We start from the raw sequence: 288,358 nt of genomic DNA, 5'->3' as shown, positions 1-288,358 counted from the left end.
CAATTTCAAACTTCAGGAGTGGTTAAGCTATAATATAATAATCGGGTATATAATATAAAGTACGCATACATGCATAACTACATTTTTTATATTAATATTTTTAAATAGTGTAGTAATGTGATAGTATGGAAAAATTTTAACAAAACCAAACATTTTCTTTTGTTGTTAGTTTTAAGTCTGTACAATTGGGAAGAAAAAATGTTTTAAGAACCAACGTCTGTATTTCATCGGGCGCGCAATTGTATTGCAGTGGCAGTTGTGTTGCAGTGGGATATACAAACGTATTTAATAATTCTAAACATATTAATCGTAGACATTTAAAAGATTCTATTATTTATTTTATAATCTTTTGTACACATTTTTAAAATATTTAAACTCTAATAGTTATTTTAAAAAGGTTTAGTGTTTATGTTTGGCATTTAACATTTTTGAATGATGTTTCGTTTTATTTTTAAATATTTCGATAAAAATTTCTAGGCTTGAACAGAAAGTTTTAAAATTACAAAATCCCTCTACAAGTTGTTTTAGTAGCAATTTAAAAACAGTTTTCGATGAAGTTCAACAAAATTACCACAATTTTTAAAATACTTTGTGGTTAAAACAATAACAATTTAATTTTTATAACTTTATAGACTTAACAATTTAACACAAGGTTTCTCGTAGAAGTGTAAAATTTTTTTTAAAAATTTCATATTCAAATGTTGACGATATTTCCTATTTGAATATTAATTTGTTGTTATTTTTAAACATTATTGATACAGATTCGAAACACTTCAACATTATGTTTATTATTATTTATTCACTTAATGTACCTAATAAAATACTTAAATATTGATATTAGACTTTAGCTGTTTATATAACGAATAAATTGACACTGGTCTGCAGCAGGTGCGTTGGTATTGACTTTGAATAATTTTATGATGTAGGTATAATATATCCCCATATTCCCCCCATAATTACGCCACTGAAACACACTGTATTAGTGTATTATTAATAGAAGAATATTAATAGTAATAGAATAATATATGAATGTATAATACAAATATCCTAAGAACCGTTTTATGAGTTATCGAATTTTTATTATTTTTAATTCCACGTTGTTTAATAAACTTTGCAGTCGGTATTATAGTTATAGTATAGGCTTTACAGGTATTCGTACTTTAACCGTAACATAGGTACTTATTTTATAATATGTTGTTTCTGAAATTATACGTAAATTATTTATGATCAACGTCATCGTGGAATAATAACCAAAGTACAGGTAAATAAGTGGTAGGTAGTGTACGAGTATCGAACGAGGTTTTATACGGTTTCCAACGTATTACCCATCATATAATAGGAGTTAAATCCACGACAGGATTTATTATTTACGAACGTTCAAGTCTACGACGAGAATATTGCACGCGTTTCAGGTAGGTAATTGTAATATTGTTGTTTCGTATATATCGTATAGTCGAGCCGCGAAATTCATCAAACTTAGAAACCACTTTTTACTGTCCACTTATTATCATTATTATAGATAAGCTTCGAGTCGGAATTTTCACCTCCTCCAAAAGGAGCGTTACGACGTAGGATCGAAACGTTACGATAATATTACGCGTAGAGCAGGACTATAATATTTCCGAATCGTCGGGAATAAAACATCACGTGCTTATAAAAAATATAATATGTACAGAGAGTGGAACGCATATACGCTTATTTATAATAACAATATATATCGTACAATGTTATCGCTATCATCGCTCTGTATATTATTATTATTGTTGTTGTTACGCATCGTATCGTTTTAGTTCGTGGTCGCGACTCGCGCGATATCCTCGGCAGAATATATCGCGGCCGTATCGTTTACAATATTAATATAATATTATATAGAAAACGAGGACGCGACGACAATCGTAGGTCCGCGACACAATCTCATCCCTTATATTATATACGTATACTCTGTGACGTATATGTATACGTAAAGAGTAAGTATATACAATACGTATATATATATGCGGGTCATAACCGCCGCGGTGAACGGTAATTAATTTAGACAACAATCGTGGATGGCGCGCGTGCCACGGCAACACTTAACCGCGTTTCCCAATAAGCTCACCCCCGGCCACACTATTATATTATTATACGGCCGCTCGCGTGGGTGGCGGGTGGGCCTCCGAGAATCGTCACCGCCGCCGCCGCCGCTGACTGAGAGAAGAACGATAACGAATATTATTAGGTAGGTATATATATAGGTATGTATATAATATCGTAAAGTAATTAATTCAACGCCGTCGTCGGCCAATTAAGCACGGGCCGGCCGCTTATATATAATATAACCTCTCTCTGTGCGGCGGCGGCGGCGGCGACAAAAAGGCTGTCGTTCCGGAGGGCGGTTTTCGCCCCTCCGCTCGTCGCCGTCAACGCGACCTGTCCGCGGTCGGTCCCCCGCGGTCGCATCATCCGCGGCGGAACGTGTCTGTCGTCGTGTCTCGTCTGCTGTTTACAGTTAGCGTTCGTCGTCACCACCGCCGCCGCCGCCGCCGCCTTCGCGGTTCCCTCAGTAATCTCCGCCGCGGCCCGAGTGCGCAGGGCGGCATAATCACGCGGAATAATTTCCCGTAATTATAATTTTCTCCGAAAAACGCTTCGCGCGCCGAAACGGAAACGGCGGAGTGACCCGGTCCTTCCCTGCACTTTTCCACTTATATACTATGTGCGTGTGTGTGTGTTAAGTGCTCGCCCCCCCCCCAAATTTATGCGTTGTTTGCACTGTTCGTGTTTTATGCGTGCGCCGTGCACATATATAGATAACGTTTGGGGGGGGGGGGAGGGAAAACGTAAACTACGTGATTGTACGATAAATTTGTTTCACTTTTCGTTTTAACGGCTCGCCGCCGCCGCCGCCGGCGTCCGTCAACCGCCGTCGTTTCATGCGTGTAAAACTTTTACCGGCATACAAAGACGACGCGACTGTTCTCGGATTTTAGAATATTATTATGATATGATGTTTCAGAAGTGTAGGCGTATTATAGGAAACGCCGCTAAATTACGAAATCGTTTCGCCCACACCCCTACGTTAAATATAATATAATTTCCGAGGGCCTGGTTTCGAGATGGAACTTTGCGGGACGCGCTTTCGTAGTACTGTAGTACCTACTACTATTATAACTGAATTTTACAACGTATAATGCCTACGCAGAGTTTCGACAAATCAAATCTGCGTATACGAAAAAACGACTATATATAGTGTTTTTCCCCGTTTGTAAATCGTTTTATCGTCCCAAACGTTTAAATCGAAAATATGTCGACTTTTATACGATTGAAAACGAATCCGTTGCCATATCCGCAGTAAAACCTAATGTAGCCCGCGAGGAAGTAGTATACGCGTTATTGGCGATACACATTATGAATGATTTCTGAGTATTAAACAAAGCACATATTCACATTCACACATCGGCGTGTCACGCCGCTGTCGTCCAAAACTAATTTTGAAATCAATAACGTATTTCGGGGATTTTTTTTTTTTTTTTTGTAAGCGTTAACCGTAAAGTAAAATAAAGCTTATAAACCGTCTTCGTATACTGCAGACTACGGCGTGTCTCGGCGTATAGTTATAATTTGTTTTCTCCGCGAGTTAATGTCGGGGTACTGTATATACATAATGTCAGTCGGTCGAGTGGTGCGCAAACCTTTAACTTTAGCGGCTTTTATTAAATTTCACGAATTATATATAAGCGTTTAGCTAACAACATAATATAACAATAACGACGATGATAACAATAATAAAAAAATTATTTCGTCTACCCGCGCGAACCACCACCGCGATACCACCACCGCTGCAGTGAAAAGAAACGAAAGTCGTCTCGACGGCGCGTACTATACATATTAGTCAAACCGCTCTCGTCGAGTGCATCCGGAAAACGTTCTCTCGCCTGTGCGGTGTGTCAAAAGTATTGTATTAATGCGTATCGCATCGTAATAATATATAATATTCGTCGTATTATTATCAAGTCTCGCCCTACCGTTTTTCCGTGGTCACCGAGCGTTTATTATGTCGTACTTATATTCGCTCGCCGTTTCCGCCGTTTGTGCATCGCTCGCAACTCTCTCTCTGTATATATATATATATATTATATAGAGTCACAGTCGCTATTCCGGTGTAAAATAGTTTTGACGGTGCTTATACACAACACAAAAGACGACAACTTCTGTACGACGGCGGCGGCTATAACGCTCGCGCGCGCGAGAGAGAGAGACGACGACGACGTACGTAAAGTTTTCGCCATTGACGACGTCGACGACGACTATATACTTCTCTGCGCGACCCACTGCAGCCATTATTCCTCCGACGACACGTCCTCCTGTTCTTCCTAAGCGCGGGCGCTCCCGTCCGCCCGTCAGCCGCCACGCGCCGCATAGTTTCGCGAGCGTTACGCTACGGCGGCGATCCAACTTTTCGCGCTGCCTTTGTCCACCGCGGCGTGTGTATATTATATACACACACCGCTCGCGCGCGCGTGTGTGCGGCCGAGTACAACAATAAGCGTAGGCGGCGGCGTTTGGAAATATTATTCTCAGCCTCAGCCGCCGCCGCCGCGTGTCTTGGGTAAAGCGATCGTTGTCGGCGGCGGCGGCGGTGGTCAACATCCGCAGGTCCGCGTCGTGCGGTGTCGTCTTCGGGGACGATGGCGTTTTGTAGTGAGCACGCGCTCGCGTTCCCAAAAAGGGGTCGAGCGCGGTTTTTGGTTTGGCGAGCGGCGATGACGGAGGGCGCAGGAGGTCGGTCACCCCTCGCCACACGTTTAAGTTACATATTATATTTGATGTCACAAAACGACCAATGGCTATATATATATATATATTATAATTCTTATCAGTTATAATTTGATCGATTTTTTACTATAAAAAGCAGCTATTCTGCCTGTACCATGAGGTCATTGCAGTTTTTTACTACGACTGAGCACATATTATATTATATACCACTTTTAAATGTATATATAGGTGCACCGCAATGCACGTTAAATTAACATATTATATTGATAGTCAAATTGTTGTGCGCTTTGCTGCTCCCGATAAATGAATCTTTGACTGTTGTTTAGTTATTAATTAGTGTACGATAAAGCTTTAAACGAATCGAACGGCCAGAGCCTCCCCCCCATTCGTCATTTGAAAATAATTTTCAATTATAAAATAATTAGGTATTAAGCATATATTATTTTTAATACATATTTTATACTTCCTATACGCATAAATCATTGAAACCATTTTGTGACATGGTCGACCTTATATGTAAGTTTAATTCTCCAACAAATAAATAAAAAAAAATAATATCTTTTATACAAAAACTGTAATAACCAATAATGGTTACATCCAATATACATCCAAAATAGTAAATATATAAAAGACTTTTTTTTTTGCCAAAAATTTGATTTAGAAGCCAAGGGCTGTAGTCTCCTTCCCGTATAATGCTTATGGATGTATATTGTATACTGCCGTATCAGTTTGACTAGGGTTGCTATGTGTTCCGGATTTACTGGGACACTACAGATTTCATTACTTGTGTCCCGGAAGAAATCTCGGGGTGTTAAAATGTCCCGGATTAAAGTTGATAGTTTTTGTTTTAGTACTAGTTGCCGATTTTAATTAAATGTATAAAAACAATTGAATGGATATTATAAACTGTAATAAAAAAATACGTGATGATCGGCGAAAAAAATATTGTTTTGCACTAACACTTACCTATATAAGTTTTATTTATATTATTTATACATGTCTCTTACTTAATTAAATGCCATTTTTAATTTCTAATTTCCTGTGGTGGCATATTATTCATTTACTATTATACTCTATAAACTATATCTTATTTTATTAAGTATTGATTATTACTGTGTAAATTGTGAAAAATTAAATAATGAATTTATATTAAAAACAAAAAGTATTTATAGGTACCTATGTATAATTATGCCTATTTTTTTTTTAAACATGTTTCGGATTTGAGTAATAATAGTCTGGTAACCCTAGGTTAGACCCTATGGTTATATAATATGATGTCTACTACTCTACTCTACTGTTGTTTTATTTATACCATAATATGAACATTGAACAGTCGAAAATGGCTGTTGTAATTATTATACTGTACGTTGTTGTATGTCGGTATCACATTATAATAATTATTTGTGGTTACCGAAACGTTACTGTCGTTGCCGTTCATTTTGTGTATCCATTGCTTTGGTAGAAGGTATGATATGTGTTGACGTGTGGTGACTATAATATACATTTATACTCGTGAGTGGTGGACATAACTGCCACTACCGTTGCTGTATAGGAATCGGCCATATCACGTTTAGTGTTTAAATATATTACAGTATACTGCCAATTTATAGCCGAATACTGTAGAGGTATTCGAGTTGGTAAATATCCATATATAGGGAGGTATTTCAAGGAATAGGAAACGTCAAGTTTGTACCTATTTTATTTTTTGTTCCTAAAGTATTCTAATTATTACAGACAGAGCATATAAGTAGTTTTCCGACGATACATAATAGCAATGACGTGTGACTACCATAGTAGACGTAGTTTTGTAGTTGTGGAAAACGCTCCAAACGCGTCCGTAAAAGTTGTTGTCTAACCGCCATATGGCCATAACTATAATTTATAGTTTTATTGCCACTTGTTTTACTAATTATGCACTGCCTAATTATTTAAAAAAAAAAATTTTATCCTGGGAAAATTTAAGTAAAAATCTAAGAAGTCATAAGAGTTTTTACTTTCTGACGATTGCGTTTTTCTATGAAAATTGAAATAATCAACAATCATCATTCTTTAGTAGTATTATAAATTTCTATAATTAATAGTTATTACTGGCCGAGAATTTGCGTGGTTTTCAAAATAATTCATAAAAACTATTTCTATTAAACATTTTCATTTCAAATATATATTGCAGAAAATGTATTAGTATTTAGTAAATTAAACATAGTGCTTCGAGAAACTTTTTTGTCTTATTATTAATGTTTATAGTTTTAACTGTTACATATTTACTAAATATTAAATACTATACTAATATTATATTATACTTATATTTTATTATTATAATCGTCATATTAGTTTTTATGAGTAATAGTAGTTTTTGTGCACAAAATATTTTTTTGTTAATTTTATTTTATTAAAATGAACCAATTAAATACCGAATCTAATAAGTTAAACATTTTTAGTGATAATTTAATCGAATTAAATAAACTAATCTGGAAGAAATCTTTTATCATAATAATATTAAGCGCAAAAAATACCGGGTCACATCGTGCGTGTTGAATATTTGAGCGTCGATAATTCATAATTTTATCGCAGTTGTTAATCGTTTCCCCACACCCATCAACTTATATTACATTTATGTTAACGCGCAAACGATGCTGTATAATAATCTTCACATCATTATGTATAATATAAACTGTAAATAATAATAATAACCAGTCGACGAAGCCGGTGTTCTGAGTAGGTGAAAACGAATGTCGTCGTTGCAAATTCGTGGGCCCGAACATTCATTATACCTATATGACGTATACATTTTAGGTACAGCCAAATTCCTCCTCCCTTCTAATGTATTGAAATTATCGTTGTGTTTCCGCCGTCTCATCGCTCGGCTTTATTATCTTACTCTCGAATAATTTTTTTTCTCATGTACACATTTTTTATACGTGAAACCGTCGTAACCTGTACCGCCGAGTCAGCTTTATGTATATTGTATGTAGACGCGTGTATATGATCCTTTTACCGGCATATCTACTCGGTCGATTAGTTGGCGGCAGCCGTAATTTGTTTATAAAATATATAACGTTGCCGCCAATGAATGCGAAGTTTGTATTATGATATATACATAAAACTCACACTGGGTGCCATTGAATCGTTATCCTTTCTAGTCATCCCTACCGCACTTATTTTAAATTTATTTCTACAGCCAACTGCATATTTTTGATAAATTTGATAAATAGATTTTTGGTAATGTAGTAGTAAAAAAACGGTAACGGCAAATTATTATATTGAGTATTCTGTAAACATAAACGTTTAATGGGTTAGAGTGATGGAGTATTTTAGTTGCGGAGCGCCAAATTTTTTAGGCTTTAACCTTATTTAAATCAACAAAATGGGCTGATGCCATAACAGTATTTGATGAGAATGTGTGGAGATTGTCCAAAAATCCACGAGGAGAACATTTTCTAAATTTCTAAAAAAATAACAATATTTTTACAACTGAATTAACTGATTATGAAAGCTACTGTAGTTCTGTATTGATGTCGATGTAGTCGATGTAGAACATTAAACCGTAGTAGCATATAAATATACGCTTATCGAAAACAGTTTCAGAACAATATACTTGATAATCAAAGTCGAAAATACTTCTATACTGAAATACTGTTAACGATCGATTTTCAATAAAAACTTTTTTCGTTTGTGCGAATGTCACCCCGCTTCCGGCTTTGATTCGGCGGTGCAGTGTAAACCTACGTGTGTGATGTGTGCAGTATGTAGGATGGTAGTGTGGTGTCGTTGTGTGTTCAATGAAGATTCTAAATAATATATATATGGGGCAATAATACGACTAGAGCCGTTCAGTCGTGCTATTAGAAAAATCGTAAGCTTGCGCGTGCCTTGGTTTGTAACGGGTGGAGAGAAAGTGGTAAGAGGAGGTTATACGACTTCGACGGCGATATAATATATTATATATATTACATATATATATAAAAACAGGGTGTTGTTGTAGGCGACCGTGGTAGTATTGGATATTGTGTCGACCATGGAGATGAGTTTGTGTGAGTTCATTCGGATATTATATATACGTAGCTGTGTGTTATTATTAAACGATCTGGTGCTCAAGTATACACACACACATACATAAATTCAATTAACAATTAATCATTATTATTTTTTATTCTTAAAGTACTTTGTTCGTTTAAAAAACTATAAATAAGTCTATATTGATTTTTAATTTTTTAAACGGCAATTAAGAAAATGCTAACCTGTAAAAGTTGTCTACGTATCATTCAAAATAAAGCGATATACGTTTTATCAAACTAAAAGATAAGAATATTATTTAAGGCCCCTAATAATTATATTGTTTTATATTCAAATTTTAAAGCAAGTTATCAGAATTTTCCCTTTTTTTACTTGGGTTACTGATATTTTAAAAATATTAAAACTATACCTACATAGTATAATTATATAATATGTAGGTACCCTTTATGTTTATTCTCATGATAAGAAAATGCTCCGTTGAAACTATATGACGTCAAAATGAATAATATATTAACTATTAGATATTATAGTTTTAAGAAATTTAATTGCTTAATGATTTTTTTTCTTTCGAATAGAGAAAATACAGTTTTAATTTCTATGATTTCGTTTCATTGATTTAATATTTTATTGTTTTTTTAAAATGTATGACAAATTTCATCATTTCAAAAATAACATATAATCAATTTAAATATATTTTCTTTAATTTAAGGATAAAAAAGTACTAGCAATTTTTAGCAAATCCATTGATTTTATTACTCAGTTTTCTTTAAAACGAAGAAAAAAAATATTATACTTTATGTTAAACTGACTTAGAAATGATGAAAAATATCTTAATCTTTACGCATAATTAAAGTGTTGAATTAATGAAAAATAGTATTTAATTTGTTAACAAAATGGTTTAAAACCAATAGCTTATTACATTAAATACATTGTAATCATTCTTTAAATCAATGCTAATTTTCCTATAATCAATGTTATTGGATATTATAATTCAAGTAAATCTATTATAGTATTAATTTTAAGGAAAACATCTTAATGTTAATGAAATATTAGCAATACTTCGATATTTCTCAATTTAACAGCTGTAAAATGGTATTGAATTAATAACATTTGCCGTTATATCGACGAAAATAATTTTTATGGTTTAAGATAAAAAAATATCAACCAATTATAAAATAGCTAAGTAACATATTTACTGCAGCAGTGTCAGTGTGCTGAGCATTATTTAATATCTTGTTTTTGTGAATTTATTATTTATTGTTAAACATTTATATGATAAATATTAAATGCGATGGATAAAATTATTTCACACGCGGATTTTTTAATATTATCTGAATCTGAAGATTTGTTCCCGGATCCGGAAAGTGATTTATTATTAACTAATCTAATTCAATTAAAAGGACAGTGCTTTTACGAATTGTTTAAAGGTAAGTTTATTTGTTTATTCTATATTCTTTTAGGATTGAAACAAATTGAACGCAGATATTTCGATCTTGCATTCAATTTTTAGAAATAGTACACTTTAAATGAACAGTATCGCAAAACTGTTACTGGGCCGTTTTTAGAAATTTGTCACCTTGGGGCAACAAAAATAAAAAAACGCCTCGTTAAACCAAATAAAAATGTAATGTAATTTAAATATAAAAAAAATAAACACCCTCTCATAATCAGCCACTTAGGGCAACAACACCCTGTAACTATCCCTAAATACGGCACTGCTTCTTGGTAAAAATGATTTAGTGAATAAGAATAACAATTTTTATAATAATAAAATTGAAATTAAAGCAATTTGTTGGTTTATTTTAAAAAACTTATTTTATGTCTGTACCTAAAAAAAGTATAAAGGTTCAGTTTACCAAAAATATCACAATACAATAATCAAGTTGAGTCGTAATGATCTTTGAATTAATACCAAAAGAATTTTATCACTCGTAAACAGTGAGAATAACAGTGCAGAATAAGAATATTTGGAAGAAAGTGATGGTAAATATTTCACTGCAATTAATTTACTTAACTGGTTTATTTTAAATCTATACCTAATCAAAACGATAGTTCAAATTATTAAACCTTAAGATCTGAATTTAAATTTCAAATGATTTCTTAATCAACCAACGTTGGCTTCAATATAATATTGAGCCTATGCATGAAGTAATTAAAAAATAGAATGAAACAGCCAAAAATCGGGCAAACTATTTGAGGATTCCTAATACTGAAATCTTAGATATACTAGAGCGATGGCCATTATATAAACAATCATTTGGACATAGTTTGGTAATTATATTAGACCCAATTTAATTTTAAACATAAAGTTATTACTTAATTTTAATGTGACGTCGAAAAATTAATTTAAATTTTTTAATACATTTTTTTTTCTTTATTATTATATAATATACTTTGAACTTTTATTTATATTATAATTAATTAAGTAAAATTATCATTTATATAATCATGTTTATTTATTTATTATAGGAGACTCGTTTTTATTTTGATCTTTATTAAGCATAAATATTTTTATTGTATGTAACTATTAAATAATATAATATAATTTGTAACGAACTTTACTTTGTAAGTTTAATCAAAAATATTTTGATTTTAAAAATACCTATTAATATTAATGTGTTTACATTATAACTAAATTTATTAAATGAATAAAAAATAATAATTTAAATAGAAAAGTTATTGATTTTAGTACCTAATAGGTACTGGTTTTATTACGATTTATATTTGTTATTATTATATGACTTCTTTTATTTAATGAAACAATATCTTAAATCCTTGAAAAGTCATCAATATTTTTAAGGGAAATTAATTTTTTCCTAGTACATTCGATTTTTAGTTTAAAGACACTAAGTTTTTATTTTAAAGGTGGGGTAGTATTGATTTTATTACAGTTAATATTTGTTTCTATTATGTTACTTCTTTTATTTAATGAAAAAATTTCTTTAATCTTTGAAAATTCATCATTATTTTTAAGGAAAATTTACTTTTGTCTAGTACATTAAATCTTAAGTTATATTTTAAAGGTGGTAGTATTGATATAATTATAATTAATATTTGTTTCTATTATATAATTTCTTATTATGAAAGAAATAATTTCTTAAAACTGTATGAATTCATAATTAATTTAATGGAAAATATACTATTTTTTAAGAATTTTCGTACGTATTGTTTCGACGTATTTAGGGGGGGGGGGTATGAGGGGGCTTGGGCACCGGGTGGTAAATTTTTAGAGAGCATTTTAATATAATACGGTACCTGGGTGGTTGGGTGATAAAAAAAAGTTATGGCACTCAGATAACCTGGGGTGCAAAATTCCTAAATACATCTCTGTGTACATATAGGTATTAACTAATAAGTAATGATTAATACTATAAATGTACTTAAATAGTAGTATATACTGGATTTTGTTATTCTATTCGAAAATTTTTTATTTTTATACACCATACAAGGTTCATTATAGTAATAGTTGTAAAACTGTTATTGATAATTTGTTAGTTAGATATATTCATATGTTAAATGGTTAAAAATTATTTTGACCCCCCTTAGATGTTGGTTAGGGTTATTTTTAGTTGTTTAATTAAATTACACTGAAATTTCTATACTTGAAAATTATCCATCTATATAATATATTTAGACTCTAACTAACAACATGAAAATTCGTGTTATGTTAATCGTAAATGTAAACAACGAAAAGTTGTTATATACGTACAAGAGTGTATAACAGTGCAAATATTGACATATGGTTATATTAAGGTCCTCTGCAGATTTTCAAAATTGACTAATACAGGACACATTTTTACATATAACTTTAACTTAATGACGTCTTCGCTGTAAAATATTTAGGTCAAAATTATGCAGTGACAGTTATATTCAATTTTTTATGTGGTAAAAATTATCACTTTCTCTCAAAAACAATATATAATATATTTACGTTATGGTTATTATAATGTATTATCAATTAAATTGCTAGGGGAGATTAATCAATCCTTGAATTACATCATTTATATTATAACTATGATACGATTCATAAGGAAATTATTTTTTTGGAATTTTGAACACAAATTTAACAAATATACTTTATAAAGACAGAAAATGCAGTTTATTACTTTAATTTATAATAAACATCCATCATAAAATAATAGATAGTGGAATTAAATTATTAATTAATTCTTAGACTTTTGATAATACTTTTTTCGGTAAAATATATTTGTTTAAATAATACAATAAATTTGTGAAAAATATGTATATTAGGAATTAGGTACATAATTGTGTTAATATTTTTTTTTTTGGTATTACATTACAGCCTACAGGTGACACTTATCTTCTAACAGAATTAACAAAATACATTTAATATTTTGAAAAAAAAATTTTATGAATCTTAATTTAATATTTGGCTTAAAGAAATAGTGGGAGAAGGCCATTACACTCTGATAACTTAAGATACTCTGACAATAAAAACCATCCCAATTCAGTAAGGGATGAGCCATCGGACCGGGTTCTGGTGGTTCCTATGACGACCGGGGAGTTCAGATTGGCCCCGTTTGTACATTTCAACCTCTACGTATGATATATTTCGTAACTAGCACTTAGTACTAATAAATTATATATATATATTTGTAGCTCAAAGGCATTTAATGAATTTATTAATACATACATTATGTATACCTAAATTAATTATAGTTATAGTGGGCAAGAATAGTTTGATTAAGGTTAAAAAAATCCATGGATGAACGAATTGACACTAGTTAAGGTTATTCTGTTAACATTTTCTAAACACAATATAACTTTCAAAATATTTTAATTTTGCTTGGGTTACTAATTTATATAGAATATAGATATTTGACATTTTTTATTTTTAAATTCTGATGGAGCGATGAGTGTACTGATTTTACAATGATGATGTGTTGTTTTTGTGTGTATCTGTAATTCTGTATACATAATAAGTAATCGAAAAAATACTTACATTTTCAGCTTGAAGGTGGTTTCAAATAGAAAATTGGATCTAATTTATTGTTTGTACTATAGGAAAATTTTTAATTCTTTTCTTCTGATGATTTTTGAGTTAAAAAATATTGTATCAAAAATTATGGACTAATTTTATTTATAAAATAAAACGAAAATTTAAATTTTAGCTATCAGTTTTAATGTTACTTACCAGTAATCGATTTTTAAAAAGACAATCATTTATCCATGTTACTATAGTTTCGAAGGCTGCAACAGTGGTATTAAATCGTAGCCAATAACAGTACAATAAATATAATTTGGTGGGTTGCAAATATTTCGCAAAGTGTTGTACTCTGCTTCAACCTAGGTATAACTTTCGAAGGTATATCGTATAATATACAAACTCTTTGTGTATAGGCACAAATGTTATGCAATGCGACAACATTCCGACCGCAAATCTTGATTTTTTTTTTTTATTACTCCATGCCTGGTCCGACGATTGCAACAACACTGTAACTTTTGGAGCGAATTTCGCGGTTCGTGGTTAGCCGAGATTACCTCAATACCCTACGTGGACATTCGGCGACTGCCCAACAACTTTACTAACGAAATAGGTGGTATACTACTGCACTTTCTTGAGGCTAAGATGTGAATATTTGCCGTCGGCCATTTTATTCGTGATCTTCAAACGTCCACACGATTTTCAATATGATGTTCTATCCAACTGTTTTAGCACCAAAAACGGCTATTGTGTACCTAGTTCATCGACGTTTTGACAAAATAGGACATTCATATTAAGGTAAGATTTATATGATTGACCTTCTATATTATATTTAATAGTGTTTTGTAGAAAAATACAAATCAATTTGTCTCTATAACTATTTGTCATAGAATTTATTATACTTGCCTAAAATATGTGCATTTATAGCGGTATATATATAATATAATAGTACTTAGATTACTTATAATTCTAATATTCATGTAAAATCTGTGTAAAATAATACTTAAAACGACGATTCTTATATTATATAAATATAGTAAGTAAGTATTTTTGTGATTTTTTTATCGTATTAATCACATACATTTATACATATATATATATATTATATATACCTGCGCATGTTTATGATATACTAGATCTATATGATAGTATTAGATATTGTAGCCAATAACGGAACAATATTGAGTATAATATGAATTCGGCGGGGTGAAAGACAAAAGGACCGCGTTATAGTTAGTTCGAAAAACTTAGCATTTAGGAGCTTAATGCCAAATATGGTGTCTATATGACGCAGTTAGGTAGAGACGGTAAAACATACTTTACATACCAACCTATAGAAGTTTTGTACTTACCACGATAAACGGTTTAATTCAAATTATAAAAGTATATTCATTATTGTGTTAATAATTTATTAAATAATACCTATATTACATTTTCAAAAGTTTCATTTCTATATTGTATTATTGTAACCATACTATAATATATTTGTCGTATTTAATAATAATAAAATATTATTGGAAAAGTTGTATATTTTTAAAATATTGACCTAAAAATAAACGCATACTTAAATTTATTTTAATAACTAATAAAATACCTAATTTAAATAATTGTTAGTTTCATAATAGTTAAAATTATAAGTAAATCAAATGGCACTTAAAATTAGGTAAAAAAAAATGTTTTCAAAATTTTATTAGTTTCAGAACAATGAGCGTGTTATGTTAAAAAAGTCACATTGTATGTACATACACTATACAGGTTGATTTACCCCTATTGTTTCGTTTAATAATAAATTATTTAAAATCTGATTTATAGAATTTTTAAATATACAAAATGAAAATATTTTTCAAATTTTTAAGATTTTTGTTCTATTTAAAGAATGACTTGTGGATAGTAAACTTCTATTTTTCAAGCATGAATCTTTTTTTTATCTTAAATTATTTAGTGAATAATTTTTTAGAAAATGTGTATGCAGAGCATGGAGGATACGGTGAATTAAAAATCGTTATAATTAATATCCATTAAACGAAATCTATAGTTTGTTGAAATTATGTAGGTATAATAAACACTTTTAGAATTTAGTATCAATACTACATCTATTTTATATTTTTTGTAAAACCATTTTTAAGGATTATTAACATTATTCAATATTCTTACTACAAACATTTTGAAAATTTTTGTACATAAAAATTTTATAAAAAAATTATTCACTAAAATTTATGAGAGGGGAGGATTCATTTGAAAATTGAAACTTGTATACTTGCAGGATTCTCCTTAAGTAATATAAAAAATCTCAAAAAATTGATCTTTAAGTATATTTGAAAATTTCAAAAATCAAAACTTAAAATAATAAATTTATTTTTTAATAAAAAAAAAAAAATAAAGAAATTTGCTTGGTAAATCATAATGTTGTATATACTAATATATACTAATATTATACCTACTTAATACTATTATCTATAGAACTTAATATGCTTGATTATATAATTGAAATGGTTAAAAAGTCTCTTAATCACCTAGGTATATAAATTATATTGAAGTGAACTATTAACTCATTATCAATTGATTGAGACAAGTGTAAAATGATTATGAAGTTTATGAAATACATTTTAAGTTTGTCAGAAAAAAATCTAACAACTATGTACTGAAAAAATACTGATGTATCGAGTTAATGGTCTATAGGGTTTTCACGATACTTCTGTTTTATTGTTCATAACCATTTTAATAATAATTATTCGTTTTTGGTTTACAATTAAAAAAAAATTAATTATATGCATGCCGGCTTAGCGTAAAATATTAAAATATGTTACGATTTCCAATTTATGATGACTACACGGTTTAGGGTTACATGTGCTATATAAAGTCACTGTACACGCGTATATTTGAATGGATATACAAATTAATTATTTAATATATTTCATCTTTTAAAGTTAAAAACAGTTTAATTTGTAATATGGAATATTTCTATTCAAAAATATTTTATATTCATATTATTATAATAATTAAATAACAGGGAGATGGTTGTACTATAAAATAAGGTAAAATTGTATCGAATGATGAAACTAATTAATAGCTGTATAGCCTGTATGAAGTTATTATCTATTTTTATTTATTACCTGTACCTATTTGATTGTATTCATATAATTTTTAATTGTAGTTTTATAATATTTAAATTTGATAATGTAGATAAAAGATAAGAAGCAAACTTATAATGACATGTAAAAGTATTGTGTAGGTATTTACGATATTCACCATCGGTGATTACTTGATTCTATGCGTTATGATGTATTTGTTTAAAATTAAATATGTATAACTAAATATTAATTGTATATGTTATTAGTAAATTAAATAATTTAAGTTAATTAAAATTCGAATGTTATTTTTGAGTATAGGGAGAAATTTAAAGTAAATATATTAGCAGCCAGCATTAAAGACATACTTACACAATTTGAAACAATCTATCTAGTTAAACGAAATACATACCTATTCTAAAAGATAATTTACTAGATTCTCTATTTTTAATTTGTAAAACATACACTAATAGGTAGTAATAGTAAAAATAGCATAAAATTACTAAAAGAAATAATAATTATAATAATATTAGTATCTTAAGCTAATATTATTATGTTACTTATTTTAATAAACGCAATATTATGTTTTTTCAAAAAGATGCTACTAAGGTAGCTTCCTTTGATGACTAGTTGCGTTTTAAAGATATATACGAAAAAATGTTTAATCCAAATTGTGGCCCGATTAATATTTAGGTGTTATATAAATTTATAATTATATAAAGGTACTCGTATATATTATATTATTTATAATTTACTATCCTATATAATATTATCGTTTTCGTTGACTGGCTTATTTTTTAATTTTGATTTTGTTCTACTTTTTTTTTTATATACCTAATGGTGAATGAATAGAAACCTATGTGTTGTTTAAAAAATTATGGTTTATTTGTAATCGATGGATTCATGGATTTAAATTTCGTTTTCACAAATGTTTTTAAAAATAATATTGATTAACATCGCTGCACTAAAAAGACTTACAAATCACACATTCAATAAAATAAAATAATGTTAATGTTATTACTAAATAAGTTATATAAACCATAACAACGAAAAATAAGATAATAATGATTGAGAGTAACCAAATAAAAAGAAAATCTGTTAATGATATAATGATAGTACCGTCAAGTAAAATTGTTCATAGCCAATTTTTACAAAACGTACACTTGTGATTTAGACTTGTATTTTGACAAAATCATCATGGACACTAAAAAAAAACTTGAGTCGCAATTTCTGTTGTAAAATTTATTGATAATTTTAAATTATACTATAATATTATTATACATTATTATTCTAAATATTTATTTTATATAATAATAATAAGAAACAAAACATTTTGGTATCCTATACAGTGCTGAGGTGTTTTTAGTTCTTTATCTGTGTATAGTAAAGCAACAGGTAGTACTTATTGTTTTTAAAAGTGTAGCGTGTGTATGATTTTATAAATAATTACGAAATGTTACACAAATCATAGTTCAACGATTTTGTGTGTTATTATTATTAGTTATATAATTTAATTGATAAAAAATTTATTAATATCGTAGTCACCGGTGAATATAACAGATTCACGAGGTAACCAATATGTAAAGTGGCAGAAAATAAGATATATAGGCATTTTCTCGTAAAATCTTGTGATACTTTGTACTATTATAGTAATTTGATAGAAGCCCATGTGTTCACTATTAAGAATTATATTTATTTAACCCTTTATTATATATTATAAACTCATAAAAATTAGTAGATACTATTATGTATTAGATAAGTATTAGATTACATAATAAGCTTTAAAATGACCTGAAAGTTTGAATACTCATGTCTCATTCTTCGTGAAAGCTTGATTTCTGTGGTCGATATTACATAATAATTCCTATTACTTAATATTATCATTATTTAATATTGGCACATAATTATAGTAGGTATTAATATATTTTTAATTAGTAGCTTATATATAAACAAAATTATTTTTACTCAAATCACCGTTGACAGTTGTTAAATTTTGTATAACTTTTGATAAGGTATCCTTTGCTAATACCAACTTTTTTTCCTTATAATAATCTAGTTTTTTACTTTTTTACTCTAAATTGTTGGGCAATTTTTTTTAAAAATGTCAGTGTTCTAAAATTATAATTCAAATTAATAGTGTTAGTGTCACTGAATATTTTCTATTAAATACAATAAGTTTGGAGAAAGTATGAAGGCTATGTTGATTTATAAATTGTAGTGATAAATATTTTTTAATTTGTAAAAATTATCCGAGAATAATAAACGCTAAAATTCAATGTTATTTTTTAAAAAAAAATTCCAACGATTATATTTTTTGTTAACTTAGAAACAAACTTTTTAAAATTTTGATTTAATTGTCTCATTAATAATTTTCAATAAAAAAAATCATAAGTTTTTATTTGAAAAATAAAAGTTAGTATTTTCACAGACACTTCTAAATGGTATACAAAATCTGAATAATTGAAAATATAATCTTTAAGTACCTATATTTGTCTTAAAAATTTCAAAAATCATAATTTTAATCATCTCGTATATCACTCCTGTATCATTCTGCGGCCCAAACGTTAATTGACCGGTCGTGGTCTTGCGATACTGCTTACGGTGTTTGGTCCTATTTTTACGCCACATGTGAAATTTTACCTGCAACAGAATTTTAGACGGTTAATAATGTGTGAAACCGACGTACTTGTGGCGCATGTTTTGACACGAAACTCTTATTTCTTCCACCAGTTCCACCCCTCATCATTACCGCTTACTCCAGGCAGGCTGGTCGCTGCACCGTCACTATCGAAAGCGTCACCACAGACCCGAAATTACCAGCTGCACCGTCATCGCTGTTCAACCCCTTTCTCCACTCATACACACATACACACACACACACACACACACACATATACACCCACACAAACCCACCTGCAACCATCCCTTAACCGTACATAGCGGTTACCGCCGATTAAACGCTGATACACGCGCTCGCTCGCACGCGCGTACACCATTCGTTTCCGCCTGCTTAACACACACCCACACACACACATACACACATCAACACAAACACATTTAAGCGCCATTGACTGTGGTTACGGTGGTGGCAGCGGGACTGCCACAATCAGCATCGGCGGAATCAGCAATTCTCTCTCTATATCCCATCCCCATCTCCGTCCATTCACTTACCCGCACGTTCGTTTGAGCTATACATACATATATATATATAATAATATAATACAATCCAAAAACGCATTCTTGTATTCCTCTATATATACGCGATGCAGTCTGCGTGGCCACCGCTGTAGTTATTTTGCGTACAATATCGCACGGGAATATAATATGTTATTATAATTACACGTATTCAAGAATTGCACCGGTCACTCTACACTAGTTTTTACTCTTTACACCCGTTTGAATTGATCGTGAACTAATAAACGTAGTTTCTGCTGCAGTAACAATACAATTATTACTATCCATCATTATATAAATAAAAAAATATAATAAAATATATAGATTGCGCCACCCAAACTAACTTAATACTTATACAATAATAATATAATATTATTTATTATTCGTATCCTATCGCCGAAAATCTAATCCAAAAAGGCCATATTCGTGTGTTTGTGTATAAACTTTTACCGATTGAGTGAAGACATTTTGTGTTTGTATGGATCCAAGTTTTATCATAATTTAAAAATTCTATATTATTTATAATACTTTGTTGGGGCTCGATTGAACGAATTGCGGGGAATTTACGTGAACTTAGCCCTCGATACTTTTTTTTTGACTTCACGACTGAAGGTTGCATTAATAGAAAGTCGGAGATTCAGTTTAAAATATTATTTACTTTTAATTTGCATTTTGCTTATTGCTTGCGATAATTATGAAAACTTCTTAGATTCGGAGGACCAATTTCATGAACGAAGACAATATATCGCTGTATGTTCGAAATATATTATATTATGTCATTTATCGCCAAAACTATGTAATTAAATTCACATAAGTTTTTTGTCACTAGAAGAAATTAAATCCGGTCTAAATTTGTTTTAATAATAAGTATAGATCATGATGTTCTTCAACAAAATTTTATGGATACCGTATTCATTAAATCCTCTTTGTATAAGAATATACATTTATAGGGATAATAATAATATGATTTTATTTCTAATAATTTAATAATTTATAGTATTTTTGCATAATTTGATGATTGCAATTACGATTAACCTTTTGGGGTTTTTTTTGTATTTTTTGAATGTTGATTTTATTTTTATATTCACGAATATAAATTATTTTTAGATTGTAGTTTTAAATTATTTGATCAATTGTTTGGCTATAGATGAATACATATTCCGATAGAAAATATTAGGTTCTGTTTTTTATTATTATCTTTACTCGTACATCACTACCTATCATAAAAAGTCATAAATAATAAAACTGTTTCAACAACAAACGCAATCTTAAAAGAGATTTATTTAAATTTTAAAATATGTTTTTTATCTTTCTTAATTTCATTCAATAAAAATTAATTTACCATATTTTTGTATTTTATATTTCTAAGTAGAGCAATAAATTTATTGATTTTAAAATAATATGCAGTGTTTTTATAATCATTGTTTTATTTTTTATAGTAAAAAAATGATTTAATTAATACTTCGATGGAGGTTACTATAGTGACACATTGCATTTAGTTGGTATTCTCGAGATGTAAAAATTGAACATTTTCAATACCTTTTAAAATTATTGTGGTGTGTGTGTTAGGGGAGGGGGAATTTTAATTTTATATAAATAATTTATTAGTAATTTTGTTTACAAAAAAGTTAGTTCTTTTTCGTTTTGTTTTAGTGTTAATGAAATAGTTTTAAGTTGGTTGTTAATTCTAGAATTAAAAAAAAAATAAATAAGTTCAAACAATTAATTTTTATGAGAGGTTTTAAGTCTAAATTTTTTTGAAATTGGAAAGGCCATCTTTAACAAGAATGATTTTTCGTATTCAACGATTTATCAGTAAATTTAAATTTATTATATAAATTGCAATGGCTTACTCAATGGCTAGGAATACATAGTTGAAACTTATTATATAGCTACTTTCCTAGTTACCTAATTTCCCGTTTTTTAAAATCTTTAAAAGTACCTACATTTTTCAGGTTTTGGAATATTACAGTTTATTTTTATATTTTAACTAATAGATAAGTTTTACAATTAATGATATGTTCCTGTTTTTTAAATTAGAATGCTGTTTATGAACAATTGAAATTTTTGAGTTTAAACCAGTTTCTACTTTCTAGGAATTAAAATTTTTTATCAGCTGATTTGATGTACCTATTGAATTGTTTGTTTTCATTGCTAACACGAAAGCTTTCACATTGAGCTACTTCATTGTTATCAAATGATTTTTTCATATACATTTTTTAGGCGCTTTATCATATTAAAATAATTATTATAAATAATTTCATATATTTTTAAATAACTAGACTAACGTTGTTCTAACAATCTAACTGTATTAACCTTCGTTTAATGATTATGTTTTTAATTCTTTAAGAAGAGTTTACAGTGATCAAAAAAGTGGCCAATTTCGGTTACTTCCAATGCGGTGTCTTAACAATTCTCAAATGCAATGGATAGTTATAATTTATAAGTCTTATAATAGTATAGAATGGTATTAATCTTATTTCTCTTATTATTATTTTTTATAATAAAAAATCTAGCGCCATTGTAATATTGGCTATATTGGCTAAGCATATCATCAGAATTAATATTTAATAAGATTAAAATAAATGCCATTCACACAAAATAAGCTACATTTAAATTTGTTGAATTTTTGATTGATAATACAGATTCAAATAATTTTCATTTCAGTGATTAATATCTATCCAAAAACTAATCAAAAAATAATAAACAGCAAAATGATTTTTTTGGTTTTTTAATGTGTAATGCATACGAATGCATATAATATGTTTAATAATCTTCTAAATCATCGTTTCTCAACCTTTTTAATGTCGCGACCCCCAAAATAGGTATAAAATATGGTCAATCACTTCGCGACCCCCTCCATAAAAAGTAAAAATTTGAACAATAAAAATATCTTATTATATTAACCAAACGAAATTTAACATTTTAAATGTCAATTTATAAATATCATATCTATATTAACTTAAGCTTATCAAGTTTGAACGTTATGTCTCGGGTCGTTAGGAATTCCCATTAGTGGAAATGGAAAAGTGCCCGTTTTATTGATGAGATATCTACATTTAATCGACTGCTTATTATTGTTATTATTAATTTCATGTTTGTGTTATTTATGTTCAATAAAAAGTTTTAAATATTTAAATAAAAAGGTATATTTTATAAATCATCGTTTTATTATTTTTGACCTACGCGACCCCTAGTTAAGGTGTCCGCGACCCCCTGGCTGAGAAACACTGTTCTAAATTATTAAACCCACATCCATGATTATAAGAAAAAAATATTTAATATTTTAGAGTTTAATTTTAAAAATTTATAGTTTTTTACTACCGAATACTAATTAGTGATTAATATTATTCTAAGTAATATATTCTGCAATATATAATATACTTTAACTATTAGTTGGAAAAAATGATTTGTGATTTTTGACTGCTTGCTAGGTTTATTCTAGTACTGTTAACGTATTAATTTTAAATAGTGCCACATTCATCTAGGTGGTGAATACAATAATATATTGTATACATGATAGTATACGACACACCCCGTCAAAGGGAGTCATGATATACTATACCTTTATGTGTACGATTTGAGGCTTATCATCTTGATTTGACAATTGTAATTTCTGTTGCCTTGGGGTCTGAAAATTCTATATAATCGCGATACTAAACTTATAAATATATATATAAAAAGTGTGTGTATATATATAAACACACTACGCGATACGCATACGTTTCTATTGTGTGTTCCGTGTATATGTTGTACACTGTACACTCATTTTATGTTTTGCACTAAAACGTAAATAACAAATTAATTAAAAACGAATCCCTCGTCACAACCCCCACTTCATCCCATCACACAGCTTTTGTATCGGTTTCACCCAGCACTAAACAGCGTTTGACGCCTGTGGGTACATTTTGGTTCCCTCCTGAATTACCTACAATACACGATGGATTTCCTCGTCCTTCCACTGCTTATAGTTTGAATGCAAAAAAAAAATCCCTATGTAAAATCGAATTTCTCACTTGTCAAATTTTCTACCACTGATTTAGTTGTAGTGCTCACGTTCAACCTGTAAAATAAATTACTAGGTTTTTCATTTTTCAGGGCAACTCAAATCATCATGAAAATTTCAATTATAATGTTTTTATATTTCCATTTTGTATATAAACCGGTAGGTATATATTATAATTTTATATTTTACGTATGCACCTAATATCATATACTGATTGTTTATACAATATTTATAGGTATAAACTATGTATAATATGTATAATAGAACTTATCATGAGTAAATCGATAGTGTCCCTAATCATTGAATTTTGATATACGGACTTAATGAAAATATACCGTAATAATTCTTATAAAATACTGTGCGTCACGTTAGCGATAGTGATATAAATATATTTGTTTGTATTAAGGAGAGTTATAGGAGTTATAGGAATTAGTACATTTAATAAAAATATATGAAAAATGATGTTCGGTATATAATTTATAAAAAGTTAGCTTTTAAGTGTTTTGAAAACTATGATTTTGGAAATCTTTAAAACTTTACTAACATTTTATAGTAATAATTTGAATGGTTTTTCGTTAAAATTAAGTTTGCTGGGTGACTCAAATTATTCACGAAACTGTAACCGATTAATATAATATACGCAGTTCCAAGACAACATAGTTACGAAAAGTTTTACACTACTAAAATGGGCAGGTATTTTAAAAATTCTTGCAAATAAGTAATAATTATTTTTTCTTTTAATAGGCTTTGTAACCGTAATGAAGTAGTAGACAGTCATTTTTAAGAGAATTGTAAATACAGTTATATATAATTACTAACTTAACTAATACATACAACTCATACATATAATCATAATATAACAGTTTTAAAGATTCTGCAAAGGTTACATGAATATAATTTTATGATATTTATTTTGTATTTTTAAATTAAATACGTACATTTCTTGTAATATAATTAAATTCATTGGAAATTCTAAGTAGATCCATGCGTAGTAAATACGCTATATTTATACAACGTAATTAATTTAAATAAGTGAGTCAATGTTAATACAATGGACTGTTAAAATGTCTACTCCCAAACTTTTCTATTCTTTATTATTTTCTACTATATTTCAAGAGTTATCAATTTCTAGAAGCTTTGAAACTTATTGTTGTTTTTGGCTTTTCTAGTAATCTTTTACCTTCTTTGTCAATTTTAATTTCAAATGATTTCTTAACCATATTTTCTAAATCTTCATAAATGTGTCCATCCTTTGTTTTATTAGAATCTCAAATATGTCTGGCTTAACAACAGTTTCTTCAATTCAGTGTTTTATTTTATTTTATATTGTCCTGTCTGTTAATTTTTTTTTTTTTTTGGGTCAATGACGCGTATTCTTCTTAAAATTTTACTTACAAATTCAGTACAAATAAAATACATTATGCGTTTAAAAATGTATAGAATAGGTATAATACGAAACCATCAACAGTTGATTGCACTTGAGAATCTCTTAATTTATTTTTCTTGTTCGCTAAAAATGTAATCATGTAAATGTATCTAAATATAAAATTATGTTATGTTATAATCAGCTCTAATTTTGAATATTAAGTCATTCAATTAATCTAGTACACAATAACATTCTAATAAAATGTGAATTTATCATCATTGCAAACATATGATGTATTAGATTTTATTGTTTTATTTTAATAAACGATTGATTCTATACTAATAAAGTTAAACGAATTAATTGTGTTGGGTTACAGGGATTTATTAGGATTAATAGCATTGAGTGAGAATATGCTTAACCGTGGTAGGAGTAGAGTATTTCTTCTAGAGAATCTGATTTTGTCCTGTTATAAGGCATTCAGTTGATGGTAATTTGAGTACGTCTGAAAAGAAAAAATCATGATCTGAAAGATAGGTGGGGGACTTAATTTTTCTTAATTTATTGTTTTTAACATTTTTTCATTCTTGGTCACAGATTTTTTTATCTAATTATTGTCAGTTAGTTATTATATTATTAACAGTTACAAATTTCTAAGGTTATAATAATTAGTTTTCTTGCGAGACTGTATGTTTTTTTGTTGCTATTGATATTGTTGTGTCCGGAGATTCATGCGAATGAGATTGAGTTCTTAGTACTGTATAGGATATTATGTTGCTAATATTAATATACCAATAGGGTTTCTCTCTTTTTGTAATTATGTAAATTTGATAATTTACTTAATGAGTCTGAATATATATGTATAATTATATAATACATATAGATTCTTCTCTTATATTTGAATCAACTTGGGTGGCTTTAAGAGTATTTAAGAAACTATAGTTTTCTTTAACTGATCATTAAGTAGAAAAATATCTCACCCTCTACATTGTACATTATGAAAAATAATCACACGAAGAATAGGCCTTTTCCATCATTTTTTCAGTGTATATTATTTCAATTGTTTTTATAAATAATTATTCGATAACAATAACATACTCAGAGATGAATTATAACTTTTCTTTTATTGTTGCGCGTGCATATCATTTTCATCATTTTTATCATTTTTTCGTGTCTCTTAAAAATAATATCTTGATAATTGTTATTATTTATGATAAATATTAAATAATATGGATATAAATCAATCATTTCAATATATACTACTACGGTGTAATAATACGAAGTGTATAAATTTATTATCGCCAATTGATATGTTAGGGATATAGACAGATTTTTATGTAAAAAATATAATATATATAATCGACCAATAAAATGCCGACACCGTGCGTAGTTAGAATACGTATATGGCATATGCTACTAACTTGCAATAGGTAGTATAATGGTATTATTGTAATTAATGAGGATGGTGGTTAGTAAATTGACAATGACGAGGTTTGTATCGATTTATTGAATATTGTATGCAACATTATATCATAAAATATCAGTATGTATATGAATAAATGCAGACCATTATGACTTGCATGTAACCAAAATTCGACATTTAAATTAGAATATTAAACCGAATAGTTTAAGTATGTACATCTATTTTTCTCATTCCTTTCAATCATCAAAAATAAATTTCATACTTAATATATTTTAATATATTATAATAAAAAAATATATGATATCAGTATAAGATTATATTGGCATTATTTTGTAAAACAAAATTTATGAATTGTTATTATATTTTAAAACAAGTATTAGATGATCTACATGTTTTAATGTAATTTTTTATTTTTATAACACTTAAATATGTAGAGGAGAAAGTTTAGAATTTTATTTATTGAAATATGTGAATACATTTTTTAAGCTCAATCTTTAAATAATATTAAGAATTAAATAATAAGTTTTGATTCATTACATTAATGATATTATTTAACAAAAATACAATCATAATGGTTATTTAAATACTAATAAGTTAATCATAATATTTTAAACTAAACTAGTAAATAAATTAAGTTTATTTTATCGCATATTTTTTTGTTTAAAAAAAATGTTTGAAAATAAATCCAATGGATCAGATTAATCTTATTTAAATTTGAAAGTATATTTAACTATGTCATTGATAATGCATTATTTAATTATTTTAGATTATTAATAATAGTAAATAGGTAGTTTTAAATTTAATCATAAATAATAAATATATACATTATACATTAATCATTTCAATTTTAAATACTAGTTAAATATTTAAGAATATTATTTAGTTTACATAAAAATAAATACTATTATATGGTTTAAATTTAAGTTGTCTAAAATTTAATTTTGTTTTAAATTTTAATAAATGTTTTAATTCCTCTTTTTTTATTATTCTTCAAGTTTTCTAAAAAAAGTTTGTTGAAAATAAATAATGTTATATTTTTATTTTATATACAAACACTGTTTAGTGTGACTTAAAAGTTTAGATATAGATTAGGAAGTATACTCTTTAAGTGAAAAATGTCATATTATGAATTTTTTAAGATACAAATTTTAATTTATTTATTAAACTCTTTAAGTGTGAAAAAATAACAATTATATATATATAGATAGATAAAAAAAAGAATAATTTTGTTTTAAATCGAAAAATGTTAGTCCTAAGCTGATTTGAAAAATTTATCAAATATGTATCTTTATATATTTATATATATACTTTATATGTATAGATTAATCATATAAGGAAGAGCTTATAAATATGATTTTCGGAATATTTACGATGTACAGATTTTAAAGCTTAATTAGTAAAAATATTACATATAATTTGTAAAAAAACATGTTATACGGCGTGTTATATATGCAATATAGGTACATAACCGCGTTGAAAATAATTTTAGAAAATTTTAATAGTATAATGCTAATTTGTTATTGAATCGTTTTTATCATAACTTCGAGAAATTTTATTTATAGAAAAATAATAGTTATAAGTTCCAGATATCAAATTCGAAAAAACTAATCTCATTAAATTTATTCTTTTAACTTAAATGAAGTATAATACGTGTATGATTAAGAATGGTCCTTAAAAGTTTTAATATTTATCATTTCTTTGCATTTTTTATTCACACTATTTCCTATAAAAGTAAATTGATAAATAAATAAAAGTAATAATTAATTTACGTTACAATTCATTATATAATATTTTATTTACTAATATTTTCAAACATTTTTTAAAATGAATTATATGAAATGCAACTCAATTTGTATTTAAAACAAATATAAATGTTTTAAAATATAAGCCGTAACATAACTATGAAATTTTTTTTTATTGTTATGTTATAAATGTTTAAAGGATAGTTAATTTTTAACCAAATATTTAATTATAAATAAAATAAAACTACATAGGTAGTATTATATTTTAGGTTATGGTTTTACTTTTTTCCACCCGTATTTCGATATTATTACTGATATATTACAATAGTAGCCTTTAAAATATAATATCCTTCTATTTTATTACTCACTAAAATAGATAACTGCAACGCTATAATAAAAAAAATATAGTTTTATGTATATATAATTTGTGGTGTTTGATAAGGGATTCTGGTATTGAAGGGAGGTGTTGGTGACAATTGTGGCATCAACAATATTGAAAGCCCGGTATAACCCCTGAAATCTGTCACTGGCAACACCAATTCAACGACAGACCGGTTGACTAACCGTTTCTTGTTTGTGGGATTATTTTGCTGTCCTCCATATCTCACGATTTCCCGATAAAAACAACCGTATAACCGTATCCGCCTATTCCTTATTCAAAGCTGGTTTAAGGTATTCAAAAGCAGAATGATGTTAAATATTTATGCAAAAACCAGGAACTATAAATAAAAAGTATTTTTCATTAAGTTTTACTACCGTGTTATAAATTCATATATTAACACATAGATAAAATGATATAAATAACCTTTGAAACAATTAAAAAAATATACTATGGCTATCAGTACTTGAAAAATGTAAAATTAAACTTATAAATATTTTGATGTGAATAACTGAATTATAAATATATATTTATAATAAGTATTATTGTATCGTAAGATTAATGTTAATTAATAAATTAATACAATTGTATCTATAATATTGTTAAATTAAATATATTTTCTAATATGGGAAAGTATATTTATACATATATATATTTAGATTCTGAGAGGAATGATGAATGTATTGATATCATTTCATCATGATTTAGTTTTTTGTATACGAGTACGCTATAATTTGTTAATAAAATGATTTATATAGTTGTAACATTTGTAACTCAAAAACTAACCATTAGTTTTCGATAAAATTTATTTTGTAAAATCAACATAGATTTTAATTTGTACCCCCCCTCCCCCCACCAAAAAAAAAACAAAAACCCGTAGATTCTTTAATTTTTACCAAATGTTTGTATAATAACTACAATAAATCTTTCTAGACATTTCGAATATTTTAAAGTTATTTATATTTACTAAAAATTGTAGGAATACATAGGTACAATTTTATAATTGAAGTTAAAATATTGACAATATTCGTTACAATCATGAATATTTGCAAATTATTTTCTAGTTATAAATTTATAAAAAAAATTTGTATTATTTGCTAAGAATTAAAAATTTAATACAAGATTTCCATAAGTTTGGCTTATAATAATTATAAAATAAATTGAAAGTTGACCAATTACAAATATTGTATCTACATTTTTACGAAATCAAAAATGCACGCATAAAATAACTATTTACAATCAAATAATTTTAGATTTATGTTAAAGTTAAAATTTACTAGTCATAGAAAATTGAAATATACACCAGTTAAAGGTGTAATATAAGTACAAGGTTTTTTAATGTCGTTCTTATTGAAGTTAAAAAAAAATCAAAAATCGTTAGTCACATTTTTTTTAGAAGTGTTTAAAGTTCAAATTTTTACGATATATGTCAAAATAACGAAAATTTACAATAATTTTGTAGCAGAAAATTCATGAAATTTTTTTTATTTATATCTTAGGTTGAAAAATTCCACACTAAGTTTTCCTTTAAATAGCTATAGAGAAAACTCGAAGCCTCATTATAGGATAAATTTTAGCGTTTAAATTTTTAATTTTCACGAAATTGCGTAACAATAACGATTTATTCTCAAACGATTTTAAATATTTGTTATTATTCAAAAAGCATAAGTCGTAGATACTTGAAAATTTCACCAGTTTTTTAGATTGAAATTTCCTTTACACAATTTAATTTTCAAAATATTTCGTTTATTTTAAGGCTATTTATAGACATTTGAAATATTCGTTTTTGTTTAATTTTTTTTTATAAATGTCAATAAAATTTTTTTAGCTAAGTCAAAATACTTGAAAATTTAATAAAAAGTTTCTCAGAAATTAGTCATATAGTGATTCAAAAACTATAAGAATACATAAGCATAATTATTTTTGATTAGCGTTTAAAGTTCAAATATTGACAAAAATTCGTTAAAATTATAAACATTTGCAAATTATTTTGAAGGTATAATTCATAAAATTTTTTGTATAAGTAGTTATAGCTAAGAGTTGATATTTTAATACAAGATTTTACATAAATTTGACTTACGATTATAAAAGATTATAATTATTATAAAAAAACATAATCTTTGGTGTATTCAGATTATTAAAACATAAACTTCTTTTTTCACCACCCAATTTAAAATATATATCCTAGGCTGACAAATCATCTCCGTTCAGAATCGTTTTTCGTTTACAATGATACCTATCATTGGATTTAAATTTAACACATAAATAATAGTGATCAATTTTACAGCAGAACGATACCCACTTGACCACGTTTTATGTATAAATAAAAATATATATGTAAATAAGAATAGCTGTTGATGAACGATTTAGCTCACTGATATCTATTTAGCCAAAAATGATTAAAATAATCCAGTGTTATCAAATTTACTTATTGTGCTTCACTGCTTCTTGTATAGATTGTAAAATTTACAAACTTTTTTAATAAGTTTTTTTAATATCTAATTATATGTATATAAAAAAAATAAATACTTTTAAAGTTGTTAGTATTATAAATCGTTATGTCATTTATTTGTCATTGGTATAATAATACAAACACTATAAAATATAAATATAGATACTTAAAGAAAGTATTTTAAGATTATTTTATTTATCACATTAAACGGTATGTTATTTTAATAATTTAACTCAAATAAACTTCATTTTTAGAAGAAATATATAAATTAATGAACACTATGTGTAATTAATTACCAAACAAGATGACTATTATATTATTATCTTTATTTTCAAAACGTGTTTGTTTTCATGTAGTAAAATCACATTGTTCTGTTGAGAGTAAATAATTATTAGGATAATATTATTATTATGCGACTTAAATACAAAACATGTAATCACGTTGATGTTCGGAATGTGTGTGTGTGTGTGTAGTGTGTGTGTAGTATACAATATGTTAATATATTATGTGCGTTGTTATTCGATTATAATTATATAGGGGCATAGAGTAGATGGGGATGGTGATAAAAGTTTAGCGTCGCCGGCAGGTCGTTTCTTGCGGCGTCGGTGTGTCGCCCGCGATGCCGCCGTTGCCTCCAAAGGATGATGAATCGCATAACTTCCCCTTCCATCGATATCATCGTATCGTCGTATTTCTTTATTTTTTTTTTACATCGTAAATATACATCTTTTTCTTATCATTATTTCTATAGTATGGAACTATGAAATTACAAAATAAGAACCAGAGGTCTACATTATATGTCTCGCACAAGACACAACCGTGTATCAAAGAGTGCACTTGTATAGTTGTATATGTGATATATATATGTCATGTGTAGCAGTGATGTATATTTTTTTACCCAGATCATAGAAGTATAATATTATAACGTTGTGACACTATGTGTACTATCTCTGAATTATAATATTATATGGTAATATGCACATTTTTAGAAAAATCAATATTGAAATAATCGCGTTTCTCCGATTGTCAGTCCGTATACTCGGGCGTATAGTAACAATCGAAACGCTATGCTATATTACATTTACTATGAAATACAAAATAATAAACGTCACCTTTCTGTCTTTTGCGCTGACATCGATTACACTATATAACGACAAAAAATCAAATAAAATAAATAAATACCACCAGTACAGAAAATACTGCTGTATACACGCTACGTTTGCGTTCTCGATTTGAGTGTCGCTTCCTAAGTTTTTTCTCCGACATTTCATTACTAAAAGTTTTTTTTATTTTCCGAAAATCTATACGCATACAATGCATAGCGTACACATAGTATTGTTCATTCGTCCCGAGCGTTTTGGTATTTTCCAATTTTCTGATACATTTAACGTTCCGTCCGCGTGTATGTGTGTGTGTGTGTGTGTGTGTGTGTCACACACTAAAGGCATCGAGCAATTTGTTTCACCTCCAACGCTTTATAGTCTCAGGATCGCGTACATGTATATATGTTATTTGAACACACATATTATACGCCTAGATAGTTTAGTGTGCAACGTATAATAACTAATGTGAGTGTAAAAGCATGTCCAGGGCTGGTGAGCGGGGCATGTGCAAGCCGTGCAATTGCAGCACAGGACTTTGTGATGAAAATGCATTAAAAACCTTATAGATTTCAAATTAAAATTGGATAAGCCTCACGATATACGTGTACCCGTCGTTTATACAACGGGTACACATATAATATAGCATAATTTAGCACCTACACGTTCGAACCTTGTGGAAGCGTTTTATTTGCATCTTTAATATAAAACCGTTTTTGTTAATACGGTGCAGTGGCGTAACTATATATGAGAAAGATCAGAGGCCAAGGTTGCACCAGGGTGCAGACGTTTAAGGGGCCTTTTTGTGCATGATTTTTTCTATTCTAATGTTAGATAATTATTTTTTTTTTAATAATTCAATATAGCACACTTATTCAAATTTAATTTTAATTTGATGAAAATGTTGTCAATAATTTGTTACGTTGTAGACCGTATGAGTGTAAATATTAAATTATCAATGAAATGTTTATGTGTACGGTCTTGGCGGGTGATATAATTCTTAGGACTGCTGGTGTTTGTCAAACATCAGTTGTATTTCTAGGATTTATTTATTTTTGAATCGGCCATTTAACAGCTGTAATATTATGTACCTTATACTATATTATAATAAAATGTATTTATTCAACGATACGAGTATATTGTATATGTATACAATTATTACTTTATCGTATTTAATGTCATTATAAAAAATGATAGGTACGTAAATATGCACTCGTGTAATTTCAGCAAGTTGGAAATATACCCTTTATTAACTTCTTGGATGCTACCTTTGATAAGGGATGTTACCAGTGGATCCCCGCTAAAAATGTCTTTCCTGATCCGAAATTCTTAAGTTATATCACTGGTACAGTAATTTGCGTAATTTAGGCATCAATTAATTTTCCCTCATATCTGTTTAAGCTTAAATATATTGAATATTTAACATTTATAAATTCTGAGCGGAGCAATGAATGTATGGATTTCACAATGACGTATGTATTTTATGTGTATATACACAATAAGTTGTCGAAACATATTTCAAATAGAAAATTGGATCTAATTTGTACTTTGGAGAAGTTAAAATTGAAAATTATCGGTATTTTTTAAACTAATTAATAAATAAAAAATTAAAGAAACACAGAGATTTTTACACGAATTCAATTTTTAATTAAATTGATTTTGTTTTTGATGCAACTTTAACATAAAAATCAATTGCAGTTATATATCAATAGATACATGCAATTATTACCAAATGTTATATATGTATATACAATTTTTCATATTTTTAAATAATTTTTTTTATATAAATGGCAATAAAAAATGATTTTCTGAATAAAAATTTTAGAAATTATATATAATAGTTATAAATTAAATTATATCGTATTATATTAATAGTGTAACATTGTTTTATAGGTGTTCAAAGTTTTTAAAATTATTTAGTAGTTAAAATTCATAAAAAAAATTTCTTTCTATTATTTTAAATATAAATATTTTATAAAAGGTTTTTAATAAGTTTTTCAACTCATAAAAAAAAAAAAATTACCGAAAATTAAATTAATTTTTTATGGCTTATATATTATGAGCGTTTGAAGTTGTTCATATTTTTATTTTTTATGACATTGAATATTCATTTGTAAAGTAACTAGATATATCTCCTTCTAATGATATTTGTTTTTTTTTCTGGTGTAACTTGACAATATAAATAACTATATTTGATATTTTCATTAATTTAATGTTTATTTGATAATTTTCATATATATGTATGAATATTTTTTAAAAACTATTTTTTATTTTTATGGACATTTAAATTTTTTTAAATTTAATTTTTATAAAAGATTAAAAGTTTTTATTCGGTTTTGTAATTTAATACAAAACCACATAAGTTGTACTCATAAGTTCAAATGTTGATAAAATTCATTAAAATCACGAAAATTTAACACAAAAGTACTCACCAGCAATTCATATAAAACTAAAAAATCTCTAAACTTATTTAAACATAACGTATTTTTATAAATATTTCAAGTTCAAATTTAGACAAAATTACATCTATTCTTTAAACTACAAATAACGATATTTATATTTTGTTTAAGAACAGTATAGTTTTCATAAACAATGATATTATTATTGAATTATTTTTTAATGCACTAATTACAGTAATCTAATCGAAACCTACCGTATAGCAGAACACTACGCAGTTTTATTGAGCATTATGCATCACTGTTTGAGAATTAATATTATTTTTCTGTTTATGGTTTGAGTAATTATTAATTTGTCATTAAAATATTAATATTTTAATAGATTCACTTTAAGTTTTGCTCATTTTAATAAGGACGGTACTAATTTGATGTATTTTCATTAATTTTAAAAATGTTATGTAGATACTTCAAGGGTACATACTTCATATTTAATGTATACATAAATAGATTTAAATTAAATCTAAGTCGCGTACAGAGGTATTTTGAGAGCACGTGCAACTAACAAAAGTTAAATTCCCACCCACCCATTTTTTTATTTATAAAAAACGTTCTTTTGAACTTTTGTCTGTAACTGTAATTAACTTTTAAAATAACTAGAAATAATAATTAAGATACTAGTATAGGTATAATGTTTGTGTTATATTATTGTAACAATAATATTGTTATTTGCTTAACCTAGTCCATAATGTTTGGTATCAAAGTTATCCAACTATATACCTACCAACCCACCTATACACCCACCATCACGAAAGCACATGCAGTCGCACCACTTCCTAACCTGTCTGGGCGCCAATGAAAAATAAATAAATACCATTTAATATTAATATATTGCTTAATGATAAGATTGGGGTTCGCAAAAATATTTTTAGATACAATAAGCAAATAAAATGTATTTTACTTAGCACTTCTTGAAATATTACTTTAAGGTACACCACTAAATATTATTATCAATAGTAATTTGTGGACTGTATAATTAACAATGCCTATAATATATATATATCTATATATATCTCCTCAGAAAACACTCATTCGAAGCATCAACAGATGTCAATTTATTTCACGACGTTAAAAAATATTAACATTTCGTGTATTGTATGCACCTTAGTATATTTAGACTATACAATAATGTTATTATAAATAATAAACACTGAGAGCTTTGTTTCTTTCTATTATAAGAGCATAATAAAGTCTTGTATTTTTTTTGTGTTTTGATGTTTTATAATTTCAACGGAAATCAAAAAATCTTTATAGTATATACACTATACAGCCATATAAATGATTGTTCCTTTCTTTGTTTCTGTATTTTTAAAAACAATTGGCCCGTTTTCATTAAAAGTTATATCAATAGATTCCTTGAGACTCGGGGATGGTTTGTGGTTTCGTTATTCATCCGCTATAGTTCGTTATAGATTGATTCATGTATTAACGTTGGTTTAACTTATACAAAAATCGAACATCTTTTGTTTGTATATAGGGCTGCTATAGAACATAGGTCATAGTCGTCATAGATAATAATATAGTTATTAAAATTGGATATAATTTTACGTTTTGTATTATATTTTATCATTTAGGCTAAGAAAGCCATACAATATGAATGTGAAATTGAGTAATCGTTATTATTTACAAGAGACAAAGTGTCTGGTTGATGTTTATAACTTTATATACTAAAGAAATTGTAAATTAATTTTGACAAAAAGCATTTGATAATATTTCAACTAAAACGAAACAGAGACAATAAATAAAATAAATAAATTGTTTGAAATTAGATAGACGACTAATTCATGTATTATTAGTTCGGTTATAATTTATTGAAGTATAAGCAAATCTAGAGTTTTTAACCATAAAAAATACTCTATCTTATCGATTTAAACGATTAGAGTAAGGTTAAACCAGTTTTTTTGCAGGGGTGGCTTAACAGATATTAATAATATTAAAATCATAACTGTATATTTATTTATTTCTGCTTACGATCGGTCATACGTAAGAAAATTACTAATAATATTACTACCCACTGAATGTGCAGGATTACCCATACCAAAATGATAAATAATTAAGAAAAGACAGTGAGTTATAAGTATTGAAACATAAAAATAATTTTACATAAATCATCCGAGTGGATGTAAATAATAAAAAAAAATACTAAGGGGTTGGTTAGCTGAGCAAACAGGAACAGAACAAGTCCCCTCTCTAATATACAATATATATTATAATATATCATAGTTTTTTCGGGGAAAATCGTTTTTTCTCTCGTACTGTTTCGTCAAATTTAGGTTGGCCCTTAGCCACGCCACAAACGCCACCCACTCTATACAATAATAATACGAGTGACGATGCCGGATGACTGCAGCATTATAATGAAAATATTGTAGTAAAACAATATAGATAATATTATATAGTGCACGGTATTATATTTTAAACGGCGTGTATAAAGGCGACCGATTGTTGTTCGCCGTCTGCAGCAATAACGGGGGCCTGATTTGATTCCGGTTCACTAGATTATAATATTGTGGACGAGCACCACACCACACTGCTCTTGCACGCACGACGCGTCGCAGTATTATTAACAAACAAAACAAACAATAAACACATAATTCACAAACGACTCGTGATGCGATGACGATAACGCCGCGCGTCGCGTCTCCTCGGTCGACAATAATGAGCACCGCCGCCGACATCGGCGCTAATTGTTTTTTAATTACCTAACGTGTGCTGCGCCGTGTCTCTGTGTAAAATATACGCTAGCGGCGCTGTTCGACCCGCCGCCAATATTATTATAATATAGTACAGCGTGCGTATAGGCGCGAATGGCCTAAGTATTTTGGGTGGACTCGATTACCCCCTTTTCCTCTCAAAAAAAAAAAAAAAAAAAAATAAATAAATAAATAAATATTGATTAAAAATAGTGGTAACAATAGTAGTATTATTGATGATGTACAAATTATTGTTTTTTACGTATCTATTGTATGTTATAATAAGTCGTATCAGCTATTATCCAAACATGTTTTAATATTACACGCCGGTCGAAACATACCTACGTATAACAACGGTTCTCATCATTAGAATTTATATACACACATATATGTATATCATTAATACTGTTCCTACCAAGAGAAAAAACAACAAAATTTTGAATCATTGTTTGATAATATTTATAAATCGGGTTTTTGGATTTCAACATTTTAGAAAAAAAATCATATTTACCAACTCGATTTGGAAAGACTAGGAATAGTTTTGTAGACCCATCTCCCGATTATTTATGCCAACGTGTTTAGATGTAAATACATATTACAGTATCATATTTTATCGTATTATTGTACGTTATACCAGCTACCACGTTATTATACGTATATCGTATTATACTATATACCTATATATATCGTGTACGTACCTATATAGTATATATATATATATATATATATATATATATATACTTATATACATATACTATATACATATACCTATATATATGCATATAAAAGCACACGTTGTATACAACAGCGGAAAAGTAGTTATATTATTTATCGATTTGATTACATTAACAATTAACGGTGGCCGTATATAGTTAATGTATGACATGTCCGCGAAATCGAGTGCGAGAGTTTAAAACGGTTTAACCGAGTTAAATTTATGATACATTCGTTTAATATGTATAACGTTAAACGACGAAACGGCACACACACACACACGCGCGCGCGCGCGCATAGCACTAACGTGCGTATATATGCATAATTATTTACGGTTTATGCAAAGTAATTTATATAAGTAACGGTCATTTATAATACGGTGCAGTTACGGGGAATAATACCGTTTATTATGGTATCGGTGAAGTGTAGTACGGCAACAACAACGGCGGCGGCGGCGGAGGCGGCGGCAGTAACAGTAGTAGCAGTGAGTGTAATATAGTATATTATAATATTATTATTATGTAGTTTATTTCACGACTATAATAATATAATATAATATTGTAGCGGTTAGGGTTTGGGGCCGGAGGAACTATATAATATTATATTATCGCACACACGCGGCAGTAAGTAATAATATTCTGTCCGAAAGCCAAGACTCGGTCCTCCGCCTCCACCGCCGCCGCCGCCGCCGCGACGCCTTAGGCCTCGCCACCTATACATAATAATAATAATAATAACAATAATACGATATTATTATTGTTTATTATCGTCTCTCGTATATTATATCCGAACTCCGCGGATATGGCGTGCGACGTGTAAACGGCGATCGTTTCTCGATTAATCTCGGATCGGTGTCGTCGCGCGGACGGCGCGGTGTGGGGCCGTCTCGTTATTTGTTGTCGTCCTGGCCCTCGATCGTTCTTCGGCGGAGATTAACGGACTATACGTCGCACCTGCAGCGGCGTGTGGCGGGACCGGACCGGACCGCGGGCGAGCGATCGGCACCGGAAGAGCGTCGCGCCGACGACCACCGCGGCCGTTACGCGTTTCCACCGCCGGCGGCCGAAGCGCCCCCGTTCGCGGCGCTGACGACTGGCGGCGGTGCGCGCGTGTTGCCGTCGCCGGGGGGGCGGGTAGGCGGCAACATCGGTTCGGTTGTGTGGGTCCGTCGTGGTGTCGTCGTCAGTTCCCTCCAATCGTCGGTCCGCCGAGTCGTCCTGCACGGGGTGCTCGCTGCCGCTTCGGGCCTGCAGCGCACGCCGTTTCGTCTCCGCACGATATCGTATATTGTTATGACCGTCACTCATTGGTATATATGTATATAATATTATAATATCGTCATCATCATCATCATCATCATCGTAATGTTTCGCACAATTTTTTAACGTAATTTATATATCATAATTTATTTTATTTTGTTGTTTTGTTATTAAATCATCACGCGGGAGATGAATTTTAAGATTTTTTTTTGGCAAAAATTAATGACAAAAAATTAAAAAACATAAATCTCACGTGATGTTTAAATCGTAACGTGTTATTATTATTATTATTATTATACGCGTAAAATATTATTACGCTGCATGCGATTGAAAATTATTCAAACGATTTTGTCGTTTCTCGACGTTTTGATAAAAAAAAAGTCCGATGTCGTTTTAGATTTTCCCGCGGAACGTGGCAATGACGACGACCAGCTCGGTGGATGACGGTGTCGAGAGATCGCGCGAGTTGAACGTCAATGATGGATGGCACGGCAGTCTCTGTTAAAGTGAGTAATATATTTTTAATATATAGTATGGTATACCTAAGTTCTCGTAGTGAAATATCATAATAAAACTATATTGTTGTTATTTTTACCGTATACGTATAAATGTAATAATTAAGATATTATAATAATAATTATTATTATTTACTTATAATTAGTTCATATAATATTAATGTATGCAATTGATTATGTAGATGATTATCTACACGCACGTGTACATAAACAAAATATAGTTTCTCTGTTTTTAATATTTTTAAATTCAGTAATGTGTGTAAACCGTTACATCGTTGATGACGACGTTTACTGCCGGCTCGCAAAGACTTTCTTCGCCGGCTAACTATTGCTACGTGTTGTACCTTATAATATATACTTACACGTAAAAAAATAATAATAATAAAAACTTTTTTTTTTATTATTATTTTTCTTTTAAACTTTTTTTCCTCTTTTATTTCTTTACTATTACTATTATCGTTGCAAAGACGGAAACACGCAGTAGAGATTCGCACTTGTTATTATTACTACTGTATTTCCCGCTGCATCTCCCACCGTTTATATATATATTATATACGTATACGTGTGTGTGTATATAAATAGATATATATATATATAATATAAGCACACGCTCCCACAAAAAGAAAAAAAGAGAGAAAGAAATAAAAATCAAAAGTTAAATAAATAAAAGGAGGCTAGCGACGTATTCGTATTACAGCTACTATATTATTCTCTTTTGTAGTATTCCCGGTCTCGACATCGCAACGTCCGGGACGTGGCTATTACTAGCTACCTTATAATAAAATAACGGTGGAGGAGGTCAATATAATATTTTATTTGTGATAGTATAAATAAATACCTAGTAACAACGTCAGCCCCCATAGACAATATAATAGTTATAAATTTATAATATTTGAATACCATAATTTAACTCTCCTCGTTCCGTCTCTTGAACATTTTTAACGGTGGTCTGTAATAATATAATGATACAGTGTAATATTTTTATTATTATTATCAATGTCAATCGCTATTATACGTGTATAGGACGAACTAGATTTAATACGTTAATATATTTTTTCTTAGAGTTATATATATCTTCACTATATGTAGGTATGTATATATATATGTATATACATATATATATACTGGTATAGCATTATATAAATGCAAAACTTGACGACACAAGTAAAATATTAAAATGCTTGAGATAGTAATTCTTTATGCGTTTTGAGGTAACAAAGTTTTTAATGAAATAAGTATAATTGTATTGTTCAGATCCCAAATTCATTAAGTCGGTTAATAAGAAACAAATTGTTTGGATATTAGGAGTTAAATTACATTTTTTTTATTATAACAACAATGATTTAAATTTTGTTTTATAATAATGTTATTAATTTATTAAACAATGTGATGATACACATAAATTAACATATATTTTGTTAAAGCGATTATTTTATGTCATACAAATGTAAATCTCCATTGAAATGTATTAAAAGTTATAACTCGTGATGATTTTTTTATAGTGATAGTAAATATTTAATTTTGTTAGTTTTTTTTTTTTTTAGTGTACAGAATAGTATAAAATGAGATAAAATATATTTTAAAGAATAAATACGAACGCGGTAAGCTGGTTAAGTAATAAAATAAAAATTTGTTTGGAAACAAGAATAAATAGAATATCTTTTGTTCAGACCAATTTTAGATTTACATTCATATATGTATTTTAATTTTTACAACTACGGAGTCCCCTATTTGATTAAAAATTTACGGTTCGATTATATTTTCCATTATTTCGTTAAATGATCACTTTTCTTGTATAGTTGTAAAATAATTAATTAGGATGTTGTACGTATTTATTTTGCATTATATATTATATATTATATATTATATATATATGTAGTTGGCTATGAATTTATCTATATTAGTAGTTAAAATAATTAGTAAACTTATAGGTGTATTACAAAATGTATCGTTTTGTTTAAAACTCGGATTTATTACGTTCTGGACCTGGAGTTCATTCATTGCTAATATTATAGTAGTAAAATGATAAAATAGCTAAAATAGTTAAGTGGTTATTATTAAATTAATTTTTTTTTAAATCTAGTTTAGAATTTTATCAAATTTTAGATTCTAAGTGGAGAGATGATTGTACTAGTTTTATAACGAGGCGCGTGTTACAATAAATACTTGAAAAACTCTTAATTTTCAACTTTGAGGTTGATTTTAGATAGAAAATTGGATTTAGATTTATTTTAAACACGTTAAAATTTAAAATTCCCAGAAATTTTCAAAATACCCAAGAAAAACAAAAACAAAAAATACTTAAAAACAGGCATTTTCAAGAAAAACCAATAATTCACAAAACCAATTTTGTTTTTTTATGTCTCTTAGCACTTCCTGATTTTTTGAATTTAATATTTAACAAAAGATCTCACATAGTTTTTCTTATATCTATACAAAATATTATACAAAATTCGTCGGAATTGTGAAAATTTGCAAACTATTTTTTTGTTAGAAATTTACTAAAAAATATTTTACTTTATACCTATATAAGATTAGAAAAAGGAATTCAAGGTTATACTAAGTATTTAATATTTAAACCAACAAATAAAAAAAATTTATAGGTACGCTAATAATTATTTAAATTCAATTTTATGACATTTCAACGAAGAATGAAAATTGAAGGTATTTTTTTATAATTAAAAAATATTATTGAGGAACATTTACGTTTGTAATAAATGTTACTATAGGCAATGCATTATTTTACGTTAAGGTAGTATTGATTCAATAGTTAATAATAATAGTATATAATATCATAAAAATCATTATGATTCCTTAATCATTATTAATTAATAATTATTATTATAATAATTAAATAGATATTAATAGTATAATAAATGTAATATTTTTATCAAAACTTAATTCAATCTACTGTAATTATAATTGCAAAATAAATTACTTTTAGGCAATGTTAAAAAAAAACAGGCAGACAGACAGACCATCTTTGCTCAAAATCGTTTCTCGTAAAAACAATGATATATAATTGAATTCAAATTTAACACATCCATTATAGTGATTTACTCTACACCTACTATACAGCAGAGTAATACTCATGTGCTCGCCTTTTTAGAATTTAAATATATTTAAATAAAATTGCACATTTAACCGTGTCATTTTGCTATGTAATTTTATGTCTGTATAAATATATATATATATATTATTCAAAGTATTTATTATAAAAAGATAATATATTTTTATTAATAAATATTTATTGTATTTAAATACATTAACTGAGTAATACATAACTACATTTTTCGGTCTTCGAACCTCAAAATCATCTGCAATATATATTTGTATTAAATACGTGTACAAGTGTTTATTGTACATTGTATGTATTGACAATACATATTTCAAAATCCTAAGACATTAAGCGCTTGTTTTGTACAGACGTTAATTTTTATTTTAAATTTGAATCACAATTATTGAAATGAAAGATTGATTATACAGTTCAGAATTTAGTTTACACTAAAAAGTGGTTAATTTCTTGTTTAAAGGGGAGCTCAATTATATTTGTTCATTTGTTTATGTTTATTGGATATTTTTACCAGTTCTAATTTAAAATTATTCAATAAGTATTAAATACAATCAATAGTCATGACACTGCATTAAACTTTCGGAGATTTCTTAATTTTTTCTGAGCTTTCAAAAAAAAAAAAAAAAAATGAATAATGACATATTATAAAATCAATATTTCAATCATAGTATATAATGATATAATATACATATTATTTAATAACCGACCAATAAGAAAATAACTAATAACTAATAAGTAATAAATAAATCAAATAATAGTAAGTAATAACATAAATTATTTCCATGTCTTCGTTTTGATAAATTTCTAATTGAATAATGTTATCTGCCCTATTTTCTATACTTGTGTAATACTCAATTTAACTTAAATAATACAAATTATCTTGATCATATACTATAATAAATAATAGGGCGGCGTATTTAAAATTAAAATTTAATTGGTTAAAATAATTTATCACAAGACAGAAGTTATAATATAAACGCCTTATTGTCATATTGAATTCCCAATATTCTCAATTCTTATTTCTTAATAATAACACTGTATCTTGATATAAATATCTATGTATATTAACTTTATGTAAGACTATCAATTTTTATAACATGAGTTGCGGGTGCTAGATGCTAGTATTAACTATTTTTCTCAAAAATCGAAAAATATAACAATGCCATGTGTCCGGACTTAGGCATGAGAAGAAAAACTTTTTCACTCGAATAACTGTTATTTGGCGTTAATGTTACCTTCACGGTCCCACTGCTTGTATTCCTCTTTCAGTTTTACTTTTCACCACACCCTCTGACTTTATAAGACCTACTATGCTACTGCTACTATGTTTACGATTATTATTTTACTGCCGTCGCTGTACTGTTGTTAGTACTTTTTTTTACTACTGCCGTCATTGTTATTATTATATTATGGCTTTTTGCTTTGCCACCGTTAACTCTCCCCCCAATCCAGTTTTAGTTAACGTGCAAAGAAATATATACATTTAACATTTATACATATATACACAAAATCAACAGATTACCTTTATTCTAAAACTTCTATTGTTAATTTTATTTTTTTAAATTAAACCAATTAGTATTAATATTAGGTATAACTATTAATATTTAATTACTAATTATAGATGAAAAAAATATCATACTAATTCATACATTTATATTGACGTATACGTAACATGGCGATGTCGGTATAAAGTTATATGGATTTAGTATAGTCGTTATATGCCTGTTACATAGTAGCATAATAATATAACGATAATAATTACGAGTATCAACCGCATAATCCACGACTCGCGCATATACTCTCAAGGGACCATCACTAATATTATTTACCTTATTTTATAGTTGTTGTTATTATATATAATAATATACATTAAATACAATAGCAGAGTCAGCGGATGGAGAGAAAACCAGCTCGCGTAGTAGTGGAATTTTGGTGGTATCATACATAGTACCTGTATATGCGAGGTAGCGACCGCAGCAACGAATATAATAATAAAAGTAATCCTACACAGTGTTGTCCCGAAGATAAAATTTGGGAGGCGAAAACGCACAAAATTACATTATTTTGGAGTGTAATTCATACATTAACTATATATATACTTATAACCAGTCACGCTCAATCGAACGACGTGTTAAATATTACTACTGCTATAGTTTATATTTTATTATTATAATAAACCCTGCTTGTAAGAAAACTTTTACATTGAGTATTTACCAACGAAAGAATCATTTATAAATAAATTGAAATATTTAATAAACTATATTGTTTTAGTATTCGTACATTTTATTAAAATATTTATAAGAAAGTATAATTATAATTATTTGTTGTAGAAGACGCGTAGGTAGGTATTTAAACATTACAACAATTTTAAATCCCAAATAAATATTAATAAACATCACAATTTCAAATAAAAAGAGACTTAGCTGCAATAACACTATTGTTTTTCGGGAACTATAGATACTATAACTGTTCTAGACCAATGTATATTATTGTATATAAATATATAATATATAAAATAATGTAATGGTATATTATAAAAATTAAATAATTTAGTAATAATCGTTTATTTTGACAAAATACGTTACCATCATGTGTATTGCAACATAATATACTCTCATTAAAACAAATAATATTTAGTTTTGTATTTGTGCAGTATAGTAAATTATTAATAATTATATTGTGTGCACGGAATACGTAATATATACAAATAACAAATGTATGATAAAGTTACAAAATACGCTTAACTAAATTAATATATTTTGTAAAAAAATTTTAACTTTTTAACCGGTTATTATAATTTTTATTTAAAAGTTAAAATTTTTTTGAGATTATTGTTGTATTACATTACATATGGTTTTAGGCCCTCGTTAGATTATTTAAGTGAACCACTGTAATGGATGTGAATAATTATCATATTAACTACGATTAATTTATATTTTGTACTCTAATAACAATAATGATAGGAATTTTTAGCAGTCTTTTTCTATTTTCTTAAAAATACATTAAATTTACCAAATAATTTTTATTATTAAATTATTAAATTTTTAAATTTATAGAGGTAGGTAGTATAGTATAAATAAAAATGTTTAAGTTTCTGTAACTTTGTTTAGTTTGCATTTATTTTAATATACTTTAAATATCTATAATAAATTCATAATCATTTTCCATTAAGTTTGGTTAGTCTTTATAAAACAAGGTAAAGTTTACTATTTTATAAATTTCAGAACAATATATCTATTAGCGATTTTTAATGAAAAATTATGGGATAAGAACATTTTAAAACAATTCTATATTTTTCCATAAAATGTGTTTACAAATACGGAACATTTAATGACCTAGTGGAAAATTTATAGGAAAGCGCATACACAGTTTTTTTTTGTAAGTTTCTACGATTGTGTTCCACGATTTTACCAAAAGTCAAAGAAATGTAATAAAGACGACATAATGTTTCTAGAACATTCGTCTACATAGGGTATTTTTAGAAAAAACAAAAAAACCATTATAAAACCAATGTATTGGAATAGAATAGAATATAATAAATTATTGTATATTATTTATTTAAACTTGCAACGAATTTAATTTAATACAATAAGTCTAATTCAGTTCTATCAAAGTAAAAATAAAAATAATTGTACACCATACGTCATATTATATATTTCAACTTCATTTCGAAAAATATTTTATGTTTTTAAGTCATTTAAATATTTACTAAATTCACAAATATTAAAAATGGTTTAGTTCTCTTTTGTTCAATCTATAGTACGTCATGGTATAATAGCAGTCTGGAGAGGAACTTATAATATACTATTTAACTAACCTTGAGGTTATAATACTCACATTAATTAAAATTATACTTAAGAATTCTATGTATTACCCAACAAACAATTTATATGAGCATTTTAATGTTCTTAATTTAAAAACTATTGATTATAAAATGTAATTTAACATATTATTTTAAAAGAAGATTTTAGTCTATTTATACCACAACACGAATATATTATTATAAGTTTAAAAAATAATAGTAATTAAAATATTATAAAAGTTAATAAACAATTTCGAAAGATGAACACAATATATATGGGAATAGATCTTTGTAGGTAACTATTAAATATTGATTGGAAAAAATTTAAAAATAAGAAAATGATGCTCACAAATTACATAAAAAAATTAAACTTTGATGATATTTTAGTATAATTAATGAAGTTAACCTACATATATTATTTTTTTGTATTAGTTTTATATTTTTTTTTTCTAAAAATTAAGTTATTCATATTTAACCCCTTATTTGTCTTTATTTAAAATCACTCATTCCAACACAAGCTGCGCTTATTGGAGGGGAATTATGTTTGTTTATTTTATGTTTTTATTTACTGTTAAATATTATTATTATTATTAATTCAGTTCTGACAAGGTAAAAATAAAAATAATTGTACACCATACGTCATATTATATATTTCAACTTCATTTCGAAAAATATTTTATGTTTTTAAGTCATTTAAATATTTACTAAATTCACAAATATTAAAAATGGTTTAGTTCTCTTTTGTTCAATCTATAGTACGTCATGGTATAATAGCAGTCTGGAGAGGAACTTATAATATACTATTTAACTAACCTTGAGGTTATAATACGCACATTAATTAAAATTATACTTAAGAATTCTATGTATTACCCAACAAACAATTTATATGAGCATTTTAATGTTCTTAATTTAAAAACTATTGATTATAAAATGTAATTTAACATATTATTTTAAAAGAAGATTTTAGTCTATTTATACCACAACACGAATATATTATTATAAGTTTAAAAAATAATAGTAATTAAAATATTATAAAAGTTAATAAACAATTTCGAAAGATAAACACAATATATATGGGAATAGATCTTTGTAGGTAACTATTAAATATTGATTGGAAAAAATTTAAAAATAAGAAAATGATGCTCACAAATTACATAAAAAAATTAAACTTTGATGATATTTTAGTATAATTAATGAAGTTAACCTACATATATTATTTTTTTGTATTAGTTTTATATTTTTTTTTTCTAAAAATTAAGTTATTCATATTTAACCCCTTATTTGTCTTTATTTAAAATCACTCATTCCAAACACAAGCTGCGCTTATTGGAGGGGAATTATGTTTGTTTATTTTATGTTTTTATTTACTGTTAAATATTATTATTATTATTAATTCAGTTCTGACAAGGTAAAAATAGAAATAATTGTACACTATGCGTTGTATATTATATTCATATATGAACATAGGTAATCGAATATATTGTTATTAAAGTCGTCACCTTTACGCCACCGTTTTGTATCTCGAAATGGGGTATCATAACTGACAAGTATAACAATAATGACGTGATGATCATAATATACAACTCATACCTTCATACACACACTTATATACTCACGTGTATATGCATACAGGGTGATTCGCCAAGCATGATCACTTCCATTAAAAACCTTCCTTTAAAAATGATTTTTTTCACCTCTTTTATGGTAAATTATTAAGTAGATAACTTTTTTTGAAGATGTTGATGTCCTTAATTCAGAATTCGAATGAGTAGTTTTTCAGTTATTTAGATATTTACACTCAAGATAATATTCTTTCAAAACAATGTTATAAAAACATAAAACTGGTGTAATATTAGCTTTATTGTTTATTATACTTGAACTATTTTCACAAATTATAAATGTTAATAGATAAATATTATTTACTAAGGTGTTTAAATCGTTATAGCCCCCATGATTTAAAATAAAATAATATAAAACTATCCATATAAATTTTGTTTTTAGACGTTAAATTTTTCAGAAAAATAATCCGTTTATTAGAGAAATAGAAATGTTTATTTCCACGGTGGGACATTCTTTAAATAAAATACGTGAAAAAATCACAAGAATTCTTAAGCACAGTCTTTTAGACGCCGTATACTGTTTAAAAATTCCAAAAATTTCTATACACGTTATATGGAAGCAAAAACAGGGGGTAGACACGCTCGGTGAATCATCCTGTATATTATATCGTAGCACCGCAACACGATAAATATATTTATATCATATCGTATACATATAAATATATATAATATGTGTGTATGTGATGTACACGCCATGTCGCTGCGGCCGTATCTATACATTTTTCGTCCGCAAACATAAACAAACGGAGTAATGCATTACACAGGCTTTAGTGTGCGTATTTATGTGTGTGCGTGTGCTCGCGTACAACGAGAGACCGATAGCGTCAGCGTGAGCGGTTTAATACGGAAGTGTTGCGCATACGTCGCTCCATTCTCATATCCTTTGCGAGCCGCAGCAGCGGCAATGTCCGGTCTAAACGTTCGTACTATGCGTCGACCGTGCACCGTCGCGCCGCTAATGACCTGCCTGCCGGCGCGCGCGACAATCGCGTCTACCTAGTATTATGTACAGTGTAGGACCCACGGGCACGGTCGGGGGATGAAAGGGATTAACTGAGGGTTCGAGGGGACGAGTCCTATACACACTATATATCGTAATGACGGCGGCGACGCGGACGACGGCAGTGTTGGCGAGTGGCCAAAAAACGGTTGTTTAGCCGATAAAAATCAGGTTATTATTGCGTTATAAACAATTTTTTTTCTTCTTATTTTTTCCACCCGTACGCACACTCCGCACCCACAAATATATACACATACATTATATAATACACATAATCTCACCCCGTCCCATGTTTGTTATTGATTATAGATTCACGCATCGACGAGTACACGACGCCGAAATAAAACGATATATCGCCATCATCACATACGCGGATACGTTTAGTTCTATATTATTCATTATTATGACGACGCATGCGGCGATTGGTTTCTGCTGCACCGTAATACTGATCGCGTCCTTCGCACTTGACACCGGCGGCGTCCGGAGTCTGCGTTTGGCGTCCGTCGATAGAGAGGGACTGCCACAGATGCCTTCATCGTTTTCGTTGGCGGTGCGGGATCGCCAAATTCGTTCAGGTGACAATCCGGTGGAACAGAGTTATGATTCCGTGAGTGGCGACGACGGTGATGACAACAGCGACGATGACGACTTAGCTTATACCGAAGACAACAACAGTAAAGAGGAACGCGAAGATCAGCTGGACCAGGACGATCCAGGTAATTTTAGAGATTCGATTTACGATAGTTTTAAGACACGCGATTGCATGCGGTACCGTGTTGTGTGTTAGTGCATTATACGACGTTTTGTATAGACGACGGACCTACGGATACCGTTAGAGCGTGCCAAAGTTTAAATGACTTTTATAATACGATATAAAACGATATACCTATTACACTACGAAGACAATATTATAACAAATAAAAATATTTAGTGAAACTTAATAATTCAATTCATACTATATTTTACTGACTTATAGAGCGCTAACAGTATCCTTAATGTATCCTTTACATCCATAAGGCACAGACGTTCGACTGATATTATATTATGTATTAAGAATATAATACATGAATGTATATTATAATATTACATGTTAAATTTTAAATCCAGATCTAATAATACCTACTCCTTTATAAATTATTAAATTTAAGATATTTCATTTTGAAACGTAAATGACAAAGAGATTCACAACGGTTCATCAGTAATTTAAACTTGAATAGAAAAATACATTTTTCCGATACTACGAGATAAACTATGTCTTGTTGTAGTAATAACTATTATTATTATAATTTATAAGTCATTTTTGGATGCGCAAAGCTTATAGTATGTGGATACTATATAGAAAACTAATTTAAAAATGTGTTTACTGCAATGTCGTTATTCTATATTAGTGTATAATCATATTATTAAATTCCCAACTCTTAAACAAGGTTTATAGTTTCACTAGATTTTTTTCAAATAATGCTGACAGTGACATAAAATGCAGTAAAGTGTTAAATTTTGACATCATCACTGAGATGGCCAGCAATTTTTATTACCACACGCACTTGCCAAAAAAAAAGTCACAGTCTAATTTCATATAGTTTTGTATTCAAGATAAGATAAATGTATAAATAAATATCGCACACTTTTATTTCAGAAATACGAATTTTCTTTTGGGTTTTCTTTGAAGTTTCAAATGGAAATTTTATCTGGTTTATATTAAGTTTGTCCGTATTATGTATATATTTTCTATCACTTTTTCAAAAATGCACAATAAATGTATTTACTAATAATAAAGTTGCACAGTCAATAAAAAGAATGAAATAATATATGTATATACAATATATTACATTCCAATATTTCAATGATTTTTCATTTCAGTCATCTTAACTAGAAATAGATTTGCTCGCGTAATATTTATTGACATCTTTGATAAATTAATAATCAAAATTAATCACACACAATAATAGTAGCTATGTGAACTTAATAGTTTATTAATTGAGGTAATAATATAAATTTAAAAATTAATTATTAGGTAAATTTAAGTTATAATTATAATTGGTCTTAATAAATAAAAATGATTCATTATTCTATTCTCATGGTTGGCAATATTTACTATGAATTAATGTTTAAGGTATAATACGTCATGTTACTACTGATATGTTTTATTATATGTGGGTGCTGTAGTGCTGTACTCAAGTATAAATTACCTTTGAAATTAATTGGTTTTTACATATTTAGTCTTCTGAATTGGTGTGTATATTATACACTCAGATGTTTTTATATAGGTACGTATAATACTCGGTTCCTATACTATATACTTTTGCTACCTAAGCGTATATTTGCACTAAATTAGCGAACTGACGCATGTAACCACGTATATCCCTTTAAACCACTCTGTAGGTACGTATATTATATAATAAAATATAATTACATAGGTCCGTATCATATATTATGATGTTAGTATTAGTGTTATTTTCCTTACTATTCATATTCTATAGCCATGCCTACATATCCGCACAAAACGTATGAGGATTTTTTACCTACTCAAACGGATTGAAGTGGTGTAAATGGAAAGGAGAACATCTATATTAATTGTGTTTTCCAGACCTCTTATTTATAATATATTTTACAATGTTATATTGTATTCTTTTATGCTTGCGCTATAAATAATATTATACTTTTGTATATTACTATAATATCTTATAAAAACTAATGACTATTGTAAAACTGGAAAATGGAGCGATGCATGTGGTTGAAGAGAACTAAAGTGTCATGTGAAACTTTAAAACAGTAAATACTAAATAATGCTTATATATTCTGTTTCACTGTATTATACAGTGCACAGACTCAATGTTTGTCGAGTATGGTGATCCCTTTCTATCTAAGGTTATATATAAGTAGTGCACCGATGCACCGTATACTCAACCTAATCGCGTTAAAATAAAGAACAGGAGTTATTATTGGAAAATGTATATTACATCGGTACCTCGTCTCGTTTAGCCTATTCGTATAACAGTATGGCGGAAATTTTGTGTGGTAGCGCATAATATATAGACTTAATAAAGTATATACGACGAATCCAATACCGCACGCGGCATGGGCGCGATAAAAATAAACGGATTATTGTTTGTTAAACGAACCGCTGTCGTACGCGTCGTAAACTACTAGAATAATGATAAAACTACTATTGGGGTGGCGGTGCGGTGACGGTGACGAACCGAATGGAGTAAATACGTTTAGCGTTTTCATAAATATATATATATAGACACAGACTCACGTATATATATGTACACACCGGAGGCGAGTGGAGGTGTAGGAATCAAACGGAGGCGACAACTTACGCGTAGGTAGGTACTATAGGTGCGTAACGCGCCACCACGACGAGATATGTACGAGTTGTCGGATGGTATGCGGGTGATGGGTGGCGGTGAAGGTTAGTTTATGTCGATCTACATCATCGTCGGCAGCCGCTTGATTGCCGAGTCGCTCTCCCGCCCATCGTCGATTTCATCCGTCCCCCCATGCGACAGAATACCGAAAAGCACCGGTGCGTACGTCAATATATATATATATATAACATTATACGATTGTGGTGTGCGCTTTACATACCACCCGACCAACCCAATGCACATCACATATGTACAAATAAATAAGGCGAGGAACGATCGAGAACACGGTATATAAAATAATATATGAAAAAACGCGCAAAATCCACCACGGCGTGGCAGCATTTGTTGTCTGAAGTAAAAAAAAAAAAAATAGCAAAACAAAAAAAAAAAAAAAATACAAAATAAGAATATTATAATATTATGTATATGTGCGAGAGTACGTTATTATTATTTCGATATAATATAACGACAACGGTAGCAGCAGCAGCAGCAGCATTCGTCGTCGCCTGGGGTAAATTAAAAGCCGACAGTCGACGAGTCGTTTAAATGATCACTACGGTTTTTAGTCAACAACGTCCGGCGGCGAGAAGAGTACATAACGTATATAAAGAGAGGATGAGACCGCCCCACTGATGTCGTATTTACTCGGTTATTGTTTGTGTTGCACGCGCGCGTGTGGGGTAGTAACGCGTTATTCGTATTCATATATTTCATGTACAAATATTATATATATATATATATATATTTATGTGTGCACGCGGCGGTGGAAGTGTTGATGATGGATGCGCTTTAGTATTCATGAGGCGCGAACGGACGAGATGAAGGCCGGGGGAGAGAAAACGGCAAAGAAAACTTTTCGAGTTGCCTGTGCCGAGCGCGCGGGGGACTGGCAGCAAAAACGGCACCGCCGCCGCCGCCACTGTATACTTGTACAATGTGTACATGTTATTATATTATTATGCTCCTTCGGTTATTATTCGGAACACCGGTGCTGGTTTGTCAGACCACGATGATCGTTTCGACAGTCAGACCGCGGACGCAGTCGGCGGATAAGTAATTTAATAGTGTACCTACACGAACATTATAATAATAGTATGAAGCGTAATAATATAATAATATATGGACTGTACGCAGGAATAAGGTCGGTTGTTATACCGTGGCTCGGGACGTGGCGGAACCGACAAAAAATAAATATCTAAACTTCGCGATAATCGCCGCCGAAACGGAGAGTTCCATAATATTATCAGAATATCCGGTCGCAAAAAAAAAAACCCACCCCACCGCATTTTCTGGTATTACTATACACGCGTTTAGTACAGGTAGATTCCCTGCACCGTGTATGGCGTCGATCCGGGGCCGCGGTCTGCTAAAACTTCGTCCGTCCACTGCCGCCACCGACTCCTTCGGAGAGTTGATTGTAATACGTTTTTTCATTCGGCGCGCCGTCACTAACAGACGCGAACCTCGCGAGATATTTACGACGTCGCGGCGGTGTTGCGCCACGTAACTTGAGCTGTATGTCTGTACATAGTGTTATATCTATATAGCCTGTATCGTAGTAATAATAATAATATGCAATTACAATATCGAATATTATAATTTATAGTATAATATAATACAGCAACGGTGTGACGATGAATTTTAGTTTTTCTCCACGTTTTGAATCCCGAAAACTAAACCATCGTCGACCACGATAGGGATTTATACCCCACAGTTTGTGTACTATTCAGCACCCGGTGAATTAGCGCAAAATGTCGTTTGAGGAGGAAAATTATTTCACGAATGCCCGCATATATACCTGTCTATACCTTCATACATAGATATATACATACATACACATATAATATATTATATATATACATATACGTTTCTATAAGTATAGGACGTTCTATCGTCAATGGTGTTGTTTAGTGGTGCGTGGAGGTAACCCGCATATTGCGTGTGTAATAACGTATGGGGGACGAAAAAGGAGAAGCTAGACGAAAATCAACACGGGGATATAGCGGCTGTGGCGGTTGATGATTAGTCACCGGCGCGGGGAAAAGACGTATAGTACGACGACGATTATATTATTTATTTTTTAAACGAATTATAGCGGTGTGCGGTCTAGCGAACGGCATAGCCGATATTATATAGAGGGCGAAGATATTGTTTATACTACCGTCAGCGTCACCCGCCCCGATCTTCGAGGGTCGTTCGAGTAACGAGTTCGTCTTGAGCAACGTGCGCTGTGTTCACGGTATAAAGTAAACGGAATATTTTGATTGTCTACGCCGACGAATAAATAAGTTTATTTTCTCCTATAATATATGAGTATATGTATTTATATTATTAAACTATCACGTTTTTGTAGTCTGGTCATATTGTGTATAAAAATAGCTCATATATTATAAAATACAATATTTTACATTGTACTGAATTTATATAATATATGATACAATAAGTATAACATATAACTCATGAATTTTATAAATGCGTTCACCTCGAATCGTGTGTAAAAACGAAATAATACATTTTACTAAAATTTGTATAGTACGTAGGTATACCTACTGCATATTTTTGTCTGGTGTGTATTCGGTGTACATGTGTTCGGTAATAATTAAAACAAATTCAGACGGGTCATTGCTACAAATGAGTGGTTGTATTGATCATCATGCATTTCACAAATTCGTATATAGGTATTATAGTAGGCCACATATCGATATTATATTATACTGGGGCAGCGCAGCGGGCAGTATAGGCCAGGATTATTATGTTATAATTACATTTTTAGATTATATTGAATGTGTGACGGATTATCAATTTTATAACAAAAATCTGATATTTTAAACTCTGAGCGGAACTATGGATGTACATTGGTATAAAAATTAAGTTGTTTTTTATTTATTTATTTTTTGTCTCCTTTTGGAACAGTAAAAATGTATTAGTGTTCAACTATTAGGGTTGATTCTGGTAGTAAATTATTCTAATGAGTTAAGCACTTTTTAGAGATAATATATATTTTCAAAATATTTTGGTTCTTTTCAATCTATTTATATATATTTATAATGTTCACCTTTTTTTCGATCCAAAATTTAAAAATATAATATAAAAGATCTGTTATAAATTATTTTATTTTGAATTAATTATTTATAATATAGTGATTGGAAAATACCATGACAATATAGACACAATTATCTTTTTAAACAAAAAATTTTTACAAAATTACAAGTATCTACTTATTTACATAAATATAAAAGTGGAAATTTTTGTCACGTATGTATTTTGAACTACTCATCCAACTTTTATTTTTTTTTTTAATAAGTACATCGCAGAGCAAGTTTTAAGCTTATTTTTGTTCTATAAATAAATGAAAAATTGAGTTATTAACTTTTAAATAATCGGAAAATGAGCACAAAAAGATGTCTTTTCATCCATGTTGCTAATTATTATTTATTAGTAATTATTAGAAATTAGTATTTAAGTATTTAAAATCAAAATAATAATTTTAGTAATTAATTTGTTGTATTTCAAAAATATTATTCTCAGAAACATGAAACTTTTTGTTATTGTGTATTCTTATTATTTGCTATACAGTAAACACAGTTATATTTCTAAAATATTAAGATTAATTTTAAGCTATTTATTATAAGCTTATTTACATTGTTCTTCATAACATCAGCATTAACTTAAAACTTATAAGTTAATAAGTAATAATAGTTAGTAATATTGTATGAAAAATCAAAAATTATTATAAAGTGAGGAGTTTGGGTTTGATTTGAAAATTAATTCAACTTACAGCATTACTAAAAGAAAAGTAATGAGTAATGGCTAGGGTCGAGGACTTCTAGTTTTTTCATATTTTTTTAGAAAAATCGTAAAAAAATTCTAGTGATCAAAAAATGTGTTTCATAACACCAGGAAATCAAATTGAAAATTTTATTTTGCATATTTTTGCATATTTTGTCATTATTGCATATAAACGCATATTTGGATATATTAGAAAAATTAAGAATATATTTGGCAATTTTCAAAATAAGTTCTTAAATTAGGTTAAACAAAAAATAACAAACTGGTAAATTTTCCATCTAAAAATAATATTTTTTTTATCGATTAAGTAATTTACTATTTGACCGATAAACCGATAAAACAGAAATGCGTATAGGAAGTGAACTTAAGTTGTCTGTCATATTTTGGCTAGTACTCGTTTTATAATTGCGAGCACTGCATGAAACATTTTCGTCGCGTAATAATTTCGTCTATTTCAAACTTTTTTAGTAATATTTTTTTTTTTCATTTTCAAATATGCCAAAGAAAAAACAATCGTTGGCTTTTCGTTTAAAAAGTTAACTGTCGCAATTTTGTGATTTTCTATAAAAATATTATAATATAAGAGAATTTGTCTTCATTTTTAAGTGCATAATTGTATGTATATTTTTAGATTTTTAAATATTAAAAGTCCTCAACCCTAGTAATGACTAATAGCAATAGGTGTAAAAAATATTTATGGAAATATAGAACTGATCAGATCAATTTTTTGTGTTCAATGATTTATCATCGAATTCAAATTTAATACAATGATAAGAAACACTCGACACCTTTTACACAACAAAGCAACTTCCGCCTGACTTTTTTTTCTTAGGTTCAAAGAAGTAAAGCTCTAAGAACAGTAAAAACCCTAGTACAACAACTACAAAACTTTTATTTATAATTGCAATTTTAATTTAATTATAGTTGTCACTATGGTTAATTTTAAACAATGAGAAATATAAAATTACTAGGTAGGTATATAAAGAAGAATAATTAATATATCTCTAAACTTTTTATATACTTCCACTTGCCAATCAAAGATAATGTGTACAATTTACTTTATCGATCATAATAATATAATATTATGTGTATTAAAACAGAGTATATACACATTGTATTTGTTGGTATAAAAATGAGTTAAAAATGTAATATCCCAATAAAAAATTATTTTACGTATTAACATTAATAATAAGTATTATTGGTATTTATTATTCATCAATGGCTACTACACATAATTTGAAATTTTACAGTTTTGTTATTCAATAATTCTATTTGTTTAACGATTTAAATAATAACAAAAATAGGTATTTAAAAAACTAAAGAAAATTATACTTTTAATTTTTGTTCACACAAACACAATCATGTGAGTGTGCCTCTAAAATTATGTATAGTTCGTCACACTTTCTGTAGTATGAAAAATGGAATATGAGAAGTCCAAAATTTAAACGTGTACTTTAAACAATATTTTGTGTTATTACTTACCTATATATTAAATTTGGCTGATTTGGGACTATGTGTGTAGTACAAAAATATTTTCGGAGGTGGAGTGCGCTATTAAATTTAAAATCCGTTATAAAATGTGATAATTTTACATTATTTTTTAGTCAAAAAATTAATCATATATCATCATTTTATTCTAATTTTCACTCTATCGATAAAATCGAATTATTATCCAATATATACCTACTAAATAATTAATCATATATATCTATAAATCTATTTTATTTTGTTTTTGGTGTTTTTCAAAATCGATAAAATAAATAAATAACCATATCGTTCAGTTTAGTATCACAAATACAGGTACAGTCAAATACTATAGATTAATAGTCTATGGTATTATTTGGTACAATGTACTGAAAATACTGTAGTATGGCATAACTCCTGTTGTTGTTATCGCATTATAATAATGAATATTTATTAGATACCGGCTGGTGGTATCGATTATATCAATGATTGTCAACTGTCAGTTCAAATTCGGACCATAGATGGTAGAAATCTGAACCGTCAAAATATCTCAATCAAATTGTGTAATTAATTTATCATAAAGATTTGACAAAAAAAAAAATATAATTTTGTCTAGGTCTCATTTATTTATTATTTTAATATTCTGGACTCCAATCAAAATTACTTGCCGACCACTACTTTATATCTTAAAATATCAACTCAAATTTTTTTATCAAAAATATTATTTTAATATTTTCATATATTATTGATTATCGATTTTATATTGGAGTACCAGATATTGGTAATTTAAATGGCAACAATAATAACAAAACTTCTATTTTAAAACCATTGGAGTATTTTAAATTTTCCCTTAAAAAAAGTCATCATTACACAATAGATTTCTACTTTCCTTATTCCTATCTCCTATTTTTTCTATAATAATATATTTTGTAACTGTAAAAAATACACATTTTTATAGTGAATTTTTCAAGATTTCCACAAATATTGCGTTTTTTTGGACATTGGGATTCCAGGCCTAATAAGAATTGAAAATATATTTTACAATTATAAATTACAGTCTACAGATGTAAATAATATTATGTAGTCTGTATAAAATTTAATAGTTTAATCATAGTCTTTTCTGCAGTTTGCAAATGATTAAAAACCTCTATTTCTTTAAAAAGTGTTTTGTATTAAAGTAAAAACACAAATAATACAGTTTGAATATCGATGAGATTCTTTTAAAAGAATCATAGCTTCCACGGTCAAATGACTATTAAAAAAATAAATGCGCAGCATTTGCAATAACTATTTTTTCTAATATTTAAATTCGTTGATTACTATGAATTATGATTGCTATAATTATACTTTTGGAAATATAATAATGTTGAATACTGCAGCTGCCTCGATACCTATATCATAAAGTGTGTAATAACGTATATACGATGTGCGTATTAAATTTTATTTTATTTTTGAGGCTTATATTACGAGTACGCTAAGTATATACATATATTCAACATAATACTACGTCACACACTATTAATAACAACACATACAATATAATAATAATAATAATACGTTTGGGATTGTGCGGTGAGGTTCGATCGATTTAAAGCCTCTCTGTGTTTACTCGCATCGCGACAACCGCCCGGAGACTTTAACAAGCTCCGGAGACGATAAGCGCAATAAACAGACGACCAGCGTTATACACAAGTGAGGAGGAGGGTTATTTTGTCGATAAACACTGTGGTGGTGATGACGACCGACATTGTGCGCCGCCGAATGATGAGATCGTCGATTATTGTAGTCGCGTGTCGCTGAAACAACAGCGTTGATAAAAAAATAAAAATAAAAAAAACTGTTCTGTTATCGGCAAAGATGCACCATACGTTTATATATAAAAACACGCACACACACACCCACACTGCAGCATGCCTATATATCTCTTTAGTACGTATTATAACAGAACGTAATAATTATACAGTCAGCGGTGGCGGGGAGGATGGTCGTCGTCAATCATAAAGGCGGTTTTTTGTTAATGCGAACGTCTACCGCGACGGTGTACGCGCATTATATCGACAAGATATCACCGAAAACGTTGTACGTTGGTCTGCGCGCAGAGCTTAAAAAATATATGTATCTACTCTTCGTCGATCGTCCGCGAAACAACGGCGTGCGAGATTTCGTGACAAAATTTTAAAATCAAAGAATATAACAATTTAGAGAACGAATAAAGAAATATAAAAACAAACATTTATTATATTCGTAATGCGTATACCATACCGCGTTTTAGAACATGAAATACGTATAAGTTTTCCTTGACTGGGTAGTGACTAGTGAGAAATGCCTTTTTATACCCAGACTTTATATGATTAGATCGAGTTAATTAGTTTAGGCCGTTTAGGACGACCGTATTTTAAGAAGTAAAAAACGGGGCACTGACTTTTTCTAACATATAATACCCAGCTCTTATCCCATCAACTAAATTACCGTGGTTACGAACAAAACCAAACCTGTAATTTTACGTACTTTGTAAATTTGTTTATACGTACCATAATTTATATAAAAATAAAGTAAAGTATTCCAGTAATTTCAGTTTTAGTGAGCAATAAAAAAAACTAATAATATTATAATTATTTTGTTATGTATTTATATATTATAATAATCTTTAAACTTCATTTATAATAATTTATTATAAAACACTGTCAGCCGAAGACACGTAGTTAAAATTTTATTCTAGACTTTGTATTAATGCAATTGGTTTGATAATTTTGATTTGTTTCATAATTTATTGTATACTACCTATATATATTATTATACTCGTATACACGCAAACACTAGTGAACATCACGTGGGTGACGGGTTAATGAAAATTATATTACGGTTGTAACAAATTTATGATAATAATATTAAAGCGAGTTTAACAGAATTAACATTTGATTATTTTTATTCAATAGTAGTCGATTTTAATTGTATATGTTAATTTTACGATTGGGAATGGCGTATAATGCTGACATGATGGTGTCGTTATGCATCAGTGGACCATACCGTTCCACGCAATCCTATATTTCCAACTCATCAAAACTTTGTAGGATAATTTAAATATCGTTGTCGAGAAAATAGAAATTGAGCTAAAATAAGAAACAATTAAACTCGCGAATTAAAAAAGAAAAATTAACATTATTAAATTCATACTGAAATAACAAAATAGATGTATTCGAATATACGAGTATATATACAGTAAATGGAAACTAAATATCCAGTTCGCCATCGAACCAAAGTTTAAAAAGGATCAACCTAGTATACGATGTGTATTATTTATATACATAATAAATTAATAACACAAATTCAATCAAAATTGATAAAAAAAATAATAACACGCACATAAGATATTTTCAATCACATAATAACATAACATCGGGGGTCAATGGGGAGTGATCTAAAAAATAATGAAACGTTCTCGTCATTGCTATACCACTGCTGGTCGCGTTTATACCAATCGCATAATATACAATAACCACATATATAGTGCGTATAGGTGATATCGTAAATATATTATATATAAACTATTAAGTACAATACAATATATTGTTATAAAGTGCAATAGGAGGCGCAACGTGGGACCTGGCTTATAATGAGTAGTTTACAGCTAGTGTTATACGTGAGAAAGAATCAGCGTTTAAATTATTGTGTTTAATAAGTTGATGGACACGGCCGGCGCACGATAAATCGACGGGCTGAGAGCGATTATTTCGGCAATATTAGCTGCCAGTCTACCGCGAGTTCGATCAGAGTGAAGTGGCGCCAACTAGGCCGGTATGTGTGCACTTATGTGTGTGTGTGTGTGTGTATGATATGCTGTAGCTGCGAATTACTCGTATTGGCTCATACTTATACCAATATAGACATATAATATAAATATTTATATATGCGTATATATAATGAGTATATAATATATATGTATATATAGAGAGAGAGAAAGTAGACGTAGCACATAGTGCTTGTGTATATTAAAGGGTTAGGGTATTAGGTATTATATGTACGAGAGCTGGTTGGAGTTTGATGGTATTATAAATATTATATAATACAGTTTAACATTGAAAAAAAAACAATTAAAGACAGATTTAGATACGACCATTTTTAAATCGTCTACTCATGCATAATATTACAACACACGTACGAGATAGTGTATTGCATATTACTCGTATAATATATTGCTCTATACTACCGTTATATTATTATATATATAAATATTGTACTCATATAATTCGTGAATAGTTACAAATAACAATATAATAATTAGGTAATATTATGTTCTCAGTGTTTGTATTTTTAAACTATAAAAGTTATGTTATCTGCAGTGGTCGTGCCAAAATTTTCAATCTAGGCGGTTCAGTTTATAAATATCAAATTTACAGAATTTATCAGTAGAAGGTGCAGGCTTGCTGAAAAAATGTCGTGTTTTATTATGTTAATTATTGTTATTTTAAATCATTTTGTTTTCAGCTAAGCTAGGTGTTAAAAATTATTATCCTACTTTTTCCTTTAAGACGTTTTAATGGATTTCCGCCTATGGGTATTATATAGCGTAGGTAATGTATTATTATTTTTATATTCTTCATTAAATAGGTAATTAGTTTTATTTTATTTACATTTTATGTTTTTAAACCACGAAAATAATATTTATGTGCGATCCGACTTTAACGATGCCGAGGTTGCGTTGCCCTTTCACACAGGCCACCGACCATAAAATGTGAAATTATACGACTGTATGAGTAGTAATAACAGGTACCCCTGCGACGTAGATATTATTATATAAACCAATGTGAATAATAACATAAGGAAAAAGAATAATGTATTGTATTAAATCTACATATTTTAGGTAATAGGGGTGTACGCACTTGCATCCGCACATCACGCTATCGGCGAATACGCGCGTTATCATCATACATATTATACACACTATTAAAGTATATACTATTGTTCTTTTATTCGGTATACATTGTATATAAATATATACATACATAGTGGTCGTTTTTGTCGAGTACTTTTACTATATTATATACACGTAAGCACAATAAGCTTGTCGTGCGGCGGCGATGGTGGAGGTGGCGGTGGCGCCTAGCGGCGACGGTGGCGCAATTAATCTCTTAAAAAATCATTTTCCCCGCGCAATACTATCAGCGTCGCGGCAGTGGTAAATTATCATCATCTACCCGGGATTACACACGAGAAAAAAGATACCGCTACCATTATTATCAAGTTTTAACATAAAGCCAACAACAAACAACAAGAGTGTTTAACTTGTGTGTACACCTTACACAACGGCCCGTCGTCGTCGTTTAATAACTAGTAGTGGCGGCGATGGATGTGGGTGTGTGTGTGTATGTGTGATGAGGCGGAGGAGTTACACGTCGTTGAGTTTACAACAACAACAACAACAACTACAACTACTACTACTACTTCTACTACTACTTCTACTACCACTACTACTATGACGATGACGACGACAACAACAACAACAGTTTAGCACCACCGCAGCATCCACCGGTATATAGCAACAGCGGCGTGCAAATTATTATAATTAACGACTTGTGGAAACTTTTCATCGCCGCCTTAGCCGCACTCGAAATAACAATGTAGCTCCGTTGTGTTTTTGCCGGTGGTCGGTGTGCGAAGCACCAAACACGACAATAGGTGTGAGAGTGTATGCGTGTGTGTATGTGTAATATTATTTGCGACCATATAAGAAGAAAAGGGCTGTCTTGCGCGCGCGCGTGTGGGAGTTTATACGCTGGAAGAGGTGTATACGCTAGTTGTACAACGATGAGACAGCAGTTTATATAATATAGTGCCTAGGTGACGGTATAGTTACTGTAGGTATGGTGTGTTTGTAATATTTGCGGTCGTATATGGGAGCGAGTGGCGGAAACTACGTGCGGGAGATGATGACCGGGGGACGACAGGAAGAGCGGCACCAACGCCGGAAAAGCAGAAACCGCGAAACGGGTGACGCGTCCACGAGTACAATAAAATAATTGTTAGCGCGTTATTATAGTGTACAATAGTGTGAGTGTAGGTATTCTGTATGATATATATATATATCGTATACCTATATGTAATCTGTCACGTATATAATAATATAACTCGTACCGGATGATGACGGCAGTGGACCGTTTGACACCGAACTGCAGTTCGTCGTGTTTACGATGAAACACGCACATTATATTATAATATTATTACCTATGCGTATAAGATAATAATGTGTGTGTTCGTCACGCCTAAACGCGACCTAAGATGCTTGCCAGCTAGCCAGATGGGTGAAACTTACTGACGAGTATCCGTACTCATAAGTAAAACACACACAAGTTTACAGAATATTATCATAATATCTCGTCGTATAGTCGTCACATTGTTTCAGAGTCAAAGACATAGAGCAGTGTGTCACACTCTTTTGAAAAACCGAGACAGTTTTAATTATTTCGTGTGCTGCATGCCATACGCTATATGATGAATACTATGTCGTTCGTATATAATATCATTATTATTGTCATTGGTGTCGCGCTCATCTTTTTTAAAAGCGAGGGGAGATATTTTCGACTTTTCTCAAACCATATTATAACAAATTTAAAAAAATAAAATACAATAATATATTCTTGTATTTTATTAGTTATTACGTATTAGTTAGTATAATAACTAAATTTTGACGGAAATCATCCAGCGATGAAAGTAAATATGCTTTTTAAAATACTCGGCTTTCATAACTTGATCATAAATTTTATTCACATCAATCAACTTCGCGTGTATGAACAATTAAAAATCATACAGCAAAAAATATTAAAAACATGAATTTTTGAATCTTTGATCGTCGTATGTTGTTTTTTATTTATATTCAGTTAATAATTATAATAATATACCCTTATGACCTCATAGTTTTGGAAAAAAGTTCGGCGTATAACATCACGAGGACCCGTTCCGATATAATCGTGTATATAATATTATGAGAATAGCAATCGCTGTGTCAATCCACTCACGACTTCGACTCCCCGACCCACCACTCACTCACAGACATCCACAGCCCCGAATAAACGATATGTAAACTCCTCCGAGAAGCGCATATATAATAATACGTGTAGACACAAAAGTGTGTATATGTGGGGTGGGGGTGGTAGGTTTTACGAGCGTAACGAGTTTGCCAACAAATGGGGCGATGACGACGATGGCATCGGAGAAAAGTTGCGCGCCGGCGGCAACGACGAAAAACAAATACGCGGATATAATATAATATATGTGGGTGTGTGTGTGTGTGTGTGTGTGTGTGTGTGTGTGTGTGTATACCTACGTTAGGTATATGGGTAAACGCGCGCGTGGTTGCAGCGGCAGAAGAGTTGGAAGTGGTGGCGGCTGCGGTACAATTAACGCGGTCGTTACGACGGTGGTGTTATGATAATAATTATTATTATTATAATAATAATTTATAATATATATTATGCGAATTTGTGCAGGATGCGTAATGATTATAATGGCGTATGACTTACGCGCGTGGCGATGATGACCGTTGTTGATTTTGTGTATACTTACGATGTTACGCGATCGTGTTATGTGTATAATAATATACTCGAATTATTGTTGTTGATGTTGTTGTATGCGATGTTGATCAACAGTTTTTGGTGTGTACTGTGTACACATGTACCTCTATACCTACGTCGTGATATAATGTGGTTACCTACGTCTTACACGCTGCTGATGCATATAGTATACCTATGTATTATAATATGTACTGTATATACTGATTATATCTACAATATTGCTGCGCAGCAGGCACAATTACAAGTTTCTTAATTTATACTCAATATATATATGTATATATTTCGTGAACTTCGTGTTGTTTTATAACTATGGAATAACAACTGTAATAGATTCATTTCGATGAAGTATATACTACACGCGCGTGTGATTCGAGTCCGGGATATTATAATGAATACTTGTTATCGTGTACTCCGATTGTTTTCGACGTATATTAATGAAATAAATCATAAAATATAAACAATTAAAATATGAACATTTTATTAATGTTATAGGTAGTGGATTAACAATGATCATATAGTATGCACAATCATTGCCGGAGAACCCCTGTCCGTCTTTTCTAATTTCTTTATAATAAAATTGAGGGTTTCTATGTTTTCTATATCGGTACATATACTTAATTTTTATTAACTTAATTAAACTTACTGTGACCAATATTATTATAAGGACTTAAACTATACATTTTGTTATATATTACATGAATGTTTTCTGAACCGGGTTTAAGTATTCTAATTATCATTATGTATTATACAAACATACTTTTTCCTTAACTAAATATACATTCATATATGAAGCTAAGAAATGCACTTATGGTAGATGAAACATTCCTCTGCAAAGAGAACTTTCAAAATGATTATTTTCTAATAAAAAAAAGCTTAGTTAATGCTAATGACCTTTTAGATGCATTTAATCCAACTTGCATTGTATTATTTTATCCTATTTCATTATTGATTTATATTCGACTTAGAGAGCGATTCGGAGTAGTGAGGGTTATCACATTAATGAGGAAAATCAAGATGATTACTCCTAATAACCTGTCCTAATTATTTTTTTTTTAACATTCTTGTTATTATCAGACTAACATAGAGCACCTGGTACGTAATAAATAAAATATAATATAAATATTGTTACTAGTGGTAGGATTTATTTAATTTTGTTAAAATACGATAAAAGTGTAATCAAGTATATATTGAATTTACTAACTATTGTTATTGAAGAAAAATATCTTATTTTCTAAAAAAAAATTAATAAATTTAATTGTTAAGTGAGCTTAATTATTTTTGTTAATCATATTTTAAATAAATTCAAAGAATTTTTAAAACATTTTTACATTTTTTTTTTTATCCACAACGAGATCACTTTTATGTTGGAAATTAGGAACTTAATGTGATACAGCATCTATTCTTTTACACTACTTTTGTTTGAATACACCATAAAATATTTTACGTCGCCATTGTTAAGGTATCCAATAACATGTATAAAAATATTATTAAAATATTAAAAATACTCATTACTTAAAATATAAAAAGTATGCTAGATAAAAAATTGATTATATTTTGTAGTAATAAGAAGTAACTCGTGGATGTAATACTAACCAATTTTTCAAAGGAAACTGTAAAAAAACATACCAATACACATACCTAACTTGATTATCAGTATATCACTGTCATACCGTTAAAGAACATAGTTTTCATAATTTCTCATGCCTCATTATAAGTGTTATAATTTCTCTCTTTTTCACTCCTTCCTTTCAATTTTCCATTCGTAAATTATTATAAATTCAGGATTCATCCATCACTGGACTTATATAAATATATGGTTTTATATATAGACGACATTTTGCAATTACGAATGTGTGTAGAAAGTATATTATCGGATTTGTTCGTTTTGTTTGTTCTGTTTATTTAGTCATTCCTCCACGGAAACAAGTGACAACCAATCCAACATGCACGCGTGTGTGTAAAATCTGGAAATTGTATTATTTGCACGTACCTGTCTGTATATACCTTTATGGCATAGAGTCTACGCACTGTGTGCATATTATACACGGATACACGCGCATCCAATTATATATACGAAAAAAAGAAACGTTTTTTTTTTTTTTATCTTAACTTCATATTTATACCCTAACGAGTGAAGTATATTTATTCTCTTTAAATATGTACCATAACGAACGGTGGCGACGCAGTGATGATTACGTACCGACTACTAAATAAAATAATACGGGTACGATTTTTTTCACCCCTCGACTACCTCTTCGTCCCATAACCACCACCACAGTTAGTTTTCGTCGATGCATTTTAAGCATTATATTTTTTCTTCTTTAATAATAAATGCCATCACATTACAAATGTCATGAACGGCGGGTGTTAGGGGGTGGCTGAGGGGATACGCTGCCTGCGAGTGAAAGTCGTAGAGGATAGATGATTACCAACGGGAGAGGAGGTATAAGCCACTACCCTCGACTTTTTCCCCTAAGACCGCTGCTGAGCCCAGGGTTTGTGACTAATACGCGTTGTATTATTATTGTAGAAATGTGCCACGACGGCGTCATTATTATAATAACTACTCAGTGTATTTGAGTTATTATTATAGTAATATTTATTGTATATAGCCGCGGTGGACGGTGATTCGAGGAGTTGGGGGGTAGTAGGTCTACAGGACGGTGTATTATAATAATAATATTATTATTATTAGTAGTAGAAGTAATAGTAGTAGTAGTAGTAGTAGTAGTAGTAGTAGTAGTAGTAGTAGTAGTAGTAGTAGTATTCAGGGTGCATTATAAATGAATTTTCGTAAATAAAATCCGTATGTCCAAAACAGAACAGCCACCGTCGCCGAACGGCTGTCCGCCGATCATAAAAAAGAGCAAAAGGCTAAAAAAATATTAATAATAAAAACACAGAACATAAAACACGAACAAAATAATAATTTCTTTAAACGAGTTTTAGACTGGACTGTATGCGAGTATAAAATTTAAAACGCAATGATTTATACTCGTATATTATTATACAAAATGAGATATTTTATTACTATTGTGGCCACTGGGTAAATGCTCGATAGAAGTATTATATGGAATAAGTATAATTCATTTGAACCTATAATAGGACGCGGGGAATATATCTTGTATATATTATTTTAAATAAGCTACCAGTTCGAGATTTCGTGGGAATTCGCGCGTACATGTATAGAATACTCGTATACTATCCGGCAAAGGAAAATTCGCGATGAAAAAACTATAGTGGTCGTTGTTTTTTATTACAATGACGATGATTATCATAATAATAATAAGAAGAAAAACACCAACAGTGTAATACTTATGCAATGCTATATAGTTCTATATATATATACATATATAATTTATAAGTAACGTGAGAGTGGTAATGATAAAAGAGGACAATATTTCTCGGTGTTATTGAATACGGCTAGGGACCGTAACACTGAAAAGGGTGGGTTACGGTATTCGGATACATCGAAAATTGGCATGTTATGTATATTATATATTGTTATGTGTATTGCGCAAACCGGCTATTTGGACGACCATCGCGGGATAAAAATGATGTTATTACACGATAAGGAGACGGTGCTTACATGCGTGTAATATAATGATATCGATGCGGCCGTTCAATAATATTCCGAGGAGATAACGGGTTTAATTTTGCTCACCAATCGTTTAAAAAATAATAAAATACTATATTATCGTGAGATGACACGCCCCTCAACCTAACTGCAGTGGTCGGGCACAAGGCGATAATCTAATATTATAATAATGATAATAGTAATAATAACAATGCGCGTAAAAAATATATAAATATATAACACTGTTGTGTGTGGGCAGTTTATATACTATCATTATAATATTACGTATAATATTATAACGTAACACCCCTGAATCCTGATAGCCACTGGCCACGCCATACGCATATGCGCCACCGAACGATCCACGTTTCGTACGACGTTAACATAGCATATTCTCGGTCAATTATCGTTATTATATCCGCTTGTTTACGACCCGTATACTCGGGTGGGCCTATTTACAGAGCTTCCGATCGAACGTCCTCTTTGCAGTAATCACCTAATACCTGAAATCGACGCGTACATGTATAAGGTACTTGCCTCCAGTTGACCGCGACAGAGACTGAGGAAATATCAACACCGAAGACGATGGCAATGATGATTATGATTATGACGATAATAATAAAACGTGAGAAGTATATACATTGACAAAAGCGTTATTATCATACATATACGTTATTCGGGAAGACGCGCAGTGTATGTATTATTTGCAGTTTAACAGTACCTGTATATACGTATACGCGTGTTTGACTATAAATAATACGCCTCAAAACTTGTCTGATTCCGTGTAAGCTCTGCAAACGTTAAAGTTTACCACTCAGCCAAGTATACACACTGTGTTGTATACGTATACACACAACACAATGTGGATATGATTATAATTGGAGGTAATGAAGTAATCGACGACCGCCGACGCCAAGGTATTTGCGTTGTGTATATAATAATATAATGTAATATAACGGTATAACACTATAACGGTACGACGACAGTGTTTATCAAAGTCCGCACGTATATCATATAATTATAATATGTGCTGCAGCCGCAGCACTACAATCTAGATACCTAATTTACCAAATTATAATATATTAAACCATAATTTTTGGTCCAGTATAAAGGGTGAAATTGTTTACGTTATAATGACAAAAAAAATTATAAGTATGCTTTACACCACAATATTGTGTAGCTGCGAAAAAAACCATCAGAGAAGTCGAAACAACTGTTTCAGTTGTAGTAATGTCGCTGTGTTTTAATTCAAATTAATTAAAATTAATGCAAGAATATTACAATAAATTATTAATTCGTATAAACTATTTATATTGGCTAATCATTCTATTTCGTCGTAAGGGTGTATTTAAAGATAAAAGAAACTTTTATTCCAAAAATAATATGAAATAAACAGAGTTTATATTTCATCCTGATCCCAAACTAAAGTTGCATATGACTAATGACTATGATTGTGTCTATTATGTTGATGAAAATCAAAAATATACTCCTTAGGTTTTTGTTTTAAATCAAAACGTAAAACAAAAGTATTATGTAAAATAGTATTTAGAATTAAATACTTCATTGACATCTATTATATTTTAATATTATTGCAGACAATAAGTTAATAATATTGAAATATTAAGTCAATAACTTATTTTTAACTCCAATAAATACGATGTGTACCCTTTTCTTCTTTAATATACACAATAAATAACAAAAAATACAAACATATGGATGCTGCTTTTTTGTATGGCAATTTATAAAAAGTCTAAAGTATATTTTTTGTAAGTATTTTAATAGTTTTGTATATTTTAATGTACCAATAAGAAATAACCATCGTAAGAACTATTATTAAATTACAACAAAATTACAGAAAGTTCTGTAATCGTCTAGAGTTCTACGTAAACGTAATTGAACATAAAAAAAGGAGAAGTCATTCTACTGTATAGCGTGGTTTTGAGTGTAGGTACCCCGTTATTGAGGTCACTGTAATGAATGTGTTAAACTTGAATTCAATGATAAACATTATTACAATAAAATAAAATTTTGTTTGGAGATGTTCTTTTCCTAAAAACATTTTGTTATATATTTAATTTTCTAATAATAGTATAGTATGTTTGATTTGACTATTTAAAAAAAAAACATATGTATTATAAAAATAATAATTATAAGTTTATTTCATAGAATATTACTAACATAAGTCAATACCTACTGTAGAATAGAATGAATAGGATCATGATATAAGATTGATCTAAAATATATTTTAAAAATGTATTGTGTATGGAAAATAGTAATTTAAGTAAAAGTGAACATTTTCAATTATCAACAATTTTTCAAGTCTCAAATATTTTGTAGGAATCGTTTGATGGAAATATTACATTTTACTTATGAATATCCAATTTCATCAAAATTTGAATTTCAAACACTTGTAACAAATTAATTTAACGTAATCGTACATTTTTTTTTCTTTAATTCTTTTAAAAACAATTTATAACGAATCTTTTAATAAAATATCAAAACTTATGGGTATTAAAATTATAATTTTATGATTTTTTTTATAATAAAATATTTGAAAATTGTTTTGATTTTATTAAATTTAAGCGTTCATAGAAAAAATAAACACCGTATTTCAGCTACAAAATTATTTCAAATTTCAAATGTATAATGTAAATACCACAAAATTGCTAAAATATTTTGAAAATGTAAAAATGTATAGAAAATTCTTGAATATATTTTTGATGAACACTTTAAGTACCTTCAGTTATTCAATTTTTGAATTATAATAACAAAATTAAATCGATTTTGTCAAAAAACTGATGTTGAGTAAATATTCCCGTTTTTCTGTAATTTTTTTTTTTTTTGTTTTCCCCGTGGTTACTTTGAAAAGTACCATAAACTAAGCACCATTGCAGAGTGGTTACCCTTAGCATTGAAAATCGAATCATTATTTCTGTTATAAAAAATGTCTTCAGGTTTAAAAAAAACACACATCATTGTAAAACCAAATACTAATACTTACATTCATCGCTTGGCACAGAATTTATAAACTAACATTTTTATTTTATTTGAATCAAGTAGTTTTATTTTTCTTTAAACAACAATGCTTTATCATCCATTTCACATCAATATATATCAGTATACCTATTCTTTATATGTTAATACCAAGTATTCAATAAACATATCCAATCCATTGATAGCATTTAAAATTTAGATTAATTGTAAGTAAAAACTATACTTTTATAAATAAAATAGTAGAAAATCGAAAATATTTGTTTTTTAAAAAACACAATACATACTCGGCAATATGAGTTAGATGTTAAAAATAATTACTTCTAGTTTTCTACAATATTATATTATATGTGAGTATGCTAAGGAATATATTATATATAGTTGCTCCGTATTTCCTCGCATACGGTCATTTTCTCCGGTGGTGCCTACCTCATTTACTCAAACAACGAACTAATAATACACGGCCACTGAATTGACAGTGACAAATCGATGCTATATTTCAGTTGAAAATTGTTTTAAACTTATTGTACTTTTAACTTATATTACACTATATCGATTATTAATTGTAAAGCGGATATAGGTAATACTATAAGTATTGTAACATAAATGTTTTCCAAAACGTGATTGGTTGTTGTTGATTTTGTTTGTTTTTTTTTTTTTACTTAACTGTAAATTGTAATACTAATAAATGTTAGAACTATAGTCTCTCAACACTCCAAATAACAAAACATTTGGCTACAAGTTTGGAATTGTTCGAGGTTAGTGGTACTTTCTTGTACAATATACGAGTATGAACAAAACTGTTTTAATTTAAACAATCATAATAAAATATGTGACCGTCAATCTCCGTGTATTAAGTTTTAACATACATTATTATCTGCGAATATTCAAAATATTAATAAATGTTATGTGGCTTTTAAATAGCCTTTTGAGCTTATTTTTTATTTTATCACGAATACACCTTGTAATAATAAATATTAACGCGTTATTAATAAAACTGTAGTAACAGTAACATCATAGTTATACAACCTTTACGCTTCATTTCATTTTATTGATGGCACCCTTTGATAGTTTGATCGGTATAAATACAAGTAAACAAATAGTCGTGTAATTAAAAACCTATTTTAAAATTAAAATCCAGTAAAAGGTCATTAAGTGTTTTTGAAATTTAAACGATCGAGTTCCATTGAAACGTTTTATTTTTTGGGGTTTATGTACAACAGACTTTTTATAGTTTTAATATATTTATGTAGGTACTGCAACAACGTGTATAAATATTTATTTATTCACGAATTTAATATTTTTAACACTACCGCCATAAAATTATGTTAGTACAACAACGAAGCGTATTATTATTGAACGTCTTTACTAAAATATATTTTTATACTCTTACAGATTACCGATTTATCGTATTCTATTTCTTTACCTATATGCATACGGAAACTCAGTCGATCGGAAATCGTACGAGTGAATAATGTACACACCGTTTACAGCAGAAATGAAAAAATTATCATTACATTTTCAAGAAAATCTCCATATTCCATGACGTTAAAACAAAATTTATTTTAAAATATTATTTATATAAATCTTGGGGTTGATTTTTTTCGTGATTTTATTGTAATATTAAATCGAATATGAAATAATGCGTGAATACTAAAAAACAAAAATCGAATTTAGTGGTTATTACTGTCCCTCCGTAATTATAAGTTTGAATTAATTTAAAAAAATTACATCACAAATTTTAGTTGGTACCTCTATAACCGGACTTTTATTTATATTTTTGTATTTCTCTATAAATTATAGAAGAGCTTCGTGGACTATTTGAATATTAACCACAGAACCCCGTCAAACTGTAAACGTTTTTCATTTGGAGTTGTTTTTAAAACCCATTTTATTTCAATAATAATCATACACATATTATAACAATATACCTTAATAATACTTTTTTATTAAATTAACCTAAGCAGCTATTCCATGTCAGAAGTACAGTTAGTTTAGTTCGTACATGTATCGTCACATTGATAAAATACAAACATTCCGTGTACTTGGAGATCTTTACAATGCTTTTATAAGTATGTGTTTAACCAAACAAGTGTTGAGTTGTGTTAGGTACTTGCGAGTATTCACCTCTTTTAGTGACTCTCTAAATAAGTACCAGCATCCCTCTAACGTTTAATACCAACCTTTGAACATATTACCGTACTACTTATACTACGCAATTTGACGATATTACATAAAATAATAACGACTAACAAATTCAAATACCGTTTTAAATTAATTTATCTATACGATAATATTTCTACAAATATATATACCTACTTGATAATATTTTGTTAAGAATTTATACGTTATGGTAATAAAATAGTATAAGTATTACGTTCTACATAGTACGGTCAGGAACTTAAATTTTGTTTACAACTGTAACAGTTAACCAACTCTCTACATCAACAGCGCACACTAATATAAACCCTCATTCGCCGACTTAATATAATAATTAGATTAAATGTCAATTATACAGCATGGAATTGATTATTCGATTTCCATTATGTCGACATAAGAGTCCCGTTCATAATGCTATATCTTCATTACAAAAATAATTAATATAATTAAGTGAAATTTAAAAAAAAGGATGGTCAAATAGGTAAAGCCAGGTTTATCAGGTAGAGTAGGTCACTAAAGTATACAATGGATGTGTAAAATTTGAATGCGATGATAGGTATTATTGTATACGAAAAACGATTCTGGAAGGAGATGATTTGTCCGCCTAAGATGTATATTTTTCACTAGATAGAAAAAGATGGTTTATGTTTTAATGACTTGAATACCCCAAAATTAAATCATGTACAGAAAATGGCAATTTATACAAATTTAATAGTACATCGTTATTTTACCCGTGAAATTTTAATTTCGTAAAAATTAGAAAATTAGATAACATTTTTTTAATTGGACAACCCAATTTCAATTTTCAATTTGTAAGCCGAACTTATGGAAAATATTGTATTCAATTTTCAATTCTTAGCTAATTATACAATTATTTTTTATAAATTTTGAACTAGACAATTTTCTAATATATTCATGATTTTAACGAATTTTGTCAGTATTTGAACTTCAAATGTTATTAAAAAAAATTGTACCTCTATATTTTTATAATTTTTTAATCACTTTAAGAATAACTCACCTGGAACTTTGTATTAAATTTTCAAGTATTTTGACTTGGCCAAAATATTTTATCGACATTTATAAAAAAAAATATATATAAATAGAACGAATATTTCAAATGTCTATAAAAAGCCTTAAAGTAAGCGAAATATTTTGAAAATTAAAGTATGTAAAGAAAATACCTATCTAAATAACTGCTAAAATTCTCAAGTACATCTAAGATTTTCGAATTTTTTTAACTACAATAGAACAATTTATAAAAAATGTCGTATTAAATTTTTAAGTTTTCTAAAAAAATGTATTGATATTTTAAAAAAAAAGGTAGAATATTTTGAAAATTTTACCATATATATAAATTTTGTATTTACAGTGATTTGTTTTTGAGTTATAATAATATTAAGAAAAATCGAGTTTGTCGAAAACTGGTTTTGAATTTCGACAAGTTATGGTGTACACTGTACACAGACACAATTGTAGAATCAATACATTCATCACTTCTTTCAGAATCTAAACAAGTTTTGAATTGATTTTGTATTTTGTTTTATTTAATTTTTATTGCATATAATTTTATTAAATTTCATTATCTATTGGCCGAAGACATATAGGTCAGTTTGAATTATATTAAACTTAAAAAAATTGGTTGGGATTCGATGCAAATAATTGTATGCGTGTACATGTAAATTCAGGTATTCAATGACAAATGTGATATAAAAACGAATCCTCTTTTATGTTATCGTTTTATATATATATTTCAAAAAATAACACATTAAAGTACATTTACATGTAAAAGGCACAATTTTCAACGATGTTTTTAAAATATGATTTATAAAATTGTATTTGCACACAGTTTCTGACAAAAAATTACATTTACACATAAGTAATGTAAAATTTTATATTTTTAAATTCCACGAAAATCTATCTAAATAATATAATATGTACCTATCTGATGATATTAAAATTCAACGTTTCATTTTTGTTGTTGTTAATCATTATTGTTAGTTGTAACACGGTGATTTATATAGGCAATTTTACTACATTAGTGATGCCAAAATCATGATTTTACCTACCTCCTACACTTATTATAATAGTTTTATTATTTACTGTTATACCTACTATACTCGTCTATATTATAATATTTTTATTCTTACCACACAGTTTTATGTCTAGGTAGAATAATATAATCGTTTTTACATATCATATTATATCACATTTATATCAAACATATTTAAGAAATGATTTCTACATTTCTAGTGTGTTACCTATTATGCATAGTTAATATCAAAAAATTCTAAGTAAGTAAATTGAACTCAACCCAATTTCTTTGAAATTACCAAAATAAAATATGATCTAATAATTGTTAATATTATTGCTTATTATATAATATTTCAGTCAAACCTCTGATTTCTAGAATCCGTAAATTTAGATTTTTCAACAGAAAAATATTTTTACGTTTTTCCGTTTTACCGTTTCATCCTATAATAATGAACACATTTCAATAGGCGACTCATTATTAGTTCTTCTATAACATAGTTGGATACTAGCATATATAATTGTATAACTAATATCATTTTTTTTATTATTACTATTATTGACAATAAAACTTCGTTTTTATGATTTTATAAATTACAGAAAATATGATGTCGCGTGTGTACATTGAAATCTTATAGGAAAATTAAAATTTTTTTATTGATCGATCAAATACCTATACTGTATATAATATTTTGTCGTTTAATTTTGAATTACTTCAAGAAATCAATAATGCACTGCCTACAAAATGTATTCAGTCGACAAATTTATTAGATTTCCCTTTTTTTTTTATTTTTTTTTCTCATAACGTTTCTCCTTTTAATTTGTTCCGTCAATAAATATAGAGCTTTAAAACAGCTACATATAACATTTTGAAATATTTTTTTTCGTCAGTTATTTTAGATGTTATTTGTTGATATTTGTGTTTTTTCATGTATTTATGATTGTTATTATGACTATTGATACTTTTGAATTAAAATATCAACAAATTTTAAGTTACAATGCATTTAATACATTTATACATCTATTGTTTGTATATTTCCATCCCTACAATCAAATATTTAAAAACTTACATTATAATATTATACATGTTTAATGTCTATTGTATATAGGTATAAGATACTTGTATGCATTAACGATTAATAAAATTACTCTATGAATATTCATAGAGTACCTAACAAGTATAAATGGAATTAATCGACGGAAATATCCAAAGTACAAGAAAAAAAAAATATTTTTATTTTTCATATTAACATAGCTTACATATCGCGTATTACATTTTATGTATTATAGCTTTTTCCGTATAATTACCACTAAATAAAATACTAATCAATCGTAATTATTTTACAGAACGTTGATAAATACAAATTTTTGAATAATCAATTTTCTATTTGGCATTATATTGAAAATACAAATATCAATTCCATACCCAAATAACTGTATTAAAGTATCTACGGTTATTTTATTTTTGTTTTAACTGTTTATTTTTAACTGTCATCGTATCAAATTTCCATAAGTCACTCAAAACTTTAAGTTCGTGTACAGCAACCACAGTCTGTTCCTGTTCGTCGGTATATCGTCATAACATTCGCCGCAATCACGAAGTATACCTTTTTTCAACCCCATCCAATTCATTCCCACCCCATCCACACTCCCTGTACCGTTTATGCAGCCATATTTATCGTTATTATTTCGGTTATCCTCGAGCAAAGTCTCTTCCCGCCCCTGTCCACTCACCCGTTATTTTTCGATTACAGGTGCGGCTGTATATGATGCATATATATAATTTATATAATGTTTATATTTATGCATAAAAATATAAAATACATATACGCACACACACATATATATATATATATATATATATATATATATATATTATATGTGTATAGGTGCATAATATATATATATATATATATATATTATATGTGTATAGGTGCATAATATATATATATATTATATATTATTGTGTATAAAATATAAACGTCAACGACCAACAACAACGATTGTTATCACGGTTCGCCGCTATTTTTACCCGACCGTCGACGTAGCCTTCACACCACCGCCGCCTTCTCAAGCTCAACACTGCTTTACCCACCCGCGAGACCCACCAACTATAACCGTCACCCCTTTGCCACACCGACACACTCCCTATACGTATATATACTACTATTATTATCGTAATCGCCGTCGTCGTCATCTCCACAAACTCGCACACACACACACTAGCGAGCACTCACATGCATATATATATATACCTACCTATATCGTATAATATATACCTATATATGTTTGAACACCTTTTTCCAATCCTTCTCCTAACCTACGACATCGCACCGAAGAAAAACGAGACAATGTCAAATCACACACGCATTACCCGCAGAGCGGCACAAAGTCGTCGTGACCGAGAGACGTAGTGTTTGGGGGTGGAAGCTCGAGCCTCGAGGTGCTCTAGGAGCACACCACCTTCGTCCCCCGCGTACACTGCACCCGCCCCGCCCGTGACTACCCTATTATCGCCGCACTGCCGCCGCCGCGTATATGTAAAATACGAGTAGTTTTGTACTATTTATTTTACGCCGCCACCGCGCTCGGTAACACTTCTTTTTTTTTTTTCTGCTCTCGCCGGAGGTAATGTCCAATTTAAATACGACAGCACGCCGCCCGCCCACTGTTTTTCACCGACCGACGTTATTTATTGCTTTTTCTATAGGCTATTTTGCCCAGTAAGCGAGCGGCGTACCACACACGCACACACACAGTGTAGGTACGTATTATACTTCGTCGTCGCCGTCGCCGCCGCCCTCCGTCATCACACACCGGGCCTAAAATAACAATTTGATCAAAGCGATCGCAAGTGTGGCGGCGGGTGCTAAATCGTTTACGCTACGGCGACGATATCGACCACACACACCCATACGCGTATTATACGTATATATATGTGTGTGTGTGTACGCGTTTTCGACGACGTGTCCATTTTCTTTCATTTTCGTTGTCACCATCGTCTACGTGACGTTCACCCGGGATTAATAATAATAATAATAATAACTTCGCCTTAATTTTAACAAAATAATGGGATCGTCGTCATCTGCTACCGTATAATAATTATAATAGAATTATTATTAATATTTGTACACACGCACATAATTCGTTGACGAAAATCGAATTATTAAAATGTTCGTGAGGCGAGGTGAGCATCTACCAGATAATAATAATGTTATATTATTATGTATTATTGTTGTTATTACTATTATGCTACCCGCTTCCGCGCGTTCCTGCAGTATAATATTCTATACACACCGATGGCGTACAATGACGAATGATTACGCACACACACAGTGTTTTATAATATATTCGTAATTTTCATTATATTAATGATAATTATATTTTCATTCCAAAGGTGCGGTGTTGTTAATATAATTTGACTGATTTGTCAGTACGGGAATCCTCGCAGCATATTTTAAGTCTTGTCTAGAATAAATATAATACTAATATGTATAACTCGGAGTAGCTATCTATACCGCGTGTCCACTTATATTATGTATAGATTATATATATATTATATATATACATGTATTTATATATATTTTTGTGTTTAACAACATTGTCAAGTGGTATATAAGATAATTATCCATTGTAGGCTATTTTAATCTATATTTTTTACTGTAAATGGCCACAATTGGTGGACAGTAAATACTGATAGTCGCCTGTGAATATTGACATACAATACACACCAAAATCTTTTGGGTGTCTTGGCTACTGTTTAATTTTGCTGTACGTAAGCATTCACTAGTAAATGTAATTTACTACTGTATATTGAAGGTTAGTAGTATTAATCTAGTGACTATTGCTGGAAAGTCGCAATATAATACTATACACACTGTTCAATAATCTAACCTGACCTCATCGTACTGGTTGATCATTAATCATATATAAATTTTACTATCTTACTCAACAGCGTATGTATGTTAAACTATAAGTCTCGATAATAATTATGAATTAACCATCGTAGATAGTGTTATAATTCAATCGTACATCAGAAATTAGTTTTCAGTTAGCAAAGAAAATTTAATAACAATCCATGAAATTTGAACTGACTGCCAAGTTTTATTAAGACAATATTCTAGGTATTTCTAAATAAAATAAAATTAAATAATGGGTGATGAAATTTAAAAACGAATTTTGTAATGGTTGAAGATAAAATTAATTATAATATCAGTCTTATCAATTTTTAAATATCACTTTCTATACAAATAATTATATTATAAGTAACAATAAGACTATTTTATAATAATAGTTCAATTATTGTTCATTTAAATATATTGTACCTAATATAAATACTTAAAATAAATATTAATATATTTTCTTGTGACTTAGGATTTAATAATTATAATATATACCTTGTATATAGATAGAAATAGTCTACAGAGTAACTTTAAGAGAGAAGGTGCAATTCTTACTACTATTCTGAAAAATATTAAATATCATACTATCCAATTACTATCTCCAATAACTCCATCGAATATGTATTTATTAGCTTTCACATAAATAATATTAATGATATCGTTTATTTCACTTAGGTCTATACCTTCCTCGATTTCTTTATACAAATCGCATATGGAAATAGTCAAATCTCTAATTCTCATGTATGTATTCAAATTACATATTCATCTTTTATAAGAATAATAATTAAGCAGGTTTTCTAGTTCCTTCATTTCCTTCTCTCTTAAAAGTTAAAATCAAATATCAACCACGTGAAGAGTGTTAACCAACTTAAATTTTCTTAGCATACTTATTAGTGGTCCTATTAATGCGTCCACACTTCTAGCAGAGGTAAATTTAGGATTCCGTGTATATCTTCTATAGATTTTTGTATTTTGCCTAGTAAATGAGAACTAGTTTAACCCATAATGTTCTTCATATATCATATGTATCTTTTAACAAAAAATATATAACGTAATACTGTATTATTTTATCTAATTGTGCTTTCTTTTTAAGCAACTATATCATATCTTGGGTAGTCACAATATATGTAAAATAAAATAAATTATTTATATATATCATCTATCATTTTTAAAACCATACGTATGTTAACATTCACCAAAATCATTATGTAAATATCAACATTCACCAGTGAATGTCAATATACACCAGACGTCCAGACTGATGTCATTCGCAGTAACATATTATAATACGTATATGTCATACATACAAACTATCATAACTCATCTGTAATGCATAGTCCAATTTAATATACCTACTTCTTATTATAAATTAAGAAAATGGATATGTTTTTCTACAAATTGGATATTCAGCTTATCTTATACGATTCTCTTATTTTAACGGTATCATCGCTTATAAATAGTAATAATATGATATGGTTTACGCTAATTGTTATTTTATTAATTCATCTATAATTTTTTAAGTATCTGTGTTGTTGAAGAATAAAGATGCATTCAGGGTCCTATACTTACGTAGTTACGTGCTATTTCATTGTATTGATATACGTCTATAATAGGTATATATAGTGACTATACTCTATAGTAGTATAAACTCGAGCTTGCAGTGTAAACCTTTTCAATGGAAACTGTATATGCCGTACGGTCGTTTCAAATAATAAAATGCCTGTCAGTAGTTAAGAAAAAAAAATTTCCTTATTGAAACGTGCAACAGCCGGTTCGATTATCAAACACACTGCAAAAATGTCGTTTTTCGCATTTAATACGCAATACAATACCTAGTGACCTATGTATATAATAATATACGTCCATAAGCTCTATAGCGTCTAGTACATTTATATATTTAGTTTTATTATTTCGATATAAACTTAATAAAAAAAATCTTACTAACTGTAAGAAAAATTTTAAAAATTTATAATTTCGCTATAAATATAATACAAATTTTATTTATAATCTAATGTTACATTATGCTATATACACTTTTATTACAGTAAGCACAGTAACAGTGACTGCCGTTCGTGGTTCAGTGGCTTTGCTACCGTGTGACATAGGTGGTGGTAATAACGACGGCTTGCCGAAACAACCGATAAGAGTCACGTCGAGCGGTGGTGGTGAAGGGAAGACCAAGGACTTAACCAACACTATCGAAGACCGAGCGTACATGGTGTTATGGTTCAAACACCATTCGACGACAATCCGTCACCGGAATAGTAAATCGAAAAATAAAAAGATATGGTCAGGAGGAAAACCTTTGTACAGGTAATATAGCAGTTGTTTCATAAATACATTATATTTTATGAAAGTTTGATAGATTTAAATAATATTAGAAAAACAACCAAAAACCAGTGCATTTTAATTTATTAAAGCTGTGGCCTCTGAAAATAAGCGTAGATTTCGTCAGGTCTGAGTCCCTTTTATACGTATGTGGTATGTTTTTAGAGTGTTTAATTCTCCTACGATTCATGATTTGTGACCAATGTTGTTATATTTAATATACAGGTCTGCAGTGATCCTAACCCTATAGGTCGCAAAAATTATTAGGAATTGTAGTTGTAAGTATAATATGGTTGTAATAATTAGTAATAGATTTTGAATAAATATGTAATACTATCAATTTAAATATTTTCTAATGCATTCATGATTCTATTCAGAACCAGCTGTCATATCAAATTGATTAATCAAGTATTTTATATTATTACTATTTAGTCAAATAGTTTTATTTTAAATTAATCAAAGGCGTATTTTATACTATAAATTAAATTTTGAAAATTATACTTATAGGTATTTATTACAATTTTTTCACAATAAATGTTGTGTTGGTGTAATTTTTTTTTCCTAATAGTAAATTTAAGATTAAATTTTAGAATGAAACTATTTAAATACTAAATTATTATTTTACGAATTTTAAAGCCTAAGAAGCACAGCACTTATACTATAATTGTTTCATGTAGACCACAATCATTACAATAATTACAAACTAAAATAATAACCGAGTAATAATCAAGCAATTTCTATTTGTTTTAAAAGACTACCAAATTTAAGGAAACAGATCACGACCCTTTTCCTTCACATGCCACTCTAAAAACATTTCACATATTGTAAAACATTTATATCGTGTTGTAACATATTAATTAAACTCAAAAAACAAAATAATTATTTCAATAATATGAAATAATTCACGTGGACCGTTAATTTTCTATCAATTATCATATTATTAAAAGTCTTACATACAAAATATATACAATATAATTTCCTTAACACGGAAAACAGATATAGAACGCATTCGAATGGAGTCTAGTCGGAATAGAAATAAAACGTCGTCGCCGAATAGTCGGAAAAGTCCCGCGCGTATAATAAATAATCTCCCTGTGTACCGAACCCACTAACGTTTTGCTCTCCGACCACTAATTAAAATATTTAATTAAATTAACCGTGGTTATAGTTTCGATGTGCGTGGAAGACCGTTAGCTCACGCGCTGAAATGGTCTTCGGACGAACAGAGCGGAGGATTTGGGCCCAGGGCGTCGTTTGTGGTGTTTAGTGGCAATAGTGGCATTGGACGGGGAAAATGGTCGAAACAGCATACTTTGCTGTTGGAAGATTACAACAGCGGCCTATACGACAACAGTAGCAGAGCAGCGCTCAAAGTCACCAATGTAACTGAACAGGACGCCGGGGCTTACAGGTGCCGAGTAGATTTTCGCGATTCACCTACGCGGAACTATCGAATAATCCTGCGAGTCATAGGTTAGTAGAATATATTTTATTTATACTGTATAATAAATATGACTATGTTAGGTTAGGATAGCTTTTTAAGTGTTCACATCGACGTATAATATTGTTTTTCTGCATATATGTTTACTTTAAATATAATTTCACTTTGATCCAAATTGCACGGTGATAATATATAATAACTCTTATATATTACCGCATTGATTGATCGATAAGAATATCATTGATGATTATAAATTATAATTAATTCAATTTAATTAACATGGAATTACATCAAACAATTTATAATAATTAAATTAAAAATATACTTATACAAATGAATTAATATTAGTAATATTAAGAACTAAACAAGTAATACGAGACATTTCATTTTCTAAATATGAATTTATTTGTTTTTCATGGTTTTCTACTAATAGGAACTTATATAATATAGCTATACAGTTTGAAAACAAATTTACTATAAAAAAAGATAAATATTAATTTAAGGTTTGTTAAATTTAAGTACAGTACCGGTCCGATTTATTTTGGGGCCCAGTGCACAATTCTATGGGGCTCTATAATATACTAATTATCCAGTAATCGATACAATATAATATAGTAAATATATATCAACGTATTTAAAAAAATATTATTAAGATTTAAGATACTGTTTATCTTAACGCATATTTATGTTTATAATACTAATTCAAATTAACTATATTGAACCTACTTACATTGAATTAATAAATAATAAAAAATCACTGACATAATACTATTATACCTATATCAAACACCTGTATAAACATTTTTAAATTGATTATCAGAATTCTGTGACTAATTAATTATAATTGTATAATTTTGATTCGTGTATAATTATATAGTACCACCCGATAAAATGACAATCGCTTACAACGGAGTAAGAACAGAAATCGACGATGGATTGCATCACACCATCGGTCCAGTACCGGAAGGTGGCCGATTGGTATTGGAATGTCGAGTTCAAGGAGGTGAGTATTAAATGTTATTTTTATAAAAATGATAGGTACTTCTTTTAAACACTTGGGCGAGTACAGCAATGATATATTTATATTGTACACCAATAGTATTGAGTATTTTACGGCTATTTTAAAAATAATTAATAATATTAAGCTAATTTGACCAACAAATGCTAATTGTCTAACAAAGATATGATTTTGAAATTTACAACGCATATAGCCATGGTATTAAAAACAATTATAACAGAATGGTATAATATCTATACCTATTTGTAAATATATTTCCAATTTTCCAAAAAAATAATGCTTAAATTACAGAAAACCCATTTTTATCAAAATTATATTTTTATTTTATTTTAATACAATAAATAATAACCCCAATAATCATATATTTAATAATATTAATATCAACTAACATTTATGTTTTATTGAAACCATAATTCAAAAATTATTATTTAAATAAGAGATGAATGAAATATGGCAATGAGAACTGAGGAAAAATGAAAAATTACACCTGACTTTAATATTATACGCAATATTATATAAAATAATATATATTTGTTAACATAAGCTAGTAACAATATATCTTATAGCTAAATAATAATAATAATAAAAATATTTAATACAGGTTGTAAAAATTATAAATAAATATGACTTAATAACGAATAATCAAACTAAATGAGACTCTTAAATAATAATATTAATATTCGTATAGTTATAATGTGATAGACGCAAATGCATAAGAATTATTGCTGTAAAATTTACTTCTGCTATAATGTTCTATATTATTTTAAAAATACGATTTTTCAATGAACTATGACATAAAAAACGGTTTGTACTCTGATTTATTGACGAATTATTATTTTACTTACGCTTTTTATTTATTTACCGATGTTCATATGGATAATATATACTTATATTTTCCCTCCTTAATCATTCACTCCGCAAATGAGAAATCGTTGTATTTACTATATTTAAATGGGTATGTTGTAATGTTGTACTGTACATGAATATACTGTAAATTACATGACAGTTTAATGATGAGACATATTATAAGCTCGATTTGTACACGCCTTAATGTAGATTCATCAAGTATGTGATGTATAAACGTTATACATAATAATATAAAGCATAGAACACATTTAATCCAAATAACGATTTATTTACGTTATTTGATTTCATTTGTACGAATGAGCGTTCGCGGTATCTACACAAGCTCATATACGTACAAGTTTTTTAGTGTACTTGGAAATCAAAGTCAACGAAAATGTGCATTTCCCCCTCCCCCCCATATCGAAAATCATCTATAGTGACAAACTGACGTGTTCTATACAGGGAAACCAAAGCCACGGGTGCAGTGGTACTCGGCTGATGGCAAAGTTACCTCATCGCTCGGTACGGGAACAATAATGGATCTGACGGAAGAAGTATCTTACGGAAACAAAAACGACAACGAAGAAATAACTACCAAAAGTCTCGTGATTCATCAATTGAATCGAAGTCATGCTAATAGTACATACACGTGCCTGGCTGGAAATGACGACAACACCATGCAATCTAATCTCCGAATGACAGTGCTGATAAACATGTACTGTGAGTATTTTATATAGGTACAGCTTATAGTGTACCAACAGTTAGTGAATATAATAATTATAAATCGCAATTATAATTAAACTACAAAATGTGTTGTATAAAATATACATAAAGCACAGAAGTTATTGTTGAAATTTAAAATATTGCATTGAAAAAAATATTCTTTAATGGTATCATATTATGTACATAGTTAACGAATTTTTTTTTTTTTTTGTATACATAATTTTAAAGTATTCACTAATAATTTTAATACATTTTTGCAAAAATAAATACTTAAAGAATATGTTTTATGTTATTAAATTATAATTCTGATTTTAAATTCGACTTTAGAAGTTTTCTTTATAAATAAGTTATGAACATAAAGTACACTATATATTATGTTATGTACATAATTTTACATTGGTTAAATAGTAAATTAAAAGTTTTAGTATATTTCTTACATTTGTTGTCCTTTTAAAAATAACTAAGAAAAATAAAAGTAAAAAATTATGAAACATTGAACATTTTTCTCAAAATCATATTTTAACAAAATTGATCTTGTTTTTTATGTATTTAATTATTTAATATTATTTTTTTAATACGTATTTTGTATTTTTATGGTTTTTGTAAATACAGTAAATGTGAAAAGTGTACGCATTGTTGGCATACATCCAATAGACGAATCAGAGAACATGGTTAATTATAACGAAGACAGTAATAATGATGGAGTTGTACAAGCAACAAATCTTATATCCGGTAAGTGGTATACGGGCGAATGCTGGGCCGAGGGTGCGAGTCCTAAGGCTATGATAGAATGGTCTATTGACGGAAACGGTACATTAGCTGACGAAATACCCTCTTCTCCGACAACGACTCGGATCACAGTAATAGAAGTAAGTAATTATTACTAAATTTCACGTAAAGTTACATATTATTTAATTAATTCCGTTATAATATTTTGTCGGTACATGTTATTTCATTGTTTCTATCTTATTATTTTGTTTTAAATTAAATTAAATTGAACTACGAAAAGATTAGTCAGGGTTAACTATAAATTATTTTCATATACATCCGTATATTTTAAAAATCGTAACCTAACCTCGTCGTTATTTTTATTTTATTTGTTTCTGTTATTTAGCAAACTGAACATAGCAGTAGGATACGATTTAGGCCTACACCAAGTGACGATGGTCGATATTTACGATGCCGAGCTTGGAACCCCGATGTTAATACCACAAAAGATAATATTAAAAACAAAGCTTTATTACTTAACGTCCAATGTAAGTAAAACCTGATTATACACCTTTTCGTCGTAGTTGTAGTTGTAATCACTGTTACTGTGTTTTCATTTTAGACCGTATGCGAGCTTATAAGAATTCGTAAATCACTATACCTATATCGTGTTTGATTAACTTTATATTATTTATTACGTTTCTACTGAAATGCGTGAACTATATTCAATACTAACATTCAGATACGTTTTATTATGACTTATATAAGTCAAACTACTAACGATTCTTAGAGAAATGTTTTCTGTTTATTTTTTATTTGACGTATTATGGACGTATTATGAGTTGAGTCGATATTTAATGTATAATTTAATATGTATACTCGTATATAATACCTACTGTAACTTAATTTGAAAACCGTGAAATAATATTTTTATCTTCCGATGTAGTAGAACTTTAAACATATAGTGATAATTTCCCTTACTGGTAAAAAATTTTCTCTCGAAATATAAGATAAAAATTATTTACCTATAATTGACACATATCTGTTAATTGTTCAGTCAAATATACGGGTTGAACAAACCCGACAAGGCAATAAAAGAAAGCTTTTAGTTTAAAAAATATATATATATATACATTATATAATAACAATAAAATAACAATAAACATTAACTTCACAGATCCACCTATAGTTAAATTAAGTTTGGGGCACACATTCGATCCAAGTAGAATCAAAACAGGAGACGATGTGTACTTTGAATGTAAGGTGTTGGATGGCAGCGGGAGCAGAGGAAAACAACGTAATCGCATTGAATGGTATCACAACGTGAGTACAACCATCGACGAATCGCGAAACGTGTTTCAATAATATTTATCGCGTCTGTAATAATATACTGCAGGGTCACCCAATCTTGCAAAATGGCAGTAGCAACGGAAGCGTCAGTATCGACTCGGAAATCAAAGTCGTTCTTTTGAGCGCTGGCACTTTGGTCATAAGGAACGTGGGACGCCGCCATTCCGGTCGGTACACGTGTCAATGTAATAACGATCTGGGAATGGGACGGTCACGACCGGTCACCCTCCGCGTCCAATGTAAGTATCCATACAACTCTTAGTAGGTATACTGAGTACGCGTGCTTCGAATAATATTCAAGTTGAAAACATTCGGGACTTTCGATTGAGCAAAATTCTATTTTGTATTTCGAATCATAAGTAGACATCACATGCCATATTACATACCTCACATAATATGCGCGTGTTCGCAGTTTTCTGTCGATGCCTACGTTTACGTTAGATTGTATTCGGAAATCGCGCGACATGACTCAAAATTATCCTTGTACATATTGTATGAGCATAGCATACGTTTTCAAAACCATACGATTTATAGTGAATAGATTTTTATCAAAAACATCGTTACATTTATAATTTATTTCTAACATATACCATTTTCGAATTCTCTATAATTGTACTCTGTATAATATTCAATATAGGTACTGGAATATTTGGCTTAGGCTGTTGTTTACGTGAATAATTCTTAGAACAGTTTTTATATCTAAAAAATCGATTGCGAACATGAATAGAAAAAAATACGCTAGTATTTAAAATGAATACAATATATTACACACTATATTATATACTGTGTATGTTTTTTAAATGATTACATAATTTTGATATGTTGAAAATAATAAAAAATAAATAAATGTTTTGTATAGAAAAATTATTCTTATACTTTCTAAAACCATTTCTTGACGGAGTTGAACATTTTCATAAAGGAAAAATCATCTTGTCATGCCGAAATGCTAAAATGTGTATACATAATTGTATACCAGTCGCTTTATTTGAAACTTACAAATTAAATGATATTTTAATTTTTTTAGTTTATTCAAAACAAAATAAATTTAATCAATTAATATTACATATATTATTTATAATTAAATAGCTTCTTTACAGATTTTCTATCTTATTTAAAAAAAAAAAAAACTTAAAATCCGTTCAAAAAACGACTTCGGAAAATGAACTATACAATATCACTTTTTTTACGTTTCTAGTGTATCTCTCAAAATACTATACATACAAATTAAACATTTTGGATTTTAGTTATTTTAGAGAAATGATTGCGCATTTTAAGGTTTTTCCTTTGTATGAAATTTGAGCACCACAACTTTGACGTTCTCCTTAAATGACATTTTTTTTTATTTCTTGAAATATTTACAATCTAAAAACAAATTATTATACTACGAAGGCATCGAAGACGTTGAATATAAAATAACCACATTTTTTAATCTCAGTTCAAATCACCACGGCACCGCCGTCCCCTCTCTCGCCCTTTTTTTTAAATCTCGCAAGCGTAAGCGGAAGAGTGAATTTAACGTATAATAAGAGATCGAATAATAGCGTACCTACTGATTAATATAATTATTGTTTATGCACCTCCACAGACGCTCCTGTTTGCGCGGACGACGGAAATCAACTGCAATTGGTGGGCGTGGAAGCCAACGAAAATAACGTGCGCATCGTGTGCCAGGTAAGAGCCGACCCGGCCGACGACCGTGTACAATTCGAGTGGCTCGTGTGGCCGGGCGCAGCATCCGCGGCCACTGGTGAGCTGCACCAACAACAGTCGCCGAGCGTGGTGGCCACCGGCAGCTATGTCACTACTGCCCTGCCCAACCAACGAAACGACACGGCCGTCGGTGAACTCGTACTTCCGGCTATGACCGTCGGCGTCCCGGATGTGGTCCAGTACGTGGATAGAGCGCCGCACGTCAAGAAACCCATCGTCCTGGACACGGTCAGCTGTCGGGCCACAAACGCGGTTGGCCGTCAGCAACACCCTTGTTTGTATCACATAATACCGGCATGTAAGTATACTGACAGAGCTAAGCATGATTTAGCATTAATTATTTTTTTTAATTAAAAAACTTCTGCAAAATCGTGATTTTGATTTTGTGGTTTCACTACATTATTTTTTTGAAATTTAAATTTTGGGTTTTAAAATCTATATCACAATATCATACTAAACGGACTTTTTTTTAATTTTGAAGAAAAAATACTTTTGTCAAAAAAAATTTAAATAATTCTATCTCATTAAGTTCTAGTTATAAAAATATATAGGTATGAAATGGTATTATGTATGTTATCCAATCATAATATAATATAAATCAAGTATACAGATGTGCATGATTAATAAATTGATTAAAAAATAAGAATTTTTTAAAGAAAATTGGAAAATTTTAAAAATAATACGGACTTTGGATTTTAATTTTTAAAATACAATTATTTAAAATTTTACCCTATATGTTAACTGATATAATTGTGAAGATAAATGTCTAATGTATTTTAACATCATAGAGTCGCCAACTTACAATTTAATAAGCTGGGCATAACAAATGACCTAGTGCAATCCCCTGATATAACAACTTTCAAATTTCACATATTTTTTAATCTTTAATTGTACCATAATTTTAATTACCAATTAAAGAACTTTTACCAAAACTTTTTGAAAGAAAAGCGGGTTCCTGGGAAAAACGTTTCTTCAACACCTATACCAACTAAAATTTCCAAATTTTCCTATCATCTATTGTGCCATACATATTTTTGTACAAATTCTAAAATCAGAATCAAGGACAATTGTTTGAAAACATTTCATCAAAAGATTTTAATTCATAAAATTCATTAAATATACTTTTTATTAATAATAATATTATTTTATGTACTCCATTTTGAATACGTTTTCTATTTATTGCACTAAAATTAAATTAAACTGGTATTATTTATTTCAGCAAACAAAAAAAAATTTACACTGATTAATAATAATTTATTGTTATTAAAATTTTAAGCTTAATTCAAAAGTATTTAGTATTTTAAAAGCAATACTATTTAAATTTGTATCATCATAATAGTATACTAAGCAACAGGTAGATTATAAAATATATTATCACACGAGTACTATTATATAATACCTGTATATTAATTAAAAGATAAGTGAACAGTTTTATACATATTAGTATGTTTTTATTAAATTCGAACTCAATACGTGGAAATTCAAAACAAGCCTAAATAAGTATTATTTTAACAGGCGTATTTTTGATTAACCATGGATTTGATTAATAAAACATTTTACGAATTGTATTATTATTATTTTTTTTTTTTTACAAACTATTTAAATACTCTAAAACTGGAGATACAAATCATAATACAATTAATGGTAAAAAATTACGCGAAACTTAAAATATATTCTAATAGAAAACACACCTCCAAATTCCATCTCACCAACAATTAACCATATTATATTAGTATACGTAAATTTTAAATGCATATAATGACTATATCATTCTGTCATAAATATAATAAAATTAAAATTAAAAATGTAGGTACATACTAACTAATATCTATAATAATATAATATTAAGTAAATAAATAATCATTATTTAAAGTTAAAGATGAATCAGTTTCGATAAAAAAAAAAAGCATAAAAATAAATATGCTTTAATAAACTGAATCTAAGTAATATTTGCACGTGTTTATAATACATTTTACGAACTAGTTGAGAATTAAAAAAAAATATGTTCTAAAAATGTATTATCACAATTTTAAAATGGATCAGTAATAAAATATAATGTTGATTCATGCTGTGATAAGTTAATTCTAAATCATTAAAAGAATTTTTCTGTTTCTGTATTGTTTTAAATGCAAAAACAATTGCGTTGTTCTATTTTATCTATTTTAATGTTTATTCCTCTTTATTATATTTTCCACTATTTTAAGGTATTTATTTAAAGCGAAAGAAACCCTTCATATTTAATAGTAAACGTAACCCAACATGAATAACTATAAGTCCATAACAAAATTCATCAGATTCGCAGATTTACTGCTTTTTTTGTACCATGATGAACAGAGGTTATCTTCTTTCAAACATTTATCTAAAAATATACACGTAAATCTTGGTTTATTTTTCTACGGCTTCGGTATTGATTTACTTTCAATTTAACTGCTACTCGGCATTTTAAAATGTATCAGCATATTTAAATAAAAATGAAAAAAAAATTTTTTCCGAACACAGATCAAACGACACACAAAATCACGAACGTCAAATGCAGACTGACAACTGCATTACTTTACTAAATTAGTTATCGTCGTACCCGTACGTGAGCAATAAGAAAAAATTATCTCAATACCCTAATAAACATATATGATAATCATGTATACTCGTTTAATTACAACGCTCACTAATATGCCATTATGGCAGCTCTGTATTGGGAAGGAACGTGGCCATATTAGAGTGAAACTTGGAACGCGTTTCTTTTAAATTATAGAAATAAAGCCCTAGAAAAAGTTCCTATTTATAAGGAACGTGAACTCAAATTTTCGTCCCTCGTATTATAAAAAATAAAAATGAAACACACCTTAATTTTTATGAAAATATTCTCTAGAAATTATCTAGTGTTGGTATCACAATAAATTCGTCAGCTATTAATAAATTAATTATATAACACTCTATATAAACAAGGGTCATGTTAATATATAAAATAATTATTATTAGTTAATAATAAAATAATTCTAAGCGAAATCAAAATAACCAAACTTTAACCATTGAAGAAAATCGTTTTAACATATTGTAATAGTTTGCCTTATCAAAAATTTATAATATAAGTAGGTTTTCGATGAAAATTTCAAAATTCTATTCTTGACATTTTTTGAAGCATACAAAAAACCATATCAATTTTGTTAAAAATCGAAGGTCCTTAAAAATTCTCGTTTTTCCGTCATTTAGTTTTTTATTATGCATTTTAACATTTATTTTAATCGTAATAAATGATAAAAATCAAAAGTTTGCTCACTCAAAATTATATCTAAGTTCAATTATATTTCAGAAATTGTATTGAAAAAAAGATGACTAGGCATATTATTTCTGATTTAAAAATCTTCCATAAAAAACTTGACCGCAACTGCTTAAATATAAAAATATATTTAAACGCAACGGAAATATAGCTAATGTAATGTACATTTGTATAAGCCTATGGGTTTCCTATACTTAGCATGTAGACTCCAAAAACTAGACATTAATCCTTAATCGAATGTAGGATTTGAAGTACATCAGTACTATGTAAATATTTGAAATAATAATTGTGGTGTTAACCATTTTAATTTATACAATGCTGACCCCCCTCCCCCAAATATATATATATATAAATAATAAATAAATAAATAAAAAGTATAAAACTAATGAAATTTCTATTATGACTTTTTTGATACTAATATAACTTAGATACTTACCCAATACTCTAAACATCTAGTTGAAATGAATATTTTTAGTTATACTTCAAATTTTAAGTTAACAAAAATTTTTTTTGTTTATAATTAAACAAATATGGTTCATTAAATCAGCAATAATTTTTGAACGATATTAATTAGTAAAACAATGTTATTATTGGGTTAAACATGATGAGGCACATTGCTATTTGTATGTAGGGGTCCCTAGTTGATAATTAAATCAACTATCGATACGTAAAATTGCAAGCCTATATATTTGTTATTTGCATTTGGTATTTTTAACGATGAACTTTGACAATAGTCCAAGTATTTTAATAGTTATAATAACTATCTATAATTACTGCAGCTGTAAGTCTGCAACACTTAATTATTCGTATGCCTTGTGATATGAACTAATTATAGTATTTTATTTAAACAAAATATTACGGTTTTAATGATTTTTAATCAACGTTTTGATCTAAGACTTGTAATAGCATGTAATGTAGTGACACATTGTAAATTCAATGAATAAAAAAAAAAATCAATCAATCAACGACAATTTATAAAAATTACAATTTCATAATATAATATTATTTCGTCTAATGTTAAACAGTAGGTATAACAATAGTAACATAATTTAAATGTTAAATAGCACCCATCACGATAATAGAAAATTTTAAAACAAGATACAGATATTATATTTTACTCAACTAATATATCCATATTATTTTTATTTTCACTCTCGTCTTAAATATATTAAATCAAAATAGTTTGATGCCACATTAATAACATACAGATACCTAGATTTTTTTTTAATGCCCATTATGCATTTTTTACTTTGGTGGTTTGTTTATATTTCATTTTGAGAGTATACACCACTTCTGAACATAATAAAATGAACATCGATCATGCTATTATAATGAGTCCTGGTTATAAAATAAATAATAATTAATATTATGTTTGTCTGTTTGCATTTATGCGTACACAGCACCTCCAGGTCCATTGACTGGCTGCGCGATACGATTACCTAAAGATCAAGAACGCCACGCCAGTACCGGTAGTAGGCGTCACAATCGCCATCATCAACGACGCTCGTTACCCATCCAAGACCAAGGGGAAGACAAAGACTTGGCTACAATTAGCTGTACTTTAGACAATGACGGTGGAGTTAGACCGTTGACTTACTCATTAGAGATTTACGAGAGCAACGATTTGACCACGACGTCTTACGGGTTAGTGGTTAAAATAAATATTATGGTTTTACGATCTAAACGATATAACAGAATGTAACAAAAATAATAAAATGCACGGAATAATAAAATTAAATACATATATATATATATATATATATATATATATTTATATATTAGTATAAAATATATTACATTGTTAGTTAATTGCATCTCTCAGTATTATTTCTGTTACACCCTGTATACATAATATGCCATGGTTTAAATGGGGCGGCCGATCAAACAGCAGGTTTCATTAGTGTTAAAGGGTTAATCAAATCCGTGCAAATTAAAATATTACATAACAGCGATAAGCGGTTGTTTGTTTAGACCGGTCGTCGTCCTACCGCACTGTTCCGTGAGCATTGCCAATATACATTATATTATTCACGTATAGTACGAGCAATATAGTATAAATCATATAGCCAAATATTGACACCGTTTCATATTTTTTTTTGCCATAGTATACAAATGTTTATAAGGCTAAACATAGCTACAAAGCCAATAATTAAAAATAAATTTCATATTGATTTACTTTTCAGACAAATTATTAAACTTAACTAAAGCAATACTTATACATTTTTATCCATTGAAACCTCAAAAATTATAAATAGATACATGATAAAATTATTTTATTAAAGCATAATTTATTATTAAAATAATTTAAGTAGAAAAATGTCTACAGTAGTATTATTAAGTAATACCTATTTGTATTTTTGTAAATGCATATTATAATTTTAGTTAATTTCAATATAGTTTTGTCTCTCTTATTCTATTTTTATTTCTCTAACCCAAATATTTTGCTTTTTATGTAAATAGTTTAAATAATATTGTCGTTTTATTAGTTATAGTGGTTAACTACCAATAAATATAGCAGAAAAAAGGAACTAGCGTAGAGATCTACTCTTTCCTTAAATGCAATTTAAATTTAAATTTAAATGCAATGATAGGTATCATACAAAAAACGATTCTGAACGAAGATAATTCGTCAACCTGGGATATATTTTTCACTAGGTAGTGAAAACGATGGTCCATTTTTTAATCACCTGAAAACCCCAAAATTAAATCATGTACACAAAATGGCAATTTGAACAACTGGTGTATGTTTCAAGTTTCTATGACTAGTAATTTTTAAATAAACTAAAACCTAAAATTATTTGATAGTAAATCGTTATTTTATCGGTGAATTTTCATTTCGTAAAAATTTTAACTTAAGATAAAAATTTTTTTAATTGACCAACTCAACTTCTTTTATAATTATTGTACGCCAAACTAATGAAAAATCTTGTATAAAATTCTCAATTCTTTAGTACTAGCACAAAATTTTTTACAAAGTTTTAACTATAAAATATTTTTCAAATATTCATGATTTTGACGAATTTTGTCAATATTTAACTTCAAGCGATGATAAAAAAAAATTGTGTCTATGTATTTTTCAAATTTTTAAATCACTATAAAAGTAACTTACGAGGAACTTGGTATTAAATTTTAAAGTATTTTGACTTAGCCAAAAATTGCTATCACTGTTAAATCAATAAACAATTATAAAATTGTTATTTTACTTTTGATATTACAGTAAGTTAATATATTTTTTCTAAAATATTGTATTTATTATATTATAATTATAAGTATTTAATTATTAAAATAATATATACAATATATCAGGCCATCAGGGGTGGCCAGTGAAAAGAGACTTGTGAGCCACCAAATATATTAATAAATATGGAAAAGCCAAAATGTAAAAAAAGTGGGCAAGTGAGTACCGCTCTGCTGTACATTAGGTGCCGTATGGATCATTATTATATATTATAGGAGTGTTAAATTTGAATCCAATGATAGTTATCATTGTATACGAAAAACGATTCTGAACGAAGATGATTTGTCAGCCTAGGATATAATTTCTAGTGGTTGGTAAAAAAGGTGGTTTAAAAAAACCAGCTTATATTAAAAAATATTTTGAAAATTAAATCACGTAAAGAAAACGCGAATCTTAATAACTGGTAAAATTTTCAAGTATCTACGACTTATACTTTTTGAATAATAACAAATATTTAAAATCGTTTGAGGATAAATCGTTATCGTTACGCTATTTCGTTAAAATTTAAAATTCAAACGCACTTAAAATTTTTCCTATAATGATGCTTCGAGTTTTCTCTATAGATACTTGAAGGTAAACTTATGGAAAACTTAGTGTTGTATTTTTAATCCTTAGTTATAAACACAAAAAAATTTATGATTTTTCAACTTCAAATATTTCGCAAATATTCATAATTTTGACGAATTTTCGTCAAAATTTGAACTTCAAATGCTAATAAAAAAAAATTGTGCCTATGTATTCTTATAATTTTTTAATCACTATAAGAATAACATATGAGGAACTTTGTATTAAATTTTCAAGTATTTTGATAGGGCCAAAAATAATTTATCGACACTTCAAAAATATTTTTTCAGAAAAATTGAAAATTTCAGTTGTCTATAAATAGCTCAAAAAAAATCAAAATATTTTGAAATTTAAATCACGTAAAGAAAACGCGAATCTTAATAACTGGTAAAATTTTCAAGTATCTACGACTTATACTTTTTGAATAATAACAAATATCAAAAATCGTTTGAGGCTAAACTGTTATTTAACGTGGTTTTTGTAAAAATTTAAATTTCAAACACTCATAAAAATTTTTTGTCTGAATCCGGTAGAGTTTTTTTTACAGATATTTGAAGAAAAATGTATGGAGAACCTTGTACCAAATTTTCAAAACTTAGTTATAAAAGGAAAAAAATTTATGATTTTTCAACTTCAAAATTACTTGCAAATTTTCGCGTTTTCGACAGATTTCGTAAAAATTTGAACTAAAAACGCTTATAAAAAAAAATTGTGACTAACGATTTTTAATTTTTTTTAGCTACATTAAAAACATTTCATAAGGAACCTTGTAATAAATTTTCAAAACTTTTTGGTCATCCAAAAAATTTTTATCGACACTTTAAAAAAAATTTCTCAAAAAAATCGAAAATTTCAGTGGTCTATAAATAACTCAAAAAAAGTCAAAATTTTTTGAAAATTTAACTATATACGGATACTACTGACATTAACATTTGGTGAAAATTTCAAGTATTTTCAGTGATTAGTTTTTGAATTACAACCATAAAAAAAAATCGATTTGGTCGAAAACTGGTTTTGCGTAAAAATTGCCGTTTTTCCGTCATTTTTTTTTTGTTTTTCTCGATTTTTTTGAAAACTGTTGGAAAATGTTAACTTTTTACCTCTATAATGCACCAAGGATATTCACTTTTACATCGGAAACCACCCCCATTGTTTGAAATTGGAGCATTATTTCGACTAGTTATGCTGTACACAGACACAAAAAAAAAAAAAAAAAAAAAAAAAAACACACACCATTGTAAAATCAATACATTCATCACTTCGTTCAGAATCTAAAATATATATATATTATATAATACATAAATTCATAATAAAAAATTTTTTTTGTAAAAATATTTACGATAAGATGCGAGCCGCAAAAGTCTTTGACGCTAGCCGCGATTTGGCCATCCCTACTATATATTATATTGCCTTATACATAACTCAAAATACCATAAAATAGTAAAAAGAAGTTAATATAAATATAGTTAATATCTTACAATAAATCTTATAGCGTATGCCGTGTAGAAAAAATCATAATAATATAAATATATAATATAGGTACATAGAAGTTTTAAGTCCCCACAAAAAATGTTTTTAATTATAAAATAATTTACAAAGTTGTTCATTGTTATAATGCATACTTTTTCAAACTTGAATTTCAAATATCTATAAAAAAAAATATAATGGTCATTAAACACTTTTTAAATTGCATTGTTTCAATATACTATAAAAATGTACTAATCATCGCAAGAAATCTTATACTAGATTTTAAAAACTCAGTTATAAATTGAAAATGTTTTATAAGTTTCTAACTACAAAATATGGAGTTTTCAGTTTTAACGAATTTTCTCAAATGCATATAAAAATAGACTCATAATATAAATAAATACGTATTATCTTAAAATAAATAAAAATATCAATGCATAAATATATCAAATTCATAATATACCTAAAAGTTTTAAATTCCTGCGAACAATGTTTTTAATTATAACAAAATAATTAACATTGTTATTTATCGTTTAAATAAATAATTTGATCCAAAAGTAAGCTTAAGTCTTAAGCACAATAAATAATTGCTTTAATATACTTTTTAGATTATTTTATGTTTTCAATGTTAACTACTTATGAAAACACTCATATTAAATTTTTTAAACTTAGATTTAAAACACAAACATTTTATAAATTTCTAACTACAAAATAGTTTGAAATTTTTTGCGAATTTAAGAAATTTTGTTAAAATTCTACCTAACTTAAAAAAAAATTGTTGCCTATGTATTTTTAATATATTTATTCAGATATAAGAGTAACTTCTATAGTATTACATTTTTAAGAATTTTGTACTAACGAATAATTTTTAATCAACATTTATAGAAAATAAAAACCAAAGAATATTGAAAATTTTTCATGGTTATAAATAGCTCTTAAGGAGTCGAAATATTTTAAAAACTTCATCATAAATATAAAAGGATAATATTAACATTTGGTGAAAATTTCAAGTGTCTACAGTTATTTTTTTTCTGATCATACCAAAAAACAAAGCCAATTTTGTCTAAAATTCTTAATTTGAAGGCAAACGGATTGAAAACGCGTTAATCAATAAGTATTAAAATTGGCAGGTTACATTTTTCTTTCCCCGCACCAACCAAAAAATAAAATAAAAATAAAAATGCATACAAATCGATTGTCAGTGTTAGATACAAGATTTCAAAATTACTCAAAGGCCAAAGCACATGCATTATTTGGCTGATATATAGTGACATTTTAAAACCACTTTAGCCATATATACGGAATAGCTTATTATCGTATTATATATTTATATTAAAGTAAACGCGCATAGTATTTGTATGACTATAAAATTATACAAATCGAATTTGAATGTATACAAAAAACAATAGAATATTTATTGTAGTCGTATACGTGTAACCTATGCAGGTACCAACTACCAGCTATACTGCCTGCAATACTATACCATTGATTCCATAAATTATAAAACCAATACTACTACCCATATTGTTAGTTTAAAAATCATGTTTAAGATAAAAAAAAATATATTTATTTATGATTAGTACATTTTGTTTTATATCGATGGTCCTATAATAATTGAGCCGCTGTCATTTCAACCAGAGTACCTAAATAGTATATATTATAAATATGCATAACGATAACTTTACCTGGACATCAGCACATCGCAATTATAATACAGTTTTTAAAATTTTCAATTATATCTTTAAAAAATTGGCAAATTATTCTTATCGATCGGACAGTCGACTAGGTGAGGACAATTTCGTAGATACCACTCACCGGAAGTTTCGTTTTAATTTAAAGTGTTTTCAGCTCGCGCACCTAAACTATTTAAATGTTTGTTAAAGTGTTTTACATTTAAGGACCTATAGCCTGCTGCAGTTTATTTTCAGAATTTAAAAGTACCCATTTAGTTTTGTTCGGTTATTATAAAGTTTCTTAAAATTTTCCAACAACTAGGAGACTGATATAACGAGAGTCTGCAGTATAAGAGCTGTGAATATGGAGCGAGGTTAATATAAACCATGATCACAGTGCCGGTAGTTTTTTTTTTTTATTAAAATTGCACATCTAAGTTAACACGCTTATTACTATCTTTATCCAACAATCTCAGAAATCGAAGACATTAGCCAGAAAAATTCGATACAACATTTCAATAATCAGCTGATTTTGTGGTATTGACGACCAAATTTCCCGGCCGACGGTGTCCTTTCTTGATCACCGTCTTTGACCATAACATATCGTTATTATAATATTGAATGATCGTATTGTTTTATGTTATATAATATTATTTTGTGCGTAATGCCGTCCGTTTTGTATAAATCATAAGTCCGACGTGGCAATTCACTCTGCTTTACAGATCGTCCTACGCGACGGCAGACGAGAGCGACGACGACGTTCGACGTAACAAGTACCGCGGCGAATGGCTCGCGGACAACGTGACGGGCACCGCGGCCAGGTCGGTGTCGGGTGGCGGTTCGATCGAGTACCGCGTAAACCGCAGGAACCTGAAACTGAGAAACGGGCCGGACGATAATCGAAAACATTTAACCCTGTCGGCGTACGCAGCCAACCGCATGGGTCGAGGCCCGAACACGTATTTCGGTAGCGATAACGTGATGCTGTTGAAGCACCCGTGGTGGTGGCGCGGCGAGTCAGCTTACGAGAGCAGTACGAGGGCCGACGGTCCGGCCGGCACTTCGTCTACCGGTACGTTGTATTTTGTTTGTTTCAGCCCAGTTCACGAATGACATTTATATTTATGTCGTGCGTATATTGTCAACAAGTATGAACAATAAACTAAATAGCTTAATACGCGAGAGAGGAATTTTATAGTCGAACCAAAACTATCATTTCCTTCGCCCCCAGTTTTGTTATAGTTCATTGAACAGTGCAATACAGATTTTTTTCTACTCGTATTAGTGGTATGAATGTACTGATTTTACAATGATATAAGTATTTTTATTTTTATTTATTTATTTTTATTTTTATTTTTTATTTTTTATTTTTTATTTTTTATTTTTTTTTTTTTTTTGTAAGAGTAGGATTTTCAACTTTGAGAGTGGTTTTGGATAACAAATTAAATAAATTAAATCTAGTTAGTAGTTTGGAGAGGTAAAAGTTAAAAAGTCCCAGTATTTTTCTTTATAATTGTGAAAAAACAAACAAAACATTTTAAAAAACCAGGAAATTTCACTTTAAACCAGATTTTGACAAAATTGATTTCTTTATTTTATTATTAATCAAAAACAAATAATCACAGTAAAACTTGAAAATTGAATACGAGGTTCTTAGAAATTTTTCAACCTATAAAGATAAAAAATCCCACCGGAAAACCAAATTAATTTTTAATAAGAATTCATATTTTTACAACATGGGTTATCAACCCGTATAATAACTATTTATATCCAAATTATTTTTGTTTTTGTTGTAATTCAAAAACGAATAACATAAGTAGGTACTTGAAAATGTTTGTATCATTATTTTCAATATATTTTGACTCTTTTTGAACTATGTATATAGGCATAAGACATTTTCAATATTTTTTGGTTTTTTTTATATATATATACTTACACCTAATTTTAACATTTATTTTTTACATATTTTAAATTAATATGACAATTGTATTTATATTATAGTATACAAGCAAAATAATATTTATAGGTTAATGTTTTAAAAAATAAATAAATATTGAAGAGTTTACGTTTAATAGTTACTTTGTTTACTTTTATGTGTAAAAAATTTGAATTTAAATTTAATACGCTTGTAATAGCCACCCATTTAACACCTATAATATACATGTTACAAAAGTTACCCACTCGCGTAATTTTTTAATTTATAATTTTTCATTTTTCATTAAAATATTTATATAATATGTGATAGCGATAACCGATAGGTATACATTATAAAACTATATAGTTAGTGCCAACACAATATATTTTCAAACATTTTACCGTTCTTCAAAACTTTGAGGATTATTACATATCAATTTTGTATACATTTAAGTATAAATATATTATTGGTAAATTTTTATTGAGTAAACGTTAGTGGCGACTCAGTTGGTTCACAATAGGTGGGGGTGGGACACAAATAGTTTACCTCATCATATCATAACTATGATAATGCTAAAATAAATGTTTGTTGTGAAATGTGCATTATTACGAACGACAACAGATGACAATAGAAACACGAAAATAAAGAACTCTGACACAATTCATTCGTGTCCACACATAACCATGTAATTGGTGCTGTCAAGTGCGGGCAATTGTTATTTGTTTACAATAAACACGTAGACTTGTACACGCCATGATACGCCAATAGTTTAATTTTCATAGTTTATACACCTAAACGAATAAATAATCGATTTAATGTACGACTTTTCGACTGTCTGCAACTCGGTCCTTATCCGATAGCATTTTTTTTCTCAACAATTGTCAGTTCAATCAACTATACATTCACCAGACAAAATATTATTTTTTCATTTAGTTTGAATTTTTCATAAATAATTTTTTTTTTTATTCAATATTTTGCATAGAAATAGGCAATTTTAGGAGATACAATGCGACGGGAACAAGGGGGAATTCGCAGAAATCATACAGCATTTTCGTAAACGAATTATGCTTAAAATTACAACGCTAAATAATCGTGTATTTAATTTAAATATTCAAGTTTTTTACTGATGGTGTTTCTCGTGCAATGATTTATTATTGAATTAAAATGTAATAAACCTACTCTTATACTCAATGACGGTTGATGAGATACATTTGAAACCTAACATACGTAATATAATATACTGTACTACTGTGACGTCCCCGATTTTTTTAACTATTAAAATACAATTATTAAATTATTAAAAAAAAGTATATTTCAACTAAAAGTTTATTAATCGGGACCAATGACCATGGATATAAGATTGATACATTTAAGGATATAGATCTAATTGTATACAAATCTTAGTAATTAATGAACGAAATATATTATTGTTATAAACATATAACTTATATATAGGCGCAAATGGGGTGGGGCTTGGGGGGCTAAGCCCCTCCCCAATATTTACTCTTATATTAAAATTTAAAATTGAATCTTCCTATTATCTAATATCATCAAATATTGTTTTTGACTGCTTGCTCCCTATGACTGTAAAAGTGTAAAATATGGTCAATATAAATATTGGGAACATAAATATCGTGCGATATTTCGAAAACAGTGCATCATGACTTTACCACACGATAAAAATGTTGCGCTTTAAAATAAAGCCTGTGTGTTTGGAGATTGAAAACATGGATGAGATCAACAATGCTCCAAGAAAGATTTAGGAGTTTAGGATTAATTAATATTGATAAGGATATTAATATTGACACGGTACCAGTATTAAATGACTTTGTTAAATTCAACAGGAGAATAAATTTAATACTGTAGTTACCTATTATCTAGTTAATAATAAATATAATATGTGCATTGAGTAATAATTTTGTACTAGAAGCTAATAAAAAAAAAAAGTAATATTTTTGTTTGATGTGAGGAGATGGGGAATTTTTGTTGAATATATTAAAAGGCTTAAGCCCCCGCCAATGTAACTCACTATTTGCGCCTATGCATATAAGTCAATTTCTTTTTAATTTGTCACGAGAGCGCTGCTGCAGAACTTTCCTCCGAAATGAAATTTTATAATATGTAGGTACTAAATTAAAGACGCTAGGTACTAGAAACAAGTATAAATAAAGTGCGCATAAAACACAAAATTACAGTTATTTCGAGTCAATAATATAATATATAGGTACCTAATATATCACATTATGTCTGCAGAATGGTGGATAATGTTGAGCGGTGGCGGCGACAACGACGATCGGCAGAGCAACGCGTCGAACGGCCGGAGCAAGAGCACTACAGCGACGAGCATGATAGTGTTCATTTCAGTGGCGGTGCTGTCGGCGATAGTCTTCGCGGTGGCGTTTCTGTTGTGGAGACGGCGGCAGAGCGACGGCAGATCGCCGACGACCGTGGAAACCGCGGCGATAGTGTCCAACGACCGGGCGGCGTGCGGCGACAAGACCGGCGAAAAATATTCGCTGCTCTCCCGACGACCGCAGCAGCAACAGCAACAGCGAATCGTCTACCCGAATCTGACCGGGTCACACCGGGATCGGGATCCCGGCGAGTCCGGAGAAATAGCGCCCGACATAATGATCCAACAAAACTATGGCAAACAGTTTTTAGTGTCGATCGGGAATCGCGGCATTCCTGGTCCCGAGAGTTGTGTGTGAACTCCACATATTATGTTCATATCATACTTATATAATATGATTATACCAACTATACCTTGTTACCTTGTTAACTATCTGTATATACAGACATACAGTAATAGCATAATAATATATAATTTTATTATTATTATCTACGTTGAGTCTATAGTATAATATTACGCGTATATACGCTATTTAATAATATGTTATGTCGTATGTTTACGCTAAACACACATTAATCTTTCACCCTGTCCCCAACTCAAGTCCCGGCGTATTGTACCATATTGTTATATCGTGGATCCGAGTTTTTGTGATAATCATCATTAATTAATAATTATAATAGTTAAATGTTGAAAAAAAACCCACAATCGTCATGAGTACCTATACTATAATACAAGGCCGACGATTTTGCGATCTTCCTTTTTAAATTCTGTAATCATTTTTCGAGTTTTTTTCAATAACAATAATGTCAGTGTGTTATTATTCAATAAATCGTAAAGACATAAAATCTAGGAATTATATAGAATCAATTTTTATTGCAGTGAAAGTAGAAATACAAAAATGAATAACCATAGTTAAAACAAATTGATTATATTATACCTATTTAACGTTTCAAGTAATTTACAACATTAATTAATAATAACAATAATTGTTCAACAATTAAAATAAGCTATATGCTGTAAAATATTCCTGAAATAAATATAATTACAATATTTTCTATAATAAAACTAACCAATTAACGCATTGAAATTTCATACACCATTGTATCTATTCATAAGTGCAATTTTAGGAGGTGTTGACCTCCCCCCTTACGCACACACACATACACACTTAATAACTCATGTAGTCCCCCAAAATCCTTAAACAAAAAAAAATATATATAATTTATTGAGTGCAAAATGATGGTGTTTTAAATATAAATTTGTAACGTGGATTTTTTTTTTATCAACATTACTAGAATCTTACTGCTACCACTTTTGTTATAAATCAAACATATTGTAGTTACCTTTATATTATTTATCGTTAAAAATGTATAAAATGAGATATCATACGTTGACAGTTTGATTTTTGCTAGCACTATGCCATTTTTGGTACTCGTTAATTGTTTGATATTGTAATACGTATATTATTATGCTGTTGATGGGTGTGTGGAGTGTGATGTAATTTGTATTATGTATGTGGTATTGTATGCGAATACAAAGGTGGAGTAACAACTAAAAATCTCTCGCCCCTCAAGTTAGATTCGTTTAGTAATGGTATTATAGCAATAAAATACGAAGTAGAAATCTTGTATGACTTAAACAATTATTAAAAATAAGCTACAGGGAAATGTGTGTGTGATCTCATCTGGCATAAATTTGTTCAATTCACGAGAAAATAACTGAAATTGCATTCTATACTTTTCGTATTAAAATAACAATTTATTATTATGGTTACCAATTTTTCCGCATGTTCTTTAAACATTGGAATTTAGTCATATTGTTATCATTTTTATTATTATTATTATTTTTAATCAATATTGTTAAAACGTATTATTTGTTAACGTTATAGTAAATAATTAGCTTTATTTCAAATAAATATAGGAATATTAAATAATATTATGCATAAATATTGTATGTGTGTGTGTTGAAATTTTAATATTGAGTGCTCATCCATCAGTTATTTTATTAATTTTATTTAAATCATACTTCAAAAAGTGAAAATTAATTTTTATAGATCAGATCTATTCCATTTTACATACTTACATCGACTATTACCCTTTATAATATGTTTCAATAATTCAATATATAGTGTCTAACAAAGTCCATGTAGTTAATTAAAATTAGGTAGTTAACTAAAACAGACAATTGGTCAATTTTCATGCGTTTAAAATTAATTATAAGTATTTACAAATATAAAAATATATGTCAAAAATATAATATTATTTTTAGCTAGAAACATTTTAAAACCATAATACTATATAAATGTGTCCCCGACTTTATACTTATCAAACCGATTATATTATGAGTCTAACATTAAATACTTTTTATTAAATGAATATACCTATCAACTATAATAATATACAGTCATGATATTATTACCAACTATTACTTTAACATAGGTACATAGTTAAGACCTTTAAAATAGGTATTTATCTTAAAAATCTCTTATAAAAAATAGCAAAATTTAGTTGAGTTAATTTTTTTTTTACTGTAGCCTGTATATATTATTAAAGTCTATAATCATGATGAAACACTACTTACACCATGTTTCAGAATAACAATAATATACTTTATGTACAGCTATAATATACCTATAGGCCATAAAATAGGTATTATAAATATTTTATAATCTTGACTTCTTAATACTTGCAAAAAATCCTATTTGTGCGTTATTCCAATACACAAGTGCGAAATAATTAATATACGATTGCGTTAAAAACATAATACTTTGAGTTATGCCTACAAGTATATAGGCTATAACTACGACTACGAACAGTGACTTATATTGTGAAACATCATGTTGACTATTATTGTAATTATTTATTTAGCCATACATTATAAATATTGATGCGTCAAGTTAAGGTTATTGTTATACAATTATTAAACTTTATTACTATAGATAACAAAATTATTATGTACACTAAACCTGTAGTTTTAGTAGGATGTAAAATGTATTAAATCATAATAATTATTATTATTTATTAAAACAAAATTATAAAAATTTGTTATATGTATTTGTATTTATTGAAATTATTTAAAAAAAAAAAAAATACAATTGTATGGGTAATAAAATTATAGATCGTCTAATACCTAAATAGTATAGACACATTGTTAGGTTTGATACCTATATTTATAAGTTTTTTCAATATTCAGACTAGAAATCTTAGTCGAGAAGAAGGAATAGTTTACGAGTTTAAACAATAAAATGCGAAATGAAGTGTTGAATTCACCGTCAAAACAATTCCCTCCACATTGCATTGATTCAATATAATCACACCAAGATTTACTGTCATCGTTCACCTTGTTGCGTTAAATGTGCAGAGGATTAAGGGATTGCACAAAACAGCCATCGGATAACGCCAAATACACATAAAGCACGAGGTCACGCATAAGTATACAGCCTCGTTTAAAACATAAAGCGCTCAAATACAATAACTGTTTCACCCCTATGCCTTCGCTGTAACACCACGAAATGACTTCACTTCTAGCTGACTGGTTATACAACCTCCACATTTCTCGAAGAATTCAAGTCGCTATCGTTATCCCACTTCTATACTATTATTAACAACATACATATTATTATTAAATACAATCTAATACGGTCTACTATTACCATTCCACAATTGATAAATAATTACAAAAACACCTTTAGATATAATCATACTTCCTTGTTATTTACAACCTTTCATGTTCTAAAATAATATTTCGTGTAAACTGTATAATATATTATTCCGTATATTATTTTCCATTTGTATAAGTATAATTGTCATAATTTCAAAAAATGTAAAAAAAAAGTCTGCTGTCCTTGCTGTTGTTACTTTTATACACTTACATACAGTGACAATATTATATACGATCATTATTAATGGTATTATATAAGCCTGTTATAAAGCACATCTGGTTTAAAATAAATTAGTAATTACTAATTACCACCCGAAGTCTCCGAGTTCAAACCACAAAGAATGCTGAATGGGTATACATACAACCGTGCAAGTGAGGCTATTTGTTCGGTATGGTGGCTAATTGAGTTAAATCAATCAATTACTGAGTATTACCAGTATTACCTAACCATGATAACTTTACTGTAATAAATAATTTTGTGTTAAGTGTTTTATGACACCGGAAAGTATAAGACGTGATTTGAAAACAATTTAGGGGTGAATTTAAGTTTGTGGTAGCCCGTATTGTTAGAATGTATTGTGAGGCCCCTTATGCATAAACAAGAAAATATTTTTTTATTAAAACATCATAAAATTTTGGAGGCCCCTAGGTCACTGCCACTCAGCCCTCCCCTAAATCCGATCTTGTGACCGTACAATATAGGTAAAAAGTTTCTGAAAAGTTTGTTACAAAACGTTTTATATCACATTATCCTTTCTTTAAATGACTATACAACAATTATTTTGTTTAGAATATGTTGATTAGAAATTTAGCTTTATCATATCTGTATTAGTACCTACCAACTACTTACAATAATTCACAATTCAGTACTTCACATTGTCTTAATTTCTGCAATTAATGAATAATGGTAAGCCGTCGGCACGTTTCTGTATCAATTTATTAAATCAAAAACGTGTGCATCGTAATTTGTACGAAAAACACGTGAGTGATAATGTAAACGATAAAAAAAACATTTAATATCAAAGTATCCGATTCAACTTAACCCAAGGCCATTTTTTATGTTATTAAATGTAATTTGTATTTCCTGACGTTTAAAAAAAAATATTTCGTTATTATGTTATAAAATGTTCGCTTCATAGTTCGTAGTAAACCTTATTATTCATGTTACCTCCGTGTTACTATTGCTACTCTAGGTAGTAGTTTGTTTTATTTAAGTCACTACTTTTTTTATCGATTGGATTGTACATTTTAGCTTAGTACCTCATTCAATTTTTACTGAGAATAAAAATATTATCAACTTACATAAAAAAAAAATGCATAAAATAATTCAAATTAATAAAAATTGGTAAATAAAAAAGATCTAAATTATTCTTAGAACTTTGGCACTTCTAAAATATGCGTACCTACTAGTATTTAGATGAAAATTTAAAGTCTACATTTATTAACTTACTGCATTACATAAAAAATAGTGAAGGTACCTAAGACCAATATACAATACACCCATATATCAGGTTATAAACATTATGAATTAATATATTAATCTGTGATATGTAATAAAGTATCTCGTAAAATATAATTATAGACTATAGTATTAACATTAAACGAAGTAACTAATAAAAAAGAAAATTAAACATAAAAATAATAATATATTATTTCATAAAGAAAACGAATAGCTGGATAAGTGGATACGTAACATAACATGTATAATGTATATAGGTATCTATTATTGAGAAAAGTACCTACCTACTACCACAAATATTAAACTCAATAAACGAAAAAATATAGTTGTGAAACTTTTAAATCTCAAGTAGGTATGTAAATAACTATTTTAATTCAATATTTTTTGAATTCTAATATTATATTTATATATAAAAAAAACAATGTTTGATTTCTAGTCATGTTAAATTTATTATATTACAGAACAACCAAAATAACACTATTGCTTAAACGATTTACATTTTACGTAAAATTAATTTTGGAAAAAAATAACTCAAACTACAAAAGAAAACCGTTTATTTCCTCCCAAGTATCTCAAAAACATTTAGCCGATAATACAGCAAACGTACCTACGACCTATCTATCGAGTAAATTGACATTTTTACAAAAGTTTATTTTCTTTCTTTCTAATTTAACACGTCCGTCCATTACAGACTATGGTGACCTGCATTACACAGTTACTACATAGGCAGGGCACTCAATAACAAGGTATTAAGTATAATATATACCAACAACCTACTCGACAATCGACACTATTGCTGTACAGCTCTTAGCAGAATATCGACTAGGTAGGTACCCGGGTTTTTGTTTTTCACCCGACACTGTATATTACTTATTTAATGTGTTTAAGCCAATACATAGGTAACAGCGTACCCCACATGCACCGACGTCTGAACTCTGAAGCGCATATAATATTGAGACCTTCACGAATTCGTGCAACAGAAAACAGAAATATCGAAATCGAACATGACAAAAATTTTATTTTTTTGTGGTATTGGACTATATAATCGAATTCAATACCTACCTACTATAACTTAACTAATACTTTCAACTTTGTATAATCTATTCGACTATATACCTACCGGCTACCTACTATAGACTATACGTTTATACGTAGTATAGTAGTATAATACCTACCTACCTATTATAATGTATAATATTATTTTCGTGTTATATTTTTTTTATAATCTACGGTGATTGGTGATGTCTAGTGACGTTTCACAATATACCGTTATGTCGTTATCACAATACGTGTGATAAGCAACGATTTTAAAACGTCGATAGGTAGTGTTGCTTGATTATTTAGGTCTACAACTCTACTTAAAAATTTTGATATTTATCGTTTAAATATTATTTTATTTTATGTCACGATTAAATGTAATACGTTTTGTTTAAAATGTTAACATTATTTAGGACTTAAACGGTCTCGTAGATAATCTTATACCTAATATAGTTAGCATCTTATAAACCATGGCGCAGTCTACTACAAAAACGTCAGTCCATTCATCACAAACAGACGATTCCAAAGGGTAAGTGCAAAACTTTACTAATATTTTACATAACTGGTTGAATATTGTCTGATTTATAATGTATTATCGACCTGGCGTATAGTTCCATTGACTATTTCGTCGATGTTTCACTAATAAGTTAACTTACAATTGATTAACCAAAACATATATTATATAAGTATGTAACGTATTGTTAAGTAGAATAAATGGTTTACGCAATAATAGCTGAATTGTAAGTTTTTATTAATACAATTATAATACCATTAATGCCTTGACTGTATATTATTGAAGTCAAAATTAATTTACAAAATATGTAAACTTATATTATAAGTTTGATTATTAGTTGTTCTAGAATTTGGTGCAAAACTTATTGCATTTCTGAAATATAATTAAATCTAGTAGGTATTACAACACTTACTGTTATATATGTATATCACATAATGACCTAATTTTTTTCTAACATTAACAACTTTTGAGGTGCTTATTGTTTAACAAGTAACTTACTATTATTATAAAAAATCAGATTCTATTCAAATAAGTTTTTGATATTATTAAAATTATTTAGTACCTATTGATTAATTATTACCATGTTGGAATAAAATATAATTTAGCGAAAAATAAGCAAATAAATATAAAAATTCAAGCAATTTATTGATGATTATGCTTTTTTTTGTAACTTCTGATACATCTTGATTGGTTCATACTTCATGAATATCTCATAATTTTATAATTAGCATTATACCTATGACCTAAATATTTGGTTAAAAACTGTTAATGTTTTTTTATAAAATTAATATGTTTAGGATACCTATATATGTTTTTTTATCCAATTCACATTTTAATATATAATTTATGTTATAGCATTGTTTTATTTATTCTTTTTATAATGTCTACCTACTTCAATGAAAAAAATGTATCAATCAAAGTATTAATTTTAGGAACTCAACATGGTGGATAGTGCTTATAATATTAACAGTTCTTTCATTTGGGACTCGATTATATAAAGTGGACGAGCCAGATCATGTATGGTATGTACTTATCTTTTCTGTTAAATATTCTTATTGTTTATCATTTATATTATTTAGTTGGGATGAAACACATTTTGGAAAAATGGGAAGTTGGTACATAAATAGAACATTTTTTTTTGACGTGCATCCTCCATTGGGCAAGGTAAGTTAATTTTATTTAAACAGTCATATACTATACTAATTAATAATTATAAAATTTATAGATGTTGATAGCTCTATCTGGAGTTTTAACTGGATATAATGGTAGTTTTCCGTTTGAAAAACCAGGTGACAAGTATGAAGGAGTCAATTATGTTGGAATGCGAGAGGTATATAAACATTTTTAGAAATAAAAAATAAACACTTGTCGTGTATATAATTTCAAATAAATACGCAATTTTTAGTTTTGTACAATTTTAGGTGGGGCTTTAATACCATTCACTTTTGTATCTATTTGGGAAATGACACATTCATTAAATGCGGCAACTTTATCAGCTTCTTTAGTATTATTTGGTAAATATAATTGCTATGTAAATATTTTAAATTTAATATATTATGTAATGTATTATTGAAGACTATTCTAAATTTTATTTATTTTTATAGATGTTGGAACATTAACATTAACTCAATATATTTTGCTCGACCCCATACTGTTATTCTTTATGTTAGCATCATTTGTAGGGATTTGTAAATTTCGGTCCTGTACTTTATTGTAAGTTATACTATTTTAAATTACAATTTTTTTCATCATTAATCTTTTTCTTATACAATTCTAGTGAATTTGGTGTTAACTGGTGGTTTTGGTTAATATTTACTGGTGTAACCATGGCCTGTTGTGTTTGTGTTAAATTTGTTGGATTATTTCAAGTGACATTCATTGGATTGATGACAATAGCTGATCTATGGTTTATACTTGGAAAACTTTCAAAACCAATAGTAATACATAAAAATGTATTAAATGTGGAACATTATACTTAATATTATTATTATTTACTTTTAATTTAGAGTTATACAGTAAAACATTTTATAGCAAGATTTGTCTGTCTTATAATTTTACCAATATTAGTATATGTTGGATTTTTTTACATACACTTATTTATACTCAATAAAAGTGGTAATGGCGATGGATTCTATAGTTCTGCTTTTCAATCAAAATTACAAGGCAATTCATTACACAATGCTAGTATGCCAAAAGGTTGTTGTGTACATACATATATATATCTTTTTTTTTTTAATAAAATCAATATTTTTATATTATAATATTGTTTTAGATGTATCATTTGGGGCAATAATAACATTAAAAAATCATAGAACTGGTGGTGGATATTTACATTCACATTGGCATCTTTATCCAGAGAATGTTGGTGCTAAACAACAACAGGTAAGAAAAACATTTAAATATTGTAATCTTCGACCCAATAAAGGGGTGTAATTAGGCTCCTCTATGTAGTCTAAAGCTGTTCTTGAGAGGTGAGAGACTTAAATATACATTTAAGTCAATGCATTTTGCAACATAACAGTTCATTTTAAATTTTTTTCATTAAATTGGATTTAGTCCTAGGACTTGTTAGACACTTAAGTTTATGTATTATCATAGAGTAAAATAGTATAGTATTATCATCTATGGTGTTTGGAAAACAATATGATAAACAGGCAAATAGATGCTATAGCTTATTATTATAGTTCATATTAAAATATTAACAATAATTCATAGACCTTAAAATATACTATCATTATAGCTTAGGGAAAATCCTACAGATAATGTTTTTATGGCCACTTAATATGTTATTGAATAATAATTATAGATTCATTTTTTGAACAAAGTATTTTTTAACTTGTTCAGAGATACAAAACATGTAAAAACCTATTTTGTGATTATAATTGAAAACATGTTTAAAAAGAATTCACTTCAATTGAGTATTAACTAATGAGATTAAGTTTATAAAGATAATTCAAGATTTAAAATAAAATATTACTATTGAAACAAATTTCTAATTTTGATTTGGAAATATTTCAAATTTATAATACCAATAAAATCAAAATTGCAGTTAAAATTAAAAACTAAATATATAAATTAGATATCTAAATTTCAGACATTTCTTGAATTTCTACTCTGAATTTTTTGAAAATTAAATTATCTCTGTATGTATATAATATAAACACACTACACAGATATATATTATAACAAACTTATATTTTTATTTTTATTCAATTAGATTACTACATATGCACACAAGGATGAAAATAATCGATGGTTGGTAAAATTTTACAATGATGATGAAAAAATAAATATCAATGATACTGTAAGATTGTTAAAACATGGAGACATGATAAGACTGGAACATGTACCAACAAGGCGAAATTTACATTCACACCGTGAACCAGCTCCAATAACAAGGAAACATTATCAAGTCACTGGTTATGGAGAGGTAATAATTTAATACTACCAAAAACAAAATCTAAACTATTTGAGTAAAAATAAGTAATTAATTAGTATAAGTTATATAGTTATTACCTAGTACATATTATGTTCATAAAAAAATCGGATAATTATTGATTCAAAATAATATTCTTTTAGAATGGTACTGGTGATTACAATGATGTTTGGAAAGTATTTGTTGATGGTGGTTCAGATGGAAATATTGTCTCCGCTGTAACAAGTAAAATAAAATTAGTTCATGTTCTTCAACATTGTGTACTCACCACAAGCAATAAGCAATTGCCAAAATGGTAATTTATCTTTTTCATTTAGGTAGCAACTATAAAAACCTTTTCTAACAAAGATATTTTTTAAATGACAAGTTATTAAAAGGGTGCAAGTTTAAATACAAAATTAACTTTTCCTCTATATCAGGGGTTGGCAACCTTTTTGGTGTCAGGGGCTAAAAAATAAAATAAAAAAATTTCACTGATCATACACTTTATTTTATTTACAGTTTATCAACTAACATAAATACATAATTTGGTATTTCATATTTTTACACTAATTATAAATTGTAATCGCAGGCCGCATAAAATCGCTTCACAGTCTTCATCGCTTTACGCTTCATGGTCTTTTCACGATTGCCGACCCCTGCTCTATATCATTGACTTTGTATCTAAGAAATTAAAAATAAGTTATTTAACACTTTTATATTTAAAGTGGATTTCTAAACTTTACAGATTAAGAAATACAAAAAAAAAAAAAAAAAATAAGTAACACTCAATTTTTATTGATGAGATCATGAAAGTTTTTTTCAGTCAAAGTACTGAAATACATTAAAATTCATGTTCTAGTAAATTATTTACTGATTCCTAGTTTTTAAATATAAATTAATATAAACATGTATTTTGTTTTAAACCATTGTTTGTATTTAATGTATTTAAAGGGCGTTTGAACAACATGAAGTCACATGTAGCCCAAATCTAAGGGATACAAACTCATATTGGAATGTTGAGGATAATATAAATTCTAAATGTAAGATAAAAATAATTTCATTATATTCTATTTAATAAATGTGAAAAAAAAAGATAAATTAAAATATTATTTTAATTTTTTTTTATTTACTATAGTACCAAATGTCAGTTTTGAAGTGTATTCCCCAAATTTCTTTGCAAGATTTATTGAATCACATGCTGTTATGTTCCAAGGGAATGCTGGTCTAAAACCAAAAGAAGGAGAAGTAACGTCTAAGCCATGGCAATGGCCAATCAACTATAAAGTTTGTTATTTTGTACAATAAATTCCATACTGATGTGTGTGTTTAAATGATTTATAATTTTAACATTGCAGGGACAATTCTTTTCTGGTAACAACTATAAAATTTATTTGCTTGGAAATCCAGTTATATGGTGGGGAAATATAGTGGTTATGGTTATGTACAATTTAATTTCAATTTGGAAAGCAATAATTAACAAACGCAGGAGTAATCAAAATAATGAAGCTGGTAAGTGTAAAACCAAATTTTACATTTGTATATAATATTAATATAATTTAAATTATAGTTTCAGATTCTAAACAACAGTTATTGACTACTTGCAATTGGCTATTTATTGGATGGGGACTACACTATATACCATTTTATGCAATGGGAAGAGTTTTGTACTTCCATCATTATTTTTCAGCATTTTTATATAGTTCAATGTTAACAGGTTAGTACAGGATAAAAAAAACAAGTCCGTAATAAATAATACATTATACAACTTAGGTGTAACAATCAGTTATTTATTGGAAATAATCAAGACATCAAAACCAACCCTTATTCGGAAAACAGTTTATGATGGACTCATTGGATTCATATATGCATCAGTCATTTTTAGGTAAATGTTATTTTAAAAAATTGAAACTATATATCATAAGTGTGTATTATTTATTTTCCAGTTTTTATCTATACTCTCCTCTTGCTTATGGTATGTCAGGACCCATTTCAACAGAACAAAATAGTACAATGTTTGGATTACGCTGGCTTGATTCTTGGGAATTTTAGAACAGTACTACTTATACAAGACTGCAATTTTTATTGTATTTAATTTATTTACTTGTGAACAATTTTTTATTTTTGTTATAATTGCATATATTTTTTATTCAATCAATCATTTCTACAGTATTATTTTTTACAAATATATATTCATTTTGTTTTAACAAATGTATTATATAATCATTAAGTTTAATATGGTTTTTATGGTTACATTTTGGAATTCCAGAATGACATTGAGTAACAATAACTATATGTTATATGTGATTTAACTCTATTTATATCCTGGAGACTTAAAATGATAAAATGATTTCTAAAAAATTGCAACTAATGCTTAAATTCATTAGAATTTTCAGTAATGAGTTATGTGAATCTACATAATATGAAGGTAAATAAGAAAAAGTTCAGTCCTCTTTGTGACACCTCAGACCTCCTTTAAATATTTTATAGTCTAGCCATACGTGATACGTTTCTAAAGTATAGCCTCTAAATGACAGAAAAATAATTTAAAGATATATATGACATCCCACATTGTTATTGCTTGTACTCATCATCATGTGTTGCATAATTCATGGCTATGTTAAAATTGTATATAAATCTTACAGTTCAAAATTACATGGTGTAATTTTGTACTTCTAAAAGCTTAATTTTTTTTTATATAATTCTCAAATAAAAAATGTTGAAACCCTACGACTAAGCTATAGATCAAATTATAAATATTGTAATTGATTTGATTATGAAATTAAATATTGATTTTTATTTTATTTACAAAAATTTTTGAACTGACACTTAAAGGTTAAAATATTATTTATTCAAATCGTATTTATAATGAAAAATATCCTATTTAATTTTATTTGAATTGTTATTTTAATTGTATTGTAAGGATTCTAGTAGAATTGAATCATATTACTTTAGAGCTGTAATATGTTTGAACTATATTATATCAGTGTTGAAAAATATTGTAAAATTGAAACATAATTTTTTTTTAAATATTTCATTGTAAATGAATTTTATTTGATTATACGTTATAGTGTATGGTTAAGTAATACTTTTCCGACAATTTACAAACCTAAAGTAATACTTACAAACCATTTAATAAATGATTGTAAAGCAGCTCTTTACCGTGTATATTGACGACAATCACGTTATTAGAAATTATACCAATTGGTTAATAAAATAATTATACGATAATTTAAGTTCCCCAATTTGATATTAACTATGTGTGCTATCTTATTTGAGAATTAGTGATTAAAAAGGCATACATTCTTTTATAATACCTACTCTTTAATTACTACAGTATAAGGCCCAATATTTTAAGCATTATACATTTAACTATTTAAGAAATTGTTCATATTTATTTCAAAGTTAATAGGTATAGTATAAGATATTACAAAATCTAAATATTATTAATTAATACTTTACACATTAGTGTAATTTAATCTTTTAAGTTTCAAGGGTGAAAAAATACTCACACTTGCTACTTACTTTGTTTAGACAATGGAATACTAATGAACAACAGATAAACATCATTAATCATTAGTATAGAAATGTATTGACAAATATAAATATATATTTTTTTAATGTAATTATTATTTATTAAGTGATTACTGATTAAATAACAAGGGAAGTGATGATTTCTACTATCGCCTTTCTCAAAGTTTGAAAGAGAATTAAATTTTTTAACTAGCAACTATCTACATCATACATTTTTTAAAAATATTTGTTAAAAAATTTCTTTTTCTTTGATGAATTATTATCTATTGACATATTTTAATTTCTATACATTGCAACCTTGAATTAGAGTCAAATACCCGAAGCTTATAAAAATATATTCAGTCAGCAAGTAGCAAAAAAAAAATAAGTAATAACTATAATATAAAAGCAATTTTTTTTTAATTAAAACTTTATAATAATTAATACAATAAATAACAATAAATACAATTTTAAATCACTGCAGTACACATGAGTACTAATATATAATAAATAATAAATATAAAAAGATCATGAACAATAGATAAAATCACATTTATGTAGGTACTATCAAATAGAAATAAATACATTTATGATAAAATATTTTTGGCCAACATTGCTTACAATAAAAATACATAAAAAAAAAAATAAAAATAATATAAATATTATTAAATATAAATCTACTTATTCAATATAATATAATCAATGGTAAAATGTAATTTATGAAAAAAAAAATGTAATAAATTAGCAAATCAAATTAAAACAATGATACATCTAAAAGATGACTTAATCACCTATTTTTTTAAATAAGCCCTAATCATTCAATGTTTAACGATTTACTAAGGACCAGCTGTAAAATTGGAAGCATTATAAACATGTTACCATAAATTACTTGTTGCTTCATTTTTTTGCATGTCTAACTGATTATTTTAGTAATAATGTTAACAGTTATAAAATTATTCTTAAATTTTGGAATTTTAAAAGTTAAATAAAGCATTGTCAGAGAAAATAATATTTCTTATAAAGAAATCATTAATTGTAACTAATGGGTTTGTTTGGTATTCTTGATGTATCTTAAAGTGACTACTGAGTTCAGTATACCTACATATCAAGCCTTTGAAGATTTTTCAAAGTAATTGAGTTTTGAACTATGTAGTGTAAAATTATTGTTTTTATTTTTTATTTTTACTTATTTATTTTATGGACGGGGAAGCTCAAATGAAATATTATGTAGTATTTAAATTTGCAAAATATACTTATGAATATGTATTGTACAGTAGTATTTCTCAACCTTTGTACTATGGCGACATACAATACAATACAATAAATATTGCTTTGCCTCCTTCTTGAGTAAGAAAACGAATCACACTTCTTACTTTACACTTTAAATAATCAATAAAAGAGGTCTTGGAAGCAGTGGCGTGCCCAGCTTTTTTGAATGGGAGGGGATATTCATTTTGATCTACGAGCGAAATCTTGAATTTTAAACCTAATTTTTTTTTCATGTAAACAATAAATCATTGCAAAAAAATCCAAAGGGGGGATATGACACCCTGATCCCCCCCGTGAGCACGCCACTGCTTGGAAGCGCGCGATGACTAACCCATCGTGAAAACATCTCACGGACAGAGATTGTAATCTACTGAAAATATTTTAGTCTCGACTTTTTCGCGACATGTCACGACGAGTTTCGGTAGTGCCAATGTTCGAAAAAGTATTCCCAGCGGCCGTGGGGAGAGCTTGTATCTTTACTTTCCGGACGTTCCTTGTATGTCAATAACAGATAGGTAGTTTTTTGTAATTTTAGCATTTTTTTGACTCCGAAGCCACCTAATCAAGGTGGTTTTATAGTTTATACAACAAGTCGAGGGATATTTTCGATTTTTTTGTCCGAGCGCACCACAACGAGCGAATGATATCATCACTTTTCAACAATTCTGATTTTCACCTAAAAAATGAGATCTTTTCCGTTGTACATAATAAGAATACAAACTTAAATAAATAAAGTGTACTACATAACCTAACGGGTTCAGAATTTTTGAGAAGTGATGCAAACGTTACCACTCGCTCACTGCGCTACGGTCGGACAAAAAATTGAAAATATCCCTCGACTTTTGTGTAAAACCACTTTGGGTAGGCCTCGGAGTCAAAAAAAAAAGTGCGTCTACTACAATAACGGAATCAGTATTTCCCCTGCCGTCGTCGCCAGTCGTTGAAGTACGGTAACCGAAAAGTACCAACTTATTTTTAATCATCATAGAAATTATATCAAATACCTTTAAGTTTTGGAAAATCGTGACAAAAATGTTTACATATTGTGTGTCATTTAATATACTTCGTGACATACTAGTAGGTCGTGACACACTGATTGAGAAAGACTTCTATATAAGATAAAACACAAAAACAAATTTATAATTTGGTTATAGTAATATAATTAATTAAAGTGTCGATTTAAGGTGTCGATATTGACTTTCCTCTTGCAGCAAGTGAGAGATTCATTATTTTGATCTACTAATCGGGAAATAGAGCAACATTACGAGTAGGGCGCGCAGGAAACTCTGAATCTGACGTGAAGAAGGAAAGAAGAAGAATAAGTTTTAGTATAGATGAGATTTTCGGCCGGAAATAAGAGATTTAAGTTTAGGTTATGTCATTTTTAAAAAATTGTTCAAAGTATTCAAAATAATTCCAACATCTCTTTCTAGATTCATGTTTTAATTTAGCTCACCAAGTTAACTGACATAGATGATAGCTAAAAGTTTGCGATCAGAATTACCACAGCCTATCTTATTAGGCTACAAGCCTTATATTATCATCCATATCGTTCACCTTGGTCCGCTAAAGATACACATAATGAGTAACCGCTATCTCTTACTTATAGTCGATAATCTCGAAAAAGTCTCTTTATATGATTCGAAATTCACTGACACAACATGGATAATCAAAAGAGTAACTGAGTTCATAGACCAAGAAGAATGCCGAATTGAATAGTCCCTGACAAAGGCACTGTCATCACTTCAACTAAATGTATAAAATATAATCAGAATAAATAAAAATTAAACTTAACCAATCATCCTCAAATGGACGATCATGCAAAACTAGTTGATCCTCATACTTAGAACTACCAGTGAAACAGTGAAAAGCAAAACTATCAAACACTAATAGAAATTGAACAGGATATAAATATTACATGCAAAACAACCAAGAAAACTCCATCTAAAATTGTCCACGAATAATTCCTTAATTTCCAGAACTGTATAAAAAGGCAGAATTTCAATACAAATTTCAATACACTGGACAAGTCCCCAAAAAGGGGTAATACTCAACATTTAATAACAACAAATAAATATTAAGAAGCATACATAACAAGATATAATAGAACCCACTTTACTAAGAGCGAATTGGTAGTAATAATTAAACAAGAACGATAAGTTACAGGTGGAGAAGTCTCCGTGAAGATGTATTATTTAGTACTTATAAATAAATTTTTATTTAAAACTTAGTTAATACTGATTATGAGAGTGGCAAAAATTGTTGTCAGGAGATTCTTCAGAAAATCTCACTAATAGCCACTTTATTTTGTAATGACGAGACCCATTTTCATCTATCTTAATAATATTCTCTCTGTAAATTAATAACATTTTCGATAATAAGTTGAATAATGTGATGTTCTGTGTCTCAATTTGAGATGATAAGCCTATACTTTTTTGAAGAGAAGAATAAAATTATTACTGTGACTTCTGCTTTACATATTATTTAAATGTTGGAAACTTATTTACAACATAGATTGGAGGAAATGATGGAAAACACAACTTTAGTTATATAAGGTTGCAGCAAAGATTGCTGGAAATTAAAAAAAAAATAATGTACCGTGTACGGCTAATCATTCATATAAATAATAGATGACGTAGAATGGTCGGTGCTTACCTAATTTGGGCATAAATAATTATTTTACTTTGTGTCCTGTAAGTTAAAGATTTTTAAACATCGTCTAAACATATTAAAATAACAAAAAAATTTAATTTAAGAAAAAACCACGACCATACCTATCGATATTTGTTGAAAATCAAACGAAAACTTCAAAGATTGCCTTTGACAATATATATTTGCTACTAACGATCATTAATTTGGTGATAACACTTTTAAAGCATAATTATTCAAAATAAGATTAACCATACTCATAATAAGCCCATTTTTTTTACTTGTATTATGCGTTGTTTATAGATCTTCGAAATTTGTTAGTCGACCCCATCTCACTGTAAAGACAAGTTAAAAAATGATTAGGTATAATCCCTTATAAGATCAGTATTACAGACTACTATGAATAACGAGGGTACATGAGATCGAAAATAATAAAAGAGTGCCATTTGAATATAATGCATTCGATGATAAACCCTTCCACGTGCTATATAGGATATTATTTCCATTTACAGATGTTGTATTTTACTTATCCATGACTAACAATACGTGAAAAGATATGAGTACAAAGAGAAAAAGTAAGGACCCAAATTCAACTGAAACATCAATCGTGGCTGGACAAGTACAATAGAAACATTTGAAATCAACAAAATATAATTGAGGAGAAAGTTTCAAAATAAATATCATGGAACACTACCCTACTCTACAAAGCATTTTTTTACAGCAATACACATAAAGGAGAGGAGAAAATAAGAAACTCATGTTACGCATCAAATTAAAAGTGTATCAACTATCACAAGATTTTCACAGGATGTCTTTAATGATCTCAGTAAAGTTCCGTTTTTAATTTTAAATCGTGAGCGCTTAACTTATACATTTTTAAGTATTTCACAAATTTTGTGTTTCATGAATTACTAAAATATTAAAATGACACCAACTATTGATCACCTATATGTATCGACATATTATTAGAGATGAAGAGACATTTTTTCAATATTTAAAATAACGAAACTTATTACTGGCCGGTAATCCGATAACATGAATAAAGGCGAAAGACGAATTTGTATACAATGGCCAACCTGTGGAATGTTTAAGAAGTAGTAAAAAACAAAGCTCTGATAGCATTATGAAAAAGGTAGTTCCATAACGATGTACAAAACGTGCCAGATTTATCAATCAACTCATAAATATAGTGGCATTTTTAGTCACCCATCATTATGTCGAATAATGGAAGTAGTTTAGTTCTGAGATAATTTAGTTCCATTAAATCAAGCTGTAAATTAAACTAGCAAAAGCAAGAATCCCATCGTCGATTGGTAATACCCTTGTAGAGATATATCAATACAGTAGAACCTCGATAACTCGAACTTATATAAGTCGAATTTTCGGTAACTCGAAGGAATGCCTTGGCCCCTGCCTTACACCGATGAGTTATCGAGGTTCTCTGTAAGTCGAATTTTTGATAACGTGAATTTTTTTTTAGCCCCCAACCCATTCGAGTTATCGACGTTCAACTATATATTGATTTTTAAAAACAGAGAACTGTCCAAATTGACGAGTACCTTTTTCAAGGTATAATAATTTTAAGTATAACCGTACTCCGTAGTTTATTACAATGTGAAAATCATCAGCCATCAAAAGAAATAAACGCGAGTGACTACTGTTTGTGTATTATACAACGAAAAGCATGTTATCGTCTGCCATCCAGAATGAATTTATTTATAAAATTGGGTAAATCGTAATAGTAAATACGTAAAATATTATCAAAAAATAATTGGTGACCCAGTCACGACTTTTGCAAGCACAAAAGAGGTGGTACCTATAGTTACAAACTTTATTTTTAAACTAAAACTAGCAAGCATCTTCAATTAAAAGTATATTGGATGTTACTTATTTCAAATAATATAAATTATTGATAATTTTATTTGTTTATGAGTATCAAAAGATAAATTAAATGTAAATAATTTTCAGTTTGACGCGCCTTACCTACCAGCGCCCTGAGCATTTGCCCGCGTAGCCCATAACTTTAGTCGGCCCAGCAGTTAAACCAATTATTAAAAATGAAATAAAAACTGAAACAAAAATGTATAGCGATAAATGGAGATTGTACTCAATCCTAAATCGTCAGGGATACATTCATCAAACGGTTAACCTCTCAGAAAATTGTTTACTGGCCCGCCCCGGAAATAGGAGTACACACTCAATAAATTGAAAGCTTATGGAGAATTATAAGATCCAAGTAAAATATTTTTAAAAATAGGGCGTTTCTTTCATTAAATAAAAAATTCCAAAAAAAGTAGTGGAAATCGTGTCAAAATCTAAGAACCATTTTTGATGACGAAAAAGACGTTTAACAACAACTAACTGAAATAATATAGCTATTGATGACACTGAGAAATGAAATTAAAATGTAAGAAATTAATTTACAGGTTAATTAAATTAATTTATAATATAGGTCACGTATTGGACTGTTACCGATGCATTAACAGGAATATTTCAAAATAGATTCAGAAAATAACTTAAATAAAAACAAAACAGAAGATTTGCAACTGTATATAAAATGGAAGTGAAATAAGACATTTACAGGCCCTTTTTAAGTATTAACACTACTTAATAAAAAAAATTTAGCTGTAAGCAAAGATAAATTTATTTTATTATGTTTTATGAAAAAAAAAGGTAGAAGATCATATACCCATATACCATTTTGCATCTAGCGTAATTAACATGGCAAAAAAAATGTTCAGCCAAGCGGACAAAAAAGCTTTCTCAATTGTATTTTAAGTCAACAATATACATTTTTATATGGTTGCAAATTTACTATGAAGTATAATCTTAATTAATGAATACTGGAAAGCATATTAGTTGCATTTTTACCAAACAAATATTTAGTACAACTTAAGATATACAAATTGTGATACCTAGTAAAAACTAATTGATCCATAACAGATAACACTAATAAGATATTTTACTAATAATTATAAATATTCTGATATTTATTTGTATTAAATTATAATTATTTAATAAAATGTTAGTCACGATTTGTTCATCTTAGGTTGTACAAAACATATTTTAATAACTAATAGCTTAATATTTTTAACTAATCCAAGTTAACTAGTCTACTTTGGGTAAGTACCAACCACCAAGTTTTATTTTATCCCTGAGATGAATAGTGCCAAGTAATGCATTACCTACCTACACATTTACATTTATTCTTATTATAAATTATCATATTGATCAGTTTTCAAAAGTTCGTGTAATGTGCATCGTTCCATGAAAAATTTTACAAAATCATTAAACATCAGATATTATAAAATAGTTTCAAACTGATTGTGTAGATCTAGACCAAGGTTTGAGCGTACAATATTTCACAATCTAAGTACACAAATGATATCACAGTGAGACAATAACAAATAAAAATAAAATCTAAAAATTAATTAAATATTGGATTTTAACGATGCTAATGTTATTAAGATCATTTGAGAACCGATTTTTCTGATTTTCTTTGACACATAACAACTGTAGCATAAATTATTTTTAGTCGTCGCTCGAGTGCATGGTAATGTGGTAGAGTAAGAAGAGATAAGGTCTCATGTATGTCCAACATAGTTTGTAATATACTTGTGAATGTTCCGCCTTTAATTGATTTAAGTCTTTCCCATGTCTTCAAACGGATTCTGGTTATAAAATTTAACAAACATAATAAATAGTAAATATACATATTAAATATAATAAATATTACATACACAATATGAATATTGCATATTATATAGGTTAGTTTTATCATCACAATAGTGCCGCAACTACCAGGGGTGCTAAGGGTGCAAGAAATCCCTGGGTCCCAAATTAATTCATAATAATAAGCCTGTGGGCTGTGGCCGAACTATTTAGAATTTTTTTTTAAATATTACAACTTATTATACCAATGTCTCATCAGAATGAATAATTTTTAGACTATAGGAGCATTATTATTCAATAATACTAATAATAACAATTCCGTATTAAAGTGTATTTAGAAATTATATTATTTATATAATTTATATAAATTATTAGATTAAAAGGAAAAGAATTATTTGAAAAAACGGGAACTAATCCAAAGCAAAATAAATTATTTTATTTTAGTATCTAATAATTTCCATTATTTTTTATTTTTATTTTATACTAAAAAATAAAAGGATCTTAATAATAAAATTGAATTAAACACTGCCGACCTTTCTTACAAAATTCTGCATATTATTAGACAATTTATAAAATTGTTTTATACTGAAAGAAGTGCAAGATTAGAATTAATATTAGTTTATAAAATATTATTGTAATTATTAAATAAATATATTTATTGTAATTTATTTGTATAAATTATTAATTAGATTGACAGGTGTTTTATGAAATAGTATCATATTATTTTATCAAAAAATATAAATTAATGAATACATTGAAACCATAATAAATTGTTAATATAATACAAAATTTTAAATACAATCATAAAAAAAATATAATTTCAAATGGCAGGGGGCTGAATTAATAAATACCACCAATATTATATTCTTAACCATCATATTTTTAATTTTGTTTTGTAGTAGCAGCTGATGGTTTATTGCCTTTTTAGTGGTATGAGATAGAACATAGAAAAATCTGTTTTAAAAGCTGCAGGTCACTTTGCTCCTCACCCATTTATGTACAATAACCTATATAACTACAAACAGCAAGTAATATTTTTTTAAAAATTTATTAGTTATTTAGGTCCTTGGCTACATGGGTCCTATAATATTTGCTTGCACACCCACCAATAAATACTAAGTTGTGGCACTGGATACTTATAAGTTATAGTAATACTATATGTCTATATTATATAAGTATACTTACATACAACATTGATAAAGTGGAGCTAGTATGTCAATGTGATCTTTGTAAGGATTTCCAAAACTGTTTCAAAAATGTTTTATTGTTATTATATAATACTAAGTATGAGAATCGATACAAATAAAAGCTTTTATTTATCTTTAAATAATTATACATAGAAATAATTTCTAACAAATAAAATGTTGGATAAAAAAAAAAATCTAAATCATTTATTGGGATTCTATATCTCAATGGCTGTATCTAACTGTGAAAATCTAAAAAATCTACATACTAAAAGGACACCTCAATACATCACATTTTTCCATTTTAGGCTAAAATAAGAATGAAATCACAGAAAAATATTTAATCTAATTATGTGTTTATTTATTCAGTTCTTAAAGTTTTTATTGTATAAAATATAAAAAATTTAGCATCAATCAGACTGAACTATTAAAGAATCAATTGGAAGGAAGATAATATGATCATACTTGTTTTTCTGAAATATAATTTAGTATGCAATAAAATGTTGCATATAACACCACCATTGTAAAATATTACAAAACACATATTTAAAAAATTCAAAGATTACTTTTGAAATAATTTGAATAGAAAATTATGAAAAATGATCTATTTTATATAAAATTTTAATTTTAATTTTCTGCAATTAAAAATTGTTTTTATATGAACAATGATCAAAATATGTTTAGTAATCTCAACCACGGTAAAAAGTTAGAAACAGCTGAATAGCTGATTTAGATATTTTCTTTTATTTAATAACAAATCAAGTTTTAAATAGATAAGAATTATTAATTATAAACCACAGATAACTATACCATTGATTAAATATATATAATATATATATATTATATTATTATATATATATTGTATATTTAATCAATTTCTATACTAATCTATATAGAAATCTGTGTTATAAACTCTTCATACCTTTTTCCATTATCTATTAAAAGAATAGTGTTATTAAACTGTTCCACAACTTCATATCTATGCCGATCTCCGTTTCCGATTATAAAATCAAAAATAGATACATCAATAAAATCTAAGACTCTTTCAGAACTATAGTTAGATTTAACACTATCACAGTAATCATTATCGTCTTCCCATCTAAAACAAATGATGAAATCAATTTATCATACATACTTAAAAAGTATTCTATAAACATGTATAAATAAATAAATAATAAGTTATAACAAGGCACAATTAAGAAACATTTTATGGGTTAATACCCACCCTTGAAAATTATATTATTTTTTTGTTTATGTGCCAGGTCATAACTAATATAAGTAATAAGTTTTGATTAAAGCCTAAAGAGCCTCGAATCAAAAAAAAAAAATGGCTGGTTCAATCAATAGACAATTAATTAGTATAAAAACGATGGTACTAAAATTTGTGTACAACGATTTATTAAGACGGCAGAGAGTCTACTAGGTTACTAATCTACCAGAGATCAGATAGGTAGCTGTGTGACATCGCAAGGTTATACTACGGCTTGGCGGCAGCCTATACTTATTTACAGAAATCGACGACACAGTCTAAGTTATTCATTCATATTCATTTTTATGTCATGTGAATTTTTCAACTAATAATATATATTATAATAATAATGTTTTTGCTTTTTTTTATCAAACTATTAAATAGATGCCCCATATAAAATTTATGTTGTATTTCAGGTTGTTGTGTTCAATTTTGGGTTTTGGTCAATTCATTAAGTAATAATTCATAATCTTTTATTTCTAATTCTCCTTCTACAATGTAATTAATATAAATGATAAATTTTTACCGGTAAAAAAATATTAGTAAAATTTACGGTACCTAAGTTATTTTTTCTAAAAAATATGTTGTGTCACCCCTCTAATCAGTGCCGGATTAAATATTTCACAGACCTCAAAAAATAAATCAGACGGGCTTAATTGGCTAGTAAAAATAAGGTAATAACTACAAATTAAAAAAAAATTATTTTTTTAAATTTTATTTATGAATAAATAAATAATAATCAATATAGGTAGTATAGGTTTTTCTTATACCTATAAAAAAATATGACCAACGATTTATGATTTTTTTTTTAACTACAATAAGAATAACTTATAAGAAATCTTGTATTAAATTTTCAAGTTTTGGGGGGCAACCATAATTTTTTTTTTCGACACTTCAAAAAAAAAATACTTAAAAAAATCGAAAATTACCTCTAATTAAATGAAATCAAAAACGCCTTTGCCGAATTGTAAAAAAAATATTTTTTTTATCAACTGATAGGTAATAATACAATAATTATTGTATTTATACTTATCATATTTTTTACTTGCTTGACAATTAAGTAAATAATTAGGAAACATTGTATAAGCAGATTTCAAGAAGGAAGATAATGTGATATTGATAATACAGTAATACACTATTATTATACAAAAGTTAAGTCTAAGTATAAATAAAAAATAAAAAAATAAAGATAATGTAGAGTTAATGTTCATAGTTTAATTTGGTTTAAAATGTTTAAATTATTTATTAATTATATTGTGAATAATTAAATATTCATATTACATAATATGTACTATTCTAGTATTGTACTAACGAATGTCTAATAAAGAACAATTTTTACGTAGATTCTCCATCTCTAATTTTTAATACGATCAATAGCACTTTTATTTTTTCAAATATTATACAAATAACTGTTCCAGTATAATGCTTAAGTATTTTATAATAAACTGGACAAAAAAAATGATAGTTTTAATGAATTACAAAAAGCAACCCATTGTGTATAATATAGAATTCCCGATATAAAGTCAAAGCAGATTCAATTAATATATTTCCTCACGGCCGTTTAATAGTATTGTTTTGAGAATGACAAATTAATTTATGATTTATATCATACGCAGTTATAACAGATGATAGCAATAACCCTTGAATAAAAATATATCTTGAACATGGATATAACCGTAGAATTACATTGACGGCAACGATTAATAAGTAAAAATAACCAATCCCAAATTACAAAAAAAAAAAAACAAAAATTATCCTCAATATTTGATAATGGTTTTTTTACGTATCTATGTACATGCATCAATTCCTTTTTCTTCGTACTATTTGATCTATAATATGCATTAAAAAAAATATAATACAACTGCCAAAGATTATTAAAAAAATTGAACAAATGCAAAAAATATTATGCACTTGCCGCTTAGAATCTTATAAATTATAATAATAATGATAAAATACACGCCGAAACGATATAGGTGTATCTAAAATATAGAAGTATGTGATATGTATCTAAGATATATCATGAGATCTATTTTGGCTAAATTAGACCACAACCACAATACAAATAAGCAAAATTATAAAATTATATAGGTATTCAAAACCATTAGGAAAATATACCTACAGTGAAAAATGTATATGATTTTACAGATACTGATTAATGAAAACATATTATAGATCCAATATCAAGACTAAATATTGAATAAATACGTTCTAAAAACTAAAAGATACTCAAGATTTCCCATTTAATTTTATATTTTTGTTTAAAATAATTTCTCTCTCTTCTCTAAATGCCAGAGAAGAGAGAGAAATAATAATAATTATAATAATTAATTTGTTATTTTTAGTATTTAGTATAACAAATAATAAGTATACATAATACAAGTTTATATTTATGTGAAATATTGAATAAATATTGTCTTGAAAGCTATTATAATATACTGCATTTAATATGGCATATTATCATAGTTAATGTAATAAAAATTAAATACGTACATTTATAATTATTGGTAAGCCGATAAAACACAAATAACATTTATAAAAACTCATAGATTTATGATAGTTGTTTTAATTGCTAATTGTTTTTTGTTGATCGCATAGACATATCGTAACGAAATATAAATAACCGCGTCGGCGATTCCTGTATAAAAGTAAAGGCCACCGTCGCGCCGTGTAATCTTGTGAGTTTGTGACGTCAGTAGGTACGTCACACTACTATCTCTTTTAGACTCGAGCACCTCAACAAATCAATGTATACAAATTTTAGTACTGCTATTATTTATAATTTATATATCAATTAAGCCAAAATACCCAAAATCTTTTTATATTGTATCATGGTCCTTTAATTATAGCATGCAATAAATTCATTATAATACTAATAGATAGTCGAGCTGCTAATAACAGTCAACACTTATTTCATAAATATTCATAACAATTTTATTGGAAGTCATATCTTTAGGATTAAATATTATTAAGTACAATGAGATTGGATTTCCTTTGAACTTACTGTCATTCTTATTATATTATATTATATAAATGTATTCTATAAATAAATTATATATTTAGACAGTAGTGTCTCTAGTAGTCAGTCCAGAAAAAAAAACAAATTAATAGTTTAAAAAAATATATTTTAAACCTGGCTCTTTTGTTTTCAATATATGTCCTTCTCCACGGATGCAAATGTTGTTTAAGCTTTATATTAGGTGGCAAATGAAATATTGCTGCTCCTTCAAGACGTTCACTTTTTGTACATACAGGATCTTCACGTTTACAATAATAACATTTTCCATAAACACATGTCTCCTTGGTTGTTGCTTATCACCCCAAAAAAAAATAATAGTACACAACTTCAAAATTAATGTGATTAATACATTAATTTATAATACATACAAAGTAGATATAGTTACAAAAATTAAATTGCATTTATGAAGTTACTTCAGTTCATGTGTAATGAAAAGAAACATTTTAATGGATTTGGACTTTTTATTATTATTGTTAAATTATACAATTTATGGACAATATAGTTGTTTAATTTAACAAAAAAATAATAGAAAGTAACTTACAATTTATGTACATTGTTTTTTTTAATCCAACATTTGCTGTTTCATGCAATTCCGATGCATCTAAGATTCGTTTCACCACAATTGGAACACGTGGAAATCCAAGTATAAGAGAAATATAAAATGCTATTATTTCACCATTATAACGATCTTTACCAGCATACACACTGCCTTCAATAATATCAGATTCTAGGTACCTTAATAACATATATATCATTAGTTAAAACTTTAACTTATTACACTTTAAAAATTATAATTTTTTAAATAACATATATATATATATATATAAATAGGTATGTTAAAATTTGAATTACAATACAATCTATAATAAAGTAATTTTTTTATTAAATGTACATACCATTTTGGTTTAAATAGAACTTCTTGTTTATTTTCAAACATAAGTATTAACTTAAGCTGGGTTCCTTTAAATGCATTATATGTTTTGATTATTTTTGATGTTTTTAATAAGTTTATAGTTGATCCTAGATATGGTGTACCATGAAGAGGCATAAGTCCATTTTGGTTCATTACCTATACAATTTATTTAAATAGTATAAAATAATATTTTACTTTTCCACAGTAAAATGATAACACTTTAGATAAAAATAAAATTAATCAAAAACGAAAGGTGATTGTAAAAATGTTTAGGTACCACTAGAAGTTTGTGAAAAAAAAATTAAAACATATTAAGAGAAAGAGAACACTACACTCACGAGACATGTATTTTTTTTTTGTCTTACAAACATACAACCTTATGCTATTAGCTATTAGCTAATTTAAATTTAGTATAAGTGATTTTGTGTTTTAAGCTTTATTATTAGAATGAACTAATCTGTTATAAAAATTGAAGATAAGAACATTGCATGTCCATACATGTATTGGCTTTTTTTTGTTATTTAGTTTTAAAAAGAGATATGAACATTTTTAATTTGTAAAATTTTACATAGGTATTAGGTACTCATACCTTACGTAAAAATTAAAATATTTTTAAAAAGCCAATAATTACTCATAGCTAATATTCACACCTTTACTGAATACGAATTTGCAATGGCATATGTTTGTTAGACTTAAACAATGCATGCAGATATAGCATCCTTTTAAAAACATTTAAAAGGAAAACAAATTATTTTTACACCTATTTTTAATTATTTAAGAATAATGTAACATAGTATGATTATTTTTTAACATTACATTGGTCAAAAATCTATTAATACTAGCTTTGTTTACCCAGAGATTCAGTAATTATTTACCAGAAAATTACAAATAATAGTAGATCTAAAACCATTTTAACGCCATCATATAATCGTTTTGAAATAAAGATTAACTATAAATAATAATTAATAATAATTGTAGATATAATAGGTAATATTCAGAATTTGAAAAATTCATTTAAGAACTTAGAAGTACATATGTATATTGTATATGTATATATACTTATTTAAATAGTTTTTATTTACATTTGAAATAATTTACTAGAACTTAGAAGTAATAACATATGCTATTAGATATTTAATCGATTATAATTTATAACAAAATTAATTATAGAAAAAATATCATAACTTATATAATATCCAATATAATAACTGCAAAGTTAGTAAAATACCAAATTTATTGAAATCAAAACCAGGTTAAAATAAACAATTAATATGGTATAAGATATATTCAAAAATATTTCTATTATTTTTTTTGTTTATTTTATATTATAGTTTAAACTTTTGAAGTTTTAAAATTGTTTCCTTCTATAATAAATTATCACTATATACTGTTGTATTAGGCTTTAATGAATTTTAATCAAAATAATAGATATTAGTAGGTACGTACAAATCAAGTTAAAGAAAATAACCATAGATAATAAGTAAAACGACAAAACTCAATAAATAAATTGAGCGATATTAAAAATACATATAAATAGGTTATTATTTTTTTTTTACAATTATGTAAGTTAGTGTCAATGTACTGTAAACTGTCTATAATATTTCGATTAGTATAGTAAGCAAAATGTAATATAAATATGTAAAAACTAAAATAATTGTTAGAATTCAATTGTAAGATTAATATGATACAATATTACAACAGAAATGGCTAAAGCAGCTAGAGTCAGTGGTGGTGATCGTGTGACTCGATCACCCTGATCACCACTGGACGCCGTGTGCGAATAATGTATTTTTGGTTATTCTTTAATTTGGTATACGTTCGAGCAATCGGACTATCGGAGTATACGACAAAGTGACGCCAAATCCATGGCTCGTTAGTCATTAGTCGTTAGTCTACGACTAAAGAGCCTATATAATATATTATATAGGCTCTCTATCTACGACCATTATTGTGTGTGTGTGTGTGTGTGTATTAATTATACGATTTTACCAGAGACCACAGAGAGTGTGTGTGTAAGTACACACGAATTATTTTTGGATTTCTCTAGTCGTGTGTGTTGATTATACACGATTTTTTGAGAGACCATAATGTGTGTGTGAGTTAAGTACACGCGAATTATTTTTTTGGATTTCTCCAGTTGTGTGTGTGTGTGTGCGGATTACACGCGAATTATTACTGGATTTCTCCAGTTGTGTGTATGCGATGTACACGAAGCTGATTTTTCAACCCAGCATTTGTGTCTGTGTCGATCATACGCGATTTCGTCTAAATTCTACAGTGAGTGTTTTCAAACAGCGCAACAAGGTTAGTATATAAATATATATGTATTATATATTTTTTTCTTTATTATTGTCATTTAAGCATTTTTAACAGGATATGAACAAAGACACTAATAGGACACTTGTTATATCGAAATTAACAGACATTTACCCAAAGGGAAAACCATAACTTATAAAAATGAAATGTGCATATTAAATCAGTGGCGTAGGCAGGAGAGGGACTGAAAGGGCTGCAGCCCTTCCTGAAATTTTAAGAAAATTGAAAAATTATTTTAATGGTCTATGAACAACACTACAAAAGTTTTAAATTGTCATAGCTTTTTTTATTTGTTATAGGTATATTAATAATACTTCGGCATCTAAATGTTACACTTAAGGAAGAACCTAGGTAAACCACTGCTGTGAAGAAATTGATAGCCTCGAAGAAGCCCGAAGAAAACTCCTGACTACGCCACTGTATTAAATAAATCAAAATCAGTAGGTACAGTATATGAAATAGGAACTAGATTATCATATAATTTGATTATTATAATTGTTTAATTTAAAAATTTAAAAATTTAAAAATTATTTGTAGTAAACAATTATTCTTATATTGAAAATATAATGTTTTATTTTAAACTAATGAATATTTAAAGATTAAACATTTTAAATGCTTTAAATATAATTAGCAGCTTTGTTTTTTTTAAGAATCTTTTTAATTGTAATTTTTTTTTTCGATTTTATTATTAACAGTAATAAGTCTCCTTTTTGGTTTCAATTAAATATAATAATTAAAGAATCTATTATTAATTCAAAATTAACTTATAATTTATTACTTCTTATTTAAGATAAATTAAATAATAATTTTTGAAACCAAATTAAATGTTATGAATTTTAATTTTAACTATTATCCTTTAAATTTTGCAATTTGATAATGTAAATTTTTATTCTTAAAAAAATAGTCATAATTATGAATATTAAATTAAAATATAATACCTATATATTAAATTTTTTAATTAAAAAAAATATATATATTTTTATGTTAATTAGAACCTAATTGTAAATGTTATTATTAAAAATTAAAATTAATGTAAATATTGAAATTAGATAAAATCATTTTATTTAAATTTTAAACTTTTAATTGGAAATCAAATATACATTTTATATTAATAAAATTAATTATTTCATCAATAGAATGTTATATATATAAATAATCAAATAATATCAAAAGAGCTTTTGTAGCCCTTTCCCCTATTATATCCTTAATAAGCTTTTATTCAATTTATGAATTTTTTAAGTATTACCCACTTTATATATATATACGTATATATGGGTAATATATTAAATTATTTTAGCAATAGAAGCAAAACATGTTAAATTTATGTTTAACATGGAGCAATATTGATGCTAAGCAATATACAATATGCATTTAATTTTATATTTTAAAAAGTATTCTAAATGAATTGAAATATATTATTTAAGTCTATGGTGTATGAAAAAAATTAACTATACTGTATATTGCTTTTTGCTACACCTATCCATATACCTTTTTTTCCTAAATTCTTTCTAAACACTATTGGTAAGATAAGTTAATACTTACTTTAATAGTAGCAGCAAATAAATCAATATCACCATTGATCTTTAATTTTAAATTACTTAAGAGTACATTGAGTTCTCTTAAAACATTTGACTGAAAAGTTGGTACTGGTAAATCATACTCTTTGTCAAGTTTACTCAACGAATTCATAATATTTTGAGTAGCAAAATATGTTGCATTGTGTTTTATTACAGCTGGTGTCTAAAAAGCATAAATTTAGAAAATATTAATTATTGCTTTTAAACAAGTATCTATAACATAATTTAAAAAATATTCCATTTTGATTAAAATTGTTTTTTTCATTACTACATAATTATTGAGCAGTGAATGGGTAGTAAAAGTGAACATTACTTTATTTTACAACCAACTTTTGATAATTTAAAGCGTCCGAACACTTTTGGCCCTAAATATGTAACCAAGAGTGAACTATAAATACTAAAATTATTAAGAATTAACTAAACATAATATTTTTGAAGGCTTTGTGTAAATAAATTTCCAGGGGAAAATAATTAACAATATTACATTTTATTTTTTAATTATTTCATGAATCTTCTTATACCTACCATGTATAATTAATATATTCATATTGATTTGCCCAACTCCTAAGTACCAATTATCAAGACTGGACAAGTTAATGATTTTTTTTAACTTGTAAGTTAATACAAGAGAAAGTAACTTATTATATTTTTTATCACTTTGTAAAATTAAAAATTAATGGATACAAAAATTAACTTAATTAAAAATTATATTATTTTCTAATATAAGAAAAATGGCTGGCTACCTACAAAATTAATGATAAATTTAAAAATTATTTCAAGCTTATTATATGGTATTAAATACTCAATTTCTTTTTCTAAATACATAATAATAGTTCTCAAGCCCACAAGGATATAAATTAATAGGTTATATTATAAAATTTTAAATTTAACTTTATGAATCTGTTAACAATTAACTTGAAGTTAACACTTTAAATATGATAAAATTTAACTTATTAAAAGTTAGTTTCAAAAAAAAAAAGGAAAAGGAACTTGTTACTTAACTTAGTTAATATTAACTCATTAATTTCCAGCTTTAACAGTTAAACAACAACATAACAAAGTATGTAGACAAATTATTATAATTTGAGTTGATAACGTTTTAAAAGTTTACTTACCCTTACAGGTGATACATCTTTCGAAAAAAAGAACACTAAATAAACATTTAAACACAGTACAAGGAAAATGCTTAACAAAGTTATATAATAATATTTATAGTAACATCTTAGATATATCATAATTGTTTTTAAAAATGTGTTTTATTACTCAATAGTTCAATCAGAACTACATCACTATATGACAATGTGAAAACATTTTTATTCCATACAATAGTTTGTATAGTTATTACATTAATACTTTAAAATAATACAGTTAATTTGTGATATTTGTAAAAAAATAAAAATATTGAATGGCAGCTATGTACAACACTATGTAGTTAACTAGTAGATTGGTAGATTTTGCCCTTATCATTATTTACATCCTGATAAGACGATAGCCACAATCTAATATCAATCAGTGTGTGGTGATTACGACGTGTTATCACCACTTACGCTAGCGCGTCCGTCGTATGATTATTGTCGTCACTATTTTGTTTTCCGTTTCTAACGTCTGTGTATTTTTATTGTTTATGTTGTAAACGTTTATTTGTTATATTGTATTATTTTTTTGTATCGTCTTTGATCGCGCAACGACGCGCCATATTAATTTTTTTTTCTCCCGCCTCGCGCGCTAACGTTTTCGCCGTTACGGGCTCCAAGCTTTTGCTCGCTCGCCTCGAGTTGTCACTTTTTCGTCGCAATTCGACACGACGCGTATAACCCGAAGTCCGCTCGCCTTTTTATTTGTAACTCGTCACGAGATTTACGTTTCGCTCGTACGACATATTTTTTTGTATTATTTGTCACGCCGACTATCGTCCGTTTCACCTTTATATTTACGTTTTTATACCAACTAATTATTTTTTTTTTGTGTCAAAATAAAATTTCGCCTACTACGTTGTTTTTTCTAAATAAAAGCATTTGTCTTATTTTCTTTCTAACTTATACCTTCTCCTGTTGGAGTCAACTCACGTTTTATTTAGCCCTACCTTGACGACGGTAGCTAAATTGGTGACCTCAAGCTTTTAGTTCGCGTTTTTCCGACCCCGTCTACGGTAACGCCGTGAAAGTCCGCCCGCTCGCGAGTTCGTCAACGTGGTTTTGTTCCATTTTTTCTCTGACCGAGCCACGTGCTCTACCACCGTTTCGTTTTCCGTTTTCGCGGTCCACTTTTTCGCCGTGTATCCGGTTTTATCTGCTCGATCGCTAACATGTCGACCAACACTAACGTCACGTCCGTGCCTACCACCGCCGTCGCCTCGACGTCCAACACCACGTCGCTCATCGACACGATTCCGTCGACCATCATGACCACAGACGTGGATTCTGAGATCTCTGCCGTCACTCACGTCAGGCTTCCGGGTTTCTGGCAACACTCGCCGTTGCAATGGTTCACGCACGCAGATGCTATGTTCGCTAATAAGCGAATCCGTTCGGACCTTACGCGCGTGAACCACGTGCTCGAGGCTTTGGACGAGGACGGCGTGCGGACCGTCTCAGACCTGCTGGGTCCCGACGCGTCGTACGACAGGGTCCGTCAGCGGCTCGTAACGGCCTACAGTTTACCCCCAGCCACCCAGTTACAGCGCATCATCCAACCAGGCGGCATGGGAGATCGCACCCCATCGCGACTCCTGCGGGACATGCGGGAAGTCTATCCCGACGGGATGTCCGAGACATCGCTAGTCGCATTCTGGATGAGTAAGCTCCCGCCACCCATCCGCACCGTCGTTGCCGTGCTCTCGGGCTCCGGAGACTACCTGGCGGAACGCGCCGACCGCGTGTGGGAGGCATACCAAACGGCAGAACTTTCAGCCGTCGACACCGACGCCGACCGCCGCGAGGCAAGCACAATTCCTCCCCGACCCGGCCCAGCTATCGCGCCGGAGGACACGCGTTACACATCAATGGAAAACGCCATCCACGCGTTGACGGCCCAGGTCGCAGCCCTCGCGACGTCGCATGCCACCGCGCTGGCCTACGCCAATAACGACCGCGCTCCACAACAACAGCGCGACCGCTCTCGTTCTCGCTCGCAACCGCAACCGCGATCGACCCCGACCGCTAGAGGCTGGTGCTACTACCACGACCGATACGGCGCCGACGCGCGGAAATGTCGCGATCCATGCACTTTCGCGTCCGCGACGCGGAAAAATCCGTGAGGCGGCGGTGTTGCAACCACACCTCGCCGCACGAAAGCAATACCGACTCTTCGTCTCCGACACCCGCACCGGACGTCGATTTTTAATTGACTCCGGCGCGGAAATTTCGGTATTGCCGCGACCCCCCGATAACACCCGAAACAATCACCTATGTACGAGCAACGAAATAAGACTCATCGCCGCAAACGGCTCACAAATCAAAACCTACGGGTCAAAGCAACTACATCTCGACCTCGGCTTCAAACGACTATTTTCCTGGACCTTCGAAGTGGCCGACGTTTCACGACCGATAATCGGAGCCGATTTCCTACACTACTACGGACTCCTCGTCGATATACGTCGAAATCGCCTCGTCGACCTCACGGTGAACAGTTCAGTGAAAATTACGCCCACGACCGAATCGTCCCAGACTGCGATATGCGCCATCGCCAGGCCATCGAAATGGACCTCTTTACTTCTCGACTACCCCGAGGTTACACGCGAATCGCCCGTGCCGAAAGAATTTTTACACGGTGTGGTACACGAACTGCATACCACCGGGCCAGCTCTTTTCGCCCGACCGCGCCGACTTCCGCCCGACCGACTACGAATTGCACGTCAAGAATTCGACTTCATGCTGCAGAAGGGCATCTGCAGACCGTCATCGAGTTCATGGGCCAGCCCGCTTCTTTTGGTACCCAAGAAGGATGGTACGTTCCGACCTTGTGGCGACTACCGTCGACTCAACGCAGTAACGGTCGCCGATCGATATCCATTGCCACATCTACACGATTTCACAGCCAACCTCGCCGGTAAGACCGTTTTTACGAAGCTCGATCTGGTACGCGCGTATCACCAGGTTCCTATCGCCCCCGACGATGTTCACAAGACCGCGGTCACTACACCGTTCGGTTTGTTCGAATTCCCCGTCATGTGTTTCGGACTTCGCAACGCTGCGCAGACTTTTCAACGCGTTATCAACAATATACTACGCGGACTGGATTTCGTTTTCGCGTATATCGACGACGTGTTAATCGCCTCACGCGACGAGGCCGAACATATCAAACACGTTCGTACCGTTCTCGAACTTTTTCAGAAGTACGGTATCGCAATTAGCCCGGCGAAGTGCGTTTTCGCGACCGATTCCTTGCAGTTTCTCGGACACGTTATCGACAAGGACGCGTGCCGACCGAACGCCGAACGCGTCACCGCGATTCACGAATGGACCCAGCCGAACACCAAAAAAGAACTTCAGCGATTCTTGGGTTCAATTAATTTTTATCGCCGATTTATTCCGAACGCCGCCGAGATACAAGCACCTCTTTACGACCTCGCGTCGCAAGTCAAAAAGCGCGATGGACCGTTACAATGGACAGACGACACGTCAGCTGTTTTCGCCGCCTGCCGTCAAGCACTCGCCGACACCGCAAGACTCGCACATCTCGATCAGAACGCCCCCCTACGCCTCAACACCGACGCGTCTAACTTGGCAGTGGGCGCCGTGCTCGAACAACACGTCAACGACCAGTGGCAGCCCCTCGGATTCTTTTCGAAAAAACTCTCGCCCGCCGAGCAGAAGTACAGCACGTACGACCGGGAGCTGCTCGCCGCCTTTTTGGGAGCACGCCATTTTGTACACATGATCGAAGGACGCAAGACAACGTTGCGTACTGACCACAAGCCGCTTACGTACATGTTCTCACTCAAGTCGGAAAAAACGATCGATCGACAAGTTCGTCAAATCTCTTTTCTATCGCAGCACATCCACGACATCGTACACATTCAAGGCTCTGATAACGTCGTGCCGGATGCATTATCACGTATCGAGATATCCGAATTGGCTACACTGCCGACGATGCAACAGTGGGCCGTCGACCAAGCCGCCGACCCGCAGCTGCAACAGCTTATCAGCGGTACCGCGACGAGCTCGCTCCGCCTGCAGCCACGCGTATCAGTCGATGGTGTTATCTACGCTGATTACTCGACCGGCAACGCGCGTTTGTTCGTACCGACCGTATTACGACGCCGAGTGTTTAACGCGCTACATGGACTAGCGCACGGCGGTAACCGCGCCACGCTGCGCCTGATCAAGGCCCGATATTGCTGGCCGGACATGCACAAAGACATCACGCGATGGACTCGATGCTGCGAACCATGTCAACGCGCAAAGGTAAACAAACACGTCGTTTCTCCGATCACGCCTTTCGCGCCGCCCGAACGACGTTTTGGTCACGTTCACGTCGATCTCGTCGGACCATTGCCTCCGTCCAACAACTACAGATACCTGCTCACGGTGGTCGATCGATTCACTCGTTGGCCGGAAGCTTGGCCACTCGAGAACGTATCAGCTCACGCTGTCGCACAGATGCTAACCACGAACTGGATCGCTCGATTCGGTGTTCCCGACACCATCACGACCGACCAAGGGAGACAGTTCGAATCCGAGTTGTTACGCTCACTCTTTTCGACATTCGGTATACAACACTCGAGGACGTCGCCTTACCACCCTCAGTCGAACGGCATGGTCGAGCGTTTTCATCGAACGCTCAAGTCTGCGCTTACCGCGCACGAATCGTCGCAGTGGTCAACGAAACTGCCGATCGTACTACTCGCGCTGCGCAACACCGTGAAATCCGGTTTCGACCTAACGCCAGCTGAATTGGTGTACGGTGCGACGCTTCGACTTCCCGGCGAGATGTTCCACGCCGCACCCGCAGAGCCGCAGCCGCCCGAGTTGGTAGCTACGCTCCGAGATTACATGGCCCAACTTCGTTTCACGCCCGGTACGAACCACAACACGCGACGTGCTGCTTTCGTACCGAGTGACCTGAACCACGTCAGTCACGTCTTCGTGCGAGTCGACGCCGTCAAGCCGCCTCTCCAGCCACGATACGAGGGACCTTTTGCCGTCGTAGAACGCCGTGAAAAAACATTCCAGGTTCAGCGACATCGATCAACGACGTGGGTATCAATCGACCGACTCAAGCCAGCATTCATCGCCCGTGAAGACCCGACCGCCGAACATTCGTACGCCGCGTTTTCGCTCGACGACCCCCCGAAAAAACGTGTCCGTTTTTCTCTTTCCGAGGGGGAGTAATGTGGTGATTACGACGTGTTATCACCACTTACGCTAGCGCGTCCGTCGTATGATTATTGTCGTCACTATTTTGTTTTCCGTTTCTAACGTCTGTGTATTTTTATTGTTTATGTTGTAAACGTTTATTTGTTATATTGTATTATTTTTTTGTATCGTCTTTGATCGCGCAACGACGCGCCATATTAATTTTTTTTTCTCCCGCCTCGCGCGCTAACGTTTTCGCCGTTACGGGCTCCAAGCTTTTGCTCGCTCGCCTCGAGTTGTCACTTTTTCGTCGCAATTCGACACGACGCGTATAACCCGAAGTCCGCTCGCCTTTTTATTTGTAACTCGTCACGAGATTTACGTTTCGCTCGTACGACATATTTTTTTGTATTATTTGTCACGCCGACTATCGTCCGTTTCACCTTTATATTTACGTTTTTATACCAACTAATTATTTTTTTTTGTGTCAAAATAAAATTTCGCCTACTACGTTGTTTTTTCTAAATAAAAGCATTTGTCTTATTTTCTTTCTAACTTATACCTTCTCCTGTTGGAGTCAACTCACGTTTTATTTAGCCCTACCTTGACGACGGTAGCTAAAAGTGATAAACAACTAAATATTCGATGATTTGCCTGACGCATGCGCACATCAACCACCAATATCAGAAACTCGTAGCTTATACATGCTTCAAATTGATAACACGGCCGATATATTCTAAGACCGTGGGATGGGCTATGCTATGCGATTTAAGGTAAATAATATTAAATCGTGATAATATGATTTAAGGCCGAAACAATACATAATGTTACACGGCCTAAGTTTTTGATACAAGGAGTATCAATAGTCATCAACAAATTTTTTTAACTGCAATTCCAAATTTGAGATGAATAAATTAATAATAATAATCGTAATAGACAACAATGTTATTGTTAATTACGAATTTACAACTTCAAAACAAGTGATTAAATATATTAATAGGTATCTCCATTACATGAATTTAAGTATAATGAACATATTCTTGTATATGTTTTATACAATATTTACTTTTTTAATCTACTTCTTTCTACTTCTTTTTTATAAGATTTATAAGAATTCCAACAATACTAAGGTATAAATAATAAATTATAATAGCTCAAGCTGTATTTGGGTGTTAAAAAATAAATTTCTTAACAGCACCATGATAAAGTAATATTACCGGTAATTTATTCAAGTAAGTGACCTATAAATAAATTACCAATAATTTTACAACACTAATTGGAAAATCAGTACGTGACTGAGAACACCCTGATTGTATACCTATGACTGGGTGATTCATTTAACATAACACTCATTTTTTCAATAACTATTAACATTTTTTTATAACATAATAACATAATTTAATATCACATTAATATACTTTTATTACATAATTATAAGTGGAAAAAAAATATTTTTTGTTGTCTTAGATTTGTGCTTGGACACATAACAAATTGAATCTTGGATTAGTCATGAGTAGATTAGATGACTGAAGTGGAGTGGTACAGAAGTATTCCATAAAATGTTGATTCTCTAAACCACTCATCAAAAAAATAATTACTTATAACCAAGACTATAGAATATGGTAAGAGGTATTTAGGAAATATAAAAATTATTGATCCAACTCAAGAACGTAAATATGACAAATTCAATAATTGCAGTTAGTATAATGCATTGGATATAATTTTAAAAATAACCGAATTATTTTAAATGAATGAAATAAATGGTCCAGTGTGATAGACGATAAAAACCAATAATGTACTGCTGTAAATGTGTAAACTGTGTAGGTACTAGGTACATATCATACACTAGGAACAAAGAGACAAAATATACTTCATAATTTTAAATGAAATACTTAACAAAAACTTGACCAACAAAATTCCAAATTATCACATTACAAAACAATTAAAAACGTCAAAAAATATTTTAAGTGTAATTTAAAAAAAAACTTTAGCCACTAATAAACAATTTTATGCTAAATATAATTTACCTATTGTAGTAATCAACACTAACTATAATAGTAGATTTCTTAGCCTACAAAATATCCCCAATTTGTATTACCACCAAGATAAATAAAATATTATAGAAGGGAAACCATTTAAACATATATTTTAATTTATTATTAATACCTAACTAACAACAGTCAATAATACATAAATCTAATACTTATTTTTTTTTTTAAATTACTGACATACTAACATCAATTAATAATATTATTGTAATAAATATAATATGTTTTAGTGTTTTAATAATCATAATTTTTCTCAGTTATCATGTGAAAAAAAAGATAATATGTAACCTAGTAGGAAACCTGCAACTACAATACAAAATACAGATTAATTCAGAAACACAATGGATAAAAATAAGAAGTTATTAACCATAACTATAAATATGTATTAAACTTGTATGTGAAATGTGAATGTATATATTATGTAAGTAATTTTATTGGTAATCAAAAAGAAAATATATTAATAATATTATTCTCTTTCTTCCACTTATCGTGTTCAAAAATATTATTATTCAATTTATTACCAAATACAATAGGTAATAATAGTAAAAAAAAAAAAACAATCTGTAAAAATAATGTAGCTTATCATAAATCTATTATCACTACTGAACTATGATTATTAAAAAGAAACCATATTAGAGTATTAGACATACTACATCTTAAGAAAAATGGATTAATATGTTAATTTGAATAGTGATAAATAATTTTTTGTTTTCTAAATATCTATAATACCTTAGTTGTTTAGTGTACGCACATGACAGTACCAACCATTTGAAAATCAAGTTAAATGTTTTGATTCGCATATTTGTATACTGTATTAGTTATATTGCTTATTTCTTTTATTATATAAAAAAAATGCTAATAAATCAAATAAAATATACATATCAAATTTTAGTTTTTTTTAAGAAAAGTGTAAAACAAATTGGTATTTTACTTTTGATGTCTATGATTAACCAAAAAAAAAATATATGCATTTCCTAGAACTTCTGAGTCCCATTTATAGTTAATAAACTAATTATCCAAAAATTGATTTTATTAGATGTAAATATTCCAAGCTATACCTATTTTGTTTCAGAATATAAAAATATATACTATTATTCAAAAGAACAAAAAAAATTATATTTATAAGTTAAATAAATAATAAATAATGTTTAGTATGGCTTAAAAGTATTTAAGATATTTGTATTTTTCGAAATAATGAATGTTATGCAGTAAATAAGTACTCTAGGATCTAGGAAATTCAACACCGAGGGTCAATAAAACTATAGCGCTCTTAGATAAAGCTATACATACGATGTGTCAGGTTTCAACATAAAACAATATTTTTAAATACAAATCAAAAAGTATATTTTTATATTACAAATATTTTTATTGAAACTATTATTTTCATTAATTTATGTTTATATTTGTAAAATTAATGTTATAAAACAAAATCATAATGTTTAAATAACATTGACTACTGAATAAGAACAAATGAACAATACAAAATGCAGTATACACCAGAAAAAAATTGTTTAAAGATATACTATAAATACATATTTATTCAAATAATTTATGTGTTATATTATTTGTTCACAATAGAAGTTTGGAAATTTATTATAATTTGTACATATTTTATTATACATTTCATGTTCATGATTTATATTTTCATAAACTTAATAAAAGTGTACTTAACAATACAAGGACTTGTATAAATATATTTTGTATCATTATTAGTTGATACAAGTAACTAAAGAAAAATTAATTAATTCTGTCTTAATTATGTAAGTATTAAGATAATTATTACATTATATGTTTAACTTTTATTGTACCATGATTTTAATTGTAATAATAAAATAAAAAACACACACACAAAAGGGTGTCAAGATTTCCTATTTACTCTAATATAATTTTTACATAATTCAACTATAAGTTTTTTACAATTTTATTTCTTATTGATATCACAAATAATTTATTCTTTAAGCGGTTTTTAAAAGAACCCGTTATGAGTGTGTCATTAAATTATCAACAGTGTTGGGTGGTAACATAAGGCAGTTTGCGTTACACAAATTACAAATTGCAGTAACGACATTACTTTTTCAGTAACGCAGCAGTAATTTCATTACATTTTGCTTAAAGTAAAACAGTTGTAATGAAATTTCTTTTTAAAAGTAATTTCTATGAAGTAACGCACTTTGACGTTATTTTCCACATTATTAAAATAATAGTTTTGAATATGTTTAAATGTTTTGTATTTACAAAAACAAGCTGATACATCGCGATGGGATAGGTATTCTAGAAAAATTAAAAATTAATTATAATATAATTGCTAACTTTTTTTTTTTTTTAAGAGCTACATTGGAGTCAATGAACTATCATTAGTTTGATCCTATAAGTATGAAACAAAAGTCTGCAACTCTTGCTTGTCAGAGGCTAAAAGATCGACATACTTTTGATGTTTTGGCTAAAGTTCTAACCTTTGGTAAGGGATTTAATATAATATTTAATAATATATAAATTTCAAATGCTATAACAAAATTGAAAATAATAATTATAATATCAACTTAATTAACTTATATCAAACTTTTTTTTAAAAAAATCAAACATTTTGTTTTATAAAAAAAATTACTTTAAAATAATTTTTTTTTTATATATATATATTTAAAGAATGTAAATAAAAACCTATGTTTCCCTTGTCATTATTTCTGATTTTTTTTTTATAAATAATTCATTAGGTCATTAGAAACAAATACACAACAAGAGTTGAAAACACTAATGATGATGAAGATGACAATTATAATGAAGTAGAGATGATAGAAATAGATGAGATTTTAGGCTTTAGCTAATGGCCATAAAAAAAATCCAGAATATTCACTTCCACCTCATCATCGCTGCGCAAGTCACACTCTGAATTTAGTTGCAACAAGAGACAGTGAAAAAGCATTATCTGATGTAATGTATAAAAGACAGATGAGATCAACGTTTGCAAAAATGCAAGGTTTGTGGAAGAAGCAAAGCAGAACATTTGTAGTTGCAGATATTGTTCATGACACATTCAATTTGTATATAACTGTACCAAATACAACTCGATGGAATTCAACATACAATGCTGTAAAATGTTTGAGTGAACAGATACAAAAATCTGAAGCTAAGGTTCAACATATATGTGATGAATCGGATATATCAAGATTTGATAAAAATTATCTTACTTTCATGATTGATTATTGCAAAGTAAATATAAAAGTCTTAAATTAAAATAATTTTTTTTTTTAAACTTTTTATATAATTTATTATTTATTATTTCTATTCAGATTATGGAGTCTTTATCGAGGACATTGGATGTTCTTCAAGGAGATAAATATATGGCAATTGGCTACCTAATACCATCTATCAACTGGCTGAAAACGAAACTTACAGAGTAATACAAAAGCGGTATATGCAAAAGCTTGTTTTGATGGTATCAATTTACGATTCACAAGTTTGACTAAAGAAACACCAATTATACAATTATATTATCATCAGTCTCCCATCCAAAATTTAAATTTAAAGGTATGTCACCTTTTAAAAATGAAAGAAGTTATAGAACTCCTTAAGTCTGGCGTAGAGCAGCTACTGTCAATATCAGGCGATTAAAAAACATTTGATATTTATGATAAATGTCATTATACTACTAACATTAATATTAAATAACAGGTATTGTCAATGTACAACCATCAAATGATGAAGATTTTCTTTTTGGTGGAGATGATGTAGAACCATTCTCTGGAGACAGGTTAAGCACCTATTTAGTGTTGCTGATGATATATGTACACAAAAACAAAAAAATAAGTGACGAAAACTTTGAAAATTGTTTGTTGGTCAAAATAAATTTTAAAATTAAAAATAACTAAATTGTATTGTTTAATTTGTATTTATAAAATTGGTTATTATGATTTATGGAATTATTACACTGCATCATTTAGTTTCACACATTTCATGGCCAAATAACTTAGTTATATAGACATGAGTACTGAGTAGTTTGAGTTTAAATTTATACAATTAAATTGTACTATATAACCATGATATAGGTGAGATGATTGTGTAATGTAATAGATCTATTATTACTAGGTCTTAGATTGTAAAATGTAAATATATATATTAATAATAGAATATGATTCAAAAAAAAAAAAAAATGGTGACTGTTATCTATGATAGTAATGAAAAAAATGTAACATTATATTTTATACCATGCCCTACTTTATTAATGAAAAAGTAATGTAACGCTATTAAAATAATTTTAGGTAACGCAAATGTAATTTAAATAAAAATATTTGTAGTAACGAATAACATAATTGTATTACTTTAAAAAGTAACTTACCCAACACTGATTTATCTATTACCTAATTACATGCTTTCTAAAGCAAAATAACATAAAATACATTATAATCACTCCTGTGTTTTTTTTTTTTTTTTGCTTTTTGTTGATACTACTCAATAGTAGCTGTGATGCAGCTTTTATAAAAGATTGCCTGCTCAATAAAGGTAAATATTAATGATTAAATTTACTATTTACAGTTACCATGCTATCCTGCCTTTCTGAAGTTAGGAATATATATGGTTTAACTTCATCCGTTTACACTGTAATTAAAAAATAAAAACTTTGAATAGATAAAAATCCAAAAAATACTAAATTTACATACCTACCGCTAGAATACTAGTGGTCTATACTACATCAATATCACTAATAATACTCATAATAGTCATCATGGTTTTTTTATACATGTACAATAATTAAAGGCATAGGAATTATTGTTATTCGTGTTACCATATCCGTTGTCGTGCTGTGATAAAAAACGAGTTTGAGCCATTTTGTAGCCATAACCGTGTGGTGGTGCGTACGTTTTATGTCTCCATATTTGTGTATACTTAATGGCCAACATTTCACGGCGCTTGCAGAACATACAATAAATGTAATCACAGAAAGACAAAGCCAAATCACGAGGCTTATATTGATCAATAGTTGTGGCTGGAAACAACCGCATCGAATACTTGTTGATACATTTGATAGCCATTTCTTTAACATACAAGTCTTCAAGACGGGGCGAAGGGTAATGAACAGGTTCCTTATGTCTCCGATATTTAGGCTGTAGCCTTTTAAATGTCCTTAAGGTGTTAACATCGATTAGAGACAAATCATGTACAAGTGGATACTTAACTTCGCCGTGTATCAAGCAACCGTTATTCGTCACAGTGCACTTCCAATAATCACATAGACAATCAAACGTGAAAATCAAGTCAGTATCGAATAGATTTACAAAAACTGATAACACTGAAAAATCGATCGATGAAAATACAATCTGTATGGGTGGTTTGTGATCGGTGCCATTGGTTTCAAAAATAAGCACCATGGTAAGTTTGCCCGTATAGCAATCGGTTATCGTGTAAAAGACCTGATTCTCTGAGAAATCAAAGTCTCTGACAGAATATGCTACGGCGAAAATTTCAATTAAGTTGAATCTTTCGGCGCGACCGACTAGCCAATCCGCGCACAGGCCGGTCACGTAAAATTGAGAATGTTCCAGACTTATCGACTTGCATCCACTATGCAACAGTGTCTTGGCGGTATCCAAAGCCGGTTGTATGAGTTCTAGACGTCGTTCATATTCTGCCCGATGATGTGAGTTAATTTGGCACATCATATTGTATTAATTTCAATCACCCCGTACTCCGTAGCGTGTAAGTAATACAGTGATTAAAAATACCTAACTTAGAAATCTATCGGTAAACTAACACTTATATTATAATAATTTGAAATTACGTGAACCTTAAACGACTAAGCAAATTACACAAAATGGTAAAGAAAAAACGTGATAAAGTTACTTTAATCCTTATCATGGTTATCAGTAATTATTTTGGCGTACTAAGTCATGGACAAAACAAAATAAATTTAGCCATGAATATTATCATCATATTTTAGTGACAACCACGGTTATAGATAGCCGTAACAACAGTAACAACGAATAAACCAAATTTGAAAACCAAAAGTCACTTAATGAGTTTCCAATATAAAATATTTTAGATTCTAAAAGAAGTGATGAATGTATTGATTTTACAATAATGTGTTTTTTTTGTGTGTGTGTCTGTGTACAGCATAACTAGTCGAAATAATGCTTCAATTTCAAATTTTGGGGTGGTTTCTGATGGAAAAGTGAATATCATTGGTGCATTATAGAGGTCCAAAGTAAACATTTTCCAACAGTTTTCAATAAAATCGAGAAAAACAAAAAAAGAGTGACGGAAAAATTGGAATTTTTACGCAAAACCAGTTTTCGACCAAATCGATTTTTTTATTGGGTTGTTACTCAAAAACTAATCACTATAAATACTTGAACATTCCACCAAATGTTTATGTTAGTGTTATCTATATATAGTTAAATTTTCAAAAAATTTTTACTTTTTTTGAGTTATTTTAGACCACAGACATTTTCAATTTTTTTGAGAACTTTTTTTTGGAGTGTCGATAAAAAAATTTCCAATGGCTAAAAAAAACTTAAAAATTAAGTGAAAGATTTCTTATGAGTTGTTCTTATTGTAGTTAAAAAAAATCAAAAATCGTTAGTCACAATTTTTTTTTATAAGCACTTATAGATCAAATATTTACAAAATATGTTGAAATTACGAAAATTAGCAAGTAATTTTGAAGTTGAAAAATTATAAAAATGTTTATGTTAATAACTAAGGATTAAAAATACAACACTAAGTTTTCCATAAGTTTTCCTTCAAGTATCTATTAAGAAAAATCTAAGCATCATTATAGAAAAAATGTTGAGTGCGTTTGAATTTTAATTTTTTACGAATAGCATAATGATAACGATTCATCCTCAAACGACTTTAAATATTTGTTATTATTCAAAAAGTATAAGTCATAGATACTTGAAAATTTCACTAGTTATTTAGATTGGCAATTTCTTTACATGATTTAATTTTAAAAATATTTTGACTTTTTGGGTTATTCATAGACAACTGAAATTTTCAAATTTTTTAAAAAAATTTTTTGGCCCAATAAAAATACTTGAAAATTTAATACAAAGTTTCTCATAAGTAACTCTTATAGTGATTTAAAAATTATAAGAATATATTGACAAGATTTATTTTTATTAGCATTTGAAATTCAAATATTGACAAAAATTCGTCAAAATCATGAATATTTGCGTATTATTTTGTAGGTATAATTCATAAAAGTTTTTGTATAAGAGTTGAAAATTTAAAACAAGATTTTCCATAAGTTTAGCTTACAATAATTTTAAAGAACTTAAATGTTGGTGTATTCAGGCTATTAAAACATAAGCCACCTTTTTCATCAACCGCTGGAAATTATATCCTAGGCTGACAAATCATCTTCGTTCAGAATCGTTTTTCGTATACAATGATGCCTATCATTGGATTCAAATTTAATACTCCTATTATATATAATAGTGATCCACACGGTACCTAATATACAGCAGAGGGGTACCCACTTACCCGCTTTTAAGATCCTGAACGAAGTGATAAATGTATTGATTTTACAATGATGTATGTTTTTTTTTTGTGTCTGTACAGCATAACTAGTCGAAATAATGCTTCAATTTCAAACTTCGGGGGTGGTTTCCGATGGAAAAGTGAATATCCTTGGTGCATTATAGAGGCAAAAAGTAAACATTTTCCAACAGTTTTCAAAAAAATCGAGAAAAACAAAAAAAAATGACGGAAAAACGGGAATTTTTACGCAAAACCAGTTTTTGACCGAATCGATTTTTTTATATGGTTGTAATTCAAAAACTAATCACTGTAAATACTTGAAATTTTCACTAAATGTTTATGTTAGTATTATCTATATACAGTTAAATTTTCAATTTCAAAAAATTTTGAGTTTTTTTGAGTTTTTTATAGACCACTGAAATTTTCGATTTTTAAGCGAATTTTTTTTTGAAGTGTCGATAAAAAAATTTTGGATGACCAAAAAAACTTAAAAATTTAATACAAGGAGTTGTTCTTATTGTCACAATTTTTTTTTATAAGCGTTTATATTTCAAATTTTTACGAAATCTATCGAAAACGCGAAAATTTTCAAGTAATTTTGAAATTGAAAAATCATAAGATTTTTTGTGTTAATAACTAAGAATGGAAAATACAACACTAAGTGTTCCATAAGTTTTCCTTCAATTATCTATAGAAAAAACTCGAAGCATCGTTATAAGAAAAATTTTAAGTGCGTTTGAATTTTAAATTTTTACGAAATCGCATATCGATAACGATTTATTCTCAAACAATTTTAAATATTTGTTATTTTTCAAAAAGTATAAGTAGTAGATACCTACTTGAAAATTTTACCAGTTATTTAGATTGGCATTTTCTTTACATGATTTAATTTTCAAAATATTTTGAGTTTTTTTGAGCTATTTATAGACAACTGAAATTTTCAATTTTTCTGAAAAATTTTTTTTGAAGTGTCGATAAAATTTTTTTGGCCATATCAAAATACTTGAAAATGTTATACAAAGTTCCTCGTATGTTATTCTTATAGTGATTAAAAAACTATAAGAATACATAGGCACAATTTTTTTTTATTAGCATTTGAATGCAAATTTTGTCATAATTATAGGTAGCTAAGAGTTGAAAATTTAATACAAGATTTTTCATAAGTTTAGCTTACAATAATTATAAAAGAACTTAAGTTTTGGTGTATTCAGGCCATTAAAACATAAACCACCTTTTTCACCAACCACTGGAAATTATATCCTAGGCTGACAAATCATCTTCGTTCAGAATCGTTTTTCGTATACAATGATACCTATCATTGCATTCAAATTTAACCTACCCTAGTCCGAGGTCCACCCCACTCCCTAATGTACAGCAGAACGGTACCCACTTGTCCGCTTTTTTTAATTTACTACGAAACTATCAAAACTTATGTTAAAAATTAAACTATAAATATGTACAATATAAATATAAAATAATATCGAAAAAAATACTTTAAATTCTTCAATTCGATTTTTTTTTTCTTTAAAGTTAAATAAATCGTATAGTTCATTGTTACTACTTACCAGCATTGGATTTTTGTCTCTTATGATGTCTATTATCACATTATTACCTACTTGCAAAACTGTCCAAAAACTCGGATCAGTTGTTCCTACATATTTATTAAACGAATTATTTTACCCTTTGCTAAAATGATATTTTTTTCGATGAAATAATCATACTATACAACAGTCATCGTCTTAATAAGCGTAAGGTAGGTACCTAACTGATATTGCGCTTGGGAAATATATATATTGATAAATTATTATCAATAGGTAATTACCCACAATTTTTTCTTATTTGGAAAGTATTTGTTACTTAGATTTCCAAATTAATATTTAAGTAATAACATTTTTAATGAAATTTATTAAATTTATTTGATATTTATTAGAGTTAAATCATACACTTACATACAAACAGCACTAGGTCCGCGATCTACCGCAGATAGATTGCCTACCTGATAAATGATAATATACTTCAGCAGTTCAGCGAATCAGAATTTTTATTCCGGGCAACAGAAAACTTAAGATAAATCTAGAACATAATCCACCGAATATTAAATAATGAATTGAACAAAGTTAGAGTCATATAGAGTTGGTATATTTAACGAGCAAGATAAATATTAGTTAGTAACATTATAAACATAGATCATTCTTATATTAATTATTTTGAAAATAGCGCTGGGATAATACACAATATAGTATGGTGTATCACATAGTACATAGGTATTTAAATGCAATTTTAATATAAAATTTTCATATCTCCGTGATAAACCATATTTATATGTTTTATTAAATTTTCTCATACATAATAACACTAATACATGGCCTACGAAAATGCAAAAAAAACCAACTAATACGCGGGCAACGCCGTGTCGGGACAGCTTGATTATAATATATATATATATTTAATATACATTTTTTTACAGCAATAGACTAACATAACAAGTTATACTAAGTTTTATTGTTTTACCAACAGGCAAAAATACAAAAACCACGAGATGGCACATTATTGTATTTTACCCACTGTAGTAAAAAAAAAAAATGACATAACTTTGAAACTTAAGTGTTAGAAATTATAAAATTCTTATACACATCTCGCGGGGTCCGCAATCTACCACGTGTGGATTGCCTACATGATAATATTCTGCTCTCATAATCATAAGAGAGTCTCACGGCAACGGTAAGCAGAATGACTATAATATTATGACTTGAGTAACTCACTGAGTGATAAACGTAGAGCCTGAACAATGATAGATCGATGCTTACAATTTACACGGTACATTCGTAAAATCGTATCACAAATTTAGTGTGTAATAAGAAAGCATTTTACAAAATTCGCATATTAAAGTGGTGCTTTCACAAGATTTTTGAGAATAAAAACAGTCAATGAAAATGTCTAAGTTTTGAACACCGTTAAACCGAATAGTAAATAACAAATTAATCAAAATTCGAATCTATATATATAGAATTTGCATTTTTAACGGGCAACGAAGTTCACGGGGTCAGCTAGTATTATATATATAATAGTACAGTGTCTGTTTTCTATAATATAAAGTTTTACCTGACCGTACAAAGTGTCTTATTTTCGCAATATTTAATGATCAAAAGAAGACTTAAAAGTTAGAAGTCTAGAACCATCCAAATAAAGGACAAAACTTCGGTGACCAAGAGTGTCCTGTATTTTTAGGTTTCACTGTATTAATGTTAATGTTTAAAAATCTTACATTACATTTTCAACTCTTATAGCAGCTAGGTACTTAACAATTTTTTTCATAAATTGTTAGCTACAATATGATTAACAAATATCAATAACATTTTTAACAAATATTCATGATTATGACGGATTTGTCAATATTTGAACTTTAAACGCTAATAAAAAAAATTGTCTCTATATATTCTTATAATTTTTGAATCACATAAAACTTATATAAGAAATGTTATATTACATTTTCAAGTAAACCTAACGCTATTTTTTATTACTGTAAAGGGCAGTAGAATTTTATATTTTTATATCATAAATTAGAAAAATGTGTGTCAGAGTTTGTGTCTAACGCAGGTAACGCTCAACATTGATTTGTTTACATCTAATATAGGCTCACCGTTTTCTTTTCAGCTGTGTAGTACTTTCCGAAGATTTCTTTTTTTAGGGCTAGTATTATTTTTTGTGCGTTGACTCTCCCGATATGCCTTTACCCTTTCTAAGCTAGTTTTAGCCATTTTGTATCGCTACACTTTTTCGTTACATTCAGTTTCCACAGAATAACTCTAGGCAGTCTCTAGCTCAATTTTTCTGTTAAATTTCACGCGGTACGTATATATGGGCAACTATGGCCACCATTAAACTACCGTTACAATTTTTCGTGACATCGAATTTATACCAATTCACTCTAGACCCATTTTTTTACAGGTGGCACGTTAAGATGTTAACACTTTAATAGGACATAGGTATCATAGACAAGTGGCGAATAGATAGGTAAGACCTATCAAATTTTAATTTGTATATTGAAAATCTCAAAATTCTTTAAATGCATGCATTTCATAAAAATTTCAAGTATCAAGTTGTTTTTATTTAACTAAAATTTTTAGATTCAATAGAATACTGTTTTTACATAAAAATCCGTTTTCCCTGATTGTTAAGGACGTTTTTACTTTTGACCGAGCCGAATCATTAAGACTTATTCACCCCCTCCTCTTTATTGTTTATACTTTAAAATTAGTATAAATGCTTGAAGCTAAACAATATTAATATTATGTAGAAATTTATGCTTTTAAACAATACTGCATTATTTGTTTAATATTCAAGAAACTAAAACCCACGATACTTACAAATTAGTAACTAATGCATCATATGAATGTAATATTTCCTTATTTTTATTTACTTTCAAGTAGAAGACATGAAGAGAACATGAAGACCCATTCTTCTTTTGAAGATATACTTGAATAAGACTTTTACTATAGGACAGCAGCCACTATTTATTTTATTTATTTACATGGAGAAGCTAGGTATAGTTTCCCAATACAACAACTGTCATCAAAAATCAAATTTAGAACAAGCGTGACAAAAAAAATGTGTTACCTAGCATTGATAATATTATACTAACCAATAGGTACTTCATCCAATATTCTCGTTCAGACATAATACATATTATATAGCTAGAATTAATTTAAGTTAATTTAAGCATGCCATAAATTTTAAATATTTACACATGTCAATTTAATAATAAAATCTTACTCCACTTGATAGTTTTTACTTATTTATTCGAGGAACGATAGCTAGACCCATTGCATGTAATTATGGAAAATAAACTTTTCGCACAAATGTGTGATAAAATATTTTACTATATACTTGTTAAGTACATAGTTTTTAATAATAAAAAACTACATTAGGAGATTTAACTTTTTTATTACAAATTAGAACAAAATTAATTAAATAGTAAATCCCAATTTTTTTTACTGGTCAATACAAAAGTTAAAAATAAACATAATTAACTAACTATTTTACAAATGTTCAATATTTTTAAAACTAATATTCAAATTAATACTTTGAATAAATGCGAATGAATAATAGAAAACAATTAAGATCCAAAACGATCGTAACATTTAAATATATATATATATTAATATATCATAATAGTAAAATTATACACGACATGGAATCGTGTGAATAATAATTATCTTTGTTTGTACACAATATACTATTTATAGAAACAAAACACCTAAGCATAATAATATTATAATATAATTTATTGATATTCAGAATTAGAATTTCGTAATCGATCGAGTTAAAACATTGGACAGGATTCCTGTCACAGAAATTCAATTAATAATTATTTATTACAAACATTGATAATACGAAACGTGAACAACGAGAACAAAAAAAAAACGTTGAAAAATATGGCGAGGAACCACGCAATCGGTGCACATTTCGCACGCACATATTACCAATGCTGTTTGTTTATTAGTTGTGTGGTGGCAGTTCTCATATGTAGGGCGGGGGCGGGGGCCAGTTATTTCGGCTCTGATAAGCGTTTTGCATCAACGGGTGTGGAGGTGGGTGATGTGGGTGCGGCGATTGCAACGAACCGACACCGGCGTTTAGCCAATCGTTGCTGTCGGCTGCGGTCGGCAAGTACCAACCAGTTGTGGCGGCGGAAGTGGAAATTACACTACCGCCACTTCCGCTGCTACTACTACCCGCTGGCGGCTTCAGCCAGCCGGGTCGGCTTTCGCCGTGCCCGGCCCATTCCTAGCTGGTGCGATGTCTTTTGGACGGTCCAGCTGCAGATTGGTATTGTTGTATTTGTTGGTTTTGCTTGGACAACAAATTTTTTAGTTGTGGAAATGCGCGCGTGATATCTTGAAGCATGACCAATGGTGTGTTTTTCGCGTATGTCGACCTGAGACGTCCGTTCTCGAGCAACACGTTCATCTGATCACTGTCAAACAAACGACGAACGATAAATAAATTACGTTTACTCATTTCTCATTCAGTATTAAATAAACATTAGGAGAATGATTAAAAGGAAAAGATTCCGTATTTGATACTTACGAATTTCCACAAAATAGCGTTATGTTTAAGTATTTGTTCAAGAGGTGCGCGCATCTCGAGACAGTGCACGAAGGCAACAGCGTTTGGATCAAGTCGTCTAAGGTCACCATCAAATCTGAATATATATAAGGTTTGGAGTTTATACAGTGGATCATTCTTCCGTGGAGTGTTGTCTTTTGAATCTGTGTTAAAAAATATAAATTATAAAAAATAATATAAATGTTTTGTAGGTATTCTATACAATAAATAAGCCTAAATAGTAGTTTTTTTTGTTTTGTTAATGTTAATACCACTCTCTATAATTTAAAAACTAACAGGCCTGTAATTTTAAACTTATTTTGTTTTATTGAAATTGATTAATTAACAAATATTGAAATAGTTATATGAATTTTAAAAATATTCCACAAATATTGAGTTTGAGGAATAACTTAAATACTATAAATATAATTATACACATAATAATTATGTAATTTACAGAAAAACTACACAAGATTCAAATATGTACATGTTTTTTTTAATGTTTTATTTATATAAACATAGTAATAAAATTATTTTATTAATTTTAAGTTCAAGCCTATCTTATGTTTATTTAATCAAAATTATCTATACTATAGGTACACAATTATTAGTTGAAATCGATACATATGCTTATTTGTGTATAAAAATTTACTTTTTAGATTCTAATTTTTTTTTTTTTTGGGGGGGGGGGGGGGGGGTGTACACACGCTGTACAGCATAAGTAATTGAAAAATGCTTAGATTTTAAACTTTAAGGATAGTTTCGGATATCAAATTAAATCTAGTTTGTACTTTAAAGAGGTGAAATTACCAGTACTTAATAAATAACCGTGTATAAATAAGTATAACTATGAAAAACGAGATTTTACGTAAATCCAGTTTTCGACAAAATTGCATTTTTTAATGCCTTAAACCTTTTTAAACCTATTAGCATTGTGTAACTTAACAACAAATGACTGAAGATACTTTAAATTTTAATAAAATGTTAATAATATTATTATATTTACAATTTATTTTGACTGATTTGTCTAAGCTGTTTATAGACATTTTCAAGATTTTTTATTTCTAAAACGCAAATAAAAAATTTTTGTTTGGACAAAAAGCGTAAAAATTTAATACAAGATTCTAAAGAAAATGTTCTTAGATATTAAAGATATTTATAGTATGTAACAAGTCTCTAATAAGAATCGTTATTTTTTACATGCAATGAGTTAATGATATACCATTGAATTCAAATTTAACACGCCCATAATAGTGTCCCAATCGACATCCAATGTACAGCAATGGTACCCACACTTGCCTGCCTTTTTTTAAATATAAAAACAGCTGTAGTAAAATAAATCTATTTTATGTATAAAAAAAAATATATCATGAATTATGAATTTATACTTTATAAACGTTTGAAAAATATTTTTTATTCTAGGACCCACAACTTCAGTCAATCTAACAATATTAAAAGACATGAAAGATTATTAACCTTGTATGCTGCATTATTTGTTGAACCTTGTGCCCATATCCGTTCAGGTATTTTTTTTAATTCCCATCCAACATTAGGGCGAAGACGAGCATCTTGTACAGGTGTAGGAGCAGGACTGGATGGCGGAGATGATAAATCAATGATTTCAGAAGCCGGGGTAAATACAAATGGTGCAACATTCCTTATAGCGTTGCGCTGTTGAGTGTTAGTTAAACGACCGTGCACAGATATTGGACCACTATATGGCTGAACTTGAGTAGTAATGATTTGTTGCTGTTGTTGTTGCTGCTGCTGTTGATGCTGTTGTACCTGTTGTTGTTGCATCTGTTGTTGTCGGGCTTGACTATTGTTACTAGGATATTGATTATAAAATTGTTGAATTTGATTTGAGTGTGAAATCACACTGCTACTGGGCACTGGATTGTACATGGTTGTTATACATTGGCTATTAGGCACAGTGTTGGAATATGACACAGTCTTACTAAAATATTTACATGTACATATATATATATAAATAATATTTTTTGCTTTAAGATAATTACAAATTTGATTATTTTCATAAAACTTACCCTATTACTGGTGCCATACTGTTTACACGGACAAGAGGCGGTGGTGGTATAACATGATTCCCACCATTCATTAAACTATTGCCGTGAGACATAGATGGTCCCTAAAAATTGAATGAAAACACAACATGAAAAACTATAGATTTACTAATAAAAATACATATATGTAAATATATATATAATATATATAGCCCTTGACATAATAATATTAATAGTTTTAAAAATAAAACCATCTATTAAATAAAAACTTTTTAAATTATTATCATATACAAAAGCATAACTTTTAGTTAGCATATTTTTTTGTTTGAAATTAACTTTAATAAAGCATTAAATAATATTAAATTGTTATACAATAACTCAAAATATTAACACAGTTGGTCAAAAGTTATTTAAAAATAATTTCAATTCAAACAAAAGCTATATACTTTAAATTTAGAATTATTATTTTTTATTATATTAGTATAGTACTCTAAGTCTACAAGAACATATAACTAAGTTTTTTAATATAATTAAAACCAGTGATGAATTAATCAAATTACCAATCGAGGAATGATAGTTAAGTTATAAAAATTTGTTTATATTAAATCAAAATATTAAGTTTTCAGTGTGAGCTTTGAACTACAGATAATTAGTCAAGTATTACTATACAAAAGGTGAGTAAAAAAATTAGAAAATTTAAAAATAAGTACCGCATTATAGCACTGTGCAACTATACTTTGATTTCTGGATGCAATAGAATAGCCACTTGTTGTTTGTGAGGGCATAGCTAGAGTGGTAAATGAATTAACCTACAAAAACATTATTTTTATGTTGAGAATCTAGGGTGACATAATATTATAGAAAAAATTGGTTTATATGGAAATACATGCTTGACACCACCACTTTTTATAGTGTAAGAAAAGTATAATAAAAGAAACAAATAAAAACATAACTGCGAGTAAAAATTAAAGCATTTAAATCATTTTTCCCATTTATATATCATATTATAGTATTACTTTGTTAGGTACAAAACTACAAAATGTATAGTTAATATGCCTATTTATTTATAGACCAATTGTTTATTAATAGTTAGGTTATACTAAAAAAAAATTTAGCATTGCTACATTTGAATAAATTGTAAAAAACAAAAGTAATAGTTTTTTTTATTATTAAATACAAAAGCAATTTAATAAATTTAATAAACTGAGTACATAATACATACCATTTGATTTGGTGGCCATCCATTTTGAAAAGTATTCATTACTACTGGCATACTTTGTGGCATCACTGGTGCTGAAGCTGTCAATGAGTGTGGAATAGTACTTTCAGGGACAGGTATTTCAGGGGGGACTCTGATCCAGACACCTGATGGGTTAACATGGTTAGATTTTTGATTTGTCAGGAGCTGTGTATCAATCACTTTAGCAGGCCAGTACTCTTCAAAATGTGTATCTGGTGGAAAATAATTCTTGATATCATCAAGACTAGTCACTGTGCACGATTCACTAGTATATAGCTCATTTCTGATACCCTGAACTTTACAACAGAACTTAAGATAGGCCAAGTTCCAATTTTCAATTTTTATAGCACGATGCCTTAGGTTTTCTGTTTCACCTTCAAAATAGAAAAGCGGAACATATTTACAGCCATCTTTAAGGCAGTATGGTACAACAGATTCGGAATTGATACGAATAAAACCACATTTTTCATTGCGACCAGGAATAATATTGCTCATTAGTTTTTGGTAACATACTTCCATAAATGTATAAAACTCGATGACATCTTCTAAACGGACAACACAATCTTTGACCGCATAGAATGGATCTTTTCCATAGATACCATCACAATGTTTTATGTTAATCTCATTTAATAGCTTTGCTTCTGAATTAGTGATAAAGTGACTTCCCACTGATGTATATGTATAAATATCTGCATGTAAATAATGTAAGTAATGGTTGAGCAGTTGAGTTTCAGCCATCCGTACTGATACAAACTTCAATTCTTCACCATTAATTATACGAATAATGACTGGTACATGGAATCCTGCAATTTGTTTCCAGGAAAATTGACCTAAATTGCACAAAATAACATTCATTATAAAGTAGGTATCCTCAAAAGAAATTTCAAAACATGTGTTTTCTATTTACTTACCTTGAATACTTTTTATATCTTCACTATCTTTAGGTAATTTTTCTTGATTATTCTTTTGTGAAATTGGTGCAATAGTCAAAGTAACTGTTCTACCAGCTCTGTTTATATAAACATTGGCTGGAGAAGTACTTAGCTGTTTAGCTGTGGCTAAAGCAGTTTTTTTATATTTTTCTTTCATTTTAAGAGCCATTGCATTGATTTCAGGATCATCGCATTCATTTTTAACACTTATCCCTGTAATTTAATAATAAAATTATCTTTTAATACAATTAAATTATAGATAAAAATATAATATTGATGAATTTAAAAAAGATAATAAGTCTACAATATGGCTTTATAAAAAAAAAGTTATAATAAAAATAGGAATCTAAATAAATGTACATAAATTATATTAAAATTCGTTAACATGATTAACTATAGTCTATAGGTGTTGATAACAATTGTAGAAAAAACTTGTAGGTAACATATTACTAATAATTTTAATATCAAATCTACATAAAACACCGATTATTTATAATATAGATACAAAAGATACGATAATAAAATATAATACCACAACCATTATTACCTACCTGAAATTTAAGACACTCGAGAGAAAGTAAAAGAAAATATAATTATTTTCTGTAAGATTTATAGCTTTATGAGTGTACACTGTACGATAAGAATATGCCAAGATTGGTAAGCCGTGATTAAAAAAATAAATGATTAAATTTGAAAATCAAAATAATATGGATTAGTCTACTTGGTTACATGTTGCTTTCACTTAACAAGTCAAATATTAAAAATATTAAGTACTTTTCGGTTATCCCGACTACCACTAATTTCAATCCCATTACCTCGACTACCTCCTCAAAGTCTCAAACATTATGAATTTGTCATTTATATAGCTAATATACCTAATGTATATATTATAGTATAATTTTTATTATCACATAAACCTTTCTTTATACAATATAATTTTAACAAATTAATTAAAAATTATTAAAACTATTACAAAAATTCAAAATCAATAACTAATTCGAGGAGAAAAATGTTCAGTCAAGCAATTTTAAACACTTATAAATGGATTATGATACTTTTACATGAATTTAATCAAATCACTGTCTAAATGAGAATTAGGAGCCAGCCGCGTTGCCACTCACTCACTTGGACATTCATATCTAAAATATCCCTCGATTTGCTATGCAACACCACCTAAGGTAGGTCACAGGCACTGATTAATCTGTGGTCATTGGGTTAAAAAATTATGCTCAAAATTTTGTAAACAACGGTTGATCATAACTAATAATTATTAAACAATAGTTATTTGGTTAGGTAGTTGCGATTGACTTAAAACGTCGGTCGTCAAAATGTATATTGTGTAGTCTAAATAACGGAATTAGAACAGTGGTAGTCGTGGCACCGGTTAGAAGTCGAAATAACCAAAAAGTACCAAATAATTATTTTATATTTTTAGTTGATTACAAAAAAAAAAAAAATTGAAAATCACAAAAAAAAAAGATAGGTACTAAATCAGACAAATCATAAGTTTTGTTCTTGACACATTCCCAAAAACCACCTAGATTAAATTTATAATCTACACTTAATTAGGTCGACATGACTATTTTAAAGCTTTTTTGGTATTAAAAATAAATAAAAAAATCATATATAGCTAACAAAATGAAAAAAATAATAAAATAATGATGAGAAAAATGTAATAATATTAATATATATACACATACCTAATGCAATAACTAATACAATAATATGATGTAGGTACCTATACAACTATAATTATTATTAAAATACAAAGCAAAAATTAAAATATACAAATTATTAAATATTTACCCTTTATTTATATTACAGCAAAGATTTATTGTTTTTTATTTTATAGGCAAGGATTTAATGATCATATAGTTAAAATAACCATAGAATTTAGGTACAAATTAACACTGAAGTTGATGAGAGCAAACATAGATAATAAAATATAACAAAAAGACCTTTAATTGATCACTACAACAATAGATTAACTAGACAACAAATTTAAAAATATGAAAAATCTATATAGTTCAACAAAACAACACATTCAATTTACAACAGCACGATTAACTTTTAATATTATAATTTACAATTTTGATGAATGTGTTCATAAAATAAACATAAGCAAAAATAAAATATTAAAATATTATATAATCTATTATGTAAGGATTGTTTTCAAATTTATAAATTATATTTATTATTCTAATAATATCTTTATGGTTACAAAAATATTCTTGTATTTATAAGAAATCTATATATTTTTAAATTATCAAATTAATGATTTCCCATTACCAATATAATTTAAGATTAATGGGACGGTGACAAATGATATTACATTTATATATATTATAGAACATTTTATTATACAATTATTTAAAAATAAAGTAAAAACAACAAAGACTGTGAGATAAGTATAATTTTAAGAAGTTATTAGTAAATTATAAAGTTATCTATGTTACAAAAGCGAAATCGGGTTATTAAGCTAGAATGATACAAATAATAAAGGTAATACCAGCTATAAAAAAATATTATTAATATATTATATATTTAGCATTAATATTTTTATTTATTTGAGAAACTATCAAATTAGAGTTATTTTATACTATCCGTATAATAACATACGATCATACTTTTTCAAGGAATAAATTAACAAAAATAAAATACGGCAATATATTTATATATAATTAATATATTAATAAACCTAACGTATAGGAGTCGTGAAAATTGCTTTGAGCACTATTCGACCGAAATGAAAATCCGACTATAATGGATTAAAAAAATCAATCGGTAAATTAAATATTGTTTATTACTATTTAGGAATAACTTCTATGACCAAAGGGTACTCTACATACAAACAAACAAATATTCAATTTTCGTGAGCCTAAACGAAAACTTCAGTCTCTCTCGAGGAACATATTTTAAGTGAAAAATTTGATACCAATAAAGTGCAGCAAGTCTACAATAAAAATCGTGCATCGAGAACATTGATGGCGTATTATAGACAAAATAAATAACCGGAAGAGCATTTAGCCTAAATAGCGATATTTATTCAAAATGTGTCCGAAAACAATACACAGTATTGTTGTCCCGAGTGTCCGTACACTAACAAAAAAATAGAACCATCTTCAGAAAACATTAATTTCTTATTAAAACTGGTCTTGCACAGAGGTTTACTTGGCAATTATCGTTTTCGAATATAAAATTATTTCAAAATATTATACATCATTATGACTAACTACTTCAAAGTTCGATAAAACTCAGAATGCGATCCGTTCGCATGGAATTTCCTCCCCCCCTTAATCACGGATGTCTAGCATTTCAAATCTCAACTAAAGCACATTTTTCAGTTCTCTGAATTTCATCGATGTCGTACGACTCGACGCCGCATCGTCGAACACACACATTCGCGCGAACGCGCAGACAATAACACACACCTCCACTCCATTATCGTTATTTCGCTGACCATTACATCAAAGGTGTCGACAATACGCGATTAAGAAAATTTTATGACACTGATATGTATATAGTCATCAAATATGTCGTAAATAGTTAGAACACGTGTTAATGTTGGGAAATTCCAGGGCGATGCTAGATTCCCTGAGTTACGTTTTTGTCGTAGACCATCATCACGGCAGTATTAATAATTTTAAACAACAAATATTATGAAAACTAAAACTGAAATTGATCGTACAATCAAACTTATAAAACGTTGGGACTTTATAAAGGCATAATAATACATATAATACGCACAACTACTATTTAGTCTTCATAATATAAAAAGAGAAAGAGGAGAAAACACTACACTAAGAAAACCGTAATAGACTACGAGGACATGAATTGGTGTGCTCATTTTTAAACGTTTTCAAAATTTAATTAATTATAGGGACCTGTAAAACTTTACATTGTATATAAATAGATCTATATACATTTACAATATAAATCTAATTAGTAAACCCGGTAGAAACACCGTAGTATTAGTGTATTACCAGGAAGAAATGACCGTAATATTACTCTCACGCGCAATTATACATCCGTTATAACATTCAGTGTACAATGTATTAATACCATAAAAATACACGGAACTACCAACGTAGGTAGACTAAAAATAAAAATTTTAAGTACGATTTCCAACCGATATGCGTTAATATTTTCCACATCACAAAAACGAGGTACGATTTTGTTTAATCAAGCAAAGATGGTGTATATATATTTAAAAAGTTTAACTCAATCGTACCTCATTTTTCAGTGTTTAACTAACTAAAAACTAGTAAACAAACAAGATATTATTACAACGCTAGTGGCATTAACATCGTTATTATACATCCTAACACACGTCGATTAAATAATAATGACAATAATGTATTTAAATGGCACTTATAGCTAATAATAATAACTAATAGTCGTAATGTACAAATTACGTTAGGTACACGACATAATATTAATCGTAAGGTTTTAAATCGTTTTTAATCACTACCTTCGTTGGCGGGAACGCTGACGACACCTGCCATTTTTATAATCGTCCGTCACCGGTGGCTTGACAATCGGAATAGAAAGGATGGGAGGGCGAGGGCAGAGCACGTTTATTCGACAAAAACAATTATAAAACGTCAAAGCGTTTGAAAAAAAAAAAAACGATTACTGTTCAAATATAAATAAATACGCAGTATCGAACGACATAATATTAAGTACTATTGATAAAAATTACTGTTCACGCAAACGGCTGCCGGAAACAACACACGGGACGGACGGTTTTGAGAACGCGCGTCGATGGGCGGGCTACGGCAAAAGGCGTCGGCGGACGAATCGCAAATGATCGATGTTCCTAACGAGTAACGAGTTACCAACGTCCAACTTGATATCGAACGGCGTCCGACCAGCTTTCGGGCCGCGGTGGGGACGGCGACGTCCGGGATGGCCAACGGTGGGGCGGCGGCGGGTCGCGACGCACACACACGACGACGGCGACGGGCCTGCGCGACTTTGCGTCCGTGTGCGCGCTTTCGCGTGCGTATTGCGCGTGCGTGAGCAAAGCGACATCGTCCGAACAAAGACGGGAACCAGTCGGCGCGCGGCGGCGGCTGCCGTAGTCTCTGAGCGAGGTACGAGTCGAGACCGTAAACCCGCGACCCGCGTCCCATGCCCGCCCAAAGCTCGCGCGGCGGTATCCAATAATTATAATAATAATTTATATAATATAATAATATTATATTATACTATGTGATTTGAGTTACTTATTTGTAGTAACGATTACTCAATTACACGTTACTTTATTTGGTTCAATACATGTAGTAAAAAACGATCTAAAATTATTGACTGTAATTTTGAATACTATGCACTTTTATATAAAATAAATTTGTCGTATTGAACACGTCATGGTTATTAAGCTCCAGTGATATTTTTGAAAAAAAGTAACTTAAAAATAATTTGGTTACAATAATAATAATTTGAATATTTGATTAAATATTACTTAAGTTATGCGAATTCAAAATGTGAAAACTTCTTTTCGCCTTCTTGGACAATTTCAATGTTGTGACTTAAAACAAGCGTGCACTAAGCCATCGACATATTCTGAGGCATATTGATCCAGTATACTAGTTTATGAAATAAAATAAAATAAAATATTAAAATTGTACCGATACCATAACGTGACAGTCAATCTTTCTTCTGGTGAAATTAGAACTCGCATTTTCGTCTGTTGTTTTAATAGATATTTACCAATATGTGAGACCTGATATCATTGAATAAATAATATTGTTAGTAGGTAGGTAAATATATTATGATGTGGATACGTGTTTCTATTTTCAAAATTATTTTATTATAATTTGTAAGCTAATGTATTAATAATTTACCAGTGAATCGAACGACGAGATTGACATACGATAATATTTAAAAAACTCATCCGGGTGTGATCTCAGAGTTAAAAAATTAACTCGAAACTAACCTTCGTTAATCCTTTCATATTCAACGGATGCACCCAATATTTTCTCTTGGTGGTAATTTTTTGTTTTAATTTTTGTCTTTTATACAAAGCATGCACTACACAAACTGTTTCAACATCGTCAAAGATCTCCATTTTACAAAACGATGGGGAAAAACTGTTGTTATACTTTACCACAACAGACACAATTTACGCAAACCACGTTCTCTACACGACTAATGTAATAATAAGTTCAAGTGACAATGAAAACCTTTCAAATTTGGCGGGTAAATATTCAAAGGCGTTGAAATCCCCGTTAAATCTCCTAGTGTGTGTACATCCACCAAAGCGGTTTTAAATCGCTGCGACCGCGCGCGATTAAACCGCTCCGTGTGAAGATTTAAGCCGAGGCTATACACGGCGTTTTCCGCCGCGTTTCGAACGCTGCGTATTTCGCATTTCGTTTTCCGTCGAATTGAAAATGCGTTGGTTTATATCGGAATAGCTATACACGATGGACAGGTTAATTTGCGACGGAAAACGCCGGCGGGCTTACGTTTTGGCGGGTGCACGCCGAAGTAATAAAAACGGGGCGTATTACGTCCATCGTGTATAGTTGTAGTGCTCTGCATAGTCCGATCTTAATCAGGTCTGTTCCGGTCCTAACATACGAAAACTATTGATTCGTCGGTTTGGTCCGGCTCAATATTTTTTAGGAATAAATCGGTCCAGACCTCAGATAAAATAAATAATTTTCAATCCGGTCCGGTTAAAAAAAAAAAAAATTAAAATCAGTTCGGTCCGGTTCGGTTCCTATCGGCAATCACGATACTTAAAATCTAAATAAGATATTGTTGTGTAATACAAATAAAACGAAAAACACCAAATAAAAACCTATAACTATAATTAATAGGTTATTAATAAAGTGATTGTACTGTTTACTAAATATCGATTGTCCGTAAATATGGGCTACCACAGTATCACCCATCAAAATATATGAAGGTTTATTTTTATTTATAGAATTCATAAATAACACGTAATTTCGGGAAATTATACAACATTATACCGATTATTATAACACACTGCATACTGCATTTTATTAATATTAGTTTGTGTGTTACATGATCCAAAAATAACTAATAATTTAGATTTTATCTACATTTATGTGCACAAAAAAATACAGTCCCGTCTATAAACGGTCCAAAATGTTTTAAGATCGGACCGACAGTCCGGTCTCGGTCTACTCTATTCGATTAAATTTAATTATTGGTCCGGTCCGGTAATATTATGTAGCCATGGGTTCGGTCCGAATTTGGTCTTCTTGTTAACTTTTAATTTTGGTTCGATCCCTAAAATAACGGACCATGCAGAGCACAGAGCACTAGACTGTACAGCTACTTCGACGTAAACCAAAAAAATTTTAATTCGACGGAAAGCACCGTGTATAGCCTCAAGCCTAAAGCGGCAACCCCGCCGACTAGTACCCGGGATAGAGGCTATCGGCGCGCCGAGCTCGCATAGTTCAAGGTTGTTTCGTATAGTTTACCGACGCGGCAACGATAATAATATTTATTATTTCATTGAACACCGCACGGCCGACCCACACCGACCGTCCGTCCGCCCATCGTCGGCCGACGGATTCCCGGCCGTCGAACGACACCATAGCTCTTCCCGGCTCCCCGCCGCCACTACGCGAACCCACAACAATGACATTGTTATTAAAGATCCATAACGACGTCGTTCCATTGTTGTTCGTCGACGCCGAGCTGTACTGCCCAGAGGCGGCGTCCCGTCCCGAGTTGTAAAATTCCTCGTTCCAAACCGGTATGGAGTGAAAATAAAAATATCAAAACGATATACCAATACCATTTTGACAATAATATTATATCGTACAGTAGTGTAATCTGTGCTACCGACCGACACCGCTCACCCACGTCGGACGGTCGCTCGGCGCACACCCACCGCTTCGGTGGGCGAAATGGTACAATAATTTCATAAAATAATTACGGCCGTCGCCTTTGAGTTGGGTGCAGTCGTCCGAAAATGATAAGCACAAGATAAGTTTTGCTAACATAACATTTTCAAAGAGAATCGGCGGCCCGAGTGACATTCAAATCGAAAATATCACTCGATTTGCTATGCAACACCGCCTTTGGCAGGTCGCAGGGCTAAGAAACGATCCCCCCATAATTTTGCTAACAACGGTTGGTAATAATTTTCGATTATCATAATATTATCTCGATTCCTTATAATTTTTCGGACAAGTGCTTAACACTCGTCGCCTTGTTCCGGGCCGAGCGCGGTGCGGGCCAATTATTCAAACCTCGCTATTATGACATTAATTTGGACAGTTATTATCCCGTTCACCGCGTAACGTACGGCGACCGCGCCCGACCGTTTCTGTTTATTATGAATTTAATTACTGTTTTTTCCAGTTTATTTGGCGGCGGGCGGATGTACCGCGACGGAAAATTATTGTATAAACAACAACAATATTATTATTACTGTCAATTAAAGAATGTACTATGTTGTGAATTATTGTAGGTCTCGTTGGTAAACGAATACAATTGTATAATTTATGGTAAATTTATTCAATATTCAATTTTTGTTTTTGTTGTTATTCAAAAATGCACATGAGTTGTTTTTAATCTGTAAAAATATTTTGTATAATTTCTTTTTACATACAATTAAGTTCATATTTTTACAAAATCAAAAGAAGTTGCATAAGTATTCTGTAGTAAAAAATGTATAAAATCTTCAATTTTTATTAGCTAAGGTTTTAAAATGAAATACAATATTCTTCTTGAGTTCCTAGTCCATTCTATAACTAAAAAATCTACATAATTATAAATTAATAAAGTTGTTTTGATGGATACTTTAAGTTACTTTAAGTACAAGTTAACTTGTACCTATGTAATACGTTTGTCGTATGAATTTTGCTTTATGCAATAACGTTTTTTTTTTTTTTTTTAAATATTTAGATTACCTAGCTTTAAGCTTTTGTCTATTTTACATTAGGTTGGTGAAAAGGGTGTTTTATGTTTTGATGACCCAAAATTAATTCTTATACAGAAAATGCCAATTTAAACACTGATGTATGCGTTTCAAATTTCTACGACTAGTAATTTTTAACCACAACAAAAATCTAAAATTATTTGATAGTAAATCGTTATTTTACGCGTTAATTTTGTAAAAATTTAAACTTAAGATAAAATTTTTATAATTGTCCAACGCTAAACTTCTTTTATAACTATTGAAGTTCAAACTAATGGAAAACCTTGTATTAAATTTTCAACTCTAAGCTACTTATTCAACATTTTTTATAAATTTACAGCTACAAAATAATTCACAAATATTCATGATTTTGACGAATTATTGTAAATACATGAACTTCATACGCTAATAAAAAAAAAAATATTGTGCAAATGTATTCTTATAGTTTTAAATCACTTTAAGACTAATTAAATTTTCAAGTATTTTGACTCAGCTAAAAATTTTTTTATCGATTTTTATAAAAAATAAAATAAATAAAAACGAATATTTCAAATGCCTATAAATACCATTAAAATTAGAGAAATATTTTGAAAATTAAATCATGTACAGAAAGTGTGAATCTAAATAACCGGTGACATTTTTTAGTATTTACGATTTACACTTTTTGAATAATAACAAATATTTAAAATCGTTTAATGATTAATCGTTAGGTTAGTAATTAGTATCGAAAATGTCAGTTGTCAAATAGCTAAAAAAAAGCCAGAATATTAAAACAATCTTACCGTGTATAGATAACATTAATTTAAACATTTTGTCATAATTTCAAGTATTTACAGTGATTCGTTTTTGAGTTACAATTACAATCATATGAAAATATCGATTTTGTCGAAAACTGGTTTTGCGTAAAAATTCCCATTTTCTCGTTTTTTTTTTTTTTTAAAAACTGCTGGAAACTTCTTACTTTTAACCTTAATAATCCTCCAACGATATTTAATTTGTCATCGGAAACCACCCCCAAAGTTTTAAATTGAAACATTATTTCGACAAGTTATGATGTTCACAGACACAGAATAAAACAAAAAACACACATCATTGTAAAATCAATACATCCTGAACGTAGTGAGAAATGTAATGTACAATGTAGATTTTAAAACTTTAAATTTTTAACTTTAATAGGTTGTTTTACATTTTTGTGGGTTCAAATTTTCTTAAAATAGCTTTTTAATGTGGTTTCTACACGTTTCGACGTCGTTCGAAATTTTTTAAATGCAAGACTTCTGAACGCATTTAAAAATATTTTTGAAAAATTATATATAAATATATCCAGCGCCACGGTCATGGCGCGAGGTAAGTAAAAAAATAAAACTACATGACCGTGTCCCAGTAAACATAGTACCTACGTATAATCTACGTTTATAATAAGGATAACTTTAGTGTATACATATACGAAGTAAATATTCGTATAATACTTGTACAGTATACGTCAAAATACGGTTTTTATGATAGAATTTACGTCGAAGGCACGTATATTCATATTCGTATATTTTTCATTTTACAATTACGTTTATTTAACGTGGATGATACGTCTATTATTAATTAGTTAAAATTACGTCGATATATGGGTTAAGAATACACGTATATTTTACGTTGACGGTACATTCATATTCGTTTAGGTACGTCGATTTAAAAATAGTCAAATTTAAGTTCGATGTATTTAATTACGCAGTGATGCGACGATGTTATTGGTGTAATGTGTAGGTATAATGATTTACATATATTTTATGATTATGGTATAAGTAAGTATAGATGTTTAGTGTATACTCATTGTATAAATTTTAATAATATAATAAATAAATAAATAATAATAATATATAATATATAGGTATATTATTAGACGTATAATGTATAATGTAATGATTAACGATTAATCGATAAGACGTGGCCGGTGGGTAATTTCGTTAATAACTTTTAAATAATATATTTTATTTATACTACTATACGGGCATACGGCTGCTTGACGAGTCGGTATAGCGTTATCTGTTTACCGAAGACCGCAAAGCCATCAACGCGCATTGTCCTCGCCGTGCACTCCTTAGTCTTTCTGCAGACTATATAGTTCATATTTTGGTTATTCCGTATTGAGTATTCGATTTCGACATTCGTTACTTTTTCACGTTCCTGTATACTCTGCAATATTATATTATACAGATTCCTGCGTAGGCGGTAGGCCCTTAGACATTCAATCAATCAGGTAAATATTTTTTTAAACTATATTATATTAATATTTATTATTTATTAATATTGTTAGTTGTTACACACATTCGAAGAGGACATTTCAATCTAACACTTGAATTTTTCATATTATCACATTTTAATCTTATTTGTCTATTAAAATGATCAAAGAATATCTCCAAGAGAATGTTTTATTGCTTTCTAAGCACGAGAATATGTTTATTATATTCTCCATAAGTCCAAATTATTTGTCATAATACTATAATATTTGCAAATTTGCTGTACATTTTACGACAATAATTTATACGTAATTATAACTGAAAAAGTATTCACTAATAAATAAAATAACTGATAATTTTTCAGATTAAATTAAGTATATCTTAAAATTAATCAGCAGTATAATATTTAATTGCAAAAAAAACTCATGTCTTAAGATTATTCTTAAGATTAATTAATTAATTACTTTATTCCATGTAGAACTAGAACATATTATTAATTTGTTTGGTTAGGTAGATAATTATATAATTATTCAATTACCTTTTTATACCTATTTTATATTGTTTATAATATTTTATAATTTTATAATAATATTATATGTTTTTTAAATAAATAGCATGATTTTAATTAATACTTATTAACAAGTTTAAAATTACTATTGTTATATTTTAGTGTATACATCAGTAAGTAGTCTATTATAATATTAAAATCTTCATTCTCCTATTACTATTATTGTTGAATATTTAATTCCTCAATTATTATCATAAATGTAGGTATTTATTAATTAAATACTTTGGTCTTAGTTAAAAAAAATATGGCCCATAAAATTATTTATTTTTTAAATACATTTATATAGAATAAAAATGCCAAAGTACTCTTTTCAAACCAAACTGCAGTTTATCAAAGTTGTCTAAAGTGAAAAGACTTGCACTTCCTGAATTTTATAAATTTAATTTTCTTCCTTTGTCACCTAAACAATATGAACGTTCTAGACAAAATGAATCTGAAGTTACAACTCTACCATTTATTGATAGTCAGACTACCAATAGTCAAGGAATAATTGGTATTGTTTCTTCAGAAAATCAAAATGTTACCTAGTGAAAATGAAAATTTTTCTAATTCTGAAAATATTTCTGATCCATTAGTTTTTCAATCTAAACTAGCTTCTTTTATTATATCTTCAAAACTTCCAAGAAGTAATGCAACTAAATTATTAATATTATTGAAATCAGTAAATAATTTACAATGTTTACAGTCTCTTCCTACTGATTCAAGGACATTATTGTCTACCCCTCGGTCAGGCCTTGTTGATATAACTAATATTGGAGCCTGGAGGTAGAAAATATATTCATTTTGGAATAATATCTCATGGATTATAACATGTGTTAAAAAATATTGTCTCTGTTTAAAATATAAATGTATTAGAATTGTGGTTCAATATTGGTCTTCCTGTTGACAAAAAGGGAAAATCTTTTTGGGCTATATTATATAATTTTTCATTAGAGTTTAAATTAACTAATCCTTTTATTGTTGGTGCTTATTTTGGGGCAAAAAAACCATATTGTGTTGAGGAGTATTTGCATCCTTTTATTAAAGAACTCAATTATTTGCTTGCCCATGGTTTGACTATAGGTGACATTTTTTTGAATATAAATATTAAAGGTATAATAGCTGATGCCCCAGCTAGGGCATTTATTAAACAAATAAAAGGACATTCTTGGATATTTTTCCTGTGAAAAATGTATCGAAGAAAGTGATTATTTATCAAAAAGTGTTAGCTTTCCTAATGGGACTGCTCAGTTGCATACAGATGAATCATTTATATTGCGATCAAATGAAGAGCATTATGTAGGAGTGTCACCATTGTTAGAAATTTTTAGTCAAGGACTTGTTTCATGTATTCCACTTGATTATATGCACTTATGTTGTCTTGGAATAATGAAAACAATTTTACATTTTGTGGTTAGAGGTTCTTATGTTCCTAACTCTTGTGGTTCTACTCTGTTATCTAAGGACCAAATTGAAAAAGTTAATGACCGTATGGATATTATTAAACAATGGTTATGTGAAAATTTTGCTCGCATTCCTCAAAATTTAAACAAATTTCATACTTATAAAGCCACTGAATTCTGTCAGATAATGATTAAATGATGTACACTGGACCTTTTCTTTTCAAAAACAATTAAACCTGAAGTTTATAACAACTTAATGATATTAAATATTTTAATGCCAATATTGTGTTGTAAGAAAATAGTCTATACTCAAAATTGTATTATCTAAACACTTTTTAAGTATTTTTTGTCTTGTATATGGTCGAGGAAATGCTTCTTATAACATACATTTAATTATTCATTTACCACGCGATTGTAAAAAATATTGGGTTATTGACTGTTTTTCTTCATTGTCTTTTGAAAATTATTTGCAACACTTAAAAAAAATAGTACAATCAGAACGTGCTCCATTAGTACAATTATATAACCGTTATTCAAGAAGAGCGTGAGTGTAATGTATTACCACATAATGCACTATCAAAACAATATCCATTTTTAGATGGTCATCATTTTAACGGTCCATTGCCTAAAGACTTAGAAAATAATTCAATTATTCAATATTCAATTTTTATTATGTCCAATTTTACAATTTGGGTTTCTAAACTCAACCGTAGGAGTAATAAAAAGGATGATTGCATCATAATATCTTCTAATACTATTGGTATTGTTAAAAATATTTTTAAAACAAATGGAGACATTATTTTATTTTGCAACATACTTGACTCATTATTATCTTCTTATAATGACCCATGTTGTTCTAAATTAGTAGGGGTATTTGAATGTAGTAAATTATCAAGTACATAATCATTATTTTCTATTTGAGACATCCAATTTAAGGCTTGATATTTCCCTATTAGTGATATAAATGATTTGTCACAGACAACTTTTTATGTTTGTGCATTACTTCATATAACTTGTTAAGTATAATAAATAACAAAAAAAAATTTTAAAAATAGTAAAATTAAATTAAAATAATAAAATCAACACGAGTTGAGTTGTGCATATATATTTTTAGAATGAAAAACATAGAGAATTATGTTGTTGTACAAAGCCAAGACAACAAGTATACCATAAGTCCTATACCAAAATTATGGCTTCTTAATAAATTCAAATTTAGTCTTGGGGAGATGTGTAAATGGTACTGGCCCACAGAATCACCTATTAAAAAATCTGAATATTATACTGAAGTTAATGAAGATTGGGCAATAAAATTTGGTTTTGCATTAAATACATCAGGTAATAATGTATATATATAATATAATTAATTTGTATAAAACTTAAAAACAAGCATAAATAGAATGATGAATTGATTTTTTTAAAGATTTGTTTCTCTCAGCAAATTTTATTGTAATGATGGAAAAATTAAAAATATACAAATTTGTCATTGTCGAATTTTTAAATGAAAAATCTACTGATATTGTGCCATCAATTTGGATTAGTGTTGAAAATGTTCGATTTATTTGTTTTAAAAAACCCCTTCCTGATTGGGAAAGCTATATTTGTTCTCCTCAAAAGTTTTTTAGTAAGTTAATTTTATTTTTAGTAAAATATATTTGCATTTATAAACATCAAGAATTCTTATATTAACATTTATTTTTAACTATTTGTTTGCATAGTATTATATTATGTATTTTTAATTTATATTTTTTTTTATTGTCAGATACTTATTCTGAAGCTAAACGTTAGCTTTCCAATTTTTGTGAGACAAGTACTATAGAAATTGAAGAAGATATAATATATAAGCCAAGAAAGTGTGTTCTAAAACAGAATTATGATTCTTTTTCTGATTATGAAAATGATTTCTTCACCCAACCTAAAAAGACACAGAACCGAGGTACAACCTAATCATATAAAAGCTTAAATTAAAATAGAAAACTATACTAAACTTAAATTATTTTATTAGTTTCTCAAATAAAACAAGTTACAAGCATTAAGACAGATAAAAATAAAACTGTAAATGAGTTAAGTATTGATTTGAATAAAATTTCTAATAATACTAATACACCAAAACCAAAAAGTATATCAATAATTATTTTATATATTATTACAAATAATATTTTTGATTTCAAATATATTATAAATTATAACTGTTTTAGATTTGTTTAATATATTTGATGAATTGATTACTGATGATTTGTCAACTTGTGTTCAGAAAAACACGAATTATCAAGCTTCATCGCCAGAAATATTTTTGAACAACTACACTCAAAATGAAAATCAAGAACATTTAACAGTTTCATCATTGTATAAAATGACTTATGAAAATGTTTACTTTGGATCTCTATTATGCACCAAGGATATTCACTTTTCCATCAGAAACCACCCCAAAATTTGAAATTTAAGCATTATTTTTCGACTAGTTATGCTATACACAGATACAAAAAAAAAACACACATCATTGTATAATCAATACATTTGTCACTTCGTTCAGAATCTAAAATATATAATATAGATACATTTTTATTATTATTATAATTATTTACATTAATGATAAAAATTAGTGATATCACAACAAAAACCCTTCTCATACGACGTTAACTACGTGTAAAAATGGCTAAGTAAAAAAAAATATCAAATATTTAAGCATAATAAAGATGTGATATCATGAATAAATGCTAAGAATATACAATTTAAGTAAACATATTTTATTTCAAGAATTTATTTATTTGGCGATGATTTATTTCTTAAAAGAAACAAAATGTGTGATGAACAAAATAATTAAATGGTGAAGGATTATTAAAATATAAATTATTAGTACTTGAAAAATATTATTATTAATATTTATTTATTATTCTAAATAATCCCTTGCCGAGTAAATAGATTGTTAAAACAAAATAAGTTTACTTAAATTCAATATACTTAGCATTTATTCATAATATCACATCTTTATTGTGCTTAAAGATCTAATTTTTTTTTTTTTACTAAGCCATTTTTATATGTAGTTTACAGAAAGTTTTTGTTGTGATATATTATATAATATGTTGTACAGCCGTACAGTTTATATGAAGAGGTGTATTGTATATACAAATATATATTATACATTTATATACCATTATAAGTAGTACTATAACACAAAAATGTAACAATTGAAAGAAAAAAATATGAAGAATATTGAATTGGTGACTAAAATAATGTATACTGGCTGAAATGGATATTTCAGAATGGCAGAATAGGGAAATGTTTTGGCCGAAAACGGGTTCCGCCTTCATACAACCATGAAAAGTTTGAGAACCTCTGAATTGTAATTATACAAACTATATATATTATACATCCTTATTTTGGATTCTTCCGCCTACCTGTAGTAAAGTGGGAATTGAATTGCTTAAATATTATATTATCATTATAATGTATAATGTAACACATACATATATCATTATTAAATGTAAAACCAACATATTTATCTATGTGCTGTGAATATTTTTGATTTGTGTACCTATAGAATTACTTTTAAAAGTTAAAAATAATATTAATATTAATCAAACTTAAGTAAATTATATCAAGTACCTATTTAAATATAATTTTAATAATTTATAATTCAAATTATATTTTAATAAAATACTGTTGACCATCAAAATGGTTACATTGTTTAAAAGAATACATTTCATATAGTAACATAATATTATACTATATTGAATATTTAAGTCTATATTATACAGTTATATTTATTTACAATAAAAATAAGGAAAATCTACTGAGATAAAGTAAATATTTTAATATAGAAATACCGCATGTAACTGTGTTAATTTAGGTATATTACAAAATATTATAATTAAAATATCTATAATAAATAAATCAATAAAATTAATAAAACCTTATATCAAACAAGATATACAATTTTAAAATAATTAAAGTAAACACAGTAAAAATAACATTCTTATAACATGATATTTGTAGAATTGAATAATAATAATACATTTGAATCATTATTTTCAATTTAAAAAATACGAATGAGTAGTACAATAAACAAGTGGAAAGTACAAAGTAACATTTTTTTTATTATTACAAAATATTATAGTTATTAATATAGATAATTAAATGTTGATAGTAAAATATAATAAATAAAAAAAAATTAAATTATCTCCTTAAATATTAGTTTTTAGATCTTGAAAGTGAATTGTATCCTGTGGCCTGGATTGTTTATTATATTTCTAAGTTGTTTGAAACACTTATTCGAAAAAAACACTTGTTTGACACATTGGGCATAGATCCTAAACCACCAAAAAAAAAAAACAATTTATTAATAAATCAAATTAAAATAATATACAACTAATAAAATAATTGATGAATACATTAAATGTGCATTGATAGACTAAACATTTTATATTAGGCAAACCTCTTGACTACAAGTGCAAGTATTGCATGTGTAGCATAATTAATTTCCTAACATTAAAATAAATTAATACATAGCTTGTTAATACTGCTACAAATATCAAAAGATAATTAAAATGGATTTCTAAACTATTAAATGTATTACAAAGAAAGATAGAATATCATAAATAAAACCAAAATAGAACAAGATGAATAAAAATTTTGATGTGCAAAATACACTAGCGTGTGTAATTAATGGTTAAGGGTTATTTGAGTTAAAAGTATAATACAAATATTTTTGAAAAAAAAAGTATGTGAGTATAGTGTTAAAATACTTTCTGAATTAATTTATTAATATTAGTAAAAATTGTCTGTTTGAATATAATTTGATTTGTATTAGGTTACAAAAGATTTTTTCTGTATTCAAATAATAATTAAAGATTGACTTATTTTACAATTTGCCTATTGATTTTAGTAAAAAAAGGAAAAAAATGTTATTTACTTTTATATAGAACCATTTACGCAGACATTCACTGTGGAAATAATGATTGCAAGCAGTTATTCTTGCTGATCTCATATTTTGATAACATATGGCACAAATATCATTAAATTCAGACAATTGACTACTAGTTGCTTGTGGTAATGATCTAATTTTTTTCAAAGCTGTACAGCGTTTAGCAAAATCTTCCATTTTATTTTTTAAAAAACATATTTTTGAATATACTTGTAAACAAGTTATGAATGCATGAACTATATCACCAGGTGTAAGAACCATAATTAAAATATTCTGTGGAAGAAAATAGATGCTCAAATGGAATTCCACCTAAAATAAAAATGTTAGCTATAAAATTTAAAAATAAATATTAAGAATTTCTAAAATTACCATGTCGCCAAGAAAATTGATATGGTACACATATTCATCCAAGTTTTCCAAAGGTATAGAGCTATAAATATCAATTAACAATAATGAATAGACAGTCAGTGTTACCAATACTTTTATAACTGTTATAATATATAAACAAGAAATTGCTAGTAGCCAATCACTGTATAAATAGTAAGACCACAAGTAAATTAAAATAGTTACTGCAGACACTAAAAGATATCCGCAAACTAAAAGAGGTCTTAAATGCCTAAAAAATTTAATAAAATTAATTATAAAACATTCTTGATAATAATTAGTATATTATCTACCTATTAAATGAAGAATTACGAGAATCATTTAAAGATATTAATAATTTATGAACCATTTTATGGATATAATGCTGCCAAACAACATGAATTAAATAAATACTTCCATAGATTTGTTTTAAGCGGATTTCTGGATTTAATCCTGTTAATCCACTTGTCCAAGCCATTATAACAAAAGTTATAGCACAATTTATTCCACTATATATGCCATCAAACTCATCAACCATCAGCACCTAATTAAATAAACTGTTAAAAACATCTGAAAATTTAAACTTATTTCTAACGGCTTATTTATTTTACCCGTAGGAAGACTACTTCTATACATTCACAAAAGAATGATAAAAAACATGCCATTCCTAAAACTGCTGTAAATGTGTCACTTCCTTTGATTAACAAATACTTTACAGCTCCAAACAATGTTTCATTTTGTAATTCTATGTAAGCTTGATTGTGTAGAATTTGTATGAGTACTCTAGTCACCCAAAATATCCGTAGAACAGTTGAAATTCTAAGCATTCTAAGACGATACCATTCCCTTCTAATCAAATTAATTACTCCAAAATTACTAGAATAAATTATAAAATATATTGAATTGTAGATAAACATAGTTAGTATAAAACTATAAAATATTAAGATTATATTTATTGTTTAGTATTTGTAAAAAACCAAAATAAGTAATATTAATGTATAGAATGGTCTTACGTGATAATCTCTTGCGCAAAGTCATATCCATCCCGAATTAAATTTTTTATTATAGGTACATTTAACCATAATGTTTTCAGCATCGTAAACAATTGCACCAATGTTGAAAATATGGTTATCATATTTAAAATTGTACCTGTTTTGAATATTGATGCAAATAAAATAGGAATAAAAAAGCAATACCTGAAAATCTAAAACATTAAATATATATTATTTTTTATTCAAGATGAGTTCATTAAATTTGATACTTACATCAGGAACTGAATGATTTATAGTGAAGACATGTGCAAATTCAAACACTAATGATAGACAATATTGTATTAAGTAATTACTTAATAACTGGTATAGTTCTGACTTTGTAAAAAAATATATTATGAAGTCACTCAATGTTATAATTTCATTAATCATGTCTGCCTTAATGGTTTTATAATATGTTGATAAAAATAAAAGTGTTTGTATGTTTGTCCAGTAAGAAAAAAGTACAATACAAACAGAAGCTACATGAAGGTATACTACGAATAAGTATTTATTTGGTAGAATCAATAAACATAATGATGAACAGAATACTGCAAAAATTAAAAATTAAATTGAATAAACAATCAGAGTTGTATTATTATTTTTCCTCGACAATTTATTAAACTTACTTAAACATGGTACTATTATTTTGAAGAACACTATGTAATATTGTGTAAACTCGTTGATCTCATCAGATGAATTTGGAGAGCCGAAACTACTTTTAAATAGTTCGTCTATAATGAATATGAGAGGAACTCTCAACATACAATAGAAACTCTTAATATTTATCATTTTTAATACTTTAACTGAAACGATAGTGTAACCTGAAAATAATTATAAAAACTATGAATACAGATTTAAGTAATATTGTTATATCAAATCAGAAATGAAAGACACAAAGTACAAATCTACAATAATAGATAGATATAGCTTACAATGTCACAAAATTATTTTATAAAAACATATGAATTTTTTTTAACAATTCATCAAAATAATTTTTTCCTTGTTAGCAAAAACTTAAAATTATTATTTTATTGATGAACCATACGTAGTAGAAAATAAAAAGACAATTAAAACGATGAATCTCAGGTAAACGACATCAGGTACATACCTATATTAAAAACACGAAATATGATTTTCTCGGACTCACGCGTTACCGAAGTCAAACATATTTAAAGCACATATTAAGTTATATTTATTGTTTTACATTGAAACGTTTTCAGTAAACCTCAAATGTTGTTGTACTACTAAAACATTTGAGCACCAGCACTTTATCTATTCCAAAGGAAGAAAAACAATAAAATCAAATCATTATTTATCCACTTGTTACAGCATGAGCGCGTGCGCGTATTCAAATCATAACTATCATTATAATGAGTCATGACAAAATGTGACTCTGTGGTCGTTCTTGCCAAGGCTGGTTGGTAATTTTTCTCAAATCAAGGATACTATAAAATAAGAGATAAAATAGTACCGCGGAAAATTTTAAATTGCATTAATGTTTTTAATTACTCGTATGCATTTATTTAAATTTAAAATACTTTTTTTCATATACATTTTTAACATTATTGAATACTTGCAAAAGGTTACCTATTCCTAAATTTTGTATTCCAAATAAAAAAAAAATATCAAAAATGTAGGTACATAATATGAGTTAAATAATTCACTAAATCTCATATGCTTTCAACGTGTAGCAGTTACCAAATAATTATTTATTATACAATATTTATATGTTGCTTATTCACCATTTATGTACCCTTGTGCTACCACATACACGTTGTATACTATCTATTCTGCATATTACGATCGGCATGGGAAATGTTTAATGATAATTGTAATAATTAATAATGTAGCCATGTAGGTAACCTAATTAGTAACAAGGGCGTATTCGAGGATCACTCGTATTTTATCTATATAATACATTGATTTAATAATTAAATTTGGTACTCATTTTTTATTTATTTACTCGAAAAAAGAAAAATTTGTTTCGCCCCTCCTCCCATGTTCTTGACTCAAATACGCCCTTGATTAGTAATTACTTTTTATATAATTAACGATAAAGGATAATCCTTATAAAATTAGGTTTGTAATATTTTAATCGGTACTTCCCTGTTAAACGAGACTATGGCTATTATCGCGAGGTTCCGGAATATTTTCGGTCTGCTCCTTTTTCGTGCCGTTTGCGGTCAGTTTATTTCTATCTACCTGATAGATAAATATAAAATAATGTAATTATGTATAATATACTAAATTGATTCTATATCCATCTATAAATTTCGAAGGAATCATTCATTTTAAAAACACCATTTACCGAACTCTACAAAGGTGTATACTATATTAAAGACTGAGTAGGTAAATGTTATCGACGGATATCGATGCCGTCTAACTATATAGTTGATATAATACAATTTTTCAACACTATCTGAAATGAAACCTATAATCAACCATTTATTCAGCATATATATTATATATATAATATATATCTTAGATTTGATAATCAGGTTAATAAAAATAATCTGATCGCCAGCGGCACGAAAAAGACGAGCAATTGTAAACTCGGCCCGGATAAAAATGTACATATAATTTTCTTAAGTATAGTATTTTTGAGAACATTTAGCATTACTCAGAGGACACCACGATGAGGCGATTCTCATTATCCTCCAAAAATTACTTTCATTTTCATATTATTCATAGTATGAAATTCGTTATATAATAGTAAGTGTGTATTTGTAAATGTAAAAAATGTAAAAATATAAGTGAAAAATTGTAGTGTAATAATGTATAAATCTATTTTTTTAAAGTAAAAAGCCATGTGTTTAACGTATTCACTCACTGATATTTCCTTATTTTTATATTTTTTAAGTGTTCTTTCTAAGAATTCTTTTTTTAAAATTAAATTATAAGTCGTGCTTATTAGATTTTGTCGGTAAATATTATCGAGCAGAGATTATAACGAACATTTTTTACTATCTGAAATTTCCGAGCCGAGTTTACATTCTACCTAATTTATTACTTAAAATTTTTGAAGCCGAGCTTACATAATCGCGGGCCCAATTTACATTTGCCCCACCCAGACCCAACTACCCTAGACTACCTCCGTTATTGCGACTACCGCGTATTTTTTGTGATACATCACAATCCTGTTATCTAAGACTACCAAAATTTGCACACTTTTCTTTTATAGTATTATCACAGACTACCTTATTTTTAAGGACGTCGTAACTTGTTAATAAAATAAAAATGCAATGATATAGGTAATGTACAATTATGGATAAATAAATGATACAGGTAATAAAATATAAAACTTGCCATAATGTTTGGATATTTTATAAACGTTTTTTCTTCAGAACACCAAATATGTAACACTTAAAACAGACATTAAGGGTTTCTTCACATTTAAATGATATTAGTAAATTATTAGCAATCAATAATGAAGTCCACCATACTGAAAACAACTTAACAATTAAAATATTATAATTACTATTATTGTAAATATTCACAGTGGTAAATAAATATTATCAGGTACTTGTTATCTGTTGAGTGTTGACCATCAACTACCAATCTATCTTATCTTTACTTATTCTTATCAACTCAACCCTTATCAAGTTCAATATCATACGCTTATCAAATTTTCACTGTTGAAATTTGAAGCATTTGGCTTCTGGTAATTGTTAATTAATTAGTCTACTGTAAGCAGTAAGCACAGCCGCACAGGCTTCTATAATACTTATAGTATATAGTACATGGTACAGTTTGTGACTCAAAGCTATAATCGCTCAATGACTAAACCACTGAAAGCTGATCAATAAAATTGTATCTACCTATTCTGGGTAGTGTGCACGTAATATACTATTATGTATATATTGTATATTGAATATACTATATAAACTTGATAGAATTTTATAAAGTTGCTAAGTAAAAAATAGGCAGTTCAGAATTTAACAATAATCATTTAACATGGTTTGTTAATTATTTTTAAAATTTTTAATAAATATGATGTCTTCTATCAATTTTTTTAATTATGTGTTAATAAATACACAGCATTAGAACAAGCTTTGCCATAAAATACCGTAAAACACTAGATATTTAGAAAAGAAAATCGTGTGTTCTATAAAATACAAAATCATAATTCATGATCACACTGTGCGTTTTGTCGGTACAACCGCAACATATTGCGGTTGCGTCCCGACGGCTTTTAATCGATTCCGCAAATCGGTCTAGTCACTCTAGTCTGGTCCCGATAACGCGTTTTATATTTAAACCTATTTTATTTTGAGTGTTGCGGTTTAATTACCGATCGTCTCCGTTAGTCGGGAACCGACAAAACGCATAGTGTGATCCTAGCCTTAATTTTAGATTTTAAAAATAAAACTATACGGGATTATGATATTAATTATTATTATTATTATTATTGCGCATTCAACATTACGTTCCTTTTTCTTTTCGGAACACACACACAAACAAACATATATACATTAATGCGATTCCCGCATGTGTATTAATATAAATATATTCCAACTACCAACTATCAATATTATTAATTAAAAATGTATTATTGTGACATTAACTTTTAGTACACAGCCACACAGGATAATAATACCTATAAGTTATAAAAATGACTTGGTGCTCAACTTTGAGAATGATTTCTGCGATACCTAATTGGATGTAATTGGTACTTAAAGGCAGAAGTTAATATTAAATAATCTCCAGAACATCTTAAAATAAGAAAGAAAAAAAAAATTATGGAAAAATAGAGAAGCAGTTTTTGATGAAACCAATTGTGTTTTATTGGTGTAGACTGTACTAAAAAATTAATAAAATGTAGATACACTTCAAATGTATACCAAATGGTTCCCAAGTTTATATTATATATATTTAAAAATATTTAGTTAATATATTATAGGTAGGTGAGATTTTTATTTATAATATTTGAAGTTCAAAATTCGTTAAAATTACAACCGTTTGAGAGTAATTTTGTAGTTGACATTTTTCAAGATATTCAATTTTTATTTTTTATAGCTAAAAATTAAAAATTAAATACCAACAGTTTGTCATGAATAGCTTATATTACCACAAAAAATATTATAAAGTGGGGGTACTTGGCATTTTTAATATACCTAGTACCTAATATAACCTACATAAATTATAATATATTTTTGTACATAGTAACGTTTTCAAGTATAATGTTCTCACTTTTTCTACAGCATTTAATTCATCCTATTGTATTATTAATAGTAAAATTAATTACTTGAATAATTACTATAATAAATAAATTATTAATTTATCAAAAAATATACTTAGTAATATTATAGAGTAACAATCAATTTTCACTCAGAATCGTTTTTTGTAGTTTTCATCAGTGCAATGATTTATTATTAGTATTGTTGTTGTTATAGGTATTATGATACATTGCATGATATAGATAATTATTATGCAATCTAATACTGAAAACTTGTACATAAATTATATTATTCTTAATTTTTACAAATCAAGTATAACAAACATATTATACACATTTCTACACCATAAAGTTATAATAATTTATAATTATTCAAGTTGCATATTGTTGAAGATAATTTTAATGAGTAACTAAAACTTGATACAAAAAAAAATGACTGAATAACTAATTTTTGTACTAAATCTTTTAATATTTATAAACAATTTATAAAACCAATCCAAACAATATACACAACAAAATTAATTACCCTTTAATTAGCCACCAAATACCACAATTTAAAAAGTAGTAAACAACTATCAATATAATATGTATGATCCAAGTTACATAAATAATAACTAAACATTTAATGATCTATTGGAAAAGTATTAGACCTTTAATCATAATTAAGTTTCCTACAGTTAACCCATACAGTTTTAGTAAACCATTAAATTAAGAAATTTAATCATGTGAATCAATTTTTTATGCAACTATTAAGATATAAAAATAATATTCATAAGAATTTTTGATTATTTCAAAATATTGTTATTTCAATATTTTGATTTTAACTGTTCCAATTCAATAATTTAAATTACACAACTAAAGCCTGGATGTCATTCCTCCTGATGCAACAATTACTTCACCGGTTATAAAGGAAGAAGCAGGTGAACAAAGAAATGATATAATAGAACCAATTTCTTCTGGACGTCCAAATCTAAAAAAATAAAATAAATAAATTATAGTTAGTATTTTATAATAATATATAAGAGGGGAAAAAATTACCTTTTAATAGGTATCCCTTGTAATAAATGTTCACTAAGCGATTCATTTTCTGTAAGCTAAAATTCATACATTTTCATTAATATAATTATTTCTTTTACAGATTTAAAAATAATAAATTATAACTATAAGTCTATAACTAATGTTATTAATAAGGAAATTAATTGCTTTTAATAAATTTGATTATATTAATTGTTTATTTACTTTTTTTTGGGATATCATCAATAAAAAATCTTAAATATTATTAATTCAAACAAAAAATAATGAAAATGTTAACCAGAGTTATGCTACATGCAACACGGCATTCCAGTTATCATTAATAGATTATACATATACATTCTAAATACAATAATAATATTAAAATGTATAGAACTATAGAGAAATCAATGAATAGGTAAATAAATTGTTTATGATTATATACATTTATTTTAAGAATAAAAGCTACATACCGCTGATGCAAATTTTGTTTTAACAATACCAGGAGCTATACAATTAACTCTTATATTATTCTCCGCCAAATCCATAGCCACTACTTTTGTCAAACCAAGAAGCGCTGTTTTACTAATAGAATATGCTCCTAACATCTATAACAACATGTATTCACATTTATAAGAGTAACAAAACATTTTAAAATGTATAATATATTTAGTTAAATTGTAATAAGTCTATTAAGTATATTAGTTTAAATATTTTTACCGGCATTGGATTAACACCAGCAATTGAAGAGACATACACAATTGAGCCTCCACCTCTAGAAATCAAATGTGGTGCTACTTCTTTTGTTAACAAAAACGCACTTTTGACATTAACATCAAATATTTTATCCCATACTTCTTCATCACACTAGTTAACAAACATTAAATATTAGTTACTATATTATTTTATAAATAAAAATAGTTAAAGTGTATTATAAGTAAACATAATCTTACATCTAATACTGAACCTGACGTAGGATTTGTAGCAGCATTCGATACAAGAATATCAATTCCACCAAAGATTTTAATAGTCTAAAAAAACAGGCATAAATAAGTAGATATATATTGCTGGTTTTAGCATCTTCATGAAAGTTTAATATCTTTATTATTATTATATACTGGTTGTTTTGTTAAAAAACATTTTTTTTTTAAATCATGAAACAGATTTTTTTCAACTATATTTTTATTAACACCTTAATTTTTTTTTCTATTTATTTTTTACTATCTAAAATTGAACATGGATATAGTTTCAATTAAAATTAACTAAAGTCCTATAAACTCTGTAATTATTTTATCATTCAATTCATCTAAATTTACCAATAACTCTTTTGTTAATTTAATGTAATCTATAAATATTTTTATTTGGATAATCAGAATTAGTAAACTGATCTAAATTAATTTTTAATTTTTGATAAAAATTTTTAGTTTTTATAATATTAGTGAATTTGGGTCAGTATACAAAAATCTAATTTTTTCTTAATTACATTATAATAAAAATCATGCATTAAGATGATTTTTAGATAAATCTAAAACACAGATCTCTATACAAATTGGTTGTTTAAATTTCATTTGTGTTTTATTCAAATTATTTGTAATAATTGTTCTTCTATAAAAATTTGGTTTTGCAATTAATTTGTCAACTTATATTTCATTTACTTCATTGTTGTTTTGCCATTAACTAAATTTTTCAAACCGTTATAAATTAGATTAATATAATTACAATTGATAGGAAAATTTGCATTGTATGTTCTTATACTTTCTTTAGTTAATACTTTAAAAATCTTTCAAGTACAATTATTTATATTTATCATCTAATATATTAGAATATTAGATGATGAATATAAATAATAATAATATAAATAATTGATACATCTTTATTTTCTTCAATATTGAACTTAGTTAAATTATATATTTTTTTTTCTTTCAAGTCTAATGATTTAATACACTTATACTTAATATAGTTTTTATTTAAAACTATTTTCAAATTTTTATTATTTACAAGATAAAACAAAATTTTTTTATTTAAATAATTTCATGTAAACAATTAAGATAATTTTACAAACACAATAACACACACATACACAACAATAACATTAAACATAAATAGATGTCAACTTTTAACATTAAAAATCAAATATAGATTTTTTAAAAAAAATATGAGGAAAAATGCTGGTCAGTTCAAGCAATCTGTACAATCAGGGGTATTAATTTTTTAATTACTGTTATTATTATATTTTAAAGTTCTATATTTCATTGAAAAATTGTTAAAAACAAATAGGAACAACACAGATGTGTTTTAAGAAGAAATTAAAATATTAGCCTATTTTATAAGCAAAAAAAAATAAATATAAAAAATATTAAACATTTATGGTTCTTTAATAGGTATATATTCAAATTATTTTATAGCTGAGTATTATTTGAAATTATAATTTAACTTAAACTACACAATGTTTAAGACAAATCTTATAGTTTTATTAGTTTATTATACACAAATATTAAAACATTTTTCCTTATTTGATAAAATATTATAAGGATATTTTTAACTTAAAAAGCTGTAGCCTTTAAAAATTTATACTACTATAATTGTCATATTTAAGTTTGTTAAATGATGTTGATATAGTCTTAGGAAAAAAAAATCTATGCAGGTTTTCAATATAAAAATAGTTAGGTAAATTTTAAATATTAATTGTGTAATAAAGATACGTGTATAAACTGTATATTCTACTAAGAATTATTGAACTATTATGTAATAATTACCTCTTGGATTAAATTAGTTCTATCATCATTTTTTGATACATGACACACAAGTCCTTTAACTTTGTCAACCCCATATTCTTTTTGAAGTCGTTCTAATGCATTTGTTACATTGTTTTTCTTGCGACTGCAAATCATGATAGATGCCCCATCACTCACCAATTGTTTAGCAGCGGCAAAACCAATCCTAGACAAAGTATTTTAATGTTAAACATTTTATAACCACAAGACTACTATTAATTATAACTCAATGTTTATTGTTTACCCATCAGTAGATGCAGTGATGATCGCTACTTTTCCTTCCAGCGGTTTGGCAATATTTGAAGACATTTTTTTCAATTGTATTCCAAATGAAGAAATGATTGGTATTCTAAACTTGTGAACACAATGCATGAAGAAGCGTTTTACAAGTATATACAATTTATAATCAAATATAATTTATATAAATAAATTTTGTATTTTCTAACCGTACACCAATAAGGTAGTTTTTGAATTTACAGACAAAAATAATTTTATGAGTGATGTGGTGAATTGTAGACAAAAACGAATAGAGATAAAAAAAAAAAATTCGATCTCACCTATCTATACGGTTGTTAATCATTAGAAAGTGTGGCGAAATGCCATTTACTCATTTGTATTTTTGTTTTTTTATTTTTAATATACCTATTACCAGTATTAGTGCGTTAGCTGATGACTTTTACGATCACAATATTATAATACATCATTTTTCCTATCTACATGTCTATAACCGTGCTGTTAACTTTCTATCCTTATCACAATCTGTAAAATTGATAAAATTGTTAATTATCAAATATTGGAATATCTATGTTGTCCAATAAGATATTATTGGTAAACGATGTACATTTTAGAGTAATCCTCAAGCTTAGTCCAGTGGCGCAACTAGGGGGGTTTTGGGGGGCCTAACTTTCCCAAAACTATCCTTTATTAATTTCATATAATACACGTAAAATTAATTTTTATCACTTGGAATTGAAAAAAAAGAAATGAATACTCAAAATTGTTAAAAAAATGTCAAGTAAACAACAAATTTAGTTATACTATTAATATATTTTTAAGAAACTAGTAAGATATAAGTGGTTGGTGTAAATTGTACATAGTGTTAAGTAAAATATACTATTTTTATTATTGGTTTACATGGTTTATGATAGTGTCATATACATGAAAAAAACAAATTATTGTAAATTCAATACAACATATATATATATAATATATATATAAGATTATTAGAACATAGTTCTTCTCTTGGTTCAAAATCTAAAATGTGTTGTGATTGTATGTAGAGGGGCAGTGGGATGCCCTCCAGAATTTTAACCCTAGTTGCGTCTATGAAGCTTACTCATAGAGTATAAGTATTAAAGTAATAGGTTTTATACTAGTACTAGTATAAGGTCTATGGTAATAGGTAGATATTCTATTCTTTATAAACAGTATGAACATAGAACACCGAGCACGTACATCCTATTCATACTCTATCTGACTTTCAATCATGTAAACCTTGAACTAAGATCTTAGTCCATGATATTAATTAAACTAATTTAACTTGCATGGTTTATATCATAGAAAAGAGATATAATTATATACTTATATATATAACTTTATATAGGTAGTCAAAAATTCTGACTCAATTTTGTATGATTAATGCATTAGGTATGCTGTATGCAAAACCCATTTTGTTTTAAATACAATTTTTATTTGCATCTTGGAATGCATAGAATTCTAGAAGCAGTAGCTGCTATCTCGAAAAATTGTACAGGTGCTAACCTAAAAGAACTAGTAGGTACCCCCTATCAGTATTTCGAACTTTGGGTCACTCAAAAAAACATAGATATACAATAATTGTATTATTGTATATGTCTGTGTCAAAAAAATATTCAAACAAAACTTTTTAACCTACCAACATTTAAAGTTTATTTTAATGTGGTTTTTGATTTTTTTTTAATTGGCCGTATACATGATATAATAATATAATATAATCATGGCCATATAAAAACTTGGTTTTTAAAATGCCTTCATTTAACACACTTTCTATGTACCATATACGTAGTAATATATGTGTGAAATGTGAATACATTTTATTATCTATGAAAAGGGTGCTTGTGCACCTTTATGTTTTTATATAGGTACGCGATAGATGCCATAGTTTAGAAATTACTTTATACTTATACGTACCTATTAATATTTGTAAGTGGTACCTACGTGCATTCATAAATTTAGACTACTTATCGATATTCTTGTCTATGATTGAGTCAATCGTAGTCCTTAACGGTATATTAGTATGTATAAAGTAATAATGAGTCGGACTGAACGTTAAGCATTTGCAGTTTTAAATCCTAACTATTAACTATTTTAATTACTATTTTGTTCCATTCGATCAGCAATAAAATTTCAAACCGTTATTATCATATTGTGATAAATTAAAAAAAGATAAGGATAATGGATATCAGTTGTCCAAAACATAAACACAGACTCAGGCATCTGTCTTGCCAATCGATTAAAATGATAACAATCTCGTATTATAATTTGTAAAACAAATCGTTTGTCGTTTTGATCATAATTCGTAGTTACTAGGTTTTTTTGTCTATCACCTTATAATATGAAACGAAAAGCAATAGAATTATTATATTAAAGAAAGCTATCTAAAATCTTGCATCCATAATTATCTATAATTAACAGAAACGATGGTTTTCGAAAAAATTAATTACTTGACTATTACAAAATAATGCTAATTTGTAATTTATGTAGTCGTGATTTTAGTCATGGTTGACGTTCATATTAACAAATTAAAACTGAAAAAAATGATTATCCGAAATAAAACCCTAATTAAATTATTTGCTCTCTTAATTTTCTGTACAATTTTTCTGTATGTGTGCAAGTATAGTTTTAGTAATAGATACGAATTTGTAAGAGGTAAAGACCTTTTGGAACAAGCCATTCGAGCAGCACAATTTGGTGGTATTCAAGTTGAAGCTATCCACAGTGAACATTTGATTAACTCCCAATCAAAAGGAAAAACTCTTGAAGGTGCAAATGATCCAGTTACTAATGCTGATTATACATCTCATTGTGCTATGTATTATCTATTGAAAAAAAATATCCCAAACGTAAAAGTATGTATAGTTTATACTTTTCAAGTAAATTTAAATATATTTACTAGGCTCATTATTTTATATAGAAATATGTGATAAATGATATCATGTACTTAATGTTGAGTACAATATATAAAAAAAAAATAAGGTCATAGCAGACAGTCTATGTAAAAGATTTATGAGTTAACTAAAAATGTGATTATTACACTAACTTTGCAATTTATAACTTATTAGTATTGATAAAATTTAAATATTCTATAGGTTATATCAGAGGAAGAATTATCTGAAAAAGAATGCAAAAAGTTAAATATTAGAAAATTAAAAGATTATGATAACGGACATATAACAGATATTGAAGAAGAATTTGAGAGGAAATATATAACCATATGGATTGATCCATTAGATGCAACACAAGAATTTACTGGTAACAAAAAAAACCACTTTTAAAACTTTAAAATTGACTTTTAATATTTATTAATTTTATTGTATTATTGTTATTATAATTATTTTTTTTTTTTTGTAGAAAGTCTAACACAATATGTAACAACCATGGTCTGTGTTGCATATAAAGGTAAACCTATAATGGGTGTTATACATGAACCGTTTTCATCTAAAACAACATGGGCTTGGCTCTCAAAATCAAGATCAAACAATTTTAACAATATCAAGGTAAATTAATAACTAAAATCATAATGCTATATTGACTCAGGGAAAAATTATAACTTATTTTAATTATTGAAATTAATTATATTTAAAAAATATATACTTCATTTTATATAAGTATAGTGCATTAGTAGTAAACTCAGTTACGATAAAAAACTATGTATCTTAAAATTTCTGAAATATTATTTAGAATTTGATAAAATCATATCATCTTTTTACTACTTTATCTTTGTGTAATTGTATTATCAGATAATAGTTAACTCCAACAAATTTAGGTAATCTTCTACATAGACATGGTCTGACTATTACAAATTATAGTGTTGACTTCTACAAAATAATATAATAATAAAAAAATTAAATTTTAAACATTTATTAAACTCTTAACTTGAGCAATACTTGACTAAAAATATGTTAAATGATGAGACAGTTACTAACAGACTACAATTTCAGTAATAAAAGCTAATTCATTCAGAAATTGCCGATACAAATGAAATTACCATTGATAAGCATTTTTTTCTCTACCTTTGTGACAAAAAGGAAGAAATTGTTGAAGATTCATGTATTTTCAAAAATCATTATAATAAACAGCACATAATCACGTTCTATTCAAGTGTTTGTATTTTATTTATAAAAATATTATTTTCTTATTAATCATTTCTAGCTTTTTGAGCTTTTTAATTCAAAAATTGTGTACTCTAGTTAATGTGTTGGAATGTTGGCATTCACTCAATTTTTTTCAGGTAAAAAAGTTCATGTAGGAGATTACAGTTAATTTGGCTAAACTATCAGTGGGTAGATAGATAGTATAGTTATTAGAATATGTATTTCTTCTAAATTCTATGGGAAAAATTTTACCAGGTAGTAATTTTTGTAATTCAGATTTTATATTAATATTTACATTATATGCATATTATTCTTTATGTCTTGTTATAAAACAAATAGTTTTTTACGTTATGTACTAAAGTATATTTTATTATTTCAATTAGGTTCCTAAAAAAAAATCAATTATCATTTCAAGATCACACAAAGGTGATGTAATGGGTCTATTAAATCAACGGTTATATGGTTTACCAGTTGTAACTGCTGGAGGTGCAGGATTCAAAGTTTTACAAGTGTTATTTGGAAACTCCTCGGCTTATATTCATACAACTAACATTAAAAAATGGGATATATGTGCTGGACATGCTATACTAAAAAGTATAGGAGGTGAAATGACATCGTTGGAAAATGAAGATATAACGTATGAAAAATATACAAGTATGGTGCATGTTGGAGGAATATTAGCTACTGCTCGTGATCATTTATACTATATAAATGCTCTAAAAAACGGAAGAAGTGATTAAAATAATTAATAATAGGTTTGTAAATTTATTTGTTTTGAATGTAAAACTTAAAGACAATAAAATTATAATTTCTATTGAAATGTAATTTAATTTTAATTTAGTTATTTTATAAATTTCAATTAGTTTTAATTTTTGTTTTAAAGTACATTATAGTTATTTGAATACAAATATGATTTTTATTTTCATTTGGATTAACTGGTTATTATCCAATTATTCAAAAATCATCGCAAAATTTATTATTTACTATTTAAAAATGTTCTACATAAATCAAGATATTTCTTTTGTAATAAATTGAGCAACCATATTAATAGAATCAAATATTATGTGTTTGAATCATGTGTTAATAATACATTGGTTGATAAATGTGATTTATCTAATTTAGATAATGAAGGTATTCTGTAATTGTCGATGTAGATGGATACATTAATGCTGGTGGATAGATTTGAGATATAAAAGGTTAGTATATCTATTCTGATTTTCTATTTTAAAATCTAGTTATAATTATTTCTGCAAATCCTTCAAAAATTATGATAACACTATGTAGACCTTATGCTAGTATAGGTCATCGTAGATGTTGCTTCACTCCTGACAAACGCGATAATCACATACATACAATATTGCATTTTCACTCATGTATACGTCAGTGGCACCATTTGAGTTTTATAATAGGGGTGCCAAAATTTAAGCAGGCCAATTTTTTTTTTATCAGGCCACTGCTTCAAAATAGTAAATACAGATATCATTTGTGTGGTTTTTAATCACAGTTTTAAAAACACAAATATGTTAATGATATTCTTATCTTTTTTAATTTTTAATAAATATTTATTAATAAAAACAGGAAATTGTATGTCAACTATAATGATTTGAAAACAATACAATAATACCTAGTGAAAACTCTTAAAATACATAGGATAAATTATACAGATTTTATTTTTTATTGCCAAATTTTTAAATTATATTATAAACACATCATTAATCATCAAATATGCTCTAAAAATGGTAAAATTGAAAAATATGCTCTTAAAACTATAAAGTATAGGACATAGCTATTGGATTTATAAAATTATAGAGCAGCTCCACATTTTCTTTTCTTTTCTTTTTTTTTTTTCATTTTTGACATTCATGAAAACAAAATTAAAAAAAAAACAATAGAATAAGTAGTCGATAACTAAATAACAACACTTAACGTAAATTATGTTATCATTCGAAAACTTTATATCAATAATAAGCTAATATTTCATTTTCGAGCTATTTTAAAACGCATTTTCTGGTAATCAGTCTTAATACTTCAAGGTAAGCATACCTAATTGCAATGTCATACCCGTATACGCTGATACGTACCTATTATATATTAAAACAATATACTAAATACTTACAATATTTTTATTATACCGCATTTATACCTATCAACGAAAAAAATAATATCTGGAAAGTTGGAAGTGTTGATCAAAGATCATGCTCTGAAAGAATGCTAAATCTAATAAAAATCTACAAATAATAATATATTATAGTATTATACCTACGCGTTATAAATTACTCATAGCAATCAATAATATATTTTAATTTTACGCATAGGGCCATAGGCCATCGTCTGTGCACCATTGGCGCATTGTAAATTTTAATCCAGGCCAATAAGACACAGAAAAAAATAGGGGAATCAAAGTATACCCTGCTCCCCCCCCCAATAGCGCCCCTGGTATACGTAGATATACAAAGATTAATTTTGTATGATTACACAAATGTCAAAAGCATACACACATAAAAGAAACAAATGCCAACACCATTTTATTTTAAATACAAATGCAATAAGCCAACAAGTAACCCTAGTCTTCAATGTTAAAATTCTTATAAATAATAATAAAGGGGGAAAATAGATAACTGCTCTAATTCCTTTTATGTATGTATTACATTTTAATTCAATAATAAGTCATTGCTTATAAGATACAATTTTGAGCGAAGACGGTCTGTCAACCTACATAATTAACTACTAATTATATTTTATATGTTTAATTTTTTGCTATTATAGTGATTAGTTATTTTATTAAAAGTAAAATGATACAAATAAACTTAAAATTAATTAAAATATTTTGAAAATGTTTTACTGCATAATAAAATATAATAATATTTGTAAAAACTTCAAGTCTCTTCAAATAATATTTTTTAATTACAACAAATAACTAAAATCATTATTTATCGCTTTTAAGTATCTAATTATTTCCAAATTTTGAATGTCAAATGTTTATAAAAATAATTCAATAATTGTGCTTGCTTATACATTTTTAAGGTTTTTTGGTAATATTGTTTTACATTTGTAATCCTTGGCTATAAAAATTGAACATTTTATAATTTTTTTGACCAAGTGAAAATACTTTAATTGGCAGAAATTGTATAAAAATCGATTTAAAATTTTTATATAATGAGCTCAAAAAGAATCAAAATATTTTAAATATTATATCATGTAAAGAAGTTAAGAATATAAATGTTTGGTAAAATTTTTAAGCATCTATGATTATTGGTTATTGATTTTTAAATAACAACAAAATAAGTAAATCGATTTTGACAAAAATTGTTTATGTATAAAATTGCCCGTTTTTTAATTATTTTGTCTTTTGTTTTTTGATTACCTATTTTAAAAGTTATTGTTATTTTCTATTTTAATCTTTTAAAAATGTCAATTAGATCCAATTTTCTAAAAAGAACCATCTTAAAAATTGAGATTAAAAAAATATTTTTACTGTTTAATAGTATTTATCGTGTACATATTATATATTTATATACATACAAAGCAAACACATTATTGTAACATAATACATTTATTGCTTAGCTCAAAAATATAAATTCTTGTATCCACTTATATATGCATTGTCGATATTAAAAATATACTTATTTATGATCATATAAAATAACTACTATTAATACCAGTTATTCTAATTTTAAACAAATAATTACTACTAAGTACTAGTATTTAACCATGATTCAATAAACTATTTGTAGTCTTTTAATATAATATAGGTACATAACAAACTAGGTCTATGTGACACTATTAAACATTTAGGTATTTATTTAATTTAATCTTCCATAAACTACGTTAAAACGGTTTTTTAATCACGAAAAATTGCTTACTAAGGTAGTTTAAATTATTTCATTATAACCCATAAAAATACTTTTCTTTGTAAATTTAAAATCGTTTTAACGTCAATACGAGTATACTTCATCGTATAGGTACACGTTAAAGTACAGTTTAAATACAATAATTAACTTTGAATTAAACATTTTTTACACTAATATATAATTATTCATATATATTATACTAATTACCTAATAAATGTATCAATAATAAAAATAAAAATTATATGTCCGTTTATAAGTAAGTACCTACCGTATAACGACTTAACTACCTATTTAAAAAAAAAATCGTTAACACTATCAAAACCTAATAATAATTTATTTATTATTAAAATCAAGATTATTAGCATTTACGAGGAAGGGTTTATGTTAATATTTATTGAGAAAGATCTTATATTTTTTACTTTTTGAAATGTCTTCTTTGTATAATAAATTACTGAATTATATACCTACATGCCATATTTTTCTAATTTGGTGTTTCCGGGCCCCGGCGTAATTAAAATATGCAGTAGGTAGGTAGGTATACAAATAACTTACCAGTTTCTATTATTTTCCAATATTGCTAGCTCTTACGTACGGCTTATATATTTTTGGATATCAGTTTCACATATATTTTCCTATTCAACTTGAGTTACTCGACTATAATCTCAGTCATAACTTGTAAAACAACGGGAATGTGGTTACAACAGTTTATACTGTTTATAGTGTCAATTAATAAAAAATGTATGTATAAAAAAAAAATTGCTGGTTTTAATACAGCATTGTACTTGAATAATATATTTTTTACCAGTAGGTACGTCGCCAAGTAATATTTATTTTGTACTTATGATACTTAACTATAATAATATATTAGTCGTTGTTGATTTAGCACCAAATATTTTTGATCTCCATTTTTTATATTTAACGAAGGAATCGAAGGATATGTTATTGAGTTGTTAATATTCAGTTATTTGTTAAAACTAAATATGAGTAACTACCAGGAAAACATAAAATACTTGATCCAAAGGCCGAAAACACCAGTGATCAAACCTCCGATGCATCGTTCAATGTTTAATAGTTCTATACGAAGGGAATTCAAATTAAACAAAGGTTGTCACCAAACAATGGGCTATGCTGAAGTTAAAGTCAATGAGCCGTCTGAGTTTTTAAAGAAAAAATCTAGAAAAGTTATTAGACCATTTGTCGGTAAGATATACACATTTTGGTAATATTTTACCGTCTTTACCTATTAAAACTATGGCGTATAATATTGTCAAAATCCATAATTCCTATATTGTTTTTGTATTATTTTCTTCATACTTAGCACAGATATTTATTCTTCAAATCCTTTGAAATTTTTATCTTACCTACTTACCTTAGACCATTCACTAATTTTTCGTCCGGTAATTTACAGAAAATACTAAAACAAGTATCAAAAATCCAGTTCAGTGTTCATGTTACCCTAATAAACCATCATCGACAAAAAAAAACTCGAGAAATTTCTTGCGTGAAAACATTGTTGACGTGGTAAGAAAGGTACCACCCTTGCCGAAACATCGGGTTCAAGACAGTCGAGACGGACACACAATAGTTCTGGATGAATCAGGCTTAGAGCCTTTGTACGTGTTAAAGAAGGTATTTCAATGAGTTGATTAAATAAGAAAATCATTAAAAAAAAAAAATGTTCTATTATTATTAAAACGTTTTCCTTATTTACTGTGGTATAGCCGTATTAAAATTTAAAATATTACTTTTTTAAATAAAAATTTTTTACGATTGGAGGATTTCGGAAAATTGCCCTTATATATTGAAAAAATTTTCAAAAAAAAAGAAACCGTTAGGCAGAAAGAGGTCGAACGAATACAGGCGATCAAGCCACCAATACGCCATTTGCCCAAAGAGGAGCGTTTTGTGTTATTAACAGTGAGTGGATTAAACTATTAAGGTCTATTATTATTTATTTACTCTTGAAGTGATTCTTCTCCGTTAATCATTTTTCCCACGTTTTTGATTAGGGATTGAAGGCCAATTGGGCTGAATTACATAAACAATTTTTGTTGTTGCCGATACTCACAGATTCAGTGACGAAAATCAATCGAAAAACCAATTTAGAAAATCAATTAAGAAACTTAGAAAAAGATATTGACTTATTGGAAAGATACCCGAACTTATACGTGTGCGATGAAAATGCTTAGGCTGCTTATTAGTTGTTTCCTTAAGTATCTACATTTCATACCTTACAAAGGTACCTAACTTTTTACGAATTGCTTTGTTCATTTTTATCAGAAGTAAGTATTGACTGCAACACACTTATTGCACTTTCTGTTATCGTACTTATCTCGAAAGAAAAATGTTATAACTTTAATAAAAAAAACAATACAGGAAACAATGGTTTTACCTCATGTATACAATTAAATATTAACGTTTTAATTATTTATTAACTTTGTTAGTTAGAATGCAAAGAGTATAATTAAAAGTATTAAATATAATGCAATACTATAGTTATTAAGTATTGCATTATATTTAATACAAATTAAAAACCATAATAATAAATAAAACATTTAATTAAAAAAATGTATATAATATACCTACAGCAAAACTTAAAAAATAGCTAAACTTGATTTTAGTATAAATTCGTGTGTGATACTGTATTATTAAATATAATAAAGCTATTATATAGAGTAGTTATTTTATGGCAGCCGGTAGGTAGATAGGTACCTATGTAATTAAATATGATTTATCATTTATACAATACCAATTATATTATTATAATCCATGTTTACAAAAAAAAAAGTAGTTAAATGTTGATGACTGTTGGAGGAGAAATTAGAGATAACTAGACATCTAACAAGTTTTGTTCATTATTGGTAGGTATTGTCTTTTAATTACAAAAACACACGACTACGAGTGCAGGGCCGGATTAAGGTTTTTGCCGCCCATAGGCTAAAATAAATTTACCACCTAATTTACATAGGTAAAATTTGCTATTTCGTTTCGATCGTTAAAATTTGCCGCCCTATAGGCTTTAGCCTATACAGTAATGCGGCCAATACGGGCCTGTACGAGTGTGAACTAGCTGCTACTACAAAATAGATCAACGATAGAACAAATATCATTTAAAACAGTAAAGCGTATGTATTTCGTATATAATAATTTGTAATATGTATATTATATTATTATATTATATATAATACACACATAATAATATATGGGTAACAATTTTATGTGTAGGTACAACTGTACAAGTGTACAACTAAAAATATTGTGTAGGTACTATTTAATATAGATTTTCAGTTTCATTCTGTTTATATTGATTCGAAGTTTATGAGGATAAAAATTATTTAAATAATTTGTTATAATACGTGTATTATTCATATTATTTAAGTACAAAACATTTGTATAAGTTTATTAACTTACAACAGTCAACAGGAGTAGATTGTTATAAAAACCGGTGAAGTTACTCTGTTAAAATATCATATTTGTGTACCTGTAACAGTACATATTAACTACTATTTATTAGGTTGGTGTGCTTGTCGTTGAGTAGGTCGCACTTCTATGTAATTAACTATTAATACTATTTATTATTTTCTTAGTGTTGTTACGCTAATACAGATAAGTGATAGGCTTACCGTGTACAATAACGTGCTATAGTGTAAATTTTTTAAATAAGTTTGTATTGTTTATAATAACCTAAAATAAAATTAGTCTAAATTTTCTAAAAATATTATTGTGTTAAAAAAAAAACGATAACTTAATTACTTAATAAGTAAAAAAGTGTAGCTTTAATTTTCAAGTAAATACCGAGATTTTTTCAAATAATGTAAAAATAAATTGATTATAGTTTTGTTACATTATCGAAGATCGTAATTACTCGTATAAGTATTTCCAATTTGAGTTAAATCAAAAAAACAAAATCGATTTTTTCAAAAACTGATTTTGTGAAAAAATTCTTGTATTTTCTTAATTTTTTGTTTGTTTTTATTTTCGACTATTTAAAAAAATACTAATTATTATATGTTTTTAATTGATTACAGCGATATTCATTTCAATTGGAGTAAATTATATACTTATCGCTTCGTTGTTAGTAAGTAGCGACAAAATGTCTAAATGATATTAATAACTATAAAGTTGGTTACTTAGCCATATACATAGATACTACATATATCTTGCAAAAACCAAGGCTATTTATTTAAAATCATTTTTTATACGGATTTGATTAACTTTAAATTACTGGTACGGCAATTTCTTACTGTAACTGTTGGAAAATGTTTACTTTTGACCTCTATAATGCACCAAGGATATTCACTTTGCCATCGGAAACCTCTCCCAAAGTTTGAAATTGAAATATTATTTCGACTAGTTATGCTGTACGCAGACACAGACATAAAAAAAAACATACATCATTGTAAAATCAATACATTCATCACTCCGTTCAGAATCTAAAATTTTAAATTAACCAAGTTAGAGCAAGTTATATTTTTGAATAATTGTAATAAAAAAATCAATTATTTTACATTTAAATAACATAAAATAATTCATTACATTTTTTTTTTATAAAATGTTCGAGGTGACTTCCATTATTTGTAACACAGAGTAAAAGTTTTTGGACCAAAGCGTTTTTAACATTTTTTAATGTCTCGTAGGTAAAATATTTTGTTCAATTATATGACGGAGATCAGGCAATGAACACGGCGGATTATAAATCGCAATAATTATAACTTACTGTAAGATTATTTCCAATTTCGTAACTTTAGGTTCACTTCATGATAATTAAAATACTTAAAAATAGGTAACCAGTTTCACTGTTCAGCAAATTATAAGACACGGTTATTTTTATTTCTATTCAAATCAAAACTTTAATTAGGTTTGTAAAAGTATTGTCATGCTGAAATAGATATTTTATTATTGAAATAAGAAATAATTGATTTTTTTATTACAATTATTCAAAAACATAACTTGCTCTAACTCGGTAAATTTTTATTCAATTTTAATATATTTTTTAACTGTTTTAAAAAATATGTCTAACACAATGGCTAGGTATCTTAAAAATTGAAAATTCTTAAACGCATAAAAAAAATTGAATTTTATGCCATTCAATCAGAATTTCCATACTTAGTATTGTAAAAAAAACCGTATTTAAATATTATAAAAAGTACCTATAAAGCAATTATTATCATGAATCCGTAAAACAATTTTAAACATATTATAGGTATCAATTATAATATATTTTATCTATATAGAAAATATAAACATATATTTATATTTATATAAAAGTATTGGATTGTGTAGACTGTACGAGCGATAACATAAACGACAAACAATATATGTATATAATTAATGGGTGGAAATTGATTTAACTATTTGAGAGGGGGAAAGAGCTTTATTTTTGTTAGTCAATCAGCATTCTGTCATTTCGATTATGGCATTGCAGTGAACACCAGTTGTTTTATGAGTACCTACACGAGGTTGTTGTATTTTTACGATTGCTGCAGCGCTTCGAAAAAGACTATCAAAATTCAAAATCAAACAATATTACTTAAAACAAAATAACGTAATAACAAATTAGTTATTAAATCAAACAGTATATTTTATTCATCGTTTTTTTTTCGTAATAATTTTTTTGAGAATCGTTTTCGTATTGTGCTTCCAAACAATTCTGTGACGTACGTTTTATTCTATTATAATTTATAATATTATATAATACGAATAAATTACGAGTAAGTAATCAGTTATAGCATATACCTATCTACTTAGTAGGTACTGATTATAACTTTGAACAAAAATAAGGTATTTTTTTTTTTTAAATAATTTAATAATCTAATGAAGTATCATAATAATTATAATTCTATACAATAGCATGTACCTACCATAGGTTTTTTTTTTTATAAAGATCAAATTAGTTATCATAATTATTATTTCATTATACCTATACAGATTATACCTACCTACTATCAATAAGGTAATATTTATCTAAGTATGAACAAGGTATTCACTATATCGTTTATATCTATATTATAATTAATATATTATACTTGGAATGTAATTTGACCATTACGCATTAGATTCCTACATATTTTAAAATATTTAAATTATACTATAAATTATAATGATAACCAATTATTATTACTAAAAAAAAAAAATCATTAAAAATTTAAACCTAACTGTAATTATTTAATATACCTACCTAGCCGATGTCCAATAATAATATGGGTACTCATATAACATCTTTAATTATAAGTAGGTTTATTCAAAATTAAACGGATTAGTTTATACGGATAAACTATAATGTAGTAGGTACTCAAATATTGACTTGTTATTTTATTTTGAATTATTTCTATTTATGACTGTAATATTATATAAGTAATTATGTGTGCTATTTAATATTGTATTTTATTCACTGAAAGCTATTTTGAATAATTCAAAAATATTATTCATAAATGTAACTTTAAATATTATTAACACATTTAAAAATAATTCAACGATATGGGACGATGCAACATGCAACAATAAAATCGATGTACTTATTACGTTACGATGACAAAATAGGCACTGGTTCAGTTCAACCACAGAATAGATTCAACTGAGTACTGACCTCTGGTTCTTGTTCCGGTACTCAAATACTACTTTAATTGTTCATTAAATTATTCAAGTTCCAGTTCCACCTGTTAAAAAATGTAAATTAATTAATAACTAATTAATATATATTATTAACGTTAGAATTCTACCGGTTCTGGTTAAAACTAATACAAAAAACAGTTCCTGTCTTTATTTATAACTCTTCATAAAATTATTATTTAAATAGCATCAAAAATGCCTACGTAAAATAAAATTCAACGTCAGGGATAAAAATTGTTCTATAAATGCAGATAATATGTTTGAAATTGTTATTCAACAAATTTTTATACAAACTATATATAATATGAGCATATTATTGTCTACCATCATAATATGTAAGATATTATATTAATATAATTACATAGCCGCATAGGTACAGAAATATAGTATTAATAAAATCACATGGCGGCCATATGGTTCTCTGATATAATCTTGCGGAGATTCATGAAAATTAAAGTCAGTTTATATTAACATATTATATTGTGTTTTAAAAAAATACTTATATAAATATTTGGTAAAAATAGTCTCCCTATATTTAATTGATAATTAATAATTATGTATAATTATGATATACCTACAAATCTACCATTTTCTGCAATTTTTTTCCACGGTTATTTATTTAATTTTCACTTCTGTGTTCTGATATTTGAAATGAAAAACTACCCGTAGATACATCTAATTTTATATCAGAATAAATCTTCAAAATTATTATGTAAAACCAATACAATCATTGTCCAAATAAAAATCTTTAACCTATTTTGTTAATATAACTATATATTATTTGTTATTATTTTTAGATTATTCATTTTGAAAAATGAAATTCATATGCTGTGTATTTTTGTGCGGCGTTTTGTGGAGTTCACCATCACATAGTTTGAAAAAAATACGCGTGGGCTTAGGTGAACCAAATCCACCATTGAATAAAAATGTGATCGATATTGAAGACAAGTGGTTTATACAAAAATTAGATCACTTTAATCCTACTGATAATAGAACATGGAAACAGGTATATAAATTTTGTTTAAAAAGTTTATGTACGTAATTTATACATATATATATATATTGTATATTATAATATAATATAATATATATATGTATATATATTTATACGTATTTATTTATATGTTTCTTCATATTATATACTATACGTGAATTTAATTTCAATTTAATGTTTTTAAGAGGTATCAAGTAAACCAGAAATATTACAAGAAGGATGGCCCTGTGTTTTTGATGATAGGAGGAGAAGGTCCAATTTCAGCCAAATGGATGTACAGCGGGGCTTGGATTAATTATGCTGAAGAATTTAATGCTTTATGTTTTCAATTAGAACATCGGTATTATGGCAAAAGCCATCCTACCGAGTAAGAATTTTTGTAAATATTATTGAAATGAATTTATTATTACTAAATAGTACCTACGTCCTACATACAATATAGTAGTATTTGGTTTAAGTCAAAAACCTAGACTTTAACTCACAAACCACAGTAGGTACATATTAAACATAATATTTTTAGATAACAATTAATTTGGTATAAATATATAATAGTACTTAGCATTTCTATTAATTAAATACAAAGTATACCAGAAAAAAATACTAATGAACACTGGTTTCAATTTGATATCAATATCTAAAAATGTATTACATTCTATTTTTTTTTTATATAGTAGCCTAACGTTAATTGAAATCATTTATTTTATTTTTTTTATAACAGTATAATATTTATTTTTTAGAGATATGAGTACCAAAAATTTAGTATATTTGAGTAGTGAACAAGCATTAACGGATTTGGCGGAATTTATAGTCAACATTCGTACAAAGTATGATATTCCAGCTACTGCTAAATGGGTAGCATTTGGAGGGTCTTACCCAGGATCTTTGGCTGCATGGTTGAGAATGAAATTTCCACATCTAGTGCACGCTGCAGTATCTTCAAGTGGTCCCTTATTGGCAAAAATAGATTTTAAAGGTATGTTATTAACACTTATAATTTATAAGATTATGACAGATGATACTGGACATAAAAAGGATGGATACATATTTCAATTTGTACGAATTTAAACAATATTTTTAAATCAAGTCTTAATCTCATTCAAATTTATTTTGAACTTAAAAATGAAATACATTTTAAAATTAATAATTATCGATTGTCTAAAATTGTCTGTTTATTGGAAATAAATAAATAATATTTGCAAGTTTTTTGTCTACTTAAAAACAAATAGTTATTCTATATTATTTCGAACATGATTTTGCTCGAACTACCTCTATAGTAGGTAATCGAAAATTTATTAGATATAATTCAAATTCAAATTTTAAACTTAATGGGTATAATAGGTACATATTTTTCAAATTTATTTAATAACAGCTAAAAAATTTTTAAAAAATGTTTAGTAAAATTATGAAAAATATTCCTAACACATTTAAACATTTTAAACACAATTTGAAACATCTAAATAGTACTTACGAGTAAGTTTCACTATTGCAATGTCGATTTTAATAAAAAATAATTATTAGTTGTTAAATAACTTAAGTATTATTAATCAATTATCCAATACCAATTATTGGTATACTTGTATAATAGATAATTTGATTTTTATACCATGCGCCTACTTTTATTTTCGTAGAATATTTTACGGTGGTTGAAAATGCATTAGCAACGTATTCACCGGAATGTGTATTACAAATCAAACAAGCAAATCAAATGATTGATAGCCAAATAAAAACAAGGAAAGGAGCAAAAATAATTGAAAAAAAATTCAAGTACGTAATATACAATATATAGAATAAATTTACCCAATTTTAACACATATCTAAAGCTTGAATTTTATTGTTATTTTTTAGATTATGCGATCCATTAGATATAAACAAAAAAAATGACATAGAAAACTTGTTTGAGACTTTAGCTGGAAATTTTGCTGACATTGTACAATACAATAAGGATAACAGATTTTATGAAAACCCTGAACGGTCATTAGTAACATTGGAAACTTTATGTGATATTATGGTTAACAAAACAATAATAAATTCAGTAAGTATTATATTTATAAGCTTAAACGATTTAGTGTAGGTACCTAATATTAAATTTTAGATTCTAAGTAGACTAATATGAAGATCGTAAACAGTAAGCATAATTTATTATAGGTAGGTACGCAATATGTAGCCTGTATAGAGTAAATTGTAGGAGTCTATATAAACTTACAAAATATATACTAATATACAATACAATTGTATGAGTTTTCTAATTATAAAATATTAATTTATTATTTATTTACGTATATTTAATATGGTAGATACGCAGTTTTGTTGGATTTATACATTTCAATATTTTGTATAATATACTATATAAAATAAACATAAAATTATTAAAAAAAACCAATTCAAAACCTGTGTTTTTCGGGTTTTAACGTTTTATACAAAACACGAATTTTAATATCACATTACATTTTTTAGGCTCGTTTTCGACATAATAATTTGATTGTGTATTGTGTTACCCATAATTTTTCATTAAATACAATGCCTGGCAAAAGTTTTCTGTATTAAATATTTTTTTTTAAATCAGAACCATAACCTTAAAATATTACAATATTATTTCTATGAAACCAGAACCGATACTGAAACTTATAATTAGCCTAGTACACCCTATCTATATACTCAATGGAATAAATAAAATAATGGCAATTTATAATAGGTAGGAGTGTAGGACGTAGATACTTTAAACGTATATAATAGTATAATACATGTATAACAACCTAAATTAATTTACAACATTATTATTATTTTTATTAGTTAGACAAGTATGCAGATGTTAATAACAAACTATTATCCATCAATAATTTAACGTGTACAGAACACGTCTATACCAAGATGATTGATTCTTATTTGAATACAAGTTGGAATAGTGATTCAGCAGCAGGAGGTTAGTTACTAATAATAAGTAGTTAATTTATACAAGTCCATAGAATAATTAATAAATTTATAATATTATGTACTACTCGTATGTATGTTAATATGTTATGTCTTTAGGTGTCCGAGTTGTACCTTAAAAAAATAGTTTAGTTTTATAATAGGTACCCTAAAGTTTTTCATTTATCAACCAAAAAACATTAAAAAATTATGGTCACACTACATTTGTATGTGTTCAAATTTAAAATTTTGAAAAAATTTGTAAAATCTCGAACATTTTTAAATTATTTTATAATTCATAAAAATATATATATTCAATATTTGAAAATGTAATACAAGGTTCTTTGTTAGTTTATGCTACAACACATTTCTACCAGAAAGTCAAAATAATTTTTTAAGAACGTTTGAAGTTCAAATGTTTACAAAATTGCATATTCATTATTCACCCGTAAAATAACTATTTCTCTTCAAATGATTTTTGATATTGCCTATTTAATTAAAAAAATGAATTACCGTATACGCTTTATTATCTATAATACCTAGATACCTACTTGAAATTTTTGTCAAATAATTATATTATAATTACTTTTTATACGTGATAATATTTTTAAAATAATTTTATTCTTTTCGAGTTACTTATTATAGACCGTTGAATTTATTATTTATGTAAAAATATTTGAAAATTTTAAAATACAAAATTTATTTATAAGTATTTGAGATTCAAATTTTGACTAAATTTGTTAAAATCATCAAAATTTAAAAATTGTTTCGCAGTTAAAAATTGATGAAATATGCAGTTTTTTTTATCAAATAAGTGATAGTAAAATATACTTTTAAGTTTTAGTACTTTTAATATTTTTATTTAAATAAAAATTGGCACTTTACACTGTAAGTTCGATTCATATAATTAGTAGGGATGTACTATTGTTTAATCAATAATCACTAATCCAAACTTAATATTATATTGTTTGACTCGTTACAATTTTCATCTGTTATCAGTCATAAATTATAATTATAAAAATGAATATGTTCTTAGTAAAAGAATTATCGATCTTATTAAAATAAAGTATATATAAAGTTATATATTCATACAGGTCGACAATGGACTTATCAAACTTGTACAGAGTTTGGCTTTTTCCAAACATCCAATCAAAATGATCATGTGTTTGGTAATAAGTTTCCAGCTGAATTTTTTATAGATATGTGCTCTGATATTTTTGGAAAGTTGTAAGTTTGTTTATTAATTATATTTATATACACATTAAAATACACAAAATCTCTAAAAAGAATAAGAAAATAATTAATGTATAAACAATACAAATGAAATATAAATAACTCAATAATTCAACTAAATAAATTAAAAAATAACGATTTATAAAAATACTTACATGTAGTCTTGAAAATGGATTACAATTCATTAAGTACCAAAATGTGTAAACAAGTAGCTAAGTATTCAAAATATATAGTTTAAAAATAATCCAATTGACGGATTAATTACCAATATTATGTTGTATAGTATTATTCATTTGACTTAAATAGATGTGGAAATATTCTAAATAATCTATATACTTGAAAGCTAGGGGCTGGAGTCATTACAACTTAAAGATAAATTAAATAAGATTATAGGGGTGATGATATAAACCAATTTAATATTTTATATGATCATATATATGACAGACTACAATAATTGTCGCGGTCTACTGGTCTAATAAATATACAACATATTATACCTACATTAATACATTATACATTTATAAAAAGTCAATGTGTGGTAGTGATTTTATTGACTCGAAAAATAGTTGTTAAGTAATATTTAACCGATTATAACCAAATTTTTGTTAAAACCAACTATTTTATCAAAATATATTTTTATTAGCTTCAATTAAGAAAATTAAAGTTCGGTAGATGTAGACACTTATTATATTATTACTATAAATATCAGACTCCCAGACAGATGGTTAATAAGTAATTATTTTTTTGAAATTTTAAATTTTACAACCTATAGAATTTTTTTTATTTAATTTTTTAGTTATTAATAATATAATGGTTATGTATACAGTATAATTTATATGTATGCACTTGTATAGATTAAGTAATGACGAAGATAAATTGGTGCACCGATAACCTTTAAAGAACACAATGATTAAAGTAGATGGTGATAACTGTTTTCATCTTTTAATTATAAAATGTATTATATTATGACATATATGTATATTATGTATGTATGCCTTGTTATTTTTATCTCGTTATAACTCTTAAATTTTAATACAAATAAAATTATTACGTCATTTCTACATCGACTTTTTGTGTAAAAAGTACTTTATTATAAATTAATATGTTTTTTAATCTCGTAACTGAAATACATAATACCTACGTTATTTTGTCGTTCTTAATTAACGTAATAAAATGTTGTTACATATATTATTGGTTTTTTCTAATCACATAATTTGTTATGTAATGTATACTGCCTACTATACTCATTATACTCGTGTAGGTACAATTCTTATTTATCTTTCTCTGACACAGAGCTATAATAGTCAACTATAAAAACGCAGAATAAGTCCCAATTGGGAAGGTTGTCTGTGATCCGTGTTCAATCCCTAATTGTGTTATCGATTAGAAAGTAATGATAAGTTACCTACTTAATTGAACTTATACAACTCTTGTATTAAGTAACTTACTTTACTACTATGAGAGTTTATGCATGTGTTATTGTTTTAATATCTATTATAATATGTTCACATAAATTGCTATTTAGAATAAATTTCTGGTACCCATAACGTATACCTACCTACTATTAAATAATAAATTATGTTAAAATTTAAAAGTTCTAAAAATGTTTGTACATAGCTGTATAATTTATACAAGTTGTTAGCACACTATAATGTGTATGTATAAATTTTCAGTTTTATATAATTATCTAGTTATAATTAGTAGCATTTGTATTTCGATAACATGAATACAATTTGGGTGTTGGGAGTAGAGGAGAATGTTCTTCAAAATCAATCTTTTATTATTTCAAAATGTATATTTCATTTTATTATGTATAATTAAATTATCAAATTTATTAGAATTTTTGATCGATTTAATGATATTTAGTACTATACCTACTACTACCAATACTATGATCCAAATGTTAATCTGTGATTCCGGTTTTATATTATTAAAAAAAAAAAAAAATACTAAAATTAAATACTTAAATAGTTTAGTCAATATGCTTATTGTCTATCCAATAAAGTGTAGCCGATAGGCTTTTACTGGCACTGGCGTCTGCAAATTAAAAATTAAATACTCATATTATTTTGTTGATTTTCCTTGTATACATTTTTTTATAAAAATCAATAAACATAATATTGTATGTACAAATTCCATAATTTTTTAATAAATATTATTATATTTTTTTTTTAATCACGAGAAAAAAACATTTCACTAAATTAAAATGTATTTTTATCTTGTAAATAAATGTACCTATACCTATGCCATTTCCGTTTTGACTTTCAATTTTAAATTTTATTAGACCATTGAAGTTAAAAGTTAGGACACTCTATGTGGTTGTGTACATTCAATATATGCAATATGCATGCATTAATTGCAATACAGACAAATATTAAAATATAGGTATAACAAGTCATTCATTAACTATTTTTATTATTATTATTATTAATGACTAAATGAGTGAATGACATATTGTTATGTTTAATATTGTCCCTTTTATAAATTATTTTTTTTAGGTATAATTTTGATATTTTGTCTAATGGAATTAAAAGAAGTAATATTATGTACGGTGAATTGAACATAAAAGAAAACCGAGTAATTTATGTTCATGGATCTGTTGATCCGTGGCATGCATTAGGCATCACGCACACAAAAACAAAGAATAACGTTGCAATTTATATAGAGGGTAATCATTATTCATTAAACAATGTATACCTATTTATTGATTATATTATAATTGAATTTATTTCTCTTATATTTAATAAATAATATAAAAATAACATTACTCTAATTTCTAATATTAAATTGATTAACGTTTTTTTCTCTACAGGGACAGCTCATTGTGCAAATATGTATCCTCCATCTCCTACAGATCTTCCACAACTGAAACATGCTCGTGAAATGATTAGAGCATTTTTGAGTGAATGGTTAACACAAAATGACATTAATGAAGTATCTGAATTCGACAATATAGAATTTAAATACAAAGTTTAAAATACAATATTTTTATTACCTTCAAGGCTTCAAAATAGAATTTTGATAAGGTAGTTTTATTATAAGTTTTATTATATTATATACCTACGTAACTTGTAGGTGTATACTTTTTATACAGCTATGTTCATGACTTATGTCTGTATTATAGGGACATTTATATTCATATTTACTATATAAATAATAAGCCATTGATAAATAAGTATAATAATATAAGCAAATCATATAATTTTATAAAACTTTCTATTTTTTTATCATACCTAGCCATTTCTTACGTACCTCTAGAACACCAAATTATAAAGTTATGAGACTTATGACTTATAAAAATATTCCACTTCTTCAGAGAAAATCAATTCATAACATTTCCTAATTATTGTAATATTAAAAAATACATAAACAATAATAATTTTGATACTATAATTATGTTATCTTAAAGTACCTATACCTTAGTATGAATCTTATTATTATAATTACTGTTCAGAAATTATGTATCATGCATTCATGCCAAAAAATGAAAATGTTATATGATATAATAATAATTTAGGTATATTATAGAATAATAGAAAACGAATCGCTGTAAGTACTTGCATTTTCTACAAATGTTTATATTAGTGTTATCAATACAGGCACAGTTAAATTTTCAAAATATATTGGGTTTTTTTTTTAATTATTTATAGACAACTGAAATTTACGATTTTTTAAGTATTTTAGATTCTGAATGAAGTGATGAATGTATTGATTTTACAATGATGTGTTTTTTTTTTGTGTCTGTGTACAGCATAACTAGTCGAAATAATGCTTCAATTCAAACTTTGAGGTGGTTTCCGATGGAAAAGTGAATATCCTTGGTGCATAATAGAGGTCAAAAGTAAACATTTTCCAGCAGTTTTCAATAAAATCGAGAAAAACAAAAAAAGAGTGACGGAAAAGCGGGAATTTTTACGCAAAACCAGTTTTCGACCAAATCGATTTTTTTATTTAGTTGTTACTCAAAAACTAATCACTATAAATACTTGAAATTTTCACCAAACGTTTATGTTACTGTTAATTGTTATTAATACATGGCTAAACTTTCAAAATATTTTGACTTTTTTTGAATTATTTATAGATCACAGAAATTTTCAATTTTTCTGAGAATTTTTTTTTGATGTGTCGATAAAAAAATGTTGGATGACCAAACAAACTTGAAAATTTAACACAAGGTTCCTTATGAGTTGTTCTTATTGTAGGTAAAAAAAATTAAAAATCGTTAGTCACAATTTTTTTTTTTTTAAGCGTTAATAGTTAAAATTTTTACAGAATATGTTAAAATCACGAAAATTTGCAAGTAATTTTGAAGTTGAAAAATCATAAAATTGTTTGTGTTAATAACTAAGGATTAAAAATACAGCACTAAGTTTTCCATAAGTTTTCCTTCAAGTATCTATTAAGAAAAATCGAAGCATCATTATAGGAAAAATTTTAAGTGCGTTTGAATTTAAATTTTTTACGAAATATCGTAACGATAACGATTTATCCTCAAACGATTTTAAATATTTGTTATTATTCAAAAACTATAATCGTAGATACTTGAAAATTTTACCATTTATTTAGATTGGTATTTTTTTTACATGATTTAATTTTCAAAATATTTTGAATTTTTTTGAGCTATTTATAGACAACTGAAATTTTCAAGTTTTCTGAAAAAATTTTTTAGCCCAATAAAAATACTTGAAAATTTAATACAAAGTTTCTCATAAGTTACTCTTATAGTGATTTAAAAATTATAAGAATACCTACATTGACAAAATTTATTTTTATTAGCATTTGAAATTCAAATATTGACAAAAATTCGTCAAAATCATGAATATTTGCAAATTATTTTGTAGGTATAATTCATAAAAAATTTTCCATAAGTATACCTAGCTAAGAAGTAAGAGTTAAACATTTAATACAAGATTTTTCATAAGTTTAACTTAAAATAATTATAAAAGAACTTAAATTTTGGTGTATTAAGGCATTAAAACATAAACCACCTTTTTCACCAACCACTGGAAATTATATCCTAGGCTGACAAATCATCTTCGTTCAGAATTGTTTTTCGTATACAATGATAATTATCATTGGATTCAAATTTAACACTCCTATAATCAAGGGCGTCTCTGGCCCTATTTTCAAGGGGGGGCGACTTATTGATACAATTTAAAAAAAAAACCGTAAAAGGCCGTATTATAATGTATATGTTAACCTATTTAAACAACTAGGAGCGCTATTCTAAAATGTTTAATTATTTTACTTTATTCGGTGTACACTTTTTGTATCATAATTACATATAATTACGAAAATTATAAAGTAGGTACTATTAAATAGAAATAAAAACAGAGGCTCTGGGGGGGCGATCGCCCCATCCCCCCCCAGAAATACGCCCTTGCCTATAATATATAATAGTGATCCATACAGCACCTAATGTATAGCAGAGCGGTACCCAGTCACCAGCTTTTTTTTTTTGAAGTGTCGATAAAAAAATTTTGGTTTCCCAAAAATCTTGAAAATTTAATACAACGTAAGTATAATTGGTTATTATTTTTAGTTAAAAAAAAAAAAATAAAAAATCGTTAGTCATTGCAATTTTTTTTTTATAAGCGTTGGAAGTTCAAATTTTTACAATGTATGTCAAGTAATTACAAGTAATTTTGTAGTTGAAAATTCATAAAAAATTTTGTATTTTTATCCAAGGTTAAAAAATTTAACACTAAGTTTACCTTCAAATACCTATTGAGTAAACTCGAAGCCTTATTATAGGAATTTTTACGAAATCACGTAACGGTAACGATTTATCCTGAAACGATTTTCAATAGGTACCTATTTGTTATTATTCAAAAAATGTAAGTCATATGTACTTGAAAATTTCACCAACTATATAGATTAGCATTTTATTTACATTATTTAATTTTCAAAACCTTTGGGTTATTTTAAGTCTATTTACAGGCATTTTAAACATTAATTTTTGTTTAGTTTTTTTTTTATAAATATCGATAAGAATTTTTTGGCCGAGTTAAAATACTTAAAAATTTAATACAAAGTTCAAGTTCATCATGAGTTAGTCCTATAGTGATTCAAAAATTATAAGAATACATAGATCATATAGGCACAATTTTTTTTATTAGTGTTTGAAGTTTTAATATTGACAACAATTGATTCGTAAAAATCATGAATATTTGCAAATTTTTTATGAGTAGCTAAGAATTGAAAATTTAATACTAGATTTTTCTATAAGTTTGACTTACAATAATTATAAAATAACTTAAACGTTGGCCAATTAAAATATTTTTATACTTGTTTAAATTTTTACGAAATCCAAAATTCACTCGTAAAATAACCAAATGGTTATTTACCTAAACTATCAAATAATTTTAGATTTTTGTTAAAGTTATAAGTTATTACCTAGTCGTAGAAACTTGAAACATACACCAGTTTTTTAAATTGACATTTTCTGTACAGTATTTAATTTTGGGGTATTCAGGTCATTAAAACATAAACAACCTTTTTCACTACCCAGTGGAAAATATATCCTAGACTGACAAATCATCTCCTAATAGTGACCTACTTTATAGCAGAGTACCCAATTGACCACGCTTTTTGTTGTTGACATTTTTTAAGGTTTTTTTTAAAAAAAAAAGAAACCTATTAAATTAAATTCACAGCTCTAATTATTACTTCTCTATGCTCTATGGTCCTGTACTTGGTGATTATTGATTATGTTATCAGTGTTTACAATGAAAGATAACATTGTATAATCAATAATTTTTATATGCCGGTAAATGGATTACATTTCTTTTATACTCAATTAAATTTTTTTCTGTAATTTATATTTTGTACACCTACGGGCAACGACCGTCTAATCAATAAGCATAAATACGTTTTTATTAATATACATACTCGAATTACAGTTTATCATTAAAACATACCAAAATTTAGATATAATAATTATAAAATAAAATAAGTAGGTACCTACTTTAAAAATGTAAGTTTGTTAATATTTTACCTAAAACACTGTAGTTTTGATACCTTACATTTAAATTTTTCTTACTTTTTTATTTAGATAGATAAAACATTTTAATATAAGCCTGTATTAATACTTAGTTGATATAAATATTTATGGCTTTATATTTTAATGAACTATGCTTCGTTTTTAGGAACAAGTTAATGGATTGTTTAGATCATAGTTTATTTGTAAATATTTTGACGTCGTTAAAGAGTAAAAGTGACTTGATATGGACATTAAAAACTTTAAATACAGGACAATTTGCTTTGAATTCTCAAGAAACACGCTTATCAAATAATGAAAAAAAAAAGATACTAGAACAAAATATAAAATTAACAATTTTGATGGTTTGTTACATTATTAATTATTATTATTAATTTTTGATATGATTTTAGCTATAAAATATATTCTCTATAAACTTTATCGTTTTACTTCTTATATTTTTCTTATTTTTATCAAGCCCACGGTACATATTAATATAAGAATTTCAAATTATTATGTAAATTTGAATAGTTCAATTATTTATATTAACACTTGCCCTAGATCAATCTATTATAAAACATGTTCTGAATAATTGTATATTAATGCAAATGAAAAATATGTGTTTACATTAAGTATTAATTAGTGATTAGTTTATATTACACCGTAATAGATTTTATAACGTTGCATTTAAAAAATTTAACATAATTTATTTTAGTCAGGAGTGCCATTTAAAGATGGAGAGAGTTGACTTGATGAAAAGTACACCTCTATTTTTTTGAATTTTATTGGCCTGTCATAAAATTTACAAACACAATACATAAAACTTGAAATATATACTATTTATAATGCATAATATATATATATTATATGGAGATAATGTATATTTATTATTTATAATAAAAACTATTGACAACTTTCAATCCGTACATGTGTTTTACATAAACTACATATTTATTATGATAAAAAAAAAAATAAATAATTGGCCTGCTTCAATTTTGGTAATTCTCAAAAACTAAAATTGCTTAATTAAATATGGTCCCTGGCTTAATTTGTTTAATAAAGATTTGGTCTATTTATATCTACATAATATGTTGTGTTAATTTGTAGGTAATACCAATAAACAGTATTGGTTTAGATTATGCTACAAAAAAAGCAATGGAAATACTCGAAGATCTTCAGAGTATTAAAAAAAATACAACTATTAGAATGATGGGATACATTTTAATTAAAATTCTGAAATCAAAACTCCAAGGTTTATATATAAATGAACAAAAATTGTTAATGGTAATGTTATCTATGTTAAATAGTATTAATTATGTATTTTAATTGGTTTTATAAATAAATTATATGTAGTCATATCTAATTTTATTGAAAATTTATTTTTTGTACATATAATAATGTTTTTATTATTAAATTTAACATGTAGAGCTTAGGTATGCACCTATATTCAGTGGCATGGTGAACAGTGTTTTATAACTGCTATTTATGTCATGGTAAAAATTGTTTTTTTCGGAAGTGGGGTAATTAGGCACCTGTATAATTTTTTTTATCAAGAACATAAAACAAAAATTAAAATACATACAGTCACTTAATAATTATATGTATATTATATAATATATTAAGGGGATAAAGAGTGGGTAGGTAAATTTTTATATATATTATCATGGTATCATAAAGATTCACCATGTCACTGCCTGTATGTGACATTTAAAATATTAAATAATTTACTCATTTTAATGAAGGTGTACAAACCAAAAAAAAAAAAAATAATACAAATTTAATTTATTTAAAAATAAAAGTGGAACTAATTTATAAGATATTAAAAATTAGAAATAAATCTTTAATTATGAATTATTAAGTTTTAAATAAAGTAAAGTAAGTATTTAATTTTATGATTACATGTCTTATTTTTAAAACATAATAGATGAAATCCAACTTTAACAAAACTCCAGTGATATTTGTTCCAAGTCATAGAAGTTATCAAGATTTTATACTTATGGCATTCATATGTTTCAATTATAATATTGATATTCCATATGTTGCTGCAGCAATGGGTATTTTTACAATAATTATGTAGTAGTAATAAAAGTAGAATAGTTGTTTATAATATAATTTTTATGAGCTTTTTTTCCCTATAATATGTTTGAATATATTTACATGGATGTGAAATAAGCCTAAAACAGGGATTGGCAACTTAAAGTAACTTTGAAGTATTTTCCTAAATCATAATTTCCTAATCATATTATGTATACATTATACATATTAAAATGACAAAATTCTTAGAAAACTAAGATAGAGTAATATAATTCTAATAATATGGTAAAAAAAATTATATTAAAAATTATTGATGTATCTTCTAAACAAAATTTGTTATACTTACTTTATTTTAAGTAAGTCATATACTTTTAATCATTAGGTTGCACATATGTTAAGAGGACGCCATACCCGCATAATGTGTTGTCTCTGTCTTACAATATACAACAACATGGCAAATTTTTGTTCAACGGAATCAATTTTATGTTGTTAGATTTAATAATAAAGTAAATTTACCTATTATCAAACTTAAAGGTTAAAATATTATCTATGGCTTCTCATAGGCTTTTATTGATATTTTAATTTTTAAGTGAGTTATAGTTATGTAAAATACTTAAGCTTTAAAATGCTCGTAATTCACTTCAAAATTTAAATATTAATAAATGCCTATGAGATGACCTAGATAATATTCTTACCTTTAAGTTTGATAATAGGTAAACTTACTCTATTGTTAAAGCTAACAGTATAAAATTGATTCTGCTGAACAAAAATTTGCTAAATTGTATGTATGTAAAACGGAGACAACACATGCTGGTGTGGCGTCATCTTAATAGAAGGTTGTCTATCCCTGTTATAAAATAATAAAAAGAAGCTGCTATGAATTATAAATAGTTTATACCAGCGATATATTTTGAGTGATTAGGGATGTTCAAAATATACCTCAAAACATGTTTTTGGTTTTAACAAAATTAAGTTCTCTTATGCAATTTGGGTTAAATATTTTGATAACATGAATAAAATACAAATAAATAGGGCAATTTATTTTTTTTATTTGGGACTAAAGAACATCCCCTCAAAATATATCACTTATGTAGTAAATATAGTTGAAAATTATATAATTTACTTTATAGTTTGGACAGGTAAATAATATTTTATTGAATAAAATATGACTATATAATTTGTACATAAAAGTACTTTTAAGTTAATTTTTCTTTTTTTAAATTAAGACTTCAACTACCAAGGTCATTAGCCTGGTACTGCGGGGAGGGGGGCTGTTGGAATGGTTGGCTTTGAATACTTATGTGTTAAATGTGTGGCAAGGATTTGTTGCTAAAATTCTCAGGTGGTCACCCATCTGAGAGCTAGCAACACCAGCTGATGCATACACTCAGAGCGCGTACACAACTGAATATAGACACCACACCACACCAAGCCACATTTATTTTATTATAAATTATTTTTAGTGTATTTATTAAAATTTTCATTTGTCGATTTGTATAATCAAGATGATATGATCAAATAAAAATTATTATATATTTTTATTTTGCATGTATGGTGTTACGTTTCATTGTTATATTAGCAGTAAATTAATTATTTACACTTATTTTTATTATTTATGTTATTGTCTTTGTACATACTAAAAATTGTTATAACATATTAAATGCTTACAAGCTGAGTAAATTAATTTTTATTTTAATAGATTTTAAAAACATGAAAATAATGGGGAATGTATTAAAGCAATGTGGTGCTTTTTTCTTGCATAGAGGGAAAAATGCACAAGATATTGTGTACCGATCAGTGTTGTATGCTTATGTTAAACACTTGATAACTTATGAGAGTTCGCCCTTGCAATTTTTTATTGAAGGTACTCGCAGTCGGTCTAATAAGTCTATTCATCCAAAGCTAGGTAAATTATTTTAACATTATTCTTAAATCTTAAGTATATATACAGCTAATGTATAGATTTATTATTACATTTAGTTGCTTTTTTAAGTTCTATGATTCTAGATTTAATTTAATTTAATAAGATCAATAGCTCAAATAAGAATTTTAGTTTTAAAAATATTTTTAAAGGTTTATGATATATAAATATTTATAATTTTATAATTTCAGGTATACTTAAGTGTATTATTGATGTTTTATTAAAAAATGAAGTTCAAGATATCATGATTGTTCCAATATCAATTAATTATGACCGACTTCTTGAGGACAAATTATTTAGTTATGAACTTCTAGGAATTCCTAAGCCAAAAGAAACAACTTTGGTATGCAATATAAAAATGTATTTATTAACTTTCCAAATTGTTGAATTTTATTTTTACTTATATTTTTGACCAATTAATTTTGAATTTTTTTCTTTATTTCACAAATCATATCATAGTTTTCTAGAAAAATCTTTTTACTTTATAGTTTTATTCAAAAAAAAAAAAAAAATGATTTTTATTAATTTTTTATTTAAATTTTTATTTTACTAATTTGAGTTACATACTTATATATGTACCATAATATAGTAAATTTAATAAAATCAATCATTACTATTTAAAAAATGTAAGAGGTATGAAGTTTACTTAGTTTTTTTTCAAATAACACTTGGATGTATTATATGGTTTGAACTAATAACAATGTTATTTAGCCAATTTTAAAAATTATATATTAATAAACAAGAATAAAAAAGTATTGATAATTATTAAAACTACTTATTTGGACTTTAATAGTATAATTTTAACAAATTTGTGTAGCACAATGTACATGCATGTATATTATACAATTGCTTACTATGATACAATTAAAATGGTATGTATTAAGTTATATAACTCTTTATCAAAATTTTAGTAGCTCTATAATATTAATACATCATAGCAAAGCTTTTTTAAAAGAGTATCTAGTATATTATTATAATTTAAAGGCAATTAATGTTACATGTTGTATAATAACTTGTATAATTATGTGTGTATTTATTCCATAATCAGTGAATTTAATAATTTAATAATTTATTAATACATTCTTAATTAGGAATTTATTTGTAAAGTAGCCAGTAGGTATACCTATTTTATTATTATTTATTCTAATTAGTACTGGTGCTATAGATAAAACCTAAACCATATAGTTAAATATATGTATAATTAACATAATTAATTATTTACTTTACATAGTCTTATAAGAATATATACTTTTGAATACATCAGTGTTCATAAATCGATTTAATTTACTTTTAAAAAAATTGAAAGTATAGTGATTAAATTTGGATTTGATATTTTGAATATATTATGTTTTACTAAAAAATATAATATTATTAATTATTTTTTAGGGATTAATTAATAGCATTAAAAATATGGATGACCAATATGGTAATATATATATTAATTTTGCTTCTCCTATTTCACTCCAAAAATATATTGAAGATATTAATGTAAATGGAAAAAATAACGAAAATAATATAGTATCGACCCTTGCACATGAAATTGTTTATAGGTAAATAATATATGGTGTTAATTATATGCAAATTTTAAATAATAAAATATGCATAATAATAGGATATTTATTTTTATTTATAGGCAACAACATAATATGATTTTATCATACTCTAACATTTTAGCAGTTGCATTGATTTATAACTTATCTAAAAACAAGACTGAAGATATTCATTTAAATATAATAATTAATCAAATAAGTTGGATAAGTACACTTTTTAAAAAATGTGGGGCTCAAATTGAAGTGGAAGGTAAATTACAACAACATTATTAAATATTAATATATATTAATAATATAATTAATATATATTATACATTATATTGTATAGTTAATAGTGTAATGTATTTTTAAATGATAATACAAATTATAATATGTTTCAGCAATTGATATTACTAGTAGAATTATTGAGACTATTCAACTGCATCAACACTTTATAACATTGAATGAAAATATTATAGGTTTTCAAAAAAACTATTCAAAATACAATAACATTTATCCAGTTAATTTCTCAGGTAAAAACAATTTATAATAAAATAAATAAATATTTGTGTTTTCAGATTCTGAGTGGAGCAAGGAATGTATTGGTTTTACAATGATGTTTATTTCATTTTTATTCTGTAAACACTCTTTCTCCCCCTAAACTTGCTCAAAGTACAAGTGTAGCATATTTTCTGAAAGGTAATGTTCTTGAGCTGGTACTTTAAAGAAGTCATTTTTCAATTTTCGATATGATACTCAAAATAAAAGCGGTTAAAGAAGAAAAAATGTATAACTTCACGATTATGTAATTTAAAATAATTACGGCTTTGTTTATCACCATAGAAACGAATAAAACTAAATAAAAAAGATCCCCTCATCCGCTAAGAATCGTTTTTTATTGAATGCAATCATATTGCATTCAAATCAAATACCTACAGTAAAATTACACTATCATATCCGAGGACCGAAAGGACGATGAACAAACATCTACCACCGGAATGCGCTGACCTACTTTTTTTTTTAAATGGTTATATCAAAACTTAAATATTATATTATTCAAAAAACAAATTTTAAAAATTATGTTTTCTATTATTGCTATTTCACTTATTATATTTCTGTGTATGGTAATTTAAAAAATAATTAGTTTAAAAATGTATGTGTTGATAATATTGATAAAATACTTTTGGATTTTAAATAAAGCAGCTCATCATTAGGAAAAGTTTTTAAATGAAATAATGCTGGCTAGAAAAAATCTGTGAAGTCGCATAACTTCAGTATCATGACAGTTAAATTTTGTCAAGTTATTCTAGAATTTCACAATTGTTTTTGAGAAATCCATGACTATTTTTAGTTAAATCTTTACTGTTTGGTCAATTTATTATAGCTCAAAATCTAAATAAATACATTTTTCAAATTTTAAAAATGTTTGTACATCTCTAAAATTATATTTAGATCGTATATTGAAAAAAATTATATGATCATTAGCTATGGTATATATTTTAATATTATCTATTGTATATTAATTGTATCTTCTGTTAAATACATATTATTGTTCATAGCTTAATAAAATGTCAAATTATTTTATTTTATAGGGAATCTACATTTTAAAACTGAATTATTTGATAATGCATTCCCATTAATTTTAAATCAACTTTATGTCAATCCTTCATTACACTTCATTATAAATATTGCATTTATAACTTTAATTTCAAAATGTCAAATAATTTGGAAAAATGGTAAGTGAAAAGTTAATATTATATTGTTTTATTTAAATACATTTTATTGAATACCTAACTCTGTTTTTTAAAACTACATTTTTAAAATAAGCAAGAAAAAAATTTAATTTATCAAGTCCATTTAGCTTAACTTAATACGTAAGCAAACATTAAACATGGAATATTGTCACATAAATTGAAGCTTTTATCACTAGACTTGTTTTTTTTTTTTTTTTGTTTAAAAGAAACTCTATTAAAATACTTTGTTCTTTTATAACAAAAAAATGTAATAATTATTATGTACACATTTATATAATATCTTTATAACCAAAAACAATTAATGATTAATAAATACACTCAAATTAAACAGTTTCTACTTTAATAAATAAAATAAAAATTAATAAATTATTATAGAATAATGTATTAATTCTAATTCTATTATACTAACCCTGTCAAATAATATAACTAAACCTACCTTGTCTGTTTACTATTATTCAAGTTAATTTTGTACACATTTTAACATTTATAATAAGAGCAATGGATTATTTGAGTTTAATTTAGATTCAAAGAATTTGGATGCTATTGTATTATAATATTTACAAATGTTTTAGAGATCTTGGACTTAGAAGAAAAATTTATTTTGCTAAGAAGATTATTTGAGTTTGAATTTGTACTTTTTCATGGCAGTCAGAAAGAAGTAAGTATGATAATTTTTCATATATACATGTATGCATGACATATGTATTTTACAATCCTATTAAATAGGCTTTATACTCATAAGTCATAACAATATACTTAAAGGCATTTTTTTTTATAGGAATTTAAACATAGTATTTCAGTTTATCTTCATATACACGAAAAAGAAAAAGAACTACTTCGTTATTTAACTATTAACCCATTTGTAATATGTTATCGGCTAATATATATTTGTTTGATAAACGTAACTAATTTTATAATATTTTTAATTTATCAAATTAAAAAATTGTATTAAATGTAATTTAATTTTCAGATACATCAAAAGATAATTTCAGAGGAATTACTTTATAAATCAATTCACATGAAAGTTGAAGATTTGCAAGCACATCCTTTCGGTTTGGTCAAAGATATAATTAAATCTGCTTTAGAAGGACTTCATAAAATGAAAATAATTGAAAAATATAAAAAGTAAAAATTATAAAATGATTTTAGATTTTAGCATGAGTATATATATTCTTATTTCAAAATGCATATTTTAGACATAATATGTGTAAATCATTACATTTTGTACTGTTATATAATTATGACTTGAAAAGTTGAAATAGTTTGTTGAGTTTAGCATTTAATATTCATTCTGAGCGGGGCTATGTTTTTGTTGTGTCATTTTTATATCAGGAAAATACTTCAAAAATAGAAAATTTCACGTTAGTTCTAAAATAAAAAAAAATACTGAAAACAGGAAGTTGTTCTTACATATTAGTTTTCAAATGTATTATATTTAAAATAAATAACTGTAAATAATTTAAATGTTCACCAAATATTCATAATAGCATTTTCTTGACGTTATATAATTTTAAAAGTATTTTGGCTCTGAGCTTTTTATTAACATTTAAATTTTTAAACGCTTAATAGAAGATTTCCTAAATTGTTAGTACAGTAATAAAAAAAAAGTTTCATTAAGTGTTTGATTCAAACCCTTTGAAGTTCACATTTTGAACAAATTAATAAAAACCACAAACATTCTAAAATTGTTTTATATTATAAAAACTAAATCAATACTTAAAATAATATGTTAAAAACTATAATACAAAATATCTACGAAAAATTGTATGTATTGGAATTTTTACCAAGTAATCATTACTGTAACAAGAGGGGGATATTAAAAAAATACCCTATTAGTTATTATGAAACTCCAGTAGCAATCCTAGCAACTCAACATTAAATGATATAAAAAATAAAGATAAAGTGCTGTAAATTATAGTATAATATACACTTGTGACTAATGGTATGTTAAGAATTTCTTTGAGAAGGAGATATGTATATATTATTGCTTGTGATCCCTTTATATACATCCATTTTTTTATTTATTTATTATAAAACCACAGTGTAAAGTCTATAAACACTAAGGTATATGTCCATTATGTGGTGAATATTGGTAGACAACGGTGATTATTGACATATACCAACAACTTTTGTAAAAGTTATTATTTTCATAATATTTATAAAAATGCAGATATTCGTCGGTGTTTGTTGATATGTACTACAAGTACTTAGTGAGAATATTAGATATTCTTATAAAAATTGCATTTTAATTAATTGTACAATGAAGTATGTTTCTTTATATGTAATTTTTTTTAACATTTAAAAAATTATATCATATCCATGCTAACATAAATATTTGCCATACAATTTTAAGTATATAATATGTATGGTTTTACTTTTGTTTACAACAAAAAGTATCTTCTAATTTTTATATTTAACTTATTGAATGTATTTTACATTATATATCTAGATAAGAAATGAAAATAAGAAAACATTTTACACGTAATTTAACTTTTTACTTATCTGTATGAAAACAGTTGTTTAGTATTTTTGTCTATTGCAGATTTGAATAATATTTATGTATATATATTATTTGATTGGTAACTATTAAAGTTCAATATAGTGGTTTGTAAATAGAATTCTTATTTTGCAAAATACCTTGAAATACATAAAATATAGACAAAAAATACCAAGTAACTATGACAATTATAATGAATAATAATATTATCTGTATTCTATTAGAATCTTTATCTATAATTTTTATTTATAAGTTATTTATAAATATTAACTACAAATAAAAATACTAGACAAAACTTTAGAAAATACATAGGTAATGTTAATTTGTGTAGCTAGTTATTTTAATAAGTTATTAATTTATAATACCTTAATTTAAATTAGGAGTTAAAAACAGTAAGAGGTTACAAGTTTTCAACTATATTACACGTGTGTAAACTGAAGAAAAAAATTATTATGTTTTTTCCCTTTTAAGCATGTTATTGAAATATTCATATCCATAAATGTTTTAATGAAATTGAAATAAGTATAATATTATACCTATTAAATACTCAATGCATGTTAGCAGCAATAAATGTTTTATTTATAGTCAGTTAAAAGTTATTTCCTGTTTCTTGTATGATAATATAACACATACACTCCTGTTATTATGCAAGAATATTGTTATTTTTATTTATTTATTTTTTTTTTTTCAGGAATGATATAATATTGTATGAAATAAATAGAACTATAATAATGGAGTTGGTTCAAATATTTGGTAAGATTTTTAAGAAAACAATAATTGTTATTTGTTTTATTTTATTTTATATTAGATAATTATTAAAATTATTCTCTACCTATATAATTCGATATATATGTAATATTATACATTTAATATTTTAAATCACATGCAAAAAAATAATATAACGTATTATGATATTTATATTTGCAAAATATTTTAAGTATTTTCAACCTACCGGCTACCTACTTATGAAAAGTACTTCTTTATAAAAAACAAACATTTAAAAATTTAATGATAAAATACCTATTTTACAGAAAAAAAGTAACACAGGGAATTTATTGGTAAAATGAGATTTCATCCTTATAAATAAAAGATATTATTGATATTTCAATGAAAAAAATTGGAGGGATATCATATTTAAACCACTATTTATAGAATAACTATATTTTTAATTATATTAAAACATATACAATATTAAATTAAACCTTTTTAATTAAATATTAAATACTATATTGCCTATGTTTTAATGATAATTTAAATATTTTATTTATTTTGTTTCTAGATAATATTATATCAAATGGGAACAATTTATTGAAATCAAACATTTAAATCTAAGATTTATTTAAAAATAAAAAGAAGATACCTAATTAATTATTTTTTATTAGTTTTGCTTATTAGCTATTAGGTACTCAGAAATTTTTATTTTTAAACATTTGTTTGACTATATTACTGTATCATAATTATTTGACTCTGTATTAATATTTATTTTTGTAGCTGCTAATAGAAAATAATATTATAACTACAAATATTTGACTAGGTATCAATATGTATAATCAATAAAATAGAATGTTAAGTGTTTAATAGATTCCAATATAACAAATTATAATTAATAGCAAATTAATTATTTGATTTATTTTTTTACTTAATAACTAAGGGCCATTTTTACAATTTTCGGTTAGTATCTGATAACGCTAACCAGCACGATTTCTTATGTGTTAACCGATAAAATTCCACCAGTTAGTCTTAACCGACACTTAACCGGACATTATAAGAACGGCCCTAAATACACATATAAATATTTTCCTATGAAATAATTGTAAAGGTTTAAATTTATTATCAGTTGTTCAGTGTTCTATGGTGCAAAAAGCAACGAGTAATGATTGCAGTAGTATATTTATCCCTATTCTCTTAGATCCTTGTAACATAGTGTCCAATTTCTTTTAGAGTTTAATTGTTGTAAAATCAATTTGATGGTTATAGAAATAAAAATATTGTCCTATACCTACGCATAACGCATAATTTAGAAATAATATTTTTAAGTAAATAAAATGTTATCAACATTTTTAAACTGAGTTATAATTATATAATTTAAATACCTATTGTAGTAATATTCTACCTTGATTTTTATTATATAATCTTAATTTTAGTTTGTTATACTAAACGGATTTTTTCGAATTAAAATTGATTTTACAATTTTTTTTTGTGTCTGTGTACACAAATACACCATAACTTGTCGAAATAATGCTTCAATTTAATAAAACTTCAGGGGTGATTCCTTATGAGTTATTCTTATAGTGATTTAAAAATTATAAGAATACATAGGCATAATATTTTTTATTAGCTTGTGAAGTAAAAATATTGACAAAATTCGTCAAAATCATATTTTATATTTGCAAATAATTTTGTAGTTAAAAATTTATAAAACAATTTTTATAAGTACCTAGCTAAGAGATGAAAAATTAAAACAAGATTTTCTATAAATTTAACTTACAATAATTATAGAAGAAGTTGAGTGTTGGCCAATTAAAAAAAAATTATCTAAAGTTTAAATTTTTACGAAATCAAATAGGTATTCACTTGTAAAATAACGAGTATTTACTATTTACAGTCAAATAATTTAAGATTTTTGTTATAGTTAAAAATTACTAGTCGTAGCAACTCGAAACACGCCAGTTGTTTAAATTGCTATTTTCTGTACATAATTTAATTTTGAGATATTTAGGTCATTAAAACATAAACCACCTTTTTCACCACTCACTGTTAATAACATGTATCTTTGTCTAACAACTCCGTTCAGATCGTTTTTCGTATACACATAATAGTTAATACAATTATTATCCTAACATTGCATTCAAATTGAACACACCCATTATAATGACCTATTCTATTATCCGAGGTCCACTCGACACCTACTATACAGTAGAGCGTTACTTACTTGACCACCCTTTTTTTATTTTCTTGATATCCCCATATAAGTACTTTGTTGTAAAATATATTACTTCTTATATGAATCAAATTTTGTTCAATTCTTTATTACCCTGCGTACAGTGCGTAGTAGTGTACCTATACTGTCAGTAGGTATATAAACATCATTAACTTATGTATACAGTATACAACTTAATAAATTATTTAAAACTTATTTCATCTATAATTGGTAGTTATTGTAAATAATGTCGGCTATATATTAAAAACTAGGTAATAAACAAAATAATATATACAACTCACACAACCTTCTGATACCATTCCGTTACTTCCGACAATGAAGTCATAGGCGTAAATAATCAGTGGCGTACATAGGGGGCCCCCCGTTCGGGTTCAACCCCCCCCCCCAGAATAAAAAAAAAAGTGATATTATTGATGAATTGTAACATATTCGTTGTTAAGCTCTGAACTTTAAGAATAAAATATTATAATATTTAAATAATTTTATTGATATAGGTAAGTGTTTGAAAAGTTTTGTTAATTATGTTGTTTTTTTATTCCTAAATAGGTACTAATTTGTTGTAATGTAAAAGTAAACTGTAAATTGTTAAAAAACTTGTATAATATAATATAATACCTACCGACAACGAAAGAAAAGATAACGAAATTATGGTGCCGTATACAATATAAAATCAATCAAAATAGACGGTCGATTGTACAGTCAGTTGTTGCTTGTGGACATAAACATATTATAATATTGTCATTTGTTAATTTTTATTATCTCGACTAGACAACGGAGAAAAAACCGGTTACGTTATAATCGTTTAATTTTGCGTGAACGACAATAATACGGTGAAAAGAATTCTATTTTTATAGCACCATCGTCTATCGTAAATGACCATCGACCATGTTAAAATTTTTGTTCATTCTGTTTTATTCTGTGGCTGGAGAAGTTTATGTCAAAAGTCAAAAACTTAAAACTATTTACTGAACTCTATAGGTAAGTATTTAGATAAAATTTAGGAAAAAAATCTATTGAATATGCTATAAACTAATAATAAGCTGCAGTGGTGCACGCAGAGGGAGGTTAAAAGGTTGTAACTCCACCAGAAATTTTCTCCGAGGTCTAGGTTAAAATTAGGTCATAATTTTGTTAGTTGTAAAATGTGTTATATTTTTACCTTGACCCCCTCGAAAAAAATCCTGTGTGCACCACTGATAAGCTGTTCATAGACACTTACTCATTCTCAGGAGATTTGCCTTTGTTTGGTGATTGAATGTGTTTAATTTCAATAACTGGTGAAATATTCAAATCACTAAAGTCTAAAAAAACAGAATAGTTATAGCTTAATTTACAATAATATAATTATACTATAGTCCATATATTTACGGTATATATGGTATATCTATAACGGTATGAGTTTTGTATAAGTAGCTAATAATTGAAAATTTAATACAAGATCTTCCATAAGTTTGATTTATAATAATTATAAAAGAAATTAATTGTTGGTAAATTAAAAAAATTTTATTTAAAATTTAAATTATTAGGTACGAAATTAAAATTTCACGCGGAAATATAACGATATATTATCAAATAGTTTTAGATTTTTGGTATAGTTAAAAATGATTTAAAAGAACTGGTCTCGTAGAAACTTGAAACATACACTATAGTTGTCTAAATTGGACAATTCTATGTATGATTTAATTCTGGGATATTTAGATCATTAAAACATAAACTACCTTTTTCACTACCCAGTTAAAAATATATTCTAAGCTGACAAATCATCTCCATGACTTACTCTAGGTCCAAGGTCAACTCAATACGACAATACCTACTGTACAGCAGAGCGTTACCTGCTTGACCAAGCTTTTATAATTTTTAAAATGAATATTGATTATCTACTCGTATAATTTAGTGCACTTACCTCATTTTTTAGATCGTCTAAGGTAAGTGTCTTTGTCATTTTCTTTTTAGACTTTTGTTTTAAAATATTTTTTTTATTCGCCATTGTACTAATTTGTACAGCGTAAAGCAAAAAAAAAATGTTAAATTTAACGGCATAGAAAAAATACGAAAAATAGGTAACATAGAGTCACAATTGATATGATAACATTGAATAATATAATATATAATTAATGGTTATTTTCCATAGAGTATACTTTATAATAATTCAAACATTACAATAGATACTAGGTAGTGTCAATAGTTTTAGTAATAATTATAATTATTTATTCACATTTCTGGAACTATATCTATTAGTAATCTTATATTGTTACTCCTGCTGTCCTGATTCGTAATAATTAATTAATAAGAAGTACTAATAGTAAGGTGTGTAGATTTGTTTTTTTTGGGAATAATATTATAGTAATAATATAATCATAATTACCTTATATCACAATGATAATTGTTTTAGTTAATTTGAATATCGTTTTTAAAATTTTTTTTTACATTATAGCAATACCTATACTATTATAAATCATAGCATATAGGGAATTACAAGATATTATAAAGAGTAGGTACTTAAATAATTGCTAGACAATTTATGCATAATATTTCATATTTGAGGTAAGTACCTGTAGGCTGTAGTCTGAATATATTAGAATGTCCGTTGTACATAATCACATTATTCAAATTATTGTGTACACAAATTAAATAAGTTATCCAGTCTGGTGTACCGTAACAGCGCATCACAGCTAACATCTTAGCTATTTTATAATACATCATCTTAAATCTGCATACAAGGTATGTATTAACATTGTACTCCACACATGATTTAAATTTTTTATTGTTTAAATACCAGTAATAACATTTTATGTAGGTTCCTAGGTAGGTAGGTACATATTTAAAAAATCATAATGTAAAATGTAATATGAGTGACAACAATTTTATCGATTTCTGTTGAACTTATCGGAACATTCCAAGACCAGCTACAGTGCTACACTAGTAGCCACGGTATTATTAACTACCCAGCCACCTACTGCCTACTTATTAGTCATGTACTCATGTTCATCATTTTGCGCTTTGTCAATGATTAATAATTTATGTAATTTAAGTGTAGGTACGACTGTTAAACTTTATTAATTTTTATTTATTTATAAATAAATACAAATTTGAGTACTGCTTATTAATTATAAATTAAATAGAATTACAATAGATACATTGTGATAAATAAGTACCTACCTATGCGGCTATGCTCATACCTCGGAGTCAACATTCTCCCATTTCAATGTGTGTTTTTTTTTAGATTCTGAACGAAGTGATGAATGTATTGATTTTACAATTGTAACGATGTACCTACTACCTACCTATACATTATGATAAATCATTAATTAGATTTTAAAAAATTAAATAGAAATTAGAATTATATCTGTATAATTGTACAAACATTTATTAACAAAAAAAATATCATTATTGATTAAGTTATTCTTAGACTTAAGAAAACGAATAATCTTTGCAGATGTATAAACATAAATTATTTAGTAAATATTTTAACAATATATATATCTATAGAGCGTAGAAAAAATAAAAATAAAAAACCAGTCGATTTTCTGATTAAAATAATTTAATTTATGGTTATTTCCAAAGCCGTACCTAGCCAGTGGGGAGTTTAAGTTTCAAACCCCCCCTGAAATTTTTTTTGGAATAAGATTGAATAGTTAAAATTTATTATTTTATTAAATAATAAAACATATTTATACTTTAACTCCCCCCCCCCCAAAAAAAAAATAATATTTTTTGGCTACGGCCTTGGTTATTTCTATAACTTCAACAATTCATATTGCATTTACGATTATATTATAATAATAATATAATACGTATAATGAATATTGACGTATTGCAGTATATGTGTATACAATTAGGTATACTTACTGTTAACTCATTGAGTAATATACAAAGTAATAAGTAATATACTTATTGAGTAATTACTCTATGTGTTAACTATAATCGGCATAATCTCTATGTATAAACAATAAATATATATATATATATACAGAGTGCGGCATAAGTCGGTTCCCGCTGTTTTGTTACCTCAAAACTGTTTATTATTGTTATTAATAAATTTATAATTAGAATTAGAATCAGTTAATAGTTATATAATAATTATTACGATTATCATTAATGGCAGCAGGTATTATCGGTTATATATACAATATACATATTTAATTTGTTGTGTTAATTGGGGAACCGACTTATGCCGTACTCTGTATATATATTATTATATTTACTATTTACCATAACCGGCATGATTTATTCTATAAAATCAATACATTCATCATTTCGTTCAAGAATTTAATATACAAAATACTAACATAATAATATAGGTTTTTACGTTTTAACACACTACTATTATGCCACTCACTTTGTTTGTATTTTAATTATATTATTATTTGAATTTGTTTTCTTCTAACAAGGCGCAACGGGTAAGGTGATTGTATATTAATAATAATAAATAAATAGAATTAAATTACATCAATTTTAAAATAATATGAAATATAAAAATAAACAACACAATACACAAAAACAAATATATCTATAACGTAGATACTCAATTATTATTTGTATTTCATACATCGCCACGATGGCAGTGTTATTAGGTATAAGCTATGGTTCTAAATTCAAAATTGACTGAATAAGAGCCATGTCAATTTTAATAAATAATACATTTTTTGTATTATTTTTAAAAATGTATAAAATTTTTAAAATTAGTTCTTATTGGTTACTTTTTGAATATTTATACGTATTTTATTTTTGAAGTGTTATAATTTTATACCCATATTATATTAGTCTTGTTTATGACACTTCTAAAAAAAAAAAAAACTTACAAAAATTCAAAAAGTAACCAATAAGAACTAATTTTAAATAATTATATATATTTTTAAAAATAATACAAAAAATGTATTATTTATTTAAATTGACTGCATTATATATCTTAATTCGCGGTTAAAATAGATTATTTATTACTTATTATTGCAAACTACCAATCACTAAGAAGTAATTGTTTATATTTCAGTTCATACTTACGTATTGGATCAGAATTATTGGGTAACTTTATTATTAATTTCCATACATATCGAATATGTTTATTTGTTATAATCGCGCATGATGTGTCTATATAGGTACCTATTTACCATCAGTTATTGTGTTCGTATTTCAGCCTTCCAGTCAACATGCCTTCGTCTTAAATAAAATAAGTGCTGGGTGTTACTTAACCTGGTAACACCTTTCAAATTTAAAATTTTCACTGTTATTATTGTAATTTTATAGGGTGTTACCACTGGGTAGCCTCCCTAATGGCTAATCTTAAGATTCATATTAATTATTAATTATTTTCTTTGTCACTTATCAAACCCAGGTACCTACTTATTATACAAAAATGTATAGAGACTGGTAGATTTTTTGAAAAAAAAAATAAAAAACATTTACATTTGAGTAATTTTTCCGAATAGATGTAAAAAATAATTATGAAATAGGTAACTGAAATTCGTTATAAAAACTTGGCAACGTTGCATCTAATTTCGCGCCTAATCGTGTTGCTTTCGAATAAGTTAAAATTATGCTCTTTGTTATTCCGCAACAGTACGCAATCCGGCAATCGTATATCCATAACCAAAAGGCAAAAAAGATAAAATGCGCCGCACGAGGCGTGCAATAATTGGTTCTCAGTCGGGTACTCAGGTCTAATATAAACAATAAACTTATAATACCCTGCAATACCCCAATCCTCCATGTTTATTATTATTAGCCAATATTATTTTGTAATTCAATCAATACTAAATACATTTAAAAACTTTGTCAAATATTATTATGATTTTGCATTTTTCGAGATCAAACTTCCACAACGATCATTCAATACGGTTATAATACCGATTAAACCTACCGATGTACCTACGTAATCGGAAACCGCGAAAATTGAGTATCTAATTTGTATAATATCGAATTACCGTAATGCCATGTAGACACGGATGACCGAGAGAAGACATAATAATACAAATCTATAACAGTATACAGAGTAGGAAGTACTGCAGTTACAATAGGCATAAAGCATAATAATATAAAATACCTTTAGTCTAAATGCCAACAGATTTCGAATTGTAAGTTGGACATACGACGTTTATGGTTATTGTCGTTGTTTGCATGGAGGTTCAATACCCATTTCCTCCATCACTACACCGCGTCATTTTTATCACTAATAATAGTAATAGTTTCTACAAGGGTCCCATTTTGATTTTTGTTTACTCGATTATGTTTCATTATTATTATTATTATTATTTTAAATAAAATAAACGCGAAGTGAACTTATTATGTTTTTTTCGGGAACCAAGCTAGCCCAAAAGAACTAAACGTTTCAGCGTGACGCATTAGCATCGAAAAATGCATATCAAACAGGTCAGTGCACATTACAATAATGCCGTTTTGTTTATTCTCGTGTGTTACACACGATTGCGTTTAAACATTATCCCTTGGCTTTTTTATATTTTGAACAATCAATACTGTTGAAACGCTATTAATTTGTCTAGAATGTTGTAGTTACTTTAAAGTAGTGATCAATAACTAAAGAATAATATAAAATGTAATCGAATACATGGTTATTAGTTATTATTAACATGTTTTAACTTAGCTTTAACACACGGTTCTTTGTAGAATAATATCTGTTTACATTTGGTGTATATTTAATATTATGCATAAAATATGCTGAAAAATCTTATCAGTATTTTCCTATTCGATATCTATCAAATAGTTGTACCTATTTCAACATTATTTCAACCGAACAACATAATTTTACTTTATTTTACTTTATCATTTACCATTTCTTTACTTTTTAGTGTAAACAATCTATTGAAAGTGTTAGTTAAAAATGTTGTTGTTTAGCTGACAAACCTATGGAATTTGATATAATTTTACCGATAACATATTTAGTTTAATTTTAAAATAATATTGTATTTATAATGTATTAATGTACAAAGAAATATTGAACGTACACTCTTATTGTAAAATAATGGTATTTTGTATATAGGATTATTATAGACCTCAAATTATTATTAAAACCTCAATACCTCAATTTTTTTTAATATAAACCGAATTAATGTTAATCCCCATCTAGATTTTAACAAGACTGTGTTTAAAATTCTTACTGTTTTTATTTCAATAACATTGCCTTTAATGAACCCTTTTTATTTAAGGTTAATTTATTGTTAATTAATGAACTGTTGATGTTTTAACTCAGCTTTTACAAATATATGTAATGAGTGAATTGAATTAATTCGTTAATGAGATTAAAAGGTTTGTTATTTTGAATTCTAAAATATTAATATTTATTAGAAATAGGTGTTCTGATATTCAATACTGTTACAAATATTTATTTTATAAATCCACTACAGCAGAATTTTAATAATCTGACCCATAAGGGATCATAATACTGTTAGATTATCAAAAATTTATTTTTTGAAAAAACTAAATATTGAAACAAATTGTGTACAAATTTAAATTATTTTCATTACACTTTTATTGAATTATGCAGATCAATATAATAATTATCTCTAAGTTAATAATTTTTGTTGAAATTCCAACATTATTATTGGAAGATAAAAATATATTGAACTTAATAATCTAAAAATAATATTATAACGTAATGTAGTAAAAATATGCTGAATTACTGAGGAAACTAGAATGACATATTTACCAAGACCCAACTGTACTCAAATTTTACAAATAATAGGAGCAAAATCTATAAAATAGATTTCCAAGAATACAATTTTAGCTTATCATAGGTACTTAATCAATATATAAAAAAATAATTTTTAAAAGTACATTGGATTCCGCTAAATGTGGGCACGTTGGGACCAGCCCTATTTGCCCATATTAAGCGATTGCCCATAAAAACCGAAATTAGTTCAAAAACACAAAAATTTATAAAATCAAAAAAGTTGTTATTTTGCACATGTGAATAATATAAAATAAATAATATAAATAATAATATAATAATATAAAAAATATTATAAAACTAAATATAGCATTCTAAATAAAATTACTATTCTTAGGAGAAAGGAGTGTAATTAAACATTCAAATTTAAATGGTTATGCTTTTATTACTTTCTATAAACACTATCTCATACATCAGACAAAACCTGAATATATTAGTCGTTTTTAAATTCATATTATATGTGATGTGTCCATTATAACGCTATGATAAAATCAAAATTGCCCACATAAACCGAAAAGTGCCCATATTCTACGGTTTTTTTTAACATTTGTTAAATACATTTGTGTCGGGACCAGACCATTTTACCCATATTACGCTGGTGCCCACATTAGGTGGAATCCACTGTACTTCAATTTAAGATAAAATTTAGGATGTTATTAAGTTTCATATCAAACTGGCTATTTTTATCTAAATTATAATTTTATTTCACTATTTACCTAAATGTTTGAGAATAATATTTATTATTTATTATTATAATATTATTTCAACCCTTTATATTTTTATAATCCAATTTCATGAATGGCTTTAAAGTTTAATCATAACATTTTTCAATATTTTTATTGAATTAGAATTGATAGTTTTAGGCTAAGACAATGTGATCAATTAATATTAATTTCCTAACCAAAAAGATAACATTTCTCATTTTTAATTTTAGATTCTGAACGAAGTAATGAATATATTGATTTTACAATGATGTGTGTATTCTTTTTTTTTTTGTGTGTCTGTCATCACGTTTAGGTTGAACAGTAAAAGTGCTTCGATCTTTAAACTCAGCCCCGTTTCTGATAGAGAAGTGAATCTAGTTAGTACTTTGGGGGGGGGGGGGGGTCAAAAGTAAAAAATGTCTAATAGTTTTCAAAAGCGTCAGGAAAAACCCTAAAAAAGTAACAGAAAAACAGGAATTTTTACGCAAAATCAGTTTTTGACAAATCGATAATTTTATTTTAGTGTAACTCAAAAAATAATAACTGTTAATACTTGAAATTTTCACCAAATGTTTATGTTAGTATTATCTATATACAGTTAAATTTTCAAACAATTTTGACTTTTTTTGAGTTATTTATAGACCACTGAAATTTTCAATTTTTATGAGAATTTTTTTTTGAAGTGTCGATAAACAAATTTTAGATGTCTAAAAAAACTTGAAAATTCAATACAAGGTTCCTTATAAGTTGTTCTTATTGTAGCTAAAAAAAATTAAAAATCGTTAGTCACAATTCTTTTTTTATAAGCGTTAATAGTTAAAATTTTTATGAAATATGTTAAAATCACAAAAATTTGCTAGTAATTTTGAAGTTGAAAAATCATAAAAAATGTTGTGTTAATAACTAAGGATTAAAAATACAACACTAAGTTTTCCTTAAATTTTCTTTGAAGTATCTATAAAGAAAACTCGAAGCATCATTGTAGGAAAAATTTTAAGTGCGTTTGAATTTTAATTATTTATGAAATAGCATAACGATAACAATTCATCATCAAACGACTTTAAATATTTGTTATTATTCAAAAAGTATAAGTCGTAGGTACTTGAAAATTTCACCAGCTATTTAGATCGGCATTTTCTTTACATGATTTAATTTTCAAAATATTTTGATTTTTTTTTTTGAGCTATTTATAGACAACTGAAATTTTCAATTTTTCTGAAAATTTTTTTTTGAAGTGTTGATAAAATTTTTTTAGCCCTATAAAAATACTTGAAAATTTAATACAAAATTTTTCATAAGTTACTGTTATAGTGATTTAAAAATTATAAGAATATATAGGCACAATTTTTTTTTATTAGCATTTGAAGTTCAAATATTGACAAAAATTTGTCAAAATTATGAATGTTTGTGAATTATTTTGTAGGTATAGTTCATAAAAAAATTTGCATAAGTAGCTAAGAGTTGAAATTTTAATACAAGATTTTTCATAAGCTTAGCTTACAATAATTAAAAGAACTTAAATTTTGGTGTATTCAGGCCTTAAATTCATAAAATAGGATTCGTAATAGGTATAAATTTTTTATTACATGTAAATCCTAACCTATTAACTATTATTTATTGTCTTTTATAATTTTATTTAGTAATACACTAATATGTGTTACTCAAATTATTTTGTTTTTGATATTATAAATTATAAAATTAATTATTGTTATTAACATTATATAATATATAACATATTTTTTATAATTTTAGGTTATAATACATGGTTTTAAAAGCTATAGGGAGCAAACTGTAGTTGAACCATTTGACAAGAGACATAATGTTGTTGGTATGTATACAACATGCATTACTATTTATAATGATATGTTTTTATGATTAATTTAAAACTAAGGGCCATTTTTACATTGTATTAAATATTTAATCTAAAACTAGTTAATTATTAGTTTTGTTATTGTGTTTATAATAAATGTATAAAATATATAGTCTACTAAGCATCTTATGTTTTTTTAATATTAAGTTATTATTTCTTACTTTTAAAAAATGAATAATATTTTAATTTTTAGTTGGCCGTAATGGATCTGGAAAAAGCAATTTCTTTTATGGTAAATCATTTGCTTAGCACTGATATCTTGATTATTATTTAATATATTTTGTTAATTTTAGCTATACAATTCGTACTTAGTGATGAGTTTTCACATCTTCGTCCTGAGCAAAGACAAGCATTACTTCATGAAGGCACTGGTCCAAGAGTTGTTACAGCTTATGTAGAAATTATCTTTGATAATACTGATAATCGTTTACCAGTATGTTGAAAATTGTATTATCTTATTCAAATACAATTTAAATAATTTATTGTTTTATCATTTATTTTAGATTGAAAAGGAAGAAGTTATTTTAAGACGAGTAATTGGTGCCAAAAAAGATCAGTACTTTCTAAATAAAAAAATGGTGCCTAGATCAGATGTTACTAACTTATTAGAGTCAGCTGGATTTTCTCACTCCAATCCATATTATATTGTTAAACAAGGAAAGGTATTATCACTATAATTTTTATACTTCAACTTAATATAACATTAGTAATTTCTATATTTATAACAGATTAACCAAATGGCTACAGCACCAGATTCTCACAGATTAAAACTTTTGAGAGAAGTTGCTGGTACCAGAGTCTATGATGAAAGAAAAGAAGAATCGATTGATATACTAAAAGGTAATATACATTTTTCTTAAGTAAATTAATTTTATTCAGGGGGTAGGGGGTTATTATGGCTCGTGTTTCTGAACTAATTTTCTGGTGTATGCTGTCCTGGGTTTGATTCTAAAGTAGCCATGAGTCATTTTTGCAGCTTTTTGGATAACTAGACTTGTTTAATTACCAACAACCATCTTTGATATCTAGACATGTGAGATAGGACTAGTCCCCAAAAAGTAGTATGTCACTAAGAAGGTATAAAAAGGATGTAAAATCGTTAATTTATTTTAATATCTATTTCATTCATAATTATTCTTTAATAATTAATTGAATTACATTTTAGATACTCAAACTAAACTGGAAAAAATTGTTGAGTTTATTAAAACAATTGAAGAGCGATTACAAACTCTCGAAGAAGAAAAAGAAGAATTAAAAGAATATCAAGTTTGGGATAAAAAAAGAAGGACATTAGAATTTTGTATTCATGATCGTGAATTAAAAGACACTAAACGAAAATTGGAAGAAGTAAATATTCATTTTAAATGTCGTGTTATTATATTAATAGATATAAAATTAAATCAAATATTATTTGTGTAGTTGGATGGAAAAATAAATAATTTTGATGAAGAACAAAAACGACTTGCTTCTAAAGTTAAAGATGCTGCTGATCAAGCAAAGAAAGCAGCCAAACAGTTACGAGATGCTAAACGAGAAGTACATGCTGCTAAAGAAGAAAAAGAAACTTTAAGTTTAGAACAACAGGAGTTAATTAAACAAAAAACAAAATTAGATTTTACCATCAAAGATTTAACAGATGAAGTAGATGGAGATAATAATTCTAAAGTAAGATTATAAAAAATAAGTTAACAGCCTTAACAAATATTTAAATATTTTTATGTACCTAAATATATAACTGTTGTATATATTTTAGGAAAGAGCAGAAAAAGAATTGAAAAAACTTCAAGATACCATTAAAGCTAAAGAATCAGAACTTCAAGAGTTAAAACCAAAATATGAAGCTCAAAAAAAGAAAGAAGAAGATTGCACTCGGGAGTAAGAATAATTATACTTTTTAATATATTTATAAATTAAAAGTTTATACTTGCTACTTGTTATATTATTAACATAATTGCATTATTTCAGACTTGCTTTAAAAGAACAAAAAAGAAAAGAACTGTATGCTAAACAAGGAAGAGGAAGTCAATTTACATCAAAAGAAGATCGTGACAAATGGATTCAAAAAGAACTTAAGTAATTTAATTTTGTAAACATTAAATTTTATCCTGAAAGTTAATACCTATAACTTTAAGATTTAATAAAAAATTCTGTTTGATTAGTTTTTAAAATCTTTTTAATTTTAATTTTGTAGGTCTTTAAATAAACAAATAAAAGATAAGAATGAACATAAGGACAAATTAACTGATGATTTGAAAAGAGATGGAGAACGACAGCGTGAATTAGAACATCAAATTCAGGTATTTCGAGAATTTTCTTTTAATAAAATAAATATAATTTAAGTGTCAGTGCATAAATAATACATCTTAAATTTATGAACTTATTATATCTTACTATAAAATCTAATACTGTTTAGATGAACTCTATTGAATTGGAAAAACAAAGAGTTGCTATTGATGAATACAATAAAAAATATTATGAATTGAAAAAAGCAAAAGACCAACATCAAAGTCAGAGAAAGTAAGTTTAAACTTACTTATATTAACTTATCACATTTTTATCAATATTTTATACTTTTTAAATTAATTTAAGTATAGAAATAATTTTTTTAAATTAATATGTGATTAGTGAGTTGTGGCGTAAAGAAAATACCATACAACATAGTTTGTCATCACTTAAAGAAGAGTTGGCAAAGTCTGATCAAGCACTCCGCAGTATGGCTGGAAAAGTAATATTATATATTTTATATCAGAAAAAGATGTATGTATGTGTATTCATTAATTTGTAATTTTCTTTAGGCAATTTTAAATGGAAGAGACAGTGTTCGTAAAGTACTAGACGTATTTAAAGAAAAAGGTGGAGTTCATCTTGACCTTGCTTCTCAATACTATGGACAAGTAATTGAAAATTTTGGATGTGACCAGAGTATTCAAACAGCAGTAGAAGTTACTGCAGGTGGAAGGTAATAAAAATATAAATTGTTTTTTATTATAAAATAAATTTTTAATTAATTTTATTAGGCATCTTTGCTTTGTAGGTATTTAATATGTTAATTTTATATGTATTGACATAAGTAAATATCTTATTCATTTATTACATTTGAATGATTTAAATGAATAAATAGAAGGCGTGTTACACTGCTTCCTTTGACTATTAATATTATTTAATTACTTGATATGAATTAACATTATTTTTAGAATGTTCTTCCATATTGTGGAATCTGATAGAATTGGTACACAAATCTTGAAAGAAATAAATAATCAAAATTTACCCGGTGAAGTTACATTCATGCCTTTAAACAGATTGACTGTAAGAGATATAAGATATCCACAATCCAAGGTTAATAAAAAAACATCTTATATAATTCATATTTTTTAAAGAAAACAAATTTTTAATTATAGTTTTAATTTTTTTAGGATGCCCTTCCAATGGTTAGTAAACTGACTTATGAACCTCACTTAGATAAAGCAATGCGCTTTATATTTGGCAAAACATTAATTTGTCGAAATTTAGAAATTGCTACTACAATATCTAAACAGAGTATGCTTGATTGTATTACAATTGATGGTGATCAGGTGAATAAATTTTATATGTATTACTGTATAATCAATTTTTATTGATTTTATCAAATTAAAAATTATTTCAAGTGTATTTCTCTAACAATTTGTTTTCTCTACGTAAAGGTTTCTTCAAGTGGAACATTAACAGGAGGATATTTTAAAAATATGCGTTCTAAGTTGGAAATTCAAAAACAACGAAATGATTCAATGAGCCAAATAAAAGAAGCAGAAGAAGTACTTGCTGTATTAAAAACGCAATTGAATGAAGTTGAAGTCAATGTGAATGTAGTAATGTCTGACATGCAAAAGACTGAAACAAAAAATAGTAAATCTAAGTATGTATTAAGTTATTAATAAAAATATTCTAGTAATAAGTAATCGGTTGACAAAATTCATTCAGTTTTTTTTTTAAATAAAAACTTTATTTTTATATCTAGACCTTTTGAATTTTTATAAAACCTTCAAGCAGTTAAAAAATTTACATTTTATTGAATTAATTAAATTGCATTTAATTTAAAAGTTGTATTATATTTTATAAATTTATGGCATTTAATATTCTAGGGGTAATTTTGACAAATTGAAAGGAGACATAAGACTTATGAAAGAAGAACTTGTTGGAATTGAGAGATACCGAGCTACCAAAGAAAGGTTGTTAATACAAGCAGCGTCAAATTTAGAAGCCATGCAAACTACTCGCAGTGGATTAGAATCAGAACTTCATCAGGTACTAATTTTCATTTATATATTATTTAGTTTACTATGACTTTAAAACAGACTCTTTTTTACTACTTTATTCTTTGATTATTCTATTTATCCATTGTATGATTTTTTTATTTATAAAATAAGTAAATTTCATTCAGTATTTAGTTAAGAATTCTGTAGATTTATTAATTCTATTTTATTTCTTTATTTTACAATCTTGCAATCTTTTTCTTTTTTTTATTAATCGTTATGAATACATTGACATCTAGGTCATTAGTTAATCTTAGCATTCTTTTTCTATGAAATATGTTCATGGTTTTGAATGATTAATAATGAATATGATTTTAAAATATAATGTTAACAATAATTACTATTGACTTCTATTAAGAAATAATTTTAAATTTTTATTTGCAGTACAGTTTTTAATTTAATACTCATATGAATATAATAGTAATAATAATAATTAAATAAACTTAAACAATTTATTATTTTAATATAAATTTTTGATTTTAATGTTTTAATCTATTAGGAACTTATGGCTCAACTTTCTGTTACTGATCAAAGAGAAATGGATAAATTAAACGATGATATTCGTTCATTAACTATGGAAAATAAAACTGCTTTTTCTACTCGTATGAAATTGGAAGCAGACAAAAACAAACTTGAAAATTTGTTAACAAACAATTTGATTCGTCGTAGAGATGAACTAATGCAGGTGTGTTAACACATAATTATATCATTATTCACTATTTTTTTTAAATATCACATATTTTTTTTTTTTTTTTTAAGGCATTGCAAGAAATATCTGTCGAAGAACGAAAACGGACATTAGAAAATAATAAAATGGAAGTACAGACTGTTCAAAAAAAACTAGAGGCATTGAATGCTGATATCAAAATTGATGATAAAAGAGTACAAGAAGCCGTAAGAAAGGTATTGTGGTTTATTATATTTTAAATGTATATTCTCTCTTATTAATTTTAAAAATAGTAATAATAATATCTTTTTGGAAGATATTAACTAGCCAAGCTGCATAAACAATCATGGTTTAGTGGTCCATGATCATTCATCATTCTATTCAACTTAATGAATCATTAAATTAATTAATATTATGTGAAGCATTAGAATTTTAATGATGTTATAACTTTTATAATCATTTAATTGAAATACCTAAATTATAATAATAGTAACTTAACTATTTCATCTATAATTTCTTACATATTTTATTTAACAAAAATTTATTTATGCAACTATTATATTTAGAACTATTTAAATTATGTACTTTGTATATTTAGGAGCTTACTTGTTGTATATTAAATAAATAAATAATATTCGTAGTCAGCTTTTCAACTTAAGTTATCTGTTATAATCTAGCAAAAAATTTGTCAAGAAGAATTAGAAAAGTGGAAAGCATTAGAAAAAGAAGCTCAGGATAAATTAGACAATGAGTCTAAAGATCTTACTAAGGTATCAACAAAACAAAATATGTTAAGGCAAAAATTGGATGAATGTCAAGCAAAAATTAGTGACCTAGGAGCGCTTCCTAATACCGAACTCATTACAAAATATATGTCTTATTCGTCTAAAAACGTGAGCATTGTTGTATTAAATGTTTTTTACATGTTAATAGATAACCTCTCATTTTTTATTTTATTTTTCAGTTGTTTAAAGAACTTGAGAAAGCTAACAGTAATATTAAACGTTATGGTCATGTTAACAAGAAAGCTTTAGACCAATTTATTAGTTTTTCAGAACAAAAAGAAAAATTGGTATCCAGAAAACAAGAACTTGATCGAGGGTATATTAAATTATTATAACTTTTCACATATACATATTACATTATATTAATTTTTAATTAGACATCAAAAAATTGAAGAATTGATGAACGTATTGGAACAAAGGAAATGTGATGCTATCCTCTTTACATTTAAACAAGTATCAATGTATTTTACCCAAGTATTTAGCAAACTTGTACCAGGTGGATTTGCTCAATTAGTAATGAAATCGGCTGGTGGTGAAGAGTCTGCTACACCTATTGTTGGCGATGTAGGAATTATAAAATATATTATATACATGTTACTGTGAATGTCTGCAGTTGAATTAATTAGCAAGTAGTTTAGTATTGTTCTCTATGTAATCATAAACTTGTAAATGTTGAAATTTATTGAGTGGTATTGGTAAATATTAAAAGTGGAAATTATAGGAAGATTACAATTATAATATGCTATTCTTATCTGTAAAATATTAGATTATTGTACTGGATGATAATTTTCTAAAATTGATCGTTTAATAAAAGTCTCAACCTTTTTATAAATTGATTACCAAAGATGTCATTGATCATCAATCAATTATATACTAAAAATAAATTCCAACTTAATCTTAAGCATTCAAAAACAAAAATTTAAATTCATTGAGAAACTTAAAACTAACCAACACATTTTGTTGAGACAAATTCCTATTTCTAATCAATCTATGTAATCAAAAAAGTAGAAAATAAGGGTTAAGTATAAAAATGCAAAATAAAGTATACTGAAAAAAAGTGTAGCTATCAAAATATTGTCTATTTGTGCAATTTAATATGACATAAAAGTTGATCTCTTGTTATAATAAATAATATCACTTAATCTAAATGTTCATGATAATGTCATTGCCATCATTTATTTAAATTATAGTTTTTATACAAATATATATTATTAAATCTATCTAATAATAGATTATTTATTTAGGAATTTCTCCATACAACAAACATTACAGTAACATTTATACATTAATTGTTATTTGTATAAATTTGATAATATATAATAAAGTGTTTTTTGTTTTTATATTTAGGAAGATAATATAGATAACTATTCAGGAGTTATGATTAAAGTGTCATTTGCTGGCCAAGGAAGTGAGATGCGTGAAATGAATCAATTATCCGGTGGTCAAAAATCATTAGTCGCACTTGGATTGATATTTGCTATTCAAAAATGTGATCCAGCTCCATTTTATCTTTTTGATGAAATTGATCAGGTATAGAACTATAATATTTGCAAGAATTATAACATATATAACATAAACTTTAATATTAAAATGTCTAATAATATATTGGTGTTCTAGTATATACAATGTACACATTTTATCAATAGTATTAGTTCTTTATAACATATAAATTATATTTTTTTATCAACATATGATATCTACTAATTAGTATTTTAACTGGTTTAGGCACTAGATCCTCAACATAGGAAAGCTGTTGCTGACATGATTCATGAAATGTCTGATCATGCCCAATTCATTACAACTACATTCAGACCTGAATTATTATTCAATGCTCATAAATTTTATGGAGTTAAATTCCGTAATAAGGTATAATAACAACTATAATATTCAAATTTACTGTTATTTAATCTTTTAAAAATGAAAAAAACTTTTCAGGTGAGTCATGTAGAATGTGTTACAAGAGACGTTGCGTATGATTTTGTTGAAGATGACACAACTCATGGATAATTATTTTTGGTTACGATTATTTGAATAACGACCAGAGACTGTAAATAGCTATTAAGTTTACATATTCAATAAGTTAGCAGAATTATGTTTGGCTTTATATTTAATCACTATTTTCCTATCAATGAGATCATAAATAAGATTTCTATTGTATAAAACCTTTTTTTTCTTCAATAATTTATACAACTAATATTTGTGTATGTGTATGTGTGTGTATATATATATATACATATATATTTACTATACATATGATATGAAATATGGTATTTATTTATATATTTAAATTCATTTAAGATACTATAAATTATTTTTAAAAGTAACAGTAAATTATAAAGTGTATACTTAAAAAATAGAGATAAGTTTATTTAGTATTTTTAAGTATAAATGTTTACATTCCACAATACTCATTTATTTTTTCTCAAAAGTGAATTATATTTAAATATCTGTTTTTGTACATCGTAAAATTTTTTCACCAAATATTAGCTTATAAATATGTTTAATTAACACTTAATTTTATAATACTTTAAAAAAAAAAATGAGTATAATGTATTATTTTAAACTTTTTTGATTTATTTGATTACATTTAATTACAATGTATAAGATTTAAATGTATACTTGAAGAATGGTTGATATCATACATTTGATATTATTATTCAAAAATATATTAATTTGTATTTTGAGCATTATACTGCAAAACATTGAATTTTGTTGAGGAAACAACTAGAAAGAAAATAATTAGAGTCTTTTAACATTTTATAATATTATAAGTAGATATTTCTACATTATTTTATGGTAGAATATATAGCAACAACTCATTAATTGTTTTGTTGTAGTTTTAAAATAACAATTGATAGTACTATAACAATGCACATTATGATTAACAAAAAAATAATGACTATAATTTTTTTGATAATATTTAATAAATATCGGCTGAGCACTATTTATACAACTATTTTATACAAGTGTGTTTTTTTTTCAATAATAAGCATTATTCAAATGTATTTAATATTCAATTTTTTCGTTTTGATTTTTTGTCTGTGTTAAGCAATGAAGTAAAAAAATTCAAAAATTTGTTTTTATTACAATGTTATACTAGATTCTTGTTAATAGAATTTACTTCTAATTTATACAATTATCATAATATGTTTTGTATTTTATTTATTACTTAACTAATATTTATAAGTTGGTGTATTATATTTTTTTAAGATTAATAGACCTGGTTTAAATACAAAACTGACGACATTTGATTTACTTGCTTGATTAGGTTAATAGTTTTGTTTTTAAAATATTTTTAAAAAAAACTATGGTTAAACAATTATTTGTAATCAATTTTACAATATTTAAATCAACTATTTTTATTTCTATAATAATAATATGAAACCATGTACTTTAAATTTACTTTACGAACTTGTTTTTATAATTTTTGTTATTAAAACAATCTTGTTTTGTTTATTAAATTAATGCATGCACATTTGCATAATGTATGATAACTTATAAAATATACTTAAATTGATAAAACTATGTGTGGATTTGTTATTTTTTCGTTCTAAGTATATTTTGTTTAAATGGTTATCTAATATGGTTCATAAAATTTAAGTACCAAATTGTTTTAAACTGGTTCATATAGGACATGTAAATAAGTAAGTATCTACTTGTTGCTTTTCACTGTTCTATTTTGCAGCCAACTTATCTTCTATTAATGGCTATACTACCTGCTATGACAAATTTTAGGAATAAGTTATGTTGTTATGAATCATACTTGTCATTTATTTACCTCAAGTATAAATACATAAATACTTTGAAAATTGAATTTGATTATTAATTATTGGTCTCTTTCGAACCTGGCTTTATTTCTATATTAAATTATTTAATGCTAACCTAACCTTATAGTACCCGACGGTCGGGCGTTATGTGGCTGGTCATTATTTTGCTCTAACTTAGTGGGTGGTGGTAACAAATTTTTATACTTTGCCCAACCTAATGAAATGCAAGTCGGCGCCATCGCCACTCGTATCACTTATACCAGTATTAGTAATACCATCTGAAATAATTACAGTACACATGGACATACCATCTGTGTCTAAATTATTATTGTCTATTGCGAATTGCCGCTCTTCATTACCTACTTTTATATCATCTCTTCAAAGGCTGAGTCTTTTACATTATCACTAAGCTCCGAAAGATCGTTGCTATAAGACGTAGATGATATATTAATTGGTAATTCGATTGCAGCTGAGAGTTCGCTTAATTATGCATGGCCAATTCCTATATAATTTAAAATGCTACAATGTACAATTAAACTATATGTCACATGTCAGTATAATATAAGTAAAATTTAAATAATATATTCTATGTGTTACCAATAGGCAATAGCCAAACTGCCATCAACAATATCTGTATTTATTCCTAAAGAATTTGACTAAACTGAATCTATAGTAGTTTCTAAATTACACATTTAAACATTTTACATATAAATGTAAATGTATATCCTCTCCGACACTCATACTGGAATACCATATCCAAGAAAGAACAGTCAAATTTGTCATGACGAATACTTAATATTTTCTCAAAGACATAATTACCTAATATCGACTATTCTATGTCCTTCAAGTTAACTATAAAAAAAAATTAATATCGCAATATGTAAGTACTTCATTTTGTTTTTTTTTTTCAAAAAAACGTCTATTTACTTACAAATAATAGTACCTATTGTTAGAATTCGAATTTTCAATTTCTAAATTATGTGCCATGATTTCGTCCGTATTGAATGTTTCAGTCAAACTAGTACAAGACAAATTATGTTCTGGAAGTTCAATTAAAAGTTCCTGACTAGATTGATAATTTGATGTATGATGTATCCAATAAAATTGATTTACTAAATGTATTTAAATATAGTATAGTTTAATAAATTATACTTTTTGTGAACAAGTTAGAATAACTTAAAAAAATTTATAAATCACTAATTTATAGTCATAAAAATAATAACAAACTTATAAACAGCACAATACATTTTAGAGTTGTGAAAAAATGGTATATCATTCAACTTACTCAACAATATTAATTTCGGGTTCTTCTACATTTAAATTTGGCCATATTTCTCTTTAAAATCATAAGAAATCAAACATGGGTATTAATACGAGATTTTCCTTAAGTTTGGTTTATAATTATAAAAGAAGTTGATTGTTGATTAAACCAACTTTTTCACCACACAATGAAAAATATATCCTAGGCTAAAAAATCATCTCCGTTCAGAAATCGTTTTTTTCAGAATCATTTTTCATATAGATACAATGATGCCTATCGGCTGTCATTATAGATAGTGACCTACTCCATGAGTGAAGTCAACTCGATACCTACCAACTGTACAACAAAGTGTTATACCCTCTTGGCTATGTATTGTGTATAATGCATAATCTATGTATAAATATATATTATATAATATATATATGTATATAATTATATTCACTAATTTACTTTAATCGGCATGGTCTATTCTAGAGAGCCTACGTATTTTATCTAGGCTCTCTAATCTATTCTATTCTCGGAAGCGTCTGTCGACTCTCTGTCTGGTGTTTAATACATTATTATTATTATTATTATTATTATTAGATACTTACCACAGACATATAGATATATATATTATATATGTCTATGATACTTACTAATTATTATAAATGATAGTTACGTTTCCAACAAGCAATAACAGAGTACATATTTTGTAATGACATAATAGATTGATAAAAATTAATTATTAAATCATAAGATTTTTTTTTTTTGTATAATTTATAACTTATTAAATAAATACTAATATTCATAGATAACAAATAAATAATAATAATACAAGAATATTATATATTATATATTTTTATTTAATGAAATATGTCATATGTATAAATTATCTATGTAAAAAGGTTACAATTACGTAGGTATACCAATTATTATATTATAATAAGTACTTAATAACATAACAACTAACAACTAACAAGTATATTGTATAAGTATGTTGTACGTAGGTATTTATTTTAATGCCGAAATAGAAAACCATCTTTAACGATTCAATAATAATAAATAACATAGTTTATTGCCGTCAACTAATATAATAGTACAATTAATAAAATATAATCAATATAATTTATTCATAATAATTACAAATATAATTCATGTTTATACAAATTTAAAAATATATAAATTAATAAATAAATTTGATACCAATACATATTTTTATTACTTAAATTTTAAATAAATATATTCATTTTTAATTTTGATAGTTTTAAACCATTTCAAGCTGTAAATTTGGATAGACATTGGTTTTATTTTGAGAATGTTGAAAGTTTTTTATTTCTAACGAGCCTTCATAAAATTCTTGATTTTTAATGTACATATTTTTATGAGATTGAAGTATTATTTTATGGATAATACTGGAAAAAAACATGCTAAAAGCTTTGTACTCCATCCAAAAGTTTGATACAAAAAATGAATATTAATACCTACCTGTATCAATGGTTGTTAATATTACTTTTGCAACAAATATCCCTAGCCTCGACACAAAAGTTCCAAATTGTTCTAAACCAGCCCCATAATTTAAATAACTTATCTTCCACCATTTTTCCAAGTGTGTGTTCGTCTATTGAATTGTATACCTTGGTTTACTGTATCATATAATCCATGGACTGTCTAACTATATTGTTTTTAACGGCGTCCACTTCTTGGGGGTGTATAATATGTTGTTGGAAAGCTTTCATTGTATCTTTTATATATATATATATATGCCGGAATTCATTAAAAAGTCTAAATTTTTGTGTGTCCATGTCCATGCTGTATTTGGTTTAAATTTTTGTGGTGTTTTTATTTCCTGGATATTAGGGAAAAATCCATACCAATTACCATCTAAATTGAATGTTGGTGGATTTAATAAATTACAATTAATTTTTGTTCCTGCATATTTTTGCGACGAATGTGTTTTTGGAGCTATGTAAAATGTCTGGTTGTTGTATACCTAAGACTGGTAATTCATTATAACAAGAGTTTTTTTTTAGTTACGTCGACACTAACTTTTTTGATTTTAATTAAATAAATTATTTCAGTGTGCTTGATGGCTGTGAATCCAGGCCCTCCGCCCATAATAAACGCAAACTCCGGAAGATTGTTTGAGGCTAATGACTAATGTAAGCCTTTTCTGTAATAATTGTTTAAGCTTTTGTAATAAGTCATTATATAATGCGGTTATCGTTGATTTAAAAAAATTTTTCGATGTATACAAATTTTGTATTCATGTAAGCAATTAAATTAGTGTTTTGCGGAGAAATGGATTTTGTTTGAAAATTATTTAAAAACATGGCATCTGTAAGAACAAGTAATTGCATGTGTTCCGTTTGAATTACTGTGATTTCACAAGAAAATGTTTTTTTAATTTGTTTGAGAGCAAACACTATTTTAAATTAATTGATCATTTTTTATTTCATTTTAGTTATATAAAATAAATTGTTAGTTAATAAGTTATTTTACATTTTTATTAATTTTATGGAAGATTGAAAATTAATTATTTTAATTTATAGGTATACATATAACAGGGGTGACCAAACTGCGTCTCGCGAGCCGCATGTGGCTCGTGTCATAGAATTTTGCGGCTCGCAACTTATCGTAACATTTTTAATATGAATTTATGTATTACATATATAATAATATGACCTTTTGTTTTACATTTTGGCTCTTCCGTATTTATTAATATATTTGGTGGCTCGCGAGTCTCTTATCGCTGGCCACCCCTGACATATAATAATATGGGTACGAGATTTTTTCCTTCCATAGTGGTAGTAATGTACGAAGAATAATTATTATGTATACTCGTATTTTTCACTAACTTGTGGTCCAAAAGTGTATCTTGTCCAACTACTCCAACTTGATATAGTAAATGGTGTAGAATAATTAGAAGAGAAAGAGATATATTACAAATTAAAATATTGTATTAGACATTAGACAAATCGAAAGTTATAGTTACAGTAAAATAAATTTATTACATCTATAAAAATTAACAGAAAATTAAATAATTGTTGTAAATACGTTAGGTGAGCGTGAATGACTGAACCCCGTGTTGATTGTCGTATCTAATATCCATTTTTATTTTTTATAGATGTTGATATGCCACCTTTGTAACCGAATTTGCAGATAGCGGCCTTAATCATTCGTCTGTCACTATTGTTATAATATGTATTAAATAATTTATGTTTATACTTTATACAGCTGCAAAGATTATTCGTTTTTTTAAGTCTAAGAATCACTTAATCAATAATGATCCATTTTTTTGTTAATTAATGTTTGTACAGCTGTACAGATATTATTATATTAATTTTCTTAAATCTAATTTAATCAATAATAATTATTTTATGTCAATTATTGTTTGTGCAGCTGTGTAGATATTATTCTATTTATTTTCTTAGATCTAAATAATGATACCTATATCATAATTCATAATGTATATATCATTACAGATTACAGAAGTATAGTTAATAAAATATATTAGAAATTGGGCAATTAATACAGTTTAAGAATTTTTTTTTCAAGTTATCGATTCCACAAATTACAGATAGAAACTAAAGTAGATATCCAAAAACAACATATCTGAAAAAATTGAACATTTCAATTTTGCATAAACAGTTTGAAGAAAATCAAAATATTTTGAAAGTTACAAAATAAAAAAAAAGTATTTAATATAAAAACTAAAAAGTTAGTAAAAATGTCATGTTTCTAAGATTATTCGTTTTTGAATTAAGTATATTAAAATAAAGAAATCGATTTTATCAAAAACTAATTTAAATTCCCGGAATCTAGGAAAAAAGATAATTAAAAAAAAAACAAAAGGTTTTGGTGATCGTGTGAGAAACGCTTTGCTGTATAGTATAGGTCACTATAATGGATGTATTAAATTTAAATTCTGAATCCATTGATAGGTATCATTGTTTACAAAAAACGATTCTAAATGAAGATGATTTTTCAGCCAAGGATATATTTTCCACTGGGTTAAAGATTGTTTATGTTTTAATGACCTAAATACCCTAAAATTAAATATTATACAGAAAATGTCAATTTAAAGTTTAAACAACTGGTGTACGTTTCAAGTTGCTACGGCTAGTAATTTTTAATTATAACAAAAATCTAAAATTATTTGATTGTATAAACACTCTTTATTTAGTATTTTACACGTGAATATTTGATTTTGTAAAAATTTAAACTTTAGATACATTTTTTTGTAATTGGCCAACGCTCAACTTTTTTAATACAATTATGGTAAGTCAGACTGATGAAAATTATTGTATTACCTAAAATATGTATTCTTTCAATTTTTAAATCACTATAAAATTAACTTACGAGAAACTTTTCAGGTATTTGATTTGGCCAAAAATTTTTATCGATATTTTAAAAAAAAAAAAAAAACTAAACATAAACGAATATTTCAAATGCCTATAAATAGCCTTGAAATAAGTGAAATTTTTTGAAAAATAAATTTTACAAATACCATGCTAAATAATTGGTGAAATTTTCAAGTTTCTATCTACGGCTTATACTTTTTGAATATTATAATAAAATAAATATTAAGACTCGTTTGAGGATAATTTACGCGATTACGTAAAAATTTAAATTTCAAACGATCATAACATTTTTCCTATTATGAGATTTTCAGTTTTCTCTATAGGTATTTAAAAAAAAACTCATGGATAACTTACAGTGTTGAACTTTCAGAAATCACCCGTGAAGTTTGAAATTGGAGCAGTATTTCGACAAGTTATCGTGTACACAGACACAAAAGAAAAAAAATTAAAAAAAACACACATCATTGTAAAATCAATACATTCATCACTTCGTTAAGAATCTAAAAAAAGCAAATGAAATAAAAGCACGAGGAAAAAATGCAAATGAAAAAAGGCGTATCGCATATAGGAAGGTGTAGCGTGTAGCAAAGAGCAATATGCAATAAAGTTAATTTTTTCCTAACACCTTAAACTTAAAACAATAGATTTCAAATAATTTCAAATAGATTTTAAAATATAAAATTAAAGGTATACTGCATTTTATTCAACATCAATATTGCGTCATAAATAATAACATACATTTATCATACAAGTACCTATACTACTTATAATGTAAGCCAATATTAGTATGATATATGAGATATAGCTATAAAAAATGTTATAAAAATGTTTTAGAAAAACATTTATTGCTTCTATCGTTAAAATAATGTGATATATTACCTAGTACTTAGTACCTAACTAGTATCTATATAGCATATAAAGTGGGTAATAGTTAAATAAAATATTCACAAATTAAGTAGGTACAACTTACAGTGGCTCAACCAGGAATTTTTCATGGGAGGGACCCAACAAAATAAACCATCTTAATTTTTATAAAAAATATATGTTTATATTAACAATATATTTTTTAATTAGTGTTATAACTTTAAAAATTAAATAAGTGCTAATATAGACATTTCTCAAAGAAAAATCAAAGTGGCGTTTTATTTATTAATTTATAATATAATGATTAATAATACGAGCCAAGGGGAAGGCCTAGACCCGGCTATATGACAGAAGCGGTGGAAGACATAAGTGCCAAATTTGTAACTTGGTTTTAAGATTCGATTATTTAAAAAAATATGGCAGTATTTTGATTAACACGTAAAAATGTAATATTATTATATTTGTATAAAAATTATAGATAGTTACCTATGAAATAAAACAAAAATAAGCCTCAAAATAAAATTTGCCAAGGGCGCCACGGAGGGTAGTTACGGCACTGCAATGATCTTACAAAAACAAATCAGATTTATTAATTAGGTAAAGGTATACAATATACATGAAAAGTTTACCAAATAATAAAATAGTGTAGGTACCTACATTTTGAATTTTAGGATCGGAAAATATAATTAAACTCACAGATAGTAATTATATCTTCTTCGAAGTTGCAATTCCTTTCGCATTTACCTAATACATTTATCAGAATTATAGATTATATCTAATCGTCCGAATTTGGAAATTTATACCTACACCAAAATACTCCGAGGAGTATTCTGCTTCATTCAAAGCGGTAAGAAACTTATAAAAAATTACAACGATGAACAATAATAATTTTAATAAAATGGTGTTTTTTTCGAAAGTAAATCATTCGAGGAAAATAATTTAAAAAACTATTATAGATTTAAAAATATTCGATAAAAGAATCATCTTCATTAGGTTAGGAGAAATTTAAAAATAACAATTTAATATCCATCATTTGTCTGAATAAATATAGACAAGTGACAACGATGTCATAAATATATTTTAATAAATTATAATATTACATATTAATTTATTATTATTATTATCATTTATCATCACGTCGTCATTCGTCAGTCAGCCGTGTTAAATCATTATCCATTATTATATTATTCATAAATTCATAATATAAATTATTATTATAATAATCATTTTACATTATACAGTGACGCATTGTCGCAGACCGAAGACGCCAGACAGACAGCGTACTTCAAATTTCAATATTGTAGCAGTGCCGCAGTGCCGCAGTGGTACGGAAGTACGGTACCCATCGATGAAAATGCCGTACTATAACCAAAATGTCACGATAATCTATCGTTAACTATAAGACGACAGAGTGACGAACAGTCAAATGTTCACGGTCGACCAAACGGAAAACGACCACTCGCGCAAGCCACAACGTTAGTGGTTACCCAGTCGATCAACTGCTAACGCCCCGTTTTTGTCGACCATTTTTTTTTTCATTTTTTCGCAAATAAATAAAAATCATTATTAAGATAACGACGTGAATGATGTGATATAAATTATTATTATTATTTGTTTACTATAAAATTATTTCATTCGTTTTTGATTTGTACGCGATTAGGATTTTTTCACTACTATTATATTTAATTATTCATTCATGAGGTTACGGTAGTACGTACGGTTTCTCACGAATTTCATTTCACCAGTGCAACTCAATAGCTAGTGATCGAACAGCGATTTTTACTGCTTAACAATGCATTTGATATGTCGTTTCTTTGCGAATATTGTGTCAGATGCTTTTTGCTCAAACTACTAAATCGTAACTTATTCAGTCTATTAGACTATCTTTGAAACGTTCGACATCACAGCATCTGCATGCAGCCATGATCTCAGAGCATTGTACGTTCATCAATCAAAAATCAACAGTGATTTATCTGTGGTTAGTTATAAATAATATTATATTATAGATATATTATACATCAATTAATTATTTTTATAATTTTGTTCAATTTTTTTATTTAAACATTCGCTATTTATATGGATTTTTATATGAGCATTTTAAAGGACTATTGCCAGGTTGTGCGAAAAATCGAATAATTTAATGGACAAAATACTAATAATTCATTATGTATAGTGATGATTATTTATGCAACTCGGCAAAGTGTCTATACTCTTTACAATTACATAAGTATTCTAAAATGAAATAAATTTCAAGTTTATAAAAAAAAAAATGCTTATGCTATAGTCAGTTTAAAATTACATTCAAAAATATTTTATGTAAATTATCTTAAGTAAAAATCCTTGTTCAATTATTTTATTTTATTTTATTTATTATAGTGTGCATAAATAAAATTACCATTATAGATGTTATTCATATAATCAGTATCATTTAATATATTTTTTTACACATCTGGAACCATTATTATTATGTTAATCTAACAAAATATTATAATATGTACAACATACACTATAACCATTACAATTAAAATGTATAAGTTATAAGTTATAATCATTGTAGATTATTGAATAAATGTTTTGATTTTATATTTATGAATTATGATAAGTATTGAAACTTGAAACCTTATTCATAAACTATTTACAACAAAGATATAGTCCAATACATAGTAAAGGAGTTTGTTATTAATAATTGTTATTACTGCATATTGATAATGTTATTTCAAAGGTGTAGTGGTTGCTAACCCTAGTTATAAGACTAAATGCTACTATATATTATATTGATTTATATTTGCATTAAATAATATTTTATGTTTTGCTTAAATCTAAATTAAATTTTTACTATTGATACGTTCTTATATTAATTATAGTATGATATTTTTATAAGTTTTTAAATTTAAATTTACAAATAAAAAGATTCCTCAAGGTATAGCCCTTATTATTACTTATTTGAAATGTTAATATAATTGTATGTCAATTAACTTTAGCTGTAGTTATATATACCTGATATTATATAAGTTTATTTTTTATTTAATATTATTCCATTTTTGGAGATTAATAAAAATACGTAAAAATATAATTAACATATTATCTTTCAATTACTATTTACTAATTATAATTATGTTGATAACTCAAAGTCATTTTAAAATTTCCATTAAATATAAACACTTACTAAATATGTTTAACACATTTTAAATTCTATAATAATATAATATATAAAAATTGATATTGACATTTACTTAACCATTTTGTATTTTTCCGGGAAGAAAATTATCATATTATTATTTAAATAAAAATTAATCAGGTACTTAATATAATATGTATCAATTTATTGATATTAAAATATTATGAATTGACCATTCTTGAAAATGTATAAATTAATAAAAAGTTTTTTTTCCATTGTTTTGGTAAAATTAATTATGTTTTCCGAACATTGTTAGTGCTCTAAGTCTTGAATCTTAGCCATGGTTAGGTTAGCTACATTACTTTACTATATATAAAATTTATAATTTCATGTGTTATGTTCTATAGGTATTATTATTATATTAACATATAAATTCAAATATGTAATTTTTTTTTCTGACTATACTTAATGTTAGTTTAAAAATATAGTTTTTTATTAAATGTTCAAGAGTGAAATAAATAATAGTAAATTAATATAATATAAGCCCTTAGCTATAAATTTTAGAATGACATAATTTTTTACATATTTTCAAGTTTGTAATCAAGTTTAAAAAGCTTCAAATAATTCAATAAAATTAAAATAAGACATGGATGTTGGAACAGGTATTATTTTTTTCAAATTTGAGAATTATCTTAAAATAAAAAATATAGGCGACTGTAAGTTAAGCTCAGTAATTTTTAATTAAATAATTTTGCTTAATGGTTTAAAATATTAGATATCTGATTTACAGCTTTAATTATATTTTATAACAATTATAAACTACTATCTCCCATTAAGAAAATTGAGACAAATTATAACTATTATACAGGAATTCTTGGGTTTGGCTTTACTTTTATTTTACATGGTACTAGAATAAATTCTAGTCCTCCCACATACAAATTTCTACATGAAATGACCTTGTTGTGAAAAATGTTACAAATACTTGTCATAAACATTTTTAGTAGCACAGTTTTATTGTTGATGATTAGCAATCACAATATTATAATAATATTTATTATTTAATTTGTGAATTCAATAATTGTATGCTGTTCCTATAGTATTAGGGTTTATATATAAGTATTTGTTACTAATTATTAGTATTTTAGTATACAAGTGAATTGAATTTCTGAGATTTGATAAACTGAATTATAAAAAATTAAAAAATATAATTTTAAAAGGAAAATTATACATAATTTATACCCTCATCATTGGTGTGCACGTAGTTGACTGCTAAAATATTAAGTATCACTACTTGACACAATGATGGATTTAAAGAACAGATTACAGGCGAGTTTCTAACTAAGATTATTTTTCTTCAAACTAATTCTATATAGGTTGTGTGCTGATAAATTTTAAATAAACAAATATTCTTTTTAATCTATACAAAGTAGAAAAATTAATCTTATCAATTATGTATGCATTTACTTAGTTTTATGAACTTTAGTTCATGAAAGTATTTTAATACTTTCATTTTAAAATATATTAATAAAATGTAATGAAAATATGAAATTTAACTTAACATTACGGTATTATTTATGCATTGAAAACTTTTAATTCAGATTAATTTTAAGTTTAAACCTTTATTTAAAAATGATTAATAAATATTAAATACTTATTATTAAGACTTTTATATTTATAATTTAAGCATTAATATAATTTAAATAATGTTTTTAGAAAATTTCTTATGGATTACTTATGACGTATAATGATAGAAGGTGTGTCAAGAAGAACCTTAGCAGGATCGAGTGGCACATACAATGTTCGTGCTACCGAATTGGCTGTTGATCGAGGTCGCTTAAAGTCAATTAATGCTACTGTTGTATTTCTTGATGACACTCAGCATTGTTTTAAACTTGATGTAAGTTTAGTATTTAGTAGACATTTTCAATTTAAATTATGACTAACATTTAATCTTGTTGTTGTATTATATTAATAAAATACAATTTTTAGAAACGAGCTAAAGGTGAAGCATTACTAGAAGCAGTATTTCAACATTTAGAATTAATTGAAAAAGATTATTTTGGCTTACAATTCACTGAAAATGGGTTAACTCCATCTGTATCAAATACAGATGTTTTAGTATGCTCATCATTATTATTATTATGAAATTTACCTAATATTGTGACTAAAATTTTGCTTTTTTATTATCTTTAGAGATGGCTGAATCCTAAAAAAAGTATTAAAAAACAAATGAGAGGTAATTTATCATTATTATTATTATTATTATTACATAGATTATTTATCAATGATAATTAATGTTTTTTCTTTTATGATTCAGTTTATTAAAAAAAACATGAATTTAATAGTTTTAATTTGAAAATTATCGAATAAATAATTATATTATTTAATAATTTCAGGAGGATTTTTTTATTTTTGTGTTAAATTTTATGTGTCTGATCCAAGTAAACTTCAAGAAGAATATACACGTTATCATTTGTATTTACAATTACGAAAAGATATTTTACATGGAAAACTTCTTGTGTCTCCAAGTACTGCGTGTCTTCTCGCCAGTTACACTGTTCAATGTAATTTATAATTTTAAAAATTAATTAATTTATAAAACATTAATAAAATATTAATTTAATGTTTTAGCTGAACTTGGAGATTATCATCCCGAAGAACATAAACCTGGATATATATCTGGTATGGTTCTTATTCCTGGTCAAACAGAACAATTGGAAAATCAAATTTCTGAATTACATAAATTACACAAGTAAATTATATATAAATATACAAAAACAAATATAAGCTTACTATAAACTTTTTTTTAATTATTAGAGGCCAATCTCCTGCAGATGCTGAATTTAATTTTCTGGATCATGGAAAGAGATTAGATATGTATGGTGTTGATTTACACAAAGCAAAAGTGGGTATTTTTATCATAAATTATTAAAAAAATAGCATACCATTAAAAATTATAAATTGTTTTATTTTGTTAAATAACAGGATTCTTCTGATAAAGAATTAGATATTGGAGTTACATGTAATGGTTTAGTTGTATTCCAGAATAATATTCGTATTAATACATTATCATGGGCTAAAATAGTAAAAATATCATTTAAGCGAAGACATTTTTTTGTTCAACTACGAAGAGAAATGGTAAAAAAAACTATACATTGAATTTTTTATATTAATATCATGTATATTTTATATTAAAGTTTAAAAATTCAATTGTTTACAGTCTGAAAATTATGATACTGTATTGGGCTTTAACATGATGACATATCGTTCATCTAAACATCTTTGGAAATCTTGTGTTGAACATCATTCATTTTTCCGGCTAAATCAACCCATTTGTCCATCAAATAATAGAGGATTTCGAAGATTGTTGCCAGGTCCATTTCTTCTAGGTTCCCGGTTTTCATATTCTGGACGAACTGAAATACAAACAATAGAAGAGAGTCGTATGTCACAACCACGACCTCACCGAACATTTCTTAGGTAATTATTGTTTTATTTATACTTTATCATTTAAACAATTTAAACAATAATAATTTATATTAATTAACTTGTAAAATAGCTACTATTGTGGCATTATATTTAATTATTTAATAGTATTTGATTCTAAAATTGTTTTATAAGTAATAACTATATTTTATAGTTGAGAAGTTAAAAATGTATTTAGAAAAATTTTAAACTGTCAAATAAAATAAGCTTATATACTAAGTTGTTTGTTTTTAGATTTAAAAGTAAATACTGTTCTAAGCAACCGGTTAACAACAATACTGAAAATAAGAGTACAAAATCAATTCTCAAATCATCTTCTAAAGGAGCACATGATAATAAAGTAAAGTCAGTCGATAAAGAACCAAGACCTGCTTGGGGTCCAAATTCATCACTTGTATCAGATGAGTAAGTGTTAAATATAATTTTGAAGGAAACGGCAGTGTCAAATTTTGTATGGAAAAAACCTTAAACTATTATAAACTATAAGTTATTTTTTGAAACCATTCTATACGTATAAAAAAAGGATTTTGAAAGAGGTTGTTTTGTAAATCAATTGAAAGCCTAGTTTTAATTTTTATTTTGTTTTCAATAAATCAAAAACAATTAAATTTAAAATATGATTTAATTAGTAAATTTTATCTTAAAATAACCTCCATTCAGCATAATAATTTCAAAATTTCATCTGTTAGTGGCTTTACAATATGATCATATCTTTCTTAAAAGAATTAAATTTGTTAAGAAATAATTTCTAAAAAGTACTGCCTAGCTTATGGTTTTTTGTATGAATTTATTTACTGATGCTACTGTTCTTTTAAATTAAATAAATACTATTGTAATATTTTATTTTCACATTTAAATTATGGTTTTATAGTGAAGGTGGATTTATATCTTCAGCTGTCCGTCCAAGTAGTAGTAGTAGTGGAACTGGATTAGCAGCAACTGGCCGAAATTATGTTGATGATGACATGTCAAGTAGTATTTATGATATTCCTGCATATGATACAGAATCTTCTTTGGTAATAATTTATAACTATACAATATTATATTATAGTGCCTAATTACTTAAATTAGTAAAACTTGTTCAGTTAATAAACTTAACCAGTGATTAATGACATAGATTATTTCAATAAGAGTAATTTAAATTATTTTTATTGAAAGACATATTATTTCCATTGAATAATTTTGGTATAGGTTAGGTTAACCAATTTTTGTTGAATATACATTTATTTCTTAATACTAATATTATGTATCATGCCCATTTTATAGTACTGTTGGTAATTGATTTTCAAATACTCTAGACTTAAATTCTATATAAATAAAAAATTATTATTTTTAATTTAGTTCGTATTTTTTACAGGGTTGCGAAAATAATGTTGTTTGCATTCATATGAATGCTGATGAGGAAGGGCGATTTGGATTTAATGTAAGAGGTGGTTCAGATTTAGGATTACCAATTGTTGTGTCCAGAGTTGTCCCTAATACAGCAGCTTATCGATCACAACCTAAACTCTGTGAAGGTGATCAGGTTAGTATATTTTATTTATTCTCTTAGTACCTATTTTAAAACTTAATTTGATATTGTTCACTCAACTTCTAAGTTTTATTTTTCAATGTTATTTATACTTTTATTTATACTACTTGAGTGTACAATTTTAATAATATTAAATAATTTAGGTTTTAATGATAAATGGACAAGAAGTTAGTGAGATGGTCCATGACGATGTAGTAAATTTAATTAGAGCAGCTAGAGATGTTGAACATGATGGAAAATTAGTTTTAACTGTCCAACAAAAAGGTAAATATCATAAGATATATTTTATTATTAATTTGTTATTTGTATATCATCATGTTTATATAATAATTTCTTTTATTTATAAAATCAATCAAGAAAAATTTATTGATCCATTTATCTACCTTATATAAAATAAAAAAAGATTGTTTTTAAATTCAATTTACAAAATATTATAATTAGAGAGTATTTAAATTGTTTAATATTTAATACATTTTTAAATAAAAATATTGGATATTATTTATCCTACTGAATAAGCATAGGAATAAGTTTTTTTTTTATATTCAAAGATTTTAAAATAATAACTATTGCTTTTTAAATATTTTTCTTAATACAATTTAGTGGGCAATTAAATTAGTGTTTATGTTGCTTAACAACTTGTAAAATTAGTTTTTAATATTTATTTATTTGTAGAAAATGTAATTAAAATGTGTTATGACTTATGAAGTTGAATTAAAATCAAAATTATAAATTTGGATAGCCAAAATAAGACATATAATAAAAATAAAAATAATGATAATGTATTAAAAATTTATTTAGTAATACATTTTTATTTATCACTGTAGTTGAAATTTATGTTATTGTTCAATATAAAATAAGTACCCATAATTTTTTGAAAAATAAATTATAAATTTATGTTATAAAGATATGTTTTTACTTAAATTTTGGTAATTGTATCAATAAATTCTAATTAAACATTGGGATTTATGGACAGTTATTATGTTAAGTTACCTAAGTGTACAAATTTAAATATTGATTTAGTTACTAAGTATTATAATGTAGTATAATACTTTATAATGTAGAAAAATCAATGTTTCTATAATAAGTTATAATGTATAGGTGATGATGATGACGATGATGATGATTTGAAAGAAAAAGAAGAGGAACCTTTATTTCAGTATATACCAGAATCTCCACCAAGTGTTATGTCATCTGATCCATTAGTTCAATCTATATTACTGCTTGGAGATGGTTTAGCAAGTGGATCTTTACTAACACAGTTTGAACAGCTCTATAGGCATAAACCAGAAACTCCTATGGATAATGCTAGAACCACTCAAAATATACATAAAAATAGATACCGTGATATAGCTCCCTGTAAGTATAATTTATGATTTATAGACAAGAAAAATACATTTATGTAAAGAAAAAAAATATTAATATATTGTTACAAATGAAATATTTAACAAATCATATTTATTGATTAAAAATGTTATTAATTCTTAATATTATTCAGATGATATAACTCGATATATTATCAAAAATCAAGACCATGATTATATTAATGCCAACTATATAAATATGGAAATACCGGGTTCAGGAATCATTAACAGATACATAGCAACACAAGGTTAGTAAATACATATTAAATATAAGAGTTATTTGTTGTTTGAGTTTACTCATGGTTTTTATTTTTTATAGGACCACTTCAAACAACAATTAGTGATTTCTGGTGTATGGTATTAGAATCTCGTAGTACCTTAATTGTTATGGTTACTGCACTTGTTGAAAAAGGCCGACAAAAATGTGCTAAGTACTGGCCACCAATCAATGAAACATTAGAAGTTAACAGCAATATAACATTAAAATTAGTGTCTGAAGAAACTGATACTTCTAACATTATTGTTTACCGACAAATAGAGTTAACTGAAACAAGCGTGAGTATTCTTAAAAAGACATCATAACAGCATTTTATTTGTTCCTATTTTACAAGGAATAGCTAATTTATTACTAGTATTTTATGTTTAATTCCATTAATTAAATATTATATTGAATTGCTCTAATATCAAATAAAAACTAAATTTTTCTTGTATTTATGTATTTTTTCAAATTTGTAGTTTACAAATTGATTTTTAATTAAATGTGCATGAATGTATCTAATATTGGTAATAAATTATATTAGTCATCACTCATCAAAATTCCATGTACCGCTCATACATGTTTGAATTTTTTTTTCAATCAAAAATTTCCCGTAAATGGATAAATATTAAACAATATAAAAATAAGGTTTTTACAGTAAAAATAATGTTATGAAATGATATTTTATGATTTTTAGTTAATGAATGTAAGGATATTGAAAAAATCTAAGTTCAAAATTGTTTTATTATCCTAACTAACTAATAAACCATATTCTTTTAAACAATAATTATAAGTTTAGTTTTATTTATGGACATGAGCTATACATAATAAATTTTTAAATGTATTTTTCAGACTAATGAAACTAGATCTGTTACACAACTTCAATATAGTTTATGGCCTGATCATGGTGTACCAGATGATTCAGATCGCTTGTTAAATTTAGTAGGAGCTGTGCGTAAAGAACGTGCAGGTGTTGTTGAACCTGTTATTATACATTGCTCAGCTGGAATTGGACGTACAGGAGTGATAATTTTATTAGAGACTGCATTATGTTTAATAGAAGCAGGTCAACCTGTTTATCCACTCGAAATTGTCCGACAAATGCGAGATCAACGAGCTATGATGGTACAAACTTCAGTAAGTACACTTTCAAATGAATATACATATACATTAAATTTGGATGTTGATTACTCATTTTTTGCAAGAAGGTATGTTTTATCTGTGTGACATTTCACATATTATGTAATAATTTTAAAAATATACTATAGTGATTTTGAAATTGTATATTTGATGTATTAATATACTATTATTTATTACTAATACTTAAATTAATTAATATTTTTTTTTCTTTTTAGAATCAATATAAATTTGTATGCAGTTGCATACATTATGCATTTACACAGGGTATTGTGAAACCATTGCCGGAATATAGTCAACAATAAAATAATCCGTCTTCTGGTAAATGCAATTATCCTTTAAAAAATGTATTTATTTATTTATTTTATTTTTATTTATACCTATACTTTTTCCTTTTTTGACATTTAAACGGTAGAAAAATTGAGTATTATATCAATATTCTATATTATGTACCATGACTTGACTTTGAATAAGCATCAATCATTTTTCTTATTAGATTAATTATTTATAATTCCTTATTGAATTAACCATTTTTTTTGCCCCCATTAAATTTGTATTTTATACATACACCATTTACTAATTTCATAATATTGTCTTAATTCTATTCTTTTTCATAAATGTATTACTGTGCTCTAAATATGTATGTAATTTATTTACTCTTTGTGTGTTATTATAAACTCTTTGTTTGTGATTATATACTAATAAAAGAAAATGCTTATAAATAAAAGCTCTATGATTTTTGTGTTGAATGAAATAAAAATATTTGTTATTATGTTATAACTTATAGATTTTAAAATTATTTTCAGAGATATATAGTATTTATTATTAAATACATATTATAATATTATATGATTTTAAACCAATGTTTTAAAATATTAATATGTATTCACTTACATTTTATATTATCACTTTTTAGCAAATTACACAAATTTAGATGTCTGTGTTTAAATTTACTACAAACATTGAATTGTATTCCACTTAAAATAATAAGAAATTAAATTACACTAAACTTTTGAAGAACCTTTATACAATAATTAAGTCAAACGTTTATATTATATAAGTATTAAATAATTTAAATGTAACTATTAAATAAAAACTATTATAATATCAATAAATGTATTTAATTAATATGTTAGTATAAACTTGTAAATGTTTTTCAGTAAATGAAACAATCAAAAAACAAAGTATAGTAATTAATAATTATTTTTCATTAGTTCACGTTTTGTGTCTGAAAAGTATCACATCTTAAATGGTCATATGGTCATTTTCCACTTAAGAATAAGAAATAATTAAAAAATACACAGTTTATAAAAACCAAAAATATCTGTTATAATGAAACGCTAATAAATTAATAATTGAAATATTGTACTAATATAAATATTAGTAACAAATTGTGAACATTTATAATACAAGTGTATTTTATATTCATGGAAAAAAATACAAAATTAACTGCATGTCATCATAACTAATAAAAATGATTATTGAAAAACTCGGTTGAAGAACATATTATGTACCTATTGTATTAGACTTTCAGACTATTCAATACTCCTGTACATTTAAGTCTATTCTATTTATTGATTTACAGTATTTTTGTGTTTAAATAATTCCAAGTATAAGATTAAAAGCATCATCTTAAATATATTCATAACATTAATGTGGTCTTATGTGAACCTCATTAATTCAGCAATCCTTTATTTTGATATTTGCTGGTTTATCAAGATTCTACTGTATTTGACACTAATTAAAACATAAGTGGTATATGTGTATAATGTATATATTTTATTACTCAATAAAAGAATCTCATAAGTTCTAAGAAAACATGTATTTGAATTTAGAGTATTTTACGATACAAATTTCTTACATGAATAAATTTAATTTGCACATTTAAATTATTTTTATGTGGAGTAATAACTACAATTAGAAACATAAAAATGTTAACTATAGGATACAGAACATATCAATTAGACAACATTTTAGTATTTTTAATCTAAACGTCTGCCATTCGTACTTTATGCAACAGTCTTTGGTGGATTGAATATAACGTCCAAATTTTTAATTTCATCTGTAACAATTAAAAGTACAAATAAATAACACTATTCATTTAAAGCTCAAGTTATGTTGTGGTAGTATACATTTTAGTGAGATTGCTTTAGTTTGCAATAGTTGCCAATGAGTATATAATTTTATGTAAGTAAGAAGTACCACTAACCACCCATAGAAAAAAGGTTGGCTGTTAAAAATACAATTCCAAAATATGGTATTTATAAAGTACAGCAGAATTTATTTAAAACATTTATAAAATGTAGAGATTTAGAATAAGATAAAAAAAAAAATTTAAAAAGACTAGGTTAAAGATATAGATTATATTTATTTCTGCAGGGAACATAAAATTTAGATCATATTAACTAAAGTCACAACATAACTGAACTAGAAATTATTTAAGTAGTTTAAACACTAATAATTTTGTTGTATATTATTATAATCAATTGTGTTAGCTAATATTAATTAATAATCACCTTCAGCAAATTTCTTCTTTTCTGCAGCAATCCTGGCTTCTCTTTCAGCAATCTTTTGATGACGGCTTTCCTTGGATCTATCTTCTTTTTTTTGCAGATAACTGTGTCTAGTCGCTCCATAGGTTACACCTAACAACAGGAAGCTCCATCGACCAAACTGAATAACAATAAATATAATTTGTAGTTTTTAAACACATACACACACACACACATATATATATATATATTATATATATATATATATATATAATATATATATATATATATATATAAATATTAACAACAAAGCTCAAACAGTAGGTTTTACTAGTTGAATAATAAATAATAACTTTTAATACGGTATTTATTTGTACAATGACGTATTATTGTGACAGTGTCTATTATATTATAGTGTACTTAATATGAAAAAACCAATTTATTTTGTAAGAAGAAAAGTATTTTCATATTATATGTTCCAAATTTAAAAAAAATGTCATAATATATTATACTGTATGCATGTGTTAAGTATACAAGTTGTTTCTCTGCTTCAATAATTGGGTGAGAAATGGTTGTTGAGAGGTAATTATAAAAAAAAATATATGAGCAAAAAATAAATAATATAATATAGTATGAAATCAAATATATTTTATAATATTAATAAATTATATAATTAAATAATAATAAATTATCTTAATAATATTTTTTATAAATAATTCAAATAAATATTAGTAATTTTTTGAATAATTTATTCAAACAATTAATATATGTTAATTGAACGAAATATATCTTATTAAGTAATAATTAATTAATTTTAATGTCTGATTAAGGATTAATCAGATTTGTAGAATTTGTTAATTTTAAGTTGTTAAGTATTTTTTTAATTTTTATATTTGCTATAGAGATTTGAAACAAGACTAATATCAGATGTTTCCCCCCTAATTCTAAGTATTAAAAATATAATTATTGTTTAGTGTTTAAGTACATTAATCTATTTCATACTCAATAGTTTTTAACGACTTGTATTTACAATTGATGTTATGGGTAAATTTTAATTCTATCAACTTTGAATTATAATATAAAAATACATAAATGTATAATTTTTTACTTTTTTTCACCTCATAAACATGCACACAGGGATTAGGTTGGACTGTTAAATATTATTTTCACATTTTTCTTTTAACACATGGACCGCGTACTGACACTAATTAGCTTCAAGACTTTCATTCAGCAACATGTTTGATGCCATTTGGTGTCCAATATATATTTAAAGTAAATAGCTTATAATTTCCTATGCATTGCTGAATTGATATTATTATTATTATTTAGAGTGAATAAATTCATGTTTTAAAAAAAGTATTTATAAGCCGTTTATAGGAGCAATTTTTTAATGTAATTTAAGTAATTTTTAGAAAAGTGATATACACATTGGGTGAAAACTGCGAAAAGGATATACAATCATGTTATATCTCATACCTATATTTATTGATAAACTTAACTGAAATATAATTTTTATTTAATCAACTAACTTGTTAGGTACTTACACAAAAAACAAATTATTTGCCTTTAACATTTATTATTAATGACCTTCACTTGACATTTAAAGTGTTATTTATATAAATATAAATATATAAACATTTTAAATGTACTTAAATACTTATTAACATTATGTAATTAAATCTTTGAATTAAATGAGGTGATCTACAGTTATGTATTATTAATTTATATGAATTAAACTAGTACTTATACTCAATAGTATCTTAGCTTGCGATTTATAATATGACCTATATATTAATCATTAGTAACAAAAAATTCATAGTATTAGTACAATTATAAAAAAATGTTTAACGAAAATGATAGTATAGTACAGCATTTAATATCCAGTAATCATTATCAAGAACTTTTAATAGTGAGCCTAATTTTAAGTTCAGGTAATACCTACACATCATGAACATACATCTAAATGATTGGAAATCTTTTCAGCTCATTTAATATGGAGTATGTAGAAATATTACAGCAGGTTAATCTTAACGGTGCACATTGATTGCATCTAATTAAGTAGGTAGGTAAGGAAATTGATATTAACAAAAACATTTCGGTGCGAAAGATAAAGAAGAATGTAAGCATTTTGATTTTCGTAGATCAACAGAAATGGGTTTCTACTCTTTATCGGGGGAAGATAATTTAAAGCTCTTAAAAACTAATGGAGTGTTTTTTAACAATACACCTAAAATAGATCCAATGGTTTAAATGGTAAACCGCACATTTTCGAGCGCATCGACAATTAATGGTTCGGCTAAAAAAATAAACACTTACCCTGATAAGTGGCGATACATTAACTGGTGCTTTAAAGTCTCGCGGCATTTTGACGATTAATGGGACGAAGTTTGCGTTCAAAAGTCAATAATCTTTTCTCGGCGTAGCAAAAAATTTGCAAGTACCACGATTGATGGCGTTTTGGGTGTAAGTCTGTCACCTGGCTATGAAAAAATTAAATGTTAATACACTAGAATCTGATAGTGGGGAAGAGATTTTCTTCCAGTCGTACCAACCCGACGGTCAGATGTTATCGTACGATATTATGTTTGGACGAACGCATTCTAACACAAACGTACATTTACGTTAGTTGACGTAATTTTGCGCCATAACAAATGATTTGAAAATTGTGATCGTGTTCATAAATTATAATTTGATAATTTTTTTTTTATTATTCAAATTGTCAGCTCATCAGCATCATTCAGAAACCGGGTAACTAATTACTAAATATCAAATACTGTTTCAAATGTTTACCTATTATGTACATGATTGTGTTGAAAGTGTTTTTATTTTTATGTTCGTCATTTTTTTTATATTACAAGCCTCTATCAGTTATCACCATCGAAATAGTTAAGTAGTTAACTCAATCATTGTACTTATCTTACTATTCTTACTACCTCTTGCCATTTGATTAATACATTTTAATTTCTGGTTCTTATTTTATAATTTTGTTCATAAATACCTGATGAATCTTTAAACTAAATTTAGGATTATAAATATAATTATAAGTTATAGGTATAATTGGAATGGTAGTTAATTAAAAACAAAAAAAAAAAATGATAATTAGGTAATCCCTCTGTAGTACAGACAATACAGTGAATGTTGAGTCTACATTGTCATTGAGTGGGTCGTGGGTCATTGTAATGGATATATATTATATTATTATATATGAATTCAATAATAGGTAAATCATTATACCTATAAATACAAACAACGATTTTAATCAGAGACGAATGACGATCGGCTCATATATTATATTATTATATTTATTTTATTACAGATTCATATTATCATATTTTATTTATTATCTATAGATACTTATTTTTTTTACTATTAGTAAAACGAAAAGTGTTATTATATGGTTTTGGTATAAACAAAAAGTAGCTTGTAAGTTATGTAAAAAAAAAAAGAAGCTATAATCAATCTAAATATAAAGTATTTTTAAAATGTAATTTCGTCTTATTATAAAATATAATAAATATGTATACAAACAAATTTTAAGGTACCATAAATATTTTTAAATTGCAAAAAAATAACTAAAATTGTTATTCTTTAATATTTATCAAAATTTTAATTTCAAATGCTTAAGTATAAAAAAAATCGTGAGTCTTAGTATTTTAAATATTTTTTAATTGCAACAATTTTGCGGTATTATCACGAATTAAATTGTTATAGTTTTGATCATGCCTATATATTTTGTCAACATTGATTATTTTTTGAAAATTTAAAATATTTATAAATAGATAGCTTAAAATTTGTATGAATATTTAAAAAATTTTTTTTAATGAGTGTAGAATTTGATATGTAGCCTACATATAGCCATGTAGGTACCTACAGGTTACAACATACAAGTGGAATGTTTCAAGTTTTTAAATTGATATTCTTTGAATAATAAAAAAAACGAAATTGTTTGATGTAGGTAAAAACATATTAGTTTATACGTGAATATCTACCAAGTTTATTGAAACACTTGAAACTAGCCAGTAGGTATGTTTTAAAATTTTAACTACAGTCTCTAATAAAAATAAAACATTTATTATACCTTGGTATACTCTAGACTTTTAATCATTCTGTGTTAAATTTTCAAACATTAGGCGTACTTAATCTGTAATCATTAAAATATGTATGATTTTTCAACTACAAAGTAATTTAAAAATATTCACTATTCTTAACATGAAACAATAGGTATTTAACTATTTATTTACAATGTATATACATTTTAAAATTTAAATCCAAAATATAGCTGAGTGCCTAATAAATTAATGTAATTGATAAGGTCTGTATCTTATTTCACATGTCCAAAATTATTCCGAATCTTCAACTATATAATTTTGGGCTTGCTATTCGTCCCGTTGTCCTGTTCTAGTCATTATGCAGTTTATCCCGGTTAATAGAAACTAAGAGAGTAGAGAAAATAATATTTATTATTGTATTATTTAATAATAAACAAAAAATTATATTGGACTGTATTATTACATGATGAGTTTTATTAAATTATTAAATCAAATCGACATAGTTTTAGGTTTCTGTCGCTATACGAGTAAACTGTAAAGCATTACATAAAAAAAAAAAATGTTAATATGATGACTATTCCCAGTTATGGGATTTGAATGATTTATCAATCTGGCATTTCACTCATCTCAGATTACTTAAAACCACGATTATAAAGAAAAAATAATAATAATTATAATTATATTATTATATATGTATTATAATATTATTATTATTTCTTAATAATCGTGCTTAAAACTTTAATATCAGAGATAGATAGAAAAATAATATGTATTACAATTTACATCTATTATTTATGGCTATAAAGCGATAAAGATAATAAAAATTACTATATCAGTTGTTATCTCTGTTAATTTGAATTTTATGATATGAATATTCTTTTGTTGATTTGACTTTACGATGGTTAAAATTTGAAAAATTAATAATTATATTACTTATTCAATTTCCACCAATACATAACTGACTAATTTGTTATTTAAGCATATTAAATAATTACTATTAATTTTATAGTTTTGTTTATTATTAATTCGTTGGAAGTTCTTCAAGTGTTATTTCGACTAATTTTTGGTTTATTACTTATTAAAGAGTAACCATGGAAATCTCTAGACGCTTTTTGGATATACTCAAGTCAATTAATTACCATGTTGGACATTTACCTAAAGAGTTATTTGCTAATGAAGAACAACTTCCCGAGTTATTACCTATATTTACGATGTTGATCAATAGTGTCACTCTACAATCAAATTGTTTGACACCTAAAGAATTAGCACTGTAAGTATATTCTATCATTATTTTATTATGTACACCTGTTTCTTTGATAAGTAGATGAATTATTAACTATGGTTCTAGTTTCTTGAATTGTATAATATGTACCTACATTGTATTTTTATACTTCTTGAAGAATATTTTAGATTAGTATTTATTTTGTTAATTGAATATATTTGAATACAATATTTTATATCATTCACACATGTTGGCATATTTTAAGCAAATTGCATTTTTAAATAATTAAATTTGTTTTATTTTTTTAAATGAGCATCCACGTAGAGTAAATAAAGTTGACTGTTAATTACTCTTATTACTCTTGTGAATTTTATTTTGGTTTTGGTATTCTATGGATAATGTATAGGAGTTAGGTTGTTAGGTGTAAATAAGTGTTTAGATAGCTATGCTGAACAATAATACAATATGTTAATGTTATATTTATAACTACACTATTTTCTTGTATGCTTAAAAAAAGGAAAACATTTAAAAATGTTGACTTAAATGTTATGCAAAAAGCAAGTTAGGCTTAATCAAACAAAAATATAAATGTTTTTCAACTTCTATTATAAAATACTAGATTTATGTTTTGTCTATGTTGGGTATATATTCTAACTCTACAATAACTAATTAGTTTTTGATTATTGCTTGCATCGTTTCAAAGTAGAAAATATTATTAAACATTAAAAAAACCACTAAAATTAGTGAAAATAATTGATCAATTTTTAAATTTTAAATCAAAGCAACTAGACTTCAATTTTTCTAACATTGCTAGATTTTAGGTTAAAATAAAAAAACGAATGCTTTAGTTTAATATTTTGCTTATTATTGAGTAAAATTGACAAGTATTTTTTATTTTTCAGTTACACTTCTATAGCTTCAAAGCATGATAATTTTTCTTCCATAGAAAAAGTATCAAAAGCCATTGATAAATTTTATGATGAAACTACTAAAGATGCAATAATATCTTCTTCTGATCTAGAAGCATTAGAAAGAAAAATTTTAAAATCTCAACAAGAATTAACTGATTTAAAGGCACATGGAACATTGTATGAGTAAGTAAAATAGCTATTAGGATCATTTAGAGCTAGAAGACAAGGTTGGTTAAATTTGAGCATTAAAACTGTAAATTTCAAACGTGTTATCATGTGATTAGAATGCTATGCATTAAGAATTTGGTGCTAAAATAAGGTACACTAATTACATGTTCATTACCTTTTATTCTACGTATAAAGGTTAAAACTGTGTGTTTCAGCACGTTGGAAATGTACAGGTGTTTAGTATATATCTGTTTTTTATAGTATCACAAAAGTACATATATTAGCTACATTATTTAAGTAAAATATGTTTAACTCCGTACATTTATTGTCTTATTTATAATTATTAATTAGCCTTATTAACTGTGTAAACTAATAAAAATTCTAATAATACAAAACATTTAATAATGTATAACATTTTAATTGCCTAATAAGTTATTAATAGTTAAAGATTTAATACTTTACAGACAATAATAAAATAATATTATTATGTTAATTATTTTATTCTTTATTTTCAATTGGAAAATATATAAATGCTACATATTTATTTTGACATAATAATATACACTATATACTTATATAGGATCATAATTATAATTTAACTGCATTTAATTTGTTTTTATATGTTTATTTAAAAACATTTTAATACTTAATTTATTTTGGTTTAATTTTAGTCTAACAATATTAGATTTTAAGGCAGAAGTTTCATTACAATTAAGTATAACTGACTCATAATTTTTAATCATAACTATTTGAAAATTGTGGTTGCAATCTTACAATCATTTGCATAAAAATATATAAATAATATATACTTAACCTAACCTATATATATTTAATATTGTTAAATCCCTTTTAAATCTACAAGTTATTTTATATTTTTTTAAATTAAAATACTAACATTTTTTATTTATTATGCATATTTTCTCATGTAATTTGTAGAAATAATATATTTAACATAAAAAAACAAACAAATATTTTAAAAGTTTTAATTTTGTAATTGAGTAACAGAGAGCTACATTTGAGTTTTTACTATTTTCATAGATATTTTATAAATTTAAAATAATAATAATTTATAACTAAGGTATAAGTTATAGTTTTATTTAAAAAAAACTCCTGATCAATAATAAATACTAAATTATCAAAAATAGCTATAAAAAATCACTTAAGTATTTAACGTGTTTAGCTAACAAGGGTGTTAAAGCTAATCTAGTCTTATTTTACTATAGTAAATTATTCTATTGTAACTGTAAATTCACTGTATTATTGAGTCAAATTACTATTTGGTTATTAACCTAACCTATTTGTTATACATATATATATAAACATTATCTTGAAAGAAAAAATATTATTATTATTATTTAATTACTTACTTATTTTAACTCTTCTAAAGTTATTTTTTTGTTAACGGTAATCTAGGAAATATTTTTTTTATAAAGATTTATAATCGAGTTTATAATTTTATCTTAAACTTTCTTTTTTAGATTTTTGTTTATATATTTTCTTCTTTTTTAAGGAAATAAGACATTTTTATTAAACTTAAATATTTATCAGAACATTTCTAAATTAATTTCACAATCAGTTATTTTGTAACTTTTTGTTTGTTTTCAATTGATTATTAAAGCTTGAATTAAAAAATAATTATTACAATAAAAAATATAAGCTTTGGCACTTAAAAAAAAATTTTGATTAGAATTATTAAATAATAATAACAATTCTATTAATTATTATATTAATAATTAATACCTATAAATACTATATAATATAATTTTTACATTTATTTTGACTTTTTTACCACTTACCTGGTAAACAGTATCTCTTCCATGTATAATGTATTAACATAACCAAAATGCCAAAATTTAATGCTAGTTGATTCAAATAACCAGCAAATTTATTAACATTGCGAGATAATAATTTATGTACACATATTTGCTTTCATGCAAGGTTGGTAAGATGTTCCAAGTTTGTTGTCATCAAAAGTTATTATCTAAATAATAGGGACCCTATGACCCTTTTTTTTATTATTGTTTCTAATGTATTTTTTTTTTTTTTACAAATAATTAACTTTCAAGTAATTTTTATAATTTTTAGAAAAAAGATATATTTAATGGACGATGAAATTTCTTTACTTCAACAAAAAGAGAATACTACAAGCTTATCTTGTTTTAAAACTGAAAATAATTTGGATGCAGTAATGAAAAAATTTACAGAAGAAGTTGATACACTTGGTTCTAATGTTAATAAACTTCATAATCATGTTACTAACAGTATGACAAATGTAAATATTTTTTAAAATATTCTAATTGTTAATATTGTTTACTTATAATGTATTAAATGCTGTTTAATAAAAAGATTAATTTAAATTTAAATGTTTAGGATCATGAATGCTTAACAAAACTGGCATCAAATAACTTGATTAATTTAACTGATTTATGGCGCCAGCAGATTTTTAAAATGATAGATGTATGGTTTAAAGAGGTAAAATAAAATATTTTTTTTCATTTTAACTATTTTTTTGGTATACTATTTCTAAATAAATAATTTTATAATTTTAATTACAGGAAAATATTTCTTCTATAATAAATGATAAGTTTTCTACTAAAATCCATACTCTAAGTCAACTCTCACAAAGGTAAAATTTTATTTATTTTGTGAATTTCTTAATTATATTAGTAATCAAAATATATATTGTGTAGTTGTACAGCTTTAAAGATGGCTGGAATGAATAAAAAATGTGAGATATCAAAATTAAATATGGCAGTGAATAATATACTCAATATTAAAAATTATTTTAATGAGGATAAAGAGAATCTACATTCGAACAATCAAGATATAAAAAAGTAATTATTTATAATTTAAAAACAATGGTAAAAAAAAATGTATATATATATATACCCTTTCATGCTATAACTAGAGATTGAAAATAATTTCTTTGTAAGATTATAATACTAATAATAAATTTATTTTAGTTACATTGACAAGTATATAAAGCATATAAAAGATCCAGAAGTAATCATGGACATTAATGGACAGTCACAATCTACTGAATATGACAATATACAATCTCGTATATCGGAAACAGTGATCGCAGACGCGACACATAAACTTTCAGAGTTGGAGACAATTAATGGTCGTTTAACATTTATACAAGATTCCATTGAACACTACATCATGATTTGTGATGTGTTGTGGTGCCTGATGAGAACAGGCTGTTCTATGGCAAACTTAAAATGTGAATTAGTGTTACATTGTATCAATGCTCTTGAAAAAACTTTTGACGACATTACATTTGCAGCTGTGAGTTTAAGAAATCTGTTACAAATCATTTAAATTATTGATTATTCATTTTAATTTTTTATGTACTAACTATATGTTTAGCAGTCGACTTTGAATCAAAAAGACACTGAAGAACCAAAAACCTATGAAAACTATGTATCTACTGACAGCGAATTTGTAAAATTTGATGGATATAAGCATTACTCCAGCATTTATACTAATAGGTGAGTCTTTTTATTTAACTTTAGTTTTCCCACATTTTTTACTTTGTCTTAATTATCTTAAATCCTAAAAAATGTTTTACTAAAAAGTAAAAATCGAAGAATTCTTGTTTAAATATTTGATGTAGATCAATCAGTACGTTTAATAACATGTCCAAATTTTTATGTTCCGAGTGTTAGACTAAAATAGAAATGGTTGGTGTCAGATCCCCTTAAGATACTTTTTGATGAGAGATTATATAAATGTTGGTATAATTTTTCTAAATGTAAAATAAAATTATAATTATAATTTGTTAAATTACAATCTTAGTAAAATATATGAGTAGATGATACATATTAATATTAATAAATATATTAAATGTTCTATATCAACTGTTGTCAACCGGTGGTCCATGGGAAAATTTTGGGTGATAAGTGGATAAATGTTCTTTGCGGAAAAATTTGTACATTATTTGCAATCTTATTTTATGTCAACCTAATAGCAGGCGTGTGTTGTTCAATAAATACAAACAAAAGTATAGTATATAATTTCATGTTAATTCATGTTAGGTAAATGTCAAATAAGAATAAACCCATAATAATGTAATCATCATTATCACATGCAATAAATTAGATTACAACTAATATCCAGCAACATTAGATTATTATAGCAATGAATATACTTGCACTATTATTATTGCGTTTGACAAAATGGATATTCTTCGAATAAGTTCTAGTCTTCATTTTAACTTTTATTTTCATTGATATATCTAATATTAATTTATGTACATACATAAATTTATAAATATTGAGTTAGAACTTATTCATGAAAAAAAGCTGCTTGCTTAAAATCTTCAGTAAAGAAACTGTGACTTATGTCTTATAGTATAAAACTATTAACTATAAACTTTATATGTATAATTTTTAATTTTTATAGTATTATATATAAGTCGTTTGTAGAATTTAGTTATAGAGCTAATAGTCTGAGAGTTCTAAATTGTTGGCAACTACTGTCCTACACCACTCAACAATTTTTACAGAAAATAATTTGTTTGTTTTTAATTAAAAATAAGTTTAATTAAGTTTTCATTTTTAATCTCTTCAAACTATTAAAATTCTAAAAACTTGCAATATTTGTATCAAATCTACAATTATATACTCTTGTTATTCAATTTTTATACATATACTATAATTATTTCTTTTTTCTTAATAGTCGTTTCTAGTAAAAATCATAGACCCCATTTAACTATTTTATCATTGATAGAAATTTAGGTATATTATCTTAAAAATTGAAAAATAACTCAATAATCTATCCTAATGTTGTTGTTTTTTTCAATTTTTTAATCCAGTCATAAAATAAGGAACTTACTAATAAACGTCTGTCGTCTATACTAAATCAAACTCTTAATAAACACGACACACTGTATTCCTCAATTCCTCATTATAGGCCTTATGATTTAGTCATTAACAACTCTTTAAGATTTGTTAATAAAAATTAGTTTCCAAAGTATGAAAAAAGTAAACAATCTGCTTATGTGGTAAACTGATAATAAAAATGTAAATTATATTTTCAATAAACAATTTTGTTTATTTTTTTCAGTAATGAAATTGAAAAATTATCAAAAATGGTACAACAATGGAAGAGTAAATATCATTATAGCAGAGATGAGTGTAACCAGCTTGCCACTTTACAACAAAACTTAAAAGTATACAGTGACACAGTAAATGATTTAACTTCCAAGTATTCAAATACAATGCAATGAGAAAATTTTATTATTTTTTATTTCATTGGAAAACAATAGTATAGGTTAAGTAAAAATTTGATTAAATTTTATATTTACTTAAGTATAAAATAAATTGATAAGTAACAATTAATATTACATTTTTATACTAAAACAATCGTTTTTCATATGAAAATAGACTGTGTACATTTCCTTCAAGTTGTGCTGAATGTGTACGTCTTTCAAACCTAAGTTCACCTGATAACATCATTGCTCTGAGATTTTTTAGTGACTTAGTACCAATATCTTGACAACTATGTCTTAGGCCACACTGTATGTATGGTAAAAACCTGAGGGCAGAACCTTTATCCACAATTGTTCCACTGACACCTTGAGCAACTTTCAAGGAATCTTTCTCGCTGTGAATAAAAATCAATTCAGTTAAATAAAATATAAAACCACGTGACGGTCAAATATTACTATATCTTACCTATGGAAATATCGGTTTAATGCTGATCCTTTAGCATCTTTTCTGTTCATTGCTTCCAAACTTCCCATTCCACGGTACTTCTTTAGCCTTACACCATCTGAAAAGAAATATTCACCAGGCGATTCGGATGTTCCAGCTAACATGGATCCCATCATCACTGAAACAATAATAATAAAATAAATTGAATATAATAGGTAAATTTAATTTGATGAACCTATTAGGTTGACACTGAGGTTAACTAAACATTTTAGATTAACTTGAAAAAACAATACATGCAATTTCTATTTATTACTTGAATATATTATATAAAATTATTATTTTATTTTATATAATTAATATAAATTTAATTTGATCAAACTTTTATTCATTTAATGCTAAATTATTTTAATTTAAGTTTATTTTCCTTGCAATTAATTTGCAACTATAATGTAATCCATTAAAAATATAATAATGGATTAAGTATATTTACCTGTGGATGCTCCGAGTGCGAGAGATTTAATTATATGACCTATGGATTGAATACCACCATCACCTATAACAGGCACACCAAACTGTGAAGCATATTGAGCAACTCTGTAAACAGCAGTTCCTTGAGCCCGGCCAACTGCCATTACTTCTTGTGTTGTACAAATAGATCCACAACCCATACCAACTCTTAGCCCATCTGCACCAGCATCTATAAGAGCTTTTGCTTGTGCCATAGTAACGACTAAAAAATAATAATTATATTAAATTATATGATTAAATTTACATGGATAATGTATTACCATTTCCTGCAATAACCTGTAATGATGGAAGATTTTTTTTAATGTATTTTATCATGTCAATTTGATATACTGAGTTTCCTTGTGATGAATCCTAATAATTAATAAAGGTGATAAAATATGTTGATTGGCATCAATAGAAAAATTCAAATTAGTCATTCTTACCAAAACTATAACATCAGCTCCAGCTTGATGTAATAAATGAAGTCTTTCTTTGTCATCTTCGCGTGTCCCTATAGCAGCACCAACTAAAAGTTGTTTATTTTCATCTTTTGATGCTTTAGGATAGTTACGTGACTTTTTCAAATCTGTTCTGGCAATTAATGCTACTAATTCACCATTTTCATTTATTATGGGTAATTTTCCTTTTTTGGAATTTTCTAAAAGGCTATTGGCTTGTTCTAAAGTTACCCCGGATTTCGCTGAAATTATACTTTCTATTCTTGTCATTACCTGGATAATTGAAAAAAATAAATATTTTTTAAATTTTAATTCTAAACTATATGCTATTAAATATATATATATATTTATTATATAATAACACAAATTTTAATAATTACCAAGTTGACTGATTGTTGTAATTGTTCAGATCCTTCGAGAAAATCTATATCCCTAGATGTAACAATACCAACTAATTTACCACCCAATTTACCATTTTCAGTGACAGGAAAACCACAAAATCCGTGTTCTTCTTTTAATCGAAAAACATCAGACACCTATAAGCAATAAAAATACTTATTATTATTTTTTTTTTAATTTATGAAATTTATAATTTTAATAAAATAAAATGTTTACCAATAAGTCTTGAGATATAACTACAGGGTCACGAATAAATCCATGTTTGTATTTTTTTACTTTCAATACTTCACTTGCTTGATAGGTAGGTGAACAATTGTGATGAATAATACCAATACCCCCACAAAGCTAAAAAATAATAATATCAAACTGATGATTTGTGTGGGTAACTTTTATATGAAATAAAAAATTGATTATATAAATTATTTAGTCATATCATTAAATTTCCTCTTTATGTATTTGTGATGTTTTATTACATTAGAACTATTTTTACCAGTTATCAGATTAAACTGATTAAAGTAAGTTTTATTTAAAATGATATAACTTTTTAATGGTAAACAATTATCAGTTTTTCTTCACTATCTTAATTAATTTTAAAAAAAGTATGTTATCTTTATTTAACAAATTATTTTGTTTTGCAATCAATGGTAATATAAAATAAAAATAAAAAAAGTTATAGGTATAACTAATTTAATTAATAGGTTATAAAAGACAATTATATAATTTTTAAATTTTAGACCAAAGTTCAAAAAATAATTAAATTGGTCTTTTTTAGCTCTAGAAAGAAAATATATATTATATATGTAACATTAATATAGATAAGATAGAATATTTTGTTACTTTTATTAATTCACGTATTATAATTTATGAATAAGATAAAAATATTTATTATCATTATCAAAATGCTATTAATTATAATGCAATAGAATTTACTTACTGCCATTGCTGTAGCCATTTCTGATTCAGTTACGGTATCCATAGGTGATGATACTAATGGTGCTTGAAGGGTAATATTTTTTGTTAAAGGTGAAGATAAGTCCTAGAATCACCAACAATATTTAGATTCATATCTAGTTCAAATATGTTATACTAGACATTGAGTCATATCTCATTAATTTATTATTTTTATATTTAAGCTTAATATTTTTGAATGTATTATTTTTTTTATGAAAATTCTTCATTGTTTTCAAAGAATGACAAAACTTTAAATATGGAAGTTTTATAAATCAATAAATAATATCAACATTTTTTTTTTAGTCAAAGTATCTTAAAGAATTATGTTAATTACCTCCATTAAATTTTTATGATTTTTAAATTTTAAATACTATTTAGCTTACTGACGCCTAGGAGGATCATAAGAACTAGTTTATTTAGTTGTTTGCTTAAATTAGTTAGACAATAGGCAATAATTGACTACTAAACTATATTCAATGGATTATTAGCAATATATTGATTAATTTATGTTTATTAATTAATTTCAGAACCCAGAAATATTAAAAATATCTATTGCCATCTTAACATGAAATTTTTAGATTTAACACATAAAAAACTGTCAGTCTTTTAAGCAATATATTTTTTTTTAGATGGGTTTACATATTTTCATATAAGAAAATGTTTAGGATAACATTTCTTTAAATTAAATACCTACCTACATTAATTTAACTTGTCATGTTTTAATGTCATAAAAAATTGTTTAATACTTTAATATCCAGTCCTGGTTATAAGTAATGGCGTGTTCATCAATTATATCCCCCTTAGAATAAAAATTTTTTGGCTTCTTCTTATTATTATTTATTTATACTAGACATTAATAGGTAGGGGTATATTCTACTTTAAATAAGCAATGGTGTTAGGTAATTATTTTATAATATGGTAGAAAGTAAATGAAGACTTACAACATCCCCTGCTACAAAATCAATAAATCCAGGCAACAATATGAAATCACTGAAACATAAAACAATAAAAATATTAAAATGAGATACCTAATAAAGAGATAATCATATAGGTTATGTATTTGTGCAACTTTAAATAATTAATTATCAATGCATACAATTTAATTTGGTTTTTACATTTTTATTCCTTCACAACAATTTATATAATAAATTAATAACCAATAGTTGTCATTTTTAGTGTATAGTTTAGATTAGCAAATACTCAAAAGTATTATTTTAAGTGCTGTATTCATAATTACACTTAAATTATAATACATGACATTTATATGATTAATTAAAATTTATAACTAGTTATATGTAAACATACAACAATGATATGATAGCATTAAATTTCTTGATTCAATCATATATTAAAATATTTTAATGAATTAATTATGTATAGTTACTAAATGTATACAACAAACTTACTAATACTATGGAGCAACGACAATTAATAGATATAAAATATGACATTGGTAAAAAAATAATATAGATATGTATTCATATTATATTTAATTATTTTACTAAAGATATCACGAAAATGTTTTCCCATTTTTAATAAATTTAAAACAAACTTACAATTAAATTTTGATAGAATAAATATTTATAGCATTTGGCAAGATAAGTAAAAATAGATAGGTAATTACAAAACAAACATTAAATATTTAAATATTATAACTATGTATAACCCTAAATTACATCATTATTTTCAATGTAGACTTTAAATTATTAAAAAATATTTTATTAGGTAAGTGTTATTTTTAAATTAGATCTATATTTTTAACAAAATATGTAGGTATTCATTTTTCATAACTGAGTAGGTTAAAGAGATGACCTATAACACCACAGTTGTATCACATTTCAATTATGTTACATAAAGACGTAAAGAAATAAAGAAGTAAAAGAATTACTAAACTTCTATTGACAACCTATAAATAAGTAGGTATCACAGAGAAAAAATCATTGCCTTCCTCAATTTTCATATTAGTAGATTTTGCTATACCTAGAACTAATTTAGAACCTACCTATTAGAATGTATAGTTAATTAAAATTATTTGTTCAGTCAAATAGGTAGTATAGATAATATACTATATAATTACTACACAGCTGAACAATTACTTAACTGTAGATCAATATATTATTGAATAACATAACATAGGTACATTTCTGTCAATTGACTACATATGTATGTGTAAATAAGATGCATAATTTAAAATTTTGATCAGTTATATTGTTATAACAAGCAATTTCATAAAATATTATTCAACAATCTTTATTTTTTATTAAACACTATAGTTGATTTATTGGTGGAGAATCAAAAAACAATAAGTTAACAAAAGTAGGTAGGTACTCAACTTTTAATTTAATTATATTATAAAATAATATCTAATATATCTAGGTATACGCAAAGTCGTTGACTATAATGTACACCTATCAAAATAGATGATATGAGTTACCTACTTATTAAGTGAATAAGCTTATAGGTGAGAAATAGTTAATAATATTATAATAAAATTTCATACACCACAACACTAATACTAGATTTATGTTTTAAAAAACTAAAACTAATGATAAATTATATTTTAGAAAAAAAAATGTTCAACCTTTGGGAGGGAGGTAGGTATTTTTGTGAAAAATTAATTGATAGATTTATTCTAAAAATTTTAATGATTATACTCAACTTTATTCTTAAATATTTGGCTTTTACAACTCGTTTGGTGAACATTATAATTTATGAATTTTATACAGTAATATATTGACTGGTTAACATTTTTTACGAGTTCAATTTGTCATCGTTCAAACTCGACTTGTCACACATAATTTCTCGCAGTAAATGCATTTCCACATAATTCCCCTCAACAATAGGCACGTATAGGAAACTTTATAATAACGATTGACGAAATTATTATTTTGGGCACCAAAATTCACCAGTGAACAATATAATATAGAGCTTGCGTGAGCGTGTGACGTTAGCAAAACATTACGAGCGGATTAAACGATACTCAGGCTCACTAAAAGCGTCACAAAAGGGGTAAAGATTTAATGACGTTTCTGCGGGCGTTCAAGTGGACTCGTAAATGACGCAATAAGCAGCTACCCTACTATACATATAGGTAGTAACTCCGAGATTGTTGATAAGAATTTTTTTTTTCGAAAATCTCGTGTCGCCAATTATTATACCTACATAGACATTACTACTAAAAACATGCTCACGACGTAGGCCAAATTCACGTATTTTCTATTTAAGACGACGACGGATATCGCACGAGGGCTAATAAGCAGAGAGACGGCTATTATCCTTGCACCCACGACCCACCCACTCGTCGTCGGCGATCGCCACCCCGCGACCAGGCGACTAATAATAAATTAATAGGTAAATATCGTAACACCACGTACTTGTAAGTGAGGCCTTCGCCGGTGCTGAACAACTCTTGGGCCGAAAGGCCGTCTACGACGTTTGTTACGGACATGATGGTGGCAAAACGAGTGAAAAGGAACACGCAAACACGAGAACGGTCGAGTATGGGGAACAGAAAAAAAAAAGCCGGTAACCGCGTCGTGTGCGAACCACGTGCAACGAACGGAGTACGTCGGCGAGAAGTGTCGGCGGCGGCGGCTACGCGTAGCGAAGAATATCGGTATCGCGATGGCGGGGCGGTGTGGGGTGGGTCGACGGTCGCGCGGCGGCCGGTGACGGAGTGAGCGAGACAGTCGCACCACAGTGGCGCACCGCTACGTCACAACCGGGCAAAACGCCGCCGCCGCGTATCGAGTGTGTTTTGGCAGTGGCGGCAGGTGGTAGCCAGAGCGGTCCGGCGAGGAGAATATTATAAAAACGTGTTGTGCGGCGCCGTCCGTCCGTCACCCGCGGTAGACCATAGTAGTGCCATCACTACGGCGGCGGC

The 288,358-nt window shown here is 27.2% G+C and overlaps 17 protein-coding genes and 3 long non-coding RNA genes across 40 annotated transcripts; 12 read left to right on the top strand and 8 right to left on the bottom strand.

Moving 5' to 3' along the window:
* Window positions 1-7,965: 7,965 nt before the first annotated feature.
* LOC126551859 (uncharacterized) lies at window positions 7,966-13,946 on the bottom strand. Of its 2 annotated transcripts, XR_007605752.1 has the most exons (4): window positions 13,733-13,946; window positions 12,479-12,597; window positions 8,102-8,200; window positions 7,966-8,024 (listed from the first exon to the last, which is right to left on the bottom strand). It is a non-coding gene; the product is annotated as an uncharacterized LOC126551859 (long non-coding RNA). The 2 variants fall into 2 exon arrangements; XR_007605751.1 differs by lacking the exon at window positions 12,479-12,597.
* A 25,485-nt stretch (window positions 13,947-39,431) lies between these two features.
* On the top strand, window positions 39,432-108,057 carry LOC114132580 (uncharacterized). 2 transcript variants are annotated; one of them, XM_050206292.1, is made up of 15 exons: window positions 39,432-39,590; window positions 39,938-40,046; window positions 49,859-50,265; window positions 82,445-82,712; window positions 83,896-84,200; window positions 85,046-85,171; window positions 86,495-86,752; window positions 87,368-87,624; window positions 87,870-88,011; window positions 88,641-88,786; window positions 88,860-89,052; window positions 90,399-90,821; window positions 95,201-95,444; window positions 101,465-101,814; window positions 104,911-108,057. In XM_050206292.1, exons 2-15 carry the CDS (start codon window positions 40,024-40,026, stop codon window positions 105,366-105,368), a joined length of 3,600 nt encoding a protein of 1,199 aa, XP_050062249.1. In that variant the 5' UTR covers window positions 39,432-39,590; window positions 39,938-40,023; the 3' UTR covers window positions 105,369-108,057. The 2 variants fall into 2 exon arrangements, with proteins under 2 accessions (XP_050062249.1, XP_050062248.1); XM_050206291.1 differs by having other exon boundaries at window positions 39,448-39,667.
* A 3,374-nt stretch (window positions 108,058-111,431) lies between these two features.
* LOC114132585 (protein O-mannosyl-transferase 2) lies at window positions 111,432-117,332 on the top strand. Of its 2 annotated transcripts, XM_027998086.2 has the most exons (17): window positions 111,432-111,696; window positions 112,614-112,703; window positions 112,761-112,845; window positions 112,907-113,011; window positions 113,087-113,195; window positions 113,286-113,394; window positions 113,459-113,618; window positions 113,688-113,877; window positions 113,954-114,063; window positions 114,899-115,111; window positions 115,261-115,412; window positions 116,051-116,139; window positions 116,235-116,383; window positions 116,455-116,608; window positions 116,667-116,813; window positions 116,870-116,981; window positions 117,043-117,332. In XM_027998086.2, exons 1-17 carry the CDS (start codon window positions 111,638-111,640, stop codon window positions 117,146-117,148), a joined length of 2,139 nt encoding a protein of 712 aa, XP_027853887.2. In that variant the 5' UTR covers window positions 111,432-111,637; the 3' UTR covers window positions 117,149-117,332. The 2 variants fall into 2 exon arrangements, with proteins under 2 accessions (XP_027853887.2, XP_027853888.2); XM_027998087.2 differs by lacking the exons at window positions 111,432-111,696; window positions 112,614-112,703; window positions 112,761-112,845 and having other exon boundaries at window positions 113,103-113,195.
* A 1,680-nt stretch (window positions 117,333-119,012) lies between these two features.
* Window positions 119,013-137,887, bottom strand: LOC114132565 (glycosaminoglycan xylosylkinase). The gene is made up of 8 exons (XM_027998064.2): window positions 137,570-137,887; window positions 136,420-136,617; window positions 132,545-132,717; window positions 132,190-132,383; window positions 131,763-131,940; window positions 128,306-128,482; window positions 127,385-127,444; window positions 119,013-126,198 (listed from the first exon to the last, which is right to left on the bottom strand). Exons 1-8 carry the CDS (start codon window positions 137,687-137,689, stop codon window positions 125,997-125,999), a joined length of 1,302 nt encoding a protein of 433 aa, XP_027853865.2. The 5' UTR covers window positions 137,690-137,887; the 3' UTR covers window positions 119,013-125,996.
* Window positions 137,888-138,759: 872 nt separating this feature from the next.
* On the top strand, window positions 138,760-139,710 carry LOC126552516 (uncharacterized). The gene has a single exon (XM_050207228.1). It carries the CDS (start codon window positions 138,760-138,762, stop codon window positions 139,708-139,710), a length of 951 nt encoding a protein of 316 aa, XP_050063185.1.
* Window positions 139,711-143,538: 3,828 nt separating this feature from the next.
* LOC114132592 (uncharacterized) lies at window positions 143,539-147,881 on the top strand. The gene is made up of 3 exons (XR_007606139.1): window positions 143,539-143,982; window positions 144,218-147,256; window positions 147,510-147,881. It is a non-coding gene; the product is annotated as an uncharacterized LOC114132592 (long non-coding RNA).
* A 589-nt stretch (window positions 147,882-148,470) lies between these two features.
* LOC114132564 (uncharacterized) lies at window positions 148,471-150,452 on the bottom strand. The gene has a single exon (XM_027998063.2). It carries the CDS (start codon window positions 150,450-150,452, stop codon window positions 149,517-149,519), a length of 936 nt encoding a protein of 311 aa, XP_027853864.2. The 3' UTR covers window positions 148,471-149,516.
* A 7,091-nt stretch (window positions 150,453-157,543) lies between these two features.
* LOC114132589 (uncharacterized) lies at window positions 157,544-167,531 on the bottom strand. 2 transcript variants are annotated; one of them, XM_027998090.2, is made up of 8 exons: window positions 167,044-167,531; window positions 162,552-162,785; window positions 161,623-162,470; window positions 161,111-161,209; window positions 160,425-160,525; window positions 159,856-160,336; window positions 158,362-158,543; window positions 157,544-158,248 (listed from the first exon to the last, which is right to left on the bottom strand). In XM_027998090.2, the coding sequence occupies exons 1-8, from the start codon at window positions 167,075-167,077 to the stop codon at window positions 158,059-158,061; spliced, it is 2,169 nt and encodes a 722-aa protein (XP_027853891.2). In that variant the 5' UTR covers window positions 167,078-167,531; the 3' UTR covers window positions 157,544-158,058. The 2 variants fall into 2 exon arrangements, with proteins under 2 accessions (XP_027853891.2, XP_027853892.2); XM_027998091.2 differs by lacking the exon at window positions 161,111-161,209 and having other exon boundaries at window positions 167,044-167,527.
* Window positions 167,532-177,087: 9,556 nt separating this feature from the next.
* On the top strand, window positions 177,088-178,184 carry LOC126552767 (uncharacterized). Its single transcript, XR_007606185.1, has 3 exons — window positions 177,088-177,282; window positions 177,421-177,594; window positions 177,664-178,184. It is a non-coding gene; the product is annotated as an uncharacterized LOC126552767 (long non-coding RNA).
* A 1,551-nt stretch (window positions 178,185-179,735) lies between these two features.
* Window positions 179,736-185,900, bottom strand: LOC114132575 (protein TRC8 homolog). The gene is made up of 10 exons (XM_027998077.2): window positions 185,279-185,900; window positions 183,085-184,174; window positions 182,603-182,797; window positions 182,211-182,524; window positions 181,959-182,149; window positions 181,557-181,821; window positions 181,260-181,489; window positions 180,952-181,198; window positions 180,571-180,891; window positions 179,736-179,968 (listed from the first exon to the last, which is right to left on the bottom strand). The coding sequence occupies exons 3-10, from the start codon at window positions 182,763-182,765 to the stop codon at window positions 179,927-179,929; spliced, it is 1,773 nt and encodes a 590-aa protein (XP_027853878.2). The 5' UTR covers window positions 182,766-182,797; window positions 183,085-184,174; window positions 185,279-185,900; the 3' UTR covers window positions 179,736-179,926.
* Window positions 185,901-187,415: 1,515 nt separating this feature from the next.
* Window positions 187,416-193,313, bottom strand: LOC114132561 (dehydrogenase/reductase SDR family member 4). Of its 6 annotated transcripts, none has more exons than XM_027998057.2 (8): window positions 193,134-193,313; window positions 191,182-191,291; window positions 190,920-191,103; window positions 189,117-189,194; window positions 188,884-189,030; window positions 188,637-188,771; window positions 188,191-188,246; window positions 187,416-188,122 (listed from the first exon to the last, which is right to left on the bottom strand). In XM_027998057.2, exons 1-8 carry the CDS (start codon window positions 193,137-193,139, stop codon window positions 188,008-188,010), a joined length of 831 nt encoding a protein of 276 aa, XP_027853858.1. In that variant the 5' UTR covers window positions 193,140-193,313; the 3' UTR covers window positions 187,416-188,007. The 6 variants fall into 6 exon arrangements, with proteins under 6 accessions (XP_027853858.1, XP_050061276.1, XP_027853860.1 ...); XM_050205319.1 differs by having other exon boundaries at window positions 193,107-193,312; XM_027998059.2 differs by having other exon boundaries at window positions 191,182-191,286; window positions 193,107-193,312.
* Window positions 193,314-193,441: 128 nt separating this feature from the next.
* Window positions 193,442-200,340, top strand: LOC114132560 (putative inositol monophosphatase 3). Of its 2 annotated transcripts, XR_007605500.1 has the most exons (6): window positions 193,442-194,044; window positions 194,285-194,447; window positions 194,547-194,692; window positions 195,673-196,044; window positions 196,412-196,485; window positions 200,136-200,340. XR_007605500.1 is itself a non-coding variant. In XM_050205318.1 (4 exons), the coding sequence occupies exons 1-4, from the start codon at window positions 193,694-193,696 to the stop codon at window positions 196,027-196,029; spliced, it is 1,017 nt and encodes a 338-aa protein (XP_050061275.1). In that variant the 5' UTR covers window positions 193,442-193,693; the 3' UTR covers window positions 196,030-196,214. The 2 variants fall into 2 exon arrangements, 1 of the variants encoding a protein (XP_050061275.1); XM_050205318.1 differs by lacking the exons at window positions 196,412-196,485; window positions 200,136-200,340 and having other exon boundaries at window positions 195,673-196,214.
* On the top strand, window positions 199,267-203,218 carry LOC114132562 (uncharacterized). 2 transcript variants are annotated; one of them, XM_050205321.1, is made up of 3 exons: window positions 199,267-200,340; window positions 200,549-200,769; window positions 203,169-203,218. In XM_050205321.1, exons 1-3 carry the CDS (start codon window positions 200,121-200,123, stop codon window positions 203,190-203,192), a joined length of 465 nt encoding a protein of 154 aa, XP_050061278.1. In that variant the 5' UTR covers window positions 199,267-200,120; the 3' UTR covers window positions 203,193-203,218. The 2 variants fall into 2 exon arrangements, with proteins under 2 accessions (XP_050061278.1, XP_050061279.1); XM_050205322.1 differs by lacking the exon at window positions 203,169-203,218 and adding an exon at window positions 200,862-201,008 and having other exon boundaries at window positions 199,273-200,340.
* On the top strand, window positions 203,163-214,937 carry LOC114132559 (putative serine protease K12H4.7). Of its 5 annotated transcripts, XR_003593061.2 has the most exons (11): window positions 204,533-204,797; window positions 206,547-206,755; window positions 206,929-207,110; window positions 207,481-207,716; window positions 208,372-208,507; window positions 208,589-208,775; window positions 209,534-209,663; window positions 210,745-210,877; window positions 213,382-213,551; window positions 213,696-213,909; window positions 214,635-214,937. XR_003593061.2 is itself a non-coding variant. In XM_027998052.2 (10 exons), the coding sequence occupies exons 2-10, from the start codon at window positions 206,564-206,566 to the stop codon at window positions 213,857-213,859; spliced, it is 1,530 nt and encodes a 509-aa protein (XP_027853853.2). In that variant the 5' UTR covers window positions 203,163-203,218; window positions 206,547-206,563; the 3' UTR covers window positions 213,860-214,095. The 5 variants fall into 5 exon arrangements, 4 of the variants coding, with proteins under 4 accessions (XP_027853853.2, XP_050061274.1, XP_027853852.2 ...); XM_027998052.2 differs by lacking the exons at window positions 204,533-204,797; window positions 214,635-214,937 and adding an exon at window positions 203,163-203,218 and having other exon boundaries at window positions 213,696-214,095; XM_027998051.2 differs by lacking the exon at window positions 214,635-214,937 and having other exon boundaries at window positions 213,696-214,095.
* An 832-nt stretch (window positions 214,938-215,769) lies between these two features.
* Window positions 215,770-229,684, top strand: LOC114132563 (dihydroxyacetone phosphate acyltransferase). 4 transcript variants are annotated; one of them, XM_050205314.1, is made up of 15 exons: window positions 215,770-216,398; window positions 218,032-218,227; window positions 218,970-219,146; window positions 219,787-219,916; window positions 221,596-221,802; window positions 222,009-222,160; window positions 223,204-223,367; window positions 223,451-223,617; window positions 223,748-223,879; window positions 224,939-225,082; window positions 225,673-225,758; window positions 225,879-226,001; window positions 226,071-226,225; window positions 228,289-228,350; window positions 228,877-229,684. In XM_050205314.1, exons 2-15 carry the CDS (start codon window positions 218,042-218,044, stop codon window positions 228,921-228,923), a joined length of 1,932 nt encoding a protein of 643 aa, XP_050061271.1. In that variant the 5' UTR covers window positions 215,770-216,398; window positions 218,032-218,041; the 3' UTR covers window positions 228,924-229,684. The 4 variants fall into 4 exon arrangements, with proteins under 4 accessions (XP_050061271.1, XP_050061270.1, XP_027853863.2 ...); XM_050205313.1 differs by lacking the exon at window positions 215,770-216,398 and adding an exon at window positions 217,242-217,838; XM_027998062.2 differs by lacking the exon at window positions 215,770-216,398 and adding an exon at window positions 217,244-217,859 and having other exon boundaries at window positions 228,877-229,681.
* A 7,053-nt stretch (window positions 229,685-236,737) lies between these two features.
* Window positions 236,738-250,059, top strand: LOC114132568 (structural maintenance of chromosomes protein 3-like). Its single transcript, XM_027998069.2, has 26 exons — window positions 236,738-236,904; window positions 240,676-240,751; window positions 240,987-241,025; window positions 241,087-241,226; window positions 241,297-241,455; window positions 241,522-241,633; window positions 241,959-242,140; window positions 242,213-242,458; window positions 242,547-242,668; window positions 242,759-242,866; window positions 242,985-243,090; window positions 243,207-243,310; window positions 243,419-243,518; window positions 243,589-243,752; window positions 243,988-244,129; window positions 244,207-244,365; window positions 244,474-244,685; window positions 244,912-245,074; window positions 245,582-245,767; window positions 245,842-245,985; window positions 246,427-246,642; window positions 246,714-246,850; window positions 246,912-247,098; window positions 247,882-248,064; window positions 248,260-248,400; window positions 248,470-250,059. Exons 1-26 carry the CDS (start codon window positions 236,890-236,892, stop codon window positions 248,539-248,541), a joined length of 3,615 nt encoding a protein of 1,204 aa, XP_027853870.1. The 5' UTR covers window positions 236,738-236,889; the 3' UTR covers window positions 248,542-250,059.
* Window positions 250,060-258,406: 8,347 nt separating this feature from the next.
* LOC114132574 (tyrosine-protein phosphatase non-receptor type 4) lies at window positions 258,407-269,596 on the top strand. Its single transcript, XM_027998076.2, has 18 exons — window positions 258,407-258,747; window positions 261,601-261,784; window positions 261,877-262,005; window positions 262,081-262,123; window positions 262,284-262,451; window positions 262,519-262,639; window positions 262,705-262,792; window positions 262,873-263,025; window positions 263,108-263,367; window positions 263,608-263,778; window positions 264,245-264,389; window positions 264,731-264,898; window positions 265,048-265,168; window positions 266,003-266,260; window positions 266,400-266,513; window positions 266,585-266,820; window positions 267,374-267,658; window positions 267,877-269,596. Exons 2-18 carry the CDS (start codon window positions 261,632-261,634, stop codon window positions 267,961-267,963), a joined length of 2,700 nt encoding a protein of 899 aa, XP_027853877.1. The 5' UTR covers window positions 258,407-258,747; window positions 261,601-261,631; the 3' UTR covers window positions 267,964-269,596.
* Window positions 269,462-272,652, bottom strand: LOC114132587 (ATP synthase subunit e, mitochondrial). The gene is made up of 3 exons (XM_027998089.2): window positions 272,467-272,652; window positions 270,175-270,331; window positions 269,462-269,720 (listed from the first exon to the last, which is right to left on the bottom strand). The coding sequence occupies exons 1-3, from the start codon at window positions 272,512-272,514 to the stop codon at window positions 269,668-269,670; spliced, it is 258 nt and encodes an 85-aa protein (XP_027853890.1). The 5' UTR covers window positions 272,515-272,652; the 3' UTR covers window positions 269,462-269,667.
* Window positions 272,653-275,100: 2,448 nt separating this feature from the next.
* LOC114132567 (uncharacterized) lies at window positions 275,101-281,910 on the top strand. Of its 3 annotated transcripts, XR_007605746.1 has the most exons (10): window positions 275,101-275,469; window positions 276,324-276,515; window positions 278,586-278,772; window positions 278,871-278,972; window positions 279,056-279,126; window positions 279,191-279,334; window positions 279,464-279,791; window positions 279,873-279,994; window positions 280,407-280,506; window positions 281,571-281,688. XR_007605746.1 is itself a non-coding variant. In XM_027998068.2 (9 exons), the coding sequence occupies exons 1-9, from the start codon at window positions 275,291-275,293 to the stop codon at window positions 281,731-281,733; spliced, it is 1,485 nt and encodes a 494-aa protein (XP_027853869.2). In that variant the 5' UTR covers window positions 275,101-275,290; the 3' UTR covers window positions 281,734-281,910. The 3 variants fall into 3 exon arrangements, 2 of the variants coding, with proteins under 2 accessions (XP_027853869.2, XP_027853868.2); XM_027998068.2 differs by lacking the exon at window positions 280,407-280,506 and having other exon boundaries at window positions 279,876-279,994; window positions 281,571-281,910; XM_027998067.2 differs by lacking the exon at window positions 280,407-280,506 and having other exon boundaries at window positions 281,571-281,910.
* LOC114132566 (inosine-5'-monophosphate dehydrogenase) lies at window positions 281,731-288,149 on the bottom strand. Its single transcript, XM_027998066.2, has 10 exons — window positions 287,850-288,149; window positions 285,417-285,465; window positions 284,459-284,560; window positions 283,741-283,869; window positions 283,506-283,661; window positions 283,111-283,398; window positions 282,949-283,039; window positions 282,651-282,890; window positions 282,182-282,338; window positions 281,731-282,110 (listed from the first exon to the last, which is right to left on the bottom strand). Exons 1-10 carry the CDS (start codon window positions 287,921-287,923, stop codon window positions 281,861-281,863), a joined length of 1,536 nt encoding a protein of 511 aa, XP_027853867.1. The 5' UTR covers window positions 287,924-288,149; the 3' UTR covers window positions 281,731-281,860.
* Window positions 288,150-288,358: the final 209 nt, after the last annotated feature.

Source organism: Aphis gossypii, chromosome X (genome assembly GCF_020184175.1).
Source record: "Aphis gossypii isolate Hap1 chromosome X, ASM2018417v2, whole genome shotgun sequence".
NCBI classification, from domain to species: Eukaryota; Metazoa; Arthropoda; class Insecta; order Hemiptera; family Aphididae; genus Aphis; species Aphis gossypii.
Note: the sequence above shows the minus strand (reverse complement) of the source record. Positions and strands in the feature narration are given on the sequence as shown.

Excerpts from the sequence above, each read along its gene's own strand:
- LOC114132559 (XM_027998052.2), top strand. The coding sequence starts at position 206,564 with ATGAAATTCATATGCTGTGTATTTTTGTGCGGCGTTTTGTGGAGTTCA. Across the intron at positions 207,717-208,371 it reads GGCAAAAATAGATTTTAAAG|AATATTTTACGGTGGTTGAA; the intron begins GTATGTTATTAA and ends TTATTTTCGTAG. Across the intron at positions 213,552-213,695 it reads CGTTGCAATTTATATAGAGG|GGACAGCTCATTGTGCAAAT; the intron begins GTAATCATTATT and ends TTTTCTCTACAG.
- LOC114132575 (XM_027998077.2), bottom strand. The coding sequence starts at position 182,765 with ATGATAAATATTAAGAGTTTCTATTGTATGTTGAGAGTTCCTCTCATA. Across the intron at positions 182,525-182,602 it reads AATAATAGTACCATGTTTAA|TATTCTGTTCATCATTATGT; the intron begins GTAAGTTTAATA and ends TAATTTTTGCAG. Across the intron at positions 180,892-180,951 it reads TCAATTTTCTTGGCGACATG|GTGGAATTCCATTTGAGCAT; the intron begins GTAATTTTAGAA and ends TTTTTATTTTAG.
- LOC114132561 (XM_027998055.2), bottom strand. The coding sequence starts at position 191,517 with ATGATTAACAACCGTATAGATAG. Across the intron at positions 191,104-191,181 it reads ATCACTGCATCTACTGATGG|GATTGGTTTTGCCGCTGCTA; the intron begins GTAAACAATAAA and ends TACTTTGTCTAG. Across the intron at positions 189,031-189,116 it reads CGTCAGGTTCAGTATTAGAT|TGTGATGAAGAAGTATGGGA; the intron begins GTAAGATTATGT and ends TTTGTTAACTAG.
- LOC114132587 (XM_027998089.2), bottom strand. The coding sequence starts at position 272,514 with ATGCCGCGAGACTTTAAAGCACCAGTTAATGTATCGCCACTTATCAGG. Across the intron at positions 270,332-272,466 it reads ATGTATCGCCACTTATCAGG|TTTGGTCGATGGAGCTTCCT; the intron begins GTAAGTGTTTAT and ends ATTGTTATTCAG. Across the intron at positions 269,721-270,174 it reads AAAGAAGAAATTTGCTGAAG|ATGAAATTAAAAATTTGGAC; the intron begins GTGATTATTAAT and ends TAATTGTTACAG.
- LOC114132580 (XM_050206292.1), top strand. The coding sequence starts at position 40,024 with ATGGCACGGCAGTCTCTGTTAAA. Across the intron at positions 82,713-83,895 it reads GGAGGAAAACCTTTGTACAG|TTTCGATGTGCGTGGAAGAC; the intron begins GTAATATAGCAG and ends CCGTGGTTATAG. Across the intron at positions 85,172-86,494 it reads GGAATGTCGAGTTCAAGGAG|GGAAACCAAAGCCACGGGTG; the intron begins GTGAGTATTAAA and ends TGTTCTATACAG.
- LOC126552516 (XM_050207228.1), top strand. The coding sequence starts at position 138,760 with ATGTCGACCAACACTAACGTCACGTCCGTGCCTACCACCGCCGTCGCC.
- LOC114132564 (XM_027998063.2), bottom strand. The coding sequence starts at position 150,452 with ATGATGTGCCAAATTAACTCACATCATCGGGCAGAATATGAACGACGT.
- LOC114132563 (XM_027998062.2), top strand. Across the intron at positions 218,228-218,969 it reads TAAAATTAACAATTTTGATG|GTAATACCAATAAACAGTAT; the intron begins GTTTGTTACATT and ends GTTAATTTGTAG. Across the intron at positions 223,368-223,450 it reads GCACATGAAATTGTTTATAG|GCAACAACATAATATGATTT; the intron begins GTAAATAATATA and ends TTTTATTTATAG.
- LOC114132585 (XM_027998086.2), top strand. The coding sequence starts at position 111,638 with ATGGCGCAGTCTACTACAAAAACGTCAGTCCATTCATCACAAACAGAC. Across the intron at positions 113,395-113,458 it reads TTTCGGTCCTGTACTTTATT|TGAATTTGGTGTTAACTGGT; the intron begins GTAAGTTATACT and ends ATACAATTCTAG. Across the intron at positions 116,384-116,454 it reads AATGGCCAATCAACTATAAA|GGACAATTCTTTTCTGGTAA; the intron begins GTTTGTTATTTT and ends TTAACATTGCAG.
- LOC114132565 (XM_027998064.2), bottom strand. The coding sequence starts at position 137,689 with ATGATATATCTAAGATGTTACTATAAATATTATTATATAACTTTGTTA. Across the intron at positions 132,718-136,419 it reads TATTTGCTGCTACTATTAAA|GTAATGAACCAAAATGGACT; the intron begins GTAAGTATTAAC and ends TAAATTGTATAG. Across the intron at positions 132,384-132,544 it reads GTTCTATTTAAACCAAAATG|GTACCTAGAATCTGATATTA; the intron begins GTATGTACATTT and ends TATGTTATTAAG.
- LOC114132568 (XM_027998069.2), top strand. Across the intron at positions 243,311-243,418 it reads CAACATCAAAGTCAGAGAAA|TGAGTTGTGGCGTAAAGAAA; the intron begins GTAAGTTTAAAC and ends ATATGTGATTAG. Across the intron at positions 246,643-246,713 it reads TGTCTTATTCGTCTAAAAAC|TTGTTTAAAGAACTTGAGAA; the intron begins GTGAGCATTGTT and ends TTTATTTTTCAG.
- LOC114132567 (XM_027998067.2), top strand. The coding sequence starts at position 275,291 with ATGGAAATCTCTAGACGCTTTTTGGATATACTCAAGTCAATTAATTAC. Across the intron at positions 275,470-276,323 it reads ACACCTAAAGAATTAGCACT|TTACACTTCTATAGCTTCAA; the intron begins GTAAGTATATTC and ends TTTATTTTTCAG. Across the intron at positions 276,516-278,585 it reads GCACATGGAACATTGTATGA|AAAAAAGATATATTTAATGG; the intron begins GTAAGTAAAATA and ends TATAATTTTTAG.
- LOC114132574 (XM_027998076.2), top strand. The coding sequence starts at position 261,632 with ATGATAGAAGGTGTGTCAAGAAGAACCTTAGCAGGATCGAGTGGCACA. Across the intron at positions 262,452-262,518 it reads CGCCAGTTACACTGTTCAAT|CTGAACTTGGAGATTATCAT; the intron begins GTAATTTATAAT and ends TTAATGTTTTAG. Across the intron at positions 263,779-264,244 it reads TCATCACTTGTATCAGATGA|TGAAGGTGGATTTATATCTT; the intron begins GTAAGTGTTAAA and ends ATGGTTTTATAG.
- LOC114132589 (XM_027998090.2), bottom strand. The coding sequence starts at position 167,077 with ATGGCAGGTGTCGTCAGCGTTCCCGCCAACGAAG. Across the intron at positions 162,471-162,551 it reads AGATATAAAAAGTATTCAAG|GTCAATTTTCCTGGAAACAA; the intron begins GTAAGTAAATAG and ends TGTGCAATTTAG. Across the intron at positions 160,526-161,110 it reads TTGCACAGTGCTATAATGCG|GGACCATCTATGTCTCACGG; the intron begins GTACTTATTTTT and ends TTCAATTTTTAG.
- LOC114132566 (XM_027998066.2), bottom strand. The coding sequence starts at position 287,923 with ATGTCCGTAACAAACGTCGTAGACGGCCTTTCGGCCCAAGAGTTGTTC. Across the intron at positions 283,399-283,505 it reads TACAACAATCAGTCAACTTG|GTAATGACAAGAATAGAAAG; the intron begins GTAATTATTAAA and ends TCAATTATCCAG. Across the intron at positions 283,040-283,110 it reads GAGCTGATGTTATAGTTTTG|GATTCATCACAAGGAAACTC; the intron begins GTAAGAATGACT and ends ATTAATTATTAG.
- LOC114132560 (XM_050205318.1), top strand. The coding sequence starts at position 193,694 with ATGGTTGACGTTCATATTAACAAATTAAAACTGAAAAAAATGATTATC. Across the intron at positions 194,045-194,284 it reads AAAATATCCCAAACGTAAAA|GTTATATCAGAGGAAGAATT; the intron begins GTATGTATAGTT and ends AATATTCTATAG. Across the intron at positions 194,693-195,672 it reads ACAATTTTAACAATATCAAG|GTTCCTAAAAAAAAATCAAT; the intron begins GTAAATTAATAA and ends TATTTCAATTAG.
- LOC114132562 (XM_050205321.1), top strand. The coding sequence starts at position 200,121 with ATGAGTAACTACCAGGAAAACATAAAATACTTGATCCAAAGGCCGAAA. Across the intron at positions 200,341-200,548 it reads AGTTATTAGACCATTTGTCG|AAAATACTAAAACAAGTATC; the intron begins GTAAGATATACA and ends GGTAATTTACAG. Across the intron at positions 200,770-203,168 it reads CTTTGTACGTGTTAAAGAAG|CGATATTCATTTCAATTGGA; the intron begins GTATTTCAATGA and ends AATTGATTACAG.